This window comes from Hippopotamus amphibius, chromosome 17, assembly GCF_030028045.1.
Source record: "Hippopotamus amphibius kiboko isolate mHipAmp2 chromosome 17, mHipAmp2.hap2, whole genome shotgun sequence".
Lineage (NCBI taxonomy): Eukaryota > Metazoa > Chordata > Mammalia > Artiodactyla > Hippopotamidae > Hippopotamus > Hippopotamus amphibius.
The window spans coordinates 37,835,173-38,046,826 of NC_080202.1; the positions used below are offsets into that span (position 1 = coordinate 37,835,173).

Here is a 211,654-nt window from a genome sequence, read left to right on the forward strand (position 1 = left end):
AGGGCAGAGGAGTTTGGGGAAATTGAATCCTGGGGCGGGGGCAGTTAGAAAAGCCTGAGTCGCAATTTAGAACTCACGTGCGCCCACCCGCAGCCCGGGGGCGGGGCGGGGAGAACGAGGGAGTGAAACAGGAAGAGAGATGGAGAGACAGAGAATGAAAGCTGGAGAGAGAAACTGAGACCATGGACAGTCAGAAAGAGATCGAAGGGCAGAACTGGGTAGGGGGCGGGGGGCACTGGAAGCAGAACTGCGGCAGCGGCGGCGGCGGGGGCGCAGGCGGCAGGGGTCAAGGGAAGGCTTGCCTTTTCCCATTCTGCACGAGCATCACAGCTGCACACGCGATCTGCGCTGAAAGAGTGCAAGTCTTTCATGTCAAGAAGGGGAAATCGAGGCTTCATAAGAGAGTCAATAAAAGGGAAAACCGAGCCAGGGAGAACCCACCCTCCTGCCTCCCAGACCGAGCTTGTTTTTGAAGCCCAGAGGGGTTTCTAGAGGACCAGGTAGCCTGGAGGGTCAGGCTCAACCAGCACTTCCCACATTTTCTATGGGGCTGGGTGGGTGGCAAGGGGGAAGCGCACTTCTTTTGAGATGTACGGATCAATAAAAATAACAAAACATTCTAAAGGATGCTTTTTTTTTTGCCCCCCCCCCCAACCAGGGATTGAACCCTTGCCCCCTGCAGTGAAAGTGCAGAGTTCTAACCACCTGGCCGCCAGGAGAGTCCCTCTAAAGAATGCTTTTACTCCACTTTACATAAGATGACATTGAGATGAGGGGATGCAACCTTCTCCCTTGGCACTGGCTACCATTGATGCGCAGGAAGAATGAGGTAGGAAAAGGGGCCAAGAGTGTTTTAATATCCAGAAGAAAGAAAGAAAGCGTCTCTTGTACCCACCCCACCTCCACCCCAAACTCAGAATCACCTGGATTGTCTTGTCCTGACTCTGCGAAGGATGGAGAGGTAGGCCCTGTCAAACTCCAGATTATCAAACTCTAGGTGACACTGACCTGGCACTGGGCGCTGGGCACTCACACTGCAGCCTGGCTTCTCCCATCTGCAGTCCCCCTGCCTGAAAGACACCGGCAGAACTTGGCCCAGAGAGGGGAGGGGACTGTCTCCAGGTCAAGCACCTGGAGGGAGGTGGGAGAACAAACTCCAACCGAGGACTCTGATCCCAGGCCCAGGCACCAGCTGGGCTGCCAGGCTGATACCCAGGCCCTGCCCATGGGACCCACCATGCCCTGTCACACCCTCATCTGCAGCTTGCTCCTGGCTCCCTTGAGAATTGGAGCTGGAAGAGGCAGATTGAAAGGAGACTCACTGGGGGCTTAAGTGCCCCTCCCTTCTCCAAGCTGTTGGGTGAGGTAGCCCAGGACTCATGTCACCCTCCACCTTGGTGACCTCCCAAACTCTCAGGCCCACAGACATGCTGCAATACAGTGCCTACAGCCCTGCCATCTGGGAGCTCAGTTTCCAGCAAAAGCCTCCAAAAGAAACCACTTTTCCATGCCTGTCTCTGACTTCTCCGAAAATTTGGGGGGCTAATAGGAGGGGCTTCCAACCCCCTTAGTCATCCTAGGAAGCCAAGCTGAATAGCAGTGACTGATATTCACCCAACCACAAGCCAATTTTGTGGTTTCAGTTGTTTTCAGAAGGAACAGCGATGCAGCGGCAGGAGGCAGAGGAGTGGGTTGCCTCCTGGACCCCAGCCCCTGGCCGGGGCATTGGTGGGGCAAAACGGGAGCACTCAGCCCTGCCCTGGCACGACTCAACCCAAGCTCAGGAAGGCCCGGGACCACCCCCACTTCACAGATTCACAGGGAAGAATTTGTAACAACGAGAAGCCCCACTCTCTCCCAACCTCTCCATGTCCCCCCAGCAACTTGACTGGCTAGGCTGCCTGCTTCCTGGATCCAGGATGAACCCTTTTCTTCTCTTTCCTTTTTGTTTTATTTTGTTTTCCTTCCTTTCTTTCTCTCTTCTTTCTTTTTCCCTTTCTTTTTCTTTCCTTCTTTTCCTTCCCATCCTTCCTTCCTTCCTTTTTCTCTTCCTTCTCCCCTCCCTCCCTCCCTTCCCCTTTTCCTTTAATATGTGTATGTGGCAGGAATGATTCAGGAGCCATAGCAAAGAGAACAGAGGCTGCTGGAAGGTCCCCCAAATGAACATGGCCTGTCAGGCCCCAAATCCAAAGCTACAGACGCCCAGGCCTAGCCTCCAGCTCCTTGGGCTATGACACTCACTGCCCCCAATCCCCAAACCACATCTGTTCACTTCCTTCATGAGCTGAGAAGAGATCCGGATTAGCAACAAGGGAGTAAATTTTAGAAGAATCTCAGAAATATAGAATGCCAAAATGTCAGAGCCGAGAGGGAAATTAAAACCACCCAGTCCAGTCCCTTCCTTTTTTTTCTTACTGAGGAGCAGAAGCTCTGAGAAGTGATGCAACATTCTCAGAGCTTGGGTAGAACAAAAGGTCCTCGCTCTCAGAACAGGCTCTGATCTACTCCCATCACAAGGTGCAAATTTTACCCCTTGTCAGCTTTTAATGTTGACCAGACTCCTGGTCCTGATGACTGGGGAGAAAAATCAGGAAATGAGGGGTGGGCCAGGCACAAGGGGGCAGATAGAGAGCATCAGCACCTGAGCACAGAGAGGTTTTGCATTTTTTGGAGAACACCCAGCATCTCCTTGCCCTCTTCCTCCTGGAAGCCTGCCTGAATTAGCTTTGGGCCTGTCCCCCTCCATACCTGGGACAGGAAGTGGGGTCTGGACAAGAGCGGGGTGTGTGTGTGGGAGAAGCTAGGGAAGGGGAGGCCCCCCGTGGGGAAAGAAGCTGCCCTAATGAGTCACTGCTGCCCAGGTGCAGCCCTCCTGGGGGCTGCCCATCTGCGGTTAAAGTTTATCATGTAATTTCTACCAAGGATAGTGGAGTGGTGGGCTAGAGCTGGCTTGCACCGGGCTCGCAAGAGCTGATTAGGTGCGTCTCTCCCCAGTGCTCAGTGCCATCCTAGTGGCAGCTCAAATTGGAAAGCCCATTGTTGAATGTTTACCAGCACACCACTGGATAATGGGGTCAACTTCAGAGCCAGGACCATATGCCCGTGGGACTTCACGCATGTGTTGGTGTGCACGGTTCGTAGGGTCCACATGGGGTCACGTGCGAATGAATGGCAGCGTGTGCCATGTCCCCATGGCACCGGGGACATACTGTGTGGCACTGTGTTCCTGGCTGTGTGAGATCGTGCATGTGTGCCGTGCGTGTTGGGAGGAGTGTGTCTCTGCAGGTGGGTGTCACGGGGAGCCTGGTAAATGAGGGAGGGGGGTGTGTGTGCGTGCATACAACTGGGACTTTGGAAGGGTGTGTGTGTGCTTCGGGCATCTGGGTCTACGTGTGACAGGATGAGTCTGGAGGACCACCGTGGGGAAAAGACCTACATGTGCCCACTGAAGAGGACTAGGGCCACACCTGAGCCCAGAGACACACAAATCCCTGAGCTCAGAGACCCCCTATGCCAAGTCCTGCTCAGTCCTTCCTCTGTCCTCAGGCTTAACCACCTGGCAGTCCAGGAGGGAGTGGGATGCCAGGGCAGGCAAGGGGCTCTCTGATCCCTCAGCTAAGTTCCTGTGTGTGCTGGGCACACCATAAAGGCCAGCACCAGGGGGCACTGTCCTCTTCCCTGCCCCTCACCCCTGCTTCTGGGTGACCTAGCTCCTTCACACCATCCTCTGCTCCTCCCCCACCTCCCATCCACAGATTGCTTTTGCTGCTGGGGATGGGGGGATGGGAGATTCAGCTCCTGCAACACCCACAAGGCCACAGGCCCCAGGAAGGGGGAGGGTTGTGATCAGCACTCAGGTGGCCCCATCCACTCACTCACCGGGGACGGGAAGCCTGGACTGGGCATCTCTGTGGCGCAGGGAGCCCTGGCTGGAATAACGCAGGCTCCTGCATCCCCCTGCCCCTCTTCTGACCACCCCCCAGCTCCTCTGCCCCAGGGAATTTGGCTCCACTACCCCCATTTCCTCTGGCCAAGAAGTCCTGCCAGCCTCTTGCTTCAGGCACAGGGGAAGGGGCCAGCCTCCCGTGTTCACCGTGGCTGCTTTCTCCTCCTCTCCTTCACTCCCTGGTCTACAAGGGCCAGAAGAAGAAAAGCATGATGCTCGGAAATTGGGAGAGGGACCGAGATGAGACAGGCTTTCTCCCCTGTGGTCTTCTAACTCACATCCCTCACCCATGTCTGGGGTGGGGACACATGACTTCTGACGCCTGAACCCACTGTCATCCTTCCTCCCTGGAGCCTTCAGACCCCCGCTGCCCGCGGTGGGTCATTCTGCTCACCTGTCGGCCTCTGGCCTGCACTGCCTTATTGCCAGCCCGCACGCTCAGCCTTAGAGGGAGAGAGGGATTCACTGTGGAAAATATGCAGGGAACCGGATACCTCGGTTCATCTGGGAAATGTGCCCTGGTGTCTTCATAGGAAGTTCTTCCTAAAGTCTAAGTTAATGTTCCTTCTACTGAGGCCGTGCCCAGCACCTTCTTCCCATCTTAGCCAGCCTTGCTCCTTGAGATGAAGCTGAGCTCTCATCTACAAAAACGAAAACAAAAGTCTCCCCTTGTCCCCAGAGCTCTCTGCACACCCTGTCCCCAGCGGCCACAGAAACCCGCAGGGCATTGGAGCCTTCATCCCAAAATGAGTCAGGGCCCCTCAGAGGGGTTGAGCTGGGGCACAGGAATTTCCCTTCCTGCCAAGCAAGGCTCTACTTGACACCAACCTCTGTCCAGCCTCCTTGGCCCAGAGGGGCAAGATGGGCTTCCACCCAGAGGGGCTGGACCTCCTGTGGGTGAACCCAGCTGGCCCTGGAAACAGTCTCTGCCCTGGTTTCCTTCAACGTGAGATTCGCTCCCTGTTTGATGCTAGAGGTGGATCCGTGCCGCGTGTCTAAGTATGGAACTGGGGGCAAGAAGCGCTCAGGCCCCCTGAGCTGTACTTTGTGCCTGCCTCACCCTGTGCCCCACAGTACCCTCCACGTTTTCATTCCAAGGCAGTAATGGAAATAGAAGCTTCTCCCTAGGTCTGAGGACCCAGGAGCCCCCCAGGCAGGTGTCAAGAAGCCAGCTGCAAATCTTCAAGCTCCTTCTTTCTCCTCCTGTGCTCAAGAGAGCAAGATTTTCCCAGTGGGGACGGAAGTGCTGGCGGTGGGGCGGGGGCGGGGGCGGTGCCGGGCCAGTGAAGATGGCTGGCCGGGCAGAGTGGAGACAGCGGGTAGTCCCGCTGACCCCTGTGGAAGCTTGCACACTCCCCACACCCTGCCCCCTGCACTGCATGCATTCTCTGCCTCCAAAATAGCATCTCTGGGGGGGGCGGGGGAGTTCTCAGCCCATCCTTCACTCCTTCCCACAGCGTGTTCACAGCTCTCTGGGCTGTCTCTCGCGACCTGGTTTCCCTGCCAGGCCCTTCTGCTCTGCCTCTGCCCTCACCATTGGCCCTTCCAGGGCCCAGGACCCTCTGGCAGGGGCTCCCATCTCCCTCTCCTCGGCCCATCGTGTTCACCATCTCCCGCCTCCAAGCCATGGCTGCCACATCCTTCTGTGCCCTCTTTGGGACAGGAGTGAATTCAATGCATATAAATCTAGCACCAAATGTGTTTGGGAGGGTCTGTGTGGTCCCTGGGGCAGGGGAGAAATATGTCAAAACGGAACAATCCTGGTCCTCTTCTCCAGGGATCTTCCTGGGGAGAGACCTGACATTTGGCAACACCTCCAGGTAAAGGTGGACAGAGCCTCTTCCGATGGAGCTGGGAGTCCCCTCTCCCTCCCACCCTATGGCCCTGCAGCTGGAGTCTCACACTGGACCCTGGTCCACCGCATGCCATTTCTAGAATCTACTCACAAGCTTCCCTGCTATTGTTTGGATTATTTCTCATGCAGAATGTTCTCTTGAGTGGCTCCCAGGTTGGCAGGGGCCTTTCAGGCCCTGCTCTGGGAAATGCCTAGTCTGGCAGGGGAGGCAGGATGGACTGAAGAGAACAACTCCCCAGCTGGGCAGCGCTGGGGTCGCCGCAGCTGTGAGAGGGGCTACGGGGAGAGGGTTCCCAGAGGAAGGAAGGGTGGGTGGAGTAGGCTCCCAAGAAGGAAAGGGGCAGGGCTGGGGTGTTTGGGGCCAAGGGAAGTGGGAGGCCGGGATGGGGTGTCTGCCCAATCAGAAGAGGGAGGAGCAACAGTAGGTGCATTTCCCCCACCAGGGGCCGGCTGCGGGGCTGCCCTCTTGGCCTGAGCACCGGGAGTGCTGGAGGCAAGGAGAGAGAACCTCAAGGGCTCCCCCCCAGGGAATCACCTCCCCCCTTGTTATTTCTGGCTCCATCTTCTTGGTCAAGAAGGGTGTCAGTGGTAATGCAAATTAGGAGGTGTTGAAGGTGCTGGCCTACACCCATCCTGTCCCCCCTCCCAACCTCTGCCCTCCCTCCCCCCAGGCCCGCACTCACACAGCGGACTGCAACATCTGCAAGGCACGCCTGGTGCCTTCGCCCTTGGCTCAGTCGGCACAGAGGGTGGGTGACACTGCGGGTTCTTGGGGGCCTCTGCCTCTGCCACAAGCACAGGGCAGCCACCAAGAGGGCCTTCAGTGGATGCCCAGGCCTTCCCCTACCGCAGCCCCCTCCTGCCCTCAGCCCAGCCAGGCCTCCCTGGGTCATGAATATCTGCACAGAAAGTCAGTGCCTCAAACCAGAGTCTCCCCTCCAGTCTGCCGACGGGAGGGGCACAGACGGGAGCCTTCTCCGCAGCACCGCCTCAACTCAGTCCTCTGCAGACGTCCCTCAGATTTTAAAAAGGCACTTAGGCAACTGGGGGGCACAACTCTAGGTGCCAGGAATTTCTCTGGAGTGAAGCAACACAGAGAAATCAGAGGAAGGGCAGGAATAGGAGCAGGTGCTACAGCATCGCACACGCTTTCCCCCCATGTGTGGTCTCTGCCCAGACTCCTGGTTCCACTCCTTCCCAGTGAGGACCCCCTCGCCCTGGACGGCTCATCCTTGTGTCTGTTCTTCCTGCAGTAGCCAAAGTGGCTCTGTTCTTGCCCTTGCTAAGGGAGAAACGGGACTAGGGGAGCGGTCCTGCTTCCTCCAACCCTATAAAGATATCACTGACTGAAACCCCCACCTTCTCTGTTCTTCCTCATTAGTCCTAATCAGCGGGGTGTGGTGTTTCTCATTAGCACGGCTGACTCACCCACACACCCCTCCCATTTGCTAGCGATCATCTTCCCAGCCCCTCCGCCCCCCCACCGCCAACACACACACACACACACACACACATGCACTCACGCACACACACACCACCACCACCACCGCCACCACCACCACCACCAGCTTATGCAAGGAGCTCTTGCTCTCCTCAGCTGATTGCCTGGCACAGCCTCTACAGGGACCCAGGACAGGGACAGGGGTTGCCATGGCCTGGTAGCTCTGGCTGAGGAAATCAAAGATGAGGCAGGGAGGTCTGAGGGGCGGCTGGTGGTTGAAGGAGAGACAGAGGGCAGTGGGGCCAGAGCTGGGATGTTGGGTGTTGGCCCTTCATCGGGCACTTGGACATGAGCCCATGGACGGCTTGGCGTCTGTGAGTCCTCCCCAAGTCCCACCAGTCCAGCTCTGCGTCTGTGCTGGTGAAAGTGAGTGGATTCCTGGATGTCTTCTCCAGCCTTAATAGGACCTCCCCGCCCCCGACTTTGCTCCTGTGCAAGTTGTCCCGGAGATGCAGACCCCGCTGCCCCACACTCTCTCAGGCCCTCGTGTCCCAGAATTACTCGCACAGAGTGACGAGGGGCCAGCGTCTTTGCATCTGATCGCAGCCCTGGCTGGAAGAGAAGGATGAGTGTTGGCAGGGCTCCCCGGCCCCTCCCCCACCCCTGACGTCCTCTCTTTTGGGCGAGGGTTAAGTTAAAGGCTGTGGTTCTGGAGGACCTGGGCTGGGGAAACGCTCGGCTTTTTCTCCCTTCCTCCTCTTTCCTCCCAGCCCCCCACAGCTTCCTGCCCTACACCTGAGCCCTTTCCCAGGTCCCCAGAAATCGAGACAAGCTGCCAGAAACTGCCCCCTGTGTTGCCACACTCCCCTCACCCCGGAGACAGGGGAAATGTCCGGGTTGCGGGATACCTGGGTGCCCTCCCCCTTTCAAACACGCTCAAGGACCAGGTTACTCAGGTCACGCCCCCACCTGTAGCTCATTCCCAGGTCATCCTTTGACCTTTTTATCAACGGCTAGAGTTTCTCTTTGCTTTGTGTCTCTTTACCACCCCTAATTTACTCATGCCCTTCTAGCAAATGCTTCCAGAGATCCAAACAAGACCCAGACCCAGAAACCTGGGTGCTGCTTTCCTCCATGGGAGTTGACTGACGTAGGAGAAAACCAGGGGAACCCATGTGCCAGATGTTCCAGAAGCTTCTTTCCCAAGGCTTGTGAGAAACCATGTCCCATAGGGATGTCTATTCTCACCTCCCCTGGCATTCAGGACTCGGCTGCAGATGGAATCACGGTTGGATAAACTTTTAGAGGCCAGCGATAGCTGTTAACTGCAACAGAGGAGCAGGGGAGGCTGGGCCATCTCCCCATGGCGATCTGCACCTTGACACAATGGAGAGGCACCGTTAGCCCTGGGTCTGGAGCTGAACCTCGGGCCTTCAATGAGCAGTTGCCCCTGTCTTTTATTTTTAAGTGAATCCTTGGCCAAAAGGGTCACGTGGAAATAAAAGGCACCCAGAGCTGTGAGAAAGTAGCTCAGGCCCTTTCTGCAGACAAGAGGTCCCAGCCCCAGCTGGGGCAGAAGTCACGGGTTCACGACCTGGCTCTCACCTCGCAGGCGACAGGACTTTTCAAGGCAGCTACTGAGGCTGGAACCCAGCCCCTTCCTGCTCTCTGATCCATAACATAGATCCAAATGTTGCTTCCTCTGTGAGGCCCCAGTCTGGTTCATGGCACAAGAAATCACTGGATGAAAAAATAGTGCTACTGATAAATGAATCCCCAGGCTACAGAACCTCTACCTGCCAGATCTGCTGGGAGGGAAAATTCATGAGCTCCTGACCCGCTCAGGGCTGGTCACGAAGACACCCTCTGCTGCTCCCTACCTGTTCCAAGTAAAGTCACGTCACAAGTCACCTGTAGCCACTCGCATGCCTGCATCTCCAGAATCACCTTGGAATGTGGGTGCCCCGTGCGTCTCCTACTTGCCCAGTGCCCACCCTCCCCTGGTTGTGGTGACTTGAGATAGGTTTCCAAGACCTTCTGTTACAAGGGTTTCCTCCCCACCCCAGCCACAGAGGGCACAGACGGAGCGCAGATGGAACAGGTAAGTTTTATTTGGACCTTCAAACTTGTTCAGAGAGCTCAGGGGCCCCACCTCCCCTCTTCAGTCCCCCTTCCCATTTCCCCTCTCTGGGGGGACACTCAAGGCACAAGGCCACGTGTCTCTGGAGTCCTGGCCCCTTCCCCGCCTGACACACCCCCTCACTCCCCTGCACTGACAAGGAGGGGAGGGGTGTGAGGAGGTGCGGGACCTGCAAGAGTTGGATCAGGATGGTACATGCACGGACAGTAGCGTCCACCGCCCCCAGCCGGGCTGAGACCCGGGAGAGGCTCGCCGTGGAGGGGGTGGATTCACCGTGGGGCGGCAGGCTCTCGCCGTAGGAAGCTCCCCGCCTCCGCCCTGGGGACCCCCTGGCCTCCTGCTTACCCGTCCTTCTGAGGGTTCGACTCTGAGGTAGATTTCACAGAGGGAATGTGGGTCGTGGGGGTGTGGGAAGGGAGTTAGCTCTTTTGAAGTTAATCTCCACAGCACCCTGGGCCCATTCTCAGGTTCTGGCCTGATGACACCCACCCAGCGAACAGAGGCTGAGTCACAGCCGGGCTCCAGGGCACCTGTGGTGTCCGGGCTTGAGTGGCGTCAGCACAGAGGGAAGCATCTGCCTTAACAAGCTGTGCCTTGCTGCCGGGGGCTCCAGGAGGAGGGCACGGGCCTGGGAGGCTGGCACAGAGAGTTCCCTGGCCTGAGGGGCGTGGCGCCTCAGGGCAGCCTCTTTAGGCTGGATGCTCCCAGTCCTCCGGGGTCCTCCCTCTCCTCGCCCACACTCCCTATTCCCCAGGGTGGGCAGAGGGGGAGAACAGGGCTGGCCTGCAGGGAACGGCAAGAAACAAGATGCCTCCTTCCCCCAGTGGGGGCCCATGCCACGAGCCCCCACCTGGCTGTGGGGTGGAGGAACTGGCATCCGTGTGCAGGGCAGGCTCTGGGGCCCCACAGGGAGGCGCTCCCTGCGTAGAGCACAGCCTGAGAAAGACGGACATCTGGGGACGGGCTGGGGGGGGCTCCTGCAGTCTTCTGATACCCTCCCCTCCCCCAGGCCCAACACTAGACACCTTCTTGGACCCAACTGTTTGAGAACAGAAAGGCAGAGGGAGAGGCGGGGTGGGATATGCCCCTTCCCATCCCAGCCCTGATCCCCCCCTCCCCAGCAGAAGCCAGGGAGCTGTGGAGAGCCTCGGCTGACCTCCTGGGAAGAGCCAGGGCTGAGTGGTGCCTGGACCAGGGAAGATGGCACACACGTTGACTCGGTAGCTAGTGGAGGTATCTGGGGGTCGCAAGGGGCAGGGGCCCCCCACGAGATTCATGCAGCATTCAAAGTGAGTGAGTGTTTGAGGGTGACGGGAAAAGGCGGAGAAACAGCCAGTGGGTGGGGGAGGCACCCTAGATCTTGCTGTTCTCCAGGTGGGAGTCAATGTGTTTGATGAGGGCATCATCCGGGTAGCCGACAGGGAAACCCAGCTGGCAGAGGGGGCAGCTGCGGATATCAGAGCCCACTGTCTCCATCAGCAGCTGTGGGGAGAGAAGAGAGTCATTTACGGTCCACAACCCTCCCTCATGGTCCCCACATCCCAGCCTGCCCTTTCCTAGGACCTAAAGCAGGGAGGGCTGCAGCATGCAGAAGGCGTCTGGGCACCCCTTCTCCTGCACTACCCCCTTCCTCCCCCTCCCTGACCTTCTACCAGTTCAGCATCCACTCGCCTGACCCGGGGGGAACAGTGTCCCCAGGAGGTGTGAACGGGGAGGTGGGTGTGCTGAGCCACCAGGGCATCTGCGGTACTGAAGGAAGCCAAGACCCAGACATGCCCTCAGAGTGACTAAGACACAACTCTCAGATAACTCAAAGCGATGGATCATCCTAAACCATGTATGACCCAAAAATAATGTTCTGTCTGGCTCTGGAATATATTTTGGTCCTTCCAGGTGGCAAGGGTTGGCTCTGACATCCAGGAAACTCATTATTTCAGTGAAACGATACAGCCCTGAGACAGGGTTGTCTTCTCGGACAGAGAGAAAGGGGCAGGGACTCTGACGCCTGATGAACATAACTGGGTGAGCAGGCCTGTTCCTTTTCCAGACCCAAGACCCACGGCGTCAGCATGGCCTCCATCACCAAGTAATAGCAGATGTTTACTACTGAGCCAGGCACTGTGCAGAGTGCTTTGGGCTCACTGCCTCCCTCTTAAGAACTCTCTAATGGAATTAGATAATAAATCATCGTCCTCATTCTGTAGATGAGATAACTGAGAGTCGAAGAAGATAAGTAACTTGCCCGAGGCCCCAAAGCTACTAAGCGGTGGAGTCCAGAATCAAAGCCAGGACTGTCGCTCTGAAGACCGGGCCTTGAACTGTGAAACTGAGCAAGTTTTAATGGTGCAGCCCCAATTCACACCCACAAAAGGCCACTGGAGAGAGGCGGGACGCGGCGCCCCGGGGAAAGGGGTGGTGTCAAAGGAAGGGAGCCCCGCCCATCAATCCCGCTGGAAGAGGAGGGCGGGGCTGCCCGGGGGTAAGGCGCGCGCATACGCGCCCACTCACGTTGATGGACGGCCAGGACTGCGCGTGCTCGTGGGCGTAGGCGGTGGCGGCAGGCGAGTCCGGGATGGGAAAGCCCGCGCAGAACGAGGCGCAGCGGATGGCGCCGGCCTCCGGGCTGGGCGGGCTGGCGGGCACGGCCCACTCCTCCTCCTCCGACGGCTGCTTCTCGAAGCGCAAGCGGATGCCCTCGAACGCGCGCCGCGGGCTGAGGGGCCGGTCGGGGCCGTAGAGCTCGCCGCCGTAGGCCCGCGGCTTGGGCAGCGTGGCCGCCTCGGCCTGCAGCCACGGCGCGGAGGCGCCCGCGTAGCCCGCGCCCTCCGCCATCTCCGAGTAACTGCGCCGGCCCTGGAAGCCGGCCTTCACGTGGTGGCTGGGCGGCTTGGCGTAGGCGCGCTCGGCCAGCGTCCTCTCCCCGGGCGGCGGGGGCGGCGGGGGCCGGGGCTGCGGGGCCGGGCAGGCTGGGGGCCCCGGGGAGCGGCGCTGCGGGCTGGGGGGCTGGCACGGCGGCGGCACCGGCGAGCGGCGCTGCGGGACGGGCGACGGGCAGGAGGGCGAGGCCGGCGAGCGGCGCTGCTGGGGCGAGGGGCACGGGGGCCCGGGAGAGCGGCGCTGGGGGACGGGGGACTGGCACGGGGGGCACGGGGGCGCCGCTCGGGCCGGCGGGGAGTGCGAGGGGCACTGAGGGGCCGGGGAGTGGCGCTGCGATAGCGGGGAGTGCCTCTGGCCTAGAAGGGAAGGGGGACGGTGGTGAGGAGCGAAGACGTCAGAACCGGGGAGCCGGGGCCTTGCCTGAGACCAGTGCCCACCCGCTCTCCTCCGCGCGCGAGTGGAAGAGGCCGGGGCACGGGGGAAGGAAGTGCAGGGTGGTTCCAGGTCGCAGGATGGTGACCATAGCTACCCTCTCCCCCTGGGTGCAGCTCCAGGCCTCCCCTGCCCCGTCTCACCGCCACTCCGAGCCTGCTCCTGCAGCAGAGTCCTCAAGATCCTCCCCTGCAGGGAACTCAACTCCCGAAGCCGGCCCAGCTCCTCTGTCAGCTCCGTGTAAGCCAGCGCCAAATTCACCCTGAAGGACACCCAGTCAGCAAGGTCAAGGCTGGACCCCCAGCCTGCCCTGACCCTGAGGTCAGAGGGCAGGGAGCGGGAAAGAGGAGAAGGGAAGTGGGTTTACTGTCACAGCTGTGGAGGAAGAACTGCCTCTGCCCCAGCATCTGGCCCTCCCCTCCCAGGCCTTCTGACCTCCGGCTACAGAAATTCTCTTGGGCTTTAAGGGCCACCTCAAATGGAACCTCTTCCAGGGAGCCTCCTTGTCTTTCCAGTGAATCTTACCTGGAGCTAGGGCAGTGGTTCCCAGACTACCGGCTGGGGATGGAGAGCTCAGTGATTTCAAGGGTCCCCTGAATCTGTATATTCACTGAGCATTGTCTGTGGCCTGCACACATCTCATACAGGTATGTGTGAATGTTTTTCTAATCTGTGCAGAAGCTGTGGTGACAAATAAAACAGATTCATCAAAAAGCTGCGCTGAATTTATAGTAGCTTTCACCACTGTGAATTTTCTCAAAGAGCTCATACTGCTAGTGTAAGTGCAATCTGTGTATTGAGGGCAGGGGGTGCCTGAGGAGCCCTCGCCTTTAAAAGATTAGGGACCACCGTTGCACAGCCTATGAGGAGCCCCATTCCATAAGTGAAGACATGGCCTCCTGGCTTGGCAGCGGTGCCAACTGATAAACCTGAACCCAAGTCTGCCTAGTTCCAAGTCCACTGCTCTTGCTTCCACCTCAAAGCTGCCTCTGAGCTCCTTTCAGCCTTGCAACTCCCAGGATCACGAGGGAGTCCTTTACGTGGAGATCTTTATGGACAGCTATTGTGTACTGCACACCTACAGGCACGCCACTCACATTAAGCACCTAACAAAAGTTGCCTTGTTCTGGAACTTCACTGGGAGTTCTTCGGAGGTGGGGTTTGTATCACTGTATTCACATCCCCAGCATCTTGTCCAGGGTCTGGTACCCAGTAGCTGTTCAGTAAGTGAATACTGAATATTGAATTGAGCCTCTCTATCCATTTTTCTCTCTTCCCTTTTTTTCCCTCCCACTTCCTGCTCAGGCCTCCTGGGCACCCACCCTCCTGGAGCTGGGAGAGACTTAGCAAAGACTTCAACCACTTCCTTTCCTCTTCCTTTCTCTTCGGGTCCCCCTGACCCAGAATCATTCTCACATCACCCCTCCCCTCTCTCCCACCCCAGCGTGCACACCCCCAGGGAGCTTCTCCTGGGGTCCTGTGAGGCTCTGCCTTGGCCTTGGGTCACTGCTTTCATCTCTGGTCTGGGCTTGGACACAGCCTGGGAGGCAGGGGATTTTGTTTCCTCAGATCTTGCCCCCTCATCCAATCCAGAAGGGACTCTGGAACTGTGTGGAAGTTGGAGCTGGAGGGAAGTGGCAGGCAGCGGCTTGGCCACTCCAGAGGGATTTCCTCACAGGGGAGGCCCTCTTGCCCCAGTGGCTGCAGGGCCCTGGGCAGCAAGGGGAGGTGGGTAGGGGGGAGTTCTCCAGACCCTGAGGGCCCTGTCCTCATCCCGTGGTATTGGACATGTGAGAGAGGATGTATGTGGATGGGAGGGGGTGAAGGGTGGTGTGAGACCAGCGTGATGAGTGTGAGGAACACTGTGAGAGTGTGAGAGTGACTGTGTGTGTGTGTCTGACCCCGGAGAAGAGGAGGGGAAGTCGTGAGGTTAGGGCTTCAGAGGGCAGGAAAAGCCGAAGCGCAGAAGGTGGATGATGACTGAACTCCCTCGCTCTCCACTCACTGGCTCGCCCTCTTACTAATCCTGGGGCAGAGCTGGGCAGACAGGTAGCGACTCCCACGACAAAACTATTTTTAACCCATTTGGACCAAAGCCAAATTATTTCAAACAGGCTGGGATTCTGGGGGACAAGCCCACTTCTTGAGGGAGAGTGCTCTCTACCAGTCTGATGGTGGACGGCGAGGGACAGGAGCAGAGAGGAAGGAGTCATTTTGGGGACCCCTTGCCGAGGTGCTGCAGCTTCTCTCCCATCACATCTCAGCCGTCATGTGTCCCATGTTCCCCCACCCTCTTCTTCAGCATGGGTCTGTGGGAGGAAATGGCATCGCCTTCATTAGACTGGGAGGTCCAGTCTGTGTCCCACATTAAATTGGGGACTTCCCAGTGGAAGACTCCCCTACTTCAAACCGAGGGAATCTGAGGGCAGGAGCTGCGTCTCTCCCCCTCACATTGGGGGCTTTCGGAGGACTATGCTAGCCTCTCAGCAATGGGAGCAGGAGGGGGCTCCCGGCAGGGCACTGATGGATGGAACATCCCCTCTGATGGAGCAGCCAGTTTCTCTCCCCATCTGCCTTCACGGCTGTATCTCAGGTGACAGATACAGGTCGTCGCCTTCACACCCTGCCTCGGAGATCTCACCTGCCACACGCGGTTGCCAGGCCCCATCTCTCCCCTGCTTGCCTTCCTCCCCTTGTCAGGAGCTACCCCAGTTTCCACCGTCCAGCTCTGGGCACCCGCCTCGCAGCAAAACAGACAGGACAGCAGGAAATGGAAGGGAGAAGGCCCTAGCCCAGAATGCCCAGCCCCTCTTCCAGCTCTGACCCTGTGTCCTCCCGGAGCTCCCGGCAGCCCTTGCAACGACCTCTGAGACCCTGGGCAGGGGGGGGGGGGGGGGGACCTGACCTCCTGATGCCCCATGGCCCTGTGGAACCTCCCCCTTCATTGGGCGTCTCTTCATCTCTTCCTACCTCAAGATGCGCAGGCCCGAGCTGAATACGCTAACGACCTGGATGACTCACATTAGAAAACACTGCCAATTCAGTGGAAAAAAAATCTCAACTTCACAACACAACCAAGAGTTGCACACATGCACCTGAATACACATTCTACTTCCTGGCTTCCTGGCCCACACCTGAGTGCTATTTTCCGCCATCATGGCTGTTTGGGAAGGAAGGGTCAGGTGAACCACAGCAGATGGCTGCATTCAGGTGCTTCTTCACTGCTTCAATTATGGAAGAAAGTTCTGTCTGAGTCTCTCAGAACTTGGGAAGGACCCAGGGAGAAAAGAATCATAAAGAATCTGAATGAGCCCTTATCGAGGGCCAGGCATTGTGCTAAGAATTTAACCTTCACAACCACCCTACAGTGTTGCCACCCTTATTATCTCCATTTTACAGATGAGAAAACTGAAGCTTACAGAGGTTAAGTCACTTGACCAAAGTCATAAAGCCTAGTAATAGTGCAGTTGCTGGAATGGGAGCTCCAGTCTCCTGGACTCCAAAGTCGAGGCTACTGACCACTTAGCTATCCACTGCCTTCCAAAAGGATCAGGACAGGGGAGAAAGGAGAGATGGGAAGGCAGCAGAAGGGAAAGATGAGGAGAGGGAAGAGGCTGGGGACCTCCAAAGTGGCCTGGGAGCCCTGAGCATCACCAGCCCTGCCCTGGGAGGGGAGAGGAAGGCGCTAGATGTGCGTGGGAGTGGAAGGACAGAGTTTATATTGAGGCCGGTTCAAGGTCATAGAGCAGTGGTGGCACAAAGCAGGGATTCAAACAGGCTCTTGGCACCTCAGCCTGCTGAGCTGGCACCTTCAGAAGAGCCAGAGTGCAAATGGCAGTGCTGGCAGGAAAGAGGGCTTCCCGCCGCTGCAAACCTTTCCACCCTTTGTTGACTTATCCTTTCATTCATCCTTTCCACGAATAACTGAGGGAGCTCAAAAATTCATCTGGAAACAATCGTCAAAAATTCATCTGGAAACAATCGTCTTCCGTGTTATTGATAAAGCAACTGAGATGAGAACGGTTAGAGACCTAAGCATCTACCTCCGTAAAAGCCCTCTTTTTGCCCCAAACCAACTGGGAGACGTGGGCTTCTGAGGGCAGTGTCTTCCCGAGGGACGTTCCCTGGGTGCCCTGTGCTGTGCTGGAGCCTCTGTGAGGATGTGGGTTTGGATGCGGATGCAGCAGGGTCGAAATTCAGACCAGCACTGGGTCATGGGATTAGAACTAGGGATGGCTTCAAGGTCAGGATGAAGGCTGGGGTTGAGGTCAGATGAATTCCTTTTTGGTCAGGACTGCAGATGCAGCTGGGGTCGGGATGAGGGATAGGGTCACGGGCAGGGATGGGATCAGTGTTAGGGTGGGGACCGGGGTCAGGAGCAGAGCTGCCATGTGGTCAGAATCCCAGGCTGACAGCATCAGGAGGAAAACAGAAATGAGCATTCCCAGCCCCTCCATCCTTGCCCACAGCTGCCCCCCAGCCCCGCTGCCCCCAGCCACCTCACCACTGCGGGGGAATTCAGGGACCAAACTTTCCACCACCCACAGGCACACCCAGCGTTAGTCTTCCCACCCGGCCCGACCCTCAGGGAGGGGACCACAGGCACCGGGCCGTGGAGCGGACTTGAGGTTGCGGGCCATGGGGAGGAGGAAGTCGCTTGCAACAACCCAGCGCTCCACCACTTCCTTTCAGGCGCCTTGAGCCCCTTCACTCTCCTCGACCAGCTATGACTTGCGGTCCACAGAGCCCAGCTCTTCATGGCAGCCCCTGCCATGCTTCCAACTCAGCCAGATGTTCTGTGTCTAGAAAGCCTCCCTAGATACAACCAAACTGAGAGGCTCACGGCAGGGCTGGGAACCAGAGTCCTCATTTAGGCTGGGGGTGCCCACACATCCCAATTTGCCCAGGGCTGTCTTGGTTCACAGGAGTCACCTGGCACAATTATTAACAGGGCCCCCTTTCACTTTCAAAAGTGATCAGGTTTGGTCAACACATCATCTGGCTGCCCCTCATGTAAGGGCCTCCTATCTGGACGAGAATGTGAAGCAGAAAAACACCACAGAGGTACTATCACCTCATCTGCTCAGGACCTGCCTGGTATGTGCACTTAACTTCTCTGATTACTTAACTTCTTTGTACCTTGGTTTGCTCAACTGTTAAAGGGGACAATACTGTCATACACTTTTTGGTGAGAATCAAATGAGATTTTCTGGTAAACTGCCTCACACGGTGTCTGGTGTGGATGAGGACTCAGGGAAGTGCCTAGGAGACGGGTGGAGAAAGGAGGAAACCAGTTTTGATCGTTTTTTGGAGATACCAGCTCAATGAGTTTGGTTTGAATGAGGGGAGGATGTGGAGTTCCCCATCGAGGGAGAGAGCGTGGGTAAGAGCTGCTCTCTGCTTCCCTGGCAGGGAAAGGGTCAGAGATGGTTCAAAGCCCACCAATCCTTCAGACCACAATTAGGTGGGCGTGGTGGGCCCCAACTTCAGAACCCCTCCCCACCCTTGGGGAGCCCCAAGGCTGCAAGGGCTCAGGGCTGAAGGAGATTTGAAAGAAAGGAAGTAGGGAGGGTGAGAAGCGTGAAGGGGGAGGCCCTGGGCCCGCTGGTTCTGGGGCATGAGACTAAGCTCAGGGTACACGGGGGTCTCCGACTTCCGTCCTGGCCCCCCCCCCCGCCACTGCCCTTGACCTCTGTGCAGAGTTTCCATCCTCTCTCTCCGAGTTCACACTTCTCCCCCACCACTAACCGCAGCCCACGCAGAGGCTTGTGGGCGGAGAGAGGGGTGGGGGGTGGGGGGGGGCGGAAAAGCACCCAGGCTGCAACACTGAGCCCCCCACGTTGGGGAAAAGGCCTCTAGTTTTCCCCCTCATCACTCGTACTGAACCCCCATCTCCTCACAGGGTGCTCCCCTCATGGATAAGCCCCTTGCCTCACTAGTCCCTATTCCCCTCGCTGAGCCCCCTCAAGAAGCCCCCCTCTCCAAAATCTCCCTTCCACCCTCAGCGCTGGCCACACCCTCAGGAAGGCTGCACTCGGGACCTGTGACCCTGAGCGGGGCCCAGAGGGGAGGGGGCCATAGGTTCTGCGCCTCTCACTTGGCTGGGACCCTCCTGGGCATCCTCCTGGGTCCTTAGCCCCTGTGCATCCTCAGCAGCAGGTGGTCTCCACTCCCACCTCCTCCTTCATTATTGTCTTTGGCCCCCGAATCGCCCTCAGCAGTTTTTCCTCTGGGGCAATTTGTCCCCCTGGGCACCGACCACCAGATGCTGGGCTGACCAAATGGCAGGGAAATCTTGCCTGGAGGTTAGATCTGGAGGGTGGCAGTCTGGTCTGGTCTGGTCGGGGCGCCCATTTTCAGAGGAACACTGATTGCCTGGGCTTGCGAGCCAGGGGCTGGGATGGAAGGGACTGGAAGCCTTGGGGCTGGGGCTGCCTCCCAGGCCTGCCCCCTCGGCACTGGGAGGACTCACGGAGGGGAATTAATAGAGGCAGTGGCAGTACAAGCGAGAGTATGTGAACAGCCAGGACTCCCACAGTAAACCTGGCCACCCTGGAGGCATCCACACTGAGACGAGGGAGCACCTCTCCGGGGTACACACGGTTCCCACAGAGGAGTTGGCTGGGACTCGGGAACCTCTGTAGCTCCCTCTTCAGCCTTCACACCTCCACCTGGATAATCCACCCCTGCCGTCCTCTCCTAGGAAGGTCCACATGTAAGATTCCCACTAGCCTGGAGGGTTAGGCAGAAGTAGAAGGAAAAGGAGGGGCTGGTGGGGGAAAAGGAGCTGAGAGCAGGTGACTGAGGCCTCCTCAGGTGGGAGGACAGGGGAGGGAGCACTCGGGAAGCAGCGTATTACCAAAAGGAGCCGAGTTTATAAGAAAATAAAACTACCGGGGGAGTGAAGACTTCCTCTGAGAATTAACTCTTGCCAACCTGGGGCTGTCCAGAGATGCCTGGCCTGAAAGGAAGTGTGAAGCTGGGCAGGCAGGGCCTGGCTGGCTCGGGGGGCGGGGGTAGATGTCCAGGAGGCCCTGAGGCAGAGCCCAAACCGTGGAGACCGAGGGGAGGAGCTGGAGGTCACCTCTGGTAGGACCAGCCCCAGAGCAAAGCTCAGCTCCCTCTGGCCAAAGGGAGAGGGTGAGGCAGGTGCCTTGGCGTGGGAAAGGAAAGGGGCTGTTCTGGCCAGAATAAGTGGCATAGCATCTGCAAATGCGTCTGCGGGAGGGCTTCTCTACTACTCACTCACTCACGTGGCCCCTTGAGAGTCACCACCCTTTCTCTGCCTCCCCCATGTCACCTTCTGCTCACATCTCTCAGCAGTGATGGCCCTCTGAGCCTGTGAGGGAAACCTGGGGCCAGAGAGGTGAAGCTGGCAAAGCTAAGCTACTCAGCATCCCAGAAGGGGTCCCTGAGATTCGAAGCCTGGCTATTCAGATTTCAGCCAAAAAAAAAATCCTCTCTCTAGGTTCAACCAATTGAGGGAGGTTTCACTGCTGGTCTTCTAAGAGGGAGTTGGATTCAGTGAGCCATAAAGGGCCCTACAGTGTGACTTTAGGGGCAAGGATTCTAGAACGTGTGTGTGTGTGTGTGTGTGTGTGTGTGTGTGTTTTCCGGGTCTGGGCACACGGGCTAGAATGGGCTCTGAGCCCACAAGCTAGGGTGGACCCTCTCTGCAGAGGCCCCTAACAGCTGAGGGGTCCCACCCATCGGTCCCACAAACTGGGTTCTCACTCCCCAGCTATCACAGCTCCACCCAGGCCCTCACCCCAGGGTGCAGAGGGAGGTGAGGGGTACCCCCCAACGGGCCAGAAGCTGGGAGGAAGGTGAGGAGGGAGCCTGCTGGGAGGAGGACCGAGGGTCCTAGAGCTGGGTGTGTGGTGTGGTGGAGGATGAGCTCCTGTCCTCTCTGGGCCTCAGTCCTCCCCTCCAGTATAAGCAGGGAGTCTGTGCTACACGCCTCATCTTGGGGGAGAAGGCTTAGGCGGAAGAAGGTTTGTGCTCTATTTCTCAGAAAGTAGGAGAGGATGAGTTGGGGTGCGGATGTGAAAAGCACCAGGCTCACTGCTGCCAGGCTGCGCTCACCCTCTCCCTGGCTGCCCAGTGCTGCCCCAGAGGCCCTGCTACTGGGCTCCCCAGTGACATAGCTCCCTCCCACCTACTGCTGCCTCTCTTGAATGGCAGGATCCCCAAGGGACACCCCAGCATAATATGTTCTAATTCCCTGCCTGCTGCTGTAAGAACTCAAGGAAGCCCGTCCTCTCCAAGCCTCAGCTTTCTCTCTCCTGAGATAGGAGATGAGGCACCACGAATCCTGAAAGAGACTGTCTCCTTCCTCCTCGTCAGGGAGAGGAGGGTTAACCCAACTGGCTGGGCCTTGTTACAGGGATAGAAAATGGGCCCCAGAGAGGCCCCAAAACTAACCAGAGGACACAGAACACAGCAGCAAAGCTGCTGAGGAAGTCTCTCTCAACCCCGACACCTCGAGAAGACACAGGCCTAGGTGCCAGAGGAAAGCAAAGGGAACCTCCCAGAACCTGAGTATCCCCAGAACCTTACCTCCTTCCTCGGAAGGACGCAGAGCCACACAAGCAACCTAAACTCCTCAGCCCTGACAGCTTGGAAGAGGGGTCCCCCAAACAATGTGGAGAGGGAGGAGTGAACCAAAGAGGGACCGTAGGAAATGCCAGCCCCGGGGTGCAGAGATTAAGAGAAAGAGGACCACAGAGTGACTTACTGGTCATCCCCAACTCTTTTCACCCATGCCATGTCCCGCTCCGACTGGTTGGAGGCCAGATCCTAAGGGAAAGATTGAGCAGTCAGACCCCAACCTCACCTTGCCTGGACTTCCCTTCTTTACCATTCCTAGGGCTGGTCTGGACTCAGTGAGGAAGCCCCAGATCTCTAAAGTTGTTTCCAGCAGACCCCAGACCTCCATGGAGCTCTGCCGGTGCCAGAGCAGGGACCCGGGGTCAGCACCTCCCCCCGTGTTTTACCTGGGCCCGGGTCTCCTGCAGCTGCTTCAGCTCCCCCTGCAGCCGCTCACACTCGGCCTGGAGCTGCTCCTCCCGAAGCTGAGCCCCCCGAGCCTCTCCCTGCGCAGCCTCCAGAGCCTCTTCTAGCCGCCGCCGCTCCAGCTCACTCATACTCGTTGTGGGGCCCGGCCAGCCTGCTGGTAGAGGAAAGGACAATGTCATGCTGGAACCAACTGCTGGGCACCCTCCACCCACTCTCAGATCAACACAAAGTAAAACAGGTGAGAACTGCAGCATGAGGGATCCAAGAGAGACAGCCAGAGGGGAGATATCCCAGGATGAAAGAGATACCGCTACTGAGGGCAGAGGGGAACGGTGGGCTGAGCTGCTTTTCCTAACCTTCCTGGAGGCCAGGGGAGAAATAAGATGGGCTCTGGAAGGGTTTCCCTGGCCAGATTTAAGTCTGCAAGCATCCTCAGGGGCCTCTCCTAATCGCAACGCTAGACAGACAGGGGGACTCTGGGTGGGGTCGCCCTCTGCTGGCACATACGGGAATTGCATGGGGGAGCCTGGGAGTGAAGGAGTTAAGGGCGGGATGTCAGTGGGAGGAACCGGGGTAATAGTGGATGCCCTGAGGGGACAGTTGGTAAGGAGAGGTGAGGTGATTACGGGAGAAACTTAAGACATTATAACTGGGTGTTGACTATCAATCTGAAACGCTGGAGGTGTCCAATGGTGTTGGAATAGGGGGCTGGCTTGGGGACTTCGGAGTTTGGAAATCAGGGGTTGTTGAGATCTCACCGTGACTCAAGCCAGATCCTCCTCTAAGTGCCAAGTAGTGCAGGTCCAGATCAGCACAGGGCGGGGCAGGGGCGGGCGGGGGGCTCAGGCTGGGGAAGGCTGCATCCCGGAGGCCTTGTTGCTGCTGCAGCTGCTGCTCCAAACCACAGATCTGCCGCAGGTGCGTCTCCACCAGGGCCCGCTATGGGGGGAGACAAAGGGGTGAGGATCTGCACCAGGCCAGGGCACCCCTGTGGGCCCCCCAAACCCAGGGCTCCTCCATGTCTGGGTATCCATCACCCCCCTAAACTGAACAGAGGCCCCAGTTTAGGCCCCAGGTCACACATCCCAACTCCATCCTCTTAAGTGGCCATGAGTGCGAGGTCTCCTCTCCCAGCAACTGCAATGCAGATGTTTCTGTCTTACTGCCCCATGCAAGGTCAGAGTTAATGCCTCTTCCTTGTCAGTAACACGCAGAGACACTTATAAGAACACTCAGCCCCCTGTCCAGACACTGGCACCCCCCCCCCCTCCAGGAGCATGATAACTTCCATTTGCATATGTGACAACCACTCTGGGCTTCATCTACCCCACCTATAACATGGGGCTAACCATACCTACCTCTTAGGTAAGTTTGTTACAAGGATTAAAATGAGTAAATATACCTAGAGAGATAAGAATGATGCCTGGGACACAGTAAGTGCCATGTAAGTGTTTGTGATTGTTAAGTCAAAGCATTTTTACTCGAATGCCCACCAGCTCAGCAAGGTTGTTCTTATTCGCCTCACTTTTCAAAGGCAGGACAGAGGCTAAGTGACTTGCCCCAGGTCACAGCTAGGAGTCAGCAAGAGACCACACCTCCTGATTCCGACACCTGCCCACCTGCTCACACGCATGGCCATATCCAGACTCAAAATCACACATCCCAGCAGGCCCATCCCAGCAGCCACAAACACTTCCGGTCACCTCTGCCCGCACCGACACAGCCTCCTAGCGCAGTGCAATAGGCACAGAGTCAGCCCAGCATTAGACCCAAACATACACAGACATTCACGATATCCTACAGGGCTATTCACACAGTCACCTCCTGTCACTGCATGGCCACGATGTACAGAGTCACAACCTGCATGGCACACACAAGCCCACTCACAAACGGACACTCACAGACAGACACGAACACAGTGGGGTGCCTTCCACAAGCACACAGCCAAGGTCACACCCTCAAGCACCCAGGCTCTCTGGACCTCACCATCTCTCCCAGTTCTGTCTCCAGGTCACTCTTCTCCACGCAGAGCTTCTCATAAGCCTGGATCATCTCCCCGAGCTGTTCTTCCTGCTCCTTATTCTTCTGCAACTGGATGGGGCCCGGAGAGGGTGGAGTGCAGCCACAGTCAGGCCCATCTTGACTTGGGGGCGGAGCAGCACTCTTTGCCTCCCACCCCCACTCCCAGCACCCAGTGGAGGGGCAGGAGGAGTTGCAGCTGGTTCTAGGGAGGACCATGGCCATCTCTGATCAAGGAGACAGAAGGCCAGAGGCTGTGGAGGGGTGGATTGGAGCAAAGAGCTCAGGGAGGGCTCACCTCATGCTGGAACTGGTTGAGCCGTTGCTGCAGGCTGACTTTCTCCACCTCCAGCAGGGACCCATCCTGGATTTCGTACAGAGAGAAGCCGTGCTCCTCTCCAAAGTCATTGATCAGCGGGTACTGTGGGTGGGGTAGGCCCTCAGGAGAGCTTCAGCCTCGCTGTGTCCCCATCCCACAACCTGCCCCAGAGTCCTTGCCTCTCCTTCCCGGCTCCAGTGGGATCTGTACATCCCGATTCCCACGGCCATGTAGGCATCTCCCACCAACCAGATCTTTTTTAGATCCAAGGTCCAGAGCTCCAAAGCGGATCCCTCTTGATCCCATCCTGATTGGTGCTGGGCTCTCCAGAGTGCCCATCCTTTCGGAGCAGCCACATCCCTCATGAGGGATCCTCAAGTTCCCAAGAGACTGTACCCTGACCCTTCTGTTGGATCCCTGGAATCTCTGCCGGATCCTCAGTTCCTGCCGCCCCCTCCCCTGCCACATGCACAGCCAGACCCCCGTCATCTCCAGGTTCTGACCTTAATCTCGTAGACTTTGAGGCGGCGGCGGAGGGTGGCATTCTCTCTCTCCAGGCCCCCCAGCCGTTCCTTGATGTCTCCATAGGCTGTGATCAGGGCAAAATGGGAGGCAGAGCACATGTCCCCCCCCAGCGAGGGGTCTCCAGGGGCATCCAGCCACACCTCACTGGGCCCCAGGGCCTCCTGGGTCAGGATGCTGATGTCATCCTCAAACATGGACTCCATGGCAAGGGCCTGGGCCACAGCCCGCCCTGGGCCTCCTGGGAGAGCAGGAGCAACGGTGGAGAGGGTGGCCCAGAGCTTGTCCCTGATACCCCTTGTCCTGGCCTGAGGAGCTCTGTGGCCAACTGAGATGCAGCCTGGTCCTTCCCCCATGTCTCACAGCCCCCTCCCAGACCCATCTTCTCTTCTCTGCTGCCTTTGGAGGAAGGGGCTGGGACCAAACGCAAGGAAGACTTGCGGGGGAAGTGACAAATAGGGACAAGTAACCGAGGCCAGCAGCAGGGAAGGGCTCCTTCCGGAACCCAGAAAGAACTGTGGACAGGAGAGGGCTGCCTTCCCAGCACAGGGGGCCCAGATGGGGCCTGCCTTGACTCACTCCTCAGCCCCTTCTCCACCCCAGGCCTTACTTCCCCAAATACCTCTCTGCCAAGCTCCTCATGCCAGGCCTCTGGCACCCCTGGCTCCTCCCTAAGGAAGGCCCAGTGCATCTGAGAGGGTCAGCCCCAACACTGTCAGCACATCCTCTGCTGGGCCCCCGCCCAACTTCCTAGCTTCCTCCTGTAGGATCCCAGAGTTCAGGAAAAGGAAGTTCCTCCCCCACTCACACCGGCTTTGTGGCAACCCTCCAGGCCTCCCTCACCCCTGACCTGGGACCCACAGGAAGTCCTCGGCTGAATGTCTGAGGGTACAGAGAGGAAAAGGGGGCTCTGGGAGAGGGCCAGGAGCAGGTGAAGAGGGCTGACAGAGAATTCCAAAGCCCAGCCCGTTTTCCCGCACACACAGAAACGGGGAGCCCTGAGAGGGGGCAGGAATGACTCAGGGCTCCCGAAAGAGTAGGCGAGGGGGTGCGTGCGTGTGTACTTCTCCTGGCCCTGTTTATGAATGTGTGTCTGTGGTTGGCATGTGTGGGGGGAGTGTGTGTGTCTGTGAATGGGTGTAGGTGTGCCACAGTCAATGAGAGCCTTAGCAGGGCTGCGGGCGGGGGTCGGATGGAGTGGGGAAGTGGGCCGGAGGCCGTGTGTGTTTGTGTGTGCGTGTGTGCACGCGTGCGTGAGCGTGTGTGAAGGGTGGGCACGTTCGGGGCCGTGTGTCACGTGAGGCACTATGGGAATGTCCGAGGTGTGTGCGCGGGAGCGTGTGTGCCCGGAGGAGAGGGGGCTCCCGAGGTGTGAGTTGAGGCAGTGGGGTCCGCTGCCTCCCAGAGCCGGGCAGCAGGAGCCCGGGGTGGAGAGGGCTCAGGCCCAGGCCCCAACACCGCCCCGCATCAAGTGCCAGGGCAACGCGTGTGACCGGGTCTGAGTAAGGAGTGTGTGCGCGTGTTTGTAGGGCTGGCCCCACCTTTAACCCTCTCCTCCCCAGACCCATCCCCTCTGCCCCAACTCCGCCCGCCCGCGCTCACCACACCCCCCGACCCCCGGCCGGCCACCTCGGGCCCAACCCCACTCGCCGGGGCTCTGCCCCCTCGGCGGCCGCGACCCGCGATTGCTTCCTCTGCATTCTCCCCTCCGCCCGGCGGCCCCGCGCGAGAGCGACGGCAGGCGCATGGGGAGGGGGTGCCTCCTCGGCCCCGGGCCCCTTCTGCGGCCCCTTTAAGAGCCGCCCTTTAAACCCCTTTAGCTCGGCCGACAGAAATTGTCGCCCCTCCCCTCTCGGGGGCCGAGGGCAGGCGAGCCCCCTCCCCCACTGCCAGCCGAGCCCCGGGCCCCCAGTCCGCGGGCCCCGGGCCGGGGAAGGGGCTCCGGAGGCGCTGCGGCCTGAGCAGCGGCGGAGGAGGGGGAAAAGGGGAATGCGGGCGGCCGACGCCGGACCCTTCCCCTCCCCGCCAACCCAGCGCCGGGTGCGGGCCAACCTCCCGCCCCCTCCGCCGGCCCACCCCGCCACCCCCGGCGGCCGGCCCTGGGCGCCTCTCCCCTCCCCCCGCCCAGCCCTGCCGGGACTCACAGCCGCTGCCGGTTCCTGCTGGTAATCGCAGCTTACCCCCTCTGCCTGCTCCCTCCCCAGACGGGCACCGGTGCCCCCACCCCCTGGCACCGCGCTCTGCTCTCGCCCTGTCGCCGCCGCCGGGTCTCTCCCCACCCCCCACCCCTCCCCCCAGCCCCCCTCCCTCGCTCCCGCCCCGCTCCTCCTCCGCCGCCGCCGCCGCCGCCTCCTCCTCCTCCCCGGCTGCTCCGGGTTTCTCCGGCCGGGAAGGCGCCCCGGACCCCACCGCGGCCACCACCACGTGGCGAGGGGCGGCCGGCCCCCGGCGTGCAGCCCCGCCTGGCAGCGCTCCCGGCGCCCACCGGCTCCCTGCCGCGCGGCCCGCGCTCCGCGCCCCCTCCCCGACGCCTCCCCGCGCAGTGTGGCGCGGCGGGGTGTGTGGGGGCGTCTGCGGACAGCGCAGAGGCTCAGGTGGTGCTTTGGGATTCGCTTTGGGGCTGTATATTCTGGGGAAAGTGAGGTTCTTTATTTGGATTGTTTTGGTCTTTGCTCTTTTGAGAACGAAAATATTAAACCTACTCTTCATTGCTCTTGGGAGAGGGGGCATTGCTCGAATAATAAATACAATGACCTTAGGGTGCAGTTGGAGAGATTAGAGTTAAATCAGTAACTTCTGTGGAAGTGAGAGTGAACTAAGGAGATCAAAGTTCGTTAGGAAGGGGGACAGCTTTCCTCTCCCACACTCTATCCCCTCCCCCAACACACAGACGCACCCACAGGCCAGCGAGATGAACAAACAACAGATTTCACCCTTCTGCAAAGATTATTTGAGCACCTGCCAAACTGCGGGGCAGGAGTCACCAGTTTTTGCCACTTTCCCACTGTGTGACCTTGGGCAAGTTACTTAACCTCGCTGAATTAAATTGGAGATAATTCCTGAGCTGGGCAACCGTGGCAGAGGAATGGGGATCAGAACTAAAGGTGCTCTGTGAATCCTCAGGGGGTGTTAATGAGTCATTTTGGTTATTCCCTGGTGGATTAAAAAATGTGGGCAGAGGCATGGTCATCCTGGCTGCAGGTAGGGAATGATCAAGGGAAACTCTGGAGGACTCTGGCTAACCCCTGACAAGCCAACCCTGGGAAAAGGGTATAGACTAAGTAGAGGGCTTTTGGTAAGCTCAGTATTTAGCTTGAAGCCTCCCATCTGGAGAGAGGGTTCAGGCTGCTGGGAACCTGAGCATACCTTTTTGGCTCCTGGAGGAGGGGGGTGGTGAATCTGGAAGGGGCAGGAGAAAAGATTTCTTGCTTGCTGTGAGCTTTGAGACGCAGCAGCAGCTCCCATTTGGCCCCACTGTAGGGAGAAGATTGGGCTGGAGGGTGAGCTCCTCCTCCCAGGAGAGCCAGCAGGGACCATGAACTCTTTCTTTTCAAAGAAAGGGATTCTCACTGGCTCCCTTCCTCCTCCTCCTCCTCCTGCTGCTGGATTCCCTTCCAGTCTCTCCTGCTAGCCTTTTACAGTCCGAAACACTAGCTTTCTCTGAGCCATGTGGGACAGCCCACTTACCCTTTATTTTTTTTAAATAAATAAATTTATTTATTTATTTATTTATTTATTGGCTGCGTTGGGTCTTCGTTGCTGCACATGGGCTTTCTCTAGTTGCTGTGAGCGGGGGCCACTCCTCATTGTGGTGCGCAGGCTCCTCACTGTAGTGGCTTCTCCTGCTGTGGAGCACAGGCCCTAGGCTTGTGGGCTTCAATAGTTGCAGCACATGGGCTCCATAGTTGTGGCACACGGGCTCAGTTGCTCAGTGGCATGTGGAATCTTCCCAGAGCCCATGTCCCCCGCATTGGCAGGCGGATTCTTAACCACTGCACCACCTAGGAAGTCCCCCACCTACCCTTTAGATATGAAGGCTACCTGGCTGGAACATCTGTCACCTCACTAATCCAGAGGGCTGGGCAGGTGTCATCTTCGTTAAGGCTGCACAGGTTCTCTTCTAAAACTCTTAGAAGACCAGGCAAAAGATTGGAGCCTGGGCTTAAAGGTAGTGGGGTTGTCTCTGCGGCCTCGATGAGTGTGGACTTGGCCATCAACTGGACCTGAAACTGGCAAGCCTTCCCTCACTGAAAAGGGTAATGGGTCCAGGTACCATCTAAGTATACACTCTACAGGATGAGTCACCAGCTCCTAATGCTGCTGGGCTGCCCAGGGTCACCCAGCAGAACACAGCCCAATGGTTTATCCAGGATTCTAAGCAATTGGTAGCAAAGGCCCAACAGAAATTATGCCTGGTTCAGGTGCCCCCAAAATATCTCCCTGGAATCTAGACCTGATCTCATTGCATTCTCCCTGTTTCTGGTTCTGTTGCTTGTTTTGGACAGACAGTTCTGAGAACACGGATCGTATCCCATCCAGCTTCATGTCCCCAGATGCCCAGATAGTACCTGCTCACTATACACTTATTTACTCAACAAAGATTTCTTGAACACCTGTCATGTGCTGGATGCTGAGAATACAATGATGAGCATGTCCCTGAGGGACAAACATGTCTCTCCTGCCCTCTTGGAGCTTATATTCTAGTAGAGGAGTCAGACGAAGAAAAAAGATTAGTAAATTAAACAATTATAAATTGTGATACAGAGTAAAAAGACACAAGGGGCTACAATAGGGAAGAATTGCAGGGGGATCTGCTTTAGATAAAGTAGTCAGAGAAGATCTCTCTGATGAGGTAACGTTTAAGCTAAATCTTCAAGGGTAGGAAGGAGTGTTCCTGGTTGAGTGAGTAAGTGAATGAAGTTGTGGGACTTTGGATGAGTTGCCTCACCTCTCTAGGCCTGTTTCTTCATCTGAGAAAACTGGAGATTGGTCTGAATTCTTTCTAAGAACCCAGGGTGTTATCTGGACTCATCATCAGACAAAGACAAAGGTAAAACCCAGGGTCCTGGTGAAAGGGAAGGGCTTGGTAGGGGGAGATGAGAGGAGAGGAGGGAATGTGGTGGAGGGCTGGTCAGGCTGGAGTTGTGAGACATTTGTAAATGACATTCACAAGTGCTGTGAGAGGACCTGCCTCCAGTAGTTACTGGTACTAGAGACTGTGCAGAAGCAGAGCCCAAGTCACCCCTGCATGTTTCCTCCTTGGAAACCATGGACTCTTGCTCTGGAGAAACACTTTATCTTTCCTGTCCCATTCTTGCCTGAAAAGAGTAGGAGGAGGTGGCATTAGCAGCTGGCAAAAAGATTGAATCAAAATAAAACGCAGATGACTCAAATAGAATCAGGCAGGCAGAAAAATTGATTAGACACATGTGACAATGCAGGATCCGGTTGCCACCTTAGCCCTCCAGTTCTAGACCCTAGAAAATTAGGGTTTGCTGCAGAACCATCCTGGGATTCCAACTGTAGCTGCTAGTCTTCCATCAAATCAGAGGTTTGGGCAGTGGTGGACTCATTCCTTCCCCAGATCCCCCAATTCCTGTGGAGGTAACGCACATCCTCCAATCAAATTTGCAAGGTTTGGGTGGAAAGTTCATGACTATTTGTGCTTCATATTCTCCACAACTATGTTCATTTCTGCTATCTCCCGAACAATTAAAAACTAGTATACAGGCACACCTGTTTTTACTGTGCTTTGCTTTATTGCACTTTTGAGATACTGCGTTTTTTACAAATTGAAAGTTTGTGGCAACCCTACATCGAGCAAATCTATTGGCACCATTTTTCCAACAGCATTATTTTTTTTTAATATTTATTTATTTGGCTGTGCCAAGTCTTAGTTGTGGCACACGGGATCTTTAGTTGCGGCATGCAAACTTAGTTGCAGCATCTGGGATCTAGTTCCCTGGTCAGGGATTGAACCTAGGCCTCCTACACTGGGAGTGCGGAGTCTTAGCCACTAGACCACCAGGAAGTCCCCCAACAGCATTATTTTTAAATTAAGGTATGGGGGCTTCCTAGGTGGTGCAGTGGTTAAGAATCCGCTTGCCAATGCAGGGGACACAGGTTCGATCCCTGCTCCAGGAAGATCCCACATGCCGCAGAGCAACTAAGCTCGTGTGCCAAAAAATAAATAAATAAATAAATAAATAAATTAAGGTATGTACGTTGTTTTTAAAGACATACTGCACACTTAGACTATAGTGTAAATGTAACTTTTTTTAACTTTGGCCACGCCACGCACCATGTGGGATCTTAGTTCCCCCACCAGGGATTGAACCAGAGGCCCCTATGTTGGAAGCCCAGAGTCATAAACACTGGACCACCAGGGAAGTCCCTAAATGTAACTTTTCTATGCATAGGAGGAGCCAAAAAATTGGCATGACTCACTTTATTGAGATATTCACTTGATTGTGGTAGTCTGGAAAGGAACCTGCAGTATCTATGAGGTACGCCTCTATTGAATTTTTGAATACTTACTATGTGCTATGCATCAGACACGAGCTCCATGGGAAGGTTTTATTTGCTTCATTCACTACTCTATCCCTAGAACCTGGCACATAATTCAATAATTGTTATTGATGTTAATTTAATTAATGCACTGAGGTCCTGTGCTTAAAACTTTAAATACATTTTCCTTCATTGAGATCCCTATTTTGCAGATGAGGAATCTGATGATGAGAAAAGTTGAAGAATTTGCCCAAGGTTATACTGTAAGGACTTAGAATATTTTAAAGGGCAGGGCTCAGAAAATAGCAGGCATTGCTCGTTGCTTTGAGGAGCTTGTTCATACGAAGCCATTTCTTAATTCTCTTCCTCAGGATCGTGCCTCTCTGCATCCTGAGCTCAGGCCGGGAGCCAAAGCTAAGATGTACTTTGCTTTCAACAAGAAGGTACGTTTCACACAAATAGCTGAGCTCAGGAACTTACGGCCTAGGAGCACCTGGGAGAGGGAACAGCTCAGGCCTCCTACCCGCGCTGCAATGCCCAGGATTGGCTGACGGCACAGGGGTAAGTCAGATGTGGAGCTTACTCAGCAGCCTGTGGCCCTTTGGGCCACCAGGCACCAACATCCATTCCTGCCCCCCAGCCCTGGTTCCCAAAAGCTTCTAGCTCAGAGGGAAAATGAAGCAGAAGTGCAGGGAGAGGATTCAAACTCCAGTTGGGTGGAAAGTTGGCTTTAGGGAAATATACCACCCCCCACCAATCCTTGAGTAAGTTTGATAGTTGACAAAAGATTAAAAATGGACCTCATTATAGAATTAAGGCAAAATGACTTTGCCATTTAATTCTAAAACCCCTTCATCCAGGGCTCTCCCTGCTTGTTATCTGTAAGTTTGCTGGGAGCAGAGGCTAATCTGCTCATCCTCTAACCTGGCATAGCACACAGTCTGCAACAGCCCAGCGGGACAAGCAAAGCCTACAGAGTCGGGACTGCTTTGCTAACCCATGTGACTTTGGGCAAGGTTCTTGCCCCTTCTGTACCTCATCTGTGAACGAGGGCTAAAGTGGTGCTTTTGTTATAGGGTTAATGAGGGTTACTTTTATTATTCTATATAAGATGCTTATTACAAGCCTGGCATCTGGTAAGTGCACAAAATCAACACTGTATGACTATTGATTAATCTTGTTCCCATTCCTCCTATTAACCCAAAGTTAAAAGGCTAGCCTGAAGTCATCCAGCAAATGAGGAGGGTAAGAGCCAGGTGCCCAAGTCTCTTGAGGCTCTGCCATTCCCATGTTTCTGGATGCTCTCTGCCCTTCAAAGGCTAAGTGATGCCATTTCAGAAACTCCCTGAACTGTACTGACATGTCATTATTTGAACAAATATTTATTGAAGATCTACTGTATGTCAGGCACTGCTCTAAGCTGGGGAAAGACAGTCAAGGTCACCAAATTTGGAAGGGTTCATTATAGTTGGGAAAACTAGCAATAAATAAGCAAATATACCCTTAGATGGTGCTGTGAAGGAAATGGATGGCATATCATAAATACGTACAGCATGGTTGCTTGTTTTGTATTACTAAGATACTGACAGCATCTGTCTAGGACAAATGTGAGCAAAGCTTGGGTCCTGGTATCCGACAGACCTGGGTTTGAATTCGAGCTCCATATGACCTTGGCCTGATGAATTAATCGTTCTGCCCCTCATTCCTGTATATTCCCCTATACAGGAATATGACTGTTAAGGCTGTTGTGGGAATTAAGATATAATAAAACATATAAAATCTTAGTGCTTACTGTTTTCCACCTAAGACAGGTAAAGCTGGAATCCTTGGTGAGGCCAGGTGTAACTGTAGCTTTGTACTGTGCGGCCTTTTTCAGTGTTTGTTGAGGAGGGGGTGTATGGGAACGGGGAATTACTTGGAGAACTGCTGGAAAAAAAATTCTTAGTAGTTCCTCCTTACCATTTGATAATGAACTGATAACCATTCTTCCCCTAAGTATACCTTCAATGGAGAAATGTTCTTGCCATCACTCAAAATTTAATGCAGTCTAGTAAGAATTATAAATTACCCTCTATAATCCAGTAATCTCCAAAGTTGGGTACAGAAAGAAAATATTAGAACTCCTATTTATATTGATTTTTTTCATATAATTGCTTTTTAATATCTATTTTTGTGTCTTATTACACAATATATGGGTACAGTAGTACAGGTATATAATTTATCAATACATGGGGGTATGCATGATCAAAAATTTCTTACTGACGGGGTGTGCAATCAGAAATGGTGAAGGCCACATGGAGGCTAAGGTAGGAAAATGAAGGTCAGCCCTCATTTTGCTTGCCCGACGTAAACTAACAAAGTGCATTTTTTTATAAAGTAGCCTGCAGGCATCTCACTGTACTAATAAACAGCAGGGTGAAGGAAAGGACCCAGTTTCTTAATCTCCAGTTCATGTCCTTTCCTCTACAAGTTTCTGGGTGGGGGTGGGTGGAATTAGAAATTAACTACAGGCTCCAAACTAATATCCAACCTTTGGATAAGCCATTAAATAGACCAGATCATTAGCCTGAAAAATATGCACAAGTCAGAGGACATGCTCCAGCAGTTTCAGATCTCTCTGGACAGGAAACCTCCTCCATGTAGTCCTTTTTCACTACCTCATTTGTAGGAAATTACTTTTCATTCACTTCCCATTGTACTACGTAAAGTTTGTTTTTAAGACAGATGTGTCCTTCCTCTCCCCAACTCACACATCTATCACCACACACACCAGCTTCTTTCAAACAACTCATTTCACCTCCAAGGAGATGACACCATCTGGAACCAAAAATGAAGCGGCAAAATGTTGAAAATAAAAATAAAGCGGACTTTATTTAGAAGATAAAGGTGGTGGTATCAGTTTTGGTTAATAAAGCTGGGCTCAAGTGTTTTAACAGGTCTTTACTGCCATCACAGACTGGCATGCCAAGGGCATTCTGAATGCCAATTACAGATTGAAGTTGTTTCAAAATCCAAGATGCTATCAAAAGCTGATAGAGTTTGGATTTTTCTTAAGGTTGGACTAACACACTTCTTATATATGAGTGACTAGATTACTTGGTTCTGTAAATGAAAACACTACACTGAGCAATTCCCCTCCTCCACAAGTCCATAAGGCAATGTTGCAGTTGCCACTGACAGCCAAAATCTCAACATTTCAACAGAGGGGAGCTGAGAGGAACTGGGAAAATGAAAAGCAAAATTAATAAATGTAATTGTAATTGATGTAGGCAGCTGCCACTTGTGGCAGACCGAAGCCTAGTCTGATGCCTATTTTTTTCACATTTGCACTGACATCTTACCAGACGGTAACTACATTCGTGAAGGAATGTGCCAAGAAGACTAGAGTGGGGAAGGCCCAGACAGTGAGTGGACAGAATGCATTTTGCATCCAGTTGCCTTAGGTGGTACAATTAAGGACAAATACCCAGTGGGAAGACCCACTAGCCAAAGGTAACTAGAAAAGAGGATAATAAATGCATAACCAGTGCAGAGTAACTGTGAGGCACCAAGACCACAATCCAACCAGCCCAGTTTCCTCCTCTCCATCACTGAATGGATCTGGGAGAAAGCATTAATAACAGCACTTGTCAACTGCTTCCCTGGAACAAAACATGACAAAACACACGGAAGGTTTTGTTTTCATTATGGTTCTCGGTGTACTTTATTCTCCTGCTGTCTAGCTAAGCAGCCCACACAGGACAGAAATGGGTAGCACTGAGGAATGATCAGATTTTTTTCTCCCCAATATTCCTGCCCCCTCCCTAAGCCCTGACCAACCCTTATCAGGAATGGTTAGTGTATTATCCTTTCCCTCGGGGAACAACTATATTTAAACAAGGCATTAGAGGGCCAGGTCTCTTCCTAGGGCTTAGGAGCTGGTGCGAGCTCTTTATTCACAATGGAGCGTCTTTCCTTCAAACACCTGGGTTTTTTTTTGTACACTGGTTCATAGATCGGCACTTGACTTTGAACCTGGCACCAAAAGGCACAATATCTGATACCCTGTACAAGAGCTATTAGAGATGCTGCCGTATGGATGGGCAAAACAGAGCCAATCCCACTTATGAATGGAAGGCTTCAACAGGGAGTTGGCAAAGAGAAAAATTTAAGCCCATATTTTTTGCTAGAATGGAAATGGAAGTGGGAAGTTAAGGTCTTGTTTTTTAATCCTCCAAATACCAGGAAGCAACTAAAAAATCTTCCTTGGTGCTTCTGAAAGCAGCATATTCAAAATGCCAGCAAAAACTCCTAATAACTGCAAAACCAAAAGGGGATCAAAGCTCATCAACATCCCTCCTTATTGCTGAAAGAGTCTAAAACCAAAATTCAGGGTGCCCTGTTCCCTTGTAAAAGGGAAAATAATTGTCTGATTTATCATTATCACAGCACATCACACTTTAAAAAAATATTAAAGCGTGTGACCAGGGGAATGTTTTGACACCATTTTATTAATCTTCAACTTCAGTGGAAAAATATAACCTTTTTCAAGTGCCATTTTCATCACAAGAGTTTTAACATATATATGTGTGTGTATATATATTATCTGTGTATGTATGTATATATACGCACATATATATTTTTTTGTTTTGATTACTTGGTTTTGAAGTGCAGCAAGAGACCAATACCGCATTATAATCAATCAAATAAAAGAGAACAGAAGGCCAAGCAGTTTCCAAATGGTTATTTTATCAGATTGTTTAAACATTAAATTTATCCTTGTTTGCAATCCAAAATAGTTACCTGAAGTTTGCTGTTTGTGTGTGTTTACTTTTATTGTATGTTTGTTTCCTAAACTCTTTGGCACAATTTTCTGGGGGCGTTCAGACTGCCACGATACATGTCAGGAAAGAACTTTTCTTTTGTGCTGCCAATTCTGAGCATTAAAATTTTGGTTTGTTTGGGTTGTGGCTTTCTTTTGTTTTCGAAGTCTGCATTCTTTATTTGTAACAATTGTATTTTTATTTTTTCTATATCCTCTAACTCCAGAGTTTTTTTTCTCCCCCCCACCCCCCCCTTCTACATTCACAGTTGAACCATATTATTAGGAAAGGCGCCTTGATGAAAAGATCAGGAAGGGAGCTCTGACCATTCGTCAGTGTTTTCCCTAGAATTAAAAAAAAAAAAAGAAAAAAAAAACAAACCCAAAAAACAAAACCTAAAGAGCGTCTTTCCTTTTTTTCCTCTTACATCTCTTGTGCTGCATCAGTAGACAGAACTTCAGTTAGTTTTATGAAATGCAACGTCTAACCCCTTTTTTTCTGGGTAAAAGAAACTGCAATGACTTGAAGTTGAGAATGTGGATACCGCCTCACTCACACACACTCATTCTCAGACTGTAAGGAATCCCTCACCCTCCTTTTAGCCGGCACACATACAGTACCAGTACCATGTGGCAAAGGTACACTAAAGGTGGGCTTGAGACCCAGGCTCCATCTTTCTCATCAGTAGCAAAGGCCAGGCTGCCTTTTACAACAAAGCACCACAGCTGAACCCAGTCCCTCCTCCTCTCCCCCAAACTAGTCATTCCACTCGGCACCGGCCAAAAGACAGAAAAGCTAGTTCTAGCCTCTCCTGGGAAGAGAGAGCTTTCTTTTCTTTTTTTTTTTTTAAAGCAAGTAAATCCACTGTTTTTCTCTTTTCCAAGATGGCTGACATTATGGTTTTTACGAAGTCAGTGCTCACTTAGCTCACTAACAGCGCTGCTGTTGGCGGCTGCAGCTGCTGCTGTGGCAGGATTTTCAATGTGGTGTGTTTTCAAGCCTCACTCACTCATCCTCTCATTCCCAAACATTCAGCATCCGTGCACACTCCTCACTTCCGGGTTTTTCAAAAGATTGGAGATTTCCAGTGGGGGTCTCAGGTTATCATCCCAATGGTAACAGATCTAAAAACAGATGGAAAAAAGGTCAGTTTTTGAGATCCCATATAGCCAGTAGAGCCAAACACTTCTCTGATTCCTACAATTAAGTGCTCATAGACCTGAATGGAATTTGTCAACTTTTCAAGGACTGATTATTTTTCTTACTTTCCTACGTGCCAGCTACCTGCTCTCATTAGCACTTAAGAGGGGTGGGAAACTAAAAAGATAAAACTCAAAACAGCCAATTTTACTGAGATCTGTGGCATAAGATAACTGAGTACATGAGAGAAAGTAAATTAAAACTACATTTTAAAGCAGAGGTCAGACAATTCCGACTTTGGATATCTCCTGTAGAAGAAAGCAATGTCTAAAAGCACTGCAGTAAAGAAAGAAAAGAATATGAGGAAAGAAACAGAGTAGAAAGAGAATTACAGGAAAATGCCTCTATCCATGACTTTATTAAGGTCCCAAACTGATTTGGGGATTTCAGGGATTTCTAGTTATGTAAGTTCTGTTCTTTATCACCACAAGTAACCAAATATTTGGCTCAAGGAAAGATTGGCTGCCTGACCCTTCCACTAGTACAAGGCTGAGGAACAAAGGCCTGGCTCAGAAGCACTTACACAGGAAAGAGTACAAAACAGAACACCAAAAGAAAGCCCTTGTCAGAACCGTCTAAAGAAAATGTACCTCCTCCCCAAGAAAGCAGAATAGGGGCAGTGGAAACAAGTTCTTACCAAGCTTGGTTCTTCAGTTTCCTCAGTTCTTTTGTTGCCCATGTAGCAAGGGTTTTTGCTTTGTTAGTCTTCGATCTCCGTCCTTCAGTTAACAGTTCATGGATCATTGGCCTAGCTTCTACTAATTTCAGTACATCCTTCCCAAATGCTGTACACAAGTCCCTGTATGAAATAAACACACCTGAAAATGGGCTCCTGGCCCTACACCAAGATCATGTTTAGAACCTTCCAAACCAGTGCTAAGCTAGCTATAGGTTTCTTGGTATTTACCAACTTTTTAAAGCTGAAAGAAATTTTGAAGATAAGTAACTCTAACACCTACCCTCAACAGATTAAAAAAAATGAGGTCTAAAAAAGTACAATAACTTACCCAAGGTTCCACAGCTAATTCATGGTAAAATCAGAACTAGACTCCAGGTCTTTGAGCTCCTCAAAACCAATATTCTTTCTTCTAATATGCCTCAGAAACCCTCGGTAGAGGAGGCTAAACAGGCAATTTGTTGACCAGCATCAGAATATGGGATGGACACAGATCTGATGCTGCTCCTATACCTCTGAGAGCTCACTTCATAGAGTTTGGTGGGGAGAAACTAGAAATCTGGAGGGTCTTGAATGAGACTAGAGCTAAAGTCTGGAATGAATTATCATTTGAGAACTCAAAACAGGATATGATGGGTTCTATTAAAGAAAGAAATCCCCTCTGTGCCAAAAAGGTGCAGAACTGCCATCCAGGCTACTCTCAATATTCTTTACTACGTCTTCTCGTTTTCTGTGACACGTTCTACTTAGCTATCAGAAGCAAGGGTACAACCTACCCTATCAGTCCAGCAGCACAAGCTACTACTCCATCTGTATGATCCTCATCTCCAGCAATGTGGTCAATGAAAGACAGGATAAATTCTACTCTGGGTTGTACCAGCATCACATCCGCTATAAAAGAAAGAGAAGGTCTGATGAGGTTGTCCCACATTTGGCAGGACTACACCCTATTTCAAAATTCCCAAATACTCTACCTCCATCAGGCAGGTTTCAGGCTGGAGAACTAGTTGCATACAGTTATACCAAATGATTCTTCCTCAGATTAAGATATCATTCTTTAAGTCAACAGAAGAGGCAGATACTCTTTCTCTAACAAGCAGATATATATGTGTAGAAGGACAAATGGAATCTTTCCTCTAAGCCCATGATATCAAAGGAGTGAAGTACAAATATTTCCCTAATCAATAACAAAAACATGAAGCGACGGAGGAAATCTAATCCCCTAATCCTTCAATTCAGATGCACGGGGTCGGGGGGTGGGGGTGGGGGTTGGGAAGCGCAACACCTCAGGAGCTCCCACTCAGGGTTGGTACAGATGCAACCAGAACCAACAGCCCTGTTGGATCCCATCTCTTGTGATGCTCAAGAAATGTGAAACAAGGTAGCTGAGGAAGTGGGGATCAGAAATTATAAAGTCTATACCCTCCCCCAAAGCTATTCCCTTCATTAGAACACTGTTCCTCCTCCCCTTCTTTTAAGCAATAGGTGCTAGTTACAAGTAAGCTACACAATGAACACACAGCCTCTTTGGCTAAGTGTACACTGGACTAAGTCAACTGGGCTGTATACTCAACGGTGTACGTTCTCCTGGTCTCCCTTCAATCCCTGGACAATTCCAGTATAGGCTTCCAAGCAGCCTTCTCTTAGCTCATTCAGATAATCCACCATGTCGTAGTCTGACTGTAAGAGAAAAAGAACAGAATCTCCATCACACTGATGGCCTGTAGTTGTTTATTTGTCAAAAGTCCTGCTCCTTCAGTCAGGGCTGGACTTAAAGACAGCTTTAAGCTTACCTTGTCCACCTGGGCTTGGGAGGCCTGCTGAAGAGTATTCAATACAACCTCTAGATATTTTTTAAACTCTCCACCAATAGCAAGGGCAATATCACCAAACACTGACAGAATCTGTGGCTTCACAGATCTGTGGACATTTTCATTCTGACAAGGAGAAAAAAAAAAAAAAGTCCAAAGATTCAAAAAGCTTTTTTAATAATAAGCAACTACTAGTATGTTGGGTAGAGACTTTAAGGGACATACACAAAAATTAGCTGTGGTTATCTCTAGATAGAGAGATTATATATTTACTTTTCCTATGCACTTTACTAGTCCCCACCTGCCCCTCTCGAGTTCCATGCATTAAGCGTGCATTCTTTTAATTAACTTTACATCCTTAGGTTAGAATCATCTTGTGCAAATGAACAATTCCCTTCACAAGCCCACAGCCAACATTCTGGAACATACAAATTCCCTGTCATTGATCTTGATGTTTAACCATCGTTCCAATGAATGGTAAATTAGGTTGTGTATACAGATGCTCACCCCCAAGTTCTCCAGTAAGAGCTGCATCACTTCATCACAGAAAGGTAAGATGTTAGATTGCAGGGCACGGCATAAGTCTCCCACTAAGCCCACAGCTGCCAAACAAACCTGCAGAATCAAGAAAATGATCTCTGGAACAGCAAAGGCTGTCTGCAGGGGGAAGGCTGATTTTTTACCTAGCGACTGGTCCTTTGTTGCTTGAACCTAGAGTCAAAGAAAAGACTTTCCTCTCTGAGATTAGTTCATTTTAACAACCAATACGGCAGGAAGGGAACTAGGACCATCTAAACTATCATTAAGAAAGGACAGAAAAGAGAATATTCACCAGGGACTGGGGTGGCAGAGCGGGTGGTTTATTGAAAACAAACAAAAAAAAACCCTTCTTAGGGTGCTACTCTGGTGTATCTAATATCCTGTTTTTCACTGACTACTTCTAGTTCAGATACTCAGGGCAACAAAGTAGCTCAACCCTTGGGGTGATACGCAGGGAAACACTACCTGGGCTACTGATCCAGACTTTTTGTACTACAATGACTACCAGGTATAAATGAGAATATAAATGTATTATTGTGAAAAGCATAGTTTACCTGGTACTCAGCATAATTTTTCAGTCCAATGCCCAGGAAGGGTTTAAAGGCCTCCATGTACTTTAAGAATTCACCACCCAATACTGTAAAGAAACAAACTATTAGCACCATGGGACATTACAGAAATGAACAAAAATAACCATCCTAGCTCTCTCAAAACATATGCACTCCAACCAAAAGGTGGGTTAATTACCGATTCTGTCACAAAAACATTAGGGCTGGGACTTCCGCCTGCCAGTGCAGGGGACACGCATTTGATCCCTGCCCCAGGCAGATATGACGTGCTGCAGAGCAAGTAAGCCCACGCGCCACAACTATTGAGCCCTCATGTCACAACTACTGAGGCCAACGCTCCTAGAGCCTGTGCTCCACAACGAGAGGCCACCACAATGAAGAGCTCGTGCACCACAACAAAGAGTAGCCCTTGCTCGCCGCAACTAGAGAAAGCCCGTGTGCAGCAACGAAGACTCAACACAGCCAATAAAATAAATAAATAAATAAATGAATAAACTTATAAAAAACAAAACAAAAACATTAGGGCTGCCTTGGACAAGCCAAATTCTTAAGTGCTGGAAGCGCCTAACTCTTACATCCTGGAGATAATGTCAAATCTCCAGAGTGGGATTTCACCCTGGCTGAAACTACCAAGTGGTACGGTCCTCAAGGAATGTCAAGGTTAATTATGAATTGGCTGAGCTACTGAGACTGCCTCTTGTCCACCTCTTCATCTGATTATAACACGTCCTCTTTGGAAGTCAGCACCTTTTTTTTTTTTTTTTTGCTTCATCAGGCGGCTCATGGGATCTCAGTTCCCCAATCAGGGACTGAACCTGGGCCACAGCAGTGAAAGCTCCAAATACTAACCACTGGACCACCAGGGAACTCCTAGAAGTCAGTTTTATAAAACATGGTCTCTAGGCAATTCCATCAAGGACTTACTTAATAAGCCAGTCAAGAAAAGCTGTCTGGGCTTCATATCCAAATCAGCCACTCCAGGAACCAAAATCAACTTCTGTGCCCTGCCAGGGTGATCACATGTTGCAAGACCAGTTGGACATAAGCTCCTTATGCTAAAGATGAGTCTGCCTTAATACTACACCTTATAGACCACCACTAAAGAAGCATTACAGGTTTCTGGAGTGCTCTTTAATGTGCCTTTCAAGGAGTCTTAAATCAGATATGGCTTCCCCAAAGCAATTCTGCATAATTAGATGTGTAAAAACCAGAAAAACAATTAATTCCTAGAACTCAGTGTTTCATTCCATTCCATACCAGGCACCATAGTGCATCTACCTGAATCCAAAGCATTACAACCCAAACCAGAAGGTACCAAGTGCCAGGAAAGAAAACAGAAACCTTTGCTTCCTCTATCCTTTACAGGAGCCAAACCTCAATAAAGCAAGTAGACTTCAAGGAAAAAGGAACGTGATGAACATGAGGTAGATAACAGCTCCCTCCACTCCCCAAAAAGGGCTGTCAATCTGAGTTGCAAATTGGTTCCCCATTCACTTCAAGGAGAGTGGCAAGGCAGTTACACACAAATTTACATTTATGTTCGGTCCAACTCTGAACTGACTCAATACCTCAGTAAGTGAGAAGATGGGACTATGCTTTTTTGCAGTCAAAAATTCTTCATGGCCATTGATACTCTTGCATTCTAAAGACATTCTGGCTCACTGACCTTCCACCAGTGTGCTAACTGCCATTAGCGCATCCTCTTGCACTCCCCCAGAGCCAGCTGTGCTTTGGAACATCCTTAACAGGGAGGCCATGACCACATCAGAGATCTGCAAAGCATCTTGATGTTGTACTTTCCGGAGAACATTCTGTGAAGTGAACAAGAGTTCTGAATCTGTTGATTCCAAACCCTCCGATCAGAAGACCAAACTTTTTTCCCCCAATTTTGTAAGTCCCTAGAATTTTTTTTTTGTGTGGGGGCGGGGGGGGGGGTACTTTCTATGCTCAGAAGTTTTGATGGTGCAAATCATCTGTAACAAAACATATCTCATCTATTTCCCAATTCAGAACAAACAGATGATCTCCCATGGTGCAGAAAATCATCTCCTCTGTGTTTCATTTAAGTCTGACAAATCCTTGGCAGCGGCCTCCATAATCTAGTCATAGTGGAATGGCAGTTAAATTATTTCAGCTTTAAAGAAGCACATGTCATATTAAGAGTTCTTACTCCTATAACAAAAAAGCAACCCTTTCCATAGCCTAACTCATTTACAGATGATGATGGTCAAGAAATAGTCTTGATAAACTGAAGCCAATCTGACTTTTCCCAATTCAATATTCCTCAAACCTCTCTTTCTACCTTTTAATTTCTTTCAATTAATGTTACTGGATCAGGAAAGACCTTTTAACAGTCATGTTTTAAAAAATTAAGTTTGGAGTGAAAAAGAGAAGGGAGTCAGAGCTAAGATGACCTAGTTAGCATCACTCAATGCTAAAACCTGGTACCTACCTAAGCACTAGACAAGTCCCAAGGTTTTCCTGTTCTTGGGTTAAAAAAAGGGAATAGCTACTCAGCCACGCCATGACTTTAGCCATGAGCAAGGAGTAACATTTTAGTTTAATTTTCCCAGTCTATCCTCAGAAAAAGTCCACTGTTAACACCAAGTACTATAAATAAATTATAATAAAGTTTCCAACAGCAATCATTTCAAAAGATGATGGTAAAAACACAAGGCTATATTTTTAGCTAAGTGAACCACAGCTGGGAACCAAATCTGACTGGGCTACACTTGGGACAACCCAATGAAAACCAGACTAAAAGTTGCTAATACAAAATAGCTGCACAGCTGGGAGGACCATCACAAATGGAGTAGTTTCCTTCCTCACACTGTGCAAAAGACAAATTGCATTTTTATGGACAGATGAAAGGAAAATGGGGAATTACTCTCCTAACTAATCAGACTAAGGCCTTCTGAGAAGAGCTTCTGACCATCATCTACAACATCATCTTCAGCGTTCTGTGTGTACATGAACTTGTCATCCTGAGATATGATTCTCTTCCCTGGAGCTATTAAGTGATAAAGCACTATCTTACCTGAAGAGTTGCGCAGAGTAAAGACTGAAGGTCATTGAACTGGATCCTATCCGATGTGCTCTGGATATGTGACTACAAGAAAAAGAAGATCATGTTCTGAATAAACACCTTCTAAAAGGGCTCTAAACTCTCAATGCTTCCATTTTTGCTGGGTTTTCCAGGACCATTAAATAATCTTTACTGGTGCTAATGTAGGAAACTAAATACAATTTAAGTTGCAACATTTTTTGTGTAAGCCTTATAACTTTCTGAGAACATATATACTTAAACACCAAAATAAGAGGACAGTCTTGAAACTAGAGCTATGTGTTAAGTACCACACCCTTCCCACCAGGAACCAGGAATGCCCTCAGTCTCACCTCCATCTGGAGCACCTGCTGTAGTCGTTCCATGATGACCAGAGTCGTTTTCTGAACAGCAGGGTAACAATCCTTGGCACTGTTTTTCACAATTTCCATTAGAGATTCATATGCAGAACTCCTCAGGTTGTTCTGGTGTCCATCAGGTCTGTAAGGAACACATAGCAAGAATCTTAAAGCCTTAACTGAGAAATGACAGGGAAGTTGTTATAGTGCAGACACTGTCTCACTGAAAATAACCCAGAAACCGATATGGCTGCAGACTTGACCTGAGTTTGGCAAACATGATACAGCTTGGAACCAAATTTTCAATCTCTGAGCCAATGATTATGTTCAACATGGCTTCCAGACCTGGTTAAACTTTAGAATGGCCCTTTTGGAAATGGGCTAAAATTACAGCAAAAATAGCTTAAAATGCTGAAGACCATGTGGACAACTGAAGAGGCTGCACGAATAACTATGAAAAAGATATCTCAGGGGGCTTCCTAGGTGGCGCAGTGGTTGAGAATCCGCCTGCCAATGCAGGAAACATGGGTTCGATCCCTGCTCCAGGAAGATCCCACATGCCTCGGAGCAACTAAGCCCATGGGGCACAACTATTGAGCCTGCGCTTTAGAGCCCATGAGCCACAGCTATTGAGCCATGGGCTGCAACTACTGAAGCCCACGTGCCTAGAGCCCATGCTCCGCAACAAGAGAAGCCACGGCAATGAGGAGCCCACACACCACAACGAAGAGTGGCCCCCACTCACCACAACTAAAAAGAAAGCCCGCGCACAGCAATAAAACACAGGCAATAAAACAAATAAATTTATTAAAAAAAAAAAAAAGATATCTTGGGAATTCCCTGCTAGTCCAGTGGTTAGTACTCCGCTCTCTCACTGCTGAGGGCCTGGGTTCAATCCCTGGTCGGGGAACTAAGATTCCACAAGCCACGTGGAGCAGCCAGGGGGAAGAAAAAAAAAAAGCTACATAAATTTTCTTCATTCATCTGCGAGAGACACCTTTATATAAAATCTCGAATAGAGAAGTAGAAATGAACCAGTTAAGCATGCGAGAATTGATACCCAGCCCTTATGGCTCCTTTTGAGCATGGCTTTAGGTATAGCTCACACAAAATCACAATAATTAAAGGTTGCCCCCAACTTATAACCCCTTAAACGTACATTTCCAAAGCTCATTTATAAAACAACTGTATTTAATGCCAAGTTTCTCACCCAATATCATAAAAGGTGGTTAGTAATCTGATAATGGCAACTAAATTCATAATGAGAGCTAATATTTCTCTTATACTTCTGTTAACTGTAACTTCTTAAATACTTCTGTTAATTGTAGACACTACAAAATGAAGGGACCTCATGTAGAGAAATGAGACTACTTTCTGAATTTAACTGTAAATTGTACAATTCTAAGGTAGTCAAAAGTCTACATTTCTTTTCTCTTACTTAAACAATCTACAACAGGATTCTTTTAACTTCTCCTATTGCAATGTTTCTATGATTAGGTTAGACAGTCCCCACTCGGGATAAAAGGAGTTGGATGCAAAGATACCACTCATTTCTGTGTAGTATCAGTTACCTGTCTGTGGTCTCCAGGAGCTTCTGAACTATGAGTTCAAAAGAAGAAGATAAGCAATAGGTAGCTGGTTCTTCCTGATCATCAGCTACATCTGCAGCTTCATAAGCAGCTTCAGCCAGACTGGAGAAAGCCTTAAACCCAGACAGAGTAAATGTTAATTAGTCCTTGAAAAGAATCCCACTCCAGGATTACCTCATTTCCCCTTAAGATACCTTGGGCAGTATTCCTTTCCAACTGATCTAAGAATAAACCAATGGCAGTGTATCCCCCATTCTTCCTATCAAGGAACAACTTAACATCTACAGCTATCCTTGAAATTTAGTAAATGTATGTAAGTATGTTTATTTTACTTATATTTTGTTTCTCCTGCCTAATAATCTGCTCACAACTCTCTAAGCAGCAGAGTATTTTCACCTACCCTGAATGCCTACCACTTCATTTCTTCTCTTTCCACTCACAGAAAGCCTGTTAGCCCCACTCTTTCCTTATTTTAACTTCCTCCCCCAAACCCCAAAGGTCCCTAACAAACTACATTCAGCCTATACTAACTCAGCATTTGGGCCACCTACCTTCCTTCCCTCATGTTCCCTTCTCAGCAATGGTACTTTTCGTAGCCAGCAACCCTCTACCTTAATCAAAATTTCTTGTCCCCAGTCAACTGAAGAAAAAAAACCAAGTCCAGATAGTTTTCCCACTGGGTTCGCATGACTGTTCTAAAAGGTTCGGGAACCAGTCACCATGAGTCAACAGCTCCCACTGGGTCATGCAGCTTGCATCTCTCCCACATTTTAATTGAAGAAATTAGAAAGGAGATGCTATTCAGAAAAAGCCTTCTAGTGAGACAGACCCATTTCTCTCCCACACCTCCTACTTCCTTGCCAGTGGCTTGGCCAAGCTCCTTATCTCACCAGGAAGAAAATCCCTTACCCAGCACACATTTGAAGCCACTCTGGGTTCAGCACTGAGGCCCTCAATCAGACACTGCAGTAGGGGAGTCAAGTAGACATCATTGATGGCAGCTTCGGGGAGCAGTTCACAGATTCTGCCCACAGTCCATGCAGTTGTATCTCGAACAACTACACTGGGGTCTTTCATTAATTCTATTAAGGTGGGCATAGCCTGGAAATACAACAGTTATTGGCAAAGCAAAACAAAGATTAAAGTTCATGCTGACTGATACCTCAGCAGAAGAAATACTGATGTTTGGATTTTAGCTCAAAGTATCAAGATGGTTCTGTCATTTTTATAAGACGTGCTTTGTCAAATATCCAACAATATAATAATAAAAGTTACTGGAAAAGTGAAAAGGTCCTCCTCTCTTCACCAAATCCCAGTAGAGTTTTATTAAGAATTTGGCACAAATACTTTCAGCAATCTTTACTGAATTACTCAGGCAGAGATCCCAGGATGCAGCTGTGATGGCATTTAGCTATTCCTGAAAGGTTGAGTTCTATATACATTAAACTCAATTAAAATGCACTCTTGTGCCACTTATAATAGCAAAATAAATACAACACTTCCATGAGATTTTTCACTATGTGTCATTTTGTCCTGAGGACTGAATCATCACATCATTAGAAACTATGGAGAGTTGTTTATGATACAGCATTTAGTGAAAAAACAAGTTTTAAGACTATTTGTACCGTAAGATCTCCATCCTGTTGCACATACACGCACACAGAAAAATCCTCCAAGGATACATACCAAGAATTAAGAATGTTATCCTTGGGCAATGGGATTAAAGGTAACTTTTTCTTTTTGGCCTTTTCTGCAGTTTTCAGGTCATATGATTTTTGTAATCAAAAAAGTTAAGAAATATATTTTATGCCTCACTGACAGCAAACAGCTATCCAGAAGTAACCCTTGCGGATGACTATTTACAGCTCTGTTCTTTAAATAAAGGCAAATTTTCAAGCAAAAAGTTTAAATAAACAACAGATATCCCACTTTCCACCCACAAACTCCCTCAGCTTCACCTGTATAACTAGTGGTTTGAGCTGATTGGGCTCTGGTCCTTCCAAGATACAGCCGAACGCCATCACTGCTGCATCCCGGTACCGCCAATCAGGGTTCTTGATGTGTTCTTTGATGAAGGGGAGGACGTGTGGGACAATGTCATCTTCACAGCAAGTGGCCAGAAGCATGAGGCACACCCCTGCCGCTTTGCAGGGGTTCCAGTCGTCGTCATCGTCGTTTTCATCCTGGGAAACCATGTGGCACTGGTTAAGTTTTTGACTCAAAAGGTCCTCTGACTATTCCCAAATATTATTACAACTTAAGCTTTGGGAAAGTAAATAAAATATAAAACCTTCATATCTTTATCTCTTCCACAAAGATTCATCACAGCACAGCCTTTGTTAAACTAGATGCAGCTAGAGGGAAGATACTTCTTAGTATCTTCCTATGCAATGAGATGAACAAACCCCACCTACATGCAATAAGGATGAATCTCCAACACATAAAGTAAAAAGCAGCACAAAAGAACATATGCTACATGATTCTAGTTACATAAAGTTCAAAATCAGTCAAAATCTATGGAGCTAAAGGTAAAGGAGGAGTTAACAACCAGGAAGAAGACACTGAGGGGTGAGGTAGGGGTGGGGGGTGGTTTCTGGTGTGCTAGTAATTATTATTTCAATAAAAAGTTAAACAAAAAAAAGATTCCATCCAGAGCTCCCTTGAAACTAGAATTCAAGGTATATCCTTCTTATTGTGGCCATTCACATCACAGAGTTAACCTAAGGTGCGCTGCTTATGTAATTTCAGAAAATTACATACCTAAAGAATGATTTGTTCCCAAATGAGAAAAGCACAACAAAAATATACAAAAGTGAAAATACTAAAACTAAAAGATGAGATGAAAATTTAAGGGAACACCCAGTCCATTCAAAGTAAATACATCTCTTTTTATCTTTCAAGATTGCTATATTAGAAGACTCATGTACTTCCCTAAAAACAAATTACATTCTTGTGTATGAAGAAATTTTGCAGTGCTCAAAGTTACAGCGTTGTTTCTTCAGAGCGCCGCCAGCTCTTTGGTAATATTTCACATGCATCAGAGAAGATGAGGTGATAGAAAAAAATCTTTCCAAACACCATACCAAGAAAAACTGTGATGCATAAAGCCAAAAGGGAACAATAGCAACCAAGATACATTTCTTGTAGGATAATTTCTCTATTAACTTCTTAAACCCATATCCTTCATGAAGTCTTGTTACATTTATTTTGTCACAAACTACTCAGAGCCTAGAGGATCTTACAGATCCAGCTCAGCTCTTCCTGAGTCATCTATAACAGAACATCAACTACTTCAAGAGTTCCCGAGTTCCGTCATGCAACTGTTCCACAGCAAACCAAGCGTTAACAAGGCTTCATAGTTCACCTGGCTAGATTTGGAAGGTAACTCACCTGTTTAGTTAGTGTCTGTGTGAGGATTGGAACCAGGTACTGTAGCGCTCCCTTGGCATAAAACTTGCTGGTGTGCTCAGGGGGCCGTCCTTGTTCTGCTGCCTGAGGAGAAACATAAAGCAAATTCTGGACAGTAGCAAACAAGCTATGATACTAAAGGCATACAGTGAGAGCTGCCCACAGGTCTGTACAGAAATACCTGGAGCACTTGGTAACATGCAGTGTGAATGGTCTTTGGAGGTGCTCACTTTTTGGCTACTTCAATGCGATTCTTTTAAGCCATATATATGATCTATCTTAAACGACCAAGGCAACCTTAAGAAATACATTCTTTTTTCGCTAAGTGACCTCTGGATGAAGAGATGTACTAAGTTTACATAAGGATGCCAAAAATAAGACTGTGCTTTTTGAAGGACATAAAGATAATCAAAGTTGGAAACAAAGCTTGAATTCAAATTTCCAAGTGCAGAACTAACCCCTTTCTCCATATCTAATTCCTTCACCAGAGTTAGTAGGCTATCAATTACACATCCCATGCTTGCATTAGGACTTCCAAAAGGAAATAATAATTCAACATCAGATGTCACTCGCCTAAAATGTGACTTCCTGCTGCCCCCTTGTGTTCACAGTACTAATATTTACAACAAATCCTGACTGGCCTCATTACTGATCTGTCTCCCTCATGAGTGTCTCTGGCTATCAGAAACCCCCAAATCTCTACAGATGGAGATACCCTCTGAGCCCTGTCAGAATAAAGCTCTCCTGGGAGAGAAAAATAATATCCACAAAAGACGTAAGTCCCAAAGCTCAGTCAGAATAACAGCTCTCCCACCACATGGACTTTCCCAGGCTCACCTCTGAAGCTTCAATGGCCAAATCCATTTCCTCATCACAGACATTGGACCAGAATTCTATCCCTTGTAGGGCCACCTCATCAATGTCACTTTTCATTGCTTCAATTGTGATCTTAAGAGAGAAAACATGACACCCCAGGCCCCAAATAAGTGCTGGTTCAAGTTCGACCCCTCCTATAACCACAGATACTCAAGCTTCTCATGTAGATTTATGAAAGCTAGGTCTGAAATGAAAGGTAGGAAGAGGAAACAGATTTTTAAAATATACAAAGGTAACACAAGTTTTCTTCATACATTATTGATTAACTTAAATCTAATACACAGACTCAAGGAATTTCCTTGATTTCAAAACATTAAATAAAAAATTATGGAACTGACAAAACAGCAACTAAAAATAATGGGCTTTGGCAGTTAGCTATATGTGCAACTACATAAAACAGAAATACTTACTGCAAAAAGAGCAGGACCCATATATGTCTCCATGTACTGATAATATAAGGACATTATCTTCACCAGATTCTGTAAGGCAGCCACTCGTACCTTTTGCAAACATTAAATAGTTTACTATTTAATTTAAAAATAATGCAATCTGACAAAGCTAAATAAGTAACCACTTCACTCAAATGGATTAATAATCTATAGGGTCAATCGAAGTTATTTCCTTCCCTTCTTTTTTAAAGATATTTGTGGAACGCCTGGCAAGACTAAACTCACTAATGCCCTCAGACTGGAGGTTACCCCCACCTGCTTCAAGGGTCAAGGTTTAGGTTACCGCAATAGGAAAGCTGTTTCAACGGCTACAATCGGAAAACAATCACTTGAACAACCTATAGCAATTAAATAGCACGGCTGATCAAAAACCATTTCTCCCTTAAATCTTTTTTAAGAGGTGGCAACTTCCATCATGTTGGCGTTCCAAGGACTATTTTTCCCTTTTCTCCAATAGAGTGAAGAAAAATTCTTATTAATAACAGTTTAAAAAAACAAACAAAACGGGCTTCCTAGGTGGCGCAGTGGTTAAGAATCCGCCTGCCAATGCAGAGGTCACGGGTTCGATCCCAGCTCCAGGAAGATCCCACATGCCACGGAGCAACTAAGCCCGTGTGCCAAAAAAAAAAATAAAAATAAAAAATAAAAAATAAAAAAACAAACAAAAAAAAACAGTTTTAGTTAAATCTTATTTCTGAAGTCACCAGACTCCAACATTTCAAACTACTATGCTAGAGTTAGCATTTCCTAGGAAAGACAGAAGACAGACAAATTTTTCACATGACCTCATACTTACCCTTGTATCTGGACACTGTGTGGCTTCACAGACCACCTGCATAATAAAGTGCCTTTCGGACTGCAGAAGAATAAAAACAAAGAAAATTAGAAGAGTATAAATCATATGCATGAAGATTACTAGACTATCCCTTCAAGGAAAACCTCTCACTCCCTCAGGGACCCACACAACCCTGGACCAATGAAGCAGGTTTTCCTTGACACAGTAATGGGTCACAGAGTTTGCCCCCAGTGTCTACTATATGACCTACCCTCTAAAGAGGTCCCTAAGCTTTTAATGCTCCCAAACGACCTTCACGAACAAGACTTGAGGAAGGAAACAGATAGGAAAATGTAGGTCACAGGATTTAAATAAAGATGGTTAAAAAACAAAAAAAGCCTACACTAGGAAACCCCTTTCTTTGTATTTAAAATTTAAGAGAATTAAAATAAATAAATAAATAAATAAATAAATAAAATTTAAGAGACAGACTTCCCTGGTGGTCCAGTGGCTAAGACTGCACTCCCAAAGCAGGGGGCCAGGGTTCAATCCCTGATCAAGGAACTAGATCCCACATACCGCAACTAAGACCCGATGCAGCCAAATACATAAATGAACATTTTAAAAAAAATTTTTTTTAAATAAAATTTCAGAGAACTCAAACAAACCCAGATCAAATGTGGTAAGATACAGGAGAAGACTAACGAACTTTATTTGCTACCATCCTAAGTCTTCTGAAATCTAAAAGGAAATACCCTGTTGTCCAAGCAATTAGAATTGTAGTTTGCTTTGGTTTCTTAGACCTCCATACTCTGTTCACTCTAAGGTCAAGAAAAGTGTCAACAAACAAACGCAAAGATGCTTTCAGACCATATCATCCAGCAGTTCCACTTCTGGGTATATATCCCCAAAAACTGAAAACAATTTCTCCAAGATATATTTGTACACCATGCACATAGCAGCACTATTAACAATAGCCAGAAGGTGGAAAGAAGCAAACCAAATGCCCATCAACAAACTAATATAATTTATTACTCAGCCTCAAAAAGGCTGACACATGCTTTAACATGCATGAACCCAAGACATTATGCCAAGTGAAATAAGCCAGTCACAAAAAGACAAATCAAATACTGTACAATTCTACTAATATAAAATATCTAGAGTAAACAAACTCATAGAATCAGAAAGTGGAAAGGTGGTTGCCAGGAACTGGGAAGGGTAAAATTGGGAGTTAATAATATAGTTTCGGTTTTGCAAGATGAAAAAGTTCTGGAGACGGGCTGCAAAACAATGTGCACGTACTTAACACTGCTGAGTGTTAACACAACTTAACTTAAAAACAGTTAAGATGGTAAACTTTATTTTACTGCACATTTTAACACAACTGAAAATAAATAATAGGGGGAAATATTTTCAGGGAAAATAAACTGTTTATAATTTTCAAAAGCACCTTCCTCAGGAACTATGAAATACCCCAAGTTCCATAATTTTTTTAAAAAACCCCAAAGCATACTCACACTTTGGACTGCAAAAGAGAAAACCTAACTAAGCCTAAAAACATTTTAGTTCACATTATTCCCAAAAGCCTGATGAGAAATGGCAAACACCTACTCCATGGCCATGTTGCACATAACACAAATCTTAATTAGACTGGAAATAAATGCTTAGAGATGTTTAGAAAATGTTTAGAAAACATGTTTAGAAATGTTTAGAAAAACAAGATGGTACTTTCTAAATCATAAACTCAAAACAAAACTTTCATTTAACTCTCAAGCCTCACCCTCTGAACCTACACCTTTTAATCAAAAGACACTTACCTCTTTGTCGAAGTTTGCTTTGGTGAACTCCAGTGAGTTCAGGAGTGCATTAGTAGCTGCTAGCTTCACATTATTGCTAGGCTCTTCTTTCCTCATCCCCTGGATTATGGCAGTCAGAATCTCATTGGATTTATCCTGTAGCTGCTCTGGGTCCTGAAACAGCAGAGAAGTGCAGTGAATATAACTGACCTCATGACTAATCAGCAGTCCTTTTAACTGTAAAATCTATTTGAGAGAGTATTATGAGACTTTTCTGATCTTTTCCCACACATTTCCATTTAGGGACAAACCACCTACAAAATAACCCAGGGTCTGTTAGTCCCAAATTGAACCAAAACAAGTCAAACTCATCAACTTCATCTCTGATTTCTTAGCATGATGACTCTGGGCATGAAGTAATGCTGGCCGCTCCCCAACCCCTCTTCTGTGCAAATGGAAATGGCAGCCTGGTATTTTCTTTCAGGCCATCTGCGCCAACTGAAGTAAAGCTTCAGAACATCTGAGGACCAAGGATCAACAACTGGGCACATCTATGGAGCCTAAGTCCAGGTCAAATGCTGTGGACTTCTTTGCTTCGTCAAATGTGTATATCAAAACAGACACCAAGAGTGGTAATCTCAGCAGCAAGTCTTAGGAGGACAGCATTTAACACACTGTGTTGGGGCTCCAGTAGTTAAACTACTACAGCAAAAGCTAGCAAACTGTTTCCGTAAAATAGTAACTGGAAAAGTAACAAAGCATCCTTGGGACGTTGAGGATCTTCAGAAAGATATCAGATCAAGAAAAGGAGAGAATATCTATGTCCCTCCAAACAGGGATTTTCATCTTGAGTTTGTGACCCTTAAGTCTCTTTCCTTTAGGGCATGCTTACCAATATGAGGATAAAGTGACAATCTAAATATAAAAGTCTAAATTAACAAATAAAGCAGTCCTACTTTCAAAACACTCTGCAAAAGCTTGGTTTTTTCCATGATGATAAAGAGTAATTCTAATACCATGCATGTTACAACTAGAGGGAATCAGGTATATAAGTTAGATACAGCACTTACTATATCTTGGCAAATGTAACCAATAGCTTCCAATGTCGACTCTTTCATGTGCTCTGTGCTATTGGGGTTTGTGACATTGGCTACCAGCTGAGGAATGAGTTCTGGCCACTGGTTGACTGGGATCTCTGCACAAGCAATACCAGCCACACACTGCGAGGCAGAACTAGGCCGGTAAGTTTCTGTGCCCAAAGTCTGTAAAACCTGTGCAAGGGTACACACACAAAAAGACAAAAGATATCAATTTCTCATACTATTTGAACGCATTTTTGCCTACCAGCACACCTCTTACATCAGTCTCTGAATTTTCTATAACACAGAAAAGTAGAAAAAGGCACATACAGTATAGGCCAACTGTCAGAAAGCCAGCCTCAATACTAACAGCAGCACAATCAACACTGTCCCAGAGCCTACAAACGAAACCAATCATCCCCTTATTTCCAAACAGAATCTGCAAAACCAGACACCTTACCTCAATGTTCAACACAAGGTAAGAAAGTAGCAAAGGCACAGGTACAGATAAAGAATGAAGCCACAACTGACCCAGGGTTATTCATTACCATGATCAGCTAATTCAGTCAACGAACTCACTAAGAATCACCAGTCTACTCAAAAGGCAAACAGTTAACTGTTTCTGGCATGAACACAGGACAAAGAGTAGCTGCCAGATATTCAGGCCAGCTCTGCTGACTGGATCAGGTCACTTAGTATCCTGCTGTGTAGCTGGTAATATAATAATGGACCCCCCCATCCTTCCCCCTTATACTATGTATCATCACCCCTGCCCACTCCCAACAGCTCTACCCAACAACAATTCTGATTGATTCTAAATGAAGGTTTTGCTCCCTAGGGCTACCAAAGCTAGACTGGACTTAAACAAAAACTGTATGTCAAAGACATCTGGGGAAGAGGGCGGGGAGCAGGAATGAGAAGAATTATCCAAAAAGGCAGGGGCTGAAAGGTATTACTCCAAGTCTGACTAAGAAATCCAGGGTGCCTGCATACTATATTGCACCATTTCCTAGTACATGTCTTACGCATAGTGAATCCCATACCATCTTTATCTTTTCTCCTTTAAATTGCTTCTAGAAGACCATTAATCAATATTACCTGAGGTGATTTAGAGACTACAAATGTCTTAACTCCTGAGAATCTAAAGTTATTTTTTTAAAACTAGGGGTGACCCCAATCATAATACTCAATTATTAGAAATAAGAGAAATAAGAAATTAGCCCTGAACTGTGTCCAAGACCCAGATTAAAAAAAAATAATAATAACCATCAGCAATGAGAAAGTATTACTAGATGTGCTATGAAAGGGAAAAAAGCCCAAGATAAATGCTATTTTTTTCATGCACAAAAGCTCAATAATGCCTATACAAATTCTTACTCAAAATTAAAAAAAAAAAACGGTAAGATTGATGTGCCCCTCCGCCCCAGTCAATTATAGTTCTAATCGTGTCTTCTCTCATCTACTACTGTGTAATTTGAGGAAAATGAGAAATTGAATGAGTACAGTTAAGTATCAAGATTTCCAGTGATTATGGGACTTCTCTGGCAGTCCAGTGGTTAAGACTCTGCACTTCCACTGCAGGGGCATGGGTTCGATCCCTGGTTGGGGAACTAAGATTCTGCATATGCCACAAAGCTCAGCCAGGAGGAAAAAAAAAAAGATTTCCAGTGATTAATGGAATAAACTTCATTTATATTAAATTACTGAGGAGAGGATTAAAATGTTATATAAGCAAACCCAGTGTGGATAGAAATAGCTCTACATATTCCAAAGAAGATTCAAAATAAGTTGGCTTTTGTAACCTAGTTTTCTGTCATGAGTTCCTCCATGCAAGACTGAAGAGGGAAGGAGGTACATTATTAGAAAGAGAAGTTACTGCCGTAAAGGGTACTAATTTACCTAATGCTGACACCCAGAACCAGGAAACAGAACTGATGTGCAGAACCATGACCAGCACTAGTATACATGCAGGAATCCCCCCGCTGCTTTCCTCTTAAATACAAAGGATCAACTGATGACTGCGCAAGATGCTTGACTTACTACCCTCTGTGCCTTATCCATGTAACACAGGCCACTAAAGGACCTAATTAAAAAAAAATTTTTTTTAAAAGCATAACTGTCCATATATTCTGAGTCCTTTGCTGCAGCAAGAATTACGGATTACTAATTCAACAAGAAAGTCACAAGAACTCCATAATGCAGAGTAACATTCAATTTTCCTCAAAAAAAAAAAATAAATAAAAACAAAAAATCCATCAGCTCACTCTTTAAATGCCTTGACAAAAAGCCAGATGTTTCTAAAAGTTTCTCATAATTTGCTTAAGTATATAAAACCACGATTAATGTCATAATTTATTTCACAAACTCTTCGTGCTTAAAAGGCCCAGATCATTTAATTCTCCCTGACTTCACACAGTGCCATGCCTAAATCACCAAACAATGAAAATTACCTACAGCAGAAATTCAGCAAGAGCTAAGTGTTAGTTAACTAAGGAAGAATCCCTTGAAAGGAGGCAGTTTGAGGAAGAAGACAAATAAATACAATTTTTATCTTCAAGTTAAAGTTTAGATCCCAGTCATCTTTACACTGTCAGCTCTTTCCCATGTAGATGACAAAAGAACTGACATTCCCTAGACTAGCGTGACCAAAAGGAGATGAAAGTTACTTACATAATTTTTGACTTCCCGTCGAGCGTTAGCATCAATAGCAAGCCACCTCTGCTGATACTGTGCCTTGATATCTGGATCTTTAGATGTCAAAGAGTTCTTGATTTGTAGACCAGCTGCAACTCTGGCAACCTGACTGTTTCCTGGATTTGCCAGCACTCTGGACAGTTCCACAAGGAAAGTGGGCTGAAGAGAAGATGTGAATGGAACTACCTTAGGAATTTCACCAATTGAGGAGAGCACCAAAAAACTGGGGAAAACCTAAAATTTTTGGACATATCATTATGTCTCAGAAAATGCCAAAATATCTATTTTAAGATTCCTATAAAAGTGTTACTTGGTACATAAGGAAGTCATCCACCTTCTCACGCAGACTCAGCATTTAACAAGGAGTGACATGACAGGTTTTCTTATCAGCATCATTCTCAGTGCCCAAATCTTCACAGTGGATCCCCCAGAATTAAAGCAAGTTTGACAATCTGGTAGAGGATTCTTCTACATACTTAGAACAGTACTTGGTACTTGGTAAGTTATATTTGTTAAATGAATATGTTATGACAGGGTAGAAAGTAAAATTGTTTAATTTAGATTAAAAAAATGTTAGTCCAAAAAGAATGATACCCAGGGTGGCTTTTGATCTCATGGAAGCAGGTATAAGAGAGGGAAGTACTTCCAAACCTAAAACAGAGACTTAGGAGGCCAGTCTTCTCTATTTTAGTTTTCAGTGTTTCAACAACACAGTAGCAATAAAAAAGGATTTATAAGGAAAAAGTGCTAACAAATATTTAGAAATAAGGGGTAACTCGAAAGGTAAAAATGTCAAGGAAAATGACTTTATGTTTAATAGTCAACAGTTAACACACTAAAAGTTCCTATTCACTTTGGTCTTGAGTTGTTTCAACATGGTAGATGCTAGAAAAGTATACTCAATCTTTTGTACTGCACAGGTCCCAAAAACTACTTTGGTTTAAAAAAGTATTACTCTTTCCTGCAAAAAGCTCTCGCCAGTGGAAAAGTTAACAGAAAAAAACGAAAATCAGTTTATCACTAACAAATTCTACAATCATAGTGGAAGATAATTCTTAAAAGTCTTATTAATTATGTACCACCAAAGAATGTTAGGAACGCTGGGAATAAGATAAAATGTTAGGAAGAAGAGAAAAGGCTCCTTGCAAATTTAGCAAAAACAGAGAAGAGTAATTTATACCAAATGAAAATATTATCAGTCTATACTAGTGAATAAAAATCTTTTCTATGGAGAGTTTAGGATAAAAAGATTAGTAGTAAAAACTAGCACATGGAAAGGCAACCCCCCCCAAAAATAAAAAAACAACAAAAAACCCCTCACAAAACACACAAAAAACCAAAACCATTCAAAGGTGCTTTGCACAAAATAAAAATACGCCTTGTCACTTTCTTTTGCTTCCGTTATTTTCCCTAGGTAACAAAAAAGAACACATCTGGTTACAGTGTTATTTAGATCCATTACCTTTAAAAGATGTCTACTATCATTCACCCTTCTCTCTGCTCCCCATCCCCCCAATAGGAGGAAATCCAAAGAGCAACACTGCTAGCACATAAGCTGTTTCAACCAATCCATCTCGCAATTTTATACAGAAGTCCATATACAGAGGACCAGTCTCTAGTGCACTGAATATTCATTTCTTCTGTACCCCTTAAATTTGAAAATATGAAAAACGAGGAACCTTCCTCTGTGGTTTCCCCTGGAAACAAGCCCGATCTCAAGGATGAGCCTTAGCCTGTTATCTGGGTGCAGATTTAGTCTCTACTGATTCGGGAGGGGAAGAAAAAAACCCTCAAAACCCGAGAGAGGAATAAGCAGTCAAGAAAGGGAGAAACATTGCCAGAATGGGTCCAGAGGCTTTCGGGTTCAGGCCTGGCCATGAGCACAGACCAAGGGAGACTAGAAACGGTAGAGCTCTGGGCTCTGGATGGAGAATCACAAGGGCCACAGGGCAGGAAGGAGAAGCCGCCCGGGGTCCCAACAGGGCGGGCGACGGGGCTCGGAGGTTCCACATGGCCCCTAGGCCCGGCTCCCCCACCCCCACCCTTGCTGAACACGCAGCGCCGCGCAACCTAACTTCCCCTCCCTCCCTCGTTCTCCCTCCTGCTGCACCGCCGCCCTCAGGCCGCGCGCCGATTGGGCGACAGTCACCCCGGCGCGCCGCGCCATTGGCCAGCTGCCGGGGCCCGGGGCGGGACACACCCACCGGCTTCCCGACGGCGGGGTTAGGTTGGACCCGGGGGGGGGGGAGGGGGACGGGATGGGGCGGGGTGGGTTCCCGAGGCCTGGGCCTCCGGGAGGGCGGGAAGGCCCGCATGCAGGGGATGGGGAGGCGGCGGGATGGGGGACCGCGGTGTGGCACGCACCAGGTTCTCCACGGCCGCACGCTCCAGGAACTTCTGCGCCGCTTCTAGTTCCAGCCGATCTGGGGGGAAGGAAAGTGGGAAAGGGGACAGGGTCAGAGGGGCCAGGGCTTCCCCTCCCCCCACCCAATCACCTCAGCCCGACCCCCGGCCCCCGCGTCCTACCGGGAGACACGGTCTTCTCGAGGATGGTGATCAGCTCCATGGCGGAGGTGGTGGCGGCTACTCGTCTCAAGACGACGGCCCGGCCTCTCGGGCGGCGGCTGTAACTGGGGCTGGGGGCTGGGGGTCGGGTGGGAAGGGAGGGTGGGGTGGGGGGCGGGGGTCACCACAAGCCCATTCACCGGCTCCCTCTTGGTAGTCGCTCCAGCTCCCCTTCCTTCCTCCTTTCCTCCTTCCTCCCTCCTAATTTGCTGCTGGCGGCGGCGGCAGCTGCTCCTCTGACGGCGGGGGAGGGACCCCGGGGGCTGCTCAGAGCGCGGCTGGTGCTCGGGTGGCGGAGGGAGAAAGAAGGGAAGGGAGGCGGTGAGTGAACGGCAGCTCGCAGGGAGGGAGAGAGGAGGGGAGAGGAAGGCGGAGGGATATTCGGGCCGGACCTCTCCGCGGCGGCACCGCGCTCCATGTTGATTGGCTGCCGCTGTGGCCACGCGGAATCCCCAATTGGCCAGGCGGTTAGCGTTGAAGGGCCGCCCTGCGCCCATTCGCCCGCTGATTTCAAGGCCCAGGGTTGGCTGGGCGGGCAGGAGCATGGGGCTCGCGGATTGGCTGAGGGGAGGGAGATTGGGGTGAGGTCGGCCAAAGTCGGCCGCTGATTGGATTGGCCTGGTAAAGGCCTTGCGCTCAGGCCGGCTGGGCACTGGGAGGAGGGTGGACTGAAGGTAAGACTCCGGGCCCGCGTGATTGGCTGGGATGCTAGACGTTGATAGGGTAGGGCACCCGAAAAAACTGGGGAGAGGAGTTCGGGGTCGGGACCGCGGAAAGGCGGGAGGCGCCCCCACCTCTGTAGAAGCCCCGGCGCAGGGCACGACGGGACGCCCCTGGGCAGGGGCGGAGCCGTGTCCGGGCTGCGGTTGGGAAAGCGCCGTCACTCCGAGGGGCGTGTTGAAGAGGGTTTCGCGGGCTCGAGCGGGGGAGGGGGACCGTTAAAGCCGTGCACCGCGCCCACAGGAAGCAGCTTTAATGGTTAGGCCTACTTGGTACCAGGCTCTCGGCTGGGAAGGACCTTGAAGACCATGCGGTGCAACTTCCAATTTGCAGATGTGGAAACTGAAGCCCAGAGAGGGTATGCAACTCGTCCAAGGTTACTCAGCCGGTTAGTGGCCTGATTGGGACTGGACTCAAGCTCTCCTGAGCGCCCTTGGGCTTACATGCAACTCCTCCAAGGAGGCGAATGCTGATGCAGTCCTTTTAGACCTATTTATGGTTTGAGGCCTGTGCCGTTATAAGGTCTAACTTATGTGGGGTGGACAGTTGGATTCGTTTTAGACCCTATCCATAGCTCTCAGGTACTTGAAAGAATAGAAGTGTTTCATCCTGCCATCACAACCGTGAACCAGAACGAATGTGTGTACAGCCATGAAGGATCCTGGTTCTTAGCCTTTTTTAGTTATAAGCTCTCAAAGAAAGTAATGAAAACTTTTCTGTAGCAAAATGCACATAAAGAAAGTGTGCATACGGTTTCTTGACTTCCCCTCACACTGGTACAGGAGCTCCAGGGGGAGAACTTCCTGAATTGTTACATTTTCACCATATTGACCTAGGGTTAATTGAATGCAGCTAGCTTATAGAGCTCTTTACCATATAGCTTGAGTTTGTGGAAAAATTGCAACTCTGTTCTTGCTGAGAAGTTCCAACCAAGAGTTAGCAAGTTTCCTCGTGGTCTAGTGGTTAGGATTTGGTGCTTTCACTGTCATGGCCTGAGTTCAATCCCTGGTTGGGGAACTGAGATTCCACAAGCCACGCAATGTGCAAAAAAAAAAAAAAAAAATTAGGTTGGCCAACTCCCTTTAATCCTTAAAAAAGGAGGAAGAGGTCTTTCTCTGCCAGAAAGATCTGCAGTTCTAAAATTGGAAGTGTGGGGACACCGTTCCTTACCCATTCTGTGACTAGCTGATTTCCCATGGTTTAGTAGTCCTTCTAATCTCAGCCTTTTGCTTCATCTATCAGGTGATGAAGAACTGCCCTGTGTATAACTTTATTAGGAATCAGTGAAGGTTAAGTGAGATGATGTCCATGAAAATCTTTGGATCATCTTTATGAGGATTACCCATATGATCCACAGTTCTGTTTCACTCCAAGCCAACTTTCTCCTGTCTTCTTATCAGTTTGCTGAGACACCTCCTCTACGTAACATCAGTCATGATATGATATTACTAGTGAGGGCAAATGGATTTTTAAAGTAGCTGGAATAACATGCTGGGAAGATAAATGTTTTGCAGCAAAGTTCCAGTCAAACGTAAGATCCTTACCACAACCAACTGAAATGATTTTTTAGTTGAGCTGTAGGTGCTATGTAGTCGCTATCAAAAGCACTCAACGCTGTCATGCATTCAAGAGATGCTCCTGAGGCACTATAATGTGAGTGTTTAGCACTCAGACTCCAGAAACTGACTGCCTTAGTTCATAACCCAACTCCGCCACTTCTTAGCTTGTGTGATTTACTTTGCTTTTATGTAAAATGGGGCTAGTAATTGTACCTGTCTCATAAATAGCTTTTGGGAGGTCTTAGTGAGTTGATACATGTTAAGTACTAGTAACACTGCCTGGCATATTGTATGTGTTATATATATATGTACATTGGGTATTTTCTGTTTAGCGTGTGTTTTGTACTAAGGGAATGGTTCTTGGTCCTTGGCCTATTAGGGAAGAAAGACTTTAATCAGTTAATTTCACAAACAGATGTAAACTTGTAAAAGTGGGAGATGCCAAGGAATCACCCAGCCAGGAGGCTCAGGGAAAGAAAGTGTACCTGAGAAAGGAAGGAGTTATTCAGGTGAAGAAGGGAATAACAACATGTGCAAAGGCCCTGTGGTGGGAGGGAGCTTGGGGATTATAAGGAACTGCAGGAAGGCCAGTATGCCCAAAGTATAGGGAACAAGGAATTGAGATAAAGCTAGAGTGTTGAGTAAGGGAAAGACCATATGAGGCCCTTGCATGCCATGCAAATGCTTCTGTCTATATCCTAAGACCAAAGGGCAGCTAATCAAAGGTTTTAAAAAGGTTGGTGGTTGTAATGTGAGATTAAGACTGGAAAGAGGGACGAGCAGATGCAAGGAAACCAATTAGGAGGCCATTGCAGTAATCCAGATATGAGATGTTATTTGTAGAAAGGAGAAGGGTAGAAGTAATAGTGGAAATAGGGATAGATTTTGAACTTGGTAATTAATTAGAAGGAGAGGGAGGTGTTACTCGTGCTTGCTAGATTTCTGGATGGTGATGCCATTTGCAGTGTTTACCAAGCACGAGGAATTGGAGGCCATGTGGTTTAGCAGAATGTGGAGAGATGCACAGGGTCTTTTGGTTGTATTTCTTGAGCTGTGTATGGGGTACATGGGTTTTAATATGCTATTCTCTATAACAGGAGTATTCATGTCCAGTGAACAAAATCTGAAACTAAAGAGAGAAACTGAATTTCAGTCTTACTCTGCCACTTCCTGCTGTTTGATACTGAACAAGTTGCTTAACCTCTTAGACCTGTGAAATGGGAGAATCTCTGCCACACCACTCGGTGGTCTGAGCATGAATGGGAGCTGTGAAGTGCTTGGTGCAAATGTCTCATGCTGGGAGATGTTCACCAGTATCTGTTAGACACGTGAATTAGTGAATGGATGAGATCAGATGGCATTCCCTGGCTCAGTCCCCCCACTAAGCCACCATGCTTATGTGTGTGGAGACTGGCTGTGAGGGGAGAAGCAGTTAGGCTGTGACCTGATGCCTTTTCCTCCTGAGCAAAGCTGGCTGACCTCGGAGGGGCACATGCAACACGTCTTTATGGGTCGTGAGAAGTGACGGTCTAGCTTTGTAAAAGGCACTTTATAACTTCCTTCACCCTGTTTTCCAGTGTTATTCACACTAGCGCTCATGTGTACCGTTGGTCCAATCAAGCCGGCCATATCATTTCATCCTGCATAAGTGCTCAGCACTATTTTAGGCCTGTCCCCTGCCTAGAGTTCCATCCTTGTCTCTCCCAGTCTTCAAGTCATGCACAAGTTTGTTACTTTGTTCATTCATTCATCTACATGAATTTATTAGATGTACCCCCCCACCTCCCAGATTATTGCAGTTTATAACATGGGGATGGGATAAAGTCCATAAGAAAGGTTCAAACCAGATGCTGTCATGGAGCTTAAATATCAGAGGAGGAGGAGAGATTTTTTTTCCTGGTTTATGAGAATGCTTAGTAGACAAGGGGGCTTTGAGCTGAACTTTGAAGGATTGGAGAACTTTGTAAATATAGAGATTGCAGTGAAGCCTTCTCTAAGGCAGTGGACATTTATATCTTCACTTACTAACAGGGTGATCTTGAGAATGCTTATTCGATGCCTTTGTGTCTCAGTTTCCTCACCTGTAAAATGGGGATAATAGTTTTAGCCAGGGTTGGCTTATGGGTATGAGACTTGTACAGTCACACAGATGCTTAGAAATGCTGGCCCCTCACTTGGTTTAATGCTCTGCTGTCACCATGTTGAACTTCTTAATAATTTTTAAACAAGTGGCCCTGCAACGTGTGTCCTGATCTTGCCTCGTAGGGATTATTGCAGAGTCCTGAGAAGAGGGCCTGGCAGTGATGAGGGTTCAGTAAACGCTAGCTGTTATTGTTATTATCCTCTGAACTCTTATAACAGTATAGCTCCCAGTGCACCTCATGGTTTATTTAACTTTTAAATAATCAACAGATTTGTTTTGTTTTGTTTTTGTCTTTGTTTTTTTTCTTTAAAAACTTTTATTGAGATACAATTGACATACAATAAATTGCATATATGTAAAGTGCACAATTTGATTTTTTTTTCTTATTAGTAATGCATATATGGCAATCCCAATCTCCCAATTCATTACCCCCACAAACCCCTGCGCTTTCCCCACTTGGTGTCCATATGTTTGTTCTCTACATCTGTGTCTCTATTTCTGCCTTGCAAACCGGTGGATTTGTACCATTTTTCTATATTCGGCATATATGTGTTAATGTACGATATTTGTTTTTCTCTTTCTGACTCACTTCACTCTTTATGACAGTCTCTAGGTCCATCCATGTCTCTACAAATGTCCCAATTTCGTTCCTTTTTACAGCAATCAACAGATATTTTTGAGTGCCTATTCTGTAAAGGTACTGGATGGGTCACAAGGATGAATAGGACAGTACTTCCTCCCCTAGTTGGCAGAATAAAGCATGTATTTTAAACATACTGATTAGTAATAAATAATAAAATATGTCATATGACAAGTATAGAAATTTTTAAAAAATAGATTTTGGGGCTCCACCTTTAGAGAATCTTATTGGTAGCTCTGGTGTGGGGCTTCAGAATCAGTTCCCCAGGTGATTTTATTTTATTTTTTCTTAAGATTTTTTTTTAAAAAGTGTGGACCATTTTTAAAGTCTTTATTGAATTTGTTACAATATTGCTTCTGTTTTACATTTTGGTGTTTTGCCGGTGAGGCACGTGGGATCTCTGCACCCCCTGCATTGGAAGGTGAGGTCTTAACTACTGGACTGCCAGGGAAGTCCTCCCCAGGTGATTTTAATGAACAGGCAAGTTTTAAACAGTGGGTATTAACTCCAGGGAGGTCATGTGGAATAGAGGCAGAAAGCTTGGCATTGGAGTTGGTCAGGCTGGGGTTCAAGTGTTGCCATCTACCAGGTGTGTTACTTTGCATAAGTTACTTAGCTTCTCGGTTTCCTCATTTGTAAACATTAAAACCACACTATAAAGGTTAAATTTTAAGATGGTTGAAAAAGCTGAGCACATAGTGGACACTTAATTATGGGTTTTTTTCTCTAGGGGGGAGATGGTATCCCAGGAAGGGGCAGTCACAGAGGGCTTCCTGGAAGAGAGGATAATCCACCCCCATACAAGCAGTATGGTTTGGATGGGGAGAAAGGCTTCTGATTACACACTCTAGCAATAGTCCAGATTAGGTGAATATTAGAGGAATACTAAGTCACAAAATAATTGATGGGATTTAGTGGCTAATTAGATACAGAGGAGAGAGAAGAATGAAAGGTGAATCCTAGGTCTCCAGCCTTGGGTATTTTTGAGAGTAGTCATTTTAAAAACAAGATCATGTATAGGAGCTGAGTTGGTGCAGGAAGGTGGGGTAGAGGTTGGGGGAGGGGCCATGTGTATCCAATTTTAGAAACATTTAGTCTTTAAGGTCATAAGGGGACAACCAAGGGAAACTGTGTGTGTGTGTGTATATATATATATGTATAAAATGTATATGTATTTTGTTTTTTTATTTTATTTCTTTCTTTTTTGCCTGGGCCGCCCAGCTTGACGGATCTTAGTTCCCTGACCAAGGATTGAACCCGGGCTCCCCAGGCAGTGGAAGCGCCGAGTCCTAACCACTGGACCACCGGGAATTCCCAGAAACTACATTCTTGGTTGGGATTTGGGAGAAAGGCTGGTGCGTGGGAAATAAGAAGTTAGAAGTTAATAGATCAGAAATAATCATTCAACTCCCAAGAATAAATTATGTCTTGAAGAACATTCCATAAAGAGAGAAAGAATAGCATAAAATTTTGGAATTGGAAATGGGGTTACGAACTAGTAGGCAGTAAAAGTGAGAGGGAGAAGAGAAGGAGCAGCAGAGGTAGAAGAAAAAGTGGGCGAGTGGACTGTTCATAGCTGTGGTGGTCTGAATAATGTTCCCCAAAAGATGTCCAGGTGCTAATCCCTGGAACCCAAGAATATGTTATTTTACCTGGCAAAAGGGACTTTGCAGCTGTGGTTAAATTAAGGTTTTTGTAGTGGGCAGATTATCCTGGATTGTCTGGGTGGACCCAGTGTAATCACAAAGGTCCTTAGAAGAAGAAGACAGGAGGATGAGAGTCAGAAAAGGAGATGTGATGACAGAGGTAAAGGTCTGAGTGATGTGGGGCCAATGAGCATGTCGGCAGCCTCTGGAAGTTGGAAGAGGCAAGGAATAGATTCTCCCTTAGAGCTTGCAGAAGGAGCACAGTTCTGCTGACCCATTTTAGACTTCTTTCAGAACTGTAAGAGAAGAAATTTGTGTTGCTCCAAGCCACTGAGGTTGTAGTAATTTGTTATAGCAGCAATAGGAAACGAATGCAGTAGTTAACAACTGAAAACAACCTAAATACAGTGATAGATTGGTTAAATAAGTTACAACACATTAGGATGATGGACTATTATAATTGTAGTTAGCCATTAAAAATTATGCTATAGAAGATAATCTAATCATGTGGGAAATGTTCATCATAGATTGCCAAGTACAAAAAGCGAGTTAAATTATTGTAGGTATTTATGTGAAAAGTTCATCAGGAGGTATACTTAAGAGTCATGCATTTTCCTCACTGACTGTATGTATGGTATACCTCAATAAAAAAGTTTTGCAGATTGCATGTAGATGTCCTGTTTTGTTCAAAGGAGAGAAGCATGGTGGACTTCTCTGGTGGTCTAGTTGTAAAGAATCCCCCTACCAGTGCAGGGGATGCAGATTGGATCCCTGGTCGGGGAGCTAAGATCCCACATGCTGCAGGGCAACTAAGGCTGAGTGCTACAGCTACTGAGCTGCCGCACCTCAACTAGAGAGCGTGCTGCAAGCTACAGAGCCCACACGCCCTGGAGGCTGCGTGCCACCAGAGAAGAGAAAACCTGTATGCTACAACTAGAGAGAAGCCCGCATGCTGCAACAAAGAGCCTGAGTGCTGCAACTGTATGTTCCAGTTTTTCTTCAGTGAACAGGTATTACTTCTTTTGATCAAAAAATGTATTTTAAAAATTAGTTTTTAAAAATCGAAGAAAAATGGTAGGGAGAAAGTCTGAAGAAGCTCAAGGACAAGAGTCCTGCAGCACCTGGCACAACCAAGCCTCTATAAACAATTTTCTGAAAATAGGTGATTTTTTTTGGGGGGGTGGGGTGCCACGCCTCGCAGCATGTGGGATCTTAGGTCCCTGACAAGGGATCGAATCTGTGCCCCCTGCATTGGAAGCTCAAGAGTCTTAACCACTGGACCACCAGGGAAGTCCCAATAGGTGATTTTTTAAAAAATCGTATCCCCCCCACACCCAAAGCAGAAAGGGACTTAGTATTGGGGACACAGAAAGAAGGAAGAAGGAGAAGAAAAAAAAAAGGCAAGAATATAGAGATAAAAGCTTCCTGGATCCTGAGTTAGGAGTGCCTCCGAGAGAAGTGAGGGGAGTGAAGCAGATTGTCTGGTCTTACCCCTGCCACCTCCTGTGTTTTGCCAAAGAGTCTGGAGACAGACTGCTTTCCCCTTTCATTTATTCAGTCCTCCTTTTTTTCCTTCCTTTGTTTCCTTCCTTTCTTTCTTTCGCTGCGTTGGGTCTTTGTTGCTGCACGACGGCTTTCTCTAGTCACAGCGAGCGGGGGCTACTCTTTATTGCAGTGCGTGGGCTTCTCATTGCATATGCTTCTCGTTGCAGAGCACAGGCTCTAGGCATGCGGGCTTCAGTAGTAGTTGTGCACAGGCTCTAGAGTGCAGGCTCAGTAGTTGTGGCGCACGGGCTTTAGTTACTCCTTGGCATGTGGGATCTTCCCAGACCAGGGAACAAATCTGTCCCCTGCATTGGCAGGTGGATTCTTAACCATGCCCTACCAGAGAAGTCCCTGTTGTTTTTCTAATTCTCAAAGTAATACATGCTTCTCACTGGAGAAATTTGAAAAGCGTGAAGAGTTAAGCAGAAATCATTTATAATCCCAAATTATATCCACCACTGAAATATTGGCATACTTCTCAACATAGTTCAATTTTAAAGGAAAGTCAAAGTATTACTATGTAACATTTTTGTCCCCCCCCCCCCCCAAAAAAAAGGTGCTTTTAAGAATTTTAAATTGGTTCAGCTCATTGTCAGGTAGCATTAAAAAATAGTATGAACGAAACATAATTTGGACTGGCTCTGAGTGGGTTTTTATACTGGTAGTGCAGTGGAGAAGTAAGTGAAGCCTTTTAACATTGACTTAAGCTTTTAAAAAAGTACCAGTAGAATAAGGTACAAATTGAAAATCATTGAAGTATGCCCAGTGGGTCACAAACCCTGAGGCTTACCGAGGCCTCTCTTCCTGCCCAGGTGTTACAGGGAATCCTGTCTTCTGGGCTAGCGGTCTTCTTTCTGTTCTTTTTTTCTTTATTTGATTGAGTACATATTCAATTTTGATTATCTGCTTTGTTGTTTTGGGAAAAACCCAGGTCTTTTCCTCTTGTGTGTCTCCTTTATTCTCACAATAGTTTCTGTCATCAGTTGTGTGGGGGTTTTCTCCCAGCAAGCAATTCTCTGACACTGAGGGTCCGTTTAACTCAATTCTGACACTGTCTACCTGGAGATAGATCCCATAGATTAAGGGCGCAGTCCTGAGAGACTGCCCCCCTCCCCTTCAGATGCCAATCATAAGTAGTAGGCCTCCAAGTTTACCCACAACTTCTGTCTGACTTGACTACAAATCTGAGGCTTCTGTGACCCCCTTTTTGGGATCTGTTAATTTGCTAGAGCGGCTCACAGAACTTGGAAACACATTTACCAGTTTATTAAAGGATATGATAAAGGATACAGATGAAGAGCCAGATGCAGAGATACATACATAGGGTGAGGTCTGGGAGGGTCTGAGCACAGGAGCTGCTGTCCCCATGGAGCTGGGCGTGCATCACCCCCAGGTGTTCACTTACCTGGAAGCTCCTGAACCGCCTACTAGTAGGATTTTTATAGGGACTTCCTCATGTAGGCATGATCAGTTATTAACTCCATTTCCAGCCTCTCTCCCCTCTTTAGAGAAGTTGGGGATAAGAGGCAGGGCTGAAGATTCCAAGGTTCTAATTATGGCTTGGTCTTTCTGGTGACCAGCTGCCATCCAGGAGCCCATCCAGAGTCATCTCATTAGGACAAAAGATGCTCCTCGTATTAGCACTTGAAATTACAAGGGTTTCAGGAGCCCTGTGTCAAGGATGGGGTAAAAGACCAAATATTAGAACAAGAGAGGCTCCTAGTACTCTTATCACTTAGGATATTACAAGGGTTTTAGGAACTATGTACCAGGAACCCCGGGGAAGCAATTAATATGTGTATTTTTTTCTGTTATCTCACATTTGTACATTTTGTATACATATATATCTTTTGGTCCCTATTAGACTATAACTCAAGGTTTCTCAACCTTGGTGCCATTAATATTTTGGACCAAATTATTAATTCTTTGCTGTGGGGAGCTGTCCTGTGCACAGCAGGATTTTTAAGCAACATCCTTGCCAGTAGCACACCCCCTCAAACCCTGACAATCAAAAAATCTCTCCAGACTTTGCGAGTTGTCCCATGGTGGCAGAAATCACTCTCCTACCCCTGCAGCTGAGAACCACTGCTCCTTGAGGTCAGATTTGTTATAAATTCCTGTATACCACCTAGTAAGTTTACTGTCCAAACAGTATCATTGTCTCATAAGAATAATAGCTAATATTTATAAAGCCTTTACTCTTTGTACTGTTCTAAGATTTTTACATATATTAACTCATTTAATCTACACAACAATCCTATGAGATAGGTACTATTATGCCCTTTTCTATAGTCAAGGAACTAAGCCTCAAAGAGGTTAGGTTAATTGTTCAAGGTCACCCACCTAGGAAGTAACTCCTGGGGTTTGTCTAACCTATGTAGTCCAGCTGCAGTTTTGCTATCAACCACTTTGCTATCTACTGCTTTTAAATACAAAGAAAAAAATTAAGTCATTAAAAAACAAAAAAGCCAGGGAATTCCCGATCCCACATACCGCGTGGCACGGCCAAAAAAAAAAGCTGATCCTTGTCCTTCTGTCTACAGAATTTGCATAGGGAAACACGTAAAAATAAAATTTCCTATTCTGCTGTTTTCGGGAAACAGCCAATGATTTTGCCATGTTGCTAAAATCTTATCAATTGTTTGAATGGATGCCTCATATTCTGTCAAGAAGGTAGACAATACCATGACCAGTCCCTTCTTATTGGGCATTTTGATTATTGCTAATATTTAATTCAAAGCATTATAATCAATTTTTAAAGTATAATTTACAGGCAATAAAGTGCATCCATTTTAAGGGTACAGTTTGATAAGTTGTTTTTTTAATTTAATTTTTTTTTTAGCTGCATTGGGTCTTTGTTGCTGCGTGTGGGCTTTTAGCTAGTTTTGGCAAGTGGGGGCTACTCTTCATTGAGATGTGCGGGCTTCTCATCGCAGTGGCTTCTTTTGTTGTGGAGCACGGGCTCTAGGCACGCGGGCTTCAGTTGTTGTGGCTCTCGGGCTTAGTGGTTCCATGGCATGTAGGATCTTCCCCAACCAGGGATCGATCCCAAGTCCCCTGCATTGGCAGGCAGAGTCTTAACCACTGCGCCACCAGGAAAGTCCTGTTTAAGTTTTGACAAAGGTATAAACCCATGCTACGACCAAAACAAGATAGGACATTTTCATCACCTTTGCTCTTTTCTGTAGTGGTGTGCCGAAGCTGGCTAATACCCTGGTACCAGCTCAGGAGAACAAATTTTATGTACATCTCTTCTCAAATCTACATTTAGTGATGTCACATTAGTAGCTCAGAAATGACCATGGTGGGAATATTTCCACACAGAAATTGGTAAAGTGCCACAAATCAGGGCTTTAAAACAATTTTTTTAGAACCAGTTTTCCAGTTTACCACAGCTTATGTCCCTTTGCAGTCAAATCTCCATCTTAGAACCACAGTCTGCTTTCTGCCATCTTTCTTCTGTATTTTTGTTTGTTTGTTTTGTCTTTTTTTTGGCACACGGGCTTAGTTGCTCGGTGGCATGTGGGATCTTCCTGGAGCTGGGATCGAACCCGTGACCTCTGCATTGGCAGGCTGATTCTTAACCACTGCACCACCTAGGAAGTCCTTTCTTTTGTATTTTTAAAGAATTCTAAGGACTTCCCTAGTGGTCCAGTGGTTAAGACTCTGTGCTTTCAACACAGGGGGCACAGGTTTGATCCCTGAACGAGGAACTAAGATCCCACATGCAGCGCAGCGTGGCCAAAATATAAATTAAAAAGAAAAAAAAATTCTATAAATAAAATCATGTAGCATGTGCTCTTTTGTGCCTAGCTTCTTTTGCTCAGCTTTTTTTTTCTTTTTTTTTTTGATATTTATCAATATTGTTGCACATAGCAATAGTTCATTCCTTTTCATTGTATTCCATTGTACAGATATACAGCTGGGCCAGAGCCTTTATTTTGGTTTCCACAGGGAGGAACAGCAAAAGCAAGGTAAGCAGGTTTAAGATTGGCTACTTTAATAATTTCAGTGGACCTTGGGGCATAGGGACTGTCTCTGGTTGTCTGGTATCTGGTGCTGGAGTGATTAGGGCAGAGGAATCGTAACTCTGATTGTGAGAGCCTGATAAAAACAGGTGGTTGGAATAAGGGGTTTGGATTGGTTGGCTTGTATATAAAAGGTGCACTGGCAGGGGAGTGGTTTATTATCTCTAACAATTGGCTAGCGCTGGGAGGGGCAGCCTGTCCAGGACTAACAAGGCCCCAAGATGTCAAATACAGAAGAATTTTAAAAACATGATTAATACACCTTGTTGAGAGGTTAATCAAGAAAGAATCTGGAGTCCCGTAAGACGTGAGTAGGAGCAGTGTACTGGATGGTTGTCTCTGAGGGTGGCAAGGGGACAGGATGAGCCATGTCCTCTTTGATCAGAAAGGTGATCAGCACCACGAAAGCCCCAGTGGCCAGTGGTCCCTACAGTCAGGCTGTGTTAGTCGACAGGACCGTTTACATTTCAGAGCAGCTGAGCATGGACCCTGCAAGTGGACAGCTTGTGCCAGGAGGGGTGGCAGAAGAGGCTAAACAAGCTCTTACAAACTTGGGTGAAATTCTGAAAGCTGCAGACTGTGACTTCACAAATGTGGTAAAAGCAACTGTTTTCCTGGTTGACATAAATGACTGTAGTACTGTCAATGACACCTACAAATAATATTTCCGGAGTAGTTTCCCTGCAAGAGCTGCTTACCAGATTGCCCAAAGGAGGCCGTGTTGAGATCGAAGCAGTGGCTGTCTAAGGATTGACAGCATCACTCTGAGTGGGCCCAGTGTTATTTAGTCTGGAATTTTAATAATATTTTTAAATTAATGTCTTAATTTTTACAATCTTTGTTGGAAACTGTAAGGTTGACTGAAACATTTGAAGTTATTGTGGAAATACCATCTTCTAAGAGGAACTGAACATGAATTGAAGATTAATGATGAATCTAGTTGCTGATGTTATAAATTATACTTCTATAACACTCATTAGTGGATATAGGAAAAGAGACACACATTACATAGTTCCTCAGAAAAATAAAAGTAAAGGGAAATAAAATGAAGGAGAGATGAGTTACTATTGAGTAAAGTTAAAGCATTTGTTTGAATGGTAGAGGTAAAGGAGAAGAAAATGGACCAATTTTTATATAGATAATATTTTTCTAATGGAAATAAAATAGCACGCAGATTTTCCTTGGTGTGGTTCTATTCACTTGTTTTTTAACAGTTTAATGTGTACACTAAATCCCATTACCTAAATAAAGGTGGGGGAACTATGAAAAAAAAGAAAGAATCTGAACTCTGGGATGCTAAGCATCGCTGAAACAAGACTACATAACAGATAGTGAGACCTGGCCCCCTTGTCACACTCGGCCCTAAGATTCTCCTAGTCAAGCTAATACCCTTCAATCAGTAGATTGGAGGATCCTTTGGGAAAACTGATCAGCTCAAGAAGAAATACCTATAGATGTTATAGTAGTCTCCTAGGGCTGCTATAGCAAATTACCAAAACCTTGGTAGCTTAAAATAAAATAAATTTATTCTGTCAGTTCTGGAAGTCTGAAGTCTGAAATCAGTCAAGTCTGAAAGCATGTCAGCAGGGCCGCATCGCCCCTGGAGGCTCTGAGGGCATTTCTTTCTCTACCTCTCCCAGCCCCTGGCGGCTCCAGGCTCTTTGGCTTGTAGCAGCATCACTGCGACCTGCCTGCATCTTCACATAACTTTCTCCTCGTCTCTCTGCGGCTCTCCTCTTATAGACACTTGTTATTGGGTTTAGGGCCCACCCAGATAATATAGGGTGGTCTTATCTTAAAATCCTTAACTTAGTTACATCTGCAAAGACCTTTTTTTCCAGATAAGGTCACATTCGCAGATTATGGGGATTAGGATGTGGACATATCTTTTGGGGGGGACACTATTCAACCCACTAAGAGCTGAGAGTACCAAGTGAAAATCAGCTCACTATAGTAATGTCCACCAACTGTGAAGCCCTGTCTCATGAACACAGAGCTTCCAGAAAATTTTAGTGCCTCAATCTTTTTTGTTTTTTAATTTACTTATTTATTGGCTGCGTTGGGTCTTCATTGCTGCACGTGGGCTTTCTGTCGTTGCGGAAAGCGGGGGGTACTCTTCATTGCGGTGCACGGGCTTCTCATCTTGTTGCAGAGCACAGGCTCTAGGCGCATGGGCTTCAGTAGTTGAGGCACGTGGGCTCAATAGTCGTGGCACGAGGGCTCTAGAGCGCAGGCTCAGTAGTTGTGGTGCACGGGCTTAATTGCTCCGTGGCATGTGGGATCTTCCCAGACCAGGGATCGAACCCATGTCCCCTGCATTGGCAGGCGGATTCTTAACCACTGCACCACCAGGGAAGTTCTGTGCCTCAGTCTTAAACATGAATGGACTGTCAAGGATCACCAGGTAGTTGAAGAAATTCTCTAACATGAAAGACAGAGACCAAACAAATAAACAAGAACAAAGGAACTTAGAGAATACAGAAACAGCACAGACACCAGAACAAAACAAAATATAACGTAAAAAAAGGATGATAGATATTCTCAGATATGGAGAAATTACATCCATGAAATAAGAGCAGAAGGGTGTGTGTGTGTGTGTATATATATATATATATAAACATTAGGGAATAAAACAGATCTTAAAAATATGTTAACCAATAACTTCAATCAAAGGGTTGGGAGATAAAATTGAGAAAATATCCCTTTTTAAAAAAAAGCTGGGGAATTCGCTGGCGGTCCAGTGGTTAGGACTGTGCTCACTGCTGAGGCCCGGGTTCAGTCCCTGGTCGGGAAACTAAGATCCCACAAGCAGCACAGTGTTATCTCCTGACCCCCGCCTCCAGAAAAAAAAAAAAAACTGGAAAATAGGCATGAAAAGATTTTTATAAGTTAGAAGTCGCTCGGGAATTAGAGAGAAATAGAGAAGAGTGGAGGGAAAGCAGTCATCGAAGCAATGATTCGAGAAATCAAATCAGAGCTGAATGGCCTACATCTCCAGAATGAGAAGCCCACTGAGTGCCCAACATGATGGATGGAAAAGAAATCAGAAATTTCAGGTCATTGGGTAAATAGAGAAAGGTTACTAAAACCTTCCAAGAGAAAAAGCAGTTAACCTTCAAAGGAACAGCCGTCAGAATGATACTGTGCTTCCCATCAGCCATGCTGGAAGACAGTGGAGGAATGCTTTCGAATTATTTATGACCTATAACTTTATGACTTAGCCAAATTGTGAATTCAGTAAAGTAAGCGTATTTTCAAATGTGTGAAATATTTTTTCTTTTTTTAAAATATTTATTTATTTGATTGTGCCAGGTCCTAGTTATGGCAGGCGGGCTCCTTAGTTGCGGCTCGAAAGATCCTTAATTGTGGCATGCATGTGGGATCTAGTTCTCTGATCAGGGATCGAACCTGAGCCCCCTGCACTGGGAGCATGGAGTCTTATCCACTGTGCCACCAGGGAAGTCCCTGATATGTAAAATCTTAAAGAATTTTACTTCCTACCCATGTACCCTTTCTCTGGAAGTGACTGGAGGATGTGATACACCAAAATGAGAGAATAAATCAAGAAAGAGGAAGACCTGTGATCCTGGAAACAGGATATTCAGCAGAGGTGAGAAAGGAAGAGAATCCTCAAGATGATGAGATGAAATCCCGGGGTGACATAACCTGGCTACAGGCCTTTGAGAGTAATCAGTCAGGACGGGGCAGGAGGCCGGAAGGCCCCAGAAGGGACGTCTCCAAGAAATCAGATGAAGTGAATAGAGGAAAAAGGTACACTTCTGGTGATGGTGGAGAAAAAATACATTATAGGAACATGGAAAACTAAGCAAAAAAAATTTTTTTTGTTTTGTTTTTAATTAATGGTTAACTCCAGGAAAAAAATGTGTTAAAAAACTGAAAAAGAAACAAAGCTTAATCATAGTAGATGATTAGCATGGCTGTGGAGATATTTATGGAGGCGTCATTGTGTCAACAGGGTATGGGTGTTGATCTCCACCAGCCCCAGCACTTGTGGACTCTCCTTCTTGTAGATTGCCTTCCAGCCAGCAGGAGTGGCCTTTGTTCCAGCTCCCCCGGGCTGCTTTTGTTTAAATGGGAATTGAGTTAATTAAATTAGTAAATTAACATATTAATAGATTAAATTAATTGCTGAATTAAAATATCAATAAAAATGAGTAAGCAATACACACACACATTTTTTTTTCTATTTTAGACTAAACACCTTGAAAAGATTATCAAGCTTTAAACTTGTATTCTAACTAATTTGAGACTTTTGATTTACCCAAACAACATGTAGTGTATACCCAACCTTCATCCCATTAATAGGGAAGTTAAGTTGTATATATTTGAATCTGGCATATGTTATAACCTGTGACACATTATATTGTAAATTTTTTTCTAATTCCATTTTTATTTTTTCCACTAGATTGTGAGCAGTTTGAGGGCAGGCTCTTGTTCTTTCCTCTGTAAGGTTCTGGCACTTAACACAGGCCTTCTATTTTATTTTATTTTTTAATCTAAGATTCAGTCACCACAGAGACCACAGTTTGAGCTGATGACCACACCTAATATTTGCAGAGCATTCAGTTGCTTACACAGCACTATCACATCTGTCTGCCCCATACTGAGGCTGGGGTTTTTATTGTTCTTTCTTCTACCCTCCATTTTGCAGAAGAGGATATGAGTTCCAGAGAGTGCCTTGCTGAAGGTCACACAAGTCAGTGTTGGAGCCTCTAGCAGAACTCAGGTCTCCTGACACCTACTGATGCATTAAAAAGCTTTTTAAAAAGTTGTGATTAAAAAAAATTACCGTCAACCATTTTTAAGTGTATAGTTTGGTAGTTTTAAGTATGGTCACATGGTTGTGTAACAGATCTCTAGAACTTACTCATCTTGCAAAACTGAAAATCTGTTTCCACTGAACAACAACTCTCTCCTTTCCCCTCATCCTTGCCCCTGGCAGCTACCATTCTTCTTTCTGTCTATGAATTTGAGTACTTGAGATACCTTCTGTAAGTGGAATCACACAGTATATGTCTCCTTGTGATTGGCTTATTTCACTTAGCACACGTCCTCGAGGTTCAACCATTTCGTCCCTTAAGGCTGAACAATATTACATTGTATGTAGCACATTTTGTTTATCCATTCATCCATCAATGGACACTTGGGTTGCTTCCACCTTCTAGCTATTTTGAATAATGCTGCTGTGAGCATGGTTGTAGACATATCTCTTAGAGATCTTGCTTTCAGTTCCTTTGGATATATACCCGGAAGTGGAATTCCAGTAATGCATTTTTTAAATTCTCTATCTCATTCCAAAAATGATTTGAGGCCACTGTCCCAGCACCTTCATAAGTATTTAAAAAAAAAAAAGTTTTGAATTTTAAATGAATGAACAAAGGAGCCAGAATGGAACAAAGGGGACCACAGAAAGGAGAGGCCTAAGAGAAGTCTGGTGGAATAAAGCTTTTTACCTTTACCCTCGGGAAGTAGCTGCAAATAATTAAGATTCACCAGAGATGGACTGGAGTGGCCAAGGCTTGTTTTCTCATCTACACAAAGGTCTCCAAAACATTCCCAACATTGCATTCAAACAGAGTAAGCCCTATGCATACAAGAGGGTCACAAAGGAGGGATTTGGTATTCATGATACCTGGTCTGTATGGGGGCAGGTGCACAAACTCAGATACTCTGGGCCTGTCATGGGACCTTCATACAAGATCTAGTCAGGGTGGGGACTGTGGTATATAGTATGCTGGTCATAAGTCTGTACTCAGCTCCAGACATTGATGTCAGATCTTCTGATTTTTCAAGAAAAGCTAGATACACCTGAAACTAACACAATACTGTAAATCAACTGTACTCCAATAAAAATAAAAAACAAAGCTGAAAATCTGGACTTTTATGTGAAATGTCATGATTTTTTAAAGCTGGCATTTAAATTTTCAAAAATTTAAAAGGCATTGTGGGGAGGGTGGGGGGGAGTCGAGGGAGGGCGGGAATACGGGGATATGTGTATAAAAGCAGATGATTGAACTTGGTGCAGCCCCCCCAAAATAATAAATAAAATTTAAAAAATAAATAAATAAAAGGCATTGTGTAAGTCAAAGAATACAAGTTTGCAACCTCTAGTGTGTGGTACTGTGGAGCATTCATGGTAGTGACCTCTGGGGAAGAATTGTGTCTGGTTTGTTTGACCAGAGGTAGGAAGAGGTTAATGGGGCCTAAATCAAATGCCTGCACCTGCAAAAACTCTGCCCTTCTGTCCTTGGGTAAAGTTTAATATGTTGCAGGCAGAGAGGAAATGGCCTAAAATGAACCATTAAGTTCTCCAGGTAGCATTTCTGTGCCCGTCAGATAGGAGGGCCCCCAGTTTCGCATCGTTTCTGTGAGATTCGTTTGTGCCTACTTCACAGAACCACTGTAAAAATAAAATGTCAGAGATTCGGAAAGGTGTTGAATTTTTCCTAAAATGTAATGCAGGTGCTAACTGGGATAATTATCTTGCCATGAAGCGCTCAGAAGAGTGTAATGTTTTGAGAACGATGACAGCTTCTACAAAAGCTGACCTAGGAGATGCTGGGCCCCAGCTCTGGCTGGAAGAAATGAAGGGGAAAGAATGTTCTGTTCTGCTCTGGTGGGTTTGAGAAGGAGGCAGAATGCTGATCTTTTCTGAAAGTGGTGTTGGGGAATCAGTGTGGAGTTGAGAAACACTCATGGCCATAAATGGTGTGATCCTGCTCCAAACAGCTGAGCTCACGCCTGGCTTCATGAACCTCACACTGAAAACTTCAACTGAAATAGACTTCTGACCTTGCCATCAGTTCCCTCGAGTAAGTCAGGGTTTTGTACTTTATAGGCTATTTCAGGGACTTCCCTGGCGGTCCAGTGGTTAAGACTCCTCACTTCCACTGCAGGGGGGTACTGGTGGGAGAACTAAGATCCTGCAATCTGCATGGCATGGTCAAAACAAAGGAAAGAAAAAAAAAAAAAAGACTATTTCATATTCCCACTTAGGAGATTTGAACTATTACTTCTATTACTTAAGAAAGCAGCACTGCTTATTATTACTACTAATAATATTATAATGTTAGTAATGTTCCTATCATGCTTTATAACTTTCAGAGACCTTTCACTTGCATTCTTCTCCCTTTGTTTCTTGGTAACTCTCACTTTATAGATAAGGAACTGATGGTTCCCATTGTCCTTTAGCTGAAGTTTAGAATCTTCAGTGTGGCCTAAGTCTCTCCCTAATCTGGGTCTTGCCTACCTCTCCAGATCCGTTTCACTACCTTGCCAAGACCTCTCTTTGTTCCAGCTATTCTGGATTCCTTTTGATTCTTGAAATAGGTCAGTTTCTCTCCAGCCATAGGCCTTGCATTGCACGTGCTGTTGCTTCCACCTAGGACACTCCTTCCTGTCCTCTTCGCCTGGCTAGCAACTACTCATCTTTTGGGTCTTAGTTTAACACTATTTCTTCGTGGGAGCCTTTGCTGAACATTGAGGCTGCGTTGGACTCCCCAGTAATATCCTCTTATACCACCCGGCACTTCCCATTCCAAAGACTCATCGCACTTCAGGTTACTCATTCAATAGTTCTTGTTCCTGCTAGATTGTAAGCTCCATGAAGCAGAAACCAAATCTGCCTTAATAATTGATTCTGTAGTCTCAGTGCCTTGTATAATATACTTCTGCTCTGAAAACTTTTGCAATGAGTCTGCTGTCTGGATTCCATACCCATGGAACTAACACATCAGAACCTTGCCTTCAAGTCCAGTACTGTGGGGCTTTTCTGACAGGCTTCTTCTGCTATTTCAGTAAACCAAGGTCCTTTGATTAGCGCCCAAAATGCACACCTCCCACACCAAATAGCAGGTTGTGAGGTTAGAGCACAGTGCCACTGTATTCTTTGTTAACGACTAGAAAAGGCTGGTGCTCTTCTCACCTCTTTTGTTTCTGTGTTGCTCACTTAGGAATGAGAACCTTTGCCCAGCATCCTCTGGGGCGGTCAAGGGTGGATCACAGATGACAGGGACGTTAAAGCATCTCAGGTCTTTCCTTGGTTTGGTGCACCCTTGGGTCGTTGATAGTTGGGTGGTACATTTGTTTTACTTGCCGGAAGCAGTGAGGTATAGTTACCAAATTAATGGTGCAAGCATATGAATGGAAGGAAAACTGGCTCAAGCTGGCGAGGCAGGCGTTAAGCAGGTAAGCAGGGTCCAGTGGGAGGAACTCATGGCCTCATTTCAACAGCTGCAGCAAGCTTAAGTCCCTGCAGGTTTTCAAGCCAGCTACATCTCTCCTCAGCACAGTCTTTGTGAAATCTGTCACCATGTAACTTCCTCAGTCCGGTTCATGGTGATCAAAATTTGTGGCTAAATACCCAGGCAGTGGTGTATAAGGTTGCAAATGTTAGTTCCAAATATAGTGCAGTTCACATCACCAGTGAGGAAAGAACATTGAGTGAATTCATTACATGAACCACTTAAACTAACTGAGCCCAAGAGCTTAAAGCCACATTCCTCAAATATGTGTGCTCCACAAAACTGGCACTTAGTGTCGGGCAGTCAGGCTGGAAAACATTCGTGAACCAAAGAATCTAAACAAGAAATGCTCTCAAGGCACACATTTGCCAGTTGTTGCTTTGTTCTCAAGTCATCTTTGGTGGTGAGCTCCCTGACTTAGAGCATGACATCAGGGGTGTAGGTCTGAGCCTGGCACACTTAGCTTCATAAGGCAAAGACTGAAAATGTGTGGCACTGGTTACAAAGGGGAATAGGCAAAGGGGGCACAGCCTGTCTTCATTACTAAAAATAATTAAATGCATAGAGTATAAAAACATAGCTGCCCCAAACTTATCTGTTAATCACGATTGTCTTTGGGAGGTGGGTTTATAAGAAGGGATAGTCACTTTCTAGGGTTTTTTCCCCCTTAAAAATTTGGAAAATGGATATGTATTACATTTGTGAACAGAATTAAAATTTTAAATGGATACAATGTTCTCAGATGAATATTGCAAATTGTTACAGTGAGGTTGGTAAAGAAAAGCATAGACTATGGCATTATTTTCTACCATACACAAAAAATACACTTGCATATACTAGATGTAGAACAGGGTGAACTTTCTTTGGTGATGGATATGACCTATATCTGTGCTGCCCAATATGGTAGCCATTAGCCATGGGCGGCTACTGAGCGTTTGAAACGTGGCTAGTGCAGCTGAGGAACTTATTTTTTAAATTGAAACTTAAATGGCTGCATATGGCTAGTGGCTACTGTATTTGGACACACGGGTCTAGAACCTTCCATTTACAGGGAATAAGATTGTCAGCAGGGGCAGGGAGAGACCAGATTTGGTAGCCAAGAGATCTTCTGTGAGTCATGTACTGTTATGCTGTCTATGCAATAGAGAGAGTCTGTGTCCTCTAGGATTGTTATAAGAATGAAGTGAGAGGACGCACTTCTTTACACTTATAAAGGCCACAGCATTAACGTCATCCTACCACACCTTCACATTCTCCTGACTTTAAGTGCTCCATTGACAGAAGAGGGAACTGACCTATTAGAAAAGCAACAGTCATCTCACCCATCCTCATTCATCTTAAATATTTTAAATGTTTGGTATTTTTTTCTTATGAGCTGTTTCTCTACACCTCTTCTCTATTATCTTGTATTCTATGTTGTCTTGAGACTTCTCCCATTGAACTGTCAGCCATTCAGTATACTGTTAATTTCTTTACAAGTCTAATAAGCATTAAGAAGAGTATATCCATAAGATTTGTATATATAATACAAGGTAGATAATCACCCCCCTAGTAAATTAGAGTGGATTAAAATTGTAGTGTAATATAATATACTTGTACAATTTGACAAATTTATGATAAAGGTTAAGGTTGTTTGGGGGTGAGAGGAGGCAGCTGTCTCAGAGGACCATACTAGTATGATCAGCCAAACCATGGCAAGATGTAATTTTTTTTCTTTCTTGGTTGTCATTTTAATTGGTGTATAGCATGTCTGCTGGCAGCTGCTGGCAGCTTCCTGAGAGAGCACAGATTATGATAGTAAGCTATGTTCCTTCTCTGCTGCTAATTCCACCCCAACGTTGGACCAGAAGTTCAGCAGTGAAAGCTACAGCTGCCAGATATCAGCGATGAAATCAGAGGAGCAGAGTTCTTTATAAATAGCAGAAATAACCCAATCGATCTTCCTTCCTGACACTGCCATCTACCATGAAGTTTGCCCTCAGTCATAGCGTTAGGGCAACCAGTCCTCTGATTTGGTGTCCTAGGGAAAGCAGTTGTTTGGCCCAATGTTTCATTAACATCAGGGTCTCCTGTCTCTCTGTCGCATTTGAAACCAAACACCTCAACCACTCTACCTGCACTAGGGTTGGTACAAGAAAGCATGGTCCATCTTGGGTGGGTATTTTGCATTACCACAAAAGGTAAGAGAGTCCTATGAAAAACAACTCTGAGATCCTAAAACTAGCATCTAGTAAGAGGAGATTAAATTCTCATCAGCTGACTTATTCAGTCAAAAATGATGCTGTAAGTATAGATTCAATATTATAAATATATTACCAAAAGCTTGTTTTTATTTTCTTGCTGAGAAAAAAATTACTAACCCTACAAATGTGGCTCCAAGTCCAGGACTCATTTGGATAATGGAGTCCTATGAAGATATCCAGTACAACCTCTTCCCCAACATAATTCAAACTGGTAAACCATTATACACAAAACTTGCATGTATGCTGAAACTAAAATAACTTTTTTCCAGAATTTGATTGTGAGTTCTTTCATTAAAGCAGAATAAGAGTCTTTTTGGTGCCCCTGCTTTGCTGGTGCCTTAAGCACATGCCTAGATAGAAGGAAGCCTCAATAAATGGGAACTGGGAGGCTCAAGTTAACTCCTGAATGCTGACTCTAAGGAGCTATAAGAGACTTTTGATTTAATCCAGAACTAATTTAGAAGGAATCTTAGGATTTTTCTGGTTAGGTACTATTCATTAGGAATTCAGCAACTGGATTTTCTTAGACTTGAAAAATATCCCATGGTAGTAAAACTTCTTGTAATCCTACTGAATGATAGGGAAAGTTTTAGTTGCTTATCGGAGAGAATAAAGGACATCAGGACATCAATTTCACATTGACATTTTTATTAACGCCAACTGTTTTTTAATTATTATTTTTTTTAAAACAATAGCACAAAAATGTTTCAAGGAAGCAGTCTCACAATCTGATGACCTTCTGAAATACAGTTAAGCCACACCAAATATGAATTCCTGTTAATAACACACAAAAATATTTTTGTTAAAGAAAAAGAAAAGAAAAAAGGTAGGGAAAGAGGAAAGGAATGAGATTTAGAGTTAAAACTCACTGGATTAGGTTGGTGAGGATTGTTAGTAGGATACACTGTGGAAGCAGAGTAGCACACACAGGCTTATAGTCTTTGTTGTTTTTTAAACCAGTTACGACTAACACATAGGCCTTGCAGCAGTTACCACTGACTTCTTACATGCCCAAAATGAACCAGGGGAAGCCAGTGTTGATGCTGTCATAAAGAGGTTCAACAGTTGGCCTGTGAGAAAACCAAGACCTTCAGAAAGGCCTGGATGAAAACCTTTCATTTCTATTGTCTCACCTATATGCATTTCAGGGTTCTTAAAAGTCATCTTAAAAAAGAAAGAAAAAATAATGTATATCAGTTTCTCTTATTTAATGTGGCTATAAAAGATGTTTCCTTATTATTTCTTTATCTCTAAGAAGGACACCGGGGTGGTGGGTTGGGGATGGAACTAAAGGGAGGAAAAAACCCAGACCAGGATAAGTTTTTTTTTAATTTTTTTTTCTTTTCTGTTTGTTTGTTTTGCCAAGGGGTCACACAGAAGGGAAGGCAAGGAGGAAAACTACAATCCTCAGTTCAGATTGAGTTATGCAGGAAAATATATCTTCCTGATCAGTCCCCATGCCAAAAAAAAAAAAACAAAACCCCACTTGAGATTATGCACAGACTCTATGTTATACCAGCTATCAATCAGCCTTTCATGTTTAACATCCCCAGCAATGGACACTACCCTTGGCTTGTAGGCTGCTTGTACGACCCACTTAACAAAAATCCTCTTTACCCAGAAGCCTCTAGTTTCCTTTTGGTAGGTTATAAAAACAGAACATCTGTCATTACCAGGAGAGTGTTAAATACTTTTAACCACTGACAAGGCTTCAAGGAAGTTTCACAGTTTCATTATGCTCTATTTTATTACTATCATATTTACATTTTTATTTTTATTTTTTTGCTGAATTGCTGATTTTCCTTTTTCAATAGAATTTAATTCTGGAGTGTGAGCAGGAACCAGTTAACTACATTCATTGTCCAACCCCCACTGGCTTGAAAGAAGACTCCAAATTCTTGGCATATGAATCAGCTGTTCGGTCGCTCCACCTTATCCCTGCGCGAAGCCGCAGAACCGCCACAGTGGAAGGCTGCGGGTTCATGCTGTGGGTGGTGAGGCCTTTCGCTGAAGGAGGTACTGGTGGATGCTCTCAGCGTCACGCTTTAGCCAAGCAGCATTCAGCAAGATATTTTCACAACACTGCTGGATGGTACGCTCAGCTGAAGGAGCTGGGTGACTCTCGAAGAAAGCCTGGTATAAAACAACCCAGAATGCAGGATCATAACTAGCAATTGTAAGAAGCTAATATCACAGGTCATGAAAAAATACCCACTGTCTATAAAGGATTCATAAACTTCACTCCTAAAAATTTACCACTGCCACTTCTAGGCTAAAAGAAAACAAAGCAGCTCCTTGAACCTGCCTACAGGAATTCTCCCCCAAATATAATATATGCTTAAAACCTAATCAGAAGTTAATAGCAAAGACACAGAACCTACGGCCTTTCTTTTAGGTTCACTGTCCAACCAGCAAAAAAAAATAAAAAAGAATATCAAGGACCTACTCTGTTCCAGGCCCTCTGTGTTAGTTACTTCATCTAAACAACAATCTTATCACCTCATTTTACAGATGAGACTGGCTCACAGGGGTTAAAAAACCTGCTTGAAGCCTAGGCTTTGGAATCAGCCTTGGGACTTGATCTAGGCTCCATCACGTACTAACCTGTGACTGAATAAGTTAACTGCTCTAAGTCTATTTTCTCATCTATGAGAAATTATTGCTTCCAAAGATTAGAGACAGCTCATGTAAACAACACAATACTTAGGACAGAGTAGTTAAGGACTCAACACCTTTTGGCTGCTTCAAATAAAGATTAATTTGTAAGGGATGATAAAACTAAAGCTTAAATTGCTGCTATATTCTAATAATTTAAAATTTTATAGATTCACTTTTTCATACAATAAACTACTTCAGAGTTTATTGTAATTTTCACAATGCTTATTGATTAAAGGTTGAATAAACCATTTTCTAATGAAGTACACCTGGTTTCATAGAAAATACCAACCAGCAAAATAGGGATCTTTCCTTTGAACTAGTCATCACAGGTATATAAGAAAGAATGACTAATTCGTCAGATTAAGTCTAGACCTTTTAGAAGTCAATAGCTTTATTTACATGGATGACAATGGCTCCTGCTCTAAGGCTCCTATCACAGTTGGGTTCTTAGGGCCTGAGTAAGATACAAGACTTCCTCTTATTCTACCTCAACAAACAGCATGACTATTTACATATGAGAAACCTGGGAATTATCCTTGACTCTTCTTCTTCCTCCTCCCGATCCCAATCCGTTCACAACACAGAGAAGCCACTCAGTAAATACTGGTTGAATTAAAGATTAACAAAATCAAGCCCCTGAATCTCTTTCATTACTCCATCTCCTCCAAGCTACTATATCATTTTTGCTTGGAGAGTTAGCTTCCCGACATCTTGTCTTCCCCTTTCCAAACTATGCATTCTCCACGTTGGGGCCAGATTGAAATTTTTATCATACAAACCAGATCAAGTCACTTCTTTGTTTATAAGTCACTCAAGGGCTTCCCATTCTTAGGAAAATTTTAATATGGCCTACAAGGCCCTCCTCTGTCTGGCCTCTACTTACTTTACCAGCCTTAGCTTAGCCACTGCCCTGCCCCTCAAACTAATTATATGTATTTCTCCTTCAGAGTATTTATTACCTTTACAATAAAGTAATTATTTACACAATACAATACACAATGTAAACTAAATGCATCTTATTTCTAACAATGGGTCATAAAGTGAACCAAACATTATAGCTCTCAGAATTTCCAAATTCACACCTGATAACCCCCTTGCTTTCAAGGATGAAGGTGAGACACTTAAAATTAACACTCTGCAATTGAACTTTGCAATGAAAGGCTTAAAGTTAAGATTTTCCTAATCAGTGCAGATTTGTCCTCCAAATGCTGAACTTTACCACTAAACTGATTATAACTCTGTCTAAGGGCTAAGAGGAGAGTTCCTGCGTAGTCATCGTGTCTCATTGTGCATACCAAAGACCTATGAAGGTTATAAGAAAGGGGAAAAGAACTAATATCAAGGACCCACTATGTTCCAGGCCCCCTATGTTACTTAATCTAAATAACAATCTTACCACCTCATTTGATGGATGAGGAGACAGGCTCATAGAGGTTAAAGAACTTGCTTGAAGTCACACAGCTAACAAGGGACAGATCACAGATTTACACCCAGGTCGACTGACTCCAAGTTCCACGTTCTTTCAACCACACTTCAATGCCCTCAGAGATGATTCCAACCCTGAATTCTTCAGGCATTAAAGATACAACCTAACCTGTCTTTCTCCAAGCAAAAACATGGAGACACTAAAGTACAACATTATCCCAACACTCTATGATTACAATTTGGTTAGTGTTTTTACTTACTGGATTGAAAAGTGAAAAGTAAACAGTACTTTCCTTACCTTAACTTCTCCAGCCATTTTATCAACTGCGAATCCCTCAACTGATAGCTGAAAAAACAATGGTTTATAAATAGTAAGTACAACTAAGAGGTTAGGAACAAACTTCTATTTACCATAAAAACAAATCATTCCATTCTTTCCTAATTTCAGTTTATTCTAGAGGGTACAGGATGTGTTATGGAGAAACTAGTAAAGTGAATAACTACTTAAGGAAACTCTTAAACAGCAAAGACCATAACCTGTGGGTCTAGTGATTCATGAATGTCTCTCAATAATATCCAGGATAAGCAAGCTATTCAAAATAAAAATTTTCACCTACCTTTATTAGTCTGGATATTAAGAATCCTCCCTGGTATCGATTATAAAGTTCTTCCCAGTTGTCCTTTATGAACTTCCAAGCAGCCTTCCTTCCATGCTTACTGCCTCCAGCCACTCCACCAATTACTGATACCGTGTCCTGTGGACGTACCTCTTCCTAAAAAAGGAAAGAGAACTAAAAGTCTACCATACCCAGAACATCATCTGTTGCCAGAAAGGGCAAATGTTATTGAGATACCCAAGCAATCCCACTGAAAAGACATACTGTTTTAGGAATAACTGGCACCAGAAGCTTCTAGCCAAGAGGAGAATGTTTTAACCTAAAGATCAACCAAACTGAGAATGAAGCACTGGGATGGGTACAAACGCTGCACAATAGATACCTGCTCTAGGGTAAAGAAAGTAGGCACAGGGAGGTGTCAGATTTCCAGTTTATTTCCTCTCCAAATTATTCTGATTCTCACCACTAGAGGGAGATATAGTGGTTAGTAACAAAAGCTTATTCCAGTTTTCCAAGAAAGAGGAAGCCTTTAGTTTAGGGTTAAGGCAAATCAAGAAAATACTGAATCAAAGACACTTGCTACAGATCAGTGGATAGCAATTTCCTCTAAAAGCAGTTTTTGGACTTCCTAGGTGGTGCACTGGTAAAGAATCCTCCTGCCAATGCAGGGGACACGAGTTCGAGCCCTGCCCTGGGAAGATTCCACATGCCGCGGAGCAACTAAGCCCGTGCGCCACAACTATTGAGCCCATGTGCCGCAACTACTGAAGCCCATGCACCTAGGGCCTGTGCTCCACAAGAGAAGCCACTACAATGAGGAGCCTGTGCACCACAATGAAGAGTAGCCCCCGCTCTCAGCAACTAGAGAAAGCCCATGTGCAGCAACGAAGACCCAACGCAGCCAATAAATAAATTAAATAAATAAATAAATAAATTTTTAAAAAAGTCTCTAAAAAAAATAAATAAATAAAAGCATTTTTCATTGTCACTTACTGAAAGTGCAAACGTGAGGACTTTCTGAATCAATTCAGGTGAAAGAGTAGCCCCAAGGACTCTTTCAATTCGGTTTTTCTCCTCCTGCATATCTGCTTGTTTGTGAAGCTTTAGTGAAAAAATACAGTTAGAGACAATTAACTTCTCCCCCATTAAGGTGAAACTTTTGCTCTACATTCTCACTGGCTAGCAGGATATGAAATTAACAAAAGAATATTTTTCAAGATGTCTGGGCACTAAATTTGTCATGTGCCCCTAGAGTAAGTCACTGGGTGTAAGTGCTGGCTTGTCATCAGTTCTGAGTTCAACATCAAGATCTAAGGGGTCAACCTGTCATGACCAAATTCTTTACTCACTGATGTCTGACTGGTGTTCTGTGTTAGGTGAGCAAAATGACCACCACCAATACCACTTCCACTTAAACATTTCCACTATAATAGTGAAAAACATAAGATGCATTACTGACAGTAGTATTTTAAGAATATCTGATGACATAAACATGCTCTTGATATATTAAGTGAAAGAAGAGAGACAAAGCAAAATGATCCTAAATTTTAAAAACTTTAATGTGAAGGGAAAAAAACCTGAAAACACATCAAAATGTTAACATTAATAATGGTCTCTGATCTGTGGGATTATGCATCATCACATTTTTTAACTGCAAAAGCAGCACATGTGAATGAAGAATATTAAGAAAAGCATAAAGAAAAAATTACTATATTTACATTACCAAATCAGGAATAAGATCATATTATACATACTATATTTGTGGCGTTTTTAGAATTACAGTAAGTTCTATTTTCTTCTTTATACTTTTCTAGTCTCTAAATCTTCCATAGTGAGTATACCAAAATCTTTTTTCATAATTAGAAACAAAATATTATTATATATTTTTTAAAATTAGAACTACAAATGTATATGAGATGCTTCTCTAAGGCAACTTTATAGACTCTCTTGACCTTTTTTCCCCTCTGAAGATTTAACACTGACCAGTGTCTGGAGACCCCATCACAGCTCCCAGTTTCCTCTTCCTTTCCTTTGGACTCTTTTGAGCAGCAGTGTAGTAAAATAGATAGGAGGTCAGAAGACCTGGGTTCTAGTCCCAGTTTTGCCTCTAACTAGCTGTGTGATCTTGACTAAGTCCTTAACCTCTCCGGGTCTCAGTTTCCCATCTGTAAAATGAGCGGGGTGGACAGATGATTTCTAAGGTCCTTTTCAGCTCTAATACTCAAGGTCTGAACCCTAACCCCACCCCCTGGAGCACCTGTTAAAGAAGTCCACTAGTCCACTAGATGGCACCATAACACCACATTTCAAATATACTATGAAAGTTATTTATCCTGCTTCATTATTCCTAAATTACCAACAGAAAACAGTCCTCATCTCTCATCAATTGGTTTCTTTTTCTCTCTCTTTTTTTGTAAGTATAGTTGATTTACAATGTTGCATTATAGTTTCTAGAGTACAGCAAGTGATTCAGTTATACATATATAATAATAGTTTGCATTTGCTAATCCCAAACTCCCAATCCATCCCTCCCAACCTCCCGACTGGTTTATTGAAGAACCCTCATTCTGCCTTCTTCAGAGCTCGTTCTGTAGTAAAGCTGAATCACTGTGAGCTCCCTTGTGTTAGATTTGCAATTCTGATCCACTTGGGATCAGAAAAGTATTCTGATAGGGGTGGAAGTATTAAAGCACATCCCATTCCTATCCTGTTTGTATCCCTAAGTGTGGATCTTTTAATAAATGGGTCTGATAGATGATTTGGGTATTTAGACACATTCTGCACATTTTACTTGATGATAAAAAGCAGAATCAGCTCTCTCCACCTCTGATGCAACCAGATTGTCAGGTTATTTCTTAGACTAATAACTGCATGGACAAGGACTGGAGATAGCACTTGTTCCACAGTATTAGGACTTTCAAACAGATCACTGCCATTATAAGGACATGGAAAGTTTTACCTATATTTTTTCTAAGTCAGAGTTTAATTATATGTCAACCATCCTGGGAAACTACAGAGACTGTGAAAGCAAGAGAATTAATTTCTTGTCCAGTCATAAGAGGCACGGGTATAGACCAAAACCCTGAGATACCTAATTATCTATTCCTTTTCTAAGCACAGAAACAAAGCTTTTGTTTAAAACGGGCAGAACCCCAAGTAAGTTTGCACTAATGGGAAAATTTTTAAGAACTTCTTTTTAATCAAAATTAACATTTCAGTATTAAGATTTAAGATGCATAAATTTGTGAGTTAAAAAAATGAAAAAATTAGATGACTTGACATTTGTATTGGTAGTGCAGATGAACAGTTATTATATATTTTTCTCATAGCTTCCTAATATCTGTATGTCTGCAGTATGCATATCAGCATATATTTCTTTTGCCAGGACTTTTTTTTAACCACTCAAGCTCATACTCTGTGTGTCAATTCAACTTAAAGAGCAGAAAATGGGAGCCCTTTCCAAATTTACCTTCAGCATAATGTCTAAGGTAGTGCCATCACCATGCTTCAAAACAGTCAGATAGACCTACAAGAGAATACAGGAACAAAAAAGAAGGCACCTGATTAAATGTATCTTGTTCCAGGACCTCCCTGCTGGCCAATGCAAGGGACGCGGGTTCGATCCCTGGTCTGGGAAGATCCCACATGCCTCGGAGCAACTAAGCCCATGCATCACAACTAGTGAGCCTGTACTCTAGAGCCCCTGTGCCACAACTACTGAAACCCTCGCGCCTAGAGCTAGTGCTCCACAACAAGAGCAGCCACTGCAATAAGAAGCCCTCGGACCACAATGAAGAGTAGCCCCCATTCACCGCAACGGGTGAAAAGCTCATGCGCACAGCAACGAAGATCCAACACAGCCCCCCCCAAAAAAAGGGATCTTGTTCCAAATATTCTAATGTTAGAACAGACAGAAAGCAAGTCAAAAAAATTGTGTGGATAGTACATAAATACAAATTGTGGCAAGGAGCTAACAGCCCTCATGAGCAATGAGAAAGGTGGACAGCAGGTCATAAGTAACAGCAGAGCCCACCAGTCTCTCAGGTGAATGTGCATGGATAGTCAACCACCTTTTAGTACCCTAGTGCAGACTGAGAAACTTCACACAGGTGAGAAGCTGCCTACAGACCCCCTAAGTGGTGTATATTAAAAAAAAATTAGATGTGATTTGTCGGTCAGTACTTAGGTCATTTCTGGTTACTATTAAATACATTCCACACTACACACAATGATGCAGTCACCTAGAAATCAAGGTACTTTATTATAAAAACCTACCGGACTCCTCAGATCAGCAGAGAGAATTTGTTTCCCTTCCACATGGTCCTTAAACCGACGACGGGCTTCTTCTAATGTTGCCTTATGTCCTGCTTTTCCTAGTTTGCCCAGAACCAAGCCCCTCAGGAGTGCATCTAGATGACCTGATTGAGAAGTAAAACAGATACAGAACTACTTAAAAAGCTTATTTTTACAAATATGCCACCTGGATATCTTATAATTGTATTATACCATGTCTACAATCTTGAACAAACAAAATCAGTTACCTTAGTACTTGAGAGAACATGATTTAAATTTATCAAATAAGAATGAAATTAAGTGCTTAACACACTAGACAAACAAATATGCTAACTCTGTCTATAGTTACAATGCCAACTGGATTTACTAAATGTTCACTCCCTCTAGGTAATTACACTAACAAGAACTATAAGTGAGAAGAACAGACTTAGATCATGCAGTTTTGACCCAAGATTTAGAGAAAGGTCACGTACAGAACTAGTCTGCTGGGTATATTAAACTGAAATCTTAGATTTTTAAAATCAAAATCTGATGGATTACTTCAATGATATGCAGATGGCCAATAAGCACATGAAGCCAATATCACTGGCCATTATTAGGGAAATGCAAATCAAAACCACAATGAGATACCACTTCACACCAGTTAGGATGGCCAGAGTAAAAGACAGGTGATAGCAAGTGCTGGCAAGGACAGGGAGAAATTAGAATGCTCATCCATTGCTGGTAGGATTGTAAAATGGTGACGCCACTTTCAAAAACAGTCCAGCAATCCCTCAAAAGGTTAAACACAGAGTTACTGTATGACCCAGCAATTCCACTCTTGGGTGTACACCCAAGAGAAATGAAAGTATCTGTCTACATGAAAACTTGTATACAAATGTCCATAACAGCATTCATAATAGTCAAAAAGTAGAAACAATCCAAACATACAAAACTGATGAATGAACAAAGAAAATGAGGTATATCCATACAATACAACGGAATGCTATTTGACTATAAGAAGGAATGAAGTACTGATACACGCTGCAACATGGATGAACCTTGAAAACATACTAAATGAAAGCAGTCAAATATTAAAGGCCACACAAGGTACGGTTCCATTTATATGAAATACCAGAACAGGCAAATCCATGAGACGAAAAGCAGATTAGTGGTTGCCTGGGACTGGGTTGCCAGGGACTGCCAATGGGTATGGAGTTTCTTTTGAGGGTAAAGACATTTTTCTGGAACTAGATAGTGCTTGTGGTTGTACATTGTGAAAAAAGACTGAATTATATATTTTTAAAAAGTGCATTTTATGGTATACTGATTACATCTTTAAAAAAAAAAAAAAGGATGGGACTTCCCTGGTGACACAGTGATTAAGAATATGCCTGCCAATGCAGGGGACAGAGGTTTGAGCCCTGGTCCAGGAAGATCCCACATGTCGTGGAGCAACTAAGCCCACAAGCCACAACTACTGAGCCCATGTGCCACAACTACTGAAGCCCGTGCGCCTAAAGCCCGTGCGCCTAGAGCCCGTGCTCTGCAACAAGAGAAGCCACTGCAATGAGAGGCCCGCACACCACAATGAAGAGTAGCCCCTGCTCTCCGCAACTAGAGAAAGCCCACATGCAGCAATGAAGACCCAACACAGACAATAAAGAAAGAGAGAGAGAAAGAAAGAGAAGAAAGGAAGGAAGGAAGGAAGGAAGGAAGGAAGGAAGGAAAGAAAGAAAGAGAAAGAAAGAAAGAAAGAAAGAAAGAAAGAAAGAAAGAAAGAAAGAAAGAAAGAAAGAAAGAAAGAAAGAAAGAAAGAAAGAAAGAAAAGAAAAGAAAGAGAAAGAAAGAAAGAAAGAAAGAAAGAAAGAAAGAAAGAAAGAAAGAAAGAAAGAAAGAAAAAGTTAACACTAGCACACAAACTAATGAATTGCAACAGCACAATGGACAAATAAACTGTGGTATATTCATACAGTGAAATACCACTCAGAAATAAAAAGGAATGAACAACCTAGATGTATCTCTAGAACATTATACTGAGTGAGAGAAGCCAGATAAAAGAGCAGGATATATATTATGATTCCATTTATATAAAGTTCTAGAAGAGACCATATTAATACAGGGTGAAGGAAGTCAGAATAGTGTTTGCCTGCGGGGGGGCAGGCGGGTAGCATGGCAGGGACTGACTGGGAAGTGGCCTGAGAGCAACCTCCTGTGCTGATGGAAATGTTGTATGCATCTGTCAAGTCACTGAACTGAACATGTGCATTTTGCCATGTTTAAATCATAATGCCATAAAAAATAAGTTTCAGAAAACCATAAGAAATCAACAGATAACACAACTAGACATTAGTGGATTCTTATAAGAACCAATTTATAATTCTGGTGCTGATTTGCTGTGTTGATATAGGCAATATTTTTATTATCTTGCTTATGTTTGATTCTTCCATCTGTAAAGTTGGGAAACTAAAGGCACTCTCCCTATTTCAAAAGGTGGTTTTGTGCCCCCAAAGTTTCACATATCATCATCATGAAAGAAAAGTGCAACATCCACCAATTTACCTGCATCTGTGTCCATATACTTCCTGTCTTGTTTCTGTAGATCTGCTGCGTTCCTACCTAAAGCCAACTCCTCCACTTGTGCAGTGGATCCCGACTCCTCTCGATTATTCAGCTATCACTCCAGCAATAACCTCTCTTTCATATCATGAATTTTTCTATTACTGCATCATTTTCATCACATCAGCACAAAAACATATTATAAAATCTCCCACCTTAAAAAAAAATTCCTCCTTGACCCCATATCTCTCTCCAGACTATCCCCTTTTATCAATTCCTCTTTTTGGCAAAACTCCCTTAAAAAGCTGTCTAAAAGGGACTTCCTAGGTGGCGCAGTGGGTAAGAATCCGCCTGCCAATGCAGGGGACACGGGTTCAAGCCCTGCCCTAGGAAGATACCACATGCCGCGGAGCAACTAAGCCCGTGTGCCACAACTATTGAGTCTGCTCTCTAGAGCCCGTCAGCCACAACTATTGAGCCCATGTACCACAACTATTGAGCCCATGTACCACAACTACTGAAGCCCATGCGCCTAGAGCCCATGCTCTGCAACAAGAGAGGCCACTGCAATGAGAAGCCCGCGCACCACAACAAAGAGTAGCCCCCGCTCTGTGCAACAAGAGGAAGCCCGTGTGCAGCAACCAAGACCCAACAAAGCCAATAAAATAAATAAATACATAAATAAATAAATTTTTAAAAAAAGGCTGTCTAAAAGTGCTGTCTTCTTTTCCTCTCCTCCCATTCCAGTGTTGTTCACCACCATGCAATAGAACTTGGCCAACGCAATCATCGGTTTTGCCTGACTTAGAGCAGCATTTGTCACAGATGATCACTTCTCCCTCTCTTCTTTAAGCCTTCTGGGACACTCCTCTTCCTCTTGACTCTTCTACCTCACTGGCCAATCTCCCTTGCTGATTCCTCCTCTCCTACCCAATCTCTAAATCCTGGACTGCCGTAGGACCCAGTCCTCACACCTCTTTTCTCCACCTACACTGAAGCCCTAAGTGATCTCATCCTATCTTATGGCTGTAAACAGCATCTATGCACTAAATGTATTTATTCAGCCAGGACCTCTAAGCATGGTACTCTAAAAGGACCTCAAATTTAACATGTCCAAAACCAAACTCCTGATTCCGCCTTGCACCCAAATCTGCTTCTACATCAGTCTTCCGCATCCCTGTATATGGTAACTTCACTCTTTTAGTTCTTCAGGAAAAAGGTTGATGACCCCCCTCTTTCTTTCCACCACAGTCAGGCCACCACCAGGTATTTTCAGTTTTACCTTCAAAACATACTCAGAATTTACTACCTATAAGTGCCAGCTGCAACCAACACCTAACTGGATTACTGAAATAGCTTTCTAAGTTGTCTCCCTGCTTCCTTTTTTGCCTCCCCCACTACAGTCTGTTCTTCACACAGCTGAGTAAATCAAGTCATGTTCCTCTGCTTCAAACTCTCAAATGTGTTTCTCATACCATTAAACGTGAACGTTTCACGGGTCCTATAGGAGCTGATCTGCTTCCAACCTCCTCTCTCCCTCATTTACTCTGTCCTGACTTGCTGCAACCTAAAATATTATCTATTGAACTGTTTGCTGTGTCTTCCACTAGAATGTAAGCCACACAGGGCAATTTTTTGTTCACCGTTATACCACCAGCTCCTAGAATAGTACCTGGCACTTACTGGATGCATAATATTCGTTGAATCAATGAAGGAAAGACACAGAGCTCCAGATAACTGTTACTATTGTTCTTATTGCAAAAGACTCCCAGAACAAGAAGGGCAGGAGGAAATACCACCTTCAGTTATTTGCATATGGTAGAAAATAAATACCATAATTATATTTAATCACTATTCTCAACATTTAAATGACAGTAAAAGAATGCATACATGATTACAGAAATAAAGAGGAGAGAACACATGCAGAAAGCAAATACTCCTTTAATTCAGAAAACTGGCCCCTGTGTCTCTCAACATCTTTTCAAATTGTACATAAGGTGCCTGGTATTTATGGTAATAATAAATAAAATAATTCAAAATTCCCTTTAGCTTTTCCTTACTAAAAATGGGCCTTTGGAACTCTTTGTAAAAGACTTTTATTTCCACCATTTGCTCTGTGCATAAATCATATTTAGCAAAGAATACACACAGCCACCACTGTTTTTATGTTGGTTACCCATTTAACCTCACCAGGAGGCTTAAAAGTCCTAAGTCTTAATTTCTAGTCAGCTGAATACATAGTAACATCCAGCAGATACAAAGATGATGCTACTGTTATTGTTAACCACAGCTGAGTTAAAAAAAGGACCAATTTCTGATCAATTCTTTCCCCATTCAGTACATCCATTACCTTCTCCAGGTTTGGGATCCCAGCCCAGTCTCTCCCCTATAGGTGAAAAGACATCTTTCACAAACTCCTGGATTTCCTCATAGAAGTCTGTGTGGGACAAGAGAGTTGAGAGAATCCCCAGGTTACAGCTCAGGTCGCTCCATACAGTATAATTGGGCTCATTCACAAAAGCCTCCATGACTTTTAGAACCTCTACAGTGCTAATGATTCCAGCTCGAGCCTGGGACAGGAAAAAACATAAATTAATCTAGTCTTCAAACAAAAACAAGACAAAAAAACAAGCATGCATTTTTTTGGCATTATCTTCTGCTAGTCAGTCATCCCTTAAGTAAGAGACTAGACTACATAAGCTCAGAACACTATAGAATTTTGTAAAATAAAAACTGTATTATGACAATATTCCTTACTTTTTTGCTATTTATAAAAGAGCCACTTAAAAAAAATGCTAAACTTCCACCAATTTAGAAAGAACAAAAAAGAAAGAAAGAAAACAGTTAACTTCCTATTTCTATTCAGTTTCTGAGGTCTTAGCATTGTTTTTATTTTGAAAATTTTCATACTTTCAGAAAAGTTGCAAAAACAGTTAGGGCTATGGTTTTTGACAGAGGCGCTTTCAAAACTGGACCTGTGAACTGTGTCAACGTCAGCCTGTCCTTTACTCACTTCTAAAAGAAGGCAAACTGGAAGGCACTACAAATTCAGTCCTTTCAGAATTAACTAACAGAGTTAGGAAAAAGAACTTCTGTTACAGCAGCCAACTGCACAAACACACCACTCTCCTGGGACAGGTCTCTCTCAGCAATGAAATCAGCAGATGTGAGGTTTTGTGCATCAATGCTAATCTGTGTTTATACAAAGGAGGAATCCAAAACCAGTTACTGCAGAGGGGAATGAAAATTTCAAGTCCAATTAAAGGATCACTAGGAGGGATCTGGCAATTTTATCACAAAGACATCTAGAAATTATCTAACCTATGTTTTGAAGTCATAAAGATAATGCTATTAGTTGCTCCTTTAAATTTTTTCTGGAATGAAGCTAAATATAAATATAATTCTAAAAGCTAATGGGCTATTATAATTTGAAGAGTAATGGAATGTTAAAAAATTCTAGACGTTTCCAGCAAAGTATAACCACTATTTTAGAAAAATATAAATCACTCTGAATTAATTATTATAAAAAACCACATCAGTAGAGAAATTTCTTCAAGGTTCATATCTATGTCTACTGAAAAGAATTTTTGCCTTACAAAGGATAGTTTAAGTATAGTTGCAAAAAACTGGCTTAGGAGTCATAAAATGAGATCTGTTTCTGGTAAGTTATATAGGTTCAATCTTGTCATGTTAATTAATAATTAGTCCTAAAGGCATTCAGCCTTCAGGAAGAACTATATTCTTCTAATTATGTTTCAGTCAGACACTCCAAGAAAAACAAAATCCTTTAATCAACAAAATCCATCATACTAGTTGAGGCTCACCAAGGAGAAGAGGTCATTCTGTAATCCAAGTCGATCCACAGGGGGCAGAGAAAGGTCACGAATGCCTGGTAATAAACTTTCCAGCATGGCTGAGCTGTATTGGGTCCGATAAAACCCAACTGTTCCCAGGTTTAACTGAAAAGATATCCAACAGGTATTATTAAGCACTTGCATTTATTTTTTAAATCAGTTTTTTGCAGGTATGAAAGAAGTTCTAGTTTTAATATATCTGGATGAAAAACAACAAAGATCATTTATGCTAACAGGGATTAAAATGAAATAATATATAAAGATAGTAATCAGTTGTCAAAGATAAATACAGAGGCAAAAGAAAACAGAAACTTGACACAGTGGGAGCCAAAGTGAGCGACAATGGAAAGAACATGGCTGAAAGGGGGGAATAATGTGGCTAAGTTTCTATTTCTAATTTCAGTGGATAGTTTTCAGTTTACAGAAAATATTTAGTACATATAAAAGCACTTGGACAATAAAATCTCTCAGCAAGAAGAAACCTTTTTAAACACTGAGCCCAGAGCCTCAACAGAATAACAACTGTCAGGTCCCATATTTTAAAGAATTAAGAATTATATGGACTTAAAAGTCAATTTCGTATGATTTTTGGAGTGAGGTAATCATTTACTAGAATTATTTTCTATAGGCTATTTGCCAACAGTAAAAAAATATTTCTGATAATATTTATATGTAAAATATTTTAATGATAAAATGACAGTATAACATATAAATATTTTACTATTTATGTATATTTAAAAATCACTTCACATTTCTAATACAGTAATTATTTTATTGATTCCCTTTATCTTTTACTATAGGAATAACACCTTTACCTAATTACAATCATAGTGTACTTTTTTCGTATAAGAAGTATTTCATATTGCTACATATGTTCCAGATTATCATTTCAAATGGTAATATAATATTCCACTGAGTATATTATAAAACTATATTAAAAAAATTAAAACAGAGGGTGAAATCGTTCTGTAAGCACAAAGCCTGAGACAATGTATAATTCCTATTAGGAACATATAATAGGGAGAAAAGTTTGTAGTAGATACTTTCATTATGAAAGGTAGAGTACAGAATAATGAAAAATAATACTTACTGACTCTTACCTTTGTGAAACGGCTTTAAAACACCAGCAAAAAGGAATTTCAAATTTCAGTGACACAAACTGATTATCATATGTCTGGTCTCACTTGATTATAGTTGTACATGCATGATGACAACACATCATTGAAGTTAACATGTCATTACAATGACAGGGCAGTTTGAAGTTGCAAGACTACAAATGTTTTGGTTAATATGACTTTATGCATAGACCACTATTTTTTTTCCTGTTTAATCCTATCCCTTTGTAACTGCTTATTGACCACTCCCTTATCTGACATAAAGGCAAATATCTAGACAGTACTATTTGAAAACGGGCCCTAAATTCCACACAAGAAAGTTTAGAAGTGTTTTTTTTTTCTTTGCAAGTCCTAGTCCAAAATGAAGCAGTAGACTTTAAAGCCAGCCATAAAATGCATAAAGGAAATGAAAGAAATACATCAATTTAGGTAAGATAAAAATGGCCAAGCCATTTCTGGACTCACCTTCACCCACTGGTCTGGTTTGACATCTTTTAAAACCACATTCATCTCTGGCTTGTCCATCAGAATCTTCATTTTAGCATGGTTGGAATCTTCACTAGTAGAGATTGTGATAGGAACCATCCACTGGGGACAGTCTTCTCCTTAAGCAAGAGAAAAACAAATAGAAAACTTGAAAAATAATTTCTCACTGGAAGAAATGGAAGGTAAGGTAGAGAGAGGATTGGTGTCCCTGTCCCATGCATGGGCTTAAATCCAACTGTTAAGCCAACAGCTCATTTTTAATGGTATGTGAGCTCTTCCAGGTAACCTGAATAATAATAAGGAAGAGAGAATGTACTAATGAAATCACAATACCCTATAAAAAAGAGAACACTATATTTACTTGTAGAATCACAAATACAACAATTTAAATTTAATTGTTGTTTTTCTCTTTTCACAGCAATAGAGATAATGATTTTACTGATAGGACATTTCAAGTGGGTTAAAGCTCTCACATAGTACTTAAAAACATATTCTAAGGTTCAGGGACTTCCCTGGTGGCGCAGGTTAAGAATCTGCCTGCCAATGCAGGGGACACAGGTTCGAGCCCTGGTCTGGGAGGATCTTACATGCAGAGCAACTAAGCCTGTGCGCCACAACTACTGAAGTCTGCACACCCTAGAGCCCATGCTGCAACAACAAGAGAAGCCACTGCAGTGAGAAGACCCTGCACATCAACGAAGAGTAGCCCCCACTGGCCACAACTAGAGAAAGCCCGCGTGCAGCAACGAAGACCCAACGCAGCCAATAACTAACTAACTAACTAATTCTAAGGTGCAGTCCTTAACAGGTATATACACTGATGAGACACTGAAGAGTTGATTTTATTTCTACAATAGACAGGATACACCTTGGAAGCTGCTGGATTCCAACACTGAGGAGTCATATCTAAAAGCCAATGCTTTTGTAAGGCAAATACATACACTTTCTTAGGTATTTAATAGACAGCAAAATAGATTTTGCATTAAGATGCCAAACAAAAGAGAGTCACTGCCCAATAAATTAATGGAACTATCTTAAGTTATACAGCTTTATGCTATCGGGCTAAACCACAAGTGAAAATTCCCTCCTGACACTGGGATAATTCAGGTTTTAATACTGCCTAGAGGGGTCACAGAGTATTAGAAAAACCTGCAAAACCTGTCAGTCCTACAATGCAGACTGCAGGTATATACAGAAAACAGCAACTGTGACACTATTTATTTAGGTAATAAACCTGTCACCTGAGTTAGGCATATTTGTTAAAAGAGTAATTCTCAATGCTAAGGAAGGCTAAGGGTTGAAGGCTGTACCTCTTAACCCTAGTAAAGTGCATCATCATTTGGTGAGTGGAACATGAAAAGGCACTGGTGATTCTGATACACCCCTCCCCCTGTTGAGAATCATTATTTTATTTTAAAAAACACTTTACTTCTTGGTTTTTTCAATTCATCTTTAATTCCCTGGGTAAAAGAGTCTAATGTCATGTAGAAATATTTGAAAAGGCAGAGCTGAGTGGTAGTTAAGGGTATAAACTTAAGGATTATAAACTTATATAATCCAACTATTTTGTTTGAATTCCTACTCTTTGACTTATTATATAGGTGATCTTGCACAATTTAACTTACCAAGCTATGTCTCAGCTCCCTCATTTGTAACACAGAAATAATATGACCTAATAGGGTTGCTGAGAGTATAAAATAAGGGTCAGTTACAGTGTTTAGCACAAGAACTGGTACATAATAAATATAAATAATCATTGAGCTTTATTTATTTGCCTAGTTACTTAATATGCCCAAGAATTAAAAAAAAAAAAGCTACTATGTATACACTTGGCACACAAGTATACCAAACGTACTTAGTATTCAAGTGCACAAGACTTAGTACATAAATGCATACCAAATCTTCTTTTAGGGATTAAGGCTAGAGACATCACTTCTTGAGTGTTCCTATCCCTCTTCATTCATTAGAGTCTCCAGTAACACACAGAGACATGGAATTTCAAAAATCTAAGAATATGACAATATTACAAATACCCCATGAATCTCCTTTTTTGATTTCCTAGATTTCATTTTTATTCTATTACCGTTTCCTTGTTTCTATTTAATTCTATTAAAAATATTTTTAAATGGGTAATTATTTCTTATTAATTGGAACACTACTGGTGGTATCCAAATTCACTGATCAGCTCCCATTTACAGCCTTTTGCTTACCAACATATGGTCCACTAGCACAGAACTTTCTTTGGGACAATCTCAGTAATCTGTCATCTTCTACCTAAAGAAGCAAAACAAAACAAAAAGGGTGTAGTAGCATCAACACTTTTTTTTGGAGGGGACAACATTTCTGTGACAAAGTGGAGGTGAAACCAGTATAGCCAAATGGCTCCTGAATACACAAAATGCAATGGTGGTAAAGATGATGATACTACAGAATAGCAGAAAAGTCACTATTTCTCGTTAAGGCCTCAAAATAAAAATGTTCTAAAAATAAAAGGCCAGGTTCTATGTATTATTGCACATGAGAAGAGATACACCCAGATGAGAACTTCAAAGTATTAAAGTTTTCAAAAGGGATATATAGTTATCCTTTATGCAGGAAAGTTATGTCTTTAGTCTTGCCACTTCCAAAAAGTGGCAACATTCAATCAGCATGTGGACTCAATATTCAGAATTCAAAGTCATTTTTAGAATGACTAACAAACATGAAAAACAGCACACACCCTGTTTCAAAGGATGAGCTTTGCAATGAAACACACAAAAAAGTTGGGGGAAGGGACTGCAAAAAACTAGAAAGCCAGAGGCAAAAAAGGCAAGTACATATTTTTTAAAAAAAAATACTTCAACAATACGCAATTTTTGTTTTAGTTATCATTTGTTACTATGCCCTAGAACATTTTAATGCAAGATATAACAGATTTAAGATCATGTAAATTGAACATAAAATTGGGTCACTGACCTTTACAAAGGAATAAACTGACTACAAGAGACAGAATTGAAAGACTAAAAAATCTGAGTGAGGAAGCAATGGCCACTTTGATGCCATAAAGAAACTACTAATGAACTTAAATACTGATATCATCACAGATTAGTTATGTATCACATAGATTTCTTTGAAAAAGTTATTAGCTGACTTTTAAATTGACTCAGAAATAAAGCAAAAACATTTAAATTTAGGGAATATAAAGTGAGACATCATAATCAAGATGTTGCAGAACTCTCCTATTTGTAGAAGAACTGAGCCATAGACAGGCTTTTATTATAATATAAAATGGAGGATGAGTTTGGCTATGTTTGTAGACAAAAAAAGTGCAAAAAAAGTAAGATCCTGAAAGTAGCTTTATGGAAAAGTTCACTGAGTCTCAATAACATTTGGGAGGAAGTAGGATATTAGTGTCCTCTCTTCTGATAAACTATTATGCTCTCAAAAGTATGCTCTACTTTAAAAAAAAAAAAAGTATGCTCTACCTAAAAAAATTATGGCCTTAGTTTGCTTTATGTGTAATCATTAAATAGTTTAATAGTTTTGAGATACTGATAGTTTTTGAGGGATAAAATCCCCGGAAGTGAAAGCAACAATCATCTTTTGTATGTTATTCTTCAAACAGTCACGTAAAATGAAAACCACTTGTCCATCTACATAGAGTGTCAATGTCAAGTCTGATCAGTCATCTCCTATAACAGACTAGTCCAAAGTGGAGAAAGATGACTAGAAAGAAACAGAATGGTCACAATGATAGCTCACTAAAGTTTAGATATCCGTTCCCACCAAATATGATTGTGGTCCCTAAACTGCCTTTTCAAATGCTTGTAGCCAATCTAACTGAGAGGTCCTCCAATGTGTATATACTTTATTATAAAATACAATCATGTTTAAGATTAAGATATGGCTCTAAAAGGTTAACTTGCAAGCACTGTAACATACCATGTAAATTTGGGTACATTCTGAGAGTATAGGGCTGGTTTAAATGTCACCTAGAATTCTTAAAGTACAGAAAAGCAAGTTTACTAACTTAAATTAGATTGCCACTTTGAGCCTTTATAAAATATTAGCTTCACAGACAATGCAGAACCACAAGGACAAACACACACCAAAAAAAAAAAAAAAAAGCTATGACTCTTCCTCCCTAAAAATGAACAGAATTAATTCTCTATGCCGCTTATAAAAATATGGCAAAGAAATTTAAGAGAATTATTTCATAATCTCATACAATTAAACTAAGTTAAGACAAACTTTCTGGTATGCACTACAGGTTGATGTGTAATTCTCAGTCCTGTTGGAGGACAACTCACTTTGAACTACACCTGTCTGAATTCAGATAACAGTTCAACTAATATGAGTACAATTCTAATCAAAATCACACTGCCATCCAACATTAAAAACTAATTTTAAAGAATGATATTATAAACCAGTGTTGAATTTTACCAAATCTTTTTATGCATCTAGTGAGGTGATTATGTGCTTCTTCTAATTTGATTCTGTTAATGTGATGATTATGAGTCAATACGCTGACTGTTTTTAGTATTAAACCAAACTTGCATTCTCAGAATAAACCTCATTTTGTGGTTTTAGAATTGTATCAAGAAAGTTACAGTGTTTTCCTTTTTCCTTGGGGACAGTACCATAAGAGTGTATAATTTTAAACACGGGTGTGTGTGTGTGTGTGTGTGTGTGTGCGCAAATTATTTGGTACAGAGATAATAAATCACTGAGAAAAAAGTATAAGGGCTGGTTTATATCTTACCTAGAATACTTAAAGGACAGAAAAGCAATTTGGTAACAATGGATGAATTTTATTTAATACAGTATCAGACAAATTGAAGGACTTTTTATAAGTTTACCTGTTCCGCTTCCACATAAATGAGAGGGAATCCCATTTGTTTGGTCCAGGTATTCATCACAGCTGCTATAGGTTTACCACTAGCATTTTCTAAACTTTCCCAGAGATCCTCTATAAGATAAATACAAACAATGAAAATCTAAAGTGTTTACATTTTTATTTTCCTAAACAAACCAGAAATTTTATATAACTCTTGATACTGCATCACTGACCAATTTTGTGGTTCTTTCAGGTTCAGGAAACAGTGAGCCAAATTAACATCCCCCTTGCCTTACTATTAAGTGAACTATATGGTCTTATATTCTAAGATGTTCTTAATTGTTCCAAATTATTAAAAAATTACAAATTATAAACAAAAGACAAACAGGTGAGTTCAAACAAGAAGAAATAGAAACAAATGGAAACATATTCAAGATCACTACCAAACAATCATCCACAAACTTAAAACCATTATATGCATTCAATTAACAGAAGTTAAAAAATACTCAATGCTGATGAGGTTGAAGTAAAACCCATATATGTTCAAACAACTCTGGTGGTAGAATAAGCAAAACAACAATACAAATGTGGTACACACTGTAACAGGAGCATCAACAGAGAAAAAGCACTTAAAGAAAAATTCAAAGAATAAAGGCTTTCACAAGAGGTAACTTTTGGTCTGCATCTTGAAGAGGAGTTGTTCTTGAAGAGGGGAAAAAAAGGGCATTCCAAGTAGACAGAATACTTGTACAAAGAGGAAAATATAGGGGAATTCCCTGGCAGTCCAGTGGTTAGGACACTGCACTTTCACTGCCGTGGGCCTTGGTTCAATCCCTTGTCGGGGAACTAAGATCCCACAACTCATCTGGCACGGCAGGGGGGAAAAAAAAAGGAAAGTATAAGACAGAAAATATCAGTAACAGCAATATGTTCAATAAGCTGAAGACAGACATGTGTGGGAGTAACAGGCGATGAGGCTAAATAAGTAGGCAGGGGCTGAACGTTCAAGACTGTATGGCTTACAAAGAAGTACAGACTTTTATCGTGAAAGGAATGTGGCATCTCAAGTGTATTTAATCAGTAGGGTGATGCAATTAGATATTCACTTTAGAAAGATAACCCTAGCTAGCCTCAGAGTGACAGATGAAACTGAAGAGAGTGGGATGAGGCAAGCAGTGAGTTAGTAAGCAACTGAAGAATTCCAGTGGAGAGATCAAGAAGGCATAAATTAAGGGAGGGGCAGACAGAGCAGACAGAGAGCACTAGAACTGCTACAAGAGGATAAAAACCATGGATGGTAACTGGAATGTATTTGAACTGCCAATTGTCTTTCACAAGTAACAAAAACAAACCAAAAAGTTACATGGTACACCGTGTACCAGTTACACTTTGGTAGGCTAAAGTATGGCCCATGAACTCTAGCACTGGCTTCACCTGGGAGCGTGTTAGAATATGTGGACTCTCGGGCCCCACCCCAAACCTACTGAATTAGAAACATTTTAATAGACCTCAGGTGATTGTACATTACAATTTAAGAAGCACAAAATTCTTTCCTTGTGTATTATATATATGCATGCCAAAGTCTCATAAAACTTGAAAGAATACATTTTTCTGTAGCCCTGCTTTAAGAAAAGCCTCTCTAGTTTGTAAGATGGAAATTTACAAGGGGTGGGAAAAGGAGTCAAGGTTACATCATATGAAGAGAGAGGTAGATATTATATTTTTAATGACAGGTCACAGACCTCGGGAACAGCCATGGCCAGGCCTCTCTGAACTTTTATCATTCTATTAAATATTAATGACATTACACGAATTTTGTTTTTTAAATTATTTTTGTTCACTAAGGAACTCAGCTTCATATTCAATCAACTACTACACCTTTATTCTTCCTTTTGACTCTAATATCTAATAAATTATAGACCATCATAAAACCTTTAAGAATTTACTTCATTGAAAATCTGTAGTTCCACTAGTTCACTCCTACAAGCAGTAATTTGCAGCTATTTTAATGGCCAATGGTCAATTAAGGGCAACAAAACCCACAAATCACCAAAAAGAACAAGCTCTGGTAAAGTAAAAAGAACTTTTCAGACTCTTTAAAGTGGCAAAACATTGAGCTGTGGAAAGCAGACTACTGGAGGATGACCAAAAGGATAATAGGTCCTGATTGTTGATCCATGAAAAAACACATCTTCAAATAAGTCGACTCTACTTCCTATCCATCACATGGAAAATTAAGTGTTTAGAAAAAATAAAATGTCACACTCTGGATAGTGTGCCAACACTTTCTCTCCATTACTATCTGAAGCTATTAAAGATTACCTGTGGCAGCATTCTTTTGTTGAAACTTGGTTAAATACATGTTCATTCCTTTCTTAAAGTCCTGAGAAGACACAATTTTTGAAATCCAGGAGAGTCAAAACTCAGAATTATGGCATATTTTGAGTATACAGTATTCAAAAACTAATTTACTCAAATTACTTGTGTTAGATTTACTAAAAAATATATATCCCTCTAATGTCAACTGCATTTTGTTTAAAAAAGCATACCTTTTGCCTTCTACTTTGCTTTTTGTTTTATACCAGATTTCCACCAACCCCCAAAACATATTTGCAACATCATTCATCTAAGAGACCAAAATGGTCAACATAAAAATAAAGACACACCAGAGTAATATCCTTATAGATTCTAGAAAAATTACTTAAGAACTTAACCTAAATAAAATCAAACTTTTTTTTTCATGCAAAACTCTATGGTTTCACCATAAAAGAATGGAAGATTTTTTAAATTGCTTTTTTACCTTATCCCCAATGTAATCATGTAGCATTCGGATGACAGATGCACCTTTGCTATATGATATAGCGTCAAATATCTCATCAACTTCAGAAGGATGGCCCACACTGACCTGGCAGACAGTGTGATTCAAGGTTATGACAGGAAGCAGACAGCCTTTAATACTGAATTACATAAAAAGCTTTCTAGGAAAACCCTTCTAACTCATAAGATACTTTTTGCCTTTAGATGACTCATAATGTATAATTGTTTAAAAGGGTGTAATAATTAACAAAATAGAATATGTAACACAATCTCCATCATATCTTAGGACCTGGGTTCCAGTCCTGGCACTGCTTTGCTGGGAGGCAAGTCACTATGGATCTCTTTGTGAGTAGGGAGGTGAGGGTAAGGAAGGGAAAGATGAAAAACATTTGACTTCCTGCACTAATTGTAATGGCTTACAGTTACATAGGACCCTGGTTAAATATGTCAAAGTAGACCATAACTCTAGCTCTTTGGGGGCAAAATTCATACATATAAACTAGCTGAAATAAGGACAGGCTAAGTCAAAAGAATTATAAAAACAGACAATGACAACAATAAAAGCGTATGTTCAGAATTTTCTTTGAAACAACAGAATCATAATATTACCCAACAGGTATGGTTCCCTGACACTATTCAAAAAAAATGTATTTGGTGAATGCTTACGGGTACAGAACACTTGCTTATACAAAGATCACAGAAGTTTAAAAAGAAACATAATTAGAACTTAGTATTGCTAGAATTTCAAGAATGGAAATATAAACTACAAAAGTAAATGACATCACCCATGCAATTTTCTTTTCAGAGTCCTAAGTATCTCTGTAAAAAAATTACATATTTCACTGAAAATGAGAGCAAAGGCCAATGACTAAAAATTATGTCTCACTTCAATGGGATGGCTGTTATCTAAGGCGTCAAGCTCCTGGGCACGTGTGTAATCAGCGGAAACAAACTGAGTCCAGATATCATACTCCGGGAAGCAGTGGTCTACACACAGATATTCAATCCATGATGCAAAGCCTTCATTTAACCAAAGATGAGTCCACCATTCCTAAAAACAAAACATGGAAATATGTAAAGAAAACAAGATGCCTGTCACTCCACTAATTTAAAAAACTCATATGTCCCTTCCACTATACTCTAAAACTCTTAAGTGAGCTAAAATTGAATTCAAAACATTCAGTAAATAACTCACATCTCTGAACAAAAGAAATGCCAAGAAAGGTCAACTGGTGACACAAGCATTATCATCACTGCTAAGTAACTTTTTGGTACTAAAGGTAGAAAAGAAGGAAGGAAGATGAAAAACACCCTAAATATGGAAAAGGGGAAGAGAGCACATAAATGTAGGCAAAAGCCTACACTGTAACATAAAATTTAGTTTAATAAACAATTGTCATAAAAATTTAGTTTAATAAACAATTCTCTGAAACAGAAAGTTATCAGGACCAAACAAGGAAAACTGGAAACTAGTTCCATAATGACAGGAAAAATCACTGTAGATTGACAAGTTAAACTTTCTACATAAACAGAAAAGCAATACTGCTTATATAATAATTATGTGAAATTAACAGAAATGTCATGGCAGTAAGTAGTTCAGTAACGAATGGTGTTTAAACATTTATGAAATATAAAATTTCACCCATTAATAAGAATTAACAGTGGAGTGGACAAAGAATATAATGGGTCACAGACAAAACTCAACTTAAAAAAAAAATCAGCTTTTTAGAAAGAGATTTCAATCCAATTTTCATTGAAGTTGACTAAATCTCTTATGAAAAGAAAGCAATATTATATGAGTTCAAGATAAAGGACTAATGCAATGGTGAAAAACAAAAGGGCATTTTAAAATTCTGAAAAGATCAAATATTTTCAATAATATTTCATAGACAGATAAATGGCTATCTATGTGCTTTGCGCACTTTTTTAACTAATAGCCTCCACTGGGATAAGCTGGTACAAAGCTTGTGATTTTCCAACTATCTCTAAGCCTTGAATTTCAGTTAATGAAACAATTGACATCTAGTAACTAGAAATTACTCCAATCCAGTAAAATGCTGTTTAAAAGCAAAATGAGAATACACACACTTCCCCTACTAAAATTTATCACTGGAAGTTTAAAAATAAAATCATAAAAAATAAAGTCTGCTCAACACTGAGTACAAAAATTGGTAGCAACAAATTTGCTGCATTAGGAGAAAAGAACACTTCTGACATGTGATTACAGGTATTAGACTATACTTAATCCCACATAAAATTATATTTCAAACAACTTTTTTTTTTAACCCCTAAGCAAAATTTTAAACATCCAAAGCAAAAAGGTAAGGATTTACTTTCAAGGGCTTACTTTCTTTAGAAACTCTTTCAGACATGTAAGAGTTGCTAAATGTTTTTCTTTCTTGCTTATTTTTGTGACATGTGGACTCAACTAACATCCAAGTTTGGTTCTGCTCTTTGGCAGTCTAAAATGCCATGAGGGAATTTGGCTAGCTCCAGAATCTCCAGTTCTTTCTTTGCAGAGGTACTCCTAGTTCACTTATTAAATGTGGGGCTCCCAAGCTCTAACACAGTTGGCTGCTATAGATAGTACTTATTTAGAGTAAGAGGGAAAGGTCAAGACTAGAGGACAGAGATCATTCACTGCAAACATTATAATAAACAAGGACTTCAATAGGACACTTGGAAATTTTAATACACTTCACAGTTATTCTGTAGTTTCTTTGCCTTCATTTCTATTACATTTCAACTTAAAATTTTAGGCAATGAAGAAAATGACCCTTAAAAACATTTCAACCTAATTGAAGACAGTCTGTTTTTTATCAGGTTACTTTACAGCTAGTGAGCTACGTAATATATATGACACAAGAAACTACAGTTAGCCTGAATCTCACTGCATGGAATTTCTCTACCTAAGTAGAATTTCTTCCTTTCACCCAAATTAATATCATGACTTCCTCTATTTGCAGGCAGTACTTAGAACGGTTTAGGAAGTATTTTCTGTTGAATAAAGATTATCTGCATGCTCCTGATCAACACAGATATTCGGATAAACACTTTTCAAAGTGGACCTTTTAAAATAAAGTTTTTCAATCAAAAAACTATTTTTTGGCACAACATTCCAGCCAAACCTGAAATACTGTGTAGCCAAAATAAGGTGCAGCAGGAAAAAAATATATATATTTGAGCACTTAAAAATATTAAATACCATAGTAACAAGATTTCCAAACCATTGATGGGCGAGTTCATGTCCCACAACCAGAGCAACCCACTGGCGTGATGAAGAACAGGAGTTTTTTGGATCAATAAGCAATGCAGTCTCCCTGTGTTTAAAAACAAAAATTTTTTTAAAGTCTTACAATAAAAGCAGGCATGCAGAAGTGTGGGAGAGAGATTCAAACAGTAAATAAGATGGTCAAGTTAGGCTTTAAAGATGTCAAGAAAACATTTCCTCAGAGTACACAGGATAGAAAAAGTTCTGGGAAGATTAAAGATCACTCCAACAGAACTCATACAATAGAAGATCAAAGATGTGATACAAGTTTAATTATCAGTTTGTTTATAGGACAGCTGCCTGAAATTTTAGAAAAACTTTGTCTGAAGGATTAGGGATTCTTGTGCTAGGCAGAGAGAGAAGACAGTCCTTCCATTAAAAGAGGGGGAGTGGCAAGTAGGGGGAAGATGCATTCCACAGTCCCAAAAAGAACACTGAGCAGGCTGTCCAAAACTCAGCTCATTGAAGACGGCAATTGAAAGAAGAAGGCAAAGACTTGTTTACAGACACTGCTTTTAAAATTATACAACCCACATGTTTGTATTGTGGTGACAGCCATGTAAAAAACTGGCCAAAAGATACTAAATTAGGGAAAGTTCTTCAAGCTGGATATATAACTATGTAACTACTAGGAGGAAGAGAAGGCACTGAAATGAGAAACTCAGCCAAAAATACATCTACAAATGCTACTAACGCCAGCTGCTCACTTTAAAATCTTACACTCTTAGATAGTAGCACCAGAGGGTGTTCATCTGAGTTTTTGAAATGTTCAGGGAAGTGGGGAGAGGTAGGAAACTTTACCACAGAGCATAAAGCAGAAGCTACTTAACTGTATTTAGGAGTGAAGCTCTCATGAAATCAGTGATTTAAAAGATAAGGCAGGGTAATACATCATTAACATACCTATAAGTAACAAGGCCCCAGTTCTCCATGGCACCTTCATAAAATAAATATAAACATTTATTATTTATATATATATTTCTTCTTGAAAAATCATAAAATTCAAAAAAAGTTATTACAATTCATCAATAAAATGAAATTTACTTTACCAGCTGCAAAGTCTGCAATAGCAATGAGATCAATTTTAGGTAGAGGATAAGGAACATTGAAGTAGTCCTTATAAAAAGGCAGAGTTTTAGCAGCAACCTATAAAGGTATAAACAAAAGAACCATCTGATAAATTTTATTGTCATTCATCTAGAAATCCACAAAGGAATCCTGTTGCAAGCCAAATATCTCAAGTAACTAGAAATCAACACTGGGGAGCCCCACCTCCAAAGACTGTTATATGTCAGCCAAACTTTAATCCATTTATAATTCAGTATGAAAAAGTATAATTACATATTTTCCCACCTACTCTCTGGGTAAACAAATTCCACTCTAATATTCTCTCAATCATTATCTTGTAAAATGTTAACGCAACACCAAGGTTGCTAGTTCCAAGATTCTATTAAAAGTAAAACCAAAGTAGCACATGAAATTTCAGATTATAAATAATTGTACTAATAATTGATCAGAAATGTAAATTCCCCAACCTGGAGTTATGGACTGTTGGAACAATCCTCTTCAAGTACATTTACCTCTAACGCAAATTTTCCTTGCTCTGCTTTGCCAACAGGGGTGTAAACACGGACACACACACCATCTTTTGACCTTGTTTCTACAAAGTCATATTCACCCACAACAAACGCCACCAGATACGTAGACATGACAGGTGTTCGAGCAAACTTCACTTCCACTACATTTTCATCATCAGGGTATGGTTTCCGATCAATTACATTCTTTAGGGAAAGAAAAAAAAAGAAAATTTAACAGATTTACATTAAATACCTTAGAGCAAACACTAGCCAAAAACTCTAGGCTTTATGGCCTTTTTGTCCCCCTTTCCAGCACTGCTTACTTCTCTATCCTAATTCATCCAGTGCTATTATGTCATTAAGACCTTTCCTTTTAAGAAGGAAAGTGACCTGATAAAGCATTCACACTAAGACGGTGGAGCCTAAAGTGTTAAAACTACCCAGGATTTGTAAGAAAAAAGAAGCAACTTTTCTTGAATACTTATTAATAGGCCAGGTACTGGGATGTTTTAAGTTAAGGACTCAATACTTTTCAAGTGAACGAAGGATAGGAGACAACAAATATTAATGAAAATAAAATATAACCGTGGAATCGGACATTTCAAAGGGTATAGATTTCTCGATTTAGAGCCTTCTCTGTACCAAGGCTGGCTCTAAACAAATTTGTGACAAAATCTCCACTTTACCTCTGGAGTCCCCTAATTTCCCTTTGGTGTTCTCCCTCTTTTTCCTATTCAGGCTCTTAAGTTTCCTCAAGTTCTCTCTATTCTTTCTTCCAAGAAAGACTTATTCAAGAACTGATCTGATAAATTCATTCATACTAAATTGTAAATGAACATTTCAGTGTAATATATTGGCTTCCTCTCTAAGAATGTTTGAGAAGAGAAACTATGAAATTCTCTCCACCAATAAAGGAGGCAAAAGTCAGATATTTTCATGTGCAGCAGGCGTTTTCAAGTTCCCTAGACTCCTATTATAAGCTACAGGCTACTCTATGTCTTAAATCAGGCAGTCTTAGACAATACACTTCAAGTAGTGAATTCTTCCCCTATTATGAATGAGGATCAATGACATGAGTGAAGAGAGCATATTCCAAGAATACAATTGGCCAAAAACCTAAATACACTTCATTATGTGGCTATATCTTTTGGCATTTAATAAGAATATGAGATCTTTTTTCTTTCAGGTAATATTTATTAAACTCATTTCTTATTTAAATTTCCAAATTAAAGGAAGCAGGTGATCTTATTAATATAGTTTACAAGGGATTGCTTCTAGGAGGGGGGAAACTCCCCAAACAAGGCAATAAAGAAAAAGAGGGCTGGACTTTCCTAGTGGTCCAGGGGCTAAGACTCTGTGCTCCCAATACGGGGGGCCAGGGTTTGATCCCTGGTCAGGGAACTACATCCCACATGCCGCAACTAAAGATCCCACATGCCACAATTAAGACCTGGCTGGGGGGGTGGGGGGGGGGGGTAGGAGGGAGAGAGGGAGAGAGGGAGAGAGGAAGAGAAAGAGAGACGAAAGAAAGAAAGAAAGAAAGAGAGAGAGAGAGGGAGAGAGAGAAAGAAAGAAAGAAAGAAAGAAAGAAAGAAAGAAAGAAAGAAAGAAAGAAAGAAAGAAAGAAAGAAAGAAAGAGAGAAAGAGAGAGAGAAAGAGAGAGAGAGGGCTTACCAGAAATTAAAAAAAAATAGTATGTGTTCTAATTATGTGTCAAGCACTGGACTGAGTGGTTTCATGCTATCCCATCTAATCAGCAAACTAAGTATACTACATGCTTATTCAAAATATAAATATACTCACAAAGACATACATACCATGTTTGATAAAGCTACTCTGTCTTTAGGAACAACCAATGAGATATCAAAAGTTGCTTTGATGGCAGGCTCATCCCAGCAAGGAAAAGCTCTCCGGGCATCAGTAGCCTTAAGAAAAGAATATGAAATATAAAATATCACAGAATTAACCTACCAAGCTATTTCATGAAATAACAGACATTTCTTTCTATCATTCATTCATTCACTTTTTCAAATATTTATTTTCTACTCAGTGCCAGGCAACAAGCTAGGCACTGACTACAAAGAAAACACAAGGTTTACTATCACTGCCACATCAGCAATTATCCAGGAACTAGGTCTGCTATAGAGCTTCACAATACAGAGCAAAGGAAGGTCAATAGTATACTACTGTAAGGATTCAACACTGGGAAAATATGACTGGTTGCTTCTCTGGCTTTTATTTCAAAAATAAAAATACTTTCAGAATTTTTGATGTACTTTGTTCTTTATCTGGAATGGTAGCAATAGGAATAAAGACAGATGCTGTATCAATTTCAAACAGGTCATTTGTTTAATGGCACTTTCATATACAACATATAAAACTGTCACCATTTGACCTACTTATTTGAAGAGACCTCATTCTTTCTTTAAAAATAAAAAAGAGTAAACTTGTTAAAGCAAAATAAGATTTAGTGGTATGGAAAGAATCTTTAATAAAAGAGAAATAGAAGCATTGACAAGATTCGGTATCTTAAAAAGAAGTAATAAAATATGCAGAGGCAGAGGAAGCACATACTTCCGAAAAAGGATTTCTCCAAGGAAAAATGTCAGATGGCTGACTGCACTCTCAAAGAAATTAAATAAGTTATTAATTCTACTAAAGAATAAATGAGACATTTGGAAAAGTAAGTAGAGTGTAATTAAAGAAATGCACAGAAAAAATTCAAATTAGGAGCAGCAGGAGTAAATAAATGAAATTAGAGGAAATTAAGTGAATGACACAGATAATAAGATTTAAGTTTCTAAAATATCCAAAGGACAAAGTGGATATTTTAGAAACTTAAGGTACATTTGGGGGATAGACACTAGAGTTAAAACTATTATTAATGATGTTCCTGAAGAAAAGATCAGAACAGAAATGATGATGAAGATGCAACAGAAGAAAATATTGCTGCACTGAAGAAAGATCTAAATTTGAACATCGATAGGGTTTATCAATTAACAGTTAATGAAAAGTGAACATCTGGTGAAAAGTTTTAATTTTTAGGTACAAGGCAATAATTTAACAAGCAATCAGGAAGAAAAGAAAGCAAAGTTTAAAAATGTGTTACCGTACAAAGGGAGAAGAAACAGTCTAGTCTGACTCCTCCCCCTCGACAAAATGAGATGTGAAAGACTTCAGAACAATATTTATGCAACTTTGAAAGAGAAAAACTGCAAGCCAATTGTACACTCTTATCATTGAAGAAGTTGGGCTTATTACTCACTGTAGCAAGGGAAAACTCACATCAAAAGAAACCATGGGGGAAAAAAAAGAAAAGAAAAGAAACCATGGGGTATTCTCAGTAAGAGTGTAAGAAAGATACTATTATATGATTTTGGATATGGTTGAATGATTTGGAGGAGGACTTAAGGAAGAAAGGATTCACTCTAAGTTGGTGCTGTCAGAAAGTGGAGGCAATTTTATGAGTGGGTATCTCAATAAATGTTATCTATAGAGAGGACAGACTATAGCAGGCCTAAAACTGCAATTAGTAAAGAAGCAGCAGTCACTCATTTTAACCAAGAGACAGAGTTGTTTGTCTTTCGTGATTAGCAAAGTGACCTGGTTTTTGTCTGTGCTTGGAATGAAATAATGAAGCGCCCTTGTTTTGTCTCACTTTATCATGGTCTCGTGGTAACCTTGTCTGAGGCTGGCAGTCTATGATACTGTTTATGTCCAACAGGAAAACAACATGGGCTAGCTTTCAGTGCCAGGACAACTTCTGGATGTCAGGGGATGCTCTTTTTTTCTTTTTTCTTCCCTCCCGCCCTACCCCCACACAAATCTCTTACATGCTCAGCAAAACTGGTCACGTATAAAGGCAAATGAAAGATTTTCAGATATGCAAAGACTCAGGAAGTATACCACCCACATACACTCTCTTTAAAAAAAAATCATTTGGAGAGACACTCCAGCCAACCATTCCAGGATGAAGAACTGCTCAAAAGGGCCAGAAATAAGCACTGGAATCACACTCACACTCACACACATACAAGTAACAAAATTATATTTAAATAGGTCTATATCTACATATATCCCCATATATAGCTATACACACACACACACACACACACACACACACACACGCACACACACACACGTAACAAAATTTCAATACCTGGATTGCTTTTATACTTTGTACCTTTTTTTGTACCTGTGGCTTTTCTTACTAATTTAATAATGATACTGTTATAAGCAAAATCATTCCCCAGCTCACACCCCTAATTCTCTCCTTTATATAATAGAGATAACTGGCTGAATATAAAATAAAAATTCCAAAATCATTAATACAATTATGGTCAAAGGCATCTAGCCTCAAATAATCCCACAAATATGAGAACAGACCTTTGTCAGAATGTTTAAGATCATAATATTTTAAAGAATACCATACCTCAAACTGTGTGACAGCAGCATAGCGCACCTCTCCAGAAGGCGTAGTATATTTACTTCTATAGAAACCTTTCATTTTATCATTCAGCTCTCCAACAAAATCTATCTTTAAGGTTCCTGTACCTGAGATTGAAGATAAACGAAAACACTTTCATGGAGATATTAAGTACAAGTTATCAAAAGTATGTCCTTAAGATACTAATTCAGCTGGCTATTGACAATGTTCAAATCATTCTTTCCTTTCTCAAATACCCCTGGCAATGAAGAGAATATAGTATTTACTAAAGTAAACGGCAGGGACTTTCCTGGTAGCACAGTGGTTAAGACTTCAAGCTCCCAATGCAGGAGGCCTGGGTTCGATCCCTGGTCAGGGAACTAGATCCTATGTGAATGTCACAACTGATAGTTCACATGCCACAACTAAGGAGCTGGTGAGCCACAACTAAGAAGCCTGTAAACTGCAACTAAGAAGCATGCAAGCCACAACTAAGCAGCACACGTGCTGCAACTAAGAAGCAGGCAAGCTGCAACTAAGGAGCCTGCCTGCCGCAACTAAGACCCAGTGCAAATAAATAAATAAATAAATAAATAAATAAATAAATAAATAAATGGCAGACTAATCCTAAAGTAAACCTTAAAGTCATGTTTAGGGTGACTGCTTAGAAAGTTCTTTACTTTTACTAATTTAGTCTCAAATTGCCAATACATGAAGTTAAAAGCAGGAAAAGAAACATTTATTATTAAATGTATGACAAGATACTGTGCACTGGTGCTTTAAAAATATTTAGTTGGGTAAGTATTGTCTCCATTTTTTCAGATGGAGAAACTGAGCCTGGGAAGTTAAATAACTTGCCCAAGGTCACACAATTAGTAAGTAGCAAGAATGAGATTAAAAACTTAGGTCTTCACAACTAGAGAAAGCCCGCTAGCAGCAACAAAGACCCAATGCAGCCAACAAACAAACAAACAAATAAATGAATAAAAACTTAGGTCTGTTTAATCCAAAGTGCATTCTCTCTGCCAATTATGCCAGGTAAATTGGTCCTTTTAGATGACTTCATGCCAATTATTCTATTATTAAGACAAGACACAGGACTTCCCTGGTGGCACAGTGGTTAAGAATCCACCTGCCCATGCAGGGGACATGGGTTCAAGCCCTAGTCCGGGAAGATGCCACATACCATGGAGCAACTAAGCCCGTGTGCCACAACTACTGAGCCTGTGCTCTAGAGCCCATGAGCCACAACTACTGAGCCCACCTGGTGCAACTACTGAAGCCCACGTGCCTAGAGCCCATGCTCCACAACAAGAGAAGCCACTGCAATGAGAAGCCCACGCACCACAACGAAGAGTAGCTCCCACTCTCTGCAACTAGAGAAAGCCCGCATGCAGCAACAGAGACCCAACTCAGCCAATCAATCAATCAATCAATTTATTTCTTTTTTAAAAGGCAAGACACAGATGTTCAATCCAAATGGAACTACTGATTCCATACTTTTGTAAGGAATGATAGAGAAGACCAATGATTTGATCAGCAACAGGGCATAAAACAAATTTTTACAGTCACCTCAATCATCTGAAATCTAATAATATTAAAAAATAATTTTAATCAATAATTATTAAATGCAAATAAAAATGCAATCTGAATACATACTCTATTGTCATATAAGAGCAAAATCAATTCAGACAAAATGGGCGTTTCTATTTTTTTTTTTAATTGAAGTATAGTTGTGGGGCTTCCTAGGTGGCGCAGTGGTTAAGAATCCACCTGCCAATGAAGTATAGTTGTGCCAGTCTCTGCTGTACAGTAAAGTGACTCAGTTATGCACATATAGACATTCTTTTTTTATATATAAAATGGGAGTTTTTATGAGTATATATACAGTTGATCCTTGAATAATGCGGGTTAATCCACCTATAATTTATACTGGGTCCTCCCTATCTGTAGTTCCTCCACAACTCTAAATTCAACCAACCTTGGACTGTGTGGTACAGTATTTACTACTGAAAAACATCTGAGTATAAGTGGACCTATGCAGCTCAAACCTTTGTTATTCCAGCATAAAGTATACTCTTTCATGACAGAAGAAAGATTATCACTATTATCTAGTAGTCATCTACTAAATTCAGATGCATGACAAAACAATAATTCCATTCAACAGTTTACAAATCCAGTCACAAAAAAACCCCCCAAAACGTTGACTTTGTAACAGATCCCTTTAAAGTGCCTATTTATAAAAGAATCTAGAGCATGGGAATCTAACAAATCAGAGATTTGTAACTATAAAGTAACAACTATAAAGTAGCCATTTATATCAAAACTTATATCCTAATGTTTCAAACTGTCATTTTGGAATGCTGTAGAGCAATGACGCTGACATTGTTCAAAATGTTCTTGACTCGGTCTCTGACATATCCTTTTGGATGTTCTCTCTTCACCTTCCAAAACTGAATCTGCTTTTTGAAAAAGTCCAAGTCATGAAGAGTTCAAGTCTACAGAATATATGAATGACAAATGGCAATCCATTTTTAGACAAAACACTAATTGTGTCTATGAAGTAATTAAACTTATTTTCTTATGTGCTTCAAACTGGCTCTGAAAATAATTTCAAATGAAAATTTCAGAACTTGCAGCAAAGCCACCACTAAAGAAAGCGCCACATTCTTCAAGTAATTATGCTGGGAAAATAAAACAACTTAACTGAAGGTCCACTGAATAGACATTTATAACAGAATTTTTTTTTTAATCAGACATTCTGTCTGAAGCGGATAAATACTTTTTTCTTTTAAAGAGAATGATAGATTACTAGAACAGTAAATATGACTATAATAAAAGAATCTGAAAGAATGTTAAATGATTAATACTAAAGAATTTAGCTATAAATAATACAAAATTTCTCTCTACTTTGATTAGGAATTTACTGATTTTTTTAAAAAGCAGATGTGTTCACATTAATAAAGTTTACAACGAATATCTATTAGATTACAAAAACCCCTTTAAAGATAACTGTTTGATGGAATTTTATGTTACAATTCCATAAATGGAACTGGCCAGTCTGTTTTTACCAAGTCAACTGTTAAGATGTCTTTTATATAACTCATATTCCATGATAAATCTACTTTTGACTTTTCCTATTTGGAATTAAAGTGGATTTAAAACTCAAAACTAAATAAGAAAGGCTGCTTACACTTTTACTCAATTTTAAACCTCCAAGGTCATCACACAATAACAAGATATTGACAATAACCACTTCCAGAAAGTGGCATACTAAACAAAATATAAATTATCGGGAAGGGCTATTATCTGAAATTCAAACGAAACACAAGTTTTTCTTTAACATATTAATAAATTTAATTAGTGTCACATTATACAATACTAATTACAAAGTATTTGCTATCCATAGAGTAGAATTTTAGGGCAAGAATGGAAGAAAAAGGACTTCATGATAACTTTCATTTATCGAATTTACACCATATTGAAGAACAAATTGCCAGAAAGTGATTTTATGCATATTTTCACACATAAGTGACACTGCTTCCTCAAATTAGATATGTTATTTGAATATCTAATGTATGCAATATTTATCTGCTTGGGGTGGTAAGCCTTTTAATACATACAATAAGCTCATTTATTAAGCAACTGAAAAATTGGGACTTTCTCTAAAAACCTTATTTGTTTATTAAAGTTTAGGAGAGTATAATAATTGTTATAAACCTGAAGTAATAAAACTACTAAAAATTTAATGAGCCTACCAAATGCTATGAAACTTTAAGACATTATATAAAAAGAACATAAAGGTCTCTGCCTTTTTGTCACCATTTCTTATGATCCTGTTTTCCACTCTTCAAAATGTTAACATCTTCTAGTGTTTCTCCAAATGAATGTCACTCTACAGGAAGCCTTAACCACCGATTCTGAGGTTGTTAGGCCTTACAATGATCGTGGTAAGTTAACCACTATTCTAGAATGGTGCCAATTTCAGAAAAGAAGATGTTTTACTTAGCTATATAATATCTGGCATGACTGTTAAGTCTGAACAGGCTAAACACAAAGGTTACTAATGTCCTCCTGATATATGTTCAATATTTACTCCATTACCAGAAGAGAGAACACTTAATAAAATTTGAAAAAATAAGGACTTTATTCTTTTTAAATTTGATTTGATTTATTTATTAGCTGCATTGGGTCTTTGTTACTGCATGTGGGCTTTAGCTGCAGCAAGCAGGGGCTAGTCTTCATTGCAATGTGCAGGCTTCTCATTGCGGTGGCTTCTTTTGTTGTGGAGCATGGGCTCTAGGCATGTGGGCTCAGTAGTTGTGGCACACGGGCTTAGTTGCTCCATGGCATGTGGAATCTTCTCGGACCCGGGATAGAACCTGTGTCCTCTGCACTGGCAGGCGGATTCTTAACCACTGCACCACCTGGGAAGTCCCAAGGACTTTATTCTTAAAGCAAAGAATGACTGGGTAACTTTGATCCAGAGAATCTTGGGAAAATGTGAAAGCCAGTGATTTTCGAACAGATATTTATAGACAGTCAATAATTTAATAGTCACATCTGCAAATAATTTTTTAATTCTAACATTCATATTACTTATATATACCATTATATTAGCTAAAAATCTCCAAAACTCTGTCAAATGACAGTATACTAATGGCCATAACCTTCACTGACTTGTTCCTGCTTTTATTAGAAATGACTTAACAGGGACTTCCCTGTTAAGCTCCATTGTTCCTGATGGTAAATCTACTGCTATTCCGATTCCTAAACTTCGAAGGTAATCTGTCAGTCTTCCCTCCTTCCTTCCTCTCAACTCCTTCGCCTTGGGTAGAAGCTCTTTGAGAGCCTCACTTTAGCCCTGACAGTTCTAAAACTTGCTTTGGTGTGGGACTTTTTATATTTACTGAGTTAGTCCCTCTCAATGGTGTATTTTTTCAAACTTAAGGCTCCTGCCCCATCAGTTCAAAGAAATGTCCATGTTTTGTGTCTTTCATAATTTCCCCTTACCATTTTCTCTGTCCTCTCTTTCACTAGATGGATGTCCAGTCCTGCTAGACTGATCCTAATTTTCCTATTTGGAAGATGCCTCTATTTCATTTTCCAAAACTTCTTTTGGTTTTTTACTCCTAATGTATTATAATTTCGAAAAGTTTTCTTACTCTGTTTCATCATGTCCTTATTTAATGAATGTAATTTTAATAATACTTCTAAGGATATTAACCTGTTTAGGTTTGTTGAGGCTTTCTTTTCATTTGTCTTTGCCTCTTCCAAGTTCCTATATTTCTATTATACTGAACTGTGTTGCCTTTTGGTTTGTGCTTCATATTAGAAGTTTTATCAAATGCCTGGTAATTGTTGCCCCAGTGACTCTGGGCTTGGCCATGCTATTTGCTTTGGCCAATGAAATGTGAATGGACATCACCATCCACATGGAAGCTTTAAATGTGTCTTTGTGGTTTGGCTCTGTCCCCATCCCTGAGCTTCTGCCCTCTGCCATGTGAGAGAACAGCATGCTGCAGCTAGTAGCTACTCACTACAGAGCCTGGAATGAGCAGACTTGTAAGCTCAGTGGTGCTCAGTAAAGTTAGCAATATGGCTGCAGAGGATCAGCAGTCCTCGGGGCCATGTGTAAACAAGAAATATTTGTTGTAAGCCAGTGACATTTGTGATCCCGTTTGCGGGTTAAATGTATGTACACATCGGGGGGTGAAGGGGAAGCTGAGACGAAGCGAAAGAGTAGCACAGACATATATATAGTACCAACTGTAAAATAGCCAGTGGGAAGTTGTATAACAAAGGGAGTCCAACTCGAGGATGGAAGATGCCTTAGAGGACTGGGACGGGGAGGGTGGGGGGGACTCGAGGGAGGGTGGGGGTGGAGTTGAGGGAGGGAGGGAATATGGGGATATGTGTATAAAAACAGATGATCGAACTTGGTGTACCCCTCAAAAAATAATAAATAATTTAAAAAAATGTAATAACCAAAAAAATGTATGTACACATACATTTATGGAATATTTCTGGAAGAAAATAGAATATTTTTGGTAGGATTCACTAGACAATGGAAGTAGAAGGGGTCAGAGGGTGGGAATCTCAATTTTCAGGTTATCTTCAACATATATTCTTTTAATACACATTCACAGCAAGCATTTGTTTTTATAATTTCACACAAAAATAATCCTAGTTAGAAAAAGACAAAATGAAAGGTCTTTAAGTGTACCAAAATAAAAGGCAAAATTTCTCCAATTTAAAATTTTTCTAAAAATACTTTTTATATTAAGGAAATATATTCTCAATATAAAAATTATGAAAACCAGAAAGATATAAGAATAAAAATCATCAATTATGTCAATAACCAGACATATAATTTTACTTGTACCATTTTAGAGATATGATTCATCCCCTTGTATATATAATTTTGTATTCTGCTTTTCAATTTTACATTATAATAAGTACTTTAGTGTTAAGAATTCACAAACCTCACTTTTTAATTGCTATATATATTCTACCATACATATGTCATAATTAGCTTAATTATTCCCTTAGTGTTGGACAAATGTATTAATTCTAATTTTTTACTACCTTAGGTAACGTCTCAATAGACATTTCAAGGCATAAGGTATCTCCTGTATTTATGACTTTCCTATTACCAGAATTGCTGGGTCAAAGACATGAACATGTTTAGGCTCTTAATACATACTCACAGACTGCTTTCCAAATTAATTACATGGATTTACATTCTTACCAGTAATATGAGGCAGTCACATCATTGAGAATCATTTTTTTACTTCAGCTTATAATGACAGGTAAAAACTGATATGTCAGCAGCTATTGGTTTAATATTTCTCATTACTAGGAGGGCAAATATCTTTTCACATGTTTATTTATAGCATTTTCTTTCATACAAATTATCTGTGTCTTTTCATTTGCTTATTAATCAAAGCCTTAGTGCTTTACCAATTGATTTGTATATAATTTCTTCCATTATATTAAGCTCAGAATGCCTAGTTTCTTTGTGCTTAGAAGCACATACAGTAACATATCAACAAATCTTTCCTTTCATGCCCTCACTAGCATAATCTCTCTCTCATCTCTGGTTGCACCTCAAAATCATCTGTGGGACATTCATCTCAGAGATTTGGATTCAATTAGTAGAAGATGGAGCTAGGCTGATGTATTTTTAAAAAACTGAAACTGGAAAGGTGAAAACAATGCACTATGTTCTATGCTTTTTGTTTTTTCTGGTGGCCCAAAAGTTGAAATGAACCTGACTCTGTCTTAATACTTAATCTTCTTAAAACAATGAGTTTAAAAAAAAAAAAAAGAGCATACAGTAAATTTTTTTGGAAGAAGTAAGATGTCACTATTCATTACAGGGGTTTACAAAAGCCACGTCTCCTACCTGGTTGGAGAGTACTAGGAAAAGACAAGGTGACTTTTTCATCTTCATTCTGGTAGTTAAATCCTGTAGCATGTATTTCTGGAATGCAAAAAAAAAAAAATTACTTCACAAATCTGACTGGACTGATAAGACCAAATCCAGATTGCAGCAATTAACATCTTCAAGAGCAAAATCTCTACTAAAACTAAATATTCTTAATCCAATAAATAAAGTTCCTATTAATAAGAGTATCATTTCAAAGTAACCTATTTTAGCCTATGTAACCTAAGTTAAACATGCTCCTTAAAAACAATTATACATCCTATATTAATTCACAAAACTTTTATGATATAAGGGAAATAGGGCTACTATAAATGTGAGAAGGTTTTCTACCGGATTTCCAGACACGCTTCATTCTCATCTTTGTGTGACTATAATACTGCTTTATATGCTGCAGTCTTACTTATGAACATGTGAAATATTTAGTAGATTGCCAAGATTTCAGTGTTAAAGATATATCAGCGTAAGTTCTGCCCCCACCCAAACATACGTAGCAATTCCAAGATATAAATCCAAGATATATTTCAAGACATAAATCATACTTTCAGTGAAATTCTTTGTTGTTACATTTTACAGACATGAAGAAGGTAAAAACAGGTGTGTGGATTAAATTAAGGCTTTGATTTACTCCCTACCAGGAGTGAGAAGAGTCTGCTTATTTAACTGATACTTCAGAATGCTTACTTGACACTTTAGGAAAAAAGCTAAGTAGATCAACTCCCAATCACATCACATGCCCACTCCAAAAGAAAAATTGCCCAAAGAGGTAGCCTTAATAAGCACTTGAAAAGATGTTCAACGTCTTTAATCATCAGGGAAATGCAAATCAAAGCCATAATGAGATACCATTTCACACTCAGTAGGATGACTATAACCAAAAAGATAGACAAAAATAAGTTTAAGGGAGGATGTAGAGAATTTGGAATCCTCATACACTGCTGATAGGAATGTAAAAATGTTTCCAAATCCTATGAGAAACAGCTTGGCCGTTCCTCAAAAGATTAAATACAGAGTTACTATGCAACCCAGAAATCCCACTCTTAGGTATATATCCAAAAGAAATGAATACATATGTCCATACAAAAACTTATACACAAATTATCTTAGCAGCCAAAAAGTAGAAAAAGTCCAAATATCCATCAACTGATGAACAGATAAAATGATACACAATGGAATATTATGCAACAACAAAAAACTATGCAACAACAAAAAGAAACGAAGTGCTGATATACGCTACAATATGAATATGCCTTGAAAACATTATGCTAAGTGAAAGAAACCAGACACAAAAGGCCACATGTTTATATGAAAGGTCCAAAACAGGCAAATCCATAGAGACAGAAAGTAGACTAGTGGTTGTCCTAGGCTGGAAGGTCCTGAGGAAATGGGAAGTGACTGCTCATGGGCACTCTCTTTGTCTTTCCTTCTTTCCTTCCTGGACTTCTAATTGCCATGGCTTCTCTTGTCACAGAGCACGGGCTCTAGGTGCATGGGCTTCAGTAGTTGTGGCGCATGGGCTCAGCAGTTGTGGCTTGAAGGCTCTAGAGCACATGCTCAGTAGTTGCAGCCCACAGGCTTAGTTGCTCCATGGCATGTGGGATCTTCCTGGACCAGGGCTTGAACCCATCTCCCCGGCATTGGCTGGTGGATTCTTAACCACTGCGCCACCAGGGAAGCCCATGATTCAGATTTAATAACATTCTATGAGCCAGGCAAGATGCCCACAATTCACTCTTTTTTTCAAATGAGTCACCCAAAGATTAAATTTCCAATTTTTAAAAAAATATTTATTTATTTATTTAGGTTGCACCAGGTCTTAGTTGCGGCATTTAACTACTGAAGCCCATGCGCTGCAACAACGAGCAGCCCTCACTCGCTGCAACTAGAGAAAGTTTGTGTGCAGCAACAAAGACCTAACGTGGTCAAGAAAAAAAAAAAAAGAAAGAAGGAAATGAAGCTAGAAAATCAAAAGAATAGCAGTTTTTAAATTGAAACAATCAAGTACTGTATTGGTAGATTACGTTCTACAAAATATGCTTCCAAACGTACATATCAATTATACATGTGCACCAAAAAAAGAGCACAATTTCCTCCAAAATTCTCTCTTAGTAAAAAAGGAGTAGCCATATATTAGAATTCTTTAAAAGCCTCTTGTCTTGCTTTCCGATGGTGACAAGCTCCCCACGAGAACGTGCCTCTCACAAAGGATCTCCTTCATCCCTCTCCAGAAGAGGAGAAGAGGAAACACAAGAAGAAGCACCTGGTGCAGAGCCCCAATTCCTAATTCATGGATGTGAAATGCTCAGGATGCTATAAAATCACCACCGTCTTTAGTGATGCACAAACAGTAGTTTTGTGTGTTGGCTGCTCTACTGTTCTCTGCCAGCCTACAGGAGGAAAAGCAAGGCTTACAGAAGGATGCTCCTTCAGACAGAAGCAGCACTAAAAACCCCCGGAATCAAGATGAATGAGAAGCCATTCCAATAATTAAACACATTTTGGATTTTAAAAAAAGTCTCGTCTTATCGGATACTCTTTCAATCACTTTATATTGGACAACATACTACTTGGCAAACATACATGAGAGTGTGAAATAACCTCAGTCAATTGTAGTTTTGTATGTTCTGTATATGGCACCACCATTTATCCAGTGGCTCAAGCCAAAAATATGAAATCATCTAACTGCCTCCCCTCCATGTCTGTCTGTCTTTTATACCACACATCCAACAAGCAAATTCAACACCCTTAATCCCAGAGTTTTCAATGTCTCCACCACTACAGCCCAGTCCAATGTACCATTATTTCTCTCCTAGACCACTACAACAGCCTCTTTTTTTTTCCTTTTTTTTTTTTATTATTTTTTTGGGGGTACACCAAGTTCAATCATCTGTTTTAATACACATATCCCCGTATTCCCTCCCTTCCTTGACTCCCCCCCCGAGTCCCCCCCACCCTTCCCGCCCCAGTCCTCTAAGGCATCTTCCATCCTCGAGTTGGACTCCCTTTGTTATACAACAACTTCCCACTGACTATCTATTTTATATTTGGTAGTATATATATGTCTGTGCTACTCTCTCGCTTCGCCTCAGTTTCCCCTTCACCCCCCGCCCCCTCCCATACCTCGAGTTCTCCAGTCCATTCTCTGTATCTGCGTCCCTTACAACAGCCTCTTAACACATTATTGACCAAGGGATTTTTGCAGAAACTAACACCTGTGACCAGCAATTTGTTATGTAAGTGAATACTGAAACACCCGTGTTTGAGTAAATATTAACAACTTTTTTCTTGCACTTAATGTATTTATTTGAAACTTTGTACATGTCTTTCTAAAGCATTCTAATATTTTGTTAGAGTGTACAGGCAGCATAGCAGGCACCTCTGTGCAGAGGAACAGAACATCTATTACAAATATACCGTGTTTCACTGGGCTTTTCCCTGGAAGAGCAGACTCTACACTTTCTGGTGGGATTTAATTTAATTAATTTATTTATTTTGTCCTATGGGTATTATTTCCTCTAAATATGTTCCTTTATTTTATCTGATAGTAAACAAGGTGGATCTTTGCAGGGGGCTCTTTTAGAAATGCCACAAGAAGGACCAGGTTCAGGACTACCACTACAAATACCAGAATGGTCAGCTACCCATTCTCTAGCTACTGCTAACAAAAATTGCTTGTAAGTCATTTTATTCTTTGCATTAAGGCTACAATAAATTTTAAACGCATTGCATAAACTGCAGTTACTCAAATAGAAACCTTTCTTATACAATTTTCGAGTTTTCCAGAGGATACTGAAGTTTGCCAGATACTGACCAGATCGATCAACTCCTTTCATGTATTTATTACACACAAGTGGGCTTAGTTATCTGATGACGAGTCCTCCTGTCTTCCTTTTCTGTAGCTGCTATGGAGGCGTCACGAATAGCTGTCACCATGCAGACTAGCCTCTTGTCTTTCCATATAAGAAGAATCACTTCTCCCTTCCATAAGAATGTCATTTCTCTGTAGATATTTAAATTTTTCCTTTAATTGCTTTCGTAGACAATGATTCTCTCTTATAGTCCCACAAACTGTGGTTTTATTTTTCAACAATATTTCAGACGTGGACACACTGTTGTAATAATTGTTTTGGTAAATATGGGGCCATGAACCAAGATAAGGTTGCAGGATCGATATTATTTCTTGCAGTTTCTTTCCTTCACTGGTGTAAATCTCAAGGTTGCATATAAATTCAGTTTCACTTTTGCTAACCATTCTGACCAAAATTCCATAATTCTGTAAGTTTTCCAGGACTAGAGGTTTTGAATCTGAGTCACCCTCTCCACTTTATCATTGCCTCCTCAAGTGATAGCTCTTGTCTGGGTATATAGATTGATTGAAATTTTGGTAGAGGGACTTCCCTGGTGGTCTGGTGGGTAAGACTCCACGTTCCCAATGCTCAGGTTCAATCCCTGGTCGGGGAATTAGATCCCACATGCATGTCACAAATAAGAGTTCACATGCTGCAACTAAAAGATCCCACATGCCAAAACTAAAGATCCTGCATGCTGCGATGAAGATCCTGTGTGCTGCAACTAAGACCCGGTGCAGCCTAAATAAATAAATAAATAAATAAGAACTTTTGGTAGGAAATAATCCAAAAGAGGTTTAACTTTTGAAATTCTGTCTGCAGGAAGTGCAGTTTCCGAGTTACCGTTAAAGTAAAGAAATGTTATTTGTTGGAACCTTCTCATCATGATCCTTTAGGTATTTCAAGTAAGGGATCAGTCGACCAATATTCATTCCAGTGTAACTTTCTTATTTGTCCTATCAAAATTATTAATCCAAGAAACTTCTTCATGTCACTATTGGTTACATCAGTCTATTTTTAAGCCTTATCATACTTTTTATATGATTTTTCATTCTGCTGACGATACAAGTTTGTTTGAGAAGCGACCAACTCGAAAAAGTCATTACCAAAAATTGTTATTTCACTAACACTTTGAGGGTGATTACATTCAACAGTTAACACCTGACACACCTGTAAAGTCTAATTTTCGTGAAATGTCGTCTTCAATCCACTGTGGAAGAAAAGGAGCATTCTCCAGCATCGTGGGTTTCATTTTCACTTTCCATATCAGAATCAATCACTAAGGACTAAGGTTTTTTTGTCTTTTTGTTGGTCTAATATTCACATCACCTGAATCAGAACTATATTCTGAAGAACTATCATCTTCTGAGACACTAGTATATATGTCGCTTTGACAATCAGGGAAAGTATCTGCATAAAATTCACCGAAAAATTCTTCTTCACTCAAAATTTCGCAGTGCATCACTTCTGAAAATTTTACAGTAATCAACTTGCGTTTATAACATACACAAGGTTGGAACAAAAACCTAACGGAGCAAAGTGTGAATGATGGCGACGACCATAAGCTGTATAATGAAGGCTTGATCAGCCTTAAGCTCTAACAGTTTCACACAGTGATGTTAATTGTATCACTCTCTAAAAACATACTGATACGTCTCTGGTCAATAACCTTGGGGTGGGACTTCCCTGGTGGCCCAGTGGATAAGACTCCACGCTCCCAAGGAGGGGGCCCAGGTTTGATCCCTGGTCAGGGAACTAGATCCCACATGCATGCTGCAACTAAGAGTTCACATGCCACAACTAAGGAGCTGGTGAGCCACAACTAAGGAGCTCACATACTGCAACTAAGGAGCTGGCAAGCTGCAACTAAAGCGCCCACTGGCTGCAACCAAGGAGCACATGTGGTGCAACCAAGGAGCAGGTGAGCCACAACTAAGAAGCCTGCCTGCCACAATGAAGACCCAGTGGAACCAAATAAATAAATGAATATTAAAAAAAAAAAAATGTTCAGGCAACAAAAGATGTATTAATACGTCTCTGGTTAATAAACTGCTAACTGGTCTGTTTCCACTTTTTGCTGTCTTGTAATCTATTCTTCATACAGCAACTAGAGTAATCAGTGAGATCAAATATTTTGGAGTCCCAAAATATTCAGAATGAAAAGCTAATTGGGCTTCCTAGGTGCCGCAGTGGTTAAGAATCTGCCTGCCAATGCAGGGGACACAGGTTCGATCCCTGCTCCAGGAAGATCCCACATGCCTCGGAGCAACTAAGCCCATGCTCCACAACTACTGAACCTGTGCTCTAGAGCCCGTGAGCCACAACTATTGAGCCCATGTGCTGCAATTACTGAAGCCCACGTGCCTAGAGCCCGTGCTCCCCAACAAGAGAAGCCACAGCAATGAGGAGCCCGTGCACCACAACGAAGAGTAGCCCCCACTCACCGCAACTAAAGAAAGCCTGCACACAGCAAAAAAAGACCCAACACAGCCAATAAAATAAATAAATAAAATTAAAAAAAAAACTAATTAAGTCTGCTTGAGATGGGCAATTATTTCTTGGACCAAAAAAAGCACTAACCATAAAAGAAAAAAATTGATAGATCAGATTTCATTAATATCCTACTGTATAGCACAGCGAACTATATTCAATATTCTGGGATAAACCACAGTGGGAAAGAACATGAAAAAGAATATACATATGTAAAAAAACTTTTAACTTGTGATTATCAAAAGACACTTTAAGAAAATGAACAGACAAATCACAGACCAGGAGAAAATATTTTACTTTGTATATATGACAAAAAAACTAGTCTCCAGAATATACATAAAAACTTCTACAACTCAATGATAAAAAGACAGACAACCCAAAACATGGGCAGAATCTGACACTGGTCTTAGCAATATAATATTTTTCTAGATGTTTCCTCAAACAAGGGAAATAAAAGCAAAAATAAACAAACGGGATTACATCAAACTGAAAGGCTTCTGCACAGCAAAGGAAACCATCAATAAAACAAAAAGACAACCTACCAAATGGGAGAAGATATTTGCAAATGCTGTATCTGATACAGGGTTAACCTCCAAAATATATAAAGAACACATACTACCAACAACAACAACAAAAACGCTGATTTTAAAACAGACGGAGGAGCTAAATACGCATTTTTTTCCCAAAGAAGACATACAAATGCCCAATAGGCACATGAAAAGATGTTCAACATCACTAATTTTTAGGGAAATACAAATCAAAACCACAGTAAGATACCCCTCATGCCTGTTAGACTGGCTATTATCAAAAAGACAGGAAATAACAAGTGATGGCAAGGATCTGGGGAACTCATACACTGCTGGTGGGAATGTAAATTGGTGTAGACACTACAGGAAGACAGTATGGAGATTCCTCAAAAATTTAAGAATAGAACTACCATATGATCCAGCTATCCCACTTCTGGGTAATTATCTAAATAATATGAAAACATTAATTCAAAAAGATTATATATGCACCCCTATGTTCATCACAGCCTCATTTATAATAGCCAAGATATGGAAACAACCTAAGTAACCATCAATGGATAAATGGATAAAGATGTGGGATATATACACAATGGAGTATTACTCAGAAATAAAAAGATGAAATCTTGCCATTTGCCACAACACAGACGGACTTTGAGGTTATTATGCTAAGTAAAATAAGTCAGATAAAGACAAATATTATATGATATCACTGATATGTGGAACATAAAAAAACTAATTAAAAAAAAGCAAAATAAATGAACAAACTAAATCAAACAAAAACAAACATGCAGACACAGAGAACACAGAAGTGGTGCCTGGGGATGGGGGGATGCCAGATCAACTGTATGAATGAAAATGAAATTTTTGGTGGTGAGAACGCTGTAGGGTATACAGAAGTAGAAATACAATGTTGTACATATGAAACATATAACAAAATGTTGCTGAAGATATGGTGCAACGATCAGAACTCATATTTTGTCACTGGTGCCTCACTGCTGTTCCTCAAAGACTGTAAGCATTCTCCAACCTCAGAGTTTCTGCAACTTCATGGAAAATTCTTTATCCAGTTACTTATATATTTTATGTCATTCAGACCTCTGCTCAAATCACTTCTTAGGAATCTGTTCCATCACCTTAAACAGCAATCTTTACACTACATCTTGTTACTGTGATTTCTGACTACTTACCACTACTTTACATCACATATTTGTTATTGCCTATCTTTCCAAACTGACTATATGTATCTGGAATGCTGATTCTTGGTTTTGTCCACCACTCTACCTCTGCTGCTTAGAATGGTTTCTGGCACATAGTAGGTTTAGAAAATATTAGCAGAATGAATAGATCCCTTCATAAAACAATAGACTAAATGATTACACAATGGAGATCAACAATACTATCCATATAAAATATATTAATTAAAAAAACCTTTACTAATGTTATATGAATGGGGATTTATGGCTAAGGAGAAATTTTCCAATTAAAACATAATATAGTGATTCAAAAAGGGATCTATCTCAAATACCTTAGAAGACAATATTTGCTCTGGAACAATTAGACTCTTCAAAGTGTGGAGAGCCATTAATACTAGAGATACTTATGAAAAGTCTGAATAAATATGCTTCATTGAAGTAGAAAAGTTAATAGTTCTAGGGCTTCCCTGGTGGCGCAGTGGTTAAGAATCCACCTGCCAACACAGGCGACACAGGTTCGAGCCCTAGGCCAGGAAGATCCCACATGCCACAGAGCAACTAAGCCTGTCGCCACAACTACTGAGCCTGTGCTCTAGAGCCTGAAAGCCACAACTACTGAGCTCACGTGCTGCAACTACTGAAGCCCACTCGCCTAGAGCCCATGCTCAGCAACAAGAGAAGCCACCTCAATGAGAAGCCCGCACAGCACGATGAAGAGTAGTCCCCTTTCTCTGCAACTAGAGAAAGCCCTTGCACAGCAATGACGACCCATCTCAGCCATAAATAAATAAATAAATAAAATCTTTTAAAAAGGACACGACTAAAAAAAAGTTAATATTTCTAAGTTAATGTTTGTATCAATTTAATACTAATACATCAATAACAGTTTATATTAACATATTTACAATCTAAAATGTATATATGTAAATTGAGCATTACAAGTAGGCACTTTCCTACATCATGTATAAATAATAAAATTAAACTTCACCAAGCTTAACCTTGACTAAAAAACTTTTTTTAGAAAGTATTTTAAATGGGAGAATAGGAATCATAATCAGGCATATATGGTTATTCAACTCTCTGAGCCTTCATTCTCACACCTATAAAATTAAAATCATTACCTCCTCCTTAGTTATTTGAAGATTATATAATATACTCTATGTTAAGTGCTTAGCATAATGTCTCATTATGACCTTTAAAAAATAAACATGCTTCTAGATCATAATATATCTAACACTTCTTTATTAATTCAACTATAACTAATTCATTATATCTGTATAAATAAGGACTCTTGCTGAAATTATTTATCATGGAGTGCTACATTTCAGGAAAAAATTAAATATAATTGGCATTTTCAAATCTATGGATATAAACATACATATCTGGGAATAAGCGTGCATGTGTGAAATATGTATTTTAGTAATCAAATAAACAGAAGAAAAACTTGACTATAACCATAGCATGTATAAAACCATAACAAGAAAAATCTTATACTCAAAACTACTAACAATATTTACTTTGACTATAAAAGTTTACTCATGACAATATACACCTACAAAGTTCATAACAAGACAGACCTATAAATTAGACTTTAAATGTCATGTTTTAAAAAGCTATTAAGATATAATTTTGACTTAGGTAAAAAAATTTCAGAACTATGTACACAGTACGTTACCATTTATAAGCACACACACAATACATATATATAGATATACAGACACACACATATACATATCTCTATAGATATACAGACACACACATATGAACACATATATATATATATATGTCTGTAAATGCGTAGAACAGCTGAGGAAGGATACGCACAAACCTGACAACTTTGTCTCCAGGCAGGAGAGTTGGAAGGCTGGAGAGGGGGAAAGCAGGCTTACTTAGTACTGTATATCTTTTGAATTTGGCATTCTGTGCATATATTAACAGGGAGGGTGGGGGGGAGTCGAGGGAGGGAGGGAGTACGGGAATATGTATATAAAAACAGATGACTGAACTTGGTGTACCCCCCAAAAAATAATAAATTTTAAAAAAAACTATGAAAATTTTTTAAACGTTTAAAAAAACCTTTTTAAAGATATTCCTTTTGGGATCCTGGTCAAATTTTTATAGCAAGCCCATTTATCAAACAAATCTAATGAACATGTGTTCTCATTCTGGGTTTTCCAAGTATAGCTTATTGACAAGGAGGCACTCTTGCCTAGGTCTTTAGGACTCTGGCCGACCATAATTCAAAAACCATACTCATCCTTAGAGAACACAAAAGGTGAAGTGGCTCATCTTGTTTGCACAATCAGCCAGGTGAAAATGCTCTAACTATAACAAAAAGAAGGCAGACACTCAATCATTGTACTACTTGGTCTCTGCCAAAATTTGAGAACCTCTCTCACACGAGTTTGTCAAAACACAGTTTGTTTTCTGTTCAACATTTGTGCAGGTATCCTATCTGGTCCAGTACCTTTGCTTTAAATTACCCTGTTCACTTCTAAAACAAATACCAGGATCCTCAGGCCCCTTTGTGAATCTACTTTACTTCATTGTAATTTTCCCCTCTCAGCAGGCCTTTCCCACTTTGTCATTAATATGTTAATTCTGGCTCTCTTTTCTGTCATAATAGGCCTCATTAGGGATACAATGTCTTTTATTTAGCAAGCACCTATACCTCTGAGGGAACCTACTGTTGTTGTTAAAGCAAATTTGTGTTAACAATGAATAACAGGAGTAATTATAACTCCTGCTTTCCTTACTAAAAAAAAAAAATCTAGGTCAGAGTTTCTCCTAAATGAAAATTTCTAAATATGTTCACATGCACTTACAATCCTGTATTTCAATTTAATCGTTTATTCAATCTGTACAATGCAACATAAAGCAATAAATATAAAAAATAAAGAATAAATAAACAGGGACTTCCCTGGTGGTGCAGTATTTAAGAATCTGTCTGCCAGGACGTCCCTGGTGATACAGTGGTTAAGAATCCGCCTGCCAATGCAGGGGACACGGGTTCGATCCCTGGTCCGGGAAGATCCCACATCTTGCCGCCAAGCAACTAAGCCCATGTGCCACAAGTACTGAGCCTGCGCTCTAGAGCCTTTGATTAGCTAACCCAGTAGAAAAATGGGCAAAAAACTTTAACAGATACATCACATTTAGAGGAAATAAATATGTCTAACATATACATAAAAGGTAACCAACCTCATTAAAATCAGGAAATAAAAATTACAACCTCCATCAGATACCCACCAGATTAGCTAATCAGTCTGAAAATATCAAGTGTTAATGAGGATGCAGAACAGCTGGCACCCACTCCTTAAGTTGTGGGAAGTAATGTAACTGCTATAACCCAAACATAGTATATCCTATAACTTAGCAACTCCATTCCAAGGCATATACTTTATGGAAAAGTGTGCTTATGTGCATCAGGTTGAACATTAAGAAAGTACACAACAGCATTGTGCACAGTAGCCCCCAAACTGAAACAATGCAGATGTTCATCAATGTCCACTAGGGGGAGAATGGATAAATACATCTGGTATATTCCTATAACGGAATACAGGGCAGTGACAAAAGAGAACAAACTCCAGCTACACAAAACGATGTGGATAAATCTTTAAAACTTAATACTGTGTGAAAGAAACCACAAAATATTAACTGTGATTCCATTTATACAAAATAAAAAAAAAAAGGTAAATTAAGCTATATTGTTCAGGGATGCACACTTACACTATTACACTACAAAGCAAATTAAGAAAATTACTACCTCAAAAGTCAAAGTAATCTCTTCGGGGAAGGAGTGGATGTGATCAGAAGGGGGCATGTGAGAGGTTCTTAGGGTTATAGTACTAAGCTGTAAAATTATTACAGGCACTTTTTGAGGTAATGATAATTTTCACGATGAAAAGTTTATAATTTTTAAGGAGGGGGAGGTCATACTAAAAACAGATGGCTACCATCTACAGTAAGCCCCAAACATTTCTTAGAGTGTTTTAAACACAACTAAACCTATTCAGTAAAACAGATTTAAAAGACAAAAATAGTTCACTCCATAGATGCTGAAAACACAATAAAAATTCATTGGCCATTCTTGATAGGTGTTCTTAATAAAACAGGTATAGATAAAAGTTCAATGCTTACAAGTGATAAGACTATATGTCAGGAAAAGCGAAAAGAGTCAACCTCAGATTGACTAAAGAGAAATGATTAGAAATGAAAAGAAAATTTAGTAAGGTGGCATGATACAAAATTAATATAGAGAAATCAAGAACCTTGTATATCTCATAATTAGAAGATATAATGGAAGATAAGACCCCATTCATAATGGCAACAAAAAGTATAAAACACCTGGGAATATATTTAATAAGAAATGTGTAAAATCTTTATGAAGAAAATTTTAAACACTACTTAAAGACACAGAAGACAAATAATGGAAAGGTAAATAATATTCCTAGTTGGGGATATATCTTAATGTTGTTAATTCTCTTAAGTTGTATATCATAGGATCCCAATAAAAATACCAACAGGATTTTTTTCATTTTATAATTATGCAATCTGACTCTAATGTCCACATGCAAAAATAAATAAGAGATTATACACTGTCGGCAGGAATGTGAAACTGTATAACCCTGGAGAAAGGTCAAGCAGTTTCTTAAAAAGCTAAACATAATAGCTATCCTATGACCCAGCAATTCCACTTCTTGGTATTTACCCAAGAAAAATGAAAGCATATGCCCACATAATAATTTATACTAGAATATTCATAACAGCTGTATTCTTAATAGCCAAAAATTAAAAGCAGCCCCAGCATCCATCAACAAGAGAATAAGTGAGCTGTGATCTAGTCACACGACAGAACACTACTCAGCAAGAAAAAAGAGCAATCTACTGACTCATGCAACATAGGTGGACCTCAAAAATACTATGCTGCATGAAAGAAGCCTCACACACAAAATACATTCTTTAAGATTCTATCTATATGAAGCCTAGAACAGACAAAAATAATTTACAAAGGGGAAAAAAAAATAAGAACGATGGTTGTTGGTGGGTAGGGGTAGGAATGGAGAAGGAGCACAGAGAACTTTTTGGGTGACGCTAATATTCTGTATCCTGACAGAGGTTTGCATTGCACAGGCGTACACAACTATCATAAAGAGGTAGAGAGATGTGGTAAAGAAAATAAAGTGTTAACTGCAGAATCTAGGTGGAAAAAAATTTAAAAATAAATACATACATACATACACACATATGAGAAACTGAATGAATTCAGAAAAAAAAAGTATGAGGGCTTGCTCTACCAGACATTAGAACATATTACAAAGTTATAATAATTATAATAAATATGGAACTAAACTCGGGAATACAGAGCATATTCAAAAAGTAACAAGAAGAATCAATTACATCTATAATTTAGTATATGATAAAGATGGCATTTGGATGTGGGGAAAAAGATGGATTATTCCATAAATGGTGTCGGAGAAAAAATTTAAGTTGTATTCATACCTTATACCTAACAGGAAAATTCCAGATGGAACAAAGATTTACATGTAAAAACAGGAACTAATAAAAATGCTGATTTAAAAAAAATAATCAATCTCTGGCTGGCAAAAGCCTTTCTAAATGTCTTAAGCAATGCTCAACATCACTAATTATGAGAGAAATGCAAATCAAAACAGCAATGAGACTATCATCTCACACCTATGTCAGAATGGCTATCATCAAAAAGTCTACATATAATAAATGTTGGTGAGGATGTGGAGAAAAGGGAGCCCTGTACACTGTTGGTGGGAATGTAAATTGGTGCAGCCACTATGGAAACAGTATGGACGTAACTCAAAAAACTGAAAATAGAACTACCATATGATCCAGCAATTCCACTCCTGGGTATGAATCCAGAAAAAATAAAAACAGTAATTCAAAAAGATACGTGCACCCCAATGTTCAGAGTAGCCAAGACATGGAAGCAACCCAAGTGACCACCAACAGACAAACAGATTAAGATGTGGTATAGGGACTTCCCTCACGGTCCAGTGGTTAAGACTCCACGCTTCACTGCAGAGGGCACAGGTTCGATCCCTGGTCAGGGATCTAAGATCCTACAGGCCTTGTGGTGTGGAGAAGAAAAAAAAAAAAAAAGGATGTGGTATATATGTACACACAATGGAAAATTAGCCATAAAAAAGAATGAAATTCTGCCATTTGCAGTAATGTGGATGGACCTAGAGAATATTATGCTTAGTGAAATATGTCAAGCAGAGAAAGACAAATACTGCATGATAATCACTTATATATGGAATATAAAAAATAATACAGATGAATGTATATGCAAAACAGACTCACAGAGAAAACAAACTAGTGGTTATTACCAAAGGGGAAACAGAGGTGGGAGGGGCAAAACAGGGGTATGAGATTAACAGATACAAACTACTAGGTATAACGTAGATAAGCAACAAGGATACACTGTATAGCACAGGGAATTATAGCCATTATTTTGTAATAACCTTTAATGGAATATAATCTGAAAAATACTGACTCACTAGGCCGTACACTTGAAACTAATACAATATTATAAATCAACTGTACTTCAATTAACATTTAAAAATTTTTTTAATAATTAAATGTCTTAAGATATAGAAGTTAAAAAAGAAACAAATACATTTAATGCAAAAACACCTTGGCATTATAAAAATAACCATAAGCAAAAGACAAAATGACATATGACAAGTCGGGGGGAAAAAATACTATAACTCATATTATGGAAAAAGTAAAATCATTTAAAAAAAAAAAAGGGCAGCACCCAATTAAAATGGACAATGGCATGAACAGAAAGATTACAGAAAAGTGAAACACAAATGGCTTTTTAAATATATGAAAAGATTTTAATTTTATAATATAAAGAAATGTAAAGTAAAGGCAATACAAAATAATCATTTTTTACCATCAGATTAACAAAAATTGAGAAGATGCTAAAGCTGGTAGATGTTGGCACAATCTCTATCAATTGCAATTTGACAATATCAATCAAAATTACAAATATAAATACATTCTGACCCAGCAATTCCACTTCCAGGAATTATCCTAGACATCTACTCACATGTGCAAAATGATGTGAGATGTGTACAATACTATTCATTGCAGCATAGATTCTTAATGATTTATGATAAATTCATTCCATTTAATCATAAAAAAGAGGAAGCTCTTTATGTACTGACTTATAACAAGCTCCAGGATAAACAAAGTACAGAACAGTTTTTCAGAAGATGCTACATTTATATTAAGAAGGAAGTTTACATTTAACGAAAGTTGGTATTTCACCAGTAAAATTTAGCAGAAGCAGTAAGTTTTAAGTGCAGAACACAACACCTCTTCTTCCTCACTTCATTTGACTTTTTAATGTTAGCCCACTACATACACATATATGCTCTTTCTCCCTATCTCTGCATCAAAAAAGCCTTCCTATATTAATATTTGAGCATGATAATTTTGGATTAAAGGGTAATCATTAGTTGAGCTATGAAACACCTTTCTCCCCCTTTATGTTTAAACATGACGAAATTTAATCATAGAAAAGGAAGTTCAAAGAGAGAACTATAAGGTGGTATACTCAGAAGGCCACATTTTTTAAAAGATTGAAATAGAAAAAAAATACAGAAAGTCAGCCAAAGTTGTCATTGCTTATGTCATCTAAATATACCTCAAATGGATTCTGCACTCGTATTATATTGAAATACAAATGTAAAATCTTCTAAAAAATCCCAACGTTAGAAGCTCCAATTCAACTGTACTTCAAAAGTTCCTTTATAAACTGTCTATTTGGAACTAATTCAGAATATCATTTCCTCCAAGCCACTGCTGTATGTAAGTAACAGGAAACCTAGCCCAAATAATCTAATCAGCCCACATACGCCTGTATAGTTCAATACTAGATTAAACACGTGATGAGGTTTTATTTTAGTTTTTTGGCAACCTACCTACCATATTGTTTCTGTGGTTTTAGGAACCATACTGGTGTATGCACAATTACAGTTCAAGCAGTACCTATATTCAAGTTCCATATTTCGAAACGGATTTATATAATATAGTAATGATCCCACTTCATTAGGCTATCTAAAAAGTCTGAAGAGAATTAGCCATATACCAAATACAAATCAGACCCAAAAGAACAAAGAAATCCCATCTAGAGTATACGTATTTTAAATAAATGACTGTTGCGTATTTAGTTAAAATGACTTATCAGCAGTACAAGCACTAGAGTAAACACAAAAACAGATTCTTGACCTGGTTCTGCCACTGACTGTGGTCTTACAGTACTACTTAACCTGTTTGGATCTCAGTTTCTTCACCTATAAAACAGTCAGAAACTTTATTTAAGTAATGGTGTAGTATATAATTTAAACAAATTCTCCCTCTCACTTACCCAATGCCCTCAAAACTAAAACAATTAGATGGGGGAAAAAATCTCTCTTTAAAAGCATCAGAAAGCAACAAGATAAGGGAGTTAAGATGAAGAAGAAATAGAATTAAAGAAATAGAAAGCTAGCCCATGCCAGGCCACTTCTGTTCTAGAGTCATTTGTTGATACAGTAGACATGCCTTAGAGGCTGAACCTGGTGGGCCCTTGGGACAAAAGTTGGAATTTAGGGTCCATTAAGACTGGGGGGGAGGGGTCTTGGTAAATCAGTTCCTCCTTTGGACCTGAACCTCAAAAGGCAATAATCTCATAGTAAAAGTGACTAAGAAGAAAACTAGTCCACACACAGAATGCAATAAGACTTCAGAAAATCTGAAGCCCTGATATTGGAAAAAGAATATAACTGAGTTCTAGTGACCCCTAGATGAAGCAAACAAAAATTTTCCTCAGATGAAGAAAATATCTTATTTTGACCACAAAATTTTCCTAATTTAACATCCATAATCAAATAAACCCTGGCACATCAGAGGACAGGACAGATTAAATGAAAACAGTTAAAACAATGGGCAATAAAATAAAACAGCAGCCCCCAGAAATTAGTAGATATACTTATATACTCTCTTACTATGTTCAAGAAGATAAAAGCCCAAGCTTGAAAAATCTGGCAGGGAATGAGAAGTTACACCTAAAAAACAAAAACAACCTGCACACTTGGAAAAATAAATTCTAGAACAAAAATATAAAATAATGAAAAATGAAACAACACAAACAAAAACACCTTCAATGGACTATCTTAAAAGCAGATTAGAGTCATCTGAGGAAACAATTACTGAGCTGGAAGATAAGCCAGAACAAAAAATCCAAGCAAAGCACATAATAACAAAAGGATAAAAAATACAGGGAAGGATAAGGTGGAGGATCTGTTAGAAGAACAAAGACCATGAGCAACCAGGGTAGGGAGGTTTGGAGGAGGGCTACTGTTAAAGCAATAACAGCCTGAGAGCTGATTTCTAAGATCAACAATGAAAAAAAGATGATAGTTTGAATAAAAGAGTCAATGTACTGGAAGAAAATAATTGCCAATCTAGAGTTCTATAGCTAGCAAAAAAAAAAATCCTTGAAAATGAACTTTATAACCCAGGCACCTAGAGTCTATTAATGTAGGACAAAGGAAGCAAGAATATACAAGGGAGGGACTTCCCTGCTGTCCGGTGGGTAAGCCTCCGTGCTCACAACGAAGGGGGCCTGGGTTTGATCCCTGGTAGGGGAACTAGATCCTGCATGCATGCCACAACTAAAAAACCCACATGCTACAACTAAGAGTCCACATGCTGCATCTAAAAGATCCCGGGTGCCATAACTAAGGCCCAACGCAACCTAAATAAACAAGCAAACAAATTAAAAACATTTTTTAAAGAATATACAATGGAGAAAAGACAGTCTCTTCAGTAAATGGTGCTGGGAAAACTGGACAGATACATGTAAAACAATGAGATTAAAACATTTCCTCACATCATATACAAAAAAAACCTTAAAATGTATTAAAGACTTAAATGTAAGACCTGAAACCATAAAACCCCTAGAAGAGAACATGGGCAGAATGAGAAAAAGTTACATGCAAATATTAACCAAAACAAGGAGGAGGAAAAAAAATCAGTAAAAATTAAAAATTTAAACAAAATTAACAAACTTGACTTAGTAAGACATACATAAAACTTTACATCCAACAGCTATACTCTTTTGAAGCACATACAAGCATTTTAAAAGCTGACCACATCTTGGGCCATGAAGCAAGTCTTAAAGTCTAAAGAATTGAAACCATATAGTATATTTCCTGACCATAATACAATTAAACTAGAAAATCTCCAGGTACATCTAAACATTCCAGACCAAAAATCGGAAAATATTTTGAATTGAATGATAAAAACACTACACATCAAAAAAGGTAGAGGCAGATCAATGGTTGCCTAGGGATGAGGAGAAGGGGAAAAATGGACTACAAAGGGGCATGAGGAAACACTGTGGGGGTGACAGACGTGTTCATTACCCTTGTTGCATTCACAGGTCAAAAAGTATCAGCTTACACATTTTAATATATGCAGATTATTGTATGTAAATACTGAATATACCTTCAAAAAGCTATAAAGGGAGGTGGGGGGAGGAGAGGAAGGAAGGAAGAGGAGCAGCAGCAGCAAGCAGCAACAGCTAAAGTCACTGCCTGGACGATGTCCCCCAAAACAAACAAACCAAAAAAAAGTGGTGGATGCAGCTAAAAGCAGTATATTTTTAGGAGGAAAATTTACAGCTTTAAATGAATATATCTAGAAAAGCAATTAAGCCAAGCATCCACCTCAAGATGTTAAAAAAAAAAAAAAAAAAACTACAAAACAAACCCAAAGAAAGTAGAAGGAAATAAAAAAGAGCAGAAGTTAAGGAAACAGAAAATTAACACTCAACTGAGGATTTAAAAAATCAAAAATCAGTTCTTTGGAAAAAAAAATCAGTTCTTTGAAAAGACTAATAAAAGTGACAAAGACGTGGGGATTAAGGGCAGAAAACAGAGAAGGCACAAATAAATAAAATATGTAAACAAATATAACTTTATAAATTATTTATATAGAATATATACATAGAAAAATAAATGATATTTTATTGTAAGGGATCTGGAAGGTAAGATTCTTCGTAATTCTAAAAATTTCAACTATTTACAGCAGAAATTTTCCAAACAATGTTCTGTGGCAGTTTCAAATATGAATTACAGGTTTGCCAAAATACTGACTTCCTTGGCCCTCGGGGCAGCCAATAGGTCTTGAGCAATGAGAGGCCTCTGACACCCTCTTCGAGTGAGCCTCTTCTTTCCAGTGTACCAAGAAAACATCCTTTTCTGTTAATGTCTTGGGAAAAAAAAAGTTAAGAAGCACTGATTGGGAAAACAACTGACTCTTCAGTTTAGCATTTAAGAACAAGCATATATATTATGAGAAAGAAGTGGTGGCAAGGATATGGAGAAAAGAGAAACCTTTGTAATACTGTTGGTGGGAATGTAAATTGGTATAGCCATTATGGAAAACAGTATGAAGATTCTTCAAAAAGTTAAAAATAGGACTATTTTATGATCCAGCAATCTCATTTCTCGGTATACACATAAAGGAAATGAAATCAAGTATCTCCCATGTTCATTGCAGCATTACTCACAATAGCTATGATATGGAAACAATCTAAATGTCTGTCAGTGATGGACGAATGGATAAAGAAAATATGTTATGTTTACGTGTGTGTATACACACAATGGAATATTATTCAGCCTTAAAAAGGAAGGAAATCCTGCCATTTGTGACAACATGGATGAATCTGGAGGATACTATGTTAAATGAAATAGGCAAGACACAGAAAGACAAATACTGCATGATATCACATATGTGGAATCTAAAATAATCAAACTCACAGAAACAGAAAGTAGAATGGTGGCTGTCAGGAGCTGGACGGAGGGGGAAATGGGGAGATATTGGTCGAAGGGTACAAAGTTTCAGTTATGCAAGATGACTATGTTCTGGAAATCGAATGTACAGCAATGTGTCTGCTGTTGTACTGCATGCTCGAAATTTGCTAAGAGGGTAGATCTTAAGTGTTCTCACCACAAAATAGAAATGTTAGTTAGCTTGTGATGATTATTTCACAACATATATGTATCTCAAAACATCAACTTGTATACCTTAAGGATATATAATTTTTTGTTAATTGTATTTCAAAAAAACTAGAAAAAAACAATAGCATATAATACAATCTTATATAATGCTATGGAATCAGTTTTTCTCTCCATTTAATCTAAAAAGTACGTAATTTACAAATTTTACACTCCCCATTTCCTTAATATTTAAAATACTGTACAGAATCTTTACAAGCAGTAAATATCTTGATTGTATTCCTCAAAGGGAAGTAAAATACAAATTAAAGCTAATGAAAAGTAATCCCAAATATAATTTTGTTTGTTACATATAAAGTCAATAGAATAAGCATATGAAGAAATTCAGGCCTAACAAATATGACAGACTTACTACATTCCTTTAGAGTTTGCTTTAGTTTACTCAATAAATATTTATGAACACCTACTATATGTCAGATACTATAGAAGACCACAGGTGAAAAAGAATGAATCACAGCTCTTAGTCCTTAAAGAACTTAGATTCTAACAAGAAGCAGCACAGACACAAACAGATAATTAAAATACGGTGTGGTTAAATTAAAGATGGGCAGTGGACTGTGTGATTAAGCGCATGGACCCTAGGAACCAAACTGCCTAGGTATGAGTAAGTTACCAATTTTATAACCTATAGTAAGTTATATAACCTCTCTGTACCTAGGGATATCTACATCATTATGTAATGCATTTAGGGCCTAGCATACAGTAAACAATGAATTCATTATTTTTATTACTGTTACCATTAACATCATCATTATTAAGAAAAACTATACCCTTGGTTGGACCTGGTCTGAAGATTAGGAAACCTAACTTAGGAAGACAAATATACCTTCTATAATCAAATGATAAGTCATTTAAATCCTTAAAACAACAGTCACTAAAGCAATCCATATCACCTTAAAGCTATTTAATTAATGTTTTAAAAATTGCCAAATACAAATAAAATTTTTAAACTACTATATATTTATATACTTTATATTTGTACATAGCCATATGGAAACTTAACTATCCCTCATCAGAGAGTACTTCACTATTATTCAAAACCAACTAAAGTGAAAGGGAAAAATATAAGTATGTACAACTGCAAACTTCACGTTCTTTTTCTCTGACTTGTACTAAAAAGGAATAAAAGGGTTGGCTACTGGTATCATTTGTTTCTTGTGATGCAAGGATTTATTTAATCTGACTCCAGTTTATTTTGGCCATGCCGCCCATCTTGCGGGATCTCAGTTTCCCAACCAGGGATTGAACCCGGACCACAGCTATAAAAGCCTAGAATCCTAACCACTAGGCAACCAGGGAACTCCTGAAGATTACTTATTTTAAATGGGTCCACTCTGCGAGTTCCCTAGCAGTCTAGTGGTTAGGATTTGGTGTTTCCAATGGTTCACTCCCTGGTCGGGAATTGAGATCCTGCAAGCGGCAGTGAGGCCTGAATTTAAAAAAAAAAAAAAGGATCCAATCTTCATAGAAAACACAGCACAGTTCACAAACAAACTCAGAAATCCCAACAAGATCACAAATTAAAAATGTGAAGTTTGGGACTTCCCTGGTGGCGCAGTGGTTAAGAATCCACCTGCCAATGCAGGGGACACGGGTTTGATCCCTGGTCCAGGAAGATCCCACATGCCATGTAACAACTAAGCCTGACTGCCGCAACTACTGAGCCTGTGCTCTAGAGCCCACGAGCCACAACTACTGAAGCCCATGTACCTATAGCCCATGCTCCAAAACAGGAGAAGCCACCACGATGAGAAGCCCGCACACCACACTCGCCACAGCTAAAGAGAAAGCCCATGGCAGCAACGAAGACCCAACACAGCCAAAAAAGTAAATAAATTTAAAAAAAATTTTTTTAATTAAAAAAAGTGAGGCTTTATCTCAATGTTCCCTTAAAAATTCTTCCCTTAAAAAATGTCTTTTGTTTGTCTCTATTGTCTTTGCAATTGGCTTTAAGCTACTTATAGATGAAGGATACTTTAGACATGCTTTCACACTTACCAAATTGTCACTTAGAAATGCATATTGGGAGACTTTCCTGGTTGGCCAGGGACTAAGAATCCACCTTCCAATGCAGGGGTTCGATCCCTGGTCAGGGAACTAAGATTCCACATGCTGTGGCACAACTAAGCCCACATGCTGCAACTACTGAGCCCAAGCACTCCGGAACCCGAGCACTCCGGAGCCGACATGCCACAATTAGAGAGAAACCCGCACACCACAACTAAAGAAGCCCGCATGCAGAAACAAAGAGCCCGCACACCACAACTAAGACCCCACACAGCCAAATAAATAAATAAATAAATTTTTAATGGATATTAGGACTTTCCTGGCAGTCCAGTGGTTAAGACTCCACACTCCCAATGCAGGGGGCATGGGTTCAATCCCTAGTTGGGGTACTAAGGCCCTGCATGCTGCTCAGCACAGCTAAAAAGAAAAAAATTTTTTAAATGTTTTAAAGGATATATCAAGGACTTCCTTGGTGGCACAGTGGTTAAGAATCCGCCTGCCAACAGAGGGGACACAGGTTCGATCCCTGATCTGGGAAGACCCCACATGCCTCAGAGCAACTAAGCTCATGTGCTACAACTACTAAGCCTGAGCTCTAGAGCCCAAAGGCCACAACTACTGAGCCCACTTGCCACAACTACTGAAGCCACGTGCTCTAGAGCCTGTGTTCTGCAACAGAGAAGCCACCACAATGAGAAGCCTACACACCACGATGAAGAGTAGCCCCCTGCTCGCTCCAACTAGAGAAAGCCCGCACGCAGCAATGACAACCCAACGCAGCCCTCCCATCAAAAATAAAAACATAAAAATTTAAATAGCAAAAATACTTAAAAAAAAGGATATATCAAATAAAAACTCCTTGAATAACTACACAAATGACCATTTAAGCAAAAGAGGGGAAAAAAAAACTTTGATATGGGGGAGGGGAAGGCTTCAAATAAATAATAAACTTCCTTTAGCTAATTTATCTGAAAAGTGAGCAGACAGGCAGAACCTGGGAGACAGAGGGGAACTTTCTGTACAAGATTACTTGCAGTTCCACCATAATTGAAGGTACTTGCTTCTAACATAATTATGATGCATACATAAATAATTATTTATGTACACATCAACAAGACTTAAACAGGGAATTCCCTGGCGGTCCAGTAGTTAGGACTTGGTGCTTCACTGCCACGGGCCAAGGTTCAATCCCTGGTCGGGGAACTAAGATCCTGCAAGCTGTGTGGCCCAGCCAAGAAAAAAAAAAGACTTAAATAAACCAAAATGTTAAATGCTTATAAAGCAGCCACATAATGTAAGTTTGGAATCAGTGCTTAAATGTTAGAATATATATACCTTCAGAATAAAATTCCATTAAAATGGAAAATAGGAAAATGTAGGGAGGCAAAAAAAAGCTACTCTCCAAAACTGACACTGAATTGTTTATGGTTATCAAAGCATCTAAAGACACAATATGTAGGGAATTCCCTGGTGGTCCAGTGGTTAGGACTCTCTGTTTTCACTGACAAGAGCCTGGTCGGGGAACTGAGATCCCACAAGCCATGTGGGTCCTGGCCAAAAAAAAAAAAAAGAGGATCAAGCGTTAATATATCTGGATTAAAAGATATGAGAAAATTTTAGTTTCCACTTGAAATGGTCTCATTTTCATCTTCCCAAGGGAGAGAAAGAAGAGTAAACAACTCATACTCAATAATACAGGTAGTATAAATCCTATTAGGCATTTTATTCTAAGGCAAGTTCTAATATTTCTGGGTAGGTATCAAGTCACTGAATGGTCACAGAGTGCTAATTAGAGATTTTAATTTGTAGACACATAACAGCACAGACTGAATCAAGTCCAGAAACATTAACTAGAATATAAAAATCTAGAGGGACTTCCCTGGTGGTGCAGTGGTTAAGAATCAGTCTGCCAATGCAGGGGACACGGGATCGATCCCTGGTCCGGGAAGATCCCACATGCTGCAGAGCAACTAAGCCCATGAGCCACAACTACTGAACCCCACATGCCAAGAGCCCGTGCTCCACAATAAAAGAAGCCACCACAATGAGAAGCCCTCGCACCACAATGAAGAGTAGCCCCTGCTCGCCGCAACTAGAGAAAGCCCATGCAGCAATGAAGATGCAATGCAGCCAATAAATAAGTAAATAAAAATAAAAATCTAGAAAGACACAACAAAAGAGAATTCTAACCCAAAATGCAAAATCAAAATAGCCTTTTGGCAAGCTGCAGATTACCAAGGAGGAACAAAGCTATTTTGAAAAATTCACTCAACTGACAGATTTAACTAGTATGGCAAAAGATACCACAACAAAATTAAAACACAAAAGACAGACCTGATGAAATTTTGCAATAATAGATAATAAAGTGTGTACCTACAATATACATTATGTATGTTCAAAGCAATACAAAAATTGGGCAAAAAATTTTACAAATATACAATTGCTACCAAAAAAATTAAAAGACCAATAAGTATATGAAAAGATATTCAACTCTATTAATAAAAAGATCAAATGTAAACAATATATTGTTCACTCCTCAGATGAGAAAAGAATAGAAAGACTGATAATAAAATCCAGTATAATGGCAACATAGATGCAATTCACAGCATTATAAAGAAATAAACATTCTCACATTCCTGATGGAAATGTACAATGCCACAACTTTTTAGGAGAGATATTTGATCATCTTTAACAGATAATTTGATACTTATTAAAATTTAACACAGTACTCTTACTTTTGACAAAATTTACAGGTATAATCACACTGGTGCACAAAAGATGTCTTTTGCACTACTGTTTATAACAGTCAAAAGAGGGAGAGATAACAAAAATGTGCAACATTAAGAAATGGCTTTGTAAAATGATATATCTAGGGACTTCCCTGGTGGTCCGAGGTCAAGACTCTGCACTCCCAATGCAGGGTGCCTGGGTTCCATCCCTGGTCAGGGAATGAGATCCCACACATTACAACTGAAGATCCCGCACGCCACCACAAAGATTCCGCACGTGGCAATGAATATCCCGTGTGTTGCGACAAAGACCCAGGGCAGCCAAATAAACAAATGAACAAACAGCAGTGTTTAAAAAAAAACAAAGATACATCTATACAAAAGAATACCATGCCTTTGTGAGACAGACCTATATACACTGCCTTAAAAGATATACACCAGGGAATTCCCTGGTGGCGCAGTGGCTAAGAATCACCTGTCAATGCAGGGGACACAGGTTCGATCCCTGGGCCGGGAAGATCCCACATGCCGCGCAGAGCAACTAAGCCATGAGCCACAGCTACTAAGCCTGTGCTCTTGAGCCCTTGAGCCACAACTATTGAGCCCACATGCCACATCTACTGCAGCTCGTGAGCCTACAACCCGTGCTCTGCAACAAGAGAAGCTACCACAGTGAAAAGCCTGTGCACAATGAAAAGTAGCTCCTGCTCACCACAGCTAGAGAAGGCCCCACGCACAGCAACGAAGACCCAATGCAGCCAATAAATAAATAAATTTATTTTTATTTTTTTTTATTTTTTATTTTTTTTTATTTTTAAAAAAAAGATATACACCACATTAGGTTAAAAAAGCAAGTTGTGGGACTTCCCTGGTGGTCCAGTGGTTAAGAACCTGCCTTCCAATGCAGGGCACGCGGGTTCAGTCCCTGGTCGGGAAACTAAGATCCCACATGCTACAGGACAACTAAGTCTGTACACCTCAGCTACTGAGCCCGCGCACTCTGGAGCCTGCATCACAACTAGCGAGCCAGCACGCTGCAACTACTGAGCCTGCACACTCTGGAGCCCGTGTGCCACAACTAGAGAGGAGCCTGAGCACCGCAAAGAAAGATCCTGCATGCTGCAACTAAGATCCAATGCAGCCAAATAAATAAATGAATATTTTTAAAAAAGCAAATTGCGGGCTTCCTAGGTGGCACAGTGGTTAAGAATCCGCCTGCCAATGCAGAGGTCACGGGTTCGATCCCAGCTCCAGGAAGATCCCACATGCCGTGGAGCAACTAAGCCCATGTGCCAAAAAAAAATAAAATAAAATAAAATAAAATAAAAATAAAAAAGCAAATTGCAAAACATTATGTATATCATAATTTAACTTCTGTAATTAAAGGAAAAAAACTTGCATGTATAAAAGAATTCATATCAGATTATTAACAGTGGTTACTTCTGGGACTGGTGGGGTAATGAAGGGAGGGAAGAAGACTTTCACATCTTTTCACATCTTATGTTCTATATTGTTTGATTTTATTACAACAAGCATGTATTTCTTTGGTAATTTTAAAAGATAAGCAAAACAATATACTAAATACCATGTCATCAAGATAACCTATAACTGTTTTATAACTGTTCATTTTAAAAAAGATTCCTATGCAATGTTTACAAAAGTATTTTAAACTCTAATAACAATCTTCAGATCATTAAACCATCATCTTAATACTTGCTAATGATCATTTGGCTAGTAACCTTTGTACCTATAAACAGTTGAGTGAAATATCATCTTCTGCTACAGATCTCATAAGGAAATATGTTTCACATTTTAAAATGATGCATCTAGACTTCCACTCTGGCTATGACAGCTTAGCTGGTATCAGAACAACTAAAAATACTGGATTAAAAAATGTTTTAAGTGTTTGGGGACTTCCCTGGTGGTCCAGTAGTTAAGAATCCACCTCCCAATGCAGGGAACGCAGGTTCAACCCCTGGTTGGGAAACTAAGATCCCACATACTGCAGGGCAACTAAGCCCACTTGCTGCAACTACTGAGCCCGCGTGCTCTGGAGCCTGCGTGCCACAACTAGAGAAGGCTGCATGCCACAACGAAAGATCCCACGTGCCGCAACCATGACCTGACAAAGCCAAATAAATATATTTTTTTAATGTTTTAAGTGTTTGAATGGGAATCACACAAAGATCAGTTTTAGATTCACAGGTCCTTTATTCCCTTGTTGCATTTGCTGACTTCTAAGCAGAACACAGAGGCCAATGAAGAAAGCAGAGTAATAAAGCTTGCAACAGTCTCACTAGGCTGGGGAGACAAAAACTAGAATCCAGGACTACCAAAGCAGCCAGCATTCATATGGCCAAGATCCCAGAAAAATGGAATAAGAGATAAAATCTAACATTCTTCACTTAATTTCCCCTCAAGACATTTGCTGCCTCCTATACTTCAGCAGTTTTATGATGGTAGAGATCTAGAAATTGGATTTCAGAGCCCAGAAAGGAAGGGAAAACCTTCGCAAAGACCTCTAACAGGGCTGCAAACTAGAAACAAGAACAAATTGGGGAGGAGGGGAATTCAACAGAATCAAGATGATCTTGTTTAGTGAAAGACTGAAAGCTTTCCCCCTTAGATGAGGAACAAGACAAGGATCCCTGCTTTTGCCACTTCTATTCAACACAGGAGTAGAGATTCTAGCCAGAGTAATTAGGCAAGAAAAAGAAATACAAGGCATCCAAATTGGAAAGGAAGAAGTAAAATTCTCTCTCTTCACAGATGAAATAATCTTATAAGTAGAAAACCCTGAAGGTTACACACACACACACACACACACACACACAGTTAGAACTAATAAATGAATTCAGCAAAGTTGTAGGATACAAAATCAACATTAAAAAAAGTTGAGGGACTTCCCTGGTGGTCCAGTTTTATGATGTAAAGAATCTGTCCTGCAAAGCAGGGGACACGGGTTCTATCCCTTGTTGGGGAACTAAGATCCCACATGCTGTGGGGCAACTAAGCCCACATGCCACAACTACTGAGCCTGTGCACCTCAACTAGAGACCCCATGTGCTCTGCAGCCCACATGCCACAACTACAGAGCCCACGTATTCTGGAGCCTGAGCTCCACAACCACAGAGCCCATGCGCCCTGGAGCCTGCACAGCATAACTAGAGAAGAGAAAACCCACATGCCACAACTAGAGAGAAGCCCATATGCCACAACTAGAGAGAAGCCCACATGCCACAGTAAAGAGCCCATGTGCCATAACAAAATATCCTGCATGCCGTAACTAAGACCTGATGCAGCCAAAAAAATTAAAATATATATAAATAAATAAAAATAAAAATAAATCAGTTGCATTTCTGTACTCTAACAACAAACAATCTCAAAAGGAAATTAATAAAACATTCCATTTAGAGTAGCATCAAAAATAATACAAAAAGTGATGCTTTAGAGGGCCAGGACAGGGAGGGTAGGAGGGATTCACGGGAGGGAGGGGATATGGGGATATATGTATAAATACAGCTGATTCACTTTGGTGTACCTCAAAAACTGGTACAAGAGTGTAAAGCAATTATATTCCAATAAAGAGTTAAAAAAAAAAATTTAACCAAAGAGGTGAAAGACTTGTACACTTAAAACTACAAAACGTTGCTCAAAGAAGTTAAAGAAGATACAAATATATGGAAAGACATTCCTTGTTCACGGATTAGAAGACTTAATATTGTTAAGATGTTTACAATAGCCAAGATGATCTATATGTAGATTCAAGGCAATCTCTCTCAAAAGCCCAACAGTGTTTTTTGCAGAAATTTAAAAACCCATCCAAAACTTCATATAGACTCTCAAAGGACCCTAGAGAGCCAAAATAATCTGGAAAAAGAACAAAGCTGGAAGTTTCACATTTCCTGATTAAAAAGCTACAGTAACCCCAAAAAGGGTGGTACTGGCATTAAGATAGACATATAGACCAATGGAATAGAATGGAGAGCCCAGAAATAAACTCTTGCACACACAGTCAAATGATTCTCAGCAAGGTGCTAAAACCATTCATTCAATGGGGAAAAGGCAGTCTTCAAAAAGTAGTATTTGGAAAACTGGATATCCACATTCAAAAGAATGAAGTTGGACGTTTTATACCATATACAAAAATAGATCAAAATGTGGGAATTAACACTATAAAACAGACCTAAATGTGGGAACTAACACTACAAAACTCAGAAGAAAATGTAAGAGAAAAGTTTCATGACATTGGATTTGGCGATAATTCCTGGATATTACACCAAAAGCACAGGCAGCAAAAGGAAAAACAGACAATTTGGACTTCATCAAAATTTTAAACTTCTGTGCATCAAAAGATAATTCCCTGGTGGTCCAGTGGTTAGGACTGCCAAGGGCCCGGGTTCAATCCTTGACTGGGGAACTAAGATCCCACAAGCTGAACGGTGTGGCCAAAAAAAAAAAAAAAAAAAAAGACATAATCAACAGAGTGAAAAAACCTACAGAAAGGGAGAAAATATCTGCATAATATGTCTGATAAGGGGTTAATATCCAGAACACATGAAGAATTCCTACACACAACAAACAACCCAATTTAAAAATGGGCAAAGGACTTAAATAGACTTTTCTCCTCAGATGTACAAATGGTCAATAAGTGCATTAAAAGATGCTTAATATCACTAATCATTAAAGAAATATAAACCAAAACCACAATGAGATACCACTTCATACCCATTAGGATGGTTATTACTAAAAAAAGAAAATAATAAGCAGTAGCAAGGATAAAGAGAAACTGGAACCCTTGTATACTATCGGTGGGAATGAAAAATGGTGTAGCCTCTACAGAAAACAGTATGGCAAAAAATTAAAAACAGAGTTACCATATGATCAAGCCATTCACTTTGGGGTATATATCCAAAAGAATTAAAACAGAGTCTCAAAGAGATATCTGTACACTTATGTTCATAGCAGCATTATTCACAATTGCTAAAAGGTGGAAACAAACCAAGTGTCTACTGACAGATATAAAGATAAAATATACATATATTATAAATACAAAATATATAAATATACATAAAAATAAATATAAATACACATATATACAATATACTGACAAACTATACATACCACATTTCCTTAAAAATAAAACATGCCACAACATGGATGAAACTTAAAGATGTGGTATGCAAAATAAGCCAGTCATAAAATGACAAATGCTATATGACTCCACTTATATGAAGCACTTAGAGTAGTCAAATTCATAGAGACAGAAAGTATAATGGTGGTTGCCAGGGCCTGAGGAACAGGGGAAATGGGGAGTTATTGTTCAATGGGCACAGAATTTGGGTTTTGCAAGATAAAGAGTTGTGGAGATGGACGATAGTAATGATTGCTCTACGTGGTAATGGGTACCAGTGAACTGTACATTTATAAATGGTTAAGATGATAAATTCTGGACTTCCTAGGTAACGCAGTGGTTAAGAATCCGCCTGCCAATGCAGGGGACACGGCTTCCAACCCTGCCCCAGGTAGATACCACATGCCATGGAGCAACTAAGCCCACGCACCACAACTACTGAGCCTGTGCTCTACAGCTGGTGAGCTAACTATTGAGCCCATGTGCCGCAACTACTGAAGCCCACACGCCTAGAGCCCGTGCTCCGTAACAAGAGAAACCATGGCAATGAGGAGCCCGCGAACCACAATGAAGAGTAGCCCCCGCTTGCCGCAACTAGAGAAAGTCCGTGTGCAGCAACAAAGACCCAACACAGCCAATAAATAAATAAATAAATACATTTTTTTTAAAAGATGATAAATTTTATGTTACGTGCATTTTACCACAATTTAAAAAAACGAAAGACCTGGATATATTCTGACTGCAAAAAAAGAAGAAGAAGAGGAGGAAGAGGAGGAGGAAAATCAATTCTTCTCTAGAATGAGCTAAAATCTGCTGAGAAAAATTAAGGAAGATCTGAATTAATGGAGAAATATATATTCTTCATGAATGGTAAAGCTCAATATTGCTCTCCCCAGTGGAGTCAATGCAATCCCTATAACAATATCAACAGGTTTTTTTGTAGAAATTGACAAGCTGATTCTAAAATTTATATGAAAACGAAAGGGACCTAGAATAGCCAAAATCATTTTCAAAAAGAACAAAGATGGAGCGCTTACACTACCTGATTTCAAGACTTAAAATACAACAGAAAGAGTGTAGAAATTCAAAGGGGAAAGAATAACCCTTATAACAAACGGTGCTGGAAAAACAGATAGCCATATACCAATAACTAATTAACTAATAACAGAACCTCTACCCTTATCTCAAACCACAGACAAAATTTAACTCAAAATGGATCAAAGACCTAAATGTAAAAGTTAAAATTATAAAACTTCTAGAAGACAATCATAATGTCCTTGAATTTAGCATCATCTAAAATAGGTCATAAAGGACTTCCCTGGTGGTCTAGTGGATAAGACTCTGCGCTCCTAATGCAGGGGGCCCAGGTTCGATCAGTGGTTGGGGAACTCGATTCCACATGCATGCCATAACTAAGAAATCCGCATGTCGCAACTAAAAATCCTGCATGCCACAACGAAGATCCCGTGTGCTGCAACTAAGACCTGGTGCAGCCTAAATAAATAATAAATATTTTTAAAATAATAATAAAAAATAAAATAAGTCATAAAAATCCATAAACTGCAAAAGAAAAATTCAATAAGCACTTCCTAGATGGCACAGTGGTTGAAAATCCGCCTGCCAATGCAGGGGACGCAGGTTCAATCCCTGCTCCAGGAGGATCCCACATGCCTCAGAGCAACTAAGCCCACGTGTCACAACTACTGAGGCTGTATGCTGCAACTACTGAAGCCCAAGCACCTAGAGCCTGTGCTCCACAACAAGAGAAGCCACCGCACTGAGGAGCCCATGCACCACAATGACAATGAAGAGTAACCCCCCGTTTGCTGCAACTAGAGAAAGCCTGTGTGCAGCAACAAAGACCTAATGCAGCCAATAAATAAATAAATTTATTTTTAAAAAGGAAAAGAAAAGAAAAATTCAATAAACTGGAATTGGTTGAAATTTAAAACTTATGCTCTTCAAGAAAATAAAAATGAAAAGGCAAGCCACAGACTGGGAGAAAATATTTGCAAAATACATGTCCACCAAAGGCTTATACCTGGAATACATGAAGAACTCTTAAAATTCACTAAGAAGATAAACAACTCCCCCCAAATGGCAAAAGGTTTGAATAGATACTTTAACAAGGAAGATAATACAAATGACAAATAAGGACATGAAAAGATGCTTGACATCATTAGCCATTAGGGAAATGTAAATTAAGACGACAACAGGATACAACTACACAACCACTTGAACAGCTAAAATTTAAAAGATGGAATATAACAAATGTTAGCAAGGATATGGAGCAACTGGATCTCACACACAGTTGATGGGAATATAAAATGCTACAACCATTGAGAAAACTGGCAGTTTCTTTAAAAATTCTCCATTCACTAGATGATGCAGCCATTGTATTCCCAGGTATTTACCCAAGAGAAATGAAAGCATATGTCCACAAAAGGGCACAGGTTGCCTTTATATTTTAAAAATGCAACCTTTTATATTGGAAATAAAAATAAAATCACTAGGAGGATTTCTTTTTTTTAAATAAATTTATTTACTTACTTATTTACTTATTTATTTATTTTTGGTTGCATTGGGTCTCTGTTGCTGTGCACGAGCTTTCTCTAGTTGTGGCGAGCAGGGGCTACTCTTCGTTGTGGTATACAGGCTTCTCATTGTGGTGGCTTCTGTCGCAGAGCACAGGCTCCAGGCATGTGGGCTTGAGTAGTTGTGGCTCTCGGGCTCTAGAGCACAGGCTCAATAGTTGTGGCGCACAGGCTTTGTTGCTCTGAGGCATGTGGGATCCTCCCGGTCAAGGGCTCGAACCCATGTCCCCTGCATTGGCAGGCGGACTCGCAACCACTGTGCCACCAGAGAAGTCCCTAGGAGGATTTCTGATATCTGGTCTTGCAGGTAAGGAGCTTAGAAGTTGCCACTCCACCCTAACAACACAAGTAAAAAGCCAGAGAGACTGAAAAATCAACAACTCTCCTTAGATCCACCAGAGAAGTGAGAACAAAGGGCAAAACCACTGCTGAGAAAATTGGAGACAGGCAGATACAGAAAATCACAACTTACCAGTGCAGAAACCCATAAGAAGAAATCACCCCTGGCAACCAGTGCTGGGGTAGGAAAACCTGAACTGTAATTGATGAAGTGCTGGAAGTTCAGGGTGGACAAGCTTGAGAATTTAAAATGCCAGGAGGACCCAGATACAGAGGGACCCCCATACTTTTGTGAGTCTTACCTCCGGGAGCTATACCAGGTCCTAATAGTGAATATCAGAGAAAAATCCCCTCATGCTTCTGGCAAGGAGAGGGGAAAAGAAACCACTGTGAAATATGCTAGAATATTTTATTCTTAACAAAACCTGCCCTCAGGTAGAACTGTTTTACCAGAGTTTAACCTACTGGGGTTTTATCAGAGCCTAACCTACCCGGGGTAAGGGAAATGCCCAACTCCAGCCCCTCCAGCCAACCTGTCCCACCTAAGAGAGTAAGAAAACCTGAGAAGCACCAGCAAAGCTCATAGACCAGGAGCACAAGCTCACTGAAAGACTAAGATATAATCACAGGACTAAAGAATGCCTCCCCTCCCCTCTGACCTTACCACTGCATTATTAAAGGCCTACTTATCACAGTTCCTTTTACCTAATACATCATGTCTGCCTTTCAACAAAAAACTGCAAGGTATACTAAAAGGCAGAAAACACAACTTAAAGAGACTGAACAAGCATCAAAACCGGAATGAGATATGGCAGGAATGTTGGAATTATCAGACCAGTAATTCCTTTAAAACTACGATTAATATCTAACGATGGATAATGCAGACAAAGAGATGGGAATTCTAAGAAATAAAAAGAAATGCTAGAGATCAAAACACTAACAGAATGTAAATGTCTTTGATGGGCTCATTATTAGACACAGCTGAGAAAGGAATCTCTGAGCTTGAGGACATGATACTAGAAACTTCCAAAACTGAGAAGCAAAGACAAAAAAGACTGAAAAAAAAAAAAACCAAAACCACAACAAAACATCCAAGAAGTGTGGGAAAAGTACCAGAGGTGTTACATGCATGTAACAGGAGTACGAGAAAAAGAAGAAAAAGAGAAAGAAACAGAAGCAATATTTAAAGCAATAATGACTAAGAATTTCCCAAAATTAATGTCAGAAACCAAACCACAGATCCAGGAAGCTTAGAGAAGACCAAGCAGAATAATGGGGTGTGGGTGGGGGGGGAGCATGAATTAAAAAAAAAAACAAAAAGCCATCAACTACACCTAGGCATATACAGCCAAAATTCAGAAAATCAAAGCTAGAGAAAAAAAATCTTGAAAGAAGCTGGAGGAAAAAAAACACCTTACCTATAGAGGACCAAAGATAAGAATTGCATTCAACTTCTCAGAAACCATACTAGCAAGAAAAGAATGGAATGAAAATCTTTAAAGTGTTGAGAGAGAGAAAAACTACTAACCTAGAATCCTGTACCTTTCAAAATTATCCTTCAAAGTGAAGGAAAATCAACCTTTCTGTGAACCTAAACTGCTCTTAAAAAATAAAGTGTTTTTAAAAAGTGAGGAGAGGGGCTTCCCTGGTGGCACAGTGGTTAAGAAATCCGCTTGCCAATGCAGGGGACAGGGATTCTGATCCCTGGTCCAAGAAGATCCCACATGCCTCGGAACAACTAAGCCCATGCACCACAACTACTAAGCCTGTGCTCTTGAGCCCGCGAGCCACAACTGAAACCTGTGCACCCTAGAGCCTGTCCTTCGCAACAAGATAAGCCACCACAATGAGAAGCCCGTGCACCCCAATGAAGAGTGGCCCCCACTCGCCACAACTAGAAAAGCCTGCGTGTAGCAACAAAGACCTAACACAACCAAAATAAGAAAGTGAGGGGAAACACTTTCTCAAACAAAAACTGAGGGAATCTGTTGCCAGTAGACATGCTTTACAACAAATGTTAAAAGTTCTTTGAAGAGAAGGAAAATTACATAGGTCAGAAACTCAGATCTACATAAAAAAAGGAAGAACATCAGAGAATTAATACATGAGAGTAAAATAAAATGTTTACTTCTCTTATTCCTAACGGATCTAAAAGAAAACAGTTGGTTCAAAATAGTAACAGCAGCAGTGTACTTGATTATGTTGGCTTCTGTGTGGATGCATGTGTACAAGTGAGATGACAGCAATGATACAAGGAACGAGAGAGAAGAGTTAGGAATATTTTGTTATTATAAGGTACTCATACTACCTGTGAAGCAGTATATTTTTATTTGAAAGGGGACTAGATTAGTAGTAAATGTATACTGCAAACTCTAAGGCAACCATGAAGAAAACGTAAAGAAGTACAATTGATATGCTAAGAAAGGAGAGAAAGTGGCATCATATACTGTTCAATTAAAACCATAAAAGGCATCAACGGTATAAACACAACAATGAAAAAAATAGACTGTCAGAGTAGATCAAAAAACACGACCCCCCCAAAAAAAAAGACTCAGCTACATGCTGTACACAAGAAACCCACTTTAAATATAAAGACACATGAAAATTAAAAATAAAGAGATGGGGAAAAGATATACTATGCTAACATTAATCAAAAGAGAGTGAGAGTTGGGACTTCCTTGGTGGCACAGTGGTTAAGAATCCGCCTGCCAATGCAGGGGACACAGGTTCGATCCCTGGTCCGGGAAGATCTCACACGCTGTGGAGCAACTAAGCCTGTGCACCACAACTACTGAGCCCACATGCTGCAACTACTGAAGCCCATGCGTCTGAAGCCCATGCTCTGCAACAAGAGAAACCACTGCAATGAGAAGCCCGCAATGAAGGGTAGCCTTCACTCACCGCAACTAGAGAAAGCCCGTGCACAGCAATGAAGACCCAACGCAGCCATAAATAAAATTTTAAAAATTAAAAAATAAGAGAGACAGGATTAAGATGGCAGAGTAGGAGGACGTGTGCTCACTCCCTCTTGCAAGAGCACTGGAATTACAACTAAATGCTGAACAATCATCAACAGAAAGACACTGGAACTCACCAAAAAAGACACCCCACATCCAGAGACAAAGGAGAAGCTGCAATGAAATGGTAGGAGGGGCGCAATCACGTTAAAATCAAATCACATAAATGCTGGGTGGGTGACTCACAAACTGGAGAACAGTTATACCGCAGAAGTCCACCCACTAAAGGGAGGGTTCTGAGCCCCACATCAGGCTTCCCAACCTGGGAGTCCAGCAACGGGAGGAGGAATCCCCAGAGAATCAGACTTTGAAAGCCAGCGGGATTTGATTGCAGGACCTCCACAGGACTGGGGGAAACAGAGACTCCACTCTTGGAGGGCACACAAAAAAGTGTGCTCACCAGGACCCAGGGGGAAGGAGCAGTGACCCCATAGGAGACTGAAGCAGACCTACCTGCTGGTGTTGAAGGGTTGCCTGCAGAGGTGGGGGCAGCTGTGGCTCACCGAGGAGACAGAGGCACTGGCAGCAGGGGTTCTGGGAAGTGCTCATTGGTGTGAACCCTCCCAGAGTCCACCATTAGCCCCACCAAAGAGCCTGTAAACGCCAGTGCTAAGTAGCCTCAGGCCAAACAACCAACAAGGTGTGAACACAGCCCCACCCATTAGCAGACAAGCAGATTAAAGTCTTACTGAGCTCTGCCCACCCAGCCCTACCCACCATCAGTCCCTCCCATCAGGAAGCACCCACAAGCCCCCTAGATAGCTTCCTCCACAGGAGGGCAGACAGCAGTGTCAAGCAGTATCAGCAGTATTTCATCTTGTGGAACTGAAAACCACAGCCACAGAAAGAGAGAAAGTGAAAAAGCAGAGGACTTTGTACCAGATGAAGGAACAGGATAAAAACCCAGAAAAACAACTAAATGAAGAGGAGACAGGCACCCTTCCAGAAAAAGAATTCAAAATAATGCTGGTGAAGATAATCCAGGACTTTGAAAAAAGACTGGATGCAAAGATTGAAAAGTTTACCAAAGACCTAGAAGAATTAAAGAGCAAACAAACAGAGATATGCAACACAATAACTGAAATGAACAATACACTAGAAGGAACCAACAGCAGATTAACTGAGGCAGAAGGGCAAATAAGTGACCTGGAAGACAGAATGGTGAAAATCACTGATGTAGAAAAGAATAAGGAAGAAAGAATGAAAAGAACTGAAGACAGCCTAAGAGACCTCTGGGACAATGTTAAATGCACCAACATTCGCATTATAGGGGTCCCAGAAGGAGAAGAGAGAGAGAAAGGACCCGAGAAAATATTGGAAGAGATTATAGTTGAAAACTTCCCTAACATGGGAAAGCAAATAGCTACCCAAGTCCAGGAAGCACAGAGAGTCCCAGGCAGGATAAACCCAAGGAGAAACATGCCAAGACATATAGTAGTCGAACTGACAAAAATTAAAGACAGAGAAGTGTTATTAAAAGCAACAAGGAAAAATAACACACAAGGGAACTCTCATTAGGGTAACAGCTGATTTCTCAGCAGAAACTCTGCAAGCCAGAAGGGAGTGGCACAATATATTTCAAGTGATGAAAGGGAAGAACCTACAACCAAGAATACTCTACCCAGCAAGGATCTCATTCTGATTCCATGGAGAAATCCAAAGCTTTACAGACAAGCAACAGCTAAGAGAATTCAGCACCACCAAACCAGCCCGACAACAAATGCTAAAGGAACTTCTCTAAGCGGGAAACATAAGAAAAAAAAAGGACCTACAAAAACAAAAACAAAACAACTAAGAAAATGGTAATAGGAACATACATATCAATAATTACCTTGAATGTAAATGGACTAAATGCACCAACCAAAAGACACAGACTGGCTGAATGGGTACAAAAACAAGACCCATATACATGCTGTCTACAAGAGACCCACTTCAGACCTAGGGACACATATAGATGGAAAGTGAGGGGATGGAAAAAGATATTCCATGCAAATGGAAATCAAAAGAAAGCTGGAGTAGCGATACTTATATCAGATAAAATAGACTTTAAAATAAAAAATGTTACAAGAGACAAGAAAGGACATTACATAAAGATCAAGGGATGCATCCAAGAATTGGAGATAACAATTATAAATATATATGCACCAATATAGGAGCACCTCAATACATAAGGCAAATGCTAACAACTATGAAAGGAAATGCAAGGCAGAAATGGAGACACAGATGTAGAGAACAAACACATGGACACCAAGTGGGGAAAGCGGGGAGGGTTGGCGGGGATGCATTGGGAGATTGGGATACCAAACTGTACACTCTAAATATATGCTGTTTATTGTCTGTTAAGTGTATCTCAATAAAAGTTCTAAAAAAATTAAAAAAAAAAAAAGAGAAAGTGGGAATAACTATATTCATCTCAGACAGAGCAGACTTCAGAAGAAGGAAAGTTATCAGGGATAAAAAGGGGAATTACATAACAATAAAAGGGGCAATACTCCAGGAAGACGTAACAATCCTTAATATGTATTCCTCTAACAAAAGAGTGTCAAAATACATGAGGCATGTCAAAATACATGAGGTAAAAACTGATGGAATAGCAAGGAGAAATATATGACTCTACTATTACAGTTGAAGATTTTAACACCCTTCTGTAAAAAACAGGCAGATCTAGCAGCAGTAAATCAGTAAGGATATAGTTGAACTAAACACCATCAATCAACTGGATATAATTGACATCTATAGACGATTTCATCAAACAATAGCTGATTATACATTCTACTCAAGCTCACATGGAACATTCACCAAGATCGAACACACTCAGGGTCATAAAACACACGTTAACTAATTTTGTATGTATGTATGTATGTATGTATGTATTTATTTATTTAACTTATTTATTGGCTGCGCTGGGTTTTCACTGCTGCACACGGGCCTTCTCTAGCTGCTGCGCTTAGGGGCTACTCTTCGTTGTGGTGCGTGGGCTCCTCATTGTAGTTGTTTCTCTTGCTGTGGAACACCGGCTCCAGGCACATGGGCTTCAGTAGTTGCGGCACATGGGCTCAATAGTTGTGGCTCACGGGCTCTAGAGCACAGGCTCAACAGTTGTGGCGCACAGGCTTAGCTGCCCTGTGGCATGTGGGATCTTCCCGGAACAGGGCCCAAACCCGTGTCCCCTGCATTGGCGGGTGGATTCTCAACCACTGTGCCACCTAGGAAGTCCACATTAACTAATTTAAAAGAATAAAAAATTATAAACTGTCTGCTCTCAGATCACAATGGAATTAAACTAGAAATCAACAACAGCAAAATAGCTGAAAAAAAATCTCAAAATACTTGGAGATTAAACCACACGCTTCTAGATAAGACACAGGTCAAAGAAGAAATAACCTCCCAAAACAGAAAGCACCAGGCCCAGATGGGTTCACTACTGAATTCCACCACATATTTAAGAAAGAAATTATACCTATTTTCTACCATCTCTTGCAGAGGATAGAGGCAGAGGGAATACTTCCTAACTCATTCTATGAGGCCAGCCATTACCCTAATATCAAAATCAGACAAAGATATTATAAGAACACTACAGACCAATATCTCTTATAAACATATATGCAAAAATCCTCAAAATACTAGCAAATCAAATCCAACAATGCATAAGAAGAATTATACACCATGACCAAGTTGAATTTATCCCAATATGTAAGGCAGTTTCAATGTTCAAAAATCAATTAATGGGGGACTTCCTTGGTGGCGCAGTGGTTAAGAATCCGCCTGCCAATGCAGGGGACATGGGTTTGAGCCCAGGGCCGGAAAAATCCCACATGCCTCGGAGCAACTAAGCCTGTGCGCCACAACTAATGCGACTGTGCTCTAGAGTCCAGGAAACACAACTATTGAGCTCTTGTGCCAAAACTACTGAAGCCCATGCACCTAGAGCCTATGCTCCACAAAAAGAGAAGCCACTGCATAGAGAAGCCTGTGCACCACAACCAAGAGTAGCTCCCACTCGCCACAACTAGAGAAGGCCGGCATACAGCAACGAAGACCCAAGGCAGCCAATAAATTAATTAATTAATTAAGAAAAATCAATTAATGAGGACTTCCCTGGTGGTCCAGTAGTTAAGAATCTGCCTGTCAATGCAGGGGACACAGGTTCAATCCCTAGTCCGGGAAGATCCCAGGAGCAACTAAGCCTGTGTGCCACAACTACTGAGCCTGCGAGCCACAACTACTGAAGCCTGCGTGCCTAGAGCCCATGCTCCACAACAAGAGAAGCTACCGCACTGAGAAACCCATGCACCGCAACTAAGGAAAGCCCATGCGCAGCAACAAAGACCCAACGCAGCCAAATAAATAAATAAATAAATAAATAAATAAATAAATAAATTTATTAAAAAGAAAAGACTTACTATAACACTACAGTAATCAAGATGATGTGGTACTGGACAAACAAAAGAAAAACAAATTAATGGAACAGAATAGACAGACTAGAAACAGACCCACATAAATATAGTCAACTGATCTTGACAAAGAAGCAAAAGCAACACAATGGACCTATCTTTTCAACACATGGTGCTGGAAACTAGACATCCACATGCAAAAATAAAAATAATATAGACACACCTTACCCTTTTTATAAAAATTAACTCAAAATGGATTACAAACCTAAATGTAAAATGCAAAAGTATAAAATTCCTGGAAGATAATATAGGAGAAAATCTAATTGACCTTGGGTATAGTGATGAGTTTTCACATACACCACCACCAAAGGTACAATCCACGAAAGAAATAAATAACCTGGACTTAATTAAAATTAAAAACTTCTGCTCTGAGAAGGACAACATTAAAGAGAATAAGAACTCAAGCCACAGGATGGGAGAAAAATATTTGTAAAAGACACACCTGATAAAGGACTGTTATCCAAAATGTACAAAGAATTCTTAAAACTCAACAATAAGAAAAAGAATAATCCAACTCATATTGTGTAAAAGACCTAAACAGATACCTCACCAAAGAAGATACACAGATGGCAAGTAAGCATATGAAAAGATGATCAAAATCAAGTCATTAGTGTCCTGCAAATTAAAATAATGGTATACCACTACACACCTACAGAATAGCCAAAATCCAAAACACAACAAATGCTGGGGAGTATGTGGAGCAATGTGAAGTCTCATTCACTGCTGGTTGGAATGCAAAATGATATGGTCACTCTGGAGGACAGTTTGGCAGTTTCTTACAAAACTAAACACGCGCTTATCATAGGATCCAGGAATCATGCTCCTTGGTATTTAGCCAAAGGAGTTCAAAGCTTATGTCCTCACAAAAACCTACACATGGATATTTACAGCACCTTTATTCATAACTGCCAAAACTTGGACACAACCAAGAGGACCTTCAGCAGGTGAATGGATAAATAACTGGTACATACAGACAAGGGAATATTATTCAGAGCTAAAAAGAAGTTAGCTACCAAGCAATGAAAAGACATGGAAGAAATGCATATTACTAAGTAAAAGAAGCCAATCTAAAAAGGCAACACACTGTATGACACCTAGCGACATTCTGGAAAAGACATAGCTATAGTAAAAAGATTAGTGATTGTCAGGGGGAGGGATGGGTAAACAGGCAGAGCACAGAACATTTTCAGAGTAGCAGAAAGATTCTATACAATACTATAATGGTAGATACATGTCACTATACATTTGTCAAAACCCATGGAATGTATAACAGCATGAGTGAACTCTAATGTAAACTACAGACTTTAGGTGATAATGAGGTCAACATAGGCTCACTGTAACAAATGTACCTCTGGTTTGGGATGTTGATAGTGGGAGAAACTGTATGTGTGGGGACAAGGGCTATATGAGAAATCTCTGTACTTTCTACTCAATTTTGCACTGAACTTAAAACACTAAAAAATAAAGTTTTTGAATTAAAAAAATAAAATCAACATTTAATTCAGAAAACAGGCTGCTCTGATAGTTACCACAGAACTGGGAAAATACTTGGTTCCTCAATGTAGGCTGGACACTATGGTTAGCTTATGCATTAATTTATCTATTCTTCAGAAGAGTAACAGCACATAATAGACTTTATAGTCAATATTCCCAAAACTCGGGAGTTCTCTGGCAGTCCAGTGGTTCGGGCTCTTGCACTTTCACTGACATGGGCCTGGGTTCAATCCCTGGTCAGGGAACGAAGATCCCACATGCTGTGTGGCGTGGCCAAAAGATTTAAAAAAAAAAAAAAAAAAAAAGTAGAGCATCTGGGAGTTCTAAATAAAATAAATAAGTACATAAATTTTAAAAATCCCAAACTCAATACACTTGCAAATAATAAATGAGAGATAAAATAAAAACAAGTTCTCAAAAATAATGCCATTCGCGTGCTTGAAAAACTCTAAAAGCTACCTAAAAAGAGGTATTATGCTAGATTCTGAATTTTTTAAAAGTACATACCACTGGAACTCATATAGCAAACTAAAACAACCTGCTTAACATATTTAATAGTAATATGGCATAATATACATAATTTATATCAGTTTTAATTAAGAACCTAGAAAAATCTCATACGGGTTTTTCCTCTTTTTTTTTGCCACAGCACTTAGCATGTGGGATCTTAGTTTCCCCACCAGGGATCGAACCTGTGCCTTTGGCAGTGTAAGTGCAGAGTCTTAACCACTGGACCGCCAGGGAAGTCCCAGTTTTTCCTCTTTTTAATGATACAGCCATGCTCAAGTCTTATCTCCATGTCCGAGTGATAAAGAATATGCATAACACACCACAGTCCTCTGGAACCCCTCTTCAGAGGTTGCAAAATCAACAGAACTCAATATGGCCCACAAAAATGTTCTTTTTGGCCAGAAAAAGTTCTTTAAAATGTTAGTATATTTATGTGAGACTCTTTGGTTCAGCCTCTGCCCCAACATCCAGCTCAATTCATTTAAGTTTGTTATTTGCTTAACCTCACAGTAACTTTGGTTTTAGGTCCCTACCCTATATTGTTATTTGTGTAATTAAAGTTATACTCAGATTTCTTTTAAAATTTCCTTATGAAATGTGACATCACCATATTTCAATACATTTATATTAGAAAGGGATATAGTCCCTTCTCTTTCAATCTTCCTGATTTGAGAGCTAGCACTTAATTAGTCACGTATTTTCAGAACAATGCCATAAAAAATTCTATTGCAAAAAGGTGGTTTTTAAAATGTTTTTACTAATCCACACATAATTGTATGACAGAATATAGATTACTAATAGTTGGATAAAAGCTTATGATCAAGTGTGAGGAAACTTTCCTGTTTTTGAAGTGAATAGTTTTGCTTAAAATTAATATTTGGCAATATTGTTAACCTGTTTGTTTTATCCAAAAGTAATACCTGGCAATATTGCTAAGCTGTTTGTTTTATTCTTCCATTAAACACACATGCACAGTGTAACAATGAAATATACAATCCTACTTTAAGAATAAATGTGCTAAAATTTACATGCCTTATATGGATAAACCAAAGTGATGCTGGTGGATCTGAAACTATGTGTTAGAACTCTGCATGAAATATTATGTAACCAATGGAAAAACTACTTCTTACACAGCTAATTCTACAAACACATACCTGACAGAGTATACTAAGGGAAAAGTTGGTACAAAATTTTCAAGTGATCATTCTCTATGTGGTTATGCCCAAGCCATCAACTATTAATGATAAATTAAAAGACTCTTTACCTGTCAGGACCTGAGTTCAGGCACTCAAAAGTTTCGTATTTCTCTTGCAGAAGCTGATGACAATACTAATCCCTGCACTGTGTAGGGAGGTGCATTCCTTGCACTGGCTTAAGTGCTAATGATTTCACCAACCCTTGAAGTGCAGAACAGTAAAAAAACAGTTTTCAGCCGTTTTTCTTACTGATTTCTCATTTTTAAAAATATAACAAAGTAAAATTTCACATAGGTTTTAAAATAAATGATTTCTGTTTAAAAGGCAGTGCCTTAGTTTAAAGAGACACATGCCAGTAGATCTTTCTGGGTTACTGCACATATCACAAGATGGCCTTTTTCACCAATTAAAAACTTACACAAAGAAGCAACAACTTCACGCCTTCAAATAATTTTCTGATTTTACCTTAAAGCACCAAGATCTTGGCTACAGATACGTAAAGCAGTCCTCCAGAAGGCAATCATAAAATAGGTACTAAATGAGACTAGCTGGATTAAAAAATGGTATCTCACCTATTGACCCCTTTATCACCCTGCCACCAGCATACAGCCCTGGAAGGAGCTGACAGTCAAGTTCACAACCACTAGTTTCTAAAGAAACAACATTATACTCTCCCAGTAAGATAAAAATCAAGAAATGCTTCTATAGCTAAAGGCAAAATTAAGCTATGTATACATCTGGAAGGCCAAATCTATCTGTTTCTGACTCCTTAAAATCCAAAATAATATAACTCCCCATTCTCTTATACTCTAAAACTAAATGGGTTTACACATGACTCCAAGTTTTTCCTACTGCTATAGGAGAATGAGTTGAGAAATGTACCTTAGTTAGTTCTGGAGAAAATATTTTATGTATCTAAAAAAATGTAACATTTTATATGAGTCTCTCTCCAAATCCTCCCTACTGTCTACGAATTTTCAATGAGAATACTAACACTGCCTCCTTAAGATGTCGATCATTATCAGCTTGGCACCATTCAGTTTTACATATTCAAACATTTAAATTCTCTGTGTTCTTTCCTGGCATTTTAGTAGAGGAGGATAAAAAGCAAACCTGAGCTGAAACCATGCCAGCTAGAGGGTACACATTTATTTTAGTGGTTCTACCTATCTAAACTTGATAACATTTTAAAACCCTGTATTGAACTTAAATCCTGTCTACCTGCAACAAAGAAAGCTTGCCTTGATATGCTTGGCTAACGTGCTTTCATTTTTCTTCAGTTAAAGAAATTAAATAATCTCTCTTTCATTTACCAAACAACTGTTTTAAAGTTGGCACTCAATTAAAGTCCATTTGAAGGATCTGCTCCTCTAACTTAAAATGGCAGCAGTTGATCTCATTTACAATCAATTGAACCTAAGTACTTCTTGGCAATAATATGCTCAACTGCTACTTGGATTTTTTAATCTTTCTATGAACAAGATAATTTTAGAAAAATCCACAAAATAAATACAGCCAGGCCGTAAAATGTTACTTGTGTGCTTATTTTCAATATAATGTAAAGAAGGGAAATAGCAATACAAAATATAAATTAAGAGGTCAAATTTCTAACTTAATTTATATCAAATGAGGAGACGAGACTTTCTAAGAGGAAAAGTCTGAATAGTAGAGGCTAATCAATAAGTCATTTTAACAAGGAATCTCGAGATGTCAAGAGTAAAAAGTAATTTAGATCCAATATTAGTATACGTGTGAGTTTATAACAAACTTGATAACCTTTTAAAATGCAGCTTATGTGGGAATAAGAATTCAGGCCAAAACTGATTATTCAATTTAATTCTTATTGTAATCACAAGGTCTAAAATATTTCTTATTTTAAAGATGCTAAGTAAGTTCCCATACATTCTATACCATGTTTTTTTTTAACATATTCTTCCCCTGTAACTAACTCCATCATCTAGTTTCTAACCTTCACATTAGATCTCACAAAGCAAGTATTTTTCTCCCAACTATGAGTAACACTTACTATCTCAATTTTAATCTACTGTTCAAGAGAAGGAAAAAAAATTTAAGAAAACCACATATGAACTAAGCCTGCTTGAGGAACTTTTCATGTTCAAAGTACTTAATGTTAAAAATAACTCTTCAGCTTTATATGAATGGTATTATATTCACTTTACACCCATGAAAACGTGATCTGCCTAGGGTCACAAAATATGTTAATGTTTGAAGTAGAATTAAAATTGTTACATTTCCTTTATCGTACATTATTCAAATATCTCCTATGAACATCTAAAGAATTTTCCTGTTTTGAAAGTAACAAACAATATCTTTATCTGAAAGTGTATATATTATGTATACATATACACAAAAGCACACACAAGTACATATTATACACAAACAGAGCCAGCAAATTAAAAGGGAAAAGAGTGCTTACCTTCATCTCCTTCTGGTACATATGAAGCTGTAATAATGTCAATATCAGCACAATTCATCACAATCTGATTGGTTGCCTGCCTCACCTATGTGGGAAAAAAAACCAAAACAAAAAACCAGCAGTGTCAGAAATAGCCTAGATTAATAATATATACATCTTCATCTCGGCCTAATATATATCACAGGCAGTTTTAAAAAACCCATAAATCACTTAAACCTACACTAAATACTTATGCATCAATGGTAGAAATAAATGACTAATTCTACATATCCAAAGCAATTCACATTTTCTGGATTATATTAAAAGCAATAATAAATACTTACGTATTTCACAGAATTCAAATATCTGACCAATGAGCTAAATAAAAGCCATTTTTTTCCTACTTAAACTTTGATTTAAAACAACTTAATTTTTTTAATTTCAAAAAAATTTAATTAGGAAACATTTCTTATATGTTGCGATTAATTATGTATTTCAACCGGCACATCATAACCATCATGAGGCTCCCCTCTTTTTGTAAGGATAGAGGAAGAAATCTGGTATCATAAACTATATCAAAACTTCATAAAACACTATAAATTTTTTCTTTTCCCAAAGAAACGTTTTGAATATAACAAACACTAATGACTCACCACCAAGATTAAATAAACTTTTAAGACTCTGTCTTACTTGATTTAGATCCAAAAAAATAAAATATAAATATAATGAAAGCCCCTTCCTCTCTTTCTCATTCCCTAGAAATAACCACACTCCTAAGGCTAATGTGTATCTTTCTTATATACATTTAGTATTTTTGTTACAAATATAACGATCAGCAAACAATGTTTTTAATCTTACACAAATGGTATCAAAGTGTGTATAACCTTTTGCAACTTGTTTTTTTCACTTAACATTGTTTCTGAGGTAGGTAAATACTGATAGATGTAAATCCAACTCACTAATTTTACTTCTGCATAGTAGTATTCCATTCTATAAATAAACCACAATTATTTATCCATTTCCTTCCTGAATAAAGTTAGGTTATTTCCACTTTTTTGTTATGTAAGAGAGTACTATAATAAACATCTTGACCCATGTTTTCTTGTGCACCCATTTTCTTTACCAAGAACTGCCAAATTATCCTCCAGAGTAGTTTCAATGGACACTCCCATAAGCAAAGAATAAAGAAATCCCACTTTCAGCAACCTCCAAAAAACTTAAAATCTGGTGAGTATTAACCAGTATTCCATTGTTGCTTTAATTAGAATTTCTCTGATTACTAGTAACATTAGTTACTTCTTTTCTCTCCTTCTCTCTGTCTGTCCCCCCCGCCCCCGCCCGCCCTCCAAGCACCCCCCCCACCTCTCTCCCTCCCTCTCTTTTTTTCTTTTTTGGCTCTTAAGTTTTTCCTCTGCAACTTGCTCACTCATAACCCTTGCTCAATTTCCAATTTGGCTGTAACCTTGTTTTTATGTAATTGTTGTATTAAACAAAATCTCAAATTCATTTTCAGACTTTTGAGTGGTCTAAACCTAAAGTAACAAAAATACATGTCCTAAATCTGTATTATTGCTATATACTAAAAAAACAGACTCAGTGTTGACAGATCTTCCAATTCAAGCCACAAATTCAGATTTCATGTGCAATCTCCCAATTTCTAACTGATTACAACTAATTCAAATTTTTCTAAAACACTGTGTAGACCAAACAAAATCCTCAGTGCCTTGAATGTCACTGGACAGACCATAGAACTAGGTAAGTACATAGAGGAATATAAAATCTGTATGAAGAAGCTATACCTAAGAGTAATTACTTTATTAATAACCAATACATAAACATGATTAATACTAAACTAAAATTACCTGACCTAATTTACAGAGAGTATGTTATTAAGCTTGTAACAGACTGTCAAAATCTCTAACACATAAATATAGATGAAACTATTCTAGCTCATTTAAAAAAAAATTCTCATAAATCTTCCTGTTTCTAAAGAAAAATGCCATTTGGTGAACAGTTTTTTTGGTTTTTGGGGTTGTTTTGTTTATAAGTGGTAATATTCCTTCCCACTGTTTATTTCACCAGAACATACCTAAAGAGCACTACATTTGAACAAAAAGAAAAAAGCAACCTATTCCCAAACTGCCTTTTAAAAAATTTTTCAGAAACACAGAAATGAAGCATTTACTGGGGTGTGGTCCAAAGGGTAAAATGAATAAAAACCTTTCAGAGTTTGAAGTTTATGCCAAAAGAATAATAACAGTGGTTCAGTTGCATGTCCTTTTTTAAAATTATTTATTTGGCTACACTGGGTTTTAGTTGCAGGATCTTCGTTGCCACATGCGGAATCTTTGTTGTGGCACGCAGCATCTTTTAATTTTGGCATGCAGGCTCTTAGTTGCGGCATGTGGGATCTAGTTCTCTGATCAGGGATGGAACCCAGGCTTCCTGCATTGAGTACAGAGTCTTAACCACTGGACCACCAGGGAAGTCCCTAATTACACATCTTAATCTTTACCTAGGAAGCCCTATTTTCATCCATCAACATCTACAATGAATTTAATGGAAGCCAAGCGGTTAATCTACCATGTCAAGATACCTGTACTACACTACATACACCAAATGACATTTATCTCACTACTGTTGTGCCATTTTGAGGGAAAGTGTTCATGCACTTTGGAAAGGCACAGGGTACAACATCTAGTTACAAGTACATTCCAATAACTCCTGAGTTTATACTAATGAATTAAACTATTTGTTGAACAGCAAGTAATTTTTTTTTTCAGGGTATCGCCATTTCTGGAAGGCTGGAAAGGAAGAACTAAAGGAACAAAAATACTTGTCTTAATAATAGAACTCCACTCAAATTTTAAAAATCAGACAGTATATTCTGTCTCATATTAGAGATGGTTTTTTTTCTTGGGGGGGCCGCATCTTCTGGCATGCAGGGAACTTCCCTTATCTCAGGGATCAAACCCTCGCCCCCGGAGGCTCGGAGTTTTAACCACTGGATCACCAGGGAAGCCCCCAGAGATGCATTTTAAACAACAGAAAAATCCATAGAAAGTGCTTCTTTTACCACTTAGTGTCAGATACACAGTAATCACTTAATACATGTTGTTATTATTAAGACACATGCACAGAAACCAAGACTAAATGTGCACCTAACAGCTTATAAAGTGCCTAATCAAAATGATACAAAATTTAAGAACTATGTGATGTATTGTATAGCACATATTACATATTATACTGAATATCAGCAGACTCTCTGTACCATCCAAGGAATCCAATTTAAAACATCCATGTGGACTTATGCATGTGCTTAAGTACTCAACCACCACACTGATCATTTTGACGCTTTCCCAAAAAGAGTACTGATCCGATGATTCAATATGATTTCTCACACATTAACATATTATTGAATACTACACATACATTCCACTTAATACAAGTCAACTATACTTTAATTAAAAAACAAATTTAGGTAATAAATCAAAGGAATTTCAGCATTAAGAGCTTCACTTTCCAAGCTTAAAATAGAAGCAGAATGTTAAAATTGGCATATAAATTGTGTTGAGAACAAGCTTATTTTCAACTTTTCCATTTGGTGCTGTTAACGAATGGAACGTTAGTATATCCTTTCTTTGATTCAAATCCAGGGTTAGTTAAGTCTTCTTGTAGTCCCATACAGACTGTACTTTGACTGAACCAAAAGCTAAGTAATGGTTCTACAGAAGAGACAGCTTGACCATTGGTAACAATTTTACAATGAAAGTTTCCTAAGAGCTAGGAAGGCAGCAATCTGAGACAATTTTTTTCTGAATAAGTCTTTACTATAAGCACTCAGAAATATACCTTACATGTCCTAGTAGGACTCGAAGGGTTTTTTTCTGATTGCTAAAATCCTGAGACCTTAGTAAAAGGAAATCGCCAGTGTGATAATTCCACATACCAGTCAGTCTGAAGCCCAAGTCACTTTGCCTAACAAGGGATTTCATCGTTAAAATTTTGTAATAATCATCGCCTTTGTGGATAGGACTATAATTTCTAAAGACAATAAGCAGCAAATAATTAGTAAACACAAATTGAGCCAAGTTTTCTAACAAAAGGGACATTAAAAAGAGCAAGCTGCAGAAAGTCAAACATAACATGTAAGCATACATAACACTCCTATTTATTGTTTGTAGCTGCTTTTATATACCATAAAACTTTAGAATGGGACTTTCCTGCTGGCAGAGTGGATAGGACTGTGCGCTCCCAATGCAGGGGGCTGGGGTTGCATCGCTGGTCAGGGAACCAGCTCCCACATGCATGCCACAACTAAGAGGCTCGCTTACCGCAACTAAGACCCGGTGCACCAAAATAAATAAACAAAACAAAACTTTATAAACAGGAATAAAACCCACCAAAAAAGAGAATTTACCTCTTGGGGTGAGGGTGGGAAGAGATGGAAATGGGCTTTAGTGGTATCTGTGACATTTTGTTTTCCAAAAAACATCATGCACACACGCTAAAGGAAATGGGGCAAAACAGTAATATCTGCTAAATCTGGGTGGTGGGTTACTTCTCCGTATTTAAAATATTTCCTAATTTAAAATAAAATTTTAAAGTGATTACAAGTGGCCAAATAAACTGAGAACTACATACTTGTATGGTGTTCAAAATGCAATCTCCAAGATTTAGAGAACTAATCTCAATTAACAACAAAACAGCTGTCTGAAGACTCAGTCCTTTGCCACTAACTCACATACAGATTAGAATAAGATTTACTTTACAATAACAGGCTCATTTATGTAGCAAAGTTCAGAGAAGTTTCATAGATAATTTACTACTCAAGACCACATTTATCTAGGTTGTATTGGACAATATCAGCTATCAAGAACCAGGAAGTTTGGGCTTCCTAGGTGGCGCAGTGGTTAAGAATCCGCCTGCCAATGCAGAGGTCACAGGTTCGATCCCAGCTCCAGGAAGATCCCACATGCTGCGGAGCAACTAAGCCCGTGTGCCATTAAAAAAAAAAAAAAGAACCAGGAAGTTAAAAAAAAAAAAAAAAAAAGCCTTTATGGAAGCCAGAATAGATGATACAAAGTCCATACAATAAAGCTCATACCTTTCAGTCAGAAGAGAATCCATCAAGCCCTCACTTAGAAAAATTTTAAGCTCAAACAAGCTTGTTTATTTGGTTACTTAGACCTCTTCAGATCAAGTTCAGTAAAATAGAAAAGGGAAGAAATTGCACAATAAGCAGCAAGTAATAACCTCGGAGTAAGGAAAACAAAAAAAACTTTAAAGAACAGATACGAAACTAATAAGTTACAGTACACAGTGGTGGGTAATCTATGGTTATAAGCATCAATGACATTTTCAGAATGCTGTCCAGTATTTAGAAGAAAACAAACAAAGAATACGAGGAATTATAATGTTTAAAATGATAAATATTTCCGTCAAATCAGTAAATATTTCTTAAAGTCTGAGTGCCTCAAAGGGTAAGCTTCATTTATCTGGAAAATTCAACGCAGAATTCATTGCCAGATGATACTGGATAAAACCTACCATACAAAAGTTTCTCATGTTCAGGTGTTTCCTCATTGATACATTTCAAGGAACAGAATAGAAAATCTGAACAAATTCAATTCCTTATGACCAGTCTTTCAAATTTAATTTCTTAAGACTAGTGATCTAGCACAATGCTGGACAAATTAATTTTATCTTTTTTAAGTAATAAAAAACTACCCAACTGACTGCATATAAAATCTGCAAAATTGGGGCAGAAAATTCCATAACACAGGGTTGACAATAACATCCATTTAGGTGCCAAGTTTTAGCCTGCCAAACAATCCACTGTATCTGTAACTCTCCTCTAAGTGCCAATTTAGTCATCACCATTATGAATATTTTGTTGGCAGAGGCCAGGGATTGTTTAGTATATCCTGATTTCTGGCCTTGAAGGATGAAGTTAATTTCCCCGGCACAGGTAAAATATTTCCATAAGAGAATTACTTTATAAACCACTATACACTCATAACCAGGAACTGCAGCCTCTCACATAAACTTGTAATCTAGTTTTAAATTAATTATCCACAAAGTAAGAGAGTCAGAATTTGAAATAGCTAATAAGTCTGTTCCTCTAAAATACCCTAATGTAAAAGTAAAAGAAAGGGAATGTCCCATTTTTCTAGGCCCATGATAACACATTTTCAAAACCTGCTGAATTAGACCACACTCACTTACGTAAAAGACAACTACTTTTTAAATCAGTGCACACTGACTAATTTTCATCTTTCCCATAAGTCCACACCCCAGGCCAGGTTAAAAATCCACTAAGTTTCTAATATGTAACCTGTACAAATACTCTGGGCTTATCATAAAATTCTGCAACTAAAGCAACCAAGCAACTTGCATACTTTGTGCAATGTAATTCCAAATTGTTAGGGAACTGACACAATACCAGTTATCAATCTAGGCTTCTAGACATATAATAATGTCCACATTTTTAGATTTCCACAATCAGATACCACCAAATGCCACAAGTTAAACGTATTGCTCCAATCTATGGATTTCAAAAACATCAATATATGCTTGTTACTACTGTTAACTTTTTACTAAAGTTAACTCCTCTTTGCACTTCCAAAGGTGGCAATGCATACAATTAAAAAGTCCAACCATCCTTTACTAAAACCTATTAGAATTCACTATCATGCCATCTTTCGTGTTGCCACCTAGCCTGAAAAAAATTTTCTGAAAAGCTTTGAAAACTTCATGTTACTAAAAAAAAAAAAAAAAAAATTTATTTCCTTGTATCAAATTAACAAGTTCCTGCTAATACCTAGTACATTACCGCGTGCTCCTTTAATGGCCCAAACCAAGCAGGAAAGGGGTATGGAGAAGCATGTCACGGCTTGTTGTTCTACGCTAATACTTAAACAAAACTCATTTCCCAATAAAATAATCATCTTAAAATCTTTATTGACAATTTTTTTCTGAAACTTTTCCCTAAATATGTATACCTCTCAAAATTATGAACCCACTATGGGGTAAACCAACTACTGGGGTAAAGAAACAAATGATTGTTTTTTAATGACAGTCTTTTCACATAATGCGAACTCATTCATTGCTAGGTCCTTCTTCCCGCAGGTCTGCCAAGTCACAAGACACACTACTGTTTACAATCCCTCCCATCTGCCCCCAGCCAATATATATCAAACATTCTAGTCACTTGGCTTAAATAAACAGTCTCCCAAATAACTCTCTCAAATCCTAATTTAGACCCAAGATGCACTCATTCTGATTCATATTCTTAATGGAAAATTTTTAAATCACCTGACGTTCACAGGGGTAAGTTTTGCCTTCTGATGCAGCCAGACAACACAGCCCTCATGCTTTCATGAAAGAATCCCAAATGTGACAGGATACTTTTTCATTCTACACTTTTAGACATATTTTCAACCTGAGTACTCAGCTTTCAAAAACAACTGCCAACTTACAATTCATTCAAATGCTATGCTAGTCTGCATTTCTTTCATTTGGCTGCTTACATACACCCTGTTCTTTAAAGTTGAGGCCTACTGATTTTTCCCCGACTGCAGTAGGAAAAGAAATGAAACAAAATATATTTACCATCATTCTTTTTAAAGATAACTACTAAACAGTTCCCATTTTTCATTACAGACTTCACATAATACATCATAAAACATGGTATCACAAATGTCTATTGTTCCGGACCTTTGCAGGGCATCAATACTAATGATCTCCAAAATCAAACAATACTTTAGATCATCTGCGGGGGGAGGGGCGGGGGGAGCATGATTCACCGAAAACTGCAATGAAGAGTAATGGAACATTTTCACCAGTGGTATGCTAAAACTAATAGCTCCTTTCAGAGGAGAGTACTACTAAGCAACCATCGCTGTAGCAATAAATCCACCTGCTTCAAAGGCTGCAAAGCTAGGAAGATGTAAGGAAAAGCGGAGACGGGGGTCCTCCTTCAGCTTCTCTAGAGGTTAGGAGAAAACAAAGTCACTGCTGCACTGTCACTTGAGGGGAAGGGGAAGAGGGTGGGGGCGGATCATCTTAGAAACCCAGCCCCTGGGCCGGAGCAGGCGGGGAGAAGTCAGCAAGGCTGCCCGGGATTAACATTCTCCTTCTCACCCTCTTCCCCCTTCTAGAATCTCCCCTCGTCGCTAAAGCGCGGCAGCCGGAGTCCCAGATGACCGCCCCTTCCAATGTGTCCTCCGTGGGGCGTAGGGAGAACAAGAGAAAAGAACTGAGTCAGGAGGCGGATCATGGACTCGGATGACCCCCTCTGGCCTCCCCAACACCCTCCAGCCTCTCCCGGACCACGACCAAGCCCGGAAGGGCCGGGGTCTGGGGGAGGCCCGACACAGGTGTGCTGGCCCCGAGGGGCGCACGCGCCCGGCCGGCCGGTTCCCCGCGGCGCTCCCGCAGCACAGCCCGCGCCCCAGCCCAGCAGGGCACAGCACGGCCGCCCCAGATGGGCGCGCCCGTCCCCGCGCCGGCCTCCCCAACCCCAGGTCCGCAGCGCCCAGGCCCGCCCGCCCGCTCGCCCGGCCGGCCGGGCCCCCAGCCCAGCCCGCGGGCGCGGCCTAACTGCTTGCCCGGCAACTCGCCCCCGGTGCCCAAGGGTCGCCGTACCTGGGCGGAGGCCTCCAACTTGCCCTCGAAGGTGAAGTCCAGCAAGTCGGGCTTGAGGCAAAGGCTGTAGTTGATGGGGCAGACATCGGCAGGCAGCCGCTCGAAGGGCCTCTTCTCCGGCATCGCGGCGAGGCCCAGGCTGTGGAGGCGGCGGCGGCGGCGAGAGGAGCTGCTGAGGAGGAGAAGGAGGAGGGGAGGAGGCGGAGGGCCGAGGAAGAGCAGGCGGCGAGCGAGGGAGGGGGCGGCGGCTGCCAGCCACATCCACCGAGCGCCGGCGACCGCCTGAGGAGAGCGACCGGGGGAGCCTGGGGGCGGGGGAGAGACCCAGCCCGAGCGCCAGGAGCCGGGAGGGAGGCAGTGCGGGCGGGCGGGCGGGCGGGCTGGCGGGCCGGCTGCCTACGGGGAAGGGGGCGGAGGGGAGGGAAGGGGAGGAGGGCCAGCAGGGAGGGAGGGAGGGAGGCGGCGGCGGTGGCAGCAGCTGCGTGCGCGGCCCCGCCGGGCGGGCGCGCCTCCGCCGCTGTGCGCGCGCGCGCCGGGCAGGGGGCGGGGCCGGCGAGGCTGGAGGATGCGGGGTCGCGGGCGGGGTCGCGGGCGAGCCCTCGCGGCGGGAGCCGGCTGTCGGCGCCGCACCTGCTTGCGCCGCTGCTGAGAGCAGACAGCCTGCGAGCCGGAAGGAGCCCGGAAGGGGCTGAGAAAAGGCGTGAGGGGCCCCCAGTAAAGCACACACACTCCCCCCCAACCCCCCCTACCCCCCGGGGTGTCTTTGGCAATAGAAGCCTATGCAGTTGGTCTGTGCAGCCAGGGCAAAATGTTAAAATATCAATTCAGAGCAAAACCCCAAATTAGATTTTTGCCTCCAGATCAGCAGAAAGCCCTGATTGGAGACTCTTTGGCCGTAATTATTCCAGTTATTTTAATTAGTAACTTCAAGGGATGATATGAAAAATTTTGTCGGAAGACCTTTAATAATCCACGTTACTTAAACCAGTAAGATTTGGACGTTTGAGGGAGTGATTTCAGAAGTTAGAAGATTTTTGTTTTCATGATTTAATGCTCAAAAATAAGATATGTGTCATCTTTTTTCTATTTTCATCTTTGTTTCTGCTTTTTATAACAAAATAAAAGACCTGATAATTCCCTGGCGGTCCAATGGTTAGGACTCTGTGCTGTCATTGCCAGGGCCTGGGTTCCATCCCTGGTCAGGGAACTAAGATCCCACAAGCCTCATGGTGGGGCCAAAAAAATAATAATAAAATAAAAGACCTTTTAGCAGTGTGGGCTCTTTAAAGGTAAGTTAGCTGTGACTCCCTCAGTTTTATAAGCTATCTTGCAAATTGAGGTATATATATTTTTAACATAAATATATATATTAATTACATATAAATGTGTATATATTTAAATATATGTTTTAAAGTGTCAAGGATGAGGAGATTTTATCTGTAATTCCCCATATTACTTTATAGAACCTTCTTATGTAGAACCCCTTGATTTTCAAAACTTAATGCTGAAAGTTGTGCTGGACCACCCTTGTCCAATAGAGATATCATGCAAGCCAGCTAAGTAACTTTAAATTCAAAAAGAAAGAAAAAAAAGGTGAAATTGATACATCTTATTTAACCCAATATACCCAAAATATTATCTTTTCAACATCTAATTAATATGAAAATATTAATGAGGGAGTTCCCTGGTTGTCTAGTGGTTAGGGTTCCGGGCTTTCACTGCCATAGCCTGGATTCAGTCCCTGTTGGGGGAACTGAGTTCCCTCAAGCCACGCAGCCAAATAAATAAATAAATAAATATGTATATGATTTTTTTTTTCCATAATAAGGCTTTGAAATCCAGTGTGTATTTTACATTTACAGCACATCTCAATTCTGACTAGGCACATTTTGGATGCTCAACAGCCCCCTGTGACTAGTGGCTAATATATTAATCAGCACAGTCTTGGACACTAGGCCTGCTCTCCTATCCTCTGAATCCTACATACCTCTTAGGACAGACTGAAAAGCTGCAATCCTTTCAAAATAAGATGTGAGATGGGGCCTTTTGTTACATGGATGCATTTCTATGACCACTTTTGGGTCATAAAATAATAATATAATACTAATATATTAATAATTTAATTAATAATTGCATAATAATGTATCAAGTGTTTACCTAATGCTTTGCATGTAGTAATTTATTTAATCCATTCAACAGTTCTGTTAGGTGGACATTATTATCCCCACTTTACAGATGAGAAAACAGGCACACAGAGATTTAGTGACTTGCCCAAGGTCATACAGTTAATAAATGGCAGAGCTGGCATTAGGACCCAACCATTTTTTTCTCTCCTTGAAAATTTTGCAGCAGCTTCCCTATTTTCTAATTCCCCAGTTTTGTTTTATTCTAATCCATCTGTACCTCAGCTTCTTAAGTTATTTTCATTATGCAAGAACCTTTGTGGCTCCCTCTTTTCTGTTAAAGCAAATTTGATATATAACCATTTAAGGTTCCCCATGAACTGTCCTTACCATTTTCTCGGACTTGTTTCTCCTTACCCTTTAACATGGATTCTCCACTCTTAGCAAGCTAACCTGTTTACCACTTGCTCATTAGAGTTGGCTCACTCTCTCTTCTCCACCATTGTTCATGTATTATTGCTTGGAAAGGCCTCCTCATCCTTCTTCACAAACTCATGCCCCTCCCTTCCTTCAAAACTCACCTCTTCCGGAAAGTCCTCACTGACTAACTCCACCCAACTGTAACCCATTTCCCACCAGCTCTCAAGGACTGGCTTTTGCTGACTTATTTGTACTTGTTCTGTTGTCCTGTAATTGTATTGTTAATTTGTCTTATATGGATATCTTTTTAAGATGTACTACTAGCAAGAGCTTGACTTCTTATTCTTTTGTAACTGTCAGTACTGAGCGCTGCACAAAGTACATCTCAATTGTTATTGACCCAACTAACCAACTGACCAAGAGAGAATATTTTACCCAGTCTGTAGCCTTTCCTTTGTGTACACGATGTATGCTCCACAGAGAAACTATGTGCACCCAAGGCTAGAGGAAACCTTCTTTTATAAAATCACAGAAATGATTCAAAAACAAAAACAAAACAAAAAAACCTGCCAGGGCCATAGATTTCATGGCAACAATAATTGTGACCCTGCTGAGGATAAAGGCGAGAAACTTACTGGGCCCCATCCCTAGTCCTATGACCCAGGAGGTTCCATTACAGCAAGTCAAGATTGAACCCAGGGCTACTCCAGACAGGAATGGAAGGTAGCATATAGTTCCCATAAAGGAAACGAAGGAGCTAACATATGCTCCAGGCAGGCTTCTCTGGAATAACTTAAATGAAGTTTAAGGCCTTGGAAATTAATTTCCCTCCAATGGGGCTTCAGAAAGAGTGGGGAAGTCAGTAATATCTCAAGGTTATTAGCAGTACTTCTAACAGATTTCTCAGCTTCTCTTGTTTAACAAAGCCCTTGAAAATCTGCAAATGAAAAAATATATGCAAGTTGTATCCTTCAATAAAAAGAAAGAAAAACTAATCAATGTCATTTTAATCTTAGTCCTTTTTGTCTTTAGTTTTGACAGTTTTTTTTTTTTTTTTTTTTTTTTTTTTTTTTTTTTTGGCACACGGGCTTAGTTGCTCCGCGGCATGTGGGATCTTCCTGGAGCTGGGATCGAACCCGTGACCTCTGCATTGGCAGGCAGGCTCTCAACCACTGCGCCACCTAGGAAGCCCTTGTCTTTAGTTTTAAAGCACTAGTCTGAGAGTCTGAGGACATAGTCCCAATCTTCATCTGTTACCTAGAGCAAGTCTTAACATTTCCCTGCTTTAGTTTCCCCATTTGTAAAGCAGATAAGTGCATAATGCATACTTTTCTCAAAAAAAGTATTATAATTTTAATTGTGGTTTGGGAATTTCTTTTTTTTAAGTCTCTCCTGTTCTTAATATCAGAATGATCTTCATAGCATGAGTTTGTAGATAAAGAATTGAAGTAAAGGATGTACAGTTGGCCCTTGAACAACGCAGGTTTGAACTGCACGAGTCCACTTATATATGTGGGTTTTTTTCAATAAATGCAAATGATAGCACTATATGATCCATGGTTGATTGAATCCTCAGATGCAGAGGACTGACTGTAAAGTTATCCACGGATTTTTTTGACTGGAGGGAGTGGTCAGTGCCCCTAACCTCCATGCTGTTCAAGGGTCAACTGTATAGAGCAAATGTAAGAAATTGAACGAGGTGTTTCAGAGCAAAGAGAATGTAAAGGAATTGGGTTAGGGAGCCAAAATAATCAGGCAGAAGGGCAAGACACCCTGGCCATGGAACATTGAAAGAGGAATAGAAAGAGGTGGAAGAGTGGGGGAAGCCATTATAAAACCTACCACATTGGATGAAAACAAAGCCTTACTGTTACTAGTTAGCCTCACTGACTTGGAAATTATAGCCTTCAATGTGAGCGTCAAGCACGTAACTCCAGTTCCACTAACATGAATCTTACCTGCGGAAGATGGAGAAGTGGTTCCAAAAACTAGGGAAACAGAAAGTTGGAGAGCAATCCATTGGAAGCTGATGCCATGAGATCCCAGCCTTCACTCTTTTCTGTAACTTAAAATGGCTGTTGGAATGACCGTTGGAAATGTGGGGAGCAGATGGAATGTTGCCTACCCATCCTGTGTTCTTCATGACAGAGAGTAGATTAATTTCACATGCTTTATTTCAAACATATTATACCAATGGATAATAACTATATATGATATAATGGGTGATGTATGTATGTGCATATATATCTGTATGTGTTCATTATTTATTTGAGAGTGACAATATAACATTATGTACACCCAAATATGGCCAAAGAAAGGTCCTCACAGTCACAAAGAGTTTTATTTCTCATGGTATCTTTCCATCAGGAAGTTGAAAAAGTCATACATTTCCACCTGTCTTACTTCCTTTCCCACCCCACCCCCCCTTTTTTTTTGGTACTTCTGCTTCCTTTTTCACTACTAGTACTCCAGGATTATTTACCAATCCCAAGTGACTGGGCAGCACCATGACTAAACCCAGGCCCTTTGTTGGCAATCTTCAAGTTGAGATGAGCCTATTGGGCCCTGTCCTCTTATGAAGGATCAGTCACCAGATTCTTACAGAACATGACTTAGGGAATAAGGCCAACACCCTCTGCTGCAGGGAAGAATGCATATGTCTGCGTCTGATGCGTGGGTCTCTGGAATGCTGCTACAACATTTCCCATGGAATCCCAAGTCTTTAAAGCTTACAGTGTTCTGGAGCTGGCATGCTGGAATTGACTTAGGCATGGTGTTACCTTGACTTCAATAAATAAATAAATAAATAAATAAATAAATAAATAAATAAATAAATAAAGGCTCAGGTTGAACCAGATCAGTGAAGTAGCCAAAGAGGATTAGTCTCAGCAACTTGGCAACAGTCAGATAGCCTCAGTTTCTCCACCCTTGGCTCTATTTGTATTTGTTTTTTAAATCCCTGACAAGAATTTACATCAGAATTAGTCCTCCCTCAAGACCTGACCCCTTACCTAGCAAAAAGAATAATCTCACCCTAGGTTAAGGGTGGGGTGAAGAAAAGAGACCCAAAACATTAATGCTTCCCAACCTGGTGAAATCACATCTTACAGGATGTGATTTTATGAGAGCAATTTGCCTTTGAAGTTTTAGCCACGTCTTTAGTAACTGAGGATGAAAATCTTCTGCTGTCAACCTCCCTATAGAATTTGCATCGGAGTCAAGATTAATAAACACTTGAAAAGTGTAGGGAGAGTTAGAAATTGGCTTGTGGCCTGCTTATGCACAAGACTGAACTGAAAGTTATCTTGTCCTCAATAAAAAAGTATAATAATGCCAGGGCTGAAAAGAGACTGAAAGGTAGGCATCTAGGCCCCCTTCATTTGCAGATATTCTGCATTTTCTAGGAAAATAGTCTCAGTATGGAGGCTAGCCTTTGGGATCTGATGCCTTTTTTTTTCCTAAACAAAATCTAGAGGGTAACATCTCTGTATTGTGAATTGACTCAAGAAGAAGCCATAGAGACAAAAAGCAATTCAAACTGTTCATATTCTTTAGCCCTTGGGAAGCCGTACCAGCAGATTTCTAGATATGGTCTATTTTAGTTCAAAGTGCGATTACACTGTATAAAATATACATTCACTGAGAATAAGGCAGAGCACAGATACCCTGGGGACCTGACATTAGGAATTAGGGCAGGCCAGAAAAAAAAAAAAAACACAAAACTCTTTAGGCAAAAAGGCACAATTCCAACATTCAAGAGAGATTTGTATTTTTCTTGCCCCAAACCTATATTAGCTGCTTAATGGGAACCACAGTTCTAGGAACTCTGCATCAGGAAACCCTGAACTCTTTCTGCCCTGTCCTGATGTGTCTCGGGGCCAAATGATGCCCAAATATGACATCCTTGTTTGGCCCTTTGTACTTTTACTAAAGTGATTCTTCACTATCTTATCTCAATTTAAGAGGATATTATATGTGGAGGGGAGGCTAGCAGGATCAAAGGAATTGAAAAGGTAGAGGAGAGAAAAAGGAGTCACTATTTTAGAGATAGTGCTATTCTTATTATCTGACAGGGTAAATCACTTTCTTTAGTTTATAAGCCCCTATTATTTTTCCTGGGAATTAGAATACCATAGTTCTATCCAGGTTGGGTTCAGACCTGAAGTTTACAAATTGCAGTCCTGAAAGCAGACACTTGTTTCATCCTCCTAAACAAGAAATTAAAATTAAGTGGTAAAATCTTTAAGGCCTTACTTTTCCTTAACTAACTAAAGGGACAGAGAAGCCCAATATGCTGTATTACAAACAGTAGGATTCAAACTTAAATTTTCAGGATAGGCAGAATAAGTTGAAAATGAGTTCCTTTTGCTTTATTCTTTTTTATTATTTTTATAAGGGGCTTCAAATAAAAAGGATCATAAAGCGACAGATAGATGCAGTAATTCGCACAAAATTAACCGCAAAGCAGTGACAAAAGCCATGAAGAGAAGAATTTCTAATTCCCAGTCCTGTCTCCTTTCCAAATATCCATACCGTCATAGGTAACTGTCAGAGGACAAGTGTTGAAGTATTAGGGGGACTACCTGCCCTAGATTTTACTGGACACTCCTGATTTCAAATATTCTCCACTGTCGTTATAGCCATGTAAATGTCCTAGAAATTCCAATATTCTGGCATATGAGTTTAAAGAAAATGGAAGAACTGTGGACCTGGGAGTCAAGGCAAAGAGGGCACATGATAGCTGGTGTCAAGGCCAGGTAACAGGAAGGAGACAGAAAGATCTGATGGCCAGAATAACCAGGCAGTTCAAATGAAGGTAGTAGAATCCTGCGATGCAGAGCATCAGCTGATGCTAAAAAGAATGCTCCCTCCATAAGCATTCAAAACAGACTCAGAGCAATGCAGCTGTTTTCATCCTACCTCTGGAGTACTGGTACTGCAGCCTCCATTAAAGAGGATGAGATCTGACAACTAGGGAGATCTGCCGTAGTAACACATCCTATAAAAACAGAGCAATGAGGGTAATCCTTTCGTGAAAGGGGTGAGGGGAATAACTTCATCAGAAAAAAAATATTTTCACATGCAGCAACTTTGAAGTCTTCCAACTGCTTTACAAAATCCTGTCTACTCATTCCTCACTAGAACTAGCAAACCTAGCAAGAGAAACAAGTTCTCTAGGTTCATAAATCCATACGGTTAATCCTAGGCTCTTAGCCCCTGCACAAACAAACCCTAGGGATCCAACTGAAGTACACTCTTTACTTCGTACAACTGATCCATTACCACTCTAAATAATTAGAAATACATTTAAATGCTTTTCACAGTATTTTGTTCAATGTGAAAGAGAGAGTAGCAATCCATGGAGCAGAAGAAAGGTTCAGTTCTTTTCCTTTTACCATGACCATTGCTAACCTTGTAATTTCATGTTGTAACCCTAAAGGCGCATTCTCAGCCAGGTGGGGCCTCGTGTTCTGCAGAGTAGGCCTAGTACTCTGTGCAGTACTAGGTTTGCCAGATAAGGCACAGACCGCCTAGTTAAATTTGATTGTCAGGTAAACTATAAATTTTTTTTAAGTAAATTGTTTATTAGTGTAAATATGTTTCAAATATTTCATGGGACCTGCTCATACTAAAGTATGCAATATTTGGGGGGAATAATTATACTAAAAACTATTCATTGTTTATCTGAAATTCAAATTTCATTGAAGATTCTGTATTTTTATTTGCTAAATCTGGCAACTCCACCAGTAGTCTGCCTTCAGATTTTGAAGATGGCAGCCAATGGCTTTTGAACTGTTTGGTTTTATTAAAAGGAATTTTAAAGTAGCTTTGTGTGTCTGCAAAAATCTTTCTCTTGAGAGTCATTGGCATTCTGTTATGTTTAGTTTTTTAGGTTATGAAACCCCTCAAAGGATTCTCTGACTCTCTTCTAATTTTCATATTCCCCAGGGTATTAACTTTAGTGGAAAACAGCCTAGGTTGACATCAACTGGCTCCATAAAAATCAACTTGTCTCTTCAAATATTTCAAATACTTTAAATACTTTTTCTGAGATTAAATACCCATGTTCAAAAGAGGGTGGTGATTGTGCCATATTGTATACGAGAAATTGCTCTGAGAATGATGTTGGCAAGATTATGTGGAATAGCAGCCAAGTGCTGATCTACCACCCTGGGAAACCAACGATGGATTTTGATTTCTTTCTCTTACCACTGTTACTATCTTAATATCCTTTCAGCATTTCCATTCACCTGCAAATGATGCAGGCAGACATTTTAGACCTGATTCTGCCACTTCAGGAGAGATCAAGGCTCGACCATTTTAATTCAGGAGGGGAAAAAAACCACTGTGAAGAGTAAATATTCACAGAGTTTTAATCAAGGAATATCCCAAGAGAGTCACATTTTACTATAACCTAGGAGAGGGAAATCTTTTCCATAATTATTAATAATTTGGTTCTTTAGAAAAGGTGTCACCTCTTCACTTGTTTATTAAACATTTATTGACTGCCTAGGGAAACTCATTGTGTGTGTATGTGTGTATAAGCTTTGAATGAAATATGATATTTATACGATAAAATGGACAAATCTTAAATGTTCAGATCAATGCTTATTGACAATTGCAACCACTATGTAACTACTAGTCAAAACAAGATAGACTATTTTCATCACCCCAGAGTTTCCTCATGGCCTTTTCAGTCAATCCCCATTCCTGCCCCCAATTCACCCAAGCAACCCAACTACTTTCTGATTGCTATCACCATAGATTTGTTTTCCCTGATGCTGTACTTCATGTCAATGTGTTGTGTGTCTGTGTTTGTGTTTGTATGTGTGTGTGTATGTGTGTGGCTTTATACAACATAATGTTTTTGATCTACGCGTTGTGTGTATCAGTACTCCACTCCTTTCTATTGCTGAGTAGTATGGTAGGACTCTGTAATTTATTTATTCCTTCTCTTACTGATAGACATTTGGATTATTTCCAGTTTGGGGCTATTATAACTAAGGCTACCTATGGGCATTCTTATACAATTTTACACATATATGTCTTCATTTCTCTTGGCTACATACTTAAGAATGGAATTGCTAGGCCATGGGTTAAATATATATTTAATTTTATAAGAAACTGCCAGGGACTTCCCTGGTAGTCCAGTGGGTAATAATCCGTTCAATCCCTGGTCGGGGAACTAGATCCCACATGCATGCTGCAGTTAAGAGTTTGCATGCGGCAACTAAAAGAAAAAGATTCTGCATGCTGCAACGAAGATCCCACATACCACAACTAAGACTTGGCAAAGCCTAAATAAATAAATAAATAAATAAATAAATAAAATATTTAAAAAAAAGAAACTGCCAAACAATTCTCCAACATGGTGGTACATTTTTACACTCTCACCAGCACTGTATGAGAGTTCCAGTTTTTCCACATCTCCACTAACATTGGTACTGTCAGTCTTTTTTTTAGCCCTTCTAGTGGATGTAAAATGGCATCTCCTTAGTTTTATTTTTTTTTTAACTTTCTTGAGCAACCTTTCATTTTATTCCTTCCCTTTGTCTTAACTAAGTTATCTCTTCAGAATGGAATGGCACTATACTTTTTTTCTTTTTTTTTTGGCTGCGTTGGGTCTTCATTGCTGCTTGGGGTCTTTCTCTAGTTGCCCCGGGCGGGGGCAGCTCTTTGTTGCAGCGCACAGGCTTCTCATTGCAGTGGCTTCTCGTTGCAGAGCACAGGCTCTAGGCGCACGGGCTTTAGTAGTTGTGGCATGTGGGCTCAGTAGTTGTGGCACACGGGATTAGCTGCTCTGCGGCATGTGGAATCTTCCCCGACAAGGGCTTCAACCTGCGACCCCTGCATTGGCAGGCAGATTCTTAACTACTGTGCCACCAGGGAAGTCCCTCCTTACGGTTTTAATTTGCATTTTTCCTGATGATTACTAATATTGAGCACTGTCACAGGTTGAATTCGCTTGAAGCAGACTCATTGGGAGATTAGTTGGCAGGAGATTTTTTAGGGAGTGCACTTGGGCTCAGCATCTATGGAAGGGAAGAGACAGAAGCATGATTGAGCAAGAGAAGATGAGCTACGATACAGTGTAGTCTCAGAGGCCACAGTTGCTGACCTTACAGAGAGCACTGAAACTGGGATGATCTGTCAAAAATGTTTGGGCAACTGGCTGGGCTTTGTCCCCCCATGTTGATTAGCCATTGGATGTAGGCCATTGCAAGAAGAGGGAGTGACCTTGGACAAGTCAGGGCTCTTCAGCAGAGGCAATCACTTAAGTGGACTGACTGAAGGCTGTCTGCTGCCGGCCTTTCCAACAGCTGAGGAATAAGTCCTTTCATTCCAAAAGGAGAACCAGAATGGCACATCATAGCTTTTACTGCAAGCGTTTTGCATGGCTTATTGGCCATTTATATCTCTTTTTTTGTAAGGCATCTGTTCAAGTTTTTCACCCATTTTTTAATTGGGTAGCTCAACTTTTTGTTGTTTGTTTATAGGCACTCCTTAAATTTTCTGGATATGAATACTTGGTCAAGTATATATACAATGAAAACTGTTTTCCCTGTCTGTCATTTGTCTATTCATTTTCTTAGTGATGTCTTTTGATGAGTAGATATTCCTAATTTTGATGAAGTCCAATTTTTCAATTTTTTCTTTTATGGCTAGTGCTTTTTATGTCCTGCTGAGAAATCTTTGCCTCCTTCAAGGTCACAAAGATAATCCTTCTGTACTTTTTCTAGAAGCTGTATGGTTCTTGTACTACTCACTTTAAAAAATAAGGTTTATCGGGCTTCCTAGGTGGCGCAGTGGTTAAGAATCCGCCTGCCAATGCAGAGAACACGGGTTCGATCCCTGCTCTAGGAAGATCCCACATGCCACGGAGCAACTAAGCCCGTGTGCCAAAAAAATAAAAATAAAAAAATAAGGCTTATCAGGAGGAGGTTTCTGATTATAAAAGTATTACTTGGGGGCTTCCTAGGTGGTGTAGTGGTTAAGAATCCGCCTGCCACTTCAGGGGACACAGGTTCAATCCCCATTCCAGGAAGATCCCACATGCCACACACTTGACCAATGTAGGGAATTCAGAAAATGTAGATGAGTATTAAGAAAATAAAAATAATGAGGGCTTCCTAGGTGGCGCAGTGGTTGAGAATCCGCCTGTCAATGCAGGGGACATGGGTTTGATCCTTGCTCCAGGAAGATCCCACACGCCGCGGAGCAACTAAGCCTGTGCGCCACAACTATTGAGCCTGTGCTTTAGAGCCCGTAAGCCACAACTATTGAGCCCACGTGCTGCAAGTACTGAAGCGCACCTGCCTAGAGCCCAAGCTCCACAGCAAGAGAAGCCACCACAACGAGGAGCAAGAGAAGCCACCACAACGAGGAGCCTGTGCACCGCAACGAAGAGTGGCCCCCCACTCACCGCAACTAAAAAGAAAGCCCGTGCACAGCAAAAAAAGACCCAACACAGACAATAAAATAATAAATAAAAAAATTTATTAACAAAAAAGAAAATAAAAATAATGAGTCATTCTAAACATATCACTATTAATAATTAGTATACTGCCTCCTGTCTTTAAAAAAAACACGTTTATTTCATTTTCTTTAAATGTTTACATTTATTTATTTATTTATGTGCTGCATTGAGTCTTCGTTGCTGCACACGGGCTTTCTCTAGTTGCGGCGAGCGGGGGCTACTCTTTATTTCAGTGCACGGGCTCCTCATTGCGATGGCTTCTCTTGTTACGGAGCACGGGCTCTGGGCACGTGGGCTTCAGTAGTTGCGGCACATGGACTCAATAGTTGTGGCTCATGGACTCTAGAGCACAGGCTCAGTAGTTTTGGCAAAAGGGCTGAGTTGCTCCGCGGCATGTGGGATCTTCCTTGAGCAGGGATTGAACCCGTGTCCCCGGTATTCGCAGGCAGATTCTTAACCACTGCACCATCTGGGAAGTCCCCTGTCTTTTTTGATAATACATAAAACATGCATTCACACACACACACACACTTATCATGTTGGGATCATAACCTATTTCACTTAGTATATTATTCAAGTATTCATGTTATTAAATATTCTTTTTTTAGAATTTCTTTTTTTTTAAGAACTTTTATTGAGATACAGTTAACAGACAATAAACAGCATACATTTAGAGTGTACAGTTTGGTATCCCAATCTCCCAATGCATCCCCCCCAACCCTCCCTGCTTTCCCCACTTGGTGTCCATGTGTTTGTTCTCTACATCTGTGTCTCTATTTCTGCCTTGCATTTCCTCTTTCATAGTTGTTAGCATTTGCCTTATGTATTGAGGTGCTCCTATATTGGTGCATATATATTTATAATTGTTATCTCCAATTCTTGGATGCATCCCTTGATCTTTATGTAATGTCCTTTCTTGTCTCTTGTAACATTTTTTTTATTTTAAAGTCTATTTTATCTGATATAAGTATCGCTACTCCAGCTTTCTTTTGATTTCCATTTGCATGGAATATCTTTTTCCATCCCCTCACTTTCCGTCTATATGTGTCCCTAGGTCTGAAGTGGGTCTCTTGTAGACAGCATGTATATGGGTCTTGTTTTTGTACCCATTCAGCCAGTCTGTGTCTTTTGGTTGGTGCATTTAGTCCATTTACATTCAAGGTAATTATTGATATGTATGTTCCTATTACCATTTTCTTAATTGTTTTGTTTTTGTTTTTGTAGGTCCTTTTTTTTTCTTATGTTTCCCGCTTAGAGAAGTTCCTTTAGCATTTGTTGTCGGGCTGGTTTGGTGGTGCTGAATTCTCTTAGCTGTTGCTTGTTTGTAAAGCTTTGGATTTCTCCATGGAATCAGAATGAGATCCTTGCTGGGTAGAGTATTCTTGGTTGTAGGTTCTTCCCTTTCATCACTTGAAATATATTGTGCCACTCCCTTCTGGCTTGCAGAGTTTCTGCTGAGAAATCAGCTGTTACCCTAATGAGAGTTCCCTTGTATGTTATTTTTCCTTGTTGCTTTTAATAACACTTCTCTGTCTTTAATTTTTGTCAGTTCGACTACTATATGTCTTGGCTACTATATGTTTCTCCTTGGGTTTATCCTGCCTGGGACTCTCTGTGCTTCCTGGACTTGGGTAGCTATTTGCTTTCCCATGTTAGGGAAGTTTTCAACTATAATCTCTTCCAATATTTTCTCGGGTCCTTTCTCTCTCTCTTGTCCTTCTGGGACCCCTATAATGCAAATGTTGGTGCGTTTAACATTGTCCCAGAGGTCTCTTAGGCTGTCTTCAGTTCTTTTCATTCTTTCTTCCTTATTCTTTTCTACATCAGTGATTTTCACCATTCTGTCTTCCAGGTCACTTATTTGCCCTTCTGCCTCAGTTAATCTGCTGTTGGTTCCTTCTAGTGTATTGTTCATTTCAGTTATTGTGTTGCATATCTCTGTTTGTTTGCTCTTTAATTCTTCTAGGTCTTTGGTAAACTTTTCAATCTTTGCATCCAGTCTTTTTTCAAAGTCCTGGATTATCTTCACCAGCATTATTTTGAATTCTTTTTCTGGAAGGGTGCCTGTCTCCTCTTCATTTAGTTGTTTTTCTGGGTTTTTATCCTGTTCCTTCATCTGGTACAAAGTCCTCTGCTTTTTCACTTTCTCTCTTTCTGTGGCTGTGGTTTTCAGTTCCACAAGATGAAATACTGCTGATACTGCTTGACACTGCTGTCTGCCCTCCTGTGGAGGAAGCTATCTAGGGGGCTTGTGGGTGCTTCCTGATGGGAGGGACTGATGGTGGGTAGGGCTGGGTGGGCAGAGCTCAGTAAGACTTTAATCTGCTTGTCTGCTAATGGGTGGGGCTGTGTTCACACCTTGTTGGTTGTTTGGCCTGAGGCTACTTAGCACTGGCGTTTACAGGCTCTTTGGTGGGGCTAATGGTGGACTCTGGGAGGATTCATGCCAATGAGCACTTCCCAGAACCCCTGCTGCCTTTGCCCCTGTCTCCTCGGTGAGCCACAGATGCCCCCCACCTCTGTAGGCAACCCTCCAACACCAGCAGGTAGGTCTGCTTCAGTCTCCTATGGGGTCACTGCTCCTTCCCCCTGGGTCCTGGTGAGCACACTTTTTGTGTGCCCTCCAAGAGTGGAGTCTCTGTTTCCCCCAGTCCTGTGGAGGTCCTGCAATCAAGTCCCGCTGGCTTTCAAAGTCTGATTCTCTGGGGATTCCTCCTCCCGTTGCTGGACTCCCAGGTTGGGAAGCCTGATGTGGGGCTCAGAACTCTCCCTTTAGTGGGTGGACTTCTGCGGTATAACTGTTCTCCAGTTTGTGAGTCACCCACCCAGCATTTATGTGATTTGATTTTAACGCGATTGCTCCCCTCCTGCTGTCTCATTGTGGCTTCTCCTTTGTCTCTGGATGTGGGGTGTCTTTTTTGGTGAGTTCCAGTGTCTTTCTGTCGATGATTGTTCAGCATTTAGTTGTAATTCCGGTGCTCTTGCAAGAGGGAGTGAGCACACGTCCTCCTACTCCTCCATCTTAATCGTATCTCCTCTCATGTTATTAAATATTCTTTATTAAAATGGCTATAGATATGTGCTAACTTATTTATATATTATAAACTAGTTAAGTTATTTAACTAATTTTCTATTCTTAGATATTTAGAGTGTTTCTAATTATGTTTGCTGGTTTAAATATAACCCATAGAGACAACATTATGGAAGTTCCTTGAAAAACTAAAAATTGAACTACCATATGACCCAGCAATCCTACTACTGGGCATATACCCAGAGAAAGCCATAATTCAAAAAAACACATGCAGAGACTTCCCTGGTGGCTCAGTGGTTAAGAATCTGCCTGCCAATGCAAGAGACATGGGTTTGATCCCTAATCTGGGAAGATCCCACATGCCATGGAGCAACTAAGCCCGTGGGCCACAACTACTGAGCCTGGGTGCCACAGTTACTGAGCATGGGTACTACAACTATTGAAGCGAGTGCACCTGGAGCCCGTGCTCTGCAACAAGAGACGCCACTGCAATGAGGAGCACATGCACCGCAGCAAAGAGTAGCCCCCCGCTCGCCGCAACTAGAGAAAGCCCGCGTGAAGCAATGAAGACCCAACACAGCCAATAAATAAATAAACAAATAAATAAATTTATTTAAAAAAAACAACACATGCACCCCAATGTTCATTGCAGCAGTGTTTACAATAGTCAGGTCATGGAAGAAAGCTAAATGTCCATCACCAGATGAATGGATAAATAAGATGTGGTACATATATGCAATGGAATATTAGCCATAAAAAGGAACGAAACTGGGACATTTGTAGAGACATGGATGGACCTAGAGACTGTCATACAGAGTGAAGTAAGCCAGAAAGAGAAAAACAAATATCATATATTAACGCATATATGCACACTATAGAAAAATGGTACAGATCAACCAGTTTGCAAGGCAGAATTAGAGATACACATGTAGAGAACAAACATATGGACACCAAGGGGGGAAGGGGGGTGGGGGTTGGGGTGGGATGAACTGGGAGATTGGGATTGCCATATTTACTTTACTAATAAGAAAAAAAATATCAAATTGTACACTTTAAATATATGCAGCTTACTCTATGTCAATAAAAAAAATTAATTTAAAAATATACATGTATAACCCATATAAAAACAAGCTGATGGGTAGCACAAGCTAGATTTTAAAGAAACATCATTCTGACATTTAAAAATAAAAGAATCAAGGAAAAAGAGGAGGAGGAGGAGAATAAAGAAACGAAAAAGAAAAGTAAATCTTTACTCTCTCAAGATAAAAACAGAAGGGGATTCCATTAATAAGACATAGCAAAGGGACATAACCAGTGGCACAGCGGTTAAGACTTCAAGCTCCCAATGCAGGGGGCCCGGGTTCAATCCCTGGTCAGGGAACTAGATCCCACATGCATGCCACAACTAAGAGTTTGCATGCTACAACTAAGGAGCTGGTGAGCCACAACAAAGGAGCCCACCTGCTGCAACTAAGACCCAGTGCAACCAAATAAATAAATAAAATAAATATTAAAAAAAAGAGAGAGACAGGGCTTCCCTGGTGGCCTAGTTGTTAAGAATCCATCTGCCGAATATAGAAAAATGGTACAAATCAACTGGTCTGCAAGGCAGAAATAGAGACACAGATGTACAGAACAAACATATGGATACCAAGTGCGGAAAGCAGGGGTGGGGGGGAGGGTGTTGGGGGGGAATGAATTGGGAGATTGGGATTGCCATATATACATTACTAATAAGAAAAAAATATCAAATTGTACAGTTTAAATATATGCAGTTTATTGTATGTCAATTGTATCTCAATAAAAGCTCTTAAAGAAAAAAAATACAACATTGTAAATCAACTTTATTTCAATAAAACACATTTAAAAAAAAAGAATTTAAGATGCTTAAAAAAAAAAAAAAAAGAATTTGCCTGCCCATGCAGGGGACACAGGTTTGATCCCTGGTCCGGGTAGATCCCACATGCTTCAGAGCAACTCAGTCCGTGCATCACAACTACTGAACCTGTGCTCTAGAGCCACAACTACTGAGGCACAACCATTGAGCCCGCCTGCCACAACCACTGGAGCCCACGTGCCTAGAGCCCGTGTTCTGCAACAAGAGAAGCCACCACAATGAGAAGCCTATGCACTGCAATGAAGAGTAGCCCCCACTTGCGGCAACTAGAGAAAGCCTGAGCGCAGCAACAAAGACCCAAGGCAGCCAATAAATAAATAAATAATTAATTAAAAAAATATATATGTATAAATTCACAATGGAAATTAGAAAATATTTTTTAAAAAGAGAAAGAGGGAAAAGAGAGGATTTTGAAAAGCGTTCTATGTATTTTTTTTTTTTTTTTTTTTTTTTTTTACTGGCTGCATTGGGTCTTCGTTGCTGCGCATGGGCTTCCTGTAGTTGTGGACAGCGGGGGCTACTCTTCATTGCAGTGTGTGGACTTCTTATTGTGGTAGCCTCTCTTGTTGTAGAGCACAGGCTCTAGGTGAGTAGGCTTCAGTAGTTGTGGCACACGGACTTAGTTACTCTGCGGCATGTGCAATCTTCCTGGACCAGGGATCCAACCCATGTCCCCTGCATTGGCAGGCAGATTCTTAACTACTGTGCCACCAGGGAAGTCCCTTCTCCCTCTTTCTCTTAATCATTCATGCAGAGGACAGTTGTCTGAAACTTCCTCCAAACTAGCTCCTCTTTTCCTGGTTCCTCCATTCCCTTCCTTCTTTTTCCCACCATCTCTTTGTCCCCGACCCCAAATATTTGATAAAATTCTTCTCACTTTCCTATAAATATCTGCCTTTTACAATGTAAATTAAATTGAAGCTCTATTGCATTTTCTCCAGGACCCAATACCCTCGTTTTACCAATCTAGCAGCAAAACATTCTTTTTGCCCTGTGGGAGACAGGAAGGTTGTGAAAATTCATTCTTACTATATTTTTTTCTGTCATATAAAGAATCTATACAAACAAACATATAGATATACAATATCTTTTTCCTCCTACATGTGATTGTTTCCTTAGGCTCAATATCTAGAAGTAAAACCCTGGATCAAAGAGCATGAACATTTTTAAGGCTCTTAATGCATGTTGCCACACTGACCTCCAGAAATGTACCAACTTACATTCTTTTGAGCAAAATATGAGAATACCTGTTTCCACACCTTCCAGCGTCATGTTATTAGCTTTGTTTTCTTTTAATCTTTGTCAGTTTGTTGGGTGAAAGTGGTATTCCATTGCTTTTTTTTTTTTTTTAATTTTTTGGCTGTATTGGGTATTTGTTGCTGTGTGCGGGCTTTCTCTAGTTTCAGAGAGCAGGGGCTACTGTTTGTTGTAGTGCACCGGCCAGCTCATTGGTTTCTCTTGTTGCAGAGCACAGGCTCTAGGCACGTGGGCATCAGTAGTTGTGGCTCACTGGCCCAGTTGCTCCATGGCATGTGGGATCTTCCTGGACCAGGGATTGAACTCATGTCCCCTGCATTGGCAGGCGGATTCTTAACCATTGGCTGCACCGGGTCTTCGTTGCAGCATGCGGACTTCTTAGTTGTGGCATGTGATTTCTTAGTTGCAACATGCATGCAGAATTTAGTTCCCTGACCAGAATTGAACCCGGGCCCCCTGCACTGGGAATGTAGAGTCTTACCCATGGGACCACCAGGGAAGTCCATCCCATTGCTTTTTATTTGCATTTCTTTGATTCCTAGTTAGGAAGAACTTTTTTTTTTCTTTTTAACATTGGCCACTTTTATTGCTTTCATGAATTGCTATGCAGTTTATACTATGTATTCTTTCACTTATCTCCCCAAGTACCACATGAAGCACATGGTATTATTCTTATTTTGGAAAACTGAGAAATGTATGGATTAACTGACTTGCCTGGGATCTCAGTGGCTAGTAACTAACAGGGCCAATGCAAGAACCCAAGTTAACCTGACATAAGATAGGCACTCTTTCCACCTCAATGCTCAGTCTTCCCGTGATCTCTTTCCATAAACTCCAGGGTTGATGTAATTTAACCCAAAGAATGGCTGGAACAAGACAAATCTAGAGTTTGAGTTCCATTTTAGTTCTTCCCTAACAGATGGTGCATAACTTGGCCCATTCAAGAGCAGATGAGTTCCCATCACCTGTTTCAATTAAATAGTGAGAACTGTGCATAGCAGCAGTATTTACAATAGCCAAAACATGGAAACAACCTAAATGTCCATCAATAGATGAATGGATGAAGAAGATGTGGTACATATATACAATGGAATACTACTCAGCCATAAAAAAGAACAAAATAATGCCATTTGTAGCAACATGGATGCAACTAGAGATTATCATACTAAGTGAAGTAAGTCAGAAAAACAAATATCATATGATATCACTTATATGTGGAATCTAAAATATGGCACAAATGAACCTGTCTACAAAACAGAAACAGACTCACAGACATAGAGATCAGACTTGTGGTTGCTGGGGAGGGTAAGGGGTGGGGAGGATGGACTGGGAGTTTGGGGTTGGTAGATGCAAACTCTTATATTTAGAATGGATAAACACCAAGATCCTACTGTATAGCACAGGGAACTATATCCAATCTCCTGGGATAAACCACAATGGAAAAGACTACTTAAAAAATAATGTATATATGTGTAAAACTGAGTCACTTTGCTATACAGCAGAGATTGGCACAACATTGTAAATCAACTATATTGCAATAAAAAATAAAAATTAATAAAAATTAAAATAAAAAATAAATATTGAGAATTGTGAAAAGACATTATTTTCTCTTTTTGGTTATCAAATTCTCCCACCTTTCCAACAGGGCCACCCAAATCTGTCTCTAGAACTCTCAGTGCTTTAATTTCTTCATTTGTAAAATTAGGTGTTGGACTAGATAAACTTTTAATTTCCTTCTAGCTCTTAAATGACATTTTTCTAGTTTTCTGTGGAAAAAGCATGCTCCCATCCATCAGTTGTGGCTAATGAAGACTGCATTTGACAGTTTGTGAAGTTTAGGAAATTCCCCTTAAGAATGCTTTTTTCCTTTCTGATATGCTTTTCTATCCCTCTCATTGTCCTGTCCCCTTGATGTGCTGCCTTATTTTCCAAAGAATCTCTGTCTATGTCTCTCTTATCTGTCTCTGTCTCTGTCTCTCTCTTCCCTGCCTGGATTTGGATATCCTGCCCCCTGCCCCTGCTCCCTGCCAGTTTTGTTTCCATGGTCACACTCTGTGTTTCTACTTTTACTCTCTATTTTTCTCTAGACTCTTTGCCACATTCTCTTTGCATCTATTCTCTACGTTCATCTCTGTAGAAGCTACAAGATAGCCATAAAGTCTGGAAACATAGATAATAGTTTATATTTTTACAGATTGAACCCCCTTGATTACTCCTTCTGGGATATGCATGTTTATTAGTGAAAATGAAAATCAAAGATAAATTGTATGAGACAAGGCATCACAGACTCATTTGCAAGGAATGGTAGAAACGCTGCATTAGCAGTGAATGCGCTGTGGGTTGGCCCATCACATTGATCTTGGCAGCCCTAGTGAGGAACATATAATGTAATGTTATTGAACATAGCATGTTTTGTATTGTAATATTCATAAATCTTTTATTAAGTATATTTACCCATGTTTCCAGATTTTATGGCCACTTGTAGTTCATTAGCAAATTTTTTTTCTTGCCTTTCCTTTCTCTTTGTGTTATCCATATTTCTTCATAAGTATGCTCTTCATTAGAACTGGCCCCTGTTTTGATGACTTAGCTTTGAAATAGAACAAAATGCTTAGTGAAGTCTATTGAAAACCAGAAGTTGTAGAACAGTTGAGTTTTATTTTGGCCCTTCTATGTTTCTATCAACGGCCAGAATTTCTGTCCCAATTAAGAAGAGGAAGTTACTCAAGAGAGGCCCCTTAGGAACACTCAGCATCAATTTAATAAAACAGCATGTCAACCATGGCCTTTTTACTTTACTAAAATTATTAAAAACAATAAAATACATTCCTATTGTGTAATATTTCCTGAGGCCTTTAAATATTTATCTATTATTCCTTTCTTTCGTTTTTTGCAATATCATTGAGAGACAAGAACCTACTATTCCCACAGCACAAATGAGAAATGGATGTACAGACAGGTTGTGAATTTCCAAAACTCTCAGTAAGTTGGACCAGATCTGAAGCCAGAAACTGGGTCTCTCTGCTGACTGAGTCTCTTGGCCAAACCTTTTTACCCTACAAGAAGCTGTCTAGTTAATGTAGAAGATGTGGCTTGCTTATTCATTGCTCTTGGAAAAGGAACATCTTTTTTCATTTCTCCCTTCCTCCTACCTAGAAAGAAAAAAGGAGGAAGGAAGGAAGGAAGGAAGGAAGGAAGGAAGGAAGGAAGGAAAGAAAGAAAGAAAGAAAGAAAGAAAGAAAGAAAGAAAGGAAGGAAGGAAGGAAGGAAGGAAGGAAGGAAGGAAGGAAGGAAGGAAGAGGAGTTCCTTGGTGGTCCAGTGGTTAGGACTCAGTGCTTTCACTGCCAGGACGTGGGTCTGATTCCTGGTTGGGGAACTAAGATCCCACCAGCTGCAAGGCAGCAAAAAGAAAAAAGAAAAAAAAAAGAAAGAAATAAAAAGGAGGAATGGAGGGAGGGCAGGAGGAAGGCAGGGAGGGAGAGAGGACAGAAGGAAGAAGAGAAAGGGTCTGTAGCAGCCTGCCATCATCTGGAAATGAAATAGGAGGGAAGAGGGCAGGGTACAGGCTTTGAAAGAATGACACAGCCCGAGGACATAACATAAACTGATTAGAACCAAATGGGTCCAAGATGGCCAACAAGTCAATGTCCAGGCGCCATGACAGTTCCAAGGCTGATCATGAGGATCAAAAAGTGAGCGGTGGCCGAATTCTGGAATGCCCCGCCCACTCATTAAGCTATGAAATTACCCACCCTGACAACCCCCATACCTTCTGGTGCCTTTCTCACCTTCTGAGATGGCCCACACTCTGTCTGAGGAGTGTGTTTCTTTCTAAATAAATCTCTAAATAAACCGCTTACCTATCACTTTGTCTTCACTGAATTCGTTCTGTGATGAGACATCAAAAACCTGAGCTTCATTAAGTCCTGAAACGAGGTGTGTGAACTCAGTTGGAAGATCTCGGGTTTTGGTCAGGTTTGAGTTCCGGTCTCATGGGTTTGAGTCCCAATCTGGGTTTAGGCTGGGTGTGAGTCCCGGCGTGTGAGTTCAAGTCCCAAACTGAGGTTCACGGTTTCAGCATGGCTCAGGTGATAGCCAGACACCTAGAGGCAGGGAAATGGTTGCGGTCACTGGCGATTTCAGTGATTTTTTCCCCACCACCAGCTGTCATCATAATTTCCAGAAAAGCTGCCAAGAAAAAGTAGAAATTAGCATTTCACAGATCCCCCTCCCCCAACTATTATGGATCTTGGAACTTTTCCTGACTGCTCTTTGCCCTCATACCTTCCTTCCCACACCAATTCAGATAAACAGGCAAGGTATTTGACCTCAACTGCATTTGGAGACCTCAGTACTAGCGAAGTTACCTCCCTTTTGTCAGAAATCCTTACTGAGGCTGAGTTATGATTTCTTTCCCTAATCTGGATTGTTTCCTTAAAATTAAAACACCCAGGGATACGCACTTTATCCGTACTTTCCCTTTTTCCTTTCTCCTCTTCCCCTCCCCCACTCTAAACAATGCAGTTAAGGTTCTAGCTGTTAAGACACTTATCACACTGTAGGTAGCTGGTAACTGGAGTGCTTATCTTCACTTCTAGAGCATGTGACTTATTCTTGTTGCACCCTTACACAGCATAATGCCTGGCCCATTGTTGGGACTCAATGAATGTCCATTGAATAGAACTTGCCTAAATTGGCCTCAGGCACCTCCTAAATTTCATGGTGTACTGAGTTCCAGGGAAAATTAGACTGACTAAGCCAACTGCTCCCTTCCTGTCTGGGAAGACCCACCCAAAGACCAGAACAGGGAGGCCGCACCTTTGCAGAGGGAAAGAGAGGGCTCGACTGATGTCCCCTTCTGCCTGTGATCTCACCCCACACTTTTTCCTCTGTTGCAGGCTAAATACGGCTGTCCTGAAACTTGTTTTTTCCAGACACGTTTATGGAGCAGAGATACTAACAGAACATGCTGTGGGCTAGATAGGGATCAGGGTAGAGACCATAGCCTGAATTATATCATAGGAAGCACTAAGAAAGTAAGGTTAGAATTTCGTAAGAACCTAAGTAGACTAATCTCCCAAGAGAGGTATCTGTCTGTAAGGGTTAAGAGTGTGATCTCTAGAGACCTGCTATCTAGGTTCTAATAGCATTTGTGCAATTTTTAAACTGCATGACCTTGGACAAGCTACTTAACCTCTCTATACCTCGATTTCCTCACACACGAGGTAGGGATACTAAAGGTACCTGCGCCACAAGGTTGTGGAAAGGATTCAATCAGTTAATACATGTTCACGCTCAATATTGTTATTACTAAGGAGGATGGCTTTGGATGGCAGCAGGTTGACTATGCTGAGGTTTGTGTATGCAAATGCAGGGCTGGGGCAGAGTTAATTGCTAGGGTCTAGAGACAGTGGAATTACTTTGTACAAATGAGTTAGGAGAATCTGGAGTTCACGGTGTGGGGAGCAATCACAGGAGAGAGTAATGAGGGAAACTGAGGGAGAAGGGAAAAATTAAAAGCCATTTCAAATTTCCGATAGTATAACAGCAAGGTCTTTTTTAAGAACAGCTATATTTATTTTGAAATTATTTATGTTGCTGAGCTCTACACCACCACTAAAGTAAGATGGTACAACTCCTTGGAGAGCAACTTGGCACTATCAAAATAAAAAGGTACATACATTTGGATCCTTCAATTCTATTTCCATGAATTTATCCTACCTTGGTACTTGCACACAGACTCATGGCTTCTTGTGTAATGCCAAAATCTTGGGAACTACCTAAGTGTCCATCAGCATAGTCTATCTATGCAATGAAATATTATGCAGCCATTAAAAAGATCGAGGCAAAGTTATGCATATTATTTATGGTTAATAGCCAGGCTAAAAAGAAGAGAGTTCTATCGTAGGCAGAGGGAGAGCACCAAGAGCCAACTGGAGGAGCAATGCCAAAGTCCAAGCTGGAGTCTATATCCTAGAACATTGGAGAGACATTGTGTATGGAGTGGCTAGTGGGGGTGATGAGAGTTGGGAATCACAAAGCCTCCTCAGAGTTGCATGGAGGGAAGAACAGCACAAGAGTAGGTGGGGAATTAGCAAGTGGGGAGGTCGTTGATAATTCCTTTAAAAGCAGCTGGTGTTTGTAGGTTCCATACAGAAATCTGTAGTTGTGTGATGCATGGGTGGGTCTGGTTTGTTTAATGGACCAGGGACAGATCAGGGCAAGGTAGTAAAGGAGCATGTAGATGGGGCTAAGACAATGAGCCTGGAGAGGGAGGGATGTGGGAATACATGTATACATATAGCTGATTCATTTTGCTGTACAGCAGAAACTAACACAACCTTGTAAAGCAATTATACTCCACTAAAGATGTGAAAAAACCTCTTGCCAGGCATCCTCTAGTGAATGACATCATCTTTAAACACTGCGTGGCAATCCCTGACGCACCGCTGTGATGCACAGGGAAGACAGGGTGACCTGGAAGTCCAACTACTTCCTTAAGATCATCCAAATTCTGGATGATTACCTGAAATGCTTCATTGTGGGAGCAGACGCAGCAGATCTGCATGTCCCTTTGAGGGAAGGCTGTGGTGCTAATGGGCGAGAACTCGATGATGCACAAGGGCATCCGAGGGCATCTGGAAAACAACCCAGCTTTGAAGAAACTGTTCCCTCATATCCAGGGGAATGTGAACTTTGTGTTCACCGAAGAGGACCTCACTGAGATCAGGGACATGCTGCTGGCCAATAAGGTGCCAGCTGGCACCTGTGCTGGTGCCACAGCCCCATGCGAAGTCACTGTGCCAGCACAGAACACTGGTCTGGGGCCTGAGAAGACCTCCTTCTTCCAGGCTTTAGGCAACACCACTAAAATCTCCAGGGGCACCATTGAAATCCTGAGTGATGTGCAGCTGACTGAGACTGGAGACAAGGTGGGAGCCTGAGAAGCCACGTTACTGAACATGCTCAGCATCTCCTCTCCCCCTTCTCCTTTGGGCTGGTCGTCCAGCAGGTGTTGGACAACGGCAGCATCTACAACCCTGAAGTGCTTGACATCACAGAGGAAACTGCATTCTTGCTTCTTGGAGGGCATCCGCAACGTTGCCAGCGTATGTCTGCAGATTGGTTACCCAGCTGCTGCATCTGTACCCCATTCTATCATCAATGGGTACAAGCAGGTCCTGGCTTTGTGGAGACTGATTACACCTTCCCACTTGCTGAAAAGGTCAAAGCCTTCTCGACTGATCCATCTGCATTTCTGGCTGCTGCCCCCACCGCTGCTCCTGCAGCTGCCACGCAGCCCCAGCCAAGATGGAAGCGAAGGAAGAGTCGGAGGAGTCGGACAAGGATATGAGATTTGGTATCTTTGACTAATCACCAAAAAGTGACTAACTCAGCCAACTCTATTTGTGAAACAAGGAAATAAAGGCTTACTTCTCTTACAAAAAAAAAAAAAAAAGTTAAGAAAAAAGAAAGAAAATGAGCTTGGGGAGTTGTGGGTGGATAATCACAATTATGTAAAATTTTAACTAGCTTTTCAACTGACCTCAAAGTATATTGATTTAAAAAGTTGATATCGATAAAGAGCAGGGAGATTTCCTTGGTGGCGCAATGGTCAAGAATCCGCCTGCCAATGCAGGGGACACGGGTTCAATCCCTGGTCTGGGAAGATCCCACATGCTGTGGAACAACGAAGCCCGCAAGCCACAACTATCGAGCTGGCACCTAGAGCCCATACTCCGAAACAAGAGAAGCTCCCGCAATAAGAACCCCGTGCACCAAAACGAAGAGTAGCCCTTGCTTGCTGCAACTAGAGAAAGCCCGCATGCAGCAACGAAGACCCAATGAAGCCAAAAAATAAATTTCAAAAATACATAAATAAATAAAAATAAAGAGAGGGGCCTCACTGTTGTATTAAATATTTTTGAAATCAGTAGCTTAGATGATGATCTAGCTGGAAACATAATTAATAGAATGGATGATAGAAGCAAGATTTAAAATTATCTTAGAGAAAGAAAAATAACATATGATATTACTTATATGTGGAATCTAAAAAAAAAAAAAAGACACAAGTGAACTTATTTACAAAACAGAAACAGGCTCACAGACATAGAAAACAAACTTACGGTTACCACAGGGGAAAGGGAGGGAGGGATAAATTGGGAACTTGGGATTAACAGATACACACTACTATATAAAAAATAGATGAACAACAAGGACCCACTGTATAGCACAGGAAACTGTATTCAATATCTTGTAATAACCTATAATGGAAAAGAATCTGAAAAAGAATATATGTATATGCATATATACATATAATATATATATAATATATTTATAACTGAATCATTGCTATACACCTGAAACATTGTAAATCAACTATCCTTCAATAAAAAAGAAAGGAAGGAAGGAAGGAAGAAAGAAAGAATAAAATTATCATGACAGATTAGAACAAAGTGCCAAAATAAACATAATGAAATTTGACAGGGATAAAGGCTCACATTTAGGTTAAAACGAAAAACAAAAAACAATTGTACAAGGAAGGAGTGGGACTGGCTTGACAGCATTTTATGTGAAAAAGGTTTAGGACTCATCAAACCCAATGCAGTCACAGTTCATGAAAAGACACAAGGTCAGATCAGAAGAGAAAATAGTGTCACTGTGCTTTAAACTGACCAGTTTTGGGTACCTCACATTTAAAAAGATATTGATGAACTATTGTATGCCCAGGGAGAGATCAGGTTGGAAAAGGATCTAGTAACTTAGCAGGTGAGTAAAAATTTGATAGTGTTTAAAGATATTAAATATTGGTAAGAAAAGACTAAGGTGGATAAATAATAGCTGTCCTCAAACAGTTGTTTTTTTTTAAGTGCAGGTTAACAACACAAAATTGCCAATATCCGACCATCTTGATCTATAAAAATGCGATTTCATTTGGTTCAACCTAATAGAAGAGGATGTCGACTCCTTTTGTAATGCTGCAGACGGCAAATGAGAATCAATGGTTGAAAGAGGGAAGCAAATATTACATCAACGTAGGAAGGAATTTGTCACAATCAGATGCTCAAGAACAGAATGAGCAGCCTCGCAAAGTTCTAGGTTCTGTCTCATCGAGAGAGACCAGGCAGAGCTGGGTAACAGTCTGTTAGGAGTATTTAGCATTTTCTGCATTCAGTGGGAGAGACCCCATGATCTGGCCTGAGCATCCAACCTCTCTACAGTACAGAGACAACACACGAGACCACTGTGACAGCCACCCTGGCCATCCTGTGTTGTCTCACACTGTTGTGTCTTTCTGCATGTCAGTCCCCTTGCCTAGAACTGCACATCTCCTTACTACGTACCTTGCAAATTCCTACTCATCTCTCCAAATGCAACTCAAGTGTGGCCTCACCTGAATTTTAAATGGTGTGTCATTACTCTCTTTTATACCTTGTACCTTTTGCTTACTTCTGCAGTGGGACTTACTGTTCTTTTGCAAATGTTTGTGAACTTCTCTCTTTCCTACTAAGTGTGAACTGCTTGTGGACCAGAAATATGTCTCTTTCATCTTCCATATTCCCAGTGATTAGAGCAATGTCTTTGGATACTCAATAAATATTCACTAAATGAATGAGGTTGGCTGTTTTGATTTTATATATATTTACGTATAATAAAAATTATTATACATAGGCGTTTTGAATCAAATGTTAATCAAACCCAACGCCCTTACTACGGGTGATACACATTGATATTTTCTATTCTATTTTAATCATTTAAAAAAATGGAAGTCATGATCTAGCTTCCAAAATTAACTCAGGTTCCTGGCCTTACACTGAAACACACTGAACTACAGGATCAAGAGCAGGGATTTGAATGGAAGATATGTGAATTTGATAGAAGCTACGTGCCTTCTTGCCAGAAAGATGCATATATCTACTAAATTGACATTCTGTTTCAAAGGTTCCCTGGACCCATTGAAGTCCTTCTGTCCATCATAGGTTATGAGAAAGTTCCTTCTAATGCTGCCATCTTATTTTTGTGAAACTCATTAAAGTAGTCTAGAACATTTCAGAATCATCCATAGGGAGAGCACTAAATTGGAAGGGAGTTAAAGAACAAAGACTAGGGGGAAAATTCTGAGATGGCATAGGCAGGACAGATAAAATACATGTGAAAGGTAGAGGAATACGGAACAAAATAAATCCTGGCTAAGGGTTAGGAAGAAGGGAAGGGTAGGTGCTGCTGGGCCAGGGTTTTATGCCTGCAAAGGTCTGATAGTCTTTCCAGACAATGAAGCTTGGGGTTCCAGCCCTGTAGCTTTCTTTTTCCCTCCCTATGGCTCACTATTCCTTCCTCCCCTTCTTTAGGCAGCCCTTATGGAAACTCTGAAACTCTTTTTCTCTTTTCTTCCAGATGGGAAGCTCTGGCAGAAAGAATGTTCTGGCCTGTGTGCAATGCCTCCATTCTTTCTGCCAAGGGATAAAGCTAAAATCTGCTTTCTTGGAAACCAGCTCATGTCTTTAGGAAGCATGACCCTAGTTAGAGAGCGATTGGGATCTTTGCGTAAAGGGGAGATAAGAAAATAATTTTCAGCATCCACTAGGACGGTGACACACAAGGATAGCAGGATGTGAACACCAACGAATGATTTAAAAATGGAATCTCCTGTCTCTGAGATCTAAGCTCACACAGACGACTACATTAGTCTTCTTCGAATCTTAAATAACTCTAAAGTGTTTTCAACAATCTGTTGGGGAGGCAACAGACATAGAGCTCGCATTTCCACAGGACAAATGGTGAATGGGACGTGGATGAGGTCCAGAAGCGTAATACAATTGACTTCCTATTGAGCCCTCAGGAATCTGGAGATTTGAAGAACTTTCGTGAGGTCCAGAAAACCTGGAACATTACTATAGTCCGTAAGTAACTAGACTGAGGCAAAGAGAATGGAATTTGGGGTGGGGTTCAGAAACCTGAGTTAGTCCCTAGATAGGCCCCTGACTCACTATGTGATAATGGCCAGTCACTTCCTGGCTCCATGTTCCAGTCCCCATCCACCCTTTCCCCAGCCTCTTCCCCTGCCCAAGAAAAAATAAAATCACAATTTTATTCTTTCTTGACAAAGTTAAACATGATTGTTTCTATAAAGCAATCTGGAGAATAGCCGATCTCTTAGGGTAGCATCGTGGGATGATTTTGTTCATTTTATAAGCAGTGTAACCTCCTGGGTGGTATATAAAGCCATGTGGATGGCGAACTTCTTATTTGTTGTTGGCATCCCCACAGGGGCATGGAATAAATAGGTGCTCTGCTTGCCTATTCTGTCTTTTGGGATGACACTGTTGTGTTGTAAACGCCTCTGGAGAGAGATCTGGGAGATAACTGGGTAACACCCAACTAGGTCAGGGAATGAGTCAGGGCTCAAGGACTCGATACCAACCTCTCCCACTCCTGCCAGGAAACCTCTGGGGTGAGACAGAGATGAGAGAGGAGCCGAGGGGTGGGCCTCACGGCCGCCTGCCCTGGGGCCTCTGACTTGCGGTTTCACCCTGGTTTGCCCCGAAGCTGTAACGTGTCTGCTGACATGCAAGTCCTGACATGCTCGCCCTCCCGCTTTCCCAAACTTCTGCTCAGTCTCCGAAACAGACAGTATATTCCACCCCAGAAGTGACTGTAGGAGAGATGAGAAGGGAAGAACAGAATGAGGTGGAGAGGTGGCTCTTAAGAAAACACATGGCAAAATTCAAAGGATGTTCTGTCAAGGAGGTGAGGAGGAAGTAGAAACTAAACTCACCTCCAAGGAAACCAGGATAAGAAAAGGGCAGAAGAGTGCCATGGCTGGGCTGACACAGGGACTAGAATAGGACCGAGGGTTAAGGCTCAGCAGCCCCAAGAAACACTAGCCTGGAAACCTGTAAGACTCAAGAGTAAAATGGCAAAAAGTCACATTTCTTGTTTGGAGGTACTCAGCTCTCACAAACCCATCTTTCTTTCCTCAACGCCCTTTCCAGTTCGTGTCAATTCTGAGAAGTCTCCCTTAGTGAAAAAACAAGTTTAGGCACCTACTGTGTACCAGTCACATGTTTTCATATAGGATTTTGCTTAGTGATCACAACAGTCCTACAAGGTAAGTTTTATTTTCCTCATTTCACAGATGGGTACACTGGGCCTCAGGAGATTTAAGTAATTTGCCCATAGAGTTTGGAAGTAGTGGACCTGGCCAGTTGGATTCCACTATACCAAGCTGCCTTTGATTTCGAGTCAAATCAAATCAAAATAATGTCAAAGTAGTAGAGACTTCTTAAACCTTCCAGGAGCAGTAAGGAGCAGACCAGGTAAAGAACAATGAGTGGAGACTTCTAAATCTCTGAGTGTAGGTATTTAAAAACCTGGTAATTGGGATTGTATAGGTCTCGCTGCAATCTGTGATCCCAGTGAAACCTTGGTACCCTCTAGTGGAAGTTTCCCGCATTCACACAGCTTCCCTGGCTTCAACCCTAAAGAGCTGGGAAGGAAGCCCTCACTCAGCCACTGGAGATCATCCCCAAAGAATGGCCAACTGGAAGATACATGTTTGTATGACAGGGCCCATGGAGGATAGAGGAAAGAATATAGACCAGAGGGAAGGTGTGCTGAGCAATTGGCTCAACAAGGGTCCCCAAAGGGAGTCCTTGTCAGGCCTTTGTGCATTATTAATAGGAGCTCAATACACATCAATGGGGGCTGTAGGTTTTTAGGCTCTAGAGAGCGATGTTTTTTTACTGGGGAAAATTAGTGATCAGAGATGCAAAGTGACTCCCAAGGCCACAAGGAAGTCAATGCCAGCAATGGTGAGACTAGAATCCAGGTCTCCTGCTCCCAAACCAGAGTTCTTCCCATTACATCACACTTCCCATTTGTTGGGAATCCAGCCTATGAAAACAAGCTCCCAGGCTCCTGAACCTCATGCCCACAACCCTGCAGGCACTCCTGGAGCTTCTTCCCCAAGTTCCTGGTGCCAAGATGTTAGATTTATTTCTGTTTCCCTCCTCCTGCAGAGGTAATCCCTGGGAATGGAAGTGGGTTAGAAACAGATTACTCTGATCCAGGGGCTTTGCTCTCTCCTCCCTGAACGTGGCAGGGGGTGAGGGGGGTGGAAGAGGAGAAGTCACAAATAGCCTGAAATTCCCTTTTAGGATTATCACTTGATTTAGCCAGCTGGGGCGAAAGTGGAGCAAGAAGAGGGGAGGGATTAATTCTAGACCTAGCTTGAACAGCGGGATGCATGGGCTTCTTTTCTGGCTGAGCCAGGATGAGCAATATCTCTTCGTAAACATATCTTTAGAAATAAGGAGTCTGAGGCAGGCAGCAAAAGATAAAGGAAAAAGCCTTTGTCTGTAGCAGCAGGGAAGAGTGGAAGGATGCATGAGACAGAAGAGCAGCTAGGAGAAGAAAGTCCTGCAGCACAGAAATAAGGAATCACTTTTGGGCATGGAAACAACCTTTGTTTCGGTGGTTTTAACTTTAACAGAGGTGAGACCTGCTCCCTAAGGGAAGAGAGCTAATACACATAGGGCTTCCTGAGGATTTCCAATTCATATCCAGGTTATGGGCTCTTTTGCTTTAGGACTGCACTGGGGTGGACTCTGGGACCACTGATGTTATCTATGTCCCGCACAAGGAGCAGCTACACTTACTAGGATTCTGCTAGGCTCCATATATCCTTTCCACAGCTATCATGGGGCTTGAAAGCAGTTACCATAACTAACCAGAGTGGGAACACATATTAACGCATTTAATGAGTTAGTAACAATTCTATGAGTTAGGTACTTAATTACCCCTTTTCTATAGTGTAGAAAAGAGGTGGAGCTAAGATGTACACTCAGGTACCACTATGTGAGAGCCATAGTCACCTCTCCTAGTGACAAAGAAGATCTGCTAACATTGTTAGCTGAAGATCAGTTGAGAACACTGCTTAGAAAGTCAGAATGCTTGGTTTCTTCTGTGTCACCTTATCTTGGACAATTCACTTCCTTTGCTCTTCATGCTCTTACCCAAGAGAGGGAAATACAATATAAACACACAGCAAGCCTATTACTCGCCTCAATCCAAGTATCATGATGTTCACCGTAATCAATAGACATACTGTAATCAGATTCTTCCAATTCTCCAGAAGGATCTTCCTGGTTCAAATCAACAGTGCTTCTCCTAGAATGTCGGCTACCAGGCAGAATTTTGTAAGTTTTGATCTTTGATATCATCTGCCACTGAGAGGGAAAAAAATGCAAGTACAGTACATATTCCACTGCTCATGGGATAGCCCATCCTCTTTGGATCCATTTAGAAATTTCAATAAGACGACGAGCAATTCCAGGAACCCCCTGTATTTGGGGAAATAGGAAATGAACTTTGCCCTCTGCCTCATTACATTTTATCTGGGATTCTACTGATCCACTTATTCTTCCCCCATGATCTACTTATTTAATAAATATTTGAGTGTCTACTATTGCAAGACTTCTTTGCAAGGTTAAGCCCGTAACCACCTTATTCCTTCCTCTAATTACACAATGAGTTTCCTTCTCTTGCTCCCTCTTTGCTTTTTCTGAAATGTGAACTACTAGGGTTGTAGGATTAAGAAATATCCTTTTCATATTAACTTCCCCAGGCAGACAACTCCCAATTTTCCATGGAGTTAACGAGACAGGAAGATAATACAAATTTTCCAAAAGAGCAGCTACTAAAATCCACTTATAATCCATCTCAGAATGAATTAAAAGAGACTGACTCCCCTTACTATCTCATCCAGGTTGATATGGAACAAGCTTGCATTCACTGAGAAACTGACAAGAGGGCAGGCAGAGATGATCTCGGATGTGTTGGCTACCACGTGAGGCAAAGGTAAGAATCAACAGTGAAAACAGATACATCCAGAAAGACTGTATCAATGTCCTTTATTAACACCCACTTTTCATGGAGTGGGGTTTCCTTACTTTGCCAGGAAAACCACTAAAAAAAAAAATTCATGTTTTATTTTCTGGGGCATAGAGTAGATTGACAGGACTCTTAAATAATTAGATATATCTTGGGACTTCCCTGGCGATACAGTAGCTAAGACTCCGTGCTTCCAACGCAAGGGGCACAGGTTCAGTCCCTGGTGAGGGGACTAAGATCCCACATGCCATGCAGGGTGGCCAAGAAAATGTTAAAAAAAAAAAATTAAAAAAAAAAAAGAAATAATTAGGTATATCTCATTTAAATGCATAATACATATTCTTTAATCAGCACATGTATATAATACCTAATTTCACGTCACTATTAATGTGTCACGCTATAGGTTCAAT

General features: G+C 41.8%; 4 protein-coding genes, 2 long non-coding RNA genes and 3 pseudogenes across 12 annotated transcripts; 4 read left to right on the forward strand and 5 right to left on the reverse strand.

The window, feature by feature from the left end:
* Window positions 1-9,343: 9,343 nt before the first annotated feature.
* Window positions 9,344-26,823, reverse strand: TBKBP1 (TBK1 binding protein 1). Of its 6 annotated transcripts, none has more exons than XM_057717166.1 (10): window positions 26,714-26,823; window positions 24,551-24,810; window positions 24,027-24,149; window positions 23,696-23,800; window positions 22,468-22,648; window positions 21,688-21,863; window positions 21,429-21,490; window positions 12,835-12,953; window positions 11,891-12,615; window positions 9,344-10,864 (listed from the first exon to the last, which is right to left on the reverse strand). In XM_057717166.1, the coding sequence occupies exons 2-10, from the start codon at window positions 24,773-24,775 to the stop codon at window positions 10,736-10,738; spliced, it is 1,845 nt and encodes a 614-aa protein (XP_057573149.1). In that variant the 5' UTR covers window positions 24,776-24,810; window positions 26,714-26,823; the 3' UTR covers window positions 9,344-10,735. The 6 variants fall into 6 exon arrangements, with proteins under 6 accessions (XP_057573149.1, XP_057573151.1, XP_057573150.1 ...); XM_057717168.1 differs by having other exon boundaries at window positions 26,750-26,814; XM_057717167.1 differs by lacking the exon at window positions 26,714-26,823 and adding an exon at window positions 25,192-26,560.
* An 8,961-nt stretch (window positions 26,824-35,784) lies between these two features.
* KPNB1 (karyopherin subunit beta 1) lies at window positions 35,785-59,652 on the reverse strand. Its single transcript, XM_057714926.1, has 22 exons — window positions 59,269-59,652; window positions 59,107-59,165; window positions 56,719-56,901; window positions 54,040-54,240; window positions 52,991-53,143; window positions 51,195-51,254; window positions 50,360-50,449; window positions 49,911-50,021; window positions 49,056-49,157; window positions 47,624-47,848; window positions 46,575-46,766; window positions 45,648-45,778; window positions 44,071-44,218; window positions 43,712-43,783; window positions 42,341-42,485; window positions 40,660-40,742; window positions 40,073-40,180; window positions 39,548-39,691; window positions 39,329-39,434; window positions 38,531-38,645; window positions 37,716-37,877; window positions 35,785-37,002 (listed from the first exon to the last, which is right to left on the reverse strand). Coding segments are annotated over exons 1-22 (2,631 nt in total). The 5' UTR covers window positions 59,309-59,652; the 3' UTR covers window positions 35,785-37,001.
* On the reverse strand, window positions 59,444-60,337 carry LOC130839571 (proline-rich protein 36-like). The gene is made up of 2 exons (XM_057713816.1): window positions 60,297-60,337; window positions 59,444-60,167 (listed from the first exon to the last, which is right to left on the reverse strand). The coding sequence occupies exons 1-2, from the start codon at window positions 60,335-60,337 to the stop codon at window positions 59,444-59,446; spliced, it is 765 nt and encodes a 254-aa protein (XP_057569799.1).
* Window positions 60,338-60,391: 54 nt separating this feature from the next.
* Window positions 60,392-84,042, forward strand: LOC130839998 (uncharacterized). Of its 2 annotated transcripts, XR_009049949.1 has the most exons (5): window positions 60,392-64,832; window positions 65,591-65,724; window positions 66,708-67,025; window positions 71,475-71,534; window positions 83,910-84,042. It is a non-coding gene; the product is annotated as an uncharacterized LOC130839998 (long non-coding RNA). The 2 variants fall into 2 exon arrangements; XR_009049948.1 differs by lacking the exon at window positions 66,708-67,025.
* On the forward strand, window positions 71,650-73,117 carry LOC130839997 (2-iminobutanoate/2-iminopropanoate deaminase-like; annotated as a pseudogene).
* On the reverse strand, window positions 82,719-178,530 carry NPEPPS (aminopeptidase puromycin sensitive). Its single transcript, XM_057714925.1, has 23 exons — window positions 178,146-178,530; window positions 169,518-169,602; window positions 123,397-123,474; window positions 115,995-116,116; window positions 113,380-113,487; window positions 111,566-111,766; window positions 111,035-111,131; window positions 110,889-110,922; window positions 109,920-110,034; window positions 107,601-107,765; window positions 106,698-106,802; window positions 106,220-106,280; window positions 103,920-104,029; window positions 101,292-101,355; window positions 99,061-99,200; window positions 97,451-97,585; window positions 95,977-96,196; window positions 91,071-91,213; window positions 90,265-90,321; window positions 87,789-87,896; window positions 86,796-86,951; window positions 86,477-86,524; window positions 82,719-84,228 (listed from the first exon to the last, which is right to left on the reverse strand). Exons 1-23 carry the CDS (start codon window positions 178,404-178,406, stop codon window positions 84,076-84,078), a joined length of 2,766 nt encoding a protein of 921 aa, XP_057570908.1. The 5' UTR covers window positions 178,407-178,530; the 3' UTR covers window positions 82,719-84,075.
* Window positions 124,014-125,881, forward strand: LOC130840232 (40S ribosomal protein S27-like; annotated as a pseudogene).
* Window positions 178,531-198,575: 20,045 nt separating the features above from the next.
* On the reverse strand, window positions 198,576-200,451 carry LOC130839706 (uncharacterized). The gene is made up of 3 exons (XR_009049874.1): window positions 200,213-200,451; window positions 198,806-198,941; window positions 198,576-198,719 (listed from the first exon to the last, which is right to left on the reverse strand). It is a non-coding gene; the product is annotated as an uncharacterized LOC130839706 (long non-coding RNA).
* A 2,314-nt stretch (window positions 200,452-202,765) lies between these two features.
* Window positions 202,766-203,726, forward strand: LOC130840562 (60S acidic ribosomal protein P0-like; annotated as a pseudogene).
* The last annotated feature ends 7,928 nt before the right edge of the window (window positions 203,727-211,654 follow it).

Coding starts and splice junctions, on each gene's coding strand:
- LOC130839571 (XM_057713816.1), bottom strand. CDS start 60,337: ATGGTCTTCAAGGTCCTTCCCAGCCGAGAGCCTGGTACCAA. Junction 60,168..60,296: donor AGCCGAGAGCCTGGTACCAA/GTAGGCCTAACC, acceptor TCCCAACCGCAG/CCCGGACACGGCTCCGCCCC.
- TBKBP1 (XM_057717163.1), bottom strand. CDS start 24,925: ATGGGGGAAGGACCAGGCTGCATCTCAGTTGGCCACAGAGCTCCTCAG. Junction 23,801..24,026: donor TCAACCAGTTCCAGCATGAG/GTGAGCCCTCCC, acceptor GGCCCCATCCAG/TTGCAGAAGAATAAGGAGCA. Junction 12,616..12,834: donor GGAGCAGGCTCGGAGTGGCG/GTGAGACGGGGC, acceptor CTTCCCTTCTAG/GCCAGAGGCACTCCCCGCTA.
- NPEPPS (XM_057714925.1), bottom strand. CDS start 178,406: ATGTGGCTGGCAGCCGCCGCCCCCTCCCTCGCTCGCCGCCTGCTCTTC. Junction 116,117..123,396: donor TCCTAGTACTCTCCAACCAG/GTAGGAGACGTG, acceptor CTTCAATCTCAG/GTACAGGAACCTTAAAGATA. Junction 91,214..95,976: donor GGATCCCAAACCTGGAGAAG/GTAATGGATGTA, acceptor CTTCTCAATCAG/GTCATCTAGATGCACTCCTG.
- KPNB1 (XM_057714926.1), bottom strand. CDS start 59,308: ATGGAGCTGATCACCATCCTCGAGAAGACCGTGTCTCCCG. Junction 45,779..46,574: donor TGGCTTCAAATGTGTGCTGG/GTAAGGGATTTT, acceptor TCTGGGTTTAAG/GCTTTCTCCAGTCTGGCTGA. Junction 37,878..38,530: donor TGTGCTGCTGGACTGATAGG/GTAGGTTGTACC, acceptor TATTTCATACAG/GGACTTGTGTACAGCATTTG.